The sequence below is a fragment of the Pristis pectinata genome, chromosome 1 (genome assembly GCF_009764475.1).
Source record: "Pristis pectinata isolate sPriPec2 chromosome 1, sPriPec2.1.pri, whole genome shotgun sequence".
Lineage (NCBI taxonomy): Eukaryota > Metazoa > Chordata > Chondrichthyes > Rhinopristiformes > Pristidae > Pristis > Pristis pectinata.
Window position 1 is genome coordinate 9849826 of NC_067405.1, and position 263629 is coordinate 10113454.

The 263629-nt window shown below is 43.1% G+C and overlaps 1 protein-coding gene across 7 annotated transcripts; it reads left to right on the forward strand.

Annotated features, from left to right (window-relative positions):
• The first annotated feature begins 98225 nt into the window (after positions 1-98225).
• Positions 98226-222406, forward strand: LOC127568244 (myc box-dependent-interacting protein 1). 7 transcript variants are annotated; one of them, XM_052011781.1, is made up of 21 exons: positions 98226-98499; positions 152711-152791; positions 155668-155722; positions 156255-156349; positions 157190-157285; positions 159842-159949; positions 162099-162191; positions 167347-167432; positions 170359-170434; positions 171448-171530; positions 182652-182802; positions 191857-191985; positions 195853-195957; positions 197619-197642; positions 200217-200360; positions 211692-211763; positions 214120-214185; positions 215481-215591; positions 218643-218744; positions 219585-219675; positions 220204-222406. In XM_052011781.1, exons 1-20 carry the CDS (start codon positions 98419-98421, stop codon positions 219663-219665), a joined length of 1839 nt encoding a protein of 612 aa, XP_051867741.1. In that variant the 5' UTR covers positions 98226-98418; the 3' UTR covers positions 219666-219675; positions 220204-222406. The 7 variants fall into 7 exon arrangements, with proteins under 7 accessions (XP_051867741.1, XP_051867735.1, XP_051867759.1 ...); XM_052011775.1 differs by lacking the exon at positions 219585-219675 and having other exon boundaries at positions 98227-98499; XM_052011799.1 differs by lacking the exons at positions 200217-200360; positions 219585-219675 and having other exon boundaries at positions 98227-98499.
• The last annotated feature ends 41223 nt before the right edge of the window (positions 222407-263629 follow it).

A 263629-nucleotide genomic window follows, 5' to 3' on the forward strand; every position in this document is an offset into this window, starting at 1 on the left:
GGAACTAACTTGCCTTGACCTACAACATAACCAAGATACGTCACAGTGGCATGGCCAAATTCACTTTAGGCAAGTTAACTGTAAGGTTAGCTTCAGAAAGTCTTTCAAACAACCTTTCTAACGCAGAGATGTGATCCTCCCATGTATCATTCCCGGTCACTAAGTCATCAATATTGGCATCTTTATGTTTTAACCCATGAATCATTGAATTAATCATTCTTTGAAATGTTGCCGGAGCATTTTTCATTCCAAATGGCAAAACATTATATTTATACAATCCAGAAGGGGTTACAAAGGCAGAAATCTCCCTTCCTCTATCTGTTAATGGAACACACCAGTACACTTTTAATAGGTCAATCTTTGTAAGAAATTTAGCCTTTCCCACTCTGTCTATGCAATCATCCACCCTAGGAATAGGGTAAGCATCTGACTTCATTACAGCATTCACTTTCCTGTAATCTGTGCAAAATCTAACAGTTCCATCATGTTTAGGCACAATAACACAGGGCGAACTCCAGTTTGAAGAGGAACATCTAATAATATCATTTTCTAACATGTATGCAATCTCCTGATCAACAAGTTTACTTTTTTCCACATTCATTTGATATGGGTGTTGTTTGATTGGTTTTGTATCCCCAACATCACCATCATGAGTAATTATCGATGTTCTGTTTGGAACATCTGGGAACAGATTTTTAAATTTTAAAATTAATTCTCTCATCTGTTGTTTTTGCGAAACTTGTAAATGGTCCAACTTTGTTTCAAGGTTCTCCAGGATATTTTGGTTTTTTAGTTTCAATGGAACCATATTTGGTCTAAATTGGCCTTCCTCATTATCAACATCAGGCATTCTAGAAACAACCTTCATATCATCCACCATGGCCACAACTGAATCTCTCTCATAATAAGGCTTCAGCATGTTTACATGACAGAGTTGTGTTTCCTTGCGTCTATCTGGTGTTCTGATTACATATGTCAAATCAGTTACTTGGAATTCAATAACATATGGTCCAGAAAAACAAGATTGCAATGGATTATTTTGGCTAGGGAAAAATACTAACATCTTTTGTCCCATTGCAAATGTCCTAGGGCAAGCACGTCTGTCAAAACATGTCTTTATTCTTATCTGGCCGGTTTTCAAATTTCCTCTCGCTAGCTGGCAGACTCTCTCCAACCGAGTTTTAAACTTTTGGACATAGTCCAACAGACTCAAATGCACTTCCTCATTAACCCATTGTCCTCTTAACAATTCTAAAGGTCCTCTCACCCAATGTCCAAATACAAGCTCAAACGGACTAAATCCTAATGACTCCTGTATTGATTCTCTAATGGCAAACTAAAGTAAATGAACACCCTCATCCCAATTCTATATGTTTTCAAAGCAATAAGTCTTCAGCATATTTTTGAGAGTAGAATGAAATCTCTCCAGAGCTCCCTGAGATTCTGGGTGATATGCAGATGATACAATCTGCTTTGCTCCCAGCTCATAGACTAGTTGTTGGAATAATTTAGACATAAAATTACTGCCTTGATCAGATTGGATTTCTTTTGGCAAACCAACCAAAGTAAAAAATTTTAAAAGAGCCTTTGACACAGTCTTGGCCTTAATATTTCTAAGTGGTATTGCCCCTGGAAATCTAGAAGTTGCACACATGATGGTTAACAAATACTGATTTCCAGCCTTAGACTTTGGCAATGGACCAACACAGTCCACAATCACCTTCGAAAAGGGTTCACCAAAAGCAGGAATTGGCTTCAATGGAGCCACAGGGGGTTTGTGATTTGGTTTACCTACCATCTGACATGTGTGACAGGTTCGACAAAACATCACCACATCCTTTCTCAGACCAGGCCAATAGAATTGTTTCAAGATCTTTCTTACAGTTTTATTTACACCAAAATGACCACCCAAAGGCATACTATGGGCCAGATTTAAAATCTTATTCCTATAAACTTTTGGAACCACAACCTGATGAATAACTTCCCATTCCTCATTAACAGGGACATGAGGAGGTCTCCATTTCCTCATTAACACTCCATTTTTGACATAATATCCAATTGGCACTTTTTCAATCTCATCACACGAGAGTGCTTTTTCTCTCAATTCTGTAAGCTCAGGGTCCTTCGTCGGTTCCATCATAAATTCTTTCCTCGACAAAGGCAAATCTTTAAATTCAGGCTCCCTACAAGGATTTTGATCCTCCAGTGAAGACAGAAAAGTCTCAGACAAGTCATCATAATTTTCTTCCTGTTTAGGACTGTCACAGGGAACCACATCAGGCTGTACAGGACTGTTGGCCTTGGCTAATTCTTTAGTCCTAGCTCGAGTCACCGCACATGATGGGTAAACATCTGGATCATTCTCAGACTCATCAATCCTTGGTTTGGTTGTTAACCATACCACAGGGACAAATTCTCCATCCGCAAGGTCATTCCCCAATAACAGAGAAACTCCTTCCACTGTTAAACTAAGTTGTATCCCTATCTCGACAGGTCCTTCTATGAACTTTGACTTTAAAATCACCTTGTGCAAAGGGACAGACATGGTGTCACCTGTAACGCCTCGCACTAGGTTTACCTCACCAGTGTCAGTTTCTTCACCAAAATTTAAAACACTGTCCAGCAAGCCCCAGTATCTCTAAGGATTTTCACTGGCACCTAGGGTGACCCATCATTCAGTGAAACAAAACTTTCTGATACATAAGAACGGAATTCCTTTCTCACCTCCTCCAACTTTTCAGCCTTTACCTCTGGCAAGGACTGATCTTTAACAACATCCCCTAAACCTTTTTGATTTTTAATTACCTGAAAGCAAGCATTGGGCACGGCTTCCTTTTCTTCAAAAGGGCACAATTAGCTATCACATGGCCAGGTTTCTTACAGTAATAACAAGTATGCTCAACAGGTTTCTCCAGCCCTGGCTTCTTTTCATCCTTCCCTTTCTGATTACCTCCCAATTTAATCTCCGGTTTACCTGGATTGTCCTTATAACTCTTTTGAAAGGTTTTAGGTAGTCCCCTAGCAGTTTCTTATAAAGTTTCCACCTCCTTTTCATTTAAATATGTTGTTATCTCAGCTGGAACACATCTTTTAAAGTCTTCCACTAACATCAATTGTGTCAATTTATCATAATTCCCAACTACATTTTTAGCCATGCACCATCGTTCAAAACATATTCTCTTTCCCTTGGCAAATTCCATGTATGTCTGATCTGCAGATTTGTTCAAGTCTCTAAATTTTTGTCTATAAGCTTCAGGTACCAATTCATAAGCCCTTAACACAGCTTCTTTTACCTTTGTATAATCAGCTGCATCCTCAACAGACAAAGCAGAATAAGCTTTTTGAGCTTTACCTTTAATTACACTCTGTAACATAAGAGCCCATCCTTCCTTTGGCCAGTTTGAATTCACAGCAACCTTTTCAAAATGTTGGAAATACTGATCAACCTGATCTTCCTCAAAAGGAGGGACTAATCGAACCTCCCTGCTGGCTGAAAAACCATCATCAGAATCAGATTCCAAACTCTTTGCTTCATTTTTAACTCATGGTGCCGCTGTTTTTCCCTCTCCTCCCTATCCAGCTCCATCCTCCTCAATTCCATCTGCTTCATTGCTAAATCAGCCTCTAAATTCATCCGAGTTAGCTCTCGTTCTGCCTCTAATTTCTTTTGTCCCAACTCGAACTTCATTCGCGTTTGCTCTAACTCCATCTTTGCTATCTGCACCTGGCCGTCAGGAATCTCTGACTCACTCCCAAGAAACTGTTCTAACTGTTCTAACTCTTCCTCCTCCAAATCTTCCAACTCCACTGGTTGAGAAATCACATCAGAAATCACTGGTTTAATCTCAGGAAACTCGGCTACCTCACTCACCTCAAGCACTTCCTTCTCCAAATAATAGTCAACTATCATTCTATGAATAACTGCTTTTTTCATAGACCGCTTTACTGCTTTAAGGCTTAACCTTGTAGCAATCTTTACCAAGTCATCCTTTCTCGCCACCCCCAATCCCTTTAGGGTTGGTGACTCTGAAAATGCATCAATATCCATTGCTGCTGGTTTCCACACACACGTCAATTAAAAAGAATTTATCAGACCGACCACAATCAGTTGTCCACTAAGACCCAATTTGTTTAAACCTTGACCTCCCTCGTCAATCTTTGGATTGGATCCCGGACGAATCTCGTCAATCTGGGGAACGATCCCGGACAAGCCCCCAATTTTGTCACGAACCAGCAACAAAAGAAACACACCGAGTCATGATTCAGTGTTAAAAACTATTTTATTAATAACTACTTATGATAATAAGAAAAATAAAAGTAAAAATGTTAGTAAGTTAGAAGTAAAAATGTTAAACCTTGAACATTAACCCCAAAAACTAAACTCTTCGTGTGTGTGTGTGGCAAAGTCCCAAACTCCAAGTCCAGGAATGGTTCTCAAAGTTCAGTTCAGCAAGCTGTTAGGTGAAACATGAGCAAAGGCTTCTTCAACAACCACCGTTGTCTGAAGATAAGACGTAGATGTAGAGAGAACATAGAGAGTAATTATGAAATCCAAATGTTCCACGATGGAATCCAAACAACACCTCAGTGTTTACTCGGTAGTGACTTCCTCACCCCAAAAAGCATCCGAATCGTGGTCGTCCACACAAATACCTGTTTTCTTCTACAGGTCAACAACAAAGTGAACTCCACCGGATTACTTCCAATTTCCATTTGTGGATTGCAGTGACAGACACAGTTATTGTTTCTCATCCATTGATAGAGAAACTAGCAGGCTGGAGTCTCTCTCCCTTTTCTCTCTCTCTCTCTTTGACTGACCTCTTCAACAACATCATTACGTCCTTTTATCTTCTGTTGATGTAAGCATGTCCCACACACACACACACACACACACACACACACACACACACACACACACACACACACACACACACACACACACACACACACACACTATTAACCTTATCTTAAAGGGACATTCACCGAGTCCGTAACCCTACTGTTACATGCAAAATGCAGTAAGGGGGCAGTCAACTCAGATCTGCTGGATGTTGGTCTTGTTCCATCAGTCCTGGGCTCCAACACATTGCAGTTTCAGACACCACTGCATGCAAGAGTTGGCACTGATTTAGTACATTTCAGCTCACACCTTAGAATTGCTTTGACCCCCTGGAGATCATTTTTCTGCCGTCAAGTGCAGCGAGCATTTTGTGCAGCAAGATCCAAGAACTCTGGTTCGGCTGCATTTGGAGTACTGGGTGCAATTCTGGTCACCTCACTATAGGAAGGATGTCGAGGCTTTAGAGAGGGTGCAGAGGAGGTTTACTAGGATGCTGCCTGGATTAGAGGGCATGTGCTATCAGGAGAGGCTGGACAAACTTGGACACTTTTCTCTGGAGCGGCGGAGACTGAGGGGTGATCTGTTGGAAGTGTATAAAATGATGAGGGGCATAGAGAGGGTGGACAAGCAATATATTTTTCCCGTTGTTGAGTGCTCCAATACCAGAGGGCATGCATTTAAGGTGAGAGGGGGTAGGTTCAGAACAGAAGTGAGGGGTATGTTTTTTACTGAGAGAGTGGCGGATGCCTCGAAAGCATTGCTTGATAGGGTGGTGGAGGCAAATTCATTGGGGGCTTTTAAGAGGGGCTTGGATGGGCACCTGAATGAGAGGAAAATGGAGGGATATGGGCAATCTGTAGGTAGGAGGGATTAGCTATGCTGGCACAACATTGTGGGCTGAAGGGCCAGTTCTGTGCCGTACTGTTCTATGTTCTATCTCCTAAATACAATGAGGAGGGATAAGCAGAGGTGGACCTTATTTCCTCAGGAGAGCTTCCAGCCTTGAGGTGCCCCAGCCCTGCACAGAGCACCTCCACCTTCTGCCCAGGACCTATTGTTTCCGCCTGGTCTCACCCCACTGAACATTCCCCCCCTTATCTTGAACCCTCCCTTTCTCCCTAGTTCCAAGCCCCTCCCATTTACATCCATGACGCATCTGATGCCGTCCGCCAATCTTGGCGGTTCAAGAATGAAGCGACAGACAAAGGGGTGTAAAATGTCAATTTCTGAGCAGTACTCCTCGGAACGTGCTCTCTCTGGCTCTGTGCAGGAGGAGCATGGTTGGCATCTGCTGACAGAGGTGGATGAATGTACCTACCGAATAGTGAAAGGCCTGGATAGAGCGGACGTGGAGAGGATGTTTCCAGTAGTGGGAGAGTCTAGGGCCAGAGGGCACAGAATAAAAGGACATCCCTTTAGAACAGAGATGAGGAGGAATTTCTTCAGCCAGAGGGTGGTGAATCTGTGGAATTCATTGCAACAGACGGTTGTGGAGGCCATTGGGTACATTTAAAGTGGAGGTTAATATGTTCTTGATTAGTAAGGGCATCAAAGTTTACAGGGAGGAGAATGGGGTTGAGAGAGAAAAATAAATCAGCCATGATCGAATGGTAGACCAGACTCGATGGGACGAATGGCCTAATTCTACTATGTCTGATAGTCTTATGCATGGAAGTATTTTGTCAATGTCTCAGGAGAGTATCCAGAACTCCTCTATCTCAATTTGAGAGAAAGCTGTGGGATTTTTTGTGTCCGCCTGAGGAGTCAGATCAGTCATTGTTTTAACACCACCAGAGCAGTGCAGCATACTGGAGCATCGTTGGAGATTTCATGCTTGACTTTGAGGAATGGAATTCTCAACTTCCTGACTCGTACACTGTTGCCACTGAATCAGGAGGTCAGGACTTCAAATCCTCTTTCAGAAACTCAAGTCCAATATCGCCAATGACACGGCACTCATAACACACTGCATCGCTGGTGGTATTGTCTTTAAAAACACATGTCTGCTCCCTCACATTGAAGCAACAATCCCACAGCCTCCCTTCAAGGAAGAATGGAGGAGTACTGGATACTTTCCCAAGACGTCGATGATGTACCTCCGTCCACCTCCTTCACCGAATCCAGTTATTGTCCTTCCACATGGAATGACGAACCACACTTTGTTCTGATTGTAAACTCCCCACAAAGAGTGTTCAGAGGTCATCGTGCCCTAATAGTTGCTGAAAATATCACATAATAAATAATTAGTTGCAAGTCAGAACCAAGATCACTACAAAGGCAGAGAAGGTTCTCAACCTTTCCACGGGTTGGCTCTTCATTGAAGTACCTTAGAACTGACACATGGGGTCCTGATACGTATTGCAGCATCCGTCTATTGTAGCAGGGCTTACATGCTACAACGGGCTACAAAACAAAGTCGGACAGCATCGCCGACCACAGCGCATCCCTTCCTGATGAGCTTAACACATTCTATACTCGTTTTGAACAGAAGGGGATTGGAATGTCACCACCCATCCTGACAGCCGCCAATGCACCTGAACCCACAGTCACTGTTTGTTGTGAGAAATCCACATGGCTGTCACATGACAGTAATGACACTGACCCCCGCTGACCAGAAGACAGCATTGCTCCTCTGATCGGAAGTGATACTACTGTCAATCAAGGTGCTTCTCCACCCACCCCACAGGTGTGGGAGTACCTTTTGCCTCTGAACTTGCCTGACCGGTACCCTTTGTCTCTGAACTTGTCTGACCATTGGCTGTGGCAGAAACCTTTGTCTTTGACTCCCACACCATTGGCTCGTTTAAGGCACAACAGTGATGCTCCACCCAGCCTCCTAGCACCATAAAAAGGGCTGCATCCACTAGCCCTTCCTCTTTTAATGACCCCAGGAGTAGTGAGACAACGCTGCAGAGATCATTGGTAAGAGTGCATCACCACATGGTCAGGGAGTGTTTTACTCAGACTCAGCGAGCGTTAAGGGCCAATGCTAGTGTGGGACAGGCATTGAAGTGTCATATCCTGAAGTTGTACATTGTTATTGTGTGCTTGTTTGTATCAGTGTGTGTGTGTGTGTGTGTGTGTGTGTGTGTGTGTGTGTGAGTGTACTTTACCCCAGTTGCGATCCCCTCTCGTGTGCGTGAGTGAGCGTTTGTCTGTTCCCATCCATTCTGTCCCGCGTTTGCCTTTGTGATTAAACTAGTTTTGGTTTACAAAGCTCATGTTCAGAGTCCTTGATCCTTAAGACAGTAAAGAACGATTTAACACAACACTGTTGCGGACAATACGTCAGTCTTCTGGAGAGCGAACCCGCAGAAAGCACCACGGTGAATCTGCTCTGCCCGGGACTGCAAGAAACTGCAGAGAGTTGTGGACACAGCTCAGCACATCATGGAAACCAGCCTCCCCTCCATGGAATCTGTCTATACCTCCCGCTGCCTTGGTGAAGCAGCCAGTATAATCAAAGACCCACCCACCTGGGTCATTCTCTCTTTTCTCCCCTCCCATCAGGCAGAAGATACAAAAGGCTGAAAGCACATACTGCCAGGCTCAAGGACAGCTTCTATCCCACGGTTATAAGACTATTGAACGGTCCCCCAGTAGGATAAAATGGACTCTTGACTTCACAATCAACCTCGTTATGGTCTTGCTCCTTATTGTCTACCTGCCCTGCACTTTCACAGTAACTGTAACACTTTATTCTATTACAGTTTTCACCTTTCTCTTAAAATGGAAAAGCATGACTGGTAGGGGGTCTCAATGAATTGTCTCACATATTGGCAAAATAACTCCTTTTGGAACATTTCCAAATGTTCTATGCATAATAATTGTTTCCTGGCAACATATAGATGGAAATATTTTGTTTATATATTCATACTGTTACGTAGCAGCAACAATAGAAACATGCCGAGTCATGTATAAGTGTTAGAAGCTATTTTATTGATAACTACTTATGATGATAAGAAAAGTAAAAATGTTAGATATTAAACATTAACCCCAAAACTAAACTCGAAGTGTGTGTGTGGCAAATTCCCAAACTCCGTCCAGGAATAGTTCTCAAAGTTCAGTTCAGCAAGCCGTAAGGTGAAACGTGAGCAAAGGCTTTTGCAAAACCACCGTTGACTGAAGAGAAAATGTAGAGAGAATATAGAGAGAAATTACAAAGTCCAAATATTCTACGATGGAACCCATACGACACCTCAATCACTGATGATCGCCATTTACTTTGTTCTGAAGTATCTGCCACCCCGAAGGCATTCGGTACGTGGTCATCCACAGAAATACCTGTTTCCCACTACAGGATAACGACAAAGTGGACTCCACTTGTTTGCTCCAAAAATCCATCCATGGATTGTAGTGACAGACACAGCTATTGTTTCTCATCCATTGTTAAGGACACCAGCACACACTCTCTCTCTCTCTCTCTCTCTCTCTCTCTCTCCGCCTCACTGAGCAAAAAAAAAACAGCTAGCAAGTTGTTACCTTGCTGTCGTGATGACACCACACACACACACTACTACTCTACTGTACTATATCTTAAAGGGAACATTCACCAAATAGCAACCTGATCCATAACAATACTACAATTCTTCTAAGGTTTTCTCAGGATGCTAATAAGTATTAAAAATCAACTAATATGAAATGGGGTGGAGTGGAACTTGAGCTGATGAAGGTTAGGGTCCACAGGTCATATTAGTGAACTAATTTGGCTTTTTTACAGTCTGACACTTTCCTTGGTGAATTTTCCTAATATTAGCCTGTTGATTGTCAGAATTACAATTAATTATGTTCCACAAACAGAATGATAGAGAAATGGAGGGCTATGTGGGAGAGAAGGGTTAGATAGATCTTAGAGCAGGATAAAATGTTGGCACAACATTGTGGGCCGAAGGGCCTGTACTGTGCTGTAATGTTCTATGTTCTATGCTTATAATTAAAAAAAAACTCTATCAGGTCACCCCTCAGCTTCCATTGCTCTAGGAAGAACAACCCAAGTTTGTCCAACTTTTCCTTACAGCTCATACCCTCTAATCCAGGTAGCATCCTAGTAAACCTCTTCTGCACCCTTTTCCACAGCCTCCACATCCCTCCTATAATGGGGCGAGCAGAACTGTATGCAATACTCCCATTGTGGTCTAACTAAAGTTTTATATGGCTTACTCTTCTATTCAATGCCCCTATCAATGAAGACAAGCATGCCATATGCCTTCTTTACCACCTTATCCACTCGTGTAGTTACTTTCAGTGAACTATGGACTTGGACCCCAAGATCCCTCTGTACTTCAATGCTATTAAGGGGGCCTATCTAACTGTATATTTTCTCCTTTCATTTGACTCCCAAAGTGCAACACCTCACACTTGCCTGGATTAAACTCCATCTGCCACTTCTCTGCCCATATTTGTAACTGATCTATCTCCAGTAACTGAAACTATCTCCAATCCTCCGTGACCTCATCTGTTGCTAGAGAAGGATCAAAGATCCTTGTCAAAGTCCCAGTAATCTCCTCACTTGCTTCTTTCAATATTCTGGGATATATGCCATCAGGCTCTGGAGATTTATCCACCTTAATGCTTTTCAGAATCCTGCCAAAACTATCCCTATAAGTCAGCCCTTTGTGTCCTGGCAACATTCTCGTAAATCTTCTTTTCACCCTTTCCAGCTTAATGATACCTTTCCCTTAGCAGGGTAACCAAAACTGTAACTACTCCAGGTGCAGCCTCGCCAACGTCTGGTACAATTGCCACATAATGTCCCAACTCCTATACTCTGACTGATGAAGGCCAGCGTGCCAAACACCCTCTTCACCACCCTATCTACCTGTGATGCCATTTTCAGGGAACTATCCACTTGTACTCCAACGTCCCTCTGTTCTACAACTGAGCCATACTGTTCACTGTGAAAGTTTTACCCTGGTTTGACTTCCGGAAATGCAACATCTCGCGCTCATCTGAATTGTGCAAATGGAGTTTAAGGGGTGAATCTATGTTGGTGGATTATGAGGCCAACGGTGCGTGTGATGCCTCAAGTGACAGCATGGGCACTGTTGTTAGTACATCGTGGATGATGCACAAGGAGAACCAACAGCATTTGTGTCGCACATTTTCAGTAAGCATGAACAAAATTATGCACATATAGATAAAGAATCACTGGACAACACCGGAGTGAAGATATTTCATATGTTTTTTCTGAGAAGAGCTTTTACTCTCGTCACAGATCACAAAGTCCTATTAATCATGCCAGGTCCCAAGTCATGGAATGTAGTGATGGGAGACAGTGCCTCCATAATAGGACTGCCTGATCGAGTATCAATTTTCCAAACAGGATTCAATTGCTGATACCATGGGAAGATTTTGACCTAAGTAGTGGAAATAGAATCCTTACCTTGCAAGTAGTGAATGATGACTTTGTAGTCACAGCTGCAGAACTTGCTAAGGCAGCACAAGAAGATACTCTTTGGAAAGGTGCCAGTGAGAAAACTGTCAAAGGTTAGACCATTCAGATAAATGTCTAAATGTGGACACGCGCCATTATGCAACGTGAGTTGCCCATGGATCTCGAATGTCTGAAATGGAGATATGGAGTAGTTATCCCCAAAATAATGAGACCAACCTTAAATGAATTACACTCAGTACATACAGGCGTTGCAAGTATGAAAGCTGTTTTTTCAAGGCAAGTTTGTTACACAGAGAGTGGTGGGTGCCTGAAACGCGCTGCTAGAGGTGTTTAAGAGGCTCTTAGATGGGCACATGAATATGCAGAGAATGGAGGGATATTGGTATTGGTATTGGTTTATTATTGTCACTTGTACCAAGGTACAGTGAAAAGCTTGTCTTGCATACCGATTGTACAGGTCAATTCATTACACAGTGCAGTTACATTGAGCCAGTACAGAGTGCATTGAGGTAGTACAGGTAAAAACAATAACAGTACAGAGTAAAGTGTCACAACTACAGAGGAAGTGCAGTGCAGGTAGACAATAAGGTGCAAGGTCACAACAAGGTAGATTGTGATGAACAATGTGCAGGCAGAAGAGGTTAGTTTAGTTAGGTGGCATTTGATTAATTAGTTTGGGACAACATTGTGGGCCAAAGAGCCTGTTCCTGTGCTGTACTGTTTATTTTTTATTGCCAGAATATCCATATACTGGTTAGGTATTGATAAAGATCAGCAAGGTTTAGTCTCAAGTTTGTGGGCAGGTTTGCTAGAACTGTTGGGGAGGGTTTAAACTAGGTTGGAAGGGGGATGGGAACCAGAGTGATAGGTCAGAGGTTGGTGCATTTAGTGTACAAGTAGATGCAACATGTAGAAAGACTGTGAGGAAGGATAGATATTTGAAAGGGAAAAATTGCAGTCAGTTGGATGGGCTGAAGTGTGTCTACTTTAATGCGAGAAGTATCAGAAACAAGGGCGATGAACTTACATAAGTACATGGAACTATGACGTGGTGGCCATTACAGAGACTTGTCTGTCACAAGGACAGGAATGGCTGCTGGATATTCCGGGGTGCAGATGTTTCAAAAGGGACAGGGATGGAGGTAAAAGAGGTGGGGGAGTGGCTTTGCTGATCAGGGACAGTGTCACAGCTGTAGAAAGGGAGGATGTCCTGGAGAGATTGTCTCCTGAGTCAGTGTGGGTGGAAGTCAGAAACAGGAAGGGAGCGATCACTCTATTGGGAGTATTCTACAGACACCCCCCCACCCCCCACCCCCAATAGCAGCAGAGATCTGAGGAGCAGATCGGGAGGCAGATTTTGGAGAGGTGCAAAAATAACAGGGTTGTTGTCATGGGTGGAACCATAGAACCATAGAACAATACATCACAATACAGGCCCTTTGGCCCACCATGTTGTGCCGACCTTCAAATCACTCCCAAGACTAACTAACCCCTTCCTCCCACATATCCTTCTATCTTAAATTCCTCCATATGCTTATCTAACAATCTCTTGAACTTGACCAAAGTATCAGCCTCCACCACCACCCCAGGCAGCGCATTCCATACACCAACTACTCTCTGGGTGAAAAACCTCCCTCTGACGTCTCCCTTGAACTTCCCCCCAGTTACCTTAAAGCCATGCCCTCTTGTATTGAGCATTGGTGCCCCGGGAAAGAGGCGCTGGCTGTCCACGCTATCTATTCCTCTTTATATTTTATATACCTCTATCATGTCTCCCCTCATCCTCCTTCTCTCCAATGAGTAAAGCCCTAGCTCCTTTAGTCTCTCCCCATAATCCATACTCTAATCCAGGCAGCATCCTGGTAAATCTCCTCTGCACCCTCTCCAATGCCTCCACATCCTTCCTATAATGAGGCAACCAGAACTGTACACAGTACTCTAAGTGTGGTTAATTTAAGGGATAGCTACGATAGGACAAAATAATGTGGCCTTTAGGATGCAGTTGAACTCCTTTACCTGTGTAATGTGTTGCTTATGGTATAAGGTCTTGTAAGTTTAATACATAGTGAGTTGAAAACATCTATAATGAGAGCCATGATCTAATAAGGAATACAGTATAGCTTGTGCTATAACCCTGTAAAGCTACTGATGTAGAAATTCATTCTGGGCGATGATGCAGAACTGGGGATTTTGGGAAGCAAGTTCTTTTTAAATATACACAGAGAGTGGTGGGTGCCTGGAATGCGCTGCCAGGGGTGGTGGTGGAGGCAGATAAGATAGAGGCATTTAAGAGGCTCTTAGATGGGCACATGAATATGTAGAGAATGGAGGTTTATGGACATCGTGTAGGCAGACAGGATTAGTGTAATCAGGCATCATTCGCTAAATTAGTTTGGCACAACATCGTGGACTCAAGGGCCTGTCCCTGTGTCTATGTCACATCAACAATGGCCAATCCAAAGTTTCATAGAAATGCAATTGAATGATATAGAATTCACACACTGATATACCAGCCAGCTCAGTTAGGGTATTCCCAAAACAAAGATTGTGAAAATCTCTCTCTCTCTCTCGCTCTGCTCATCTGCTCACTTAAGCAGCCTCTTCTTTGGCTACACAACAACAAAATGTAACTGAGCAAACTGATAGACTAGGCTCCGGGAGGTAAAGGGAGGAATGAAAGGCTGGATTCATTGGGATAATGCGTTCTTTGCCCTACTAGTAGACCAGATGTTTAACCCAAGCCCAACGAGCTCATCTGTACGAGATAGGGCTGCAAGCTACTCAAACCTCATTTTGCTAGAGACATCCAATAGCCCCAGGCATGCTGAAGTGCAGCTCCAGCCGAGGAATCTGACCCACTGCGAAATCATTCAGGAAGACTTTGATTCCAAGCTAGTCTGTCTAAAATTGCCTCCTCTCTTTCCTAAACAAGTTTAAACTGGGAATTCAGGGGCACCTTTTTATCCATACCCAAGTGCGTTGAAGTCAAGATTGAAGTTCAAGTGCTCAGTCCGTCAACTAGGTTTTGACTTCTCTCAGTTTTGATCTGGGTTGTCTGTACTCTACTACCCATAGTCTACTGAAACCAATTTTGAAGTTCCCCAAATTCTGCAGTCCCGTTTCCTCTTATTATTCTTGGTATCCATCATGTTGCCCCCATACTTCGGGGCATTGTCCTTCAAAGAATTTGCATTAGAATTCAATAAAATTGTGTTTTTGCATTAATGTCTTGTTTTGCACAGGCTCTTCCTTTGCCATCTTGCATAATTTATGTACAACTTATGTCCATGTTCCGTGTGTTGTCTGAATCTGCATGCCAGTGATGCTGCTGCAAACACATTTTTCATTGTACCTGTATCTCACTGTACTATAAACTCGACTTAAACTTGAAATAAAAAGGTGTGCACTTGTGGGTGGATCACACAATTTTTTGATCCCTCTCCCACTTCAATCACCCATGTTAACCCAATCCCCACCACTCCCAGCTTGCTAGTACCTAAACATTTCAAAGTACATCAAGAACAAGCCAAAGGGAGGGATAAGCCATTTGGCTGAATTATTTCACAGATAATTAATCTGCTCAATGGTGGACTTTACTCCACTTAAGTAATTTTCAAGACCAATTTCTACAAAACTGCTCCCAAATCCCAAATGTAATTGAAGACAACTTAAGAATACCTATCTAAATTTATGACATTAATTATTCATCCATGGCAGGTTCCATTTCACAAATGACGCTTCTTGGCTCACATTATATCTTCTATGAAGTATTTAATCAATTATGTCAATAATTCTCTTTCTAGTCCCAATCCCGATTCAAAATCAGATCTTTATAAAAACGTTACATTGGGAGTCTGAGACACATTGTCACAATTCAATACTCTTGCAATTTTATTTCCTTGGAAAGATCAATTGCTTCCCAATGTTAACCACTTCCTTCTTCACAGCGAATAAATTTTCAGTCCACTTACTTCAAGGGGATGATATCCATCACACCTCGGCACTTTCCAATGGACACCAAGTAAACGCCAATGATCATCCACTCCATGAAGGAGGGATGAGATGAACCAATGACTAAATGTGAAATAAAATCAATATGTTTTGAGATACTCAACAGGTCAAGCAGCATCTGTGCAAGCATTAACTCTGTTTCCCCAAGTAGCTCAGAAGGCAGCAAACCTATGAAACTCACACCACAGAGGACACATTGTTGAATATGTTTAAGAGGCAGATACATTTCCAGAGGCAAAAGGCATCAAAAGAGATGAGGAAAGAGCAGGAATATGGTGCTAAGTGGACTTGAAGGGCCATATGGCCTATTCCAGGTTCTATGCTCAATTTCTAAATGTTGTCTTTCATTGACAATGACCCATGGTACTGCATACACAATGATAAATATTGACGTTAATCTAATATTGGTGTTGATCTAATATTACACTAAGTTCCATAGGTTTCATTCCTTTCACTAATACAGCAAGGTAGGGAATTGTCCTGCATATACTATCACACTCTCTTTGGAATTATACCTTAAGCAATACAAATCAAGAAGTGTTGTAATCAAAAGACTGGAATAAAGAGATCTCTGGAACAGGAGGTCTATCAAGTGAGTACTAAGAACTCCCTTCATCTAAGTCTATTTTGCATACAATCTTCTGCATAGTTGCCAACATCCAAACTGAAATTTCAGTTTATTACAGATGAGACTTTAAACCTTGATGGTTGGAGCAGTTCCCCACCTTAATGCAAACCATTCTTTTTTCAATCTATCTTTCTCTCCCTGCAGATTATTCAAATTGAAATTAAACAAAAAGATGTTTTCCTTGTTTATGAAGTTTTCAGAGCAACAGTCACGGTGCTGGAGTTTGGGGACTGCACTCAGGTTGACTGCTAGCTACGCTGGGTGTTGAAATTCCAATGTACAGATGACACACCCCACCCCATGATATGGCCATTTGGTTAATGGAAATTCACCCTTTCAGAATTCACGAATCACCACTCAAAAATATAATTCGCTCTCACAAAATCTGTGAAAAAAAGCAATTTTTTTTCAACTCGCGTTTCTTGACGCAGATGACACGGCTTCACGTTCTGGAAAAGAAAAATCACAATACAGATTGCTCCTCAGAACCCAAAACTCTCTGTAGTTCGAATCCCGGCAGCAGCACTTGGCATGCTTTGAAGGCGGTGACTGTGGTGGAGGGGGCGGAAGGGAGAGGAGTGACTGGGGATATTCACTGACAACAATTGAACAAAAATGAACAAAACAGCTTACTTATTGTTGCAAGTAAAGTTCAACTTCCCTAAGATTGATTGGCACCTCCTTAGTGTAAAGGGGATAGAAGGGGCAGAGTTTGTTAGTTGTGTCCAGGAAGGATTCCTGACACAGTATGTGAATAGGCTGACTACAGGAGAGGCCATACTGGACCTGGTACTAGGCAATGAGTTTGATCAGGTTTCAGATCTCTTGGTGGGAGAGCATTTTGGAGACAGTGACCATAACTCCTTGACTTTTACCATAGCCTTGGAGAGAAATAGGAGCAGATGATATGGGAAAGTATTTAATTGGGGGAGGGGGAATTATGATGCTATTAGGCGGGAACTTGGGAGCATAAATTGGGAACAGATGTTCTAGGAGAAGTACTTGATGGAAGTGTAGAGGTTGTTTAGGGAGTACTTGCATGGGGTTCTGGATAGGTTTGTCCCATTAAGGCAGGTAATGCTGGTAGAGTGAAGGAACCATGGTTGACAAACGACATAGAATATCTTGTCAAGAGAAAGAAAGAAGCTTACCTAAGGTTTAGAAAGCATGGAACAGACAGGGCTTTGGAGAGTTACAAGGTAGCCAAGATGGGGCTTAAGAATGGGCTTAGGAGAACTAGAAGGGGGCATGAGAAGTCCTTGGTGAGTAGGATTAAGGAAAACCCCAAGGCGTTCTACATGTATGTGAAGAATAGGAGGATGACCAGAGTGAGAGTTGGACCGATCAGGGATAAAAGAGGAAACATGTGCCTGGAGTCGGAAGAGGTAGGGGAGGTCCTTAATGAATCCTTCGCTTCAGTATCCACCACTGGGAGAGACCTTGACATTTGTGAGGATGGTGTACGACAGGCTGATATACTAGGACATGTCAATGTGAGGAAAGAGGATGTGTTGGAACTTTTGAAAAACATTGGGATAGATAAGTCACCAGGGCCAGACGGGATATATCCAAGTTTATTACGGGAAGAGAGGGAAGAGATTGCTGCACCTTTGGCGATGATCTTTATGTCCTCACTGGCCACAGGAATAGTGCCAGAAGATTGGAGGGTGGCAAATGTTCTTCCTTTGTTTAAGAAAGGGAGTAGGGATAACCCTGGGATTTACAGACCAGTGAGTCTTACTTCAGTGGTGGGCAAATTACTAGAGAAGATTCTTAGAGACAGGATTTATGGGCATTTGGAGAAGCATAGGTTGATTAGGGACAGTCAGCATGGCTTTGTGAGGGGCAGGTTGTGCCTCACAAGCCTGATTGAATTCTTTGAGGATGTGACAAAGCACATTGATGAAGGTAGAGCAGTGGATGTGGTGCACATGGATTTTAGTAAGGTGTTTGATAAGGTTCCTCATGGAAGCCTTATTCAGAAAGTCAGGAGGCATAGGATCCAGTGAAATTTGGCTGTGTGGATTCAGAATTGGCTCACCCATAGAAGACAGAGGGTGGTGGAAGATGGAGCATATTCTGCCTGGAGGTCGGTGACCAGTGGTGTTCTGCAGGGGTCTGTTCTGGGACCCCTGCTCTTTGTGATTTTTATAAGTGACTTGGATGAGGATGTGGAAGGGTCGGTTAGTAAGTTTGCTGATGACATGAAGGATGGTGATGTTGTGGATAGTGTAAAAGGTTGCTGTAGATTACAGCAGGACATTGGATAGGATGCAGAGCTGGGCTGAGAAGTGGCAGATGGAGTTCAACCCAGAAAAGTGTGAAGTGATACACTTTGGAAGGTTGAATTTGAAGGTTAATGGCAGGAGCTTTAACAGTGTGGAGGAACAGGGGGATCTTGGGGTCCATATACATAGATCTCTCAAGGTTGCCATGCAGGTCGATAGGGTTGTTAAGAAGCCATATGGTGTTTTGGCCTTCACTAGTTGGGGTATTGAGTTCAAGAGCCGCAAGGTAATGTTGCAGCTCTATAGAACTCTGGTTAGACCACACTTGGAGTATTGTGTTCAGTTCTGGTTGCCTCATCATAGGAAGTATGTGGAAACTTTAGAGAGGGTGCAGATGAGATTTACCAGGATGCTGCCTGGATTGGAGAGCATGTCTTATGAGGATAGGTTGAGTGAGCTAGGGCTTTTCTCTTTGGAGAGAAGGAGGATGAGAGGTGACTTGATAGAGGTGTACAAGATGATAAGAGGCATAGGTCGAGTGGGCAGTCAGAGACTTTTTTCCAGGGCGACAATGGCTAACACGAGGAGGCATAATTTTAAGGTGATTGGAGGAAGGTATAAGGGGGATGTCAGGGGTTACTTTTTTACACAGAGAGTGGTGGGTGCATGGAACGCACTGCCAGCAGAGGTTGTAAGGGCAGATACATTAGGGACATTTGGATAGCCACATAGAGAAATGGAGGGCTATGTGGGAAGGAAGGGTTAGATAGAGAAGGATAAAATGTTGGCACAACATCGTGGGCTGAAGGGCCTTACTGTGCTGTGAATGTTCTATGTTCAAATGTGCTGCTAATCCATTACCAATAACTTCACAAGCATGAACATACTATTTCAGAGAATTGAGTTTGGAGAGGCTATAAAATTTGAGATGGTTCTCCTTAGACCAGAGCACATTAAAAGGAGACCTAGTGAAGGTATTCAAAATTATAAGATGTTTGATAAAGCACAGAGGAATCTGTTTCATCTGGCACACAGATCAGTATCTATGCGTCATTTATATATATACATACTATTGGAAAGTAGATGAAAGGAAAATAAGTAGAAAAAAAGCATAAAATGCTAGAGGTACTCAGCAGACCAGCAGATCTCTGTGGGAAGAGAAACAGAGCTTATGTTGAGGTCAATGACCTTTTGCCATAATTTAAATAACAACAGAAAATGATCGAAACACTCAGCAGGTCAGGATGCATCAGCGGAAAGAAAAACAGAGTTAATATTTCAAACCAAGGACCTTTCATTTTTATTTGTCAATTTAGCAGATTTAACGCAAAGGGTGTTAACATGTGAACACAGTGTCTGAAAGAGTCAGTCCTGATGAAGGTTCTCGACCTGAAACATTGACTGTTAATTTCCCTCCATGGATGCTGCCTGACCTGCTGAGTTCCTCCAGCACTTTGTGTGTATTGCTCCAGATTCCAACATCTGCAGAACCTCTTGTGTCTGAAAGAGTGATGAGAGCAGACACCACAGAACTTTCAAGGGGCAATTGGGTTTGCACAGGGAAGGGACTAACTTACAGGTGTATGGGAAAAAGCAGGGATGTGGTGGTAAATAAGATATCGTTTCAACAAATCAGCAGAGGCACAATGTATCAAAGGTGCAGAACTTCTGTCTGAGACTCCATAATTCTACATCTGTCAGATTCTCTTATCAGGACATTTTCAACCAGAGGACCTTTGGATTGTGCTAACTATGGGGACGATCTGGAGATTTACAAATGACAGAATATTTTACAACAGCAATTAGCAGATAGTTAACTCTTATTGTGATTGTAATTTACATTTGACCTTAAAAAGATTCACCAAGTATGTTGGCGGAATATAGTCTTAATGGTAGGACTCTTGACAGTGTGGAGGATCAGAGGGATCTTGGGGTCCGAGTCCATAGGATGTTCAAAGCGGCGGCGCAGGTTGACTCTGTGGTTAAGAAGGCATATAGTGTATTGTACTTCATCAATCGGGGAATTGAATTTAGGAGCCGTGAGGTATCGTTGCAGCTATATAGGTCCCTGGTCAGACCCCACTTGGAGTATTATGCTCAGTTCTGGTAGCCTCACTACGGGAAAGATGTGGAAGCCATAGAGAGGGTGCAGAGGAGATTTACAGGGATGCTGCCTGGGATGCGGAGCATGCCTTATGAAAGCAGGTTGAGGGAACTTGCCCTTTTCTCCTCGGAGAGACGGAGGATGATGGGGGACCTGATAGAGGTGTATAAGATGATGAGAGGTATTTATAGGGTAGATAATCAGAGGCTTTTCCCCAGGGCTGAATTGGTGGCCACAAGAGGACATAGGTTTAAGGTGCTGGGGAGTAGATATAGAGGAGATGTCAGGGGTAAGTTTTTTACTCAGAGAATGGTGACTGTGTTGGAGTGGGCTGCCAGAAACGGTGGTGGAGGCTGATACGATAGGGTCTTTCAAGAGATTGGTACATGGAGCTGAGTAAAATAGAGGGCTATGGGTAAGCCTAGGAATTTCTAGGGTAGGGACATGTTCGGCACAGATTTGTGGGCTGAAGGGCCTGAATTGTGCTGTAATTGTTTTATGTTCTATGTTCCAAGTAATCACAACAGAGTAATTCATTGTGAATTACTCAATATAAAGGTCACCTTTTGAAGAATAGTAGGGGAGTCCTCCCCAGTGTCCTGGGAAATATTTGTTCCTGAATCAGGATGAGTGATGTAAATTTTCTTACGATTAACTGTTTATGGAAATTTAGTGTCTTGTTTTCAACAGTATTTAGAGTCATAGAGACACGCAGCACAGAAACAGGCCCTTCGGCCCAACTATTCCATGCCGACCAAGATTCCCATCTAAGCTAGTTCCATTTTCCCGTGTTTGACCCATATCCCTCTGAACTTTTCCTATCCATGTTCCTGTCTAAGTGACTTTTAATTATATCTGATTGGCTGGTATGAGCTGAGGTCTTAGAATTCTAGAGTAATGCAGCATGGAAACAGGCCCTTCATCCCAACTCGTCCATGCCGACCATGGTGCCCACCAGACTAGTCCCATTGGCCCATGTTTGGCCCATATAAAAGATGTTATATAATTGAAAACAACGTTCTTTGGGAACAAATGCAGGAGAAGGCTATAAGTTTCAAATGTTTTATCTTCCTGCTCTGAATAACATTTTGACTTCAGAGCCTCTTCCTGGTGGATTAACAGCCAGAGCAATGGTGGTTTCAGGTACAACAATAACATTGAAAAAACATTTGGACAGGTACATAGATAGGAAAGGTTTAGAGGGATTTGGGACAAATGTGGGCAAATGGGACGAGCTTGGATGGGCATCTTTGTCGGCATGGACCTGTTGAGGTGAAGGGCCTGTTTCCATGTTGTATAACTTGATGACCCTCTGGTCTTAGCCAAGGGGCCTCAGTTGTGCTGGGAAGAGCAAAAGTCATAAATGGTTGCAATCCAAATAATTTTGAAGAAAAAGTCATGCAACAATTTACACATCTACTACCCAAGGGAACTCAGAACACATTGGTCCAAAGTCCAAGAAGGTTGGATGCGGGATATGCATTTTTATGTTGGGGATTTAGGATCTGTCAACCAGAGAGTCACCTTCCATATTGCAGGAAGGATGTGGAGGTTTTGGAAAGGGTGCCGAAGAGGTTCATCAAGATGCTGCCTGGATTGGAGAGTACTAGTTATGAGGAGATTTTGGAGAAACTTGGTTTGTTTTCTCTGGAGCGCAGAGGCTGAGGGGTGACATGATAGAACTTTATAAAATTATGAGAGGCATAGGTAGAGTGGATAGTCAGAGTTTTTTTCCCAGGGTGGAAATGTCAAATTTTAGATAGGTTTAAGGTGGAAGAGGGAACGTTTGAAGGAGATTTACGAGGCAAGTGTTTTACACAGAGAGTGATAGGTGCCCGGAATGTGCTGCTAGTGGAGGTGGTGGAAGCAGATACAACAGCAATGTTTAAAAGGCATTTAGACAGGCACATGAACAGAAAATGGAGGGATATAGACCATGAGCAGGCAGATTTGCAGTTTAAATAGGCATCATGGTTGACACAGACATTCTGGGCTGAAGGGCTTGTTCTTGTGCTGTACTGTTCTATGTTCTATATGAGAGAGGCTATTTCAGCAGATTGTAAACTTTGCATTTAGACTTCCTTCCTTAGAACTTCAGTAATTTGTAAAAGTATCCTTCTTCTTCTTAGCCAGTCCTTCAAGAATGAGGATAACTTGCTTCTGCTCTGGTTTATGGGTTCTGATGTTTTGGTATTGGTATTGATTTATTATTGTCACTTGTACCAACGTACATTGGAGGAGAGGTAACTTCCAAGATATGGAAAGTGGTCCACATTTTCCAGGGTTGTTTCGCCAAGTTGGATTGATGGTTCTATCCGATTTGTCGCAGTTGTTGATGGTTGGTAGATGATCTGAGACTTCTTGGAATTGATGGTAAGTCCAAGTTTCGTGTACGCATGGTTGAAGGCAGTCAGAATCTGTTGTAGGTGGTTTTCTGAGAGAACTGCAACACAGTTGTCGTCTGCATATTGGAATTCGATGAGGGAACTCATGGATGTCTTGTTTTTGGACTTGAGACAGGCAAGATTGAAAAGTCTGCCATCTGTTATAGATAGGATGCTTTCTATGGTGATCGATAAAAGTTGGTGAGAGTCAAAGGAGACAAACTGAATTTCTTCAGCCTCCTGAGGAAGTGGAGGTGCTGGCGAGCTTTCTTGGCTGTGACATCTACGTGATTTGACCAGGACAGGCTGTTGGTGATGTTCACTCCTAGGAACTTGAAGCTCTCAACCTTCTTGACCTCAGCACCGTTGATGTAGACAAGTGCATGTACACCGCCCCCTTTCCTGAAGTCAATGACCAGCTCTTTTTTTTTGTTGACATTGAGGGAAAAGTTGTTGTCACGACACCATGTCACTAAGCCCTCCATATCCTTCCTGTGCTCTGACCCATTGTAGTTGACGTAACTGGTGAGGCCATTGTGGGTAATGCAGATGGGACAAGGTGTCTGATGGGGTGGGCAGATGGGTAGTTTGTGATCAGGTGTCTTTCACCTACCACTTACACAGCACTCGAGGTCCTAGATACATCTGAATGCTCTTTCTCCACTTTGCCCTGTTACGGGCCAGGAATTTCCAGGAGATAGTGGGGGTGTTATATTTTATCAAGGAGGCTTAAAGCACATAGAACATAGAACACTACAGCACAGTACAGGCCCTTTGGCCCGCAATGTTGTGCCAACATCTTATCCTGCTCTCAGATCTATCTAACCCTTCCCTCCCACATAGCCCCCCATTTCTCTATCATTCATGTGCCTATCTAAGAGTCTCTTAAATATCCCAAATGTATCTGCCCCCACATCTTCTGCCGGCAGTGCGTTCCAAGCACCCACCACTCTCTGTGTAAAAAAACTTACCTCTGACATCCCCCCCATACCTTCCTCCAATCACCTTAAATTTATTCCCCCTCATGTTAGCCATTGTCGCCCTGGGAAAAAGTCTCTGACTGTCCACTCGATCTATGCCTCTTATCACCTTGCACACCTCTGTCTTTCTTTCTTTTTCTTTTTCAATCTTTTTATTAATTTTCAAATTAGTACAAAATAATATATATAACATTAGTAACTATACACATGGTGCAAAGAGATCAGGATAGCAATCATAACAGTTAATATATATAATCACGAGTAGAAAAAAAGTAACCCAGACCTCCCGCTCTCTTATTAAGTGAACGAATACAAAAGGGAAGATTGAAAAGAAATGAAATTTAATTATATGAAAAGAGAACCCCGAAATCAAAAAAAATATTGATAATAAACCAAACAAAAACCCAAAAACTTCAGAAAAAACTGGACTGATATTTCTTCAATTAAAATGAAAAAAAAATTATTATGTCGTCAACTCCGCTCCTCTGTATTCAAGGGTTATTGAAAGAGATCTGAAAAAGGTCTGCTTATATCATATGGAAATATTGAATAAATGGACTCCAAACTTCCTCAAATTTAAGCGAAGGATCAACAGTACCACTCCTAATTTTTTCTAAGTTTAAAGATGCTATAGCTTGAGAAAACCACTGAAAAGTGGTGGGAGGTGTTGGATCCTTCCATTTGAACAAAATGGATCGCTTGGCCACTAATGTGACAAAGGCGATCATACGATGAGCGGAAGCAGATAAATGGCGAGATTCCATCATTGGTAACCCAAAAATTGCAGTAATAGGATGAGGTTGTAAATCAATGTTCAATACAGATGAAATAATGTTAAAAATGTCTTTCCAATATTTTTCCAAAAGGGGACAGGACCAAAACATATGTGTCAGGGAAACCACCTCCGAATTACATCTGTCACATATAGGATTTATATGATGATAAAAACGGGCTAACTTGTCCTTGGACATATGGGTCCTGTGAACCACCTTAAACTGTATCAAAGAGTGTCCAGCACACATTGAAGATGTATTAACTAATTGAAGAATTTTCTTCCATGTCTCTGTAGGTAAAAGTATCTGGAGTTCTCTTTCCTATTCGTTCTTAATTTTATCAAGTTCCTCTGAACGTATTTTCATAATCCGATCATAAATTATTGCTATCAGGCCCCTCTGATGAGGATTAAAACCTAAAATTTTTTCCATAATTTCAATTTTATATGGTGTCGGAAAAGAAGGTAAAGTAACTTTTAAAAAATTTCTTACCTGTAAATATCGAAAAAAACGTGATCTAGGTGGATTGTATTTATTAGACAACTGTTCAAAAGATTAAAAACAGTTATCAATGAATAAATCTCGAAAGCATGTTACTCCCTTCATTCTCCATAAGGAAAAAGCTGAGTCAATTCTCGATGGTTAAAAGAAAAATAGATTGAATAGGACTTGATTGTACACCTCTATCAAGTCACCTCTCATCCTCCTTCTCTCCAAAGAGAAAAGCCCCAGCTCGCTCAACCTATCCTCACATCCTTTAATTGTTCCCACTGTCTGAATGATCAACTTTTACCATGACTGAGCTCAGAATAAACTTCTTGCTTTCTGAATCTGGGGTTGGGCATACAAACACCATGGACTCCCAAATGGAGCTGACTGAGTGTAACTGGGGCCTCAATGCCGGGGATGTTGGCCTGGTACTGGATGTGAACATTGGTTTGCTTCTCCTTCCAGTGAGTTTGGAGGATTTACTCACAACATCTTGATGGTATTTTTCCTCTACTGTGTGGTACCGACTGGAATCCAGGTCATGGAACCAAAGAGGAGGGCAGAGATGACTGCTGCCTGGCAGATCATGTTTTGTGCCAGGTCTAAGGTTCTGATCTTCAAACATCCTTTTCCTCACACAACCGAAGGCTGGTGCATTGAAGGTGATGGTGAATTTTATCATCAATGTCTATCTTTGCGGAGAGGTAGCTCCCAAGATATAAGAGCGGTCCACTTTTTCCAGGATCTTGCCATGAATCTTTATTGAGTGTTGTACAAGGGAAGCAGTGTGGTAGAGGATGCCAAATTCTAGCGGATGTTGAGTGCATGGACCATCTTATTGCATGTTTCAGTAGATGAACATAGAACGCAGAACATAGAACATTACAGCACAGTACAGGCCCTTTGGCCCACATTTTATCCTGCTCTAAGATCTATCTAACTCTTCCCTCCCACATAACCCTCCACTTTTCTATCATTCATGTGCTTTGCTTTGCTTTGGAAGCTTTGCAAACGTAGGCCTGGTATGGCAACTGCTCTGCTCTGGACTGACAGAATCTGCAGACAGAGGTAAACACAGCCCAGTCCATCTTCACGGTGTGTTGCATCAGGAAGGCTAACAGTGTTGTCAAGGACGCCTGCCACCCTGGACATTCCCTTTTCTCTCTTCTACCTTCTGGGAGAAGATTCAGGAGCTTGAAAGCCCAGATGACCAGACTCAAGGACAGCTTCTTCCCCACTGCTGTCAGACATCTGAACCAATCACCTCTTTCACATCCCCTTCCTGGTGGTGCTGCCAGGTTCTCGAACCCTTAATCCTACCTCTTCCGTAAATGTCACTTTAGCATTTCTTTTTCCACTCTCAGTTTGCGCTACTATCTTTGCACCATTGTATGGTTTTTTGCACTCATCACTGTACTTGTTGTACTGATTATTACCATGTGTACCATGGGAGCAAGGACTTTCATTGCACCCTGGTGTATATGACAATAAATTAATTTGATCTGATCTGAAGAACATGGGAACCTACAGCATAGAGCGAGGGTAGTTGGTTTGCTGTGGTTCTCACTACTCCCCTCTTGGCCCAAAGCACTGCAACATTTTGTCTTGGCTATAAGAATCTGATCCTCTTTTGTAAGCTAGAACATAGAACAGAGCATAGAACAGCACAGAACAGGCCCTTCGGCCCACAATGTTGTGCCGACATAGCTAATCCCTCCTACCTACAGAATGCCCATATTCCTCCATTTTCCTCTCATTCATGTGCCCATCCAAGCCCCTCTTAAAAGCCCCCAATGAATTTGCCTCCACCACTCTATCAGGTAATGCATTCCAGGCATCCACCACTCTCTCAGTAATAAACGCACCCCTCACGTCTGTTCTGAACTTATCCCCTCTCACAAATCCATACCCTCTGGTTTTGAATCACTCATTAATAGGAAAAAGGTATTGCTTGTCCACCCTATCTATGCCCCTCATAATTTTATACACCTCCAACAGATCACCCCTCAGCCTCCGCCGCTCCAGAGAATAGATCCCAAGTTTGTCCAGCCTCTCCTGATAGCACATGCCCTCTAATCCAGGCGACATCCTAGTAAACCTGCTCTGCACCCTCTCTAAAGCTACCATTGGATCTGATTGTTACTCCCTTTCAAACTATGCATTCCACATTGAAATAATTCCCTCCTTAAAAATATTATCTGTAAGCCCTCCTGTCCATAAAGCCTGCTTCTCCCTGTCTAGACCTTTCAGTGGTGCACTGTTAATATTGCTGTGACTGCCCTCTTCACTGTACCTAATGATGCGGCAGATTTGTTGGAAGTGAACATGTTTACAGCTCCCTTGTGGAAAACTTGATGAATGTGCGTACAGTGCTTTTTTGTTAAATGGAGCGGTGACCGGAGCAACTCTATTGTAGAAGTTCATTCAATGTTTGGATCAATGTTTGGCTTAGAAGGAGAGCCTTCAGAATTCACTTCCTCTCTTCACTGGTCGTCTCAGAGCTCTGAGGCCATTTGAGATCCCTTTCCAAAACTGGATATCAATTGCAAGCTCACCGTCCACATTCAAAATCCCTCTTGTAAACTTTCTCTTTGTTGCCCTCTCCTTCCAGACCCCTGCTCCCCGACACCATCCCCCCCCTTTGTCTTCCTAATCAGCACCATTTTATTTTGATGACTGTACATTGCAGCTGCTTTTGATATTATGATGGAAGAACGCAAAGCTAATGCGTGATAGCAATCTTGCTTCTGAGTTGAGGCATAAATTGAGACAGAAGCATAAAAGTCAAGATAGACAGGCCAATATAATACTGAAGAAGTGTTGCACTGTTTGGAGGAGCATAGATATAGAGGACATGTGGATTCCAAGGCAATATTTTGAAGAATGGTAGATAACAGCCATTATAGGAAGGACGTGGAGGCGTTGGAAAGGGTGCAGAGGAGATTTACTAGGATGTTGCCTGGTTTAGAGAGTATGCATTATGAGGAGAGACTAAGGGAGCCAGGGCTTTACTGTTTGGAGAGAAGGAGGATGAGAGGAGACATGATAGAGGCGTACAAAATATTGGGAGGAATAGATAGAGTGGACAGCCAGCGCCTCTTTCCCAGGGCACCAGTGCTCACTACAAGAGGGCATGGCTTTAAAGTAATGGGTGGGAAGTTCAAGGGAGATATCAGAGGGAGGTTTTTTACCCAGAGAGTGGTTGGGGCATGGAATGCGCTGCCTGGGTTGATGGTGGAGGCAGGTACATTGGTCAAATTCAAGAGATTGCTAGATAAGCATATGGAAGGATTTAAAATAGAGGGATATGTGGGAGGAAGGGGTTAGATAGTCTTAGGTGAGGTTTAAAGGTCAGCACAACATTGTGGGCCGAAGGGCCTGTATTACGCTGTACTGTTTTATTTTCTATGTTCAAGTAGAAGGTTAGGCAGTTCCTTAGGATTGAGGATAACTTCCTTCAGTCTGGTTTTGTGGGTTCTGAGGGTGCTAACAAGTCCAATGCAGCAACAGTAAAGTCAAGACAGTGCAAGAGGTGGAGCTGCTGCCTCACAGCTCCCAGTGACCCGGGTTCAACACTGACTTTGAAATAAGTCCGGGCCAGAAAGGTCTCGACCCGAAATGTCGACTATGTCTTTCCCCCCACGGATGCTGACTGACCCACTGAGTTCCTCCAGCAGTTTGTTTTTTTTCACTTCAGATTACAGCAGCTGCAGTCTCATGTATGTCTTTTGAAATAATGTCATGTTTTTGTTACGTTCAACTGATAGAGTGGAAGGGGAGAAAAACAAACTGTTGGAGGAACTCTTGTGGGTCAGGCAGCACCTGGGGAGGGAAGTGAACAGTTGCCATTTCGGGTCGAGATCCTTCATCCGCATTGGAAGATAAAAGGGAGGTAGCCAGTATAAAAAGGTGAGGGGGAGGGGTGAAGCAAGAGTTGGTAACCGATAGGTGATACGGGTGGGGGGCGTGGGTGACGGGCAGATGGAGGAGGGGAGAGTGGAAATAGCGACAGCGGCCGGGAGGTGGTAGGTGGAGGTGACAAAGGGAAGGGGCCTTGATTTTCCAACTCACCTGATAGGTAACAACTCTAACTGCATTGAACTCTCTCACCTTCTCACTCAGAGGCAATGCTACCACAAGCGAAGCCATGGCTGACACATATGTCCATCATTTTAGTTCATTAGCATTTTTTAACATAAATTGATCAGATTTCTGGGAAGTACCTTCCGTTTTTATTGCAGAAATAGAAGCAGAGTACCCAGTTATCAAGTCTGCTCTTATGTATTATTCATCGCCGTCTTGCTAGTGTCTGCTTTTAATGGTTTCCTTTATCACCCTAAACTCTTTAATATACTTAAGAAAAGTTGATGCTGATGGTATAGATTATTCTAGTAATTTTTTTTATTATTGCTATCAGAACTGGTTTATTATTGTCAATTGTACCGAGGTACAGTGAAAAACTTGTCTTGCACACCATTCATACAGATCAATCAAGGCAGTACAAGGTAAAAAAATACAGAATGCAGAATAAAGCATCACAACTACAGAGAAAGTACAGTGCCGATAAACAATAAGGTGCAAGGTCATAATTATGAGGCAAGAGTCCGTCTTATCGTACCAGGGAACCATTCATTAATCTTATAACAGCAGGATAGAAGTTGTCCTTGAGCCTGGTAGCGCGTGCTTTCAGGCTTTTGTATCTTTTGCCCGATGGAAGAGGGGAGAAGAGAGAATGTCTGTGGTGGGTGGGGTCTTTGATTTCTTTGGTTTTTATTCCTATCAAGAATCTCTTAATATAGTTTACATATGTTTTTAGAACTTTGGATTCCAATTCAGCCTCTCCCATCTCACTTTCTTGGGTACGGTTGCTTAATTATTGTCAAGCTTTCTGCTTGTCAGTCTGTTTTGATCTGTGATCACTATTACTAAACCGCAAAGGTGGAAGTCTACTATAACAATTAACCATGGCTACAATGAGTAACTTTGACTTTCTGTCCAATTTTAACACATATGTAAAGATGTGCTCTTCCTGACTTGCACAAGATGCTAAACCTCAGCAGTATTGGTCAACCAGACTATAGTGGGACCACGTTATATTTATCGAGTTACATAATACACAAAAACACTGTCATTCTAACATTTATGACCAGAAAATGAGAAAGCTTCAGCAGATTTAACCTATATTGGCTGTAAATGGTGGCTTTACAACTTAACATTTAACCAAACCCTTCCCATAAAATACTTCCAGCAGGGAATGGCGCATTTAATGGACATATATAATGCAAATTTTCTGATTTAGTTTTATTGGTTCTCATTGTACTTTACACCACACTTAATACTCTACAGGTAATCTAACCAATTCCATGGGCTGGATTGATTTTTATAAAGGTATATTATGATACTTGTGCAAACATCTTGATGATGACTGCATTTTACAAAATGTGTCCAGAACATAAAAGCACATCGGGCATCAAGCAAGAGTCGCTCAACTCAAGCCAGTAATTAAATGGATGGACATCAATCTATTCCAATGGGTATTTTAGGAGAAGAATCTGTTCTTTCTCTTTCCGTTTCCACCCTCAGGCAATGAGGAAGATCTTCGGTGCAAAATGGAGTGGTAGGCAGTCTGGAACATGCTTTACACCATCGCACTTGGATTCAGATACAGATTAGTTTATTGCCATATACAACAGGGTGCAATGAAGTTCCTTGATTTCTAAACTGAATTTACAGTGGCAGATATAACCACCACTCCCACTTTCTCCAAACAGCAGAGGCCAGGAATATTTCTGCTTTTTACACTTCCTTGGGACCTTCCTTTCACTTCTTCTCCCTTCATTACTCTTTTATGGTATCGGTTTATTATTGTCACTTGTACCAAGGTACAGTGAAAAACTTGTCTTACAAACCGATCGTACAGGTCAATTCATTAAGAAGTGCAGTTACATTGAGTCAGTACAGAGTTCATTGATGTAGTACAGGTAAAAACAATAATAGTACAGAGTAAAGTGTCACAGCTACAGAGAAAGTGCAGTGCAATAAGGTGCGAGGTCACAACAAGGTAGATCGTGAAGTCATAGTCCATCTCATTGTATAAGGAAACCGTTCAATAGTGCACCGTAAGCCCTTTCGCTACTTACAGGTAGAAATGGTGCTAAATGTGCAATATTACAGCAATTCCATGTTGTACTCTACGTTAGGAATTCAACTCTACTGACTCCAAAGAATCATAGCATCTTTCCAGAAAAGAAAGAGGCCATTCAGCCCAGCAAGTTCATGTTTGCTCTTGGTAGGGCAATCCCATTCCCTGCTCTCGCCTCGTTGCACTGCATATTATTTTCCCTCAAATTCCATTTTGAAAACACTGATTGTTTCTGTTTCCGTCACCCATTCAGGCAGTGACTTGAGTATTGCTGTTGCATAAAAAAACCTCTTCCTCGCATTGTCACCACCATTCCCCACCATTGATAATACCTACAGGAGATGTTGCCTCAAGAAGGCAACATCCATCATTAAAGACCCCCATCATCCGGGCCATGCCATCTTCTTGCAGCTACCATTGAGCAGGAGGTGCAGAAGCCTGAAGTCCCACACCACCAGGTTGAAGGACAACTACTTCCCTTCCACCATTCAGTTCTTGAACCAACCTGAACAACCTTAATCACTAGAATTTAGCAACACTATGAACACCTTGATCATTTTGCGCTAAAATGGACTTTGTTCTTTTTTGTTCTAGTTGTGTTTAATTTATGTTTTTCTTGTGAATGCTGTTTATATGTTGCTATGTGCCTGTGATGTTGCTGCAAGTAAGCTTTTCATTGCACTTGTGTCTTCACAGGGATCCAGGGAAACTTGGCTGTGTGGATTCAGAATTGGCTCACCCATAAGAGACAGAGGGTGGTGGTAGGTGGAGCACATTCTGCCTGGAGGTCGGTAACCAGTGATGTTCCACAGGGATCTGTTCTGGGACCCCGGCTCTTTGTGATTTTTTAAAATGACTTGGATGAAGATGTGGAAGGGTGGGTAAGTAAGTTTGCAGATGACACGACGGTTGGTGGTATTGTGGATAGTGTAGAAGGTTGCTGTAGATTACAACAGGACATTGATAGGATGCAGACCTGGGCTGAGAAATGGCAGATGGAGTTCAACCCAGAAAAATGTGAAGTGATGCACTTTGGAAGATCGAAATTGAAGGCAGAATACAAGGTTAATGGCAGGAATCTTAGCAGTGTGGAGGAACAAATAGATCTTGGGGTCCACGTCCATAGATCCCTCAAGGTTGCCGTGCAGGTCGATAGGGTTGTTAAGAAGGCGTATGGTGTGTTGGACTTCATTAGCTGGGGTATTGAGTTCAAGAACCACGAGGTAATGTTGCAGCTCTATAGAACTCTGGTTAGACCACACTTGGAGTATTGTGTTCAGTTCTGGTTGCCTCATTATAGGAAGGATGTGGATGCTTTGGAGACGGTGCAGAGGAGATTTACCAGGATGCTGCCTGGATTGGAGAGCACGTCTTATGAGGATAGATTGAGTGAGTGAGGGCTTTTCTCTTTGGAGAGAAGGAGGATGAGAGGTGACTTGATAGAGGTGTACAAGATGATAAGAGGCATAGATCGAGTGGACAGTCAGAGACTTTTTCGCAAGGCGAAAATGGCTAACACAAGGGGGCATAATTTTAAGGTGATTGGAAGAAGGTATAAGGGAGATGTCAGAGATATGTTTTTTATACGGAGAGTGATGGGTGTGTGGAACGCACTGCCGGCAGAGGTTGTGGGGGCAGATACATTAGGGACATTTAAGAGACTCTTACATAGACACATGAATGATAGAAAAATGGGAGGGGACTATGTGGGAGGGAAGGGTTAGATAGATCTTAGAGCAGGATAAAATGTTGGCACAACATTGTGGGCTGAAGGGCCTGTACTGTGCTGTAGTGTTCTATGTTCTCACACATCTCTGATTTTAATCACTCCAATACTGATGCCATTTTCTCTCAGGCCTCAAGATCCAAAACTCTGAAACTTTCAAACCTCTCTATCTCACCTCCTCTTGTTCTTTGTAACCTACTCCTCTGACTGAACTTTGTACACCTTCTCTAATGTTTCTCTATGCAGCTATTTGGTAAATTTGCTTTGATAATCATTCAGGCTTGGGGATGTTTTTCTATATTAAAGATGCAAGTTGTTGGTCCTTTGCTCAGTCTTTCGGATTGGACCAATATATTCATCAGTGTGCGTTGAAAGTAGTGGAGTTAATGAGACTGCTATGAAACATTTCCACCATTCTGACCAAAACATGTTTCATTTTGTTGAATCATATTGTAAAATCATTGTTTCATGTTGGTTCCTGGAAGACCAAGACTGTCAATCCCATTCCACTCCTCTTTCCCCAGAGCTCTGCAAGATTTTTTTCCCTCAAGTCCTTATCCAATTCCCTTTTGAAGGCCGTGATTGATTCTGTTTCCAATATTCCAACAGGCAGTGAATTGTGGACACAACTGCCCTCCATTAAAAGTGTTTTTCCTCATGTCCCCCTTGTATCCTTTGCCCAAAGCTTTAAATTTGTGTCTCCTGGTCATTGAAGCATCTGTAAAGGGAAGGACTTCTTTCCATTTCCCATATCCCAGCTTCATACCTGCCTCTGTTCCACACTGTAAACCTCACACGAGCTTTTGACTCTCTCGATCTGGATGGTGCTGGAACATTCTTCAAATTTGACCCCTGCCAGAAATTTGTCTCCATTGCACCTGGCTCATGATGGCTTTAAGGCCATGAACTTAACCAATGAGTCCGTAACAGACCCAATATCAGCAAGGGCAGGTGTCAAGCAAGGCTGTGTCATCATCCCAACACCTTTCTCCATCTTCCTCACCACAATACTCTACGTCACTAGGCTTGCTACTGAAGTGGAGTTAATCTACAGCACAAATGGGAAACTGGTCAATCCACATCAACTTTACTCCAGAACCAAGGTCACCCTAACTTCACTCATTGAGCTGCTGTACAGAGATGATGCTTGTACATGCAAATGTTCGGAGGATGAGCTCCAATTAATGGTTGACTTGTTCACTGACCATATAGGAAATGGGACTGATGTTTAACATCTGCAAAACAAAGATCCTCTCAACAACCTATCAACAACATCCTGAACAATAAACATCTATGATGAGACATGGAATACTTTCCATATCTTGTAAGCCACCTCTCAATGGGCGTGGACAACACTGACGAACTTCTCCATTGACTTGGTGTGTCAACATAGTCATTGGCTGTCTGGGGAAAAAAAGAGACTGAAGCTCAAGACCATTAACTTGACACAAAACTCATAGTTGAGCAGGCAGCAGTGATCCCTTTTGTGGGTAGACCACCTGCAAGAGGCATTGGAGAGATGCCTTGAATGTTGTCTTTACAAAATCCTCCAAATCCACTGGAAGGATAGACAGCCCAATAGAACATAGAACACAGAACAGTACAGCACAGGAACAGGCCCTTCGGCCCACGATGTTGTGCTGAACTAATTAAACGTCTAGCTAAACGAATCCTTTCTGTCTGCACAATGTCCATACCCCTTCATTCTCTGCATATTCATATGCCTGTCTAAGAACCTCTTTATAGTATTTGGCTCCACTACCACCTCTGGCAGCGCATTCCAGGCACCCACCATTCTCTCTGTAAAGAACTTACCCCGCACATGAACCTTAAATGCATGCCCTCCAGTATTAGACTTTTCAACCCTGAGAAAAAGATACCAGCTGCCTACTTTACCTATGCCTCTCATAGTCTTATAAACTTCTATCAGGTCTCCCCTCAGCCTCCACTGCTCCAGAGAAAACAACCCAAGTTTGTCCAACCTCTCCTTATAGCCCATGCCCTCTAATTTAGGCAAAATCCTGGTAAACCTTTTTTGCACCCTCTTCAAAGCCTCCACATCCTTCCTGTAATGGGGCGACCAGAACTGAATGCAATACTCCAGATGCGGCCTAACCAGAGTTTTATGAACTCTATAAGTGAATGGGTGCATCCTCTCCCAAGCCAACATCCCCAGCAATGAAGCCCTAATGAGACTCAGAAAAAGCTGGAAATGTCAGGGAGCACTTGTGGCAAGAGAAACAGAGTTAACGTTTCAGGTCAAAGACCCTTCGTCAAAACCTCAGACCTGAAGTGTTAACTCTGTTTCTCTCCCCATAGACGCTGCCTGACCTGCTGGGTGTTTCTGGCTTTCTCTGCTTTTATTTCAGATTTCCAGCATCTGCAGGCTTTTTTTTTTATTTTTCTAATTACACACAGTAGCTCTGATGGGCAGACCATGTTGCGTATAAGCCCAACACCAGGCTCCCGAGTCTCTATTACTAGCTCTATGATGGCAGGAGATTACCCAGCAGGTAGAGCAAAGGATTAAAGGATGTTCTCAAAGCCTCCTTGAGGAAGTGTAATGTTCCTATGGACTTGTAGAAATGCCTGCCCCAAAGTCACTCCGTGCAAAAGGCACATTCAGATCCTCAAGTCCATTCAATTAGTAATGTGTTTATTGTTGTCCCATTAACTGTGATACGGTGGAAAGCTTTTGTTTGCATGCCATCAAGACAGATCATTCCATACATAAGGTAGTACAAAAGGGAAAAAATGCAGAATATTACGTTACAATTACAGAGAAAGTGAAGAGCAGGTAGATAAATAAAGCCCAAGGGCCATGATGAGGTAGATTGAGAGATCATGAGTTCATCTTTACAAGATAGTCCATTCAAGAGTCTTATTACAGTGGCATAGAAGCTCTCCTTGAGCTGGTGGTACGTGTTTTCAATCTTCTGCATCTTTAGTGCGAGTTTTAGCAAAGCCCAGGATAAAGGGTGGAAGGTGTGTGCCACCTCCCAGATTAACCACCCCACTGCCTCATCAAGCTCTTCCTGCCCCACCTGTGGAAGAGTCTGCAGGTCTCACATCGGCCTCATCAGCCACATCAGCACCCATGGAACTGGAATTGGAGCAAATCATCCTCAACCCCAAGACCCTGCCTGGGAAGGAACAGATCTTCTAAAGCTATGGTTTTGCATATCTCTGTAGAACTCTGGTCAGACCACACTTGGAGTATTGTGTTCAGTTCTGGTCGCCTCATTATAAGAAGGATGTGGAAGCTTTAGAGAGGGTGCAGAGGAGATTTACCAGGATGCTGCCTGGATTGGAGAGCATGTCTTATGAGGATAGGTTGAGTGAGCTAGAGCTTTTCTCTTTGGAGAGAAGGAGGATGAGAGGTGATGATAGAGGTGTACAAGATGATAAGAGGCATAGATCGAGTGGGCAGTCAGAGACTTTTTCCCAGGGCGAAAATGGCTAACATTAGGGGGCATAATTTTAAGGTGAATGGACAAAGGTATAGGGGGGATGTCAGAGGTAAGTTTTTTACACAGAGAGTGGTGGGTGCATGGAACGTACTGCCGGCAGAGGTTGTGGGGGCAGATACTGTACATTAGGGACTCTTCGATAGCCACATGAATGATAGGGAAATGGAGGGCTATGTGGGAGGGAAGGGTTAGATAGATCTTAGAGCAGGATAAGATGTCGATACAACATCGTGGGCCGAAGGACCTGTACTGTGCTGTAATGTTCTATGTTCTGTTATATTTCCTCCCAACTTTCCTGGCTCTTGTGGAGAAGAATCCCAGCTCCTCAAGTCTAATGGTGTAGCTGAAATCCCTCATCCTTGGAATAATTCTTGTAAATCTTTTCTGCACCCTCTTCAGGACCCATACATCCTTGTGGAAGGAATGTGAAATACTTACTGACACAATAGACAAAGAAAAAAAAATCATAATTTTTCCAGGGTTTAAATGTTTCAAGTTTCAAAGGCCGTTACTTAGAATTCTGCGACTAATGACCTTTTGCAATATGCCGTTACCTCTGGAGTCTGCTGTTTGGAGAACTTTGGACATTTGCATAGACTCTCTGGAGGGAAGAAACATTTTCAGACAGTCACTCCACAATGAAACGAATAAACAATGGAGATATTCAAGTTTCACCCTGGATTTACCATACATCTCAACTGATAAATGATCAGTATTTACCACTGAGTGAAAGGGCATGGTCAGTGATTCACCACATGAAAACTCTTGGTTTTGAAACCTAAACCTTGGCTGTGTGATTGTGTTGAAGGCACTGACATCCCAAATTTTGCAATTAAACACTTGCTATTACATTGTCAGCTGTAGTTTTCTGCCATACATTAGTCTCCTGAGCCAAGCGGCTGTGGACGTGAGTTTCATCCTGAACTTGAGCACAATGTCTCAGCTGGCACACAGAATACTGTTGAAGGAAGGCAGTAATGTCAGAGGTGCCATACTTCAGACAAGCCATTAGACCAAAGTTCTCTCTCAGGTGGATGTATGGCTAGTGATTGATCGATCGTTCCTCTTACAGCCACCCCCAGCCCCCTATTGCCCTGTTTCTTTCCCCTCCTCCAAATGCTCCATCTGCCCAGCACCCACACACTCCTCCCACTGGGTCCCCTCCCTCCTACTGTTCCCATCTGCCCTCCCAATCTCCCTTATTTGGTTCCATGCTCCGCTTTCCTGTCCTGTCAGATGCCACCATCCGCAGCCCTTTGCTGCCTCCACCCATCACCTCCCAGCCTCTGTCTCTATTCCCACTCTTCAAGTTTGTTTATTGTCATAGGCATATAGATGCCATGAAAGTAGATCCCTCTTCCACCTCCCTATCACCCCTCCTCACCTGTCACTTGCCAGGTTTTGACCCACCTCTTCTCTTCACTTCTTTATGGCTATCTCCCCTCTACCTTTGTCCAGATGAAGGGTCTTGACCTGAAATGTCGACTGTCCACTTCCTTCCACAGATGCCGCCTGACTTGCTCAGTTCCTCCAGAAGTTTATCTTGCTCCAGATTCCAAATCGGCGGTCTCTTGTGTCTCTAAACAAACCTGTGGTGCTTGTACAAAAACAGGGCAAAATTATTAAAGAGATATAGAGACAGTCATAGGCTGTTCAGTTCCTTGTGTCTGAATCATCATTCAATGTGATCACGACCGATCTTTCACCTCAATGCCATTCATTCCCCTTACTACTTGTAGCGGTTAACGTAATGCTATTACAGCGCCCGTGATCCGGGTTCGATTCCCGCCGCTGTCCGTAAGGAGTTTGTACGTTCTCCCCCGGGTCTGCGTGGATTTCCTCCGGGTGCTCCGCTTTCCTCCCACATTCCAAAGACGTACGGGTTAGGAAGTTGTGGGCCTTGCTATGTTGGCGCCGGAAGCGTGGCGACAACTGTGGGCTGCCCCCAGAACACTCTGTTGCAAAAGATGCATTTCACTGTGTGTTTCGATGAACATGTGACTCATAAAGATATCTAATCTAACCTAATCTACCTCAAAACTCTGCCTCGAATCCACCTAACAGCTGAATCCTCCTGTTTGTACCATTCTGCTGTTTTGTGCTTATCGGGATACTTATTATTACCATGTATACTGCTTACTCTGTGAGCTATACGTGAGCAAGGAATTTCATTGCACCCTGGTGAACATGATAATAAGTTAGTCTGAATCTGGATAGAGAATTCCAAAGATTCACCGGCCCCTGGGTGAAGAATTTGCATCTCCAGCTGGAACCTTGAAACTAACAAACTATTAAAGGCAAAAATAAAAGATTTGTCTGGAAATTGGATTTCACTCATTTTGTTCCGCTAAATGGATGTTGCACTCAGTCCTAACGTCCAACCCAGGAAATTGCAAAAAACGAAAGCTAAATTTGTGAAAGTTACCTTTAAGAAACTGTTAGCATGTCCCTCTTCCTTCCACCCCCGCTGGCTGCATTGGTGGCCAAATGCAGAGGTTGCAGGAGCTGCACTATTCCCACACTGACTGCTGGGAAGTGAGTCAGTGCCTTAAAGTACACTTTCCATGGCCACCAAAGCATCATTGTGGGGAACTATCGGGAGTTGGGGTCCCCGTGGGCACATGCCTCCATACCCTGTCAGCACCAATGCTGTTTGAGTCCCATGCCCCAAGTGGGCTCCACATCGCTGCAAGCACGGCTTAGCTCCCCATTGCTACCAGACCTCTGAACCAACCACCTCTTTCACATTCCCTTCCAAGTGGTGCTCTCACGTTCTCGGACTCTGAATCCTACCCCTCTTGGTTACACCATTATTGTCACTTTTGCATTACTTCAGACTGCACTACTATTTTTGCACGATTCTGTTATTTAGAGTTAATCACTGTATTTATTGTTGTATTTATTAATATCATGTGTACTAGTTACCATGTGAGCTTCATGTGAGCAAGGAATTTCATTTCACCCTGGTGTATAACCTAATCTGATCTGATCTGTATGTTTATGAAGACTGCAGTATAAACGTGTGCTGCAATTTTACTCACTGAGCGTTGTGAGGCACAGCAGTGAGATTTGCAATGCACAGAATAGTAGTCAGAGCATCAATGTCCCAGTCTCAGGTCTGCCTAATAACTTGCTGTGGAGTTTGATCCTAGTTTGACCGTGAGTGAAAAATGGAGGCCACAGGTTGCACATTATCTCTCCAATCTCTGCTGATAAGACAAAGATAAGGATTGTGCATGTTACTGGCATCTTCACACGAGAATAAGACAGACAAAGTGACGCTGGTGCCAGGGTCAATCACTGCCAAAAGTGCATAGTCTTGTTTCCCCTTCAGGCAACCAACATAGTTGCTTTAAAACATGCAGGCGAGTGATCTTATGCATGATTTGCATATAAAAAAAGGCATGCGATCTGCTCCTCTTTCCAGATATTTTTGTTATTTGTGGAAGCTTGTGTCCAAGTTAGCTGCCGTGTTTCTCCACGGTACAACACTTCAAAAATACTTCATTGTCTGCAAAGTGCACGTGGTGATGTGTAAGGTGCTATATAAATCCACATTCTTTCTTTATCGTTGACATCTAGTAATCAGAAGATTTTATGACATTAAAGCCAAGACATATCTATTCCATGCAATTAATTATCACAGGAACTCTGGTTAGGCCGCATTTAGAGTATTGTGTGAAATTCTGGTCACCTCACTATAGGAAGGATATCGAGTTTTTAGAGAGGGTGCAGAGGAGGTTTACTAGGATGCTGCCCGGATTAGAGGGCATGTGCTATCAGGAGAGATTGGACAAACTTGGGCTCTTTTCTCTGGAGCAGCGGAGGCTGATAAGGTGATCTGTTGGAAGTGTATAAAATTATGAGGAGCATAGATAGGGTGAACAAGCAATATCTTTTCCCCATTATTGAACGATCCAATACCAGAGGATATGCATTTAAGGTGAGAGGGGGTAGGATCAGAACAGACATGAAGGGTACGTTTTTTACTCAGCGAGTGGTAGATGCCTGGAATGTGTTGCCTGATGGGCTGGTGGAGGCAAATTCATTGGGGGCTTTTAAGAGGGGCTTGGACGGGCACAAGAATGAGAGGAAGGTGGAGGGATAGGGGCATTCTGTAGGTAGGAGGGATTAGCTATGTCGGCACAACGTTGTGGGCCGAAGGGCCTGTTTTGTGCTGTACTGTTCTATGTTCTACGTTCTAATGTTACATTCAATGATGTATCTTCTTTTGATTATATTGTGGCGACTCACCGTTTAGTCGGGCGAACCGGCCGGCAGTCGGGTCGCGCGGCGTCGGAGCGATGAGGCCCAAGATGGCGGCGGTCCTCGTCTTTCCGAGCGACGGGGAGAACCCGCACACGGGAAAGTCTTGATGACGTAGTACTTACGTCATTGCCGGTTGTTTTGGACGGGAACAGTCTCCCTTAAAGGGCCCGCGCAATGTGGGAAAATAAACCAGTTCTTGTTTGACAATCCTCCGAGTAGCGTCTTGTTTTTATTCCGCGGTAGCAACCGCTACATTGGTGACCCCAACGGTCCAAACGGCTTTTGGACCCGTGCAATGGACGACAGCGCAGCAGCCAACGCAGTGGCCCTCAAGCTGCCCACCTTTTGGACACTTCGGCCCAGCGTCTGGTTTGACCAGGCCGAAGCGCAATTCCACCTTCAGCAGATCACCTCCGACTCCACGAAGTACTAGCATGTGGTTAGCTCTCTGGACCAAGAGACAGACGCCCAGGTTGGAGACTTCATCCAGTCGCCTCCGGAGGAAGATAAGTACCCGGCTTTCAAAGACCTTTTGATTCGGACCTTCGGCCTCTCCCGTCGTGAGCGCGCCGCCTGCTTGCTTCATCTGGATGGCCTGGGGGACAGATCCCCATCCGCCCTAATGAATGAGATACTGGCATTGGCCGAGGGACACAAGCCATGCCTGATGTTCGAACAGGCCTTCCTCGAACAGCTCCCTGATGACATCCACTTGTTGTTAGCTGACGCCGACTTCAGCAACCCCCGTGAGGTGGCCGCCCGGGCAGATGTCCCGTGGAGGGCCAAGCGCGAGAGCGGTTCGTCCGTCAGTCAAATCACCAGGCCGCGAGCCCAACGCCCGCCTCGCCCGGCCCCAGCAACCGAGCAGCCACGCCCCAGGAACGCAGACGACGACACGGGTGACCAGCTGTGCTTCTACCATCAGAGGTGGGGTGTGGAGGCCCATCGATGCCGCCCACCCTGCAAGTTTCAGGGAAACGCCAGGGCCAGCCGCCGCTGATGGCTACGGCGGCTGGCCACTGACAGAGCCTCCTCTTCGTTCAGGACAAGAAATCTGGACGGCAGTTCCTTGTTGATACTGGAGTGGAGGTCAGTATTTTGCCCCCGACCGGCCGTGACACTCGGGACAGGCCACCAGGTCCTCTACTCAATGCCGCCAACGGTACAACGATACGGTCTTTCGGCACCCGTACACTTCAATTACAATTTGGCGGCAGCCGTTTTACCTGGACCTTTACCCTTGCCACCGTCGCCCGACCACTCCTAGGAGCTGATTTCCTTCGGGCCCACAACCTGTTAGTCGACCTGCGAAGGAAGCGGTTGGTCCACTCTAGCACTCTCCAGACCTATCCCCTGGGAGAAATCAGCCTACCAGCCCCGCGCCTGGACTCCATTTCCCTTTCTGGCGACGATTTCGCCAAGCTCCTAGCCGAATTCCCATCAATTTTGGCACCTTCGTTTACAAATTCTAGGCCCAAACACGGGGTACGACACCACATCATTACTACAGGGCCACCCCTTCATGCCCGAGCACGACGATTACCTCCAGACAAGCTCCGTCTGGCAAAGGAAGAGTTCCGTCACATGGAGGAGCTGGGGATTGTTCGCAGGTCAGACAGCCCCTGGGCCTCCCCCCTGCACATGGTCCCCAAAGCCACCGGAGGGTGGAGGCCCTGCGGCGACTACCGCAGGCTGAATGACGCCACCACCCCGGACTGCTATCCCATCCCTCACATCCAGGACTTCGCAGCGAACTTACACGGGGCCCGCATCTTTTCCAAAGTGGACCTCGTTAGGGGATACCACCAAATCCCGGTCCATCCGGATGACGTCCCCAAAACTGCGATTATCACCCCATTCGGCCTGTTCGAATTCCTTCGGATGCCATTCGGCCTTAAGAATGCCGCGCAGACCTTCCAGCAGCTGATGGATGCGGTAGGCCAAGACCTGGACTTCGTGTTCATTTACTTAGACGACATACTGATCGCCAGCCGTAACCGCCAGGAACACCTTTCCCACCTCCGCCAGCTGTATTCCCGCCTCCGCGATTTCGGCCTCACGATCAACCCGTCCAAGTGCCAATTCGGACTTGACTCTATCGATTTCCTCGGCCACAAAATCACCAGCGACGGGGCAACACCCCTACCCGCCAAGGTGGACGCTATCCGCCATTTTGCCCGCCCCGACACAGTCAAAGGCCTACAGGAATTCCTTTGGATGATCAACTTTTACCATCGGTTCATCCCTGCAGCAGCCCATATCATGCGCTCTCTGTTCTCGCTGCTGGCTGGTAAGGGCAAGGACATCACCTGGACTGACGAGGCTGCGGCTGCTTTCGTTAAGGCCAAAGACGCCCTGGCAGACGCCACGATGCTTGTACACCCCAGGACTGACGTTCTGACTGCCCTCACGGTAGACGCGTCCAACACCACCGTGGGTGGGGTACTGGAACAGCTACTCGAAGGCCGCTGGCAACCCTTGGCATTTTTCAGCAAGCACCTTAGACCACCCGAACTGAAGTACAGCGCTTTTGATCGGGAACTTCTAGCACTGTATCTGGCGGTCCGGCATTTCCGATACTTTCTAGAAGGCAGGCCTTTCACCGCTTTCACCGATCATAAGCCTCTGTCCTTTGCCTTCTCCAAAGTCTCCGATCCCTGGTCAGCTTGTCAGCAGAGACATTTATCTTACATTTCCGAATTCACAACTGACATCCAACATGTCTCCGGAAAGGATAATGTCGTTGCTGATGCACTTTCCAGACCAACCATCCACAACCTATCCTTGGGTGTCGACTACACGGCCCTGGCTGACACACAGCAAGCCGATGACGAACTGCCCAGCTACAGAACCACAGTCTCGGGTCTGCAGCTCCGAGATTTCTTGGTTGGTCCAGGTCAGCGGACCCTACTTTGCGACGTTGCGACTGGTCAGCCCCGCCCTATAGTCCCTGCAGCCTGGCGGAGTCGCGTTTTTGACTCGGTACATGGGTTGGCACACCTGTCCATCAGATCTACTGTCCGACTGGTCGCCAGCAAGTTTGTCTGGCATGGCCTGCGCAAACAGCTCAGTGAGCGGGCCAGGACTTGTCCGCACTGCCAGACGTCAAAAATCCAGCGACACACCAACGTCCCACCACAGCAGTTCGAGCCTACCCGTAGGAGGTTCGACCACATACACGTCGACCTCGTGGGCCCTCTGCTGGTTTCAAGAGAAGCCCGGTACCTCCTTACCATTGTGGACCGGTTCACGACGTGGCCTGAGGCAACCCCCCTGACTGACATCACAACTGATTCCTGAGCCCGGGAGCTGCTCACAACTTGGGTCTCACGTTTTGGTGTTCCGGCCCACATCACTTCAGACAGAGGCACCCAATTCACTTCCAGTCTCTGGGCTGCATTAGCAAACCTGCTAGGGACGCAGCTGCACACCACCACGGCCTACCATCCTCAATCAAACGGGTTGGTGGAACGTTTTCACCGCCATCTGAAATCGGCCTTGATGGCCCGCCTGAAGGGTCCTAACTGGGTTGATGAGCTGCCTTGGGTCCTGCTCGGCATACGCACTGCCCCCAAAGAAGACCTCTGCGCTTCGTCAGCTGAGCTTGTGTACGGGGCGCCCCTGGTTGTCCCCGGGGATTTCATACCTGCCCTTCGGGACCAAGGGGAACAACCCCCAGCAGTCCTACAAAGACTGCGCGAGAAGCTTGGCAACTTGGCCCCGATTCCCACCTCGCGGCACGGTCAAGCCCCATCCTGCCAGCCCAAGGAACTACGGGACTGTAAGTTCGTTTTCGTTCGTAGGGGCACACCTCGGGCGCCATTGCAACGACCATATGAGGGACCGTTCCGAGTTATACGGAATAACGGATCCACCTTTATTTTGGACATTGGAGGCAGGGAACAGGTTTTCACGGCGGACCGCCTCAAACCGGCCCATTTGGATCTGCAACGACCTGTCCAGGTTGCAATGCCGTGACGCAGGGGCCGGCCCCCTAAGCGGCAGCTGGCACAGCCCACGGACCTTGGGGACTGTATCGCCGATTCTGGGGGGGGGGGTTGTGTGGCGACTCATCGTTTAGTCGGGCGAACCGGCTCGGCAGTCGGGTCGCGCGGCGTCGGAGCGACGAGGCCCAAGATGGCGGCGGGCCTCGTCTTTCCGAGCGATGGGGAGAACCCGCGCACGGGGAAGTCTTGATGACGTAGGACTTACGTCATTGCCGGTTGTTTTGGGCGGGAACAGTCTCCCTTAAAGGGCCCGCGCAAGGCGGGAAAATAAACCAGTTCTTGTTTGGCAATCCTCCGAGTAGCGTCTTGTTTTTATTTCGCGGTAGCAACCGCTACAATATATTCATTTCTCACATGTTGTGTGTTGCAGGCAAGACCAGCATTTATCACCTATCCATTAATTTCCCACGAGCTGCCTACCTGAATTGCAGTTGGCCTTCTAGTGAAGGTGCTCCCACAATGTCATTCGGGAGAGACTTCCAGGATTTAGACCCAGTGATGATACAGGAATAGTAATAGATTTCCAAATCAGACTAATGTAAGACTTAGAGAAGATAGCCTCTTGATCTCACAATCCACCTCATCATTGCCTTGCACCTTATTATCTGCCTGCACTGCACTTTCTCTGTAGCTGTAACACTTTATTCTGCATTCTGTTATGTTTTCCTTTGTACTACCTCGAGGTACTGATGTGGTGAAATGATCTGTATGGATGGCATGCAAAACAAAGTTTTTAATTATACCATGATACATGATAAACCAATTACCAAACATACAGGCGGTGGTGTTCCCATATGGTTGAACCTCTTGTTCTTCTTGGAAGTAGAGGTTGTGGGTTTGGGAGGTGCTGTTGGAGTGGCTTAGGGAGGTAACCACAGTACATTTGTGGACTGCAGCCACTCCAAGCCAGTGGTGGAAGGAATCAATCCTTCGAGTGATCGATGGAGTGCCATTTAAGGGGAAACACAAAAACTAAGGATGCTAGAAATCTGAAGTAAGATCAGAAAATGCTGGAGACATTCAGCAGATCAGTGATAATTTAGGGTCAATGAACCTTCATCAGAGTTCAAGTTCAAGTTTATTATTGTCATAGGCGACATAGACTGAAAATTAGAGACACAAGAAATTCTGCAGATGCTGGAATCTGGAGAAATACACAAAAAGTGCTGGAGGAACTCAGCAGGTCAGGCAGCATCCATGAAGGGAAATAAACAGTCCATGTTTCGGGCTGAGACCCTTCACCAGTCCTGATGAAGGGTCTCGGACCAAAACGTCGACTGTATATTTAAGATAAGATTAGATATTTTTATTGGTCACATGTACATCGAAACACACAGAGAAATGCATCTTTTACGTAGAGTGTTCTGGGGGCAGCCCGCAAGTGTCGCCACACTTCCGGCACCAACATAGCATGCCCACAACTTCCTAACCCGTACGTCTTTAGAATGTGGGAGGAAACCGGAGCACCTGGAGGAAACCCATGCAGACACGGGGAGGATGTACAAATTCCTTACAGACAGCAGCGGGGATTGAACCTGGGTCACTGGTGCTGTAATAACATTATGCTAACCGCTGCACTACTGTGCCTGCCCTCCATATTTCCCTCCATAGATGCTGCCTGACCTGCTGAGTTCCTCCAGCACTTTTTTTGTGTATTGATACACTGAAAATTAGCATTTTGCAGCAGCAGCCCAGTACATTACAAACACGACAGACATAAGTTAACATAAACTTACATTAACTTAAATTATACATAACTTACATGTGTGGAAAATAAAAACCAAAATAAATACAGTGACACTGGTGCAAGATTGAGAGAGTGGTAAAGGAATAGTCCGAGGTAGTGTGAGGGTTTCTTAGGTCAGTCCACGAACCTGATGGGAGTGGGGAAGAAGCTGTTGTTGAAGCTTGAGGTGTGGGTCCAGGCTCCTGTACCTCCTGCCTGATGGCAGCAGTGAGAAAAGGGAATGTACTGGATGGTGGGGGTCCCTGATGATGGATGTCGCCTTCCTGAGACATAGTCTATTGTAGATGTCCTCAATGGTGGGGAGAGCTGTACCGTGATGGAACTGGCTGAGTCCACCACTCTCTGTAGTCTCTTGCATTTCTGTGCATTGGAGTTTCCATACCAGGCTGTGATGCAACCATTCAGAAGGAGTTCCACTGTACATGTGTAGAAGTTTGTCAGAGTCTCCGATGATATGCTGAATCTCCTTAAACTTCTAAGAAAGCAGAGACAATGGCATATGTTCTTCATGGTTGCATCTGTGTGCTGGACCAAGGATAGGTCCTCTGAGATGTTGGCACCCAGGAAATTGAAGCTGCTCACCCTTTCCACCGCAGATGGACTGGCGAGTGTTTCCGTTCAACGAGGACTGGTGAGTGTTTGCTTGACTTTCCCTTGCTAAAGTCCATAATCAGTTCCTTGGTTCTGCTGACACTGAGCACAAGGTTGTTGTTATGACACCACTTAACCAGCCGATTTACCTCATTCCTGTCAGTGAGGAGGTGATGAGGTTTCCAATTGCACGGACTGTGGTCTCCCATTGAGGAAGTTGAGGATCCAATTGCAGAGTGAGGTACATAGGTCCAGGTCTTGGAACTTGATGATAAGTTTTGAGAGGATGATGGTGTTGAACAGTGAGCTGTAGTCAATGACCAACAGCCTGACGTATTTGGTCCAGTTGCCCAGGTCGTCCAGAGTGGAGTGGAGAGCTAGCGAGATGGCGTCTGCTGTAGACCTATTGCGGCGATAGGCGAAAGGTTTAACAGGAGATCAGATATTATCTGGTCTGCTGTGTATTCCCAGTTTTTTATGTTTTTATATCAGTTGGTTTGTCCTGGATGGTGTTGATCTTCTTGGGTGTGATTGGAGTTGACTGGTCCACATGTGTTTCTGGTCAACAAAGTCTCCCAGGATGTTGATGATGAGGGCTGGGCAAGAGTAAAGCTATTGAATGCAGATGATAGTTGGTTTGACTCTCTCATTGAAGATGGCCATTGCCTTGCACTTTAATGATGTGAATGCTACTTGCCACTGAGCAGCCCATGCCTGAAGTTTGTCAAGATCTTGCTACTTGCAGATGTATGAACAAGAGGAGATAACTATTATAAAGAGAAAAAGATTTTCATTTTTGTGGCTTCGTTCACAATTTTCACAGTCCTCTGCCTTTGAAATGTTGTCACTGTTGTATTGTTGGAAAGGCAGCAGTGAATTTGTCTGTCTCCAAACTCCCACAACATGCAACGACGTCATAATCTGTTTTTAGTGATGTCCATTGTGGAATAAATATTGAACAAGACCTCAGGAAGAAGTCTTCTGTTCTTTGAAGTCATTTCCTGTGATTTTTAAAATCCATTTGAAAGGCTCACGTGTTTTGCATGTTTCCTCAAACTTCCTCAGAATCATCAGACCAGAATTTTTGTCCTGGGTAATTGTCGTGGAACTTGAACCAATAACCTTCTGAGGCACAATTACCACCGATTGATAGTGTAAAGTGATAGACCAGCTAAACTATCTATGGAAATCTCAGTTACCAGCAGGGCTCACTCAGTACTCGGGCTGCATGTGTGTGTGTGTGTGTGTGTGTGTGTGTGTGTGTGTGTGTGTCTGTATGAGTATGCTCCTTTGCCTTGGTCTATACATCCATTGTAGACTTCCCCATCCCCATTTCAACAAATTCAATGAATAAACAGGGAATCAAGATAAGATAAGATATCTTTATTAGTCACATGTACATTGAAACACACAGTGAAATGCACCTTTTTGCGTAGAGTGTTCTGGGGACAGCCCACAAGTGTCGCCATGCTTCTGGCACCAACATAGCATGCTCACAACTTCCTAACCTGTATGTCTTTGGAATGTGGGAGGAAACCGGAGCACCCGGAGGAAACCCACGCAGACACGGGGAGAACATACAAACTCCTTATAGACAGTGGCTGGATTTGAACCTGCGTCGCTGGTGCTGTAAAGTGTTACACTAACCGCTACACTACTGTGGACTCAGTAGTTTGTTGGCTTAGACCAGCATTTGGCATCAAGAGAATAAATGCCTTTTGTATCTTCGATGTCCAGATTTTGGAAAGTGACACCAACTACAGTTACCCAGTCACACAGCAGAAAGGCAGGACCTTCGGCCCACTATGTCCCTGCCAACCACAAAGTATCAACCTACACTAACCCCATTTCCCAGCACCTGCTCTGTAGCCATCCATACCTTGGCAATTCAAGTTCTCATCCAGATACTTCTCAAGTGTTGTGAGAGTACCTGCCTCCTCCACTCCCTCCACCAGGGCACTCCAGATCAGCACACCCTCTGGGTAAAATCATTCCCCCTCAGATCTCCTAGAGTCAAAATGAGATACAGCATGGAAACAGGCCCTTTGGCCCACCAAGACCATGCTGACCATCAACTACCCACTTACACTCATCCTACCTTAATCCCAATTTTTACTCTCCCCACAGTCTCGTCGACTCCCCCCAGTTTATACCACTCACCCACACACTGGGGGCAATTTGCTAGTGACCAATTAACCTACCAACACACATGTCTTTGCAATGTGAGAGGAAATCAGACACCCAGAAGAAACCAACACGATCACTGTGCTGTCCTGCTACACCTCTTACACCTTACTCTAAACCTATGCCTTCTCGTTTTAGAGTCATGCTTCTCAACTGCCATCCCATCGTATAACAAAAAGAATTTGGCAACACACTTTTTAGATTGCCTGCTGTCTTATTCATAAGAGCAATAATCATTGTATCCCTCAAGCAGTTTATTGCTGGAGATATCAGTCACTTTCTCTGACTGTGTTTGCTAGTCAGATATTTATCACTGTCACAACAACAAAATGCTGGCGCTGGCTTTATTTTCTTACCTGCCCTGTGAATGAGTTTACCAATGTTTTCTGATTTCCCTTTTCCACTCTGTATGGACTTGCTGCCCATTTCCCTGTTACTGCAAATGCTTATTCGCTGAGATCACTGATATCATTTCCATAGAACCATAGAACCATAGAACAATACAGCAAATACAGGCCCTTCGGCCCACCATGTTGTGCCGCCCTTCAAACCTCTCCTAAGACTATCTAACCCTTTCCTCTCACATATCCCTCTATCTTAAATTCCTCCATATGCTTATCTAACAATCTCCTGTACTTGACCAATGTATCAGCCTCCACCACCACCCCAGGCAGCACATTTCATGCACCAACCACTCTCTGGGTGAAAAACCTCCCTCTGACATCTCCCTTGAACTTCCCACCCATTACCTTAAAGCCATGTCCTCTTGTTTTGAGCATTGGCGCCCTGGGAAAGAGGCGCTGGCTGTCCACTCTATCTATACCTCTTAATATTTTGTACACCTCTATCATGTCTCCCTTCATCCTCTTCCTCTCCAATGACTAAAGCCCTAGCCCCTTTAGTCATAATCCATACTCTCTAATCCAGGCAGCATCCTGGTAAATCTCCTCTGCACCCTTTCCAACGCCTCCACATCCTTCCTATAATGAGGCAACCAGAACTGGACACAGTACTCTAAGTGTGGCCTAACCAGAGTTTTGTAGAAAAGCATCATTACTTTGTGGCTCTTAAACTCGATCCCATGACTTATGAAAGCTAACATCCCATAAGCTTTCTTAACTACCCTATCTACTTGTGAGGCAACTTTCAGTGATCTGTGGATATGAACCCCCAGATCCCTCTGCTCCTCTACACTGCCCAGAATCCTGCCATTTACCTTGTACTCTGACTGGGAGTTTGGCCTTCCAAAGTGTGCTACCTCACACTTCTCTGGATTGAACTCCATCTGCCACTTGTCAGCCCAGCTCTGCATCCTATCAATATCCCTCTGCAAGCTCCAACAGCCCCCCACACTATCCACAGCACCGCCGATCTTTGTGTCATCTGCAAACTTGCTAACCCACCCTTCCACCCTCTCATCTAAGTCATTAATAAATATCACAAAAAGTAGATGTCCCAGAACCGATCCTTGTGGGACACCACTAGTCACTGTCCTCCAATCCAAATGCACTCCCTCCACCACAACCCTCTGCTTTCTACAGGCGAGCCAATTCTGAATCCACACTGCCAAGCCTCCCTGTATCTCTTGGCCTCTGACCTTCTGAAGAAACCTACCATACGGAACCTTATCAAATGCCTTACTAAAATCCATGTAGACCACATCCACTGCACGACCCTCAACGATCTTCCTGGTCACCTCCTCAAAGAACCCTATCAGGCTTGTGAGGCAAGATCTTCCCTTCACAAAGCCATGCTGGCTGTCCCTAATCAGTCCATGATTCTCTAAATGCTTATAAATCCTATCTCTTAGAATCCTTTCTAACAGCTTACCCACCACAGACGTAAAGCTCACTGGTCTGTAATTCCTTGGACTATCCCTACTACCTTTTTTTGAATAAGGGGACAACATTCGCCACCCTACAATCCTCTGGTACCATCCCTGTGGACAACAAGGACTCAAAGATCCTAACCAATGGTTCAGCAATCTCCTCCCTTGTCTCACGAAGCAGCCTGGGGAATATTCCGTCAGGGCCCAGGGACTCATCTGTCCTAATATCTTCTAACAACTCCAACACATCCTCTCTCTTGATATCTACATACTCTAGAACATTACCCTCACCTACACTGTCCTCAGCATCATCAAGACCCCTTTCCTTGGTGAATACTGAAGAGAAGTATTCATTGAGAACCTCACCCACTTCCAGGCACATCCTCCCACCTTTGTCTTTAATCAGACCTACCCTTACCCTCGCCATCCTTCTGCTCTTCACGTACGAGAAAAAAGCCTTGGGGTTCTCTTTAACCCTACTCGCCAAAGACTTTTCATGTCCCCTTCTCACTCTCCTCAGCCCTTTCTATGCTCCTTCCTTGCTACTCTATATTCCTCACGAGCCCTGTCTGATCCTTGCTGCTTACACCTTATGTACGCTGCCTTCTTCTTCCTAACTAGTTGTTCCACCTCTCTCATCACCCACGGTTCCTTCACCCTGCCATTCCTTCTCTGCCTCACCGGGACAAATTTATCCCTAACATCCTGCAAGAGATCCCTGAACATCGATCACATCCCCATAGTACATTTCCCTTCAAAAATGTCATCCCAATTTACACTCCCAAGTTCTTGCCTTATAGCCTCATAATTCGCCTTCCCCAATTAAATATCTTCCCGTCCTCTTTGCCTCTATCCCTGTCCATGACAATTCTAAAGGTTATGCAGCAATGGTCACTGTCCCCCAAATTCTCACCCACCGATAGATCTGTCACCTGTCCCGGTTCATTACCCAAAACTAGATCTAATATGGCATTCCCTCTAGTCGGCCTGTCAACATACTGTGTCAGGAATCCATCCTGGGCACACTAAACAAACTGCGCCCCGTCTAAACCCTTGGCACTAAGTTGGTGCCAATTAATATTTGGAAAGTTGAAGTTTCCCATTATAATAACCCTGTTATTTTTGCATCTTTCCAAAAACTTGCTTTTTAAAGCAAAAAAAAGTCAAAGTATCACCATCAATAATTAAATGCTTTGGACAGAAAGGCTTGTATTGTTATCATAGAATCATAGAATCATAGAACAGTACAGCACAATACAGGCCCTTTGGCCCACAATGTTGTGTCGACCTTTAAACCTCGCCTAAGACTATCTAACCCCTTCCTCCCACATATTCCTCTATTTTAAATTCCTCCATATGCCTATCTAGCAATCTCTTGAATTTGACCAATGTACCTGCCTCCACCACCGCCCCAGGCAGCGCATTCCATACCCCAACCACTCTGTGGGTAAAAAACCTTCCGCTGATATCTCCCTTGAACTTCCCACCCATTACTTTAAAGCCATGCCCTGTTGTATTGAGCATTGGTGCCCTGGGAAAGTTATCATGCCTTTCACAAAGACCACCCACCCGGGACATTCTCTCTTCTCTCCTCTTCCATCGGGTAGAAGGTACAGGAGTCTGAAGGCACGTACCACCAGACTTAAGGACAGCTTCTACCCCACTGTGATAAGACTATTGAAAGGTTCCCTTATACAATGAGATGGACTATGTCCTCACAATCTACCTTGTTGTGACCTTGCACATTATTACACTGCACTTTCTCTGTAGCTGTGACACTTTACTCTGCACTGTTATTGTTTTTACTTGTATTACATCAATGCACTCTGTACTGACTCAATGTAACTGCACAGTGTAATGAATTGACCTGTATGATCGATTTGTAAGACAAGTTTTTCACTGTACCTCGGTACAAGTGACAATAATAAACCAATAGCAATACCAATATCGATATAATTCCCCTTAATATAGGTGGCTATTCAGCCCACTGACTCGATGCCGGCTCTCTGAGAAATTCCATCAATCCCATTCCACACTTACCCCTGCAACCTATTCTCTCACACATACCCATTAACAACTCCCTAATTTGTCAATCTACGTACACTAGAGGTAACTTAACTGAATTGGAATCAGAATCACAATCAGAGTCAGGTTTATTATCTGTCTTATATGACATGAAATTTGTTGTTTAACCTACCAACCAGCAGCTCTTTGGGAAGGAAACTGGTAAACCCAGAGAAACACATGAAATCACACAGTCATTTGTGTCTCCTGGAGTATTGTGTACAGTTTTGGTTCCCCTAACCTAGCAAAAATAAAGTCACTTTTGAGGCAGTCCAAAGGGAATTCATCAGCTGATCCCTGGGATGAGAGTTGTCCTGTTAAGAGAGGCTGGACAATTTGGGTCTGTATTCCTTTTTTGGAAGAATAAGGGATGACATGATTCAAACATATCAGATCCTGAGTGAGCTTGACACAAGTTCCTAGGAGTGAACATCACCAATAGCCTGTCCTGGTTCAACCATGTAGACGCCACGGCCAAGAAACCTCACCAGCGCCACTACTTCCTCAGGAGGCTAAAGAAATTTGGCATGTCCCCTTTGACACTCACTGACTTTTATTGATGCACCATAGAAAGCTTCCTATTTGGATGCATCACGGCTTGGTATGGCAACTACTCTGCAAGAAACTGCAGAGAGTCATGGACACAGTCCAGTACATCACGGAAATCAGCCTCCCCTCCATGGACTCTGTCTATACCTCTTGCTGCCTTGGTGAAGCAGCCAGCATAGAGAAAAAGACCCCACCCACCCAGGTCATTCTCCCTTCTCCCCTCTCCCATCAGGCAGAAGATACAGGAGCCTGAGAGCACATACCACAAGGCTCAAGGACAGCTTCTATCCCACTGTTATAAGACTATTGAACGGTTCCCTTATACGAGGAGATGGACCCTTGACCTGACAATCTAACTTGTTACGACCTTGCATCTTATTGTCTACCTGCAATGCACTTCCCTGTAGCTGTGACACTTTACTCTGCATTGTTTTTACCCTGTACTACCTCAATGCACTGTGTAATGAATTGATCTGTATGAATGGTATGCAAGACAAGTTTTTCACTGTACCTTGGTACAAGTGACAATAATAAACCAATACCAATACCAATAACTGTTGAGATGTCTCCACTTGTAGAAGAGTCATGAACAAAGGGCCATAGCTGCAAAACAAGGGGCCAGGTGTTTAAAACAGAGATAAATAGAAATTTCTTCTTTCAGAGGGTGTTGGAGGCCAGATCATTGGATATACTTAAGGTGGAGATAGATTAATATTTGGAAGGTTTGAGGAGCTGAGGGTTATGGGGAACTGGCACAGAAGAGGAGTTGAGGCCAGTGTAGATCAGCCACGATCATATTGAATGGCGGGGCAGGATTAAGAGGTCAACCAGCCTACTCCTGCTCTGACTTTCTTGTGCTCGTGACTCTATAACATAAGAAACAGGAACAGTATTAGACCATTTGGCCCATCGAGCTTGTTCCACTATTTAATAAGATCATGGCTGATCCAATCTTGTCCTCACCACCACTTTCCCACTCTGTCCCTATACCCCTTGAAAACTTTGCTGTTCAAAGATCTCAGCCTTGAGTACACTCAGTGACTCTGCCTCCACAGCTCTCTGGGGTAAAGAGTGTTAAAGATTCACAACCTTTGAAAGGAAAATATTTTTCCTCATCTCCGCTTTCGATGGGCAGTCCTGAAACAATGTCCCCTTATTCTGTGAGCTCCCACTTGAGGAAACATTCTCTGAGCATCCTCGTCAATCCCCCACAGTAAATGTTTCGGTGTTACTTCTCATTTCTCCAAACTCCAACAAGTACAGGCCTAACCTACTCAATTTTTCATCAAAATCAAAGTCAAGTGTCTTGTGACATGCACAAGTACATGTGTGCACAGGTGCAATGAAAAGCTTACTTGCAGCAGCATTTTATCTGTACTACATCAATGCACTCTGTACGAACCCAATGTAACTGTACTGTGTAATGAATTGACCTGTAGAATTGGCATGCAAGGCAAGTCTTTCACTGTCCCTTGGTACAAGTCACAATAATAAACCAATACCAATACCAACACATATCATCAGAGACACAACATTCACAAGAACACAAATTAAACATAAATTATACAAAATTATACAAGAAAGAACAAAAGTCCAATGTAGTGCAAAGTGGTCAAAGTGGTCACAGTGTTGCTATACTGAGGGAGTGATTAGGGTTGAGTTGGTTGGTTCAAGAACCAAATGGTTGAAGGGAAGTAGCTGTTCTTGAACCTGGTGGTGTGGGACTTCAGGCTTCTGTACCTCCTGCCCAATGGTAGCTGCGAGAAGATGGCATGGCCCGGATAGTGGGGACCTATTTATTTATTTTTATTATTATTTATTTTTGCTTACAGCGTGGTAACAGCCCCTTCCGGTCCAACGAGTCCGCGCCGCCCATTTTAAACCCAAATTGACCTACCCATATGTCTTTGTAATGTGGGAGGAAACCGGAGCACCCGGAGGAAACCCACGCAGACACGAAAGAACGTACAAACTCCTTACAGACAGTGACGGGAATCGAACCCTAAACGCTGGCGCTGTAATAGTGTCGCGCTAACCGCTTCGCTACTGTGCCACCCTTTGATGATTAGTTGCTGCCTTCTTCAGGCAGTGCCTCATATAGATACTACAACCTCTTCATCCTAAGAATATACCCAGTGAAGCTTTTCCCCACTGCCTCCATTGCAAGTGCAGCCTTCTCTAAATATGAATGCTATGAATACAGCAAGGAAACAGGCCATTCTATCCAAGTCATCTACAGAGCCAGTGAGCACCCTTCTGTTTTAACCCCATCACCCAGCACTTTGTCCATAGACCTCAATGCCTGATCAATTCAAGTTTTCATCTTGACTCCTCTTAAATGCTGTCAGCATCCCAGCCTCAACTATTCTGTCAGGCAGCACATTCTGGGTACTTACTACTCTCTGGGTGAAGAAGGTCCCCCTCATCCCTCAGGATCAGGTAATGTATAAATAATATAGATGAAAGACACACATACCCGCGCATACACACAGACACACACACACACACACAGACACACACACACACACACACACACACACACACACACACACACACACACACACACACACACCACAAACACACCCACATACACAGCTATACTCACCTCTCTCCTGATAGTCAAGTTCTCCCATTGGTTCCAATGGAGTTACTGCACTCAGCTACAGTTTGAGATGCTGAGCTGTAAGTTAGTGTCGACTTGTCACTGAAGCATACAAGGAGATGGCTCTTACGGGCTGGTAACGATACTTGTAGAACAAATGTCATCTGCCAACCTGCCCTTGTTGTGAAACACCTCTCCAACAGTAAAGGTTCACGGCGACACCTTGGGAGAGGTGGACTGCCTCATGTGGTGAAATCCACCAGAGCCTTCAATACACCAGCACAGCCTTTGGCTGATGGAGGAAAAGGGTGGTTGGTGATCAAGACTTAAAACCTGGCAGAAAGCTCTGCTGGACAGTGGTATCTCCTGTCTCCCTCTATGCTTCTGACACATTACCTACAGCAACAATGTGAAGGCACTGGAAAGGTATCAACGCTGTGCTAAAGCTTTTATCCAGAAATCCACTGAGACCCCGCTGGAAAATCTTCCCTATTCACAGCAGGTCAAAGTTCTGGGACCCAACTAAATCCATGTTAGTGAAGAATTAAACAATGAATGGAAGGAGCAGCGTTTGTCAATAAGTCCACCCTCAGTGAAGAAGCCCAGCAAGTGACTGCATAAGACATTTTTTTACTGTCTGAGATGCCTTCTCCCAAGACCTTCACTTCATAGAAGCCATTCCACCTGATATTGAGATACAACAAAGGGAATTTCCCACTCAATGTGCCAGCCATTGAACTGAAGATCTTTACTCCAGAACTAGCTCCACCTCTGGCTATATACTGCCACCTAATGGAGAGTGTGGGAGCTTGCCCAGATATGGCCTGTTCACAAAACTTGACGATGAATTCAGACTGGCCAGTTATTGTATTATCAGGTGGTCCCCACGAGGGGTAAACTAAATGTATGACAAATAGGAAATTCTGACAATTTATGTTGAAGAGATTTAGAGAAGTTACAGAGAGAACTTACCAATCATAGAATCAAAGAATGCTTGCAGCACTGAAGGGGACCATTCAGTCCATCATGTCTGTGTTGGCTCTCTACCAGAGCAAATCACCAGTTCCAATAACAGCCCAGCACTCAATGGCATGAACATTGTTTTCCAATTGTTGGTAACGCTCCTCCCCAGTGTGTTTCTCCCTCCCACCCTGCCCCTCCACAGCCCAGCGCATCACGGAAACCAGCCTCCCCTCCATGGACTCTGTCTTTACCTCTTGCTGCCTTGGGGAAGCAGCCAGCATAATGAAAAAGACCCTACCCACCCGGGTCATTGTCTCTTCTCCCCTCTGCCATCAGGCAGAAGATACAGGAGCCTGAGGGCACATACCACCGGGCTCAAGGACAGCTTCTATCCCACGGTGATAAGACTTTTGATTGGTTCCCCTATACGATGAGATGGACTCTTGACCTCACAATCTACCTTGTTATGACCTTGCACCTTATTGTTTGCCTGCACTGCACTTGCTCTGTAACTGTAACATTGTATTCTGCATTCTGTTATTGTTTTACCCTTGTACTACCTGATGTGGTGAAATGATCTGTATGGATGGCATGCAAAACAAAGTGTTTCACTGTACCTCACTACATGTGGCAATAATAAACCAATTAGCAAAAGTAACCTGCAGGACTAAAGACCAAGAGCTGGAAATTGGGATTAACCAGTCTTGGTTGGCATGGACACAATGGGCCAAATGGCATATTTCTGTGCTGTAAGTTTCTCTGATTCTCTAGTCTTGTGATTCTTTGAATCTTCATTGAAATTGAATGAGGTACATTATGAGGAATAATCACCCATGCAAACTTGGTAAACTGAAGGTGCAGTGCTGCAACAGTCTACATAACTGAAGATGTCTTTTTCATTGGATAAAGGAAAAAGAGGAATGCTGCTAACATCACCAACAGCCTGTCCTGGTCAAGTCACGTAGACGCCACGGCCAAGGAAGCTCACCAGCGCCTCTACTTCCTCAGGAGGCTAAAGAAATTCGGTTTGTCCCCTTTGACACTCACCAACTTTTATCGATGCACCATAGAAAGCATCCTATCTGGATGCAACACAGCTTGGTACGGCAACTGCTCTACCCAGGACCGCAAGAAACTGCAGAGAGTTGTGGACACAGCCCAGTGCATCACAGAAACCAGCCTCCCCTCCTTGGACTCTGTCTTTACCTCTCACTGCCTTGGCGAAGCAGCCAGCATAATCAAAGACTCCACCCACACAGGTCATTCTCTCTTCTCTCCTCTTCCATGAGGTAGAAGATACAGGAGCCTGAGGGCACGTACCACCAGGCTTAAGGACAGCTTCTACCCCACTGTGATAAGACTATTGAACGGTTCCCTTGTACGATGAGATGGACTCTGACCTCACAATCTACCTTGCACCTTATTGCACTGCATTTTCTCTGTAGATGTGACACTTTACTCTGTACTGTTATTGTTTTTACCTGTACTACAGCAATGTACTCTGTACTAACTCAATGTAACTACACTGTGTAATGAATTGACCTGTATGATTGGTATGCAAGACAAGTTTTTCACTGTACCTCGGTACAAGTGACAATAATAAACCAATACCAATACTGAGCCCAACTATATATATGCAGGGTGTCCAAGAAACCAAGTATGCCTGATCTGTGGTAACTTGAGACAAGATCAAGCTTGCAGGTAGGTTTGGTTTAAGGTCATGGCACAAACTATTGGTGCAAAAAGGAACATCCAGTTATTTATTAGCAGGTGGGGGCCTGTTTATGCAGAACCATAACGTGGATGATTGGATGCAGTGGTGAAAATAACTTAAATTTTTTTCTGGTATAGTTGTAATCTTGCTGACTTAGTCCAGTTGTACTGATACAATTGGGCACCTTATTGTTGCTCTATATTCTACTTTTAGCTCTGGTTGGATCATAAATCATTGGCGGAAGACCATTTCCACCAATGGTTGAGATCTCTTCCAGCTCACACAGAACCCATGTCAAGATCTGATTTGGGACACCAAGGCATGATAGAAGTACGAGCTTTGAGGATATTGGTGTTGCATTTGGGTGGGGAAGCAGAGGAAAATCCCAACTAAGAAGCAATAGAAAGAGTGCAGAACAGATGTTGCCTGGAATGGAGGATTGCAGTTATTATGTGAGAATTGGTTTATTCTCATTGGAATGCAGGAGGTTGAATGGTGATCTTAGAGAGGTAGGAATTATAAGGGGCAAAGTTAGAGTATTTTTTCTAGGCAGGGGAGTCTAGAACCAGAGGGCACAAGTTTAAGGTGAGAGGGGAGAAATTTAGGGGAGATCTGAGGGGTAGGTTTTTCACACAGAGGGTGGTGAATATCTGGAATGAGTGGCAATAGGAGGTGGTCAGGGCAGATACAACTGCAACATTTAAATAGTGTCTGGACAGGTACTTGGATAGGAAAGGTGTAGAGGGATACAGGCCTAATGCAGGCAAGTGGGCTTAGGGTGGATAGGCCTCATGGTTGATGTGGACAAAGTGTGCCAAGCATCTATAGATTTTCTCCTCGTCAGGCAAGTTGTGTACTGATGGCAACTTCCACCTGAAATATTAACACTGTTTCTCTTTCCACAGATGTGGCCTGACCTACTGAGCATCTCCAGCATTTTCTGTATTTATTTTGGACTTCCAGCATCTGCAGTTTTTATATTGCTTCAGGAGGTTGCATTCTTCAATCCTGACATACTGTACATCCACTGGGTAGGTTTTCTTTATCTTTGTCAATGCCAAGGCAATAGCCATTGCTTTCATATGTCCTCAACCTACACTATTCATATTATTATGAGATAAGATATCTTTAAAGTCACAGGTACATTGAAACACACAGCAAAATGCATCTTTTTGCATTACTGAGAATGTGCTGGGGGCAGCCCACAAGAGTCGGCACTCTTCCGGCACCAACATAGCATGCCCACAGCTCCCAACCTGTACGTCTTTGGAATGTGGGAGGAAACCGGAGCACCCGGAGGAAACCCATGCAGACATGGGGAGAACGTACAAACTCCTTACAGACAGTGGCCAGAATTGAACATGGGTCGCTGGCGCTGTAATAGCGTTATGCTAACTGCTAACACTACTGTGCCTGCCTGATTAGTCACTTGTCCACAATGGCAGCTTTCCATCCCTTCAGGTTGAAACTAATCTTAGGAATACAAACTCTAAATTCCTTACAGAATGTGACACTTTACACTGCATTCTGTATTGTTTTACCTTGTATTACCTCAATTCACTGTGTAATGAATTGTACGAAAGGTATGCAAGACAAGTTTTTCACTGTACCTCGGTACAAGTGACCATAATAAAACAATTCCAATTCCAGTTCCAATAAAATATTAACTCTCATGCCAAAAGAGAAAGGAAAAAGGGAAGAGTAGGTGGAACTTCAAACCATGGGTTGGCACATGGAATTGGCATCATGGTCAGCATGGACGTTGTGGGCCGAAGGGCCTGTTACTGCGCTGTACTGTTCTATGCTCTATGTTTTACGTTAACACAGTGTAGATATTGCCAGGATTCTGGCCAATATTTGTTCCTCAATAAACATCAGCTGTATCAGCTGGTCAGTATATTGCAGTTTGTGGGAGCCTGTTGTGCACAGATTGATGTCTTCCCTCCATTGCAACAGTGTGAAGATCATTGGTTGTGATGTGCTTTGCAATGAACTGAGACTCTTAATGTTTGTGTACCTTTCACTTTGCCAGAAGCGAGCTGGCACTCTCTAATGGCTGATGAGAAAGTGAAATGAGATTGGCTCTGACTTGGAACAACTGGGCATGGGAAATACTAGAAGACTGAAGAATAACAAAGCCTGAAATTGCCAAGTCATACAGAACCGGAGATCACTTGCTCCATCATACTGTCAGCTCACTGAAAGACCCCTAATTCTCTTTCTGTCTCAGCCCTATATCTTTTCTCCTTTTTAAATATAGATACCATTTCCTTTTGAAGAAGCTTGAGTTAAAAAAAAGCTTACACGAAAAGTACTGCACCCTAATGATGGACAGAAGATATAAAAACTTGAGAACACATACCACCAGGCTCAAGGACAGCTTCTATCCCACTGTTATCAGACTCTTGAATGGATCTCCCAGTCTACCTTTTTGTGGCCCTTGCACTTATCTACCTTCAGTGCACTTTCTCTGTAGCTGCAACACCATATCCTGCATTCTGTTTTCTCTTACTACCTCGATGTGCTTGCATATGGCATAACCAAAACCATAGAACCATAGAACCATACAGCACGAAACAGGCCCTTCGGCCCACCATGTTGTGCCGCCATCAAACCACCTTCACACTATCTAACCCTTTCCTCCCGCATATCCCTCTATCTCACATTCCTCCATATGCCTATCCAACAAACTCTTGAACCTGTCCAACGTATCTGTCTCCACCACCACCCCAGGCAGTGCATTGCATGCACCAACCACTCTCTGGGTGAAAAACCTCCCCCTGACATCTCCCCTGAACCTCCCACCCATAACCTTAAAGCCATGCCCTTTCGTCTTGAGCATTGGCGCCCTGGAAAGGAGGGCATGATCAGCCTGGATGGCACACACAGTCTTGCACTGTATCATGGCACATGTGACAGTAATAAACCAATGCCAATACCAATTCCTGATATGGAAGCCAAAACTTAGAACATGGAACGTAGAACACAACAGCACAGTACAGGCCCTTTGGCCCACAATGTTATGCTGACATTTTATCCTGCTCTAAGATCTCAATGAAACCAATCCTCCTTCCCTTCATGTTTGCCACTCTTCTCTTTCCCCTCCTGAGAATGTGGTATGTTCATCTGACAGTATATAAATACATTGCATGTGCATCATCATACATACGACATCATTGATTTAGTTAACAATGAGCTAACAGATATTCTGAAGTTCCTGGTGCCTCCACAAGTTTATTTAACACAGTGTTTTCCAGCTTATTATAATGGTTTCCCTCCCAAAAGGTTACAGTGGACACTGTTAGCTGGTAGTGCCAAAGGAAAAAATGGCCCCCATGTGGCTTGCCAAGATGGCCATTTCTCATGATCAAAGTTCTTTACGAGCTCTCATACCTCAGAAGATATCAAGCCCAACTCAATCTTCTCCTCGGCCAATGCTAAAGAAGGGGGAAGATGAAAGAAGAGCAACAGTCCAGTTTTCTTTCTCTATCATAGGGGAATTGAGATGAATTAATTATTAATGGAATAACACTACATCAGCTGAAATTTGTTGAGTGAGAGTGCATAGGAAATTGAGCCTCAGACTGCTCGTCCATTTAGATATCTTTATTAGTCACATGTACGTTGAAACACACGGTGAAATGCATCTTTTGCGTAGAGTGTTCTGGGGACAGCCCACAAGTGTTGCCATGCTTCTGGTACCAACGTAGCATGCCCATAACTTCCTAACCCGTACGTCTTTGGAATGTGGGAGGAAACTGGAGCACCCGGTGGAAACCCACGTAGTCACGGGGAGAACGTACAAACTCCTTACAGACAGTGGCCGGAATTGAATCCGGGTCACCGGCGCTGTAATAGCATTACGCTAACCGCTACACTACCGTGCCTGCCCATTTGCTGGATCTTTCAGTTTGTTCTCCAGCCCTATGTGGGATGAACGTGCCAATTTATGTCAGCCCAAGTCTGAATATGGTACAGCCACTGACTGCCTCATGATCTGAGATTTCCGAATGGAACCGAACATTTTTCAGTCATCAGTGAACTTCCCCTTCTGATGAGGTCAAAGGCATTGATGAAGTAACTGAAGATGATCAGTTCTCAGATCTCGCTGAGCACATCCAACTCAGAGATTGATCAATTTTAAGGTACTAAGGGTATTAAGGGCTATGTGGTTGGTGCAGAAAAGTGGTACTGAGGCTAAAGGCAGGATAATTCCTCCAGAAAAATACGTCGTGGAGGAGGGTTACTTACATATGCGTACAAAATCAATCTTACTCCCTTACAGCAATTTGGAAATTTGAATGAAATGAAACATTTCCAATATCTTCACTCTGACAGAATCTTCACAACATAGAACATAGAACAGTACAGCACAGGAACAGGCCCTTCGGCCCTCAATGTTGTGCCAAACTAATTAAGATGGTAAGTAACAAAATGGAGAGTTTATGCATTGTATTCTCAATCCTGACCTAGCCAGGCAGCGGCGTAAACATTACCCTGGACATGTTCCTTCTGTGTTTCGCAGGGCTGGGACTGACAGATGACTGACAGCAGAGACCTCCACCACTGCTTACACTCACCCCCACTCCGAATCAAATGGTGGATTGAATACAGAACTGTGGCATCTGATGCAGCCACAATACTGTGGGGTACTTCGATACCACTTTTCATACTTGGCTCAAATCTCTTTCATAGAGTCATGGTCAACAGTCACAAGACAGCGCACCCCGATGTCTTCCTGATCATCATGGGGTCTTCAACCAGGTTAGCTTGAAGGAGCCTCTGACTAACTACCACCAACAGGTCACCTGCGGAACCAGAGGAGCCAACACACTCGATCGCTGCTACACCACCAGCAAGTACGCTTACCATGCCATCCCGCACCCGCACTTTGGCAAGTCCGATCACCTGGCTGCACTTCTACTCCCAGCACATAGGCAGAGACTGAGGACCCCAGCACCAGTGGTGAGGACTGAGAAGGTCTGGTCAAGGGAGGCGGAGGAGTGTTTGCAGGACTGCTTTGAATCGGTGGACTGGACCATATTCAGGGATTCATCTTCGGATCTGAATGAATATGCCACAACCGTCACCAACTTCATCAAGACCTCCATGGATAAGTGTGTGCCATTGAGAACATACAGTGTTTTCCCAAACCAGAAGCCCTGGATGAACCAGGAGATTCGCAGTCTGCTGAGGGCTAGACCTATGGCGTTCAAGACCGGCCATCCAGAACCCTACAAGAAGTCCAGGTACGACCTACGGAAGACCATAGTGAGAAGGAAAAGGCAATTCCAGTTGAAGCTAGAGACACAATCGGATGCACGACAGCTGTGGCAGGCCTGTGTGCCATTACTTCCCATAAGGCAAAACTTAATAGCATAAATGGCAGTAATGCTTCACTCCCTGATGAGCTCAATGCCTTTTATGCACGCTTTGAAAGGGAGAATAACACTACACCTGTGCAAATCCCCACAGCATCTGGTGACCCTGTGATCTCTGTCTCGGAGGCCGACATCAAAACATCCTTCAAGAGGGTGAATCCTCACAAGGCGTCAGACCCCAATTGTGTACCGGGCGGGGTACTGAAAATCTATGCTAACCAACTGGCTGGAGTGTTCAAGGACATCTTCAACCTCTCACTGCTGCAGGCAGAGGTTCCCACCTGCTTCAAAAGGGCATCAATCATACAGGTGCCCAAGAAGAGCAGGGTGAGCTGCCTCAATGATTATCACCCGGTAGCACTCATATCTACTGTGATCAAATGCTTTGAGATGTTGGTCATGACTAGAATTAACTTCTGCCTGAGCAAGAACCTGGACCTGTTGCAATTTGCCTACTGCCACAACAGGTCAACAGCAGATGCAATCTCCCCAGCTCTCCACTCGGTTTGGAGCACCTAGACAACAGCAAAACATATGTCAGGCTGCTGTTTATTGATTACAGCTCGGCATTCAACACTTTCATACCCTCAGTACCAACCAACAAACTTCAAAACCTGGGCCTCTGTACCTCCCTCTGCAACTGGATCCTTGACATCTTTTCTGGGAGACCACAGTCAGTGCAGATCGGTAGTAACATCTCCTCCTCGCTGACAATCAAGACAGGCGCACCTCAAGGATGCGTGCATAGCCCACTGCTCTACTCTCCCTACACTCATAACTGTGTGGCAAGGCACAGCTCAAATGTCATCTATAAATTCACAGATGGCACCACTGTTGTTGGCAGAATTTCAGGTGGGGCTGAGGAGGCGTACAGGAGTGAGATAGATCGGCTGGTTGAGTGGTGTCGAAAAATCAACCTTGCACTCAGTGTCAGCAAGACCAAGGAACTGATAGTGGACTTCAGGAAGGGGATGTCAGGAGAACACACACCAGTCCTCATTGAGGGGTCAACGGTGGAAAGGGTGAGCAGCTTCAAGTTTGTGGCTGTCAACATCTCAGAGGATCTATTTTGGGCCCACCACATTGATGCAATTACGAAGAAGGCATGCCAGTGGCTCTGTTTCATTAGGAGTTGGAAGATTTGGTATGTCACCAAAGATTCTTGCAAATTTCTACAGTTGTATGGTGGAGAACATTCTGACTGGTGGCATCACCACCTGGTATGGAGGCTCCAATGTGCAGGTTCGAAAGAGGCTGCAGGAAGGTTGTAGACTCAGCCAACTCTATCACGGGTACACTCCTCCCCATTATTGAGGACATCTTCAAGAGGTGGTGCCTCAAGAAGGTGGCATCCAGCACTAAGGACCCTCACCATCGGGGACATGCCCTCTTCACATTACTACCATCGAGGAGGAGGTACAGGAGCCTGAAGACCCACACACAATGTTTCAGGAATGGCTTCTTTCCCTCCACCATCAGATTTCTGAAAGGTCCATGAACCTATGAACACTTACTTGTTATTCGTCTTTTGCTCTATAGATTAAGATATCTTTATTAGTCACATGTACATCGAAACACACATCAAATGCATCAAAGTCACCACGCTTCCAGCGCCAACATAGCATGCCCACAACTTCCTAACCTGTACGTCTTTGGAATGTGGGAGGAAACCGGAGCATCTGGAGGAAACCCACGCAGACACGGGGAGAACGTACAAACTCCTTACAGACAGCGGCTGGAATTGAACGTGGGTCGCCGGTGCTGTAATTGCATTACGCTAACCGCTACACTACCACGTCTTCCCTGGTATTTATTTATTTTTGTAACTTATGGTAATTTTATGTCTTGCACTGTACTGCTGCCACAAAGCAACAAATTTCACAACATATGTCAGTGATAATAAACCTGATTCTCATTCTGATTTTGGAGTCAGACAGCATAGAAATAGGCAATTCAGTCTATCGAGTTCACGCTAACAATTTACACTAATCCTACACATTCTCATCAACTCCCCTCTAGGTTCTGCAACTCATCTACACACTCTGGGTGAATAACAGTGGCCAATTACCCTATCACATTAGGTTGCCACATTATACAATTCACTTCTTTAGCAGAAATATGAAGATGTTATATTTATTTGGAGTGAATTGACTGATTTGTTATCTGGGATTATTTCTGGCCAATTCACCCAGGTGTAATGTAATACTTAAGACCAGAGAGGACCTGTAACCTGGAAGAGAGACAGCTGGGTGAGTGAGATAAATTGGGTCAGAGAACATCTCACTGATTTGAACTATAGTTAGAACAGGTATTTATGAAACAGCTTGTTGATCATTTTCGAATGCTGTGACAGAAAACATTGACTAACGTAAAGTAGGAAAAATTATCCTGATGGATGGATGAATTTAGGTGGATTGAATAGACTTTATAAAATGCTATCTTGGGATTGATCTCCATTTTCATTTTTGCCTGCTGTTATGGTGCACGTGATTCTACCTACCCACATGTCTTTGGGATGTGGGAGGAAGCCCGAGGGAAATCCATGCAGTCACAGGGAGAACATGCAAACTCCACACAGATATCATGAGGTCAGGATTGACTTCGGGTCACTGGGGTTGTGAGGAGCAACTCTTCTAACTGCACCACCGAGCTGCCCTATCTATGCAGATAATCCACGTGCTTGGGGCGAATTATACAGAGATATCGAGACAGTGCAACACATTTATCCCTCTTCAGGACTTTTTCCTGGAGTGTAGGAGGCTGAGGGGTGACCTTAGAGAGGGTTATAAAGTCAAGAGGGGCACAGATAAAATGGATCATCACAGCCTTTTTCCCAGGGTAGGTGAGTCTAAAACTAGAGGGCATAGATTTGAGGTGAGAGGGGAAAGATTTAAAAGGGACCTGAGGGGCAAATTTTTCCACGTGGAGGGTGATGTGTATATGGAACAAGTTGCCAGAGGAAGCTGTTGAGGTCGGTCAATTTGGTCAGCATGGACGAGCTGGACCAAAGGGCCTGTTTCAGTGCTGTATAACCCTATGACTCTAATGCCTCTCACTACAAATGGAATGTCATCTTCTGATTGGGCTTATAGCCTGGAAGTTTCATGACATGATCTGCCTTAGTTGACCCTCTTATTACTATTATTTCTGGGGATCATTGCCTTCCACCCCCACCCCCCACCCCCCGGTCAAAGGGAACCTAAAATGTCTGTTAAAGCACCTTGAATCCCTTCAATTTTTGTTACTTAACTGCTACACAACAGCATCCAAAGAGTCTGGAGGAGAGCTCACACCTCTGATCAGTGTGCTGTGTTATCCTTGTTATTGCTCTCAGCAGAATCTGAAAATAATCCTCAATTTGACACCTGAGACAATTCTGGACAGTTGACAACCCTGTGAACACTCAAATTGAATTGCCTAGTTTTTAATGATCACAAGGAGAATTTAATTCAAATTTAAAAAGAGTGGCGTCTAGAAGTATTAAAAGTACATGGAAATATAAATTAAACAGCACATATGATTAGGTGAAACAGATGGTAGAAAATGATTTCAGGGCGATAATCTAATTTGCTGGGTTTGGATAACAGGGATTCTGCGCTTGAAGCTCGCTCCTGCAGCTTGTGACATTATCAGCATCTGTGGGTAGATTAGATTGGGCGATCAATAGCAATTATCTGTAAGGAGACACATCTTAGGTTGTTTGTGGCAGTTGAGATAAACCGAATCAAATCGAATCATTTCTCTGAAGTCTTTTGTTTCGCCAGCCTATAAACACTCTCCCTTACATTGTCCACTGTGGCTCCTCACACGGAGCAAGAGGATGATGGCATTACTGTTCCCTTCAAGGAAAACAGCACAAAACACAGTGCAGCACTGAGGAACAGTTGAAGGCATCTATCATCAAGGATTCCCACCATCTGGGTCATGCCCTCTTTTTGCTGCCACCGTCAGGCAGGAGGTACAGAAGCCCGAAGTCCCACGCTACCAGGTTCAGGAACAGCTTCCATCAGGCTCTTGAATGAACTTGCATGACCCTAACCCCTAGCTCAGCAACGGAACACTACGGACCACCCCTTGCACTACTGTGGACTTGTTAAGTGAGTGGGCAAGGATCTGGCAGATGGAGTACAATGTTGGTAAATGCGAGATCGTCCACCTTGGAAGGAAAAATAGAAGATCAAATTATTATTTAAATGGTGAAAGATTGCAGCATACTCTTGTGCAGAGGGACTTGAGATTGCTAGTGCATAAATTGCAAAAGGTTGGTTTGCAGGTGCAACCGGTTATCAAGAAGGCAAATGGAATGTTGGCCTTCGTTGCTGGAGGGATTGAATTTAAGAGCAGGAAGGTTATGCTGCAACTGTACAGGGTACTGGTGAGGCTGCACCTGGAGTACTGTGTGCAGTTCTGGTCTCCTTATTTGAGGAAAGATATACTGGCTTTGAAGGCGGTGCAGAGGAGGTTCACCAGGTTGATTCCAGAGATGAGGGGGTTAGCCTATGAGGAGAGATTTAGTCGCCTGGGACTATACTCGCTGGAATTCAGAAGAATGAGAGGGAACTTTATAGAAACATATAAAATTATGAAAGGGAGAGATAAGATAGAGGCACTGGTGGGTGTTTCCACTGGTGGGTGAGACTAGAACAAGGGGACATGGCCTCAAGATTCAGGGAAATAGATTTAGGATGGAGATAAGGAGAAACTGCTTTTCCCAGAGAGTAGTGAATCTGTGGCATTCTCTTCCCAAGGAAGCAGTAGAGGCTACCTCATTAAATACATTTTAGACACAATTAGATTTTTGCATAGTAGGGGAATTAAGGGTTATGGGGAAAAGGCAAGCACGTGGATCTGAGTCCACGGCCGGATCAGCCATGATCTTATTGAATAGCAGAGCAGGCTCGACAGCCAAGATGGCCGACTTCTGTTTCTATTTCTTACGTTCTTGTTTCTAATTCTTTTGCACTAATATCTTGTTTTGCACAGTGTTTTTCTTCACTATCTTGTATAATTTATGTGTAACTTACGTTCTGTATGTTGTCTGAATCTATGTGCCTGTGATGCTGCTGCAAGCCAGTTTTTCATTGTACTGTAGCTCACCGTACTTGTGGTTATGACAATAAACTCCACTTGAATGGAACACCTTTATCATATTTTTTCAACCTCACCACTTTCACTGTTACTGCAGCCCCACTTTTGAGGAGGGACATAAACCTAAGCGGTCCGTGCCCTCTGCAGTGGACATAAAAGATTCTGTGCCACATTTTGATGAGAAGTAAGGGAGTTCTCTCTGAATTCCTGCTCAATATTTATCACTCGGCTAAAGTCAGTGAAGAACTGTTGTGGTTCAAAGAGCCGCACTGTCTGGAGCTGTAGATGTAACAAATCTTTATTTAGCACAAACAGGGGAGACCAGCTGGGAGAAGCTATACAAACTCAAAATACCTATTCAAAGTCAAAGTCAAAATCGAGTTCATTGTCACGTGCACAAGTACGTGGATGCACAGGTGCAATGAAAAATTTACCCGCAGTGGCACCACAGGCAGCATACACAACAAAAACGTAAACATAAATTATACAAGAAAACAATTGTAAACTGTACAATTATACAGAACTTTTACAAGAAAATTCTTATATGTTTTAGGTTCAAAGAACAGGTCAAATACAATTTCAATGGTTACAATACAGGGTTTACCTCGATATCTTGGGTGTAAACAAATGGTTCCAGAGAAGTATACATTTACAAATGGGAGCATATCTGAAGTGACAAGTGACTACACTTAGAAAGGCAGGGGTTGATCAGGGATAGACAGCAGGGCTTTGTTGATGGTAGACGTCTGCTTAACTTGACTGAGTTTTCTGAACAAAGTATATTGATGAGGGCATTGTGGTTGATGTAGTTTACTTGGACTTTAGTAAGGCCTTTGACAATGTCCCACATGGAAAACTGCTCCAAAAGGTTGTGAGCTATGGTATCCAAGCCAAGTTGACAAATTGGATCCGAAGTTGGCTTGATAATAGGAGACAGAGAGTGATGGTGGAGGATTGTTTTTGTAATTTGAAGCCTGTGACCTGTGGTATGATTAGTTTACAGAAGACTAGCTTAGGTGGGCACCTTGGTCAGCATGAATGAGTTGGGCTGAAGGGTCTGTTTCTGTGCTGTTTTACTCTATGATTCTATGACATGAACATTGGTGGTGTTGTTGTTAGTGAGGACAGTATAAGGTTACAGAACAATATTGACCAACAGTAAGTTGGGAGGAGCAATGACAGATGGAATTTAATCATGATTAGTGTAAGGTGAGGCATTTTGGGAGGTCTAATAAGGGTTGGATTTAGACCATGAATGGTAGGGCCCCAGGGAGTATGAAGGAACAGCGGGACCTTGGTGTACAAGTCCACAGATCCATAAAGGTGGCAGCACAGGTTAATAATGTGAAGAAGGTACATGGGATGTTGGTCTTCATTAGCCGAGGCACAGAGTATGAGAGCACAGAAGTCATGGTACAACTTTACAAAACTCTGGTTCGGCCAAGCTGGAGTAGTGTGTGCAGATCTGATCACCACACTGTGGGAAGGATGTAACTACATTGAGGAGAGTACAGAGGAAATTTACCAGGATTTTGCCTGAGGTGGAATGTTTCAGTTTGGAGGTTGGATCGGCTGGGTTTGTTTTCCACGGAGCAGAAGAGACTGAGGGGGTACCTGAACGAGGTATACATAATTATGAGGGGCATGGATAGGGGGGATAGTGAGAAACTTTTTCCCACAACAAAGAAGTCTAAAACCTGAGGGCATTGATTTACTGTAAGGTGAGGAGCTGTTTAGGGGATCTGAGGAAACACATTCTCTTTTAAGCCATAATACTATGAATCGGAATCAGATCTATCACTGACGTATGCCATGAAATGTGTTGTTTTGCGGCAGCAGTACAGAGCAAAGACATAAAAGTCTATAAATTACAAAAATAAATAAATACTGCAAAATAAAGGAATAATGAGGTAGTGTTCATGGGTTCATGGACTGTTCAGAAATCTGATAGCGGAGGGGAAGAAGCTGTTCCTGAATCACTGAGTGTGAGTCTTCAGGTTCCTGTACTTACTCCTAATGGTAGTAACAAGAAGAGGGCATGTCCCGGATAGTGAGGGTCCTTAATGACAGATGCCACCTTCTTGAGGCACCACCTCTTGAAGATATCCTTGATGGTTGGGAGAGTTGTATCCGTGATGAAATTGGCTGAGCCTACAACCTTTCTGCAGCCTCTTTTTATCCTGCACATTGGAGCCTCCATACCAGCCGATGATGCAACTAGTTGGAATGCTCTCCACTGTACAACTGTAGAAATTTGCAAGAGTCTTCGGTGACATACCAAATCTCTAAACTCCTAATGAAGTAGAGCTGCTGGCGTGCCTTCTTCATGATTGCATCAATGTGTTGGGCCTAGGATAGATCCTCTAAGATGTTGACACCCAGGAACTTGAAGCTGTTCACCCTTTCCACCGCTGACCCCTCAATGAGGACTGGTGTGTGTTCTCCCGACTTTCCCTTCCTGAAGTCCACAATCAATTCCTTGGTCTGATGAGGGAATGGCTCATTGGAAACACAAACACCAAAAGTATTGATTAACAGAAAAAAATGACTGTAACCGTGTTTAATGGCAAAATAGTCAACTTGGAACATCCTTTGATTTCACTCCAAGGCTGGATACACAGGGCCAGCCTTATCTATGTCAGAATGATGCAGAATATCTGAGCATTTCAAGATGTTATAATACCTGGTTCCAATGCCAAATCCTTCATCTATGTTTCTCAGTACTGATAGATGCCACACTTGCCTCTCACTGTAGTCATGACTAGAGTTTTGATGTAGTCCAATTAACATAGCCCTGTTGTCTGTGTGTTTGGCTGGTACACACAGAAATGTCTCACATTCGCACATCTTTTCCCCAGTATTTAACAAATATTTTATGTAGGTACCTGTTCAGAGTATTAACTGCTTCCAAAGCATATCTTTTAAGTGGCCTGAGTACTGACTCCCCCCACAGACAATGGTGTTTGTTTATGCAGCTGTAACTTCAAAACCAATTACTGCTTTTAAGTTACATTCAGAAGTAGCTTGAAGGTTACTGGCAATACTGAATCAATGATTACTTTCCAATATCTCCTTTTGCTACCCCCTAAGATATTATCTTGTCCTCATTGTTGTATCTATGAGCTTCCCCCATATGAATTGGCTGGTATGTTTCCGACATTGCAATTGTGGCTAAAGTTTAAAGAGTACTTCCTCTCCTGAGTCATGAAATGCATCACATAAATACATTTGAATGTGCAAATTATAAGGGGAAAGATTGTTGAACCATCAAAACCAGTCATTGCAACAAACAATCGGCATCGGGGTTTCGACCTGAAATGTCGGCAATTCCTTTCTCCCCTCAGATGCTGCTCGACCCACTGAGCTCCTCCAGTGGATTGTTGGTTGCTCCAGATTCCAGCGTCTGCAGTCTCTTCTGTCTCCAAGCCCGGTCATTAATTCCCTTCAACAAACCAGCACATCCCCCACCTCTAAGCGTCCATCTCAGATCTATTTCGATCTGTCACACTGAAATCATATACAGGCCCACCCCTGGTATCTGTGAGCAGCAACAGCTGCAGTCACTGTCAGGAGCTGCGATTTTCCTTCTCATGCAGAAGATTTTTCCTGGCTGCCTTTCATATGACGAGAGCTACAGCAGTGCCTGTGTATAATTAAACAGCAAATGTTCCTAACTCAATGCAGGCCTTTCACACAGTAGTGGACGCAATTATTGCCAATTCATAGATGTAGAAAGAGATGGCTGAATAACACTCATGCAAATGACAGATTGAAGTGTTGAGACTAATCTGATTCAACACTTGAGCTGGGAAAAGACTGGGCAATGTACCAGCAGAACTTGCCTGCTGTCTTTAAGCTCTCCTTCTTAAAAGCTCACACAAGCAACAAGGGTCTTTTACAGTAATCTTTTGAATCCCATCCCCGGCGATGGAAATAGAAGGGATTTTCTTGCATTGTGGTGCTGGACTCTGAACTGCTGCATCAAAGTTGTTTACAATGTTATGGGATGCCTGGTGGGTTCCTGTACGGTCAGTTCTTTAAACTCGGCTGAGCCATCTAAAAGAAGAAAATTTGCATTTATTATCTCACATTCTTTAGTTGCTCTGTCTACTTTGTAACCCTTTAATTAATTTTGAATTGCAGTAATTGCTGTTTTTCCCTAGAATCTTGCAAGTGTACGGCACAGAAGGAGGATACTTAGCCCAATTACATCTGTGCTAGCTCCTTCAAGAATTTAACCCATTCTGGCTTCTGCCCTCTTTCGTTCCAGTCCTGATGAAGGGTCTCGGCCCAAAACGTCGACTGTCCACTTCCCTCCACAGATGCTGCCTGACATGCTGAGTTCCTCCAGCATTTTGTGTGTGTTGCTCCAGATTTCCAGCATCTGCAGAAGCTTTTGTGTAACCCAGTTTCTTGGCATCTCTCCACAAGAATGCAACCAGTACTTTTTTTAAAAAATGCCATTGAATTTGTTTGCATGGACTTCTAAACCTTTTGCCACTCACCAAAAATCTGTATCCTTTTATATAATTTCAGTTATAGAAACAAATACCTCTTTACTTACTCTATTTATCTCTTTCTGATTGTAAGTATTTCTCTCAAACTTTTCTCAACCACTCCTCTCCAGAAACAATCCCAGCTTCTTCCCCCTATCCATGGAAGTAATTCCACAACCGTGGAAAGATCCATCTACGTGGGACATAGGAAATAGAAACCTCTTGTGGCTTCTCTGCCATTCAATAAGATCATGGCTGATCATTTACCTCAGCAGACTTTCCTACATTATCCCCATACCCTTTGATTCCCTTAATATTTAAAAAATCTATTGATCTTTGTCTTGAATATACTGAGCAAATGAGCCTCTTCAGTCCCCTTGGTTAGAGAATTCCAAAGATTTGGTATTGGCATTGGTTTATTATTGTCACTTGTACTGAGGTACAGTGAAAAACCTGTCTTGCATACCGATCGTACAGGTCAATTCATTACACAGTGCAGTTACATTGAGTTAGTACAGAGTCCATTGAGGTAGTACAGGTAAAAACAATAACAGTACAGAGTAAAGTGTCACAGCTACAGAGAAAGTGCAGTGCAATAAGGTGCAAGGTCACAACAAGGTAGATCGTGAGGTCATAGTCCATCTCATTGTATAAGGGAACCGTTCAATAGTCTTATCACAGTGGGATAGAAGCTGTCCTTAAGCCTGGTGGTACGTGCCCTCAGGCTCCTGTATCTTCTGCCTGATGGAAGAGGAGACAAGAGAGACACCTGGGTGGGTGGGTTCTTTGATTATGCTGGCTGCTTCACCAAGGCAGTGAGAGGTAAAGACCAAGGAGGGGAGTCCAAGGAGGGGAGACTGGTTTCTGTGACACGCTGGGCTGTGTCCACAACTCTCTGAAGTTCCTTGCGGTCCTGGTCAGAGCAGTTGCCGTACCAAGCCGTGATGCATCCAGATAGGATGCTTTCTATGGTGCATTGCTAAGTTGGTGAGAGTCAAAGGGGACGAACCAAATTTCTTTAGCCTCCTGAGGAAGTAGAGGCGCTGGTGAGCTTTCTTGGCTGTGGCATCTACGTGATTTGACCAGGACAGGCTATAGGTAATATTCACTCCCAGGAACTTGAAGCTCTCAACCCTCTTGACCTCTGAGTGAAGAAATTTCTTCTTATGTCTTTTCTGAGTGGCTGACTACTTACTTTCAGACTGTGACTCTCAGTTCTAGACACCTCAGTCCAAAGAAGCTTTATCCCTGCATCTACCCTGTCGTCAGATCGTATAAATCTTTTGCCTCTTACTAAAGAATTTTGTATGTTTCAACGAGATGACCTGTCATTCATTGAAACTCACAGGATTATGAACTGAGGAAATTTAATCTCTCATCAAATGACAAATCTGTGACCCCAGGAAACTATCTGATGAACTTTTGCTGCACTTTCTCTATTGCAGGTATATCTTTCCTTCGGTAAGGAGACCAGTAATGTGCGTAATATTGCACACAAGGTCCCACCAGGGTCCTCTATAATTGGAGCAAATGTAACTCCACCACTTAAGAAGGGAGGGAAAGAGTGAAGGGGTTTTAAGAAAGGCTTTGATAAGGTGCCACAAGAAATTATTAAACAAAATTTCAGTATGTGATATTGAGGGTAATATTGGAGCAAACTGCCTCCACTCTTGCACTAAAATCCTTGTTCATTAAAGCTCAACATACCACTTACCTTCCTAATTGCTTGCTGTAGCTGCGTGTTAACTTCCTATGATATGTGTACAGGGGCTATCCAGGTCCCTCCCTCTGAACAACACCTTTCAATCCGTCACCATGTAAAAAATTCAGGAACAGCTTCTTCCCCTCTGTCATAAGATTTCTGAACAGTCCATGAACCCATGAATACTACCTTGTTATTCCTTTTTTTTTGCACCATTTATTTATTTTTGTGATTTATAGATATTTTATGTCTTTGCTGCTGCAAAGCAACAAATTTGAAGTCAGCTCAATCAGTGTTGAAGTCAGCTCAATCAGCTCCACATTTTGTTCCATGCGCTATGTCTTCACCAATTCACTTTGCTAGTCTATATCCTCCTGAAGCTTCTCTTCATCTTCCTCACAGGAAGGTTGGCATCAGTTTAATCCCCTCATCTAAATCACTGATAGAAATGGTGAACAGTTGAGGCCTGAACAGCCCTCCCTGCAGCACACCATTTCCCACCCTCTGAAACACTGCTACATTAGTATAACTGTCATTCATTTATCAATGCTCTGTTTACCACCTTACATTGTTTCCCAGTCCAGAAACACCATGCCCTCCAACACCTCTGATTTTGCGCATCTTGATCTCTCGGAGATCTCTTCACACCTCCACTTCTGCCCCCTCACCTTGCTCTTAAACATTCTACCAATGCTGGCTGTATCTCCAGCTCGCTAGGCCTCATGCTCTGGATTTATCTTTACAAGCACAGTAGTGTAGCAGTTAGTGTAACACTATTACAGGGCCAGCGACCCGGGTTCAACTCCGGCTGCTGTCTGTAAGGAGTTTGTACGTTCTCCCGGTGTCTGTGTGGGTTTCCTCTGGGTGCTCTGGTTTCCTCCCACATTCCAAAGACGTTCAGGTTACGAGCTGTGGGCACGCTATGTTGGCGCCGGAAGAGTGGCAACACTTGGGGGCTGCCCCCAGCACATTCTCAGTAATGCAAAAAGACGCATTTCACTGTGTGTTTTGATGTACATGTGACTAATAAATAAATATCTTATCTTAATATCTTTGAAACACTCCTTAAAACTTGCCTCTTGGGCTTTTCCTAACACCTACTGGTGTGGGACAGATGTCTTCTCCACTGCCAATGTTTACAATGTTGAATTACCACGATATGGGCATGTCCCGATGAGGGATTTTTAGTAAATGACCAAAGACCAGAATTTCTCATTCTGTGGTGAAATCACTTAAGGCTGAGAGATTACAGTGATCTTAGTGTGACAGCTGACCCTAGGATCCCCTTCACTTTATATCCTTCTCCTATGATCTGAACCCTGCGAGCACTCATCACTGTCCCAGAGGTTAATCTTTTAACAAAGAACATAGAACAGCAGAGCATACCACAGGGACAGGCTCTTCAGCCCACAATGGGCAGCACAGTAGGGTAGCGGTTAGCGCAATGCTATTACAGCACCAGCGACCTGGGTTCAATTCCAGCCGCTGTCTGTAAGGAGCTTGTACATTCTCCCCTTGACTGTGTGGGTTTCCTCTGGGTGCTCCGGTTTCCTCCCACATTCCAAAGACATATGGGTTAGTAGGTTAACATGGGTGTACTTGGATGGCATGGGCTCGTTGGGCCGCAAGGGCCTATTACCATCCTGTATAAATAAGGTTTAAAAGGTTTAATGTCTGCACTGACCATGGTGTCAGTCTAAATGAATCCCATTTGCCTATACAAGGACCCTATTGCTCCATTCCCTCCCTGTTCATGTGTCTGTCTAAATGCTTGTTAACGTCGAGGTACAACCTCCATAAAGCAATCAAGGATGCTAACAGACAATACCAGTCCAAAATCGAGTCCCAGACCAGCCCATCAGTTGTGACAGGGCTTACATTGCTATAATGGGCTACAAAACGAAATTGGGCAGCATCGCCGACAACAACGCTTCCCTTCCCGATGAGCTTAACGCATTCTATGCATGTTTTGAACCGAAGGAGATTGGAATGTCACCACCCATCCCAACAGCCTCCAATGCACCTGAACCCACAAATGTCTGTTTCAATCTGAGTTTCCCACCTGCTTTAAAAAGACCACTTTCATCCTGGTACCTAAGAAAAATAAGGTAACGTGCCTTAGTGACTACTGCCTGGTGACTCTGACATCCACCATCATGAAGTGCTTCGAGGGGCTGCTCATGGCACACATTAACTCCAGCCTCCCAGAAAACCTCGATCCACTGCAATTCACCTACTGCCAAAACAGGTCAATGGCAGATGCCATCTCCCCAGCCCAATGCTCATCTCTGGAGCATCTGGACAGTAAAGACAACTATGTTAGACTATTGTTTATTGACCACAGCTCTCCCTTCAGTACTATAATTCCAAGCAAACTCATCTCCAAACTCTGAGACCTGGGACTCAACACCTCCCTTTGCAACTGGATCCTTGACTTCCTGACCAACAGACCACAATCAGTGAGGATTGGCAGCAAAACCTCTGCCATGATTAGTCTCAACAGTGGTGCCCCACGAGGCTGTGTCCTCAGCCCTCTACTCCCTATACACTCACGACTGTGTGGCCAGATTCTGCTGTAACTCCATCTACAAGTTTGCAGGTGATACCACTGTAGTGGGATGAATCTCAAATAATGATGATGGAGACAGTGACAACTTTTCCCTCAATGTCAGCAAAACAAAAGAGCTGGTCATTGACTTCAGGAAAGGGGGGCAATGCACATGCTCCTGTTTACATCAATGTTGCTGAGGTCGAGAGGATTGAGAGATTTAAGTTCTTAGGAGTGAACATCACCAGCAGCCTGGTCCAACCACGTAGATGCCATGGTCAAGAAAGCTCATCAGCGTCTCTACTTCCTCAGGAGGCTAAAGAAATTCAGTATGTCCCCTTTGACACTCACCAACTTTTATCGATGCATCATAGAAAGCATCCTATCTGGATGCATCATGGCTTGGTACGTCAACTGCTCTGCCCAGGACCGCATGAAACTGCAGAGAGTCGTGGACACAGCCCAGTGCATCACGGAAACCAGCCTCCCCACCATGGACTACATTTCTCACTGACTTGGAAAAGCAGCCAACATAATCAAAGACCCACCCCAGACATTCTCTCTTCTCCCCTCCTCCCATCGGGCAGAAGATACAAAAGCCTGAAAGCACATATCACCAGGCTCGAGGACAGCTTCTATCTCGCTGTTATAAGACTATTGACGATTCCCTAGTGCCAAGTGGTGGACTCTTGACCTCACAATCTACCTCGTTATGACCTTGCAGCTTATTGTCTGCCTGCACTGCACTTCCTCTGTAACTGTAACACTTTGTTCTGCATTCTGTTGTTGTTTTACCTTGTACTACACCAATGCACTGTTGTAATGAATAGATCTGTATGAATGGTGTGCAAGACAAATTTTTCATTGTATCTCGGTGCATGTGAAATAATAAACCAATTTACTAATTTAACAATTTAAACATCTCTATTGTATTTGCTTCCACCCCCTCCCCTTGTAGTGTGTTCCAGGCACCTACCCCTCTCTGCGTAAAAACTTGCCTCATAAATCTCCTTTGAATTTTCCCCCTCTCATCTTAAACCTATGCCCTCTGGTATTTGACATTGTCATCCTGGGAAAAGGACTTTGGCCATCTACCCTATCCATGCCTCTCATAATTTTATAAACTTCTATATAGTCATCCCTCAGCCTCCTATACTCCAGAGAAAACAAGCTAATTTTGTCCAACCTCTCCCCGTAGCTAATACCCTCCAATCCAGGCAACATAAGATATCTTTATTAGTCACATGTACATTGAAACACACAGTGAAATGCATCTTTTGCGTAGAGTGTTCTGGGGGTAGTCCACAGGTGTCGCCATGCTTTGGCGCAAACATAGCATGCCCACAACTTCTAACCTGTACTACTTTGGAATGTGGGAGGAAGCCAGAGCACCCGGAGGAAACCCACGCTGACACAGGGAGAACGTACAAACTCCTTACAGACAACGGCAGGAATTGAACCTGGATCGCTGGCGCTGTAATAGCGTTACGCTAACCACTACACCACCATGCCTGCCCCTGGTGAACCTCTTCTGCAGCTTCTCATCCTTTCTGAAATGTGAAACCTGAACCACACACAATACTCCCAATGTGGCCGAACTAAAGTTTTGTACAGTTGCAACTTGACTTCCTGACTCTTATACTCAATGTCCCAGTCGATGAAGGCAAGCGTGCTTTACGTTTTCGTCACCACCCCATCCACTTGTGATCCAATGATTCAAATGACTTCTAATGACTGAGCATTTCACCTTTCCTAACGGCAGGAACATTTGTGGCTGAGAACTCTCACTGTTACTGTAAAATCCCACCGGCACAAACAATGGAAACAGCAGCTTCCTCTTTGATCTAACACTGTTTTTGCACTCCAGCCCACTTCCCCTTTCCTGCCTCGCACCTATGTAGCCCTTTGATGCAAATTTAATGTTGTAAAGTTGTAATTTTTAGAACATAGAACATAGAAAAACTACAGCATATTTCAGGCCCTTCGGCCCACAAAGCTGTGCCGACCATGTCCCTACCCTATAAATTACTAGGCTTACCCAGCTCCATGTACCTATACAACAGTCTCTTGAAAGACCCTATCGTATCCGCCTCCTCCACCATTTCCAGCAGCCCATTCCACGCACTCACCACTCTCTGAGTAAAAAAATTACCCCTGACATCTCCTCTATATCTGCTCCCCAGCACCTTAAACCTATGTCCTCTTGTGGCCACCATTTCAGCCCTGGGGAAAAGCCTCTGACTATCCACCCGATTAATACCTCTTGTCATCTTATACATCTCTATCAGGTTCCCCCTCATCCTCTGTCTCTCCAAGGAGAAAAGGCCAAGTTCCCTCAACCTGCTTTCATAAGGCATGCTCCACATTCCAGGCAACATCCTTGTAAATCTCCTCTGCACCCTCTCTATGGCTTCCACATCTTTCCTGCAGTGAGGTGACCAGAACTGAGCACAATACTCCAAGTGGGGTCTGACCAGGGACCTATATAGCTGCAACAATACCTCCCGGCTCCTAAATTCAATTCCCCGATTGATCAAGAACAATAAACCATAGGCCTTCTTAACCACAGAGTCAACCTGCACAGCCACTCTGAGCGTCCTATGGACTTGGACCCCAAGATCCCTCTGATCCTCCACACTGCCAAGAGTCCTATCATTACTACTATATTCCGCTAACATACTTGACCTACCAAAATGAACCACTTCACACTTATCTGGGTTGAACTGCATTCCAGGAGACAAGATATCATTTCAATCATTATAATGAGGTTGCTTCACTTCTATAATATTTTAGGTGCAAAAACGGATCTAAAGAATGAAGCATTCACAGTGGGGTATGTTTTAGGTGGGGTAAATCAAATCCCTTTGTTGTTTTGTGGTTTTGTTGTTGAAGCAAGCCAACCACTGCATAGAGACGTAAAATGCCATGTGTAAACAAAAACTTCCTTTTTGTCAGTATTTCTGATTACTTCTTGGGATAAAACTCAGACACAAGGACCCATTACTTCATAACAGTACTGAGAATGACAGCTCCGTGAATAATGAGAAGCCACAGGTGGTCAGATGCCTAACTCTTCCCCTCTCTTACTGTCTGACAGCTGTTCAGTCCTCTCAGCTTGGCTTTTCAGTCAATGCTTGGAATGTGCACACAAAGGCACTTTTAGCGTACAACGTCTGCACAGAATTCCAGCCCATGTAGGTACAGTCAGCCACTCATCCCACAGAAGTTGCCTGTCAAGTCAAATTTTGTCTGTTGATTCTTCTGCAAAGCACTTTATGTTTTACTGCCTTAAAAGTGCAATACTTATGTGCATTTTTGTACATGGGAAACCATAACTTCCACTTCCAAAATGCCTTTGAACGTGGGAGACAACCAAAACCTTTCTCATGTTGCTGGAACTAGCTCCTATTTACATCACAATATCACACAAGATCACAAGACAAGGGAGAAGAAGTAGGCCACTTGGCCCATCGAGTCTGCTCCAAAGAAAAGGGGAAAAATGAGAAATGGGGGGGGCGGGGGATGTCTGCTCCATGAGAAAAAAAAACTATTCTAACCCCAATTTCTGGCCTTATCCCCATATCCCTTGATACCTTGACTAATTGGATATCTATCTCTCTCCTCCTTAAACGCCTCCAATGATCTGGCCTCCACTGCTGTACGTGGCAAGGAATTCCATAAATTCACTACACTCTGGCTAAAGAAATTTCTCCTCATTTCTGTTTTAAACCTAATTCTAAGATTGTGCCCTCTGGTCCTGGACTCACCCACCAAGGGAAACAGCTTGGCCACATCTACTCTGTCCAGCCCTTTCAACGTTTTAAATGTTTCTATGAGGTCCCGTCTCATTCTTCTATACTCCAGTGAGTACAGTCCAAGAGCCGACAAATGTTCATTATATGTAAGCCCTTTCATTCCAGGAATCATCCTCGTAAATCTCCTCTGAACCCTCTCCAACATCAGCATATCCTTCCTAAGATATGGGGCCCAAAACTGTACACAGTATTCCAAATGAGGGCTCACTAGTGCCCCGTAGAGCCTTATCAACACTTCCTTACTTTTATACACTATATCTCTTGAAATGAATGCCAACATAGCATTCGCTTTCCTTACCACCCATCCGACCTGGTGGTTAACCTTTAGGGTATCCTGCACGAGTACCTTCAAATCCCTTTGTACTTCTGTACTTTGAATTTTCTCCCCTTCTAGATAATAATCTGCCCATTTATTTCTGTTTCCAAAGGGTACAACTACACATTTCTCAACATTGAATCTCATCTGCCATTTCCTTGCCCATTCTCCTAAACTATCTAGGTCTGTCTGCAACCTTCCTGTCTCCTCAATACTCTCTACTCCTCCGCCTATCTTGGTGTCATCTGCAAACTTAGCCACAAAACCACTTACTCCATTATTTAAATTGTTAATGTACAGGGTAAAAAGAAGTGGCCCCAACACTGACCCCTGTGGAACACCACTGGTAACCGGTAGCCAACCAGAACAGGATCTTTTTATTCCGAACCCTTTGCTTTCTGACAACCAGCCAATGCTCCACCCATTCTGTTATCCTACCTGTAATTCCATTACCTCTCATCTTCTTAATCAGTCTCTTGTGCGGCACCTTGTCGAAGGCCTTTTGAAAGTCTAAATAAACAACATCTACCGCCTCTCCCTTAGCCACCCTACCTGAGATTTCTTCAAAAAACTCCAATAGGTTGGTCAGGCAGGATCTTCCCTTCACGAAACCATGTTGGCTTGGACCTATCTTGCCTTGCACCTCTAGGTATTCCATAACCTCATCCTTGAGGATCGATTCTAACTTCCCCACCACCGACATCAGACTAGTAGGTCTGTAATTTCCTTTATGCTGCCTCCCACCTTTCTTATACAACGGAACTACATTTGCGACCCTCCAGTCCTCCGGAACCACGCCGGAATCTATCGATTTCTGGAAAATTATCGTCAATGCCTCCGCTATCTCTAAAGCCACCTCCTTCAGAACCCAGGGATGCATCTCATCCGGTCCGGGAGACTTATCAGTCTTTAGCCCATTTAGTTTTCCTAGCACCTTCTCTCTAATAATCTTAACTGAACTCAGTTCCATTCCTTCAGACCCTTGACTATCCGGTATATTGCTGATGTCCTCCACAGTGAAGACTGATGTAAAATACTCATTTAGTTCCTCTGCCATCTCTTTATCATCCATTATAATCTCTCCTGCACCGTTATCGATTGGTCCTATATCAACCCGTGTCTCTCTTTTACTCCTTATATATTTAAAAAAACTCTTGGTATCCTTTAGAATGTTATCTGCCAACTTCCTTTCATAATTCATCTTTTCTTTCCTAATGACCTTCTTAGTTTCTTTCTGCAGGTTTTTAAGAGTTTCCCAGTCTTCTGTTTTCCCACTAATTTTTGTTTCCTTGTATGCCCTCCTTTTTGCTTTTATTTTAGCCTTCACTTCTCTCGTTATCCCCATTTGTGCCTTTTTTCCATTCAAAACCTTTTATCTTGGAATATATCTATCCTACATTTTCCTTATTTCTTGTAGAAATTCCATCTATTTCTGCTCCGCCATCCCTCCAGCTAGCTTACTCTTCCAATCGATTTGGGCCAGCTCCTCTCTCATACCGCTGTAATTTCCTTTGTTCCACTGAAATATCGATACACCAGTTATCAGCTTCTCCTTCTCACATTTGAAACTGAAATCAATCATGTTGTGATCACTAGTTCCCAAAGGTTCCTTTACCTTTAGTTCCCTAATCACCTCCGGTTCATTAAACAGCACCCAATCCAAAACAGCCGATCTCCTGGTGGGCTCATCAACAAGTTGCTCCAAAAAGCCGTCCCGTAGACATTCCACAATCTCACTCTCCTGAGATCTACTGCCTTGCTGGATTTCTCAGTCCACCTTCATGTTAAAATCCACCATAATTATCTTAACGTTGTCACTCTGGCACGCTTTTTCTATTTCGAACTGCAATTTATAGTCCACATCCTGACTGCTGTTAGGGGACCTATATATAACTGCTACTATCGTCCTTTTACCCTTGTTATTTCTTAGCTCCACCCATAAGGATTCCACCTCTTCTGACCCAATGTCCTTCCTTTCTATTGATTTTATATCATTACTAACCATCATGGCCACACCACCCCCTCTGCCTACCCACCTATCCTTCCCATACACTGTGTACCCCTGGACATTTAGTTCCCAATCACATCCGTCATAAAGCCATGACTCGGTGATTGCCACAATGTCGTATTTATTAATCTGTAGTTGTGTCACTAGGTCATCTACTTTATTCCTAATGCTACGTGCATTTAAATATAGTACATTTAGTCCAGTATCTGCTATTGATTTTGTTGTACTTCTATTGTTCAGCAAATTATCCTGACTTCTCACCTGCCTGTCCTTCTTACCATCCTCACTGCACACTGTCTTGGACTTGTTTCTATAAACCTCCTCCCTTACCCTAACATCTTGTATCCTAACATCCTGGTTTACATCCCCCTGCCAGATTAGTTTAAACCCTCCCCAACAGCTAAATTAAACATTCCCTCCAGGATATTGGACCCTTTGGAGTTTAGGTGTAACCCATCCTTAGTGAATAGGTCATGCCTCCCCCAAAAAAGGTCCCAATGATCCAGAAATCTGAAGCCCTGCCCCCCTACACCAGTCACTCAGCCACGCATTCATCTGCCAGATCTTTCTATTCTTACTACCGTCAGCACGTGGCACAGGTAGTAATCCTGAAATTACCACCTTAGAGGTCCTACTTCTCAACTTTCTTCCTAACTCCTTGTATTCCTCCTTCAGGACCTCTTCTCTTTTTCTACCTACATCATTGATACCTACATTGCAAAGGGAGGTTCAGAATCACACAGAGTCCAATGATTTTTAGTCTGTGAATGAACTTGATTATAATCACAAAAATAAAATACTGCAGATGCATGAGGTCTGAAATTAAAACAGGAATTGCAGGAGATACTCATCAGGCCATTCAGTTTCTGTGGAGGAAAATGATGGAAGATCATTGACCTGAAGTTTTACTTCTGTTAACTCTCTCCATAGGTGCTGCCTGACCCTTTGATTTATTCCAGGATTTTCCCTTTCTATCTTGGGAATGAAACCATATCCTTGTGTGTATATATGTCTGTGTGGTGTGTGTGTGTGTGTGTGTGTGTGTGTGTGTGTGTGTGTGTGTGTGTGTGTGTGTGTGGTGTGTGTGTGAGTGTGTCTGTATGTGTGTTTGTGATGTGTATATCTGTGTGTGTGTGGCTTACACATGCGTGTGTGGTATACATATGCATATGTGTGTGGTGTGTATATGTGTGTATATGCACATGTTTCATATGTTGTGTATGAGTGTTCACCTCTCTCCACAGGTGTTGCCTGACCCTCTGAATTATTCCAGGATTTTCTGTTTTTATCTTGATTATGAAACCATATCCTTGAGTATATATGTGTGTGTGTGCGTGTGTGTGTGTGTGTGTGTGCGTGCGTGCGTGTGTGTGTGTATCAGTGTGTGTGTGTGTGTGTCTATATATGTGTGTGTGATGTGTAAAAGTGTAAAAGTGTGTGTTGTATGTGTGGCTTACACACGTGTGCATGGTATGCATATGCATATGTGTGTGTGCCTTACGTGTGTGTGTAGTATGCATACGGGTGTGGTGTGTATATATGCATGTTGCCCATGTTTTGGATAAGTGTTTGTGTTTTTGTATGTGCATGTGTTTATGTGTGTTCTAACAATCAAAACAGTTACCAACAACAGAGGGTCGGCCACTCAGCCCATTGTACTTGCACCAACTATAGGTTCCTAACTCATCCCAGTCACCTGTCATCATTGCCACTTCAAATAATTTTACTCCTGGGGAAAAGCAGATGTTATAGAAATGGCAATGAGACAGAATATACTAATCTGCATTAAAAAGTCATCTTACTGTTGTGATGCATTTGGCAACATGCTGAATAAAATAATGTATTTCAGCAATAATTTAAAAAAATATATTAGAAATCCTTGAACTGTTGCAAATCTTTTATTCAGAACATAAACCGATGTTTAGAAAAAAAAATTCCGTATGGGTGGATTTAACAATTCCCATATGAATTGCAACTTCTCTCTTACAATAGGCTTGAGCCCATTGCCCATCCCTTGGCTTCTACTCTTGTTTTTGTGATTCCGAGGTGATGGATGAGGCCAAATGTGGGAACTGCAGAACTCTTCTGCAGATTAGGCAGGAGGTAGCTGCCTGTCGGGATGGACAGCTGGGTAGCTTGTGAGCTGGTGCACTCTCTCTGACATTGACATTGTATTCCCAGTGCATGCCCTTGAGATTTTCAATACCATCCTGAAGGCACATTTGACATGTTGAGTGATCATGTTCAGGGACTCCTGGTAGGGATGGTGCATTTTTTCAAGGATACTTTGAGGATCCTTGTATCTTTTCCTCTGGCAATTTCTTCCCATGACACAGATCCGAATAGAGCATCTGTAGCTGAAGTCTGGTGTTGGGCATGTGAACAATGTGGCCTTCCCAATAGAGCCAATGTAGGGTCTCAATAGTGGGGACTCTGGTCTGAGACAGGACACTGATGTTGGCTCGCTTGTTGTTCCAGTGAACTTGGAGGACTTTGTGAAGAAAACATTGGTGACATTTTTCCAATGCCTTGGGGTGTCCGCTGTAGGAAATCCAGTTTATTGAAGTATATAGAATGGCAGGGATCACTGTTGCCTGGTAGACCTTAGGTTTTCTGCCAAGTCTGAGGTCTTGATCTTCAAATACTCTTTTTCTAAATCATGCAGAGACTGCTGGTGTATTGAAGGTGGTAGTGAATTTCATGAGCACTTCTTGCTGTACGTATCAATGATGCTGAGGTGGAGATGGTTGAGAATTTTCTATGTGTAAACACCGCCAATAACTTGTCCTGATCCAACCATTGCTTGTCCACCCTATCTAAGCCCCTCATAATTTTATACACCTCCAACAGGTCACCCCTCAGCCTCCGCTGCTCCAGAGAAAAGAGCCCAAGTTTGTCCAGCCCCTCCTGATAGCACATGCCCTCTAATCTACTGTAAACCTCCTCTGCACCTTCTCTAAAGCTTCGATATCCTTCCTATAGCGAGGTGATCAGAACTGCACCCAATACTCTAAATGCGGCCTAACCAGAGTCCTATAGAGATGCATCATAACTTCTTGACTCCTATACTCAATACCCCGATTAATAAATGCAAGCATTCCATAAGCCTTCTTAACCACCCTTTCTACCTGTGTAGCCACTTTCAATGAGTCATGGATTTGCACCCCAAGGTCTCTCTGCTCTTCAACATTGGTAAGGGTCTAGCCTCTTGACATTAGTAACTGTAATACTTTATTTTGCATTCTGTTATTGCTTTTCCCTTGTACTACCTCAACACACTTATGTTTTGAAATGATCTGTATGGATGGCAATCAAAATAAAGAGTTTCAGTGCATCTCAGTATATGTGATAATAATAAACCAATTACCATTTAAGGATTACCAATTCACTGGGAGGTGGCTCCCAAGATAAGAGAATTGGTTCATGTTTTCCAAGGTCTCAGTGTAAACCTCTCTTGTCAAAGAGCAGTGGGCTAATTGGTAGAGGACTTTTATCAATGGAGATGTTGAGGATAAGGACCTTCTTCTCATATTCATCAGTAAACAAGTGGATGATGTCTTGGAGTTCGGCTTCCAACATGAACAGACCCAAACATCATCTGCATACCCCAGCCCAAACATTGAGGTTAGGGTGACCTTGGTTCTCAAATGTATTAATCGTAAATTGAACAGTTTCCCAATAGTTCTGAAGATTAACTCCAGCCCTGGAGGAAGTTTATTGGAGTAGAGATATAGCAGAACAGGAACAATATCAAACAACAACTGACTCTGAGCCACAGAAGGAGATATTTGAGCAGAAGGAGATGATTTGAGCAGGCACAGTAGTGTAGCGGTTAGGTCAATACTATTACAGCGCCAGCGACCTGGGTTCAATTCTGGCCAACGTCTGTAAGGAGTTTGTACGTTCTCCCTGTGTCTGCGTGGGTTTCCTCTGGGTGCTCCGGTTTCCTCCCACCTTCCAAAGATGTACAGGTTAGGAAGCTGTGGGCATGCTATATTGGCGCCGGACATGTGGCGACACTTGCAGGCTGCCCCCAGAACACACTACGCAAAAGATGCATTTCACTGTGTGTTTTGATGTACATGTGACTAGTAAAGATATCTTACCTAGATGAGTAAAGTTCAGATAAAAAGGTAAATTTAAAGGCGATCTTAAAGAAATCAAGACGTGGAGAGGTAGAAAGGTTTATGTTGGGAATTCTAGAGCTTAAGAACTTGGCAGATGAAGGTATGTCTGCCAGTGCTGGTGTGATTACATTTGGGAATGATCAATTGGCTGAAATAGGGGGAGTATAGCCAGATCAGAAGGTTATAGGGCTAGAGGTAGGAGTGCCAAGACAATTGAAGGACATGGAAACATTGGTGAAGAATTGAACACCAGTGAGGTGAGAGTGACAGCCCTTCACACCAGGGTTGGTTTTGACAAAGTTTGGCAATGAGACGCTCAAGTAAAATGTCAATCAATACGAATAAAGGAGAAATGTCTTCACTGACTGGAGTCATAATTAACAAAAGGGAAGATTGCTGCTTTAAAGCCGATAATTACAGCCCCAGTGCAACACTTCAGCAGTTAAACTAAGCATAGGAACATAAGAAGTAGAACCAGGCGTTGGCTGTTCCACCATTTCAGAGATCATGATTGACTTTCCTCCTCAGTAATACTTTCCTGGATGAACCCCACATCCATTCAACATCTCAACATCAACCAATCTCAGCCTTATTCTGCAATCTAATCATCTTCAGTTGCTTCATCGATGCCATTCACCTTGTCAGAAGTGGAGGTTCACTGATGACTGCACAATATTCAGATATCCAAGAGCTGTACTACATTCAGGCTTGGGCTGGTGTAAAGTCTAACCTTCACCCCACACAGGGCCGAAGAACAAAATGAAAGATCAAGTAAATAGAACATAGAACATAAAACTCATGTTCATGTGCCTATCTAAGAGTCTCTTAAACACCTCTATCGTATTTGCTTCCACCATCACCCCTGGCAGCACATTCCAGGCACCCACCACTCTAGGTGTAAAAAACTTGCCCTTCACATCTCCATTGGACTTACCCTCTTTCACCTTAAATGCATGCCCTCTAGTATTAGACATTTTGACCCTGGGGTAAAGATACTGGCTCTCTACTCTATCAATGCCTCTTATAAGCTTCTTATCAGTCCTCCCTTCAGCCTCTGCCACTCCAGAAAAACAAACCAAGTTTGTCTAACCTCTCTTCATAGTACATGCCCTCTAATTCAGGCAGCATTCTGATAAACCTCTTCTGCACCTTCTCCAAAGGCTCCATATCCTTCCTGTAAAGGGGAAACCAGAAATGAATGCAATACTCCAGGTGCAGCCAGACCAGAGCTTTATAAAGCTACTACATAACTTCCTGACTCCTGAATTCGATGCCTCAACAAATCTTCTTTACGACACTTATTATTTTTACCCTGTACTACCTCAATACACTCTGTATTACCTCAATGCACTGTGTAATGAATTGATCTTTATGAACGGTATGCAAGACAAGTTTTTCACTGTACCTTGGTACAAGTGACAATAATAAACCAATACCAATACCAATACCCTATCAACTTGCGCAGCCACGCTCAGGGAGCTATGGACTTGTTTATAAGGATAAGCAGACACTTGCAGCCTAAGATTAAGAAATGATAGAGAGGTTGATAGATTTTATATACAAGGAAGTCAAGAAATAAGGGGTAAGCTTCAGAAAGTTGCATTGATGAAAAATAAAAAGCATGATGTACATAACGGATATTTTTGCCTCTCTTTCTAATGTTCTGTTCTTATGTCTGTACTGGAGTAAACACAGTGAAAATGCAAAGATGTCTTAATGCTACTCATTAAAGGATGACGGTGAACTCTGGAACAATGAATTGGACCAGGTGGCTCTTAGGGCACCAGAACAAATCCTAACTGACTGGGAAATTGTATGTGCTACAAATCATCTCGTACGGATCAATGCCCATTTATTCAATTGCTTAATTCCACTTTACAGTGTTTAATTGGAGTTTCAAAAACAATTCGAAAGTTTATCTCACTATCTCCTTGTGGGGACGAAGTCCTGTTTTCATAACTGAGGACACCCTCCATTGCATTATGTGGCAGAACTGTGCTGAAAGGAATAGGCTTGGAACTGATCCGGCGGTTCAGAACTGGGCATTCCTACATGCCGTGAACAATCAGCAGCAGCACAAATGAATCACTATCTGTATCCCATGGCCTGTCATCTTCCTCACTCCACCACTACAGTCAAGCCAAGTGATCAACCATAGTTCAGTGAAGAGTGAGGACATGTTGGGAGCAGCACCAGGTGTACCTGAAATGAGATACCAACCTGGTGAGGCTGCAGTGCAGGACTACCTGCATGCTAAACAGCAAAAGCAGAATACAATAGATAGAGCTAAGTGATCCCACAAACAATGGATCAGGTCAAAGCTCTGCAGTCTTACCAGGTCATGGATTAATTATAGGCTCCAAGAACATTCCCATTCTCAGCACTGGCAGGGCTCTGCATGTAATTGTTAATGACAAGGGTGAAGCATTTGCAACCATGTTCTGCCAGAAGTGCTGAGTGTATGATCCATTTTTGCTTCATCACAGAAGTCAGTCTTCAACCAATTTGATTCATTCTGGATGATATCAGAAATGGCTGATAGCTCTGAATGCAGCTAAGGTAATGGGAACCAGACAATATCCTGACTCTGGTACTGAAGACTTGGACTCCAGAATAAGCCGCTCATCAAGACAGTCTGTTCCAGTACCATCACAACACCGCCATCCATCCAGCCATATGGAACCTTGCCCAGGTCCGTCCTTTTCACAAAAAGCAAGGCAAATCCAGTCTGGCTGATTACTGACCAGTCTGCTTTTTATTCTTTCATTGGATGCAGGCATCACTGACAATGCCAGCAGTTACTGCCCATCCCTAATTGCTTCTGACTGAGGAGGTAGTTAAGAATCAAACCAATGAGGAGAGCAGAAGGGCAAAGCTGGAGCAGCAGCAGTTGTCCCTAAAAATGAGTACCAGTCCATTAAGGCAGCAACACAATTACATGGATACTAGACACTGAAAACAACATGACATAAACAGAGCTGAACAATATGGATTTCAGCAAGGCGTTTGATAAGGTACCCCATGCGAGGCTTATGGAGAAGGTGAGGAGACATGGGATCCAAGGGGACATTGCAGTGTGGATCCAGAACTGGCTGGCCCACAGAAGGCAAAGAGTGACTGTTGAAGGGTCGTATTCAGAGTGGAGGTCGATGACCAGCGGTGTACCTCAGGGATCTGTACTGGGACCCTTACTATTTGTGATTTTTATAAACGACCTAGATGAGGAAGTGGAGGGGTGGGTTAGTAAGTTTGCGGATGACATGAAGGTTGGGGGTGTTGTTGATAGTTTGGAGGGCTGTCAGAGGTTACAGAGGGACATAGATAGGATGCAGAGTTGGGCTGAGAAGTGGCAGATGCAGTTCAACTCAGATAAGTGTGAAGTGGTTCATTTTGGTAGGTCAAATATGTTGGCAGAATCTTGGCAGTGTGGAGGATCAGAGGGATCTTGGGGTCCGAGTCCATAGGATGCTCAAAGCGGCTGCGCAGGTTGACTCTGTGGTTAAGAAGGCATATGGTGTATTGTCCTTCATCATTCGGGGAATTGAATTTAGGAGCCGTGAAGTATTGTTGCAGCTATATAGGTCCCTGGTCAGACTCCACTTGGAGCATTGTGCTCGGTCCTGGTCGCCTCACTACAGGAAAGATGTGGAAGCCATAGAGAGGGTGCAGAGGAGATTTACAAGGATGCTGCCTGGAATGCAGAGCATGCCTTATGAAAGCAGGTTGATGGAACTTGGCCTTTTCTCCTTGGAGAGACTGAGGATGAGGGGGGGACTTGATTGAGGTGTATAAGATGATGAGAGGTATAGATAGGGTAGATAGTCAGAGGCTTTTCCCCAGGGCTGAAATGGTGGCCACAAGAGGACATAGGTTTAAGGTGCCTGGGAGTAGATATAGAAGAGATGTCAGGGGTAAGTTTTTACTCAGTGGTGAGTGTGTGGAATGAGCTGCCGGAAACGGTGGTGGAGGCGGATACGATAGGGTCTTTCAAGAGACTGTTAGATCGGTATATGGAGCTGAGTAAAATAGAGGGCTATGGGTAAGCCTAGTAATTTCTAGGGTAGGCACGTGTTCGGCACAGCTTTGTGGGCCGAAGGGCCTGAATTGTGCTGCAATTGTTCTACGTTCTATTATCAAATTGGTAGTGTAGCGGTTAGCATAATGCTTTACAGTCCCAATGACCTGGGTTCAATTCCGGCCACTGTCTGTAAGGAGTTTGTACGTTCTCCCCATGTCTGTATGGGTTTCCTCTGGGTGCTCTGGTTTCCTCCCACATTCCAAAGACATACGGGTTAGGAAGTTGTGGGCATGCTATGTTGGCGCCGGAAGTGTGGCGACACTTGTGGGCTGCCCCCAGAACACTCTACATAAAAGATACATTTCACTGTGTGTTTCGATGTACATGTGACTAATAAAGATATCAGATCTGATCAAATTGAAGCTTTTCAATACTACCACCCTAGTTGTGAAAGTTGGTGGACAACCAGACAGTGAAAAGGAGGAGACAGCTCCAAGAAGATCCTTCTTAACAACGGCAGGGCCCCACATGTTAACAATAAAGTTGAAGCATTTATAGCCACGTCCAGCAGAAATATCAAGTAACTAATCCTGATGCAAGGGTTCAACTTGAAACATTGAGAATTCCTTTCCTCCCACAAATGCTGCTCAACCCTTTGAGTTCCTCCAGCAGATTGTGTGTTGCTCCAGATTCCAGCATCTGCAGTCTCCTGTGTCTCCAAGTAACTAATCTATCCCAGTTTCCTCCCGTGATACCCTTCATTACAGAAACCAGTCTGCAGCCAGTTCAATTCACTCCACATGACATCAAGAAATGCTGAGAGCACTGAATGCAACAAAGGCTATGAGACCAGACAACATCCCAGCTGTAGTACTGAAGACTGGTGCTCCAGAACTAGCTGCATATATAGGCAAATTGTTTCAGCGCTGTTACAACAACGTCATCTACCCATCTACTTGGAAAATTACCTCGGTATGTCCCTCAAAAGGAAAGACAAATTTTATCTGATCAAGTACTTTGCCATCAGTTTATTCTCAATCGTGTAAGGGTCAGCGTAACTCTATTACAGCGCCAGCTACCCAGGTTTAATTCTGGCTGCTGTCTGTAAGGAGTTTGCATGTTCTCTGCATGGGTTTCCTCTGGGTGCTCTGGTTTCCTTCCACATTCCAAAGATGTATGGGTTAGGAAGTTGTGGGCATGCTATGTTGGCGCCGGAAGCGTGGCGACACTTGTGGGCTGCCCCCAGAACACTCTACACAAAAAGATGGATTTCACTGTGTGTTTTGATGTACATGACTAATAAAGAAATCTCATCTTATCAATCTTCATCAAAGTGGTGGAAGGTATCATTGGCAGCACTATCAGGCAGCACTTACTCACCAATAACCTACTAGCCTGTGCCTAATTTGTGTTTTGCCAGGACCAGTCAGTTGAATTCTAAAGGTGAGGTGAGAGCCATTGCCTTAACATCAAGGCAACATTTGACAGAGTGTGGCATCAAGGTGTTAACCCGATTTTCAAGTCCCACTTCCGTCTGCTGTAAATCACACAATGCCACAGGTTAATTCAAACGCGTTTATTTAGCATTATGTCGCTAGGGAGAAACCTCCTTACTCTCAGGTAGAGTCCGCGGCGGCATTCTCCGAGGTACAGAGGGGGCAGACAGTAATTTATACAAACATTGTCACACACACTTTGATGGGTCAGACGCCGGTGTTCTTGGTTGAGCAGGAAACGGACAAAGGGCTATTGCAGATGGACAGAGAGCAGCCTCACACCCCAGGTTCAGCTAATCGTTTTGAAATTGGGTGAGACAAAGGCAGGTATCACCTTCATTGTTTGAGACAGCCTTCCCACTTCCCGTTAAGATTGACCATCATCTCCATCGTCAAACATAATGGGAATCCAATTAAGTTCCAGACACAGCAATTATCACACAGCCCAGGAAAGCAGTGGTGTGGCTGGTGTGGACACTATTTAAATCAGTATTTTGAGCAGCCATAATTCTCATCCGTCTTAAGATATGAATACAGTTATAGTTTATTAATCCTACACCTCTTCAAAGGAACCCTGATAAAACTGAAGTCAATGGGAGAGGGGAATGGGACTGATGGGATTGTTCTCCTAAGAGCCAGCATGACCCAAAGGGCTGAATGGCCTCCTCCTGTGTTGTTATATATAGTAGTGTAAGATCACAGGGGAAGCAATGGTTGGAGCCATACCTCTCACAAAGGATGTGGTCGCTGGTAGTTAATCACCTCAGCCGCACAACATCACTGCAGGAGTTCCTCAGGACAATCATCTTCAGCTGCTTCATTAATGACCTTCCTCCCATTTTAGCATCAGAAGTGGGGATATTTTCATGATATTTATTAATGACTTGGATGAGGGGGTGGCTTAGCAAGTTTTCAGACGACACTAAGGTTGGTGGTGGTGTGGATAATGTGGAGGGCTGTCGGAGCTTGTGCAGGGATATTGATAGGATGCAGAGCTGGGCTGACAAATGGCAGATAGAGTTCAATCTGGAGAAGTGTGAGGTGGTACACTTTGGAAGAACAAACTCCAAGGCGGAGTACAAGGTTAATGGCAGGATACTGGGTAGTGTGGAGGAGCAGGGAGATCTGGGGGTTCATATCCACAGATCACTGAAAGTTGCCTCATAGGTGGATAGGGTAGTTAAGAAAGCTTATAGGATGTTGGCTTTCATAAGTCATAGGATCGAGTTTAAGAGCCGCGAAGTAATGATGCAGCTCTACAAAACTCTGGTTAGACCACACTTGGAGTACTGTGTCCAGTTCTAGTCGCCTCATCATAGGAAGGATGTGGAAGCATTGGAAAGGGTGCAGAGGAGATTTACCAGGATGCTGCCTGGTTTGGAGAGTATGGATTATGAGGAGAGACTAAGGGAGCTAAGGCTTTAAAGCTCAATACAAGAGGGCATGGCTTTAAAGTAATGGGTGGGAAGTTCAAGGGAGATATCAGAGGAAAGTTTTTCACCCAGAGAGTGGTTGGTGCATGGAATGCGCTGCCTGAAGTGGTGGTGGAGGCAGATACATTGGTCAAGTTCAAGACATTGTTAGATAAGCAAATGGAGGAATTTAAAATAGGGGGAATTGTGGGAGGAAGGGGTTAGATAGACTTAGGCGTGGTTTAAAGGTTGGCACAACATGGTGGGCCGAAGGACCTGTATTGTGCTGCATTTTTCTATGGTTTCTATGGATCTGAAACAAAAAGAGAAAAAGCTGAAAATACTCAGCAGGTCAGGCAGCATCTGAGGAAAGAGAAACAATTAACATTTCATGTCCACGACCCATTGTTGAAGACCCAAAGTCTTAACTATTTCTTCTTCCACAGATGCTGCCTTACCAGAGGAGTGTTTCCAGCATTTTCTGTGTTTGTTTCAGATTTCTAGCATCTGCAGTTTTTTAATGATTTTTAGAATTGAGGATGTTTGTTGATGATTGCACATTCACAACTCCTCAGCAATCAAAGCAGTTATGCTTGCATACAGCAAGACCAAGACAACATTTGGGCATTGACTAATAAGTGTCAGGTAAGATCACCACAAAAGTGTTGGGAAAGGAACACTTAGATAAGATATTTATTTATTAGTCACATGTACATTGAAACACACAGTGAAATGCATCTTTTGCGTTACTGAGATGTTCTGGGGTCGCCATGCTTCCGGTGCCAACATAGCATACCCACAACTTCCTAACCCGTACGTCTTTGGAATGTGGAAGGAAACCGGAGCACCCGGAGGAAACCCATGCAGACATGGGGAGAATGTACAAACTCCTTACAGACAGTGGCGGGAATTGAACCTGGGTCGCTGGCATTGTAATAGAGTTACACTAACTGCTACACTGTTGTGCAAAAAGTTAAACCTTCTATCCTTGACTTTCAATCGGGCAGTTCTATTGCTGAATCATCCAACATCAAAATCCTAGAAGTCACTATTGACCATAAACTTCATTGGACCGATCACATAAAATAGTGTGGTTGCAAGGGCATATCAGAGGCTGGGTTCCTCCAGCAAGTGACTCATTTCCTGACACCCCAAAACTGACTCTTGAAACGGTTCCTTATAGGATGAGATGGACTATGACTCGACCTTGTACCTTATTGCACTGCACTTTCTCTGTAGCTGTGACACTTTACTCTGTACTGTCATTGTCTTTACTTATACTACATCAATGCACTCTGTACTAACCCAATGTGTAATGAATTGACCTGTATGATCGGTATGCAAGACAAGTTTTTCACTGTACCTCGGTACAAGTGACAATAATAAACCAATACCAATACCAATACCTTTCCACATCTCCCATACAAAGTCAGGAGAGTGATGGAACACTTTTCTGGATGAGTGCATCTCTGTTTCTTAAAGAAACTTGACCCCATCCACCATTCTGTACATCCATTCCCTGCATCGCTGGGGCAGAGTGTCAGCGATGTATGCCATCTACAAAATGTACTGCCATTGCTCACCTAGGCTAATCTGAAAACCTTTCCCAAACCTGCAATTTCTACCACGAAGAAGTACAAGAACTGCAGCTTTAGGGAAACACCACCACCTTCAAATTCCTCTTTAAGTTGCATACCAACTTGATATAGAACATAGAACAGTACAGCACAATACAGGCCCTTTGGCCCACAATGTTGTGCCGACCTTTAACCTTGCCTAAGACTATCTAACCCCTTCCTCCACATATCCCTCTATTTTTAAATTTCTCCATATGCTTATCTAGCAATCTCTTGAATTTGAACCAATGTACCTGCCTCAACCACCGCCCCAGGCAGCACATTTCATGCCCCAAACAGTCTCTGTGTAAAAAACCTTCCTCTGATATCTCCCTTGAACTTCCCACCCGTCACTTTAAAGCCATGCCTCTAGTATTGAGAATTGGTGCCCTGGGAAAGAGGCTCTGGCTGTCCACCTCAATCTGTTCCTCTCAATATTTTGTACACCTCTATCATGTCTCCTCTCATCCCTCCTTCTCTCCAAAGAGTAAAGCTCTAGCTCCCTTAGTCTCTCCTCATAATGCATAGTCTCTGAACCAGGCAACATCCTGGTAAATCTCCCCTGCACCCTTTCCAACGTTTCCACATCCTTCTTATAATGAGGCGACCAGAACCTGATATGGAAGCATATTACCAGTGTGTTCATCATTGCTGGGTCTAAGTCCTCAAACTCCCCACCTTATAGCACTCCAGGAGGACCTTCCTCCTGCACTTGCCCCATGCACTGCCCTTTTAAGGGGTTAGTCCATATACAAGTGGAACTGCCATATGTGGACCAACCCCTTAAGGGCTTGCAAAAAACGTTCTGCTGAATGAACTCAGTGGGCCAGGCAGCATCCGTGGACCTGGTCCAGATGAAGGGTCTCAACCTGAAACATTGACTGTCATTTCTCCTCCACAGATCTGCCTGACCTACTGAGGTCTTCCAGCAGAACATTTGTTGCTCCAGATGCCAACATCTTGCAGTCTCGTGTATCCTTTAAGGGCTGCTCCAGGTTTTATTCTGCCCTGCCTAGTGTCGCCACCGTACCCTTAACGCAGCTCCAGGTTTTATCTGCCTGCCTTGTGTGCACCATCCCTTTAAGGGCTGCTCCAGGTTTTATTCTGCCCCCCCTTGTGTGCACCATCCCTTTAAGGGCTGCTCAGCAGGTTTTATTCTGCCCTGCCTTGTGTGCACCATCCCCTTTAAGAGCTGCTCCAAGGTTTTATTCTGGCCCTGCCTTGTGTGCACCCATCCCTTTAAGGGCTGCTCAGGTTTTATTCTGCCCTGCCTTGTGTGCACCATCCCTTTAAGGGCTGCTCCAGGTTTTATTCTGCCCTGCCGTGTGTGCACCGTCCCTTTAAACGGCAGCTCCAGGTTTTATTCTCCCTGCCTTGTGTGCACCGTCCCTTAACGGCAGCTCCAGGTTTTATTCTGCCCTGCCTTGTGTGCACCATCCCTTTAAGGGATGCTCCAGATTTGATTTTGCCCTGCCTTGTGTGCACCATCCCTTTAAGAGTAGCTCCTCCCCCTTCTCCCAGCCTGCGCTCCCATTCGGAGGTCGCAGTGCCCCCGGCGCGGCCCCTTTAAGGGCTGTTCCAGGCTCCGCCGCCCCGCCCCCCGCTCCGCAGTCCCTTTAAACCCGCTCCCGCTTCCCATCGTCCCATTGAGCTGCCGCCACCCCGCCCCCTCCCTCCTTCCCGTGAAGCGCCGCCGCCGCCGCGCACCATGGCCGAGTCCGCCAAGGGAGTGAGCGCCGGTGTCATCGCCAAGAACGTCCAGAAGAAAATCAACCGGGCGCAGGAGAAGGTGCGGGGAAGGGGGGAGACACCGGGAGGAGGGCGGCCGGCTGGCCGGGCCTTTGCTATGGGGGATGGGGGGTGGGCGGCGGGCACGGAGTCTTCCCGCACGGTGTGGGGGGAACCTGCGGGGCGGCTTCAGGCGCTGAGGTGGGGGGGGGGGGGGAGGTGGAAGAGATGACCCGGGACCCCGGGGGGGGGGGAATGACCATGGCCTGCTATCCTGGGGTGAACCCCGGGGGGGGGTGACCTGGACCCCGGGGTTGGGGGCTACCTTGGGGATGACCCGGTACCCGGGGGAGGCGGGAGGGTAACAAGACGGTGGGGGGTTAACCTGGGGACCCCGGGATACTGGCGGGGGGGGGTGATAGGGACCGGGTGGGGGTGACCTGGGGCCAGCGGGCGGGTGCTGTGGGGAGACCGCGCTTTAGGTGCGGGGGATCCCTGATCCGGGCGGGGGAAATGGGTGTGCCTGGGGTTGGAAGAGTGACCCTCGGATGGAAACCGGGACCCTGGGGACCAGTAGCAGCAGCGGCCTCAGTCGCTGGCGGGGTGGGGAGAGCCGGGACCCCGGGTGCAGTGGCTGCAGGTGGGTGGGTGGGTGAGTGAACCCTGGGGGTGGGGGAGACCCGGGATCCCGAATCTAGGGGGTGCAGCGGGTTTGGGCGCCCGGCCCGTGGCGGGAGGGGTGGGACCTGGGACCCCTCTGCTTCAGCGGCCCGCTCTGTCTCCCACCCACCGTGCCCGGGCTAGCAGTGGTCTGGGGCCGGCCCCCTGGAGCCCCGCTCCTCGGGACGGGAGGCTCCGGGCTGACGCTTGGAATGACTCCAGCCTGGGCTTCCCGTTGACGTTCCCAAGGACGTGGATGTCGCTGGCCGGGGCAGTGTTTGTAGCCTGGCCCTTGTTGCCCGTGGGGTAATGATCGAGAGTGATCAACAAGTCGGGGGCGTGGAGTCATTCAGCACAGAAGCTGGCCATTCGGCCCACATTTCCATGCCGTTCATTGTATCTCTCCACGTTAGTTACCCACATTAGAATATGGAACAGTACAGTACAGCAACGAGCAATCTGCTGGGGGAACTCAGCGGGTCGGGCAGCATCTGTGGTGCTTTACAAGACGTGAACAGTACACGAATGGGTTCCTTGGCCCAGGATGTCTGTGCGGACCATGATGACAAATTAAATTAAACCTATCTGCTCGTGATCCATATTCCTCCATTACCTGAATGTTCATGTGCCTGTTTAAATGCCAGTATTGTCTGCTTTCACCATCACTGCTAGTAGTGTACCAGGCACCTATCACTTTTTAAAATCTTGCTCTGCACATCTTTTTAAACTTCCCCCTCTAGCCTTGAAGCTGTGTCCTTCAATATTTGACATTTCTACCCTTAGGGGTGGGGAAAAGATTGTCTACCCTGTCTCTGCCCCTCATAATTTTATAAACCTCTTATCAGGAATTTCTTCAGTCTCTGATGCTCCAGGGAAAACAATCCAAATTTGTCTAAGCTTTCCTTAAGTTAATACACTCTAATCCAGACAGCCTCCTGGTGAACCTCTCCAAAGCCTGTACCTGTAATAGGGTGACCAGAAATCTGTAGTCCACTAGGTCCATAGTCTTTTGTGTCTTGGTGTTTCCAGTATTTCTCCAGATGTTGCTTAAAAATCATGTGTTGCCTCCATCATGTCAGCCAGTGAGGAACAGAATATCCCCCTTAACCCCTCATTTCTCACTTTCAACATATGCCCTCTTGTCTTCCATGTCCCCACCATGAGAAAAATTATAATCTTCTGTCCCCCTCAATTTTGTATACCTCTGGGGTCACAGTTGGTTGCATCTGCCCCACAGAAAACAAACCAGTCTCTTGTAACTGAAAATCTCCAATCCTGGTGAATCTTCTATGCATCCTTTTCAGCACAAACACATCCTTCCTCTGGTGACTTTTGTAGCAGGGCCCTCATCTGGATTGCAAACCAGTCATGTGGCCCTTTGTTGTGTGGAACTTGCACCCCACCTGTGTGCATTCTCATTGTGCATAAGTATGGTAGTGGCACTCCAGATTTTAAAGTAATTGGAGGGAACCAAACACAATACTGCAATCACTCAACAGGTTGGGCAGCATCTGGGGTGGGGGGTGGGAAGAAACAAGGTGGATGTTTCAAGTTGCAGATGCTGGGAGAAAATTCCCAGAAAGGTGCCAGGTGTTTAGAATTTGCTGCCTGAAAATGTGGATGAGGCAGAAACCTTAAATTTGAGGTCCAGAACTTGGATATGTTGCCTGTTGTTTTCAGGTTGGTGTGGTGTGTGAATTGGATAAGAGCATACAGGCAGTGGTGTTTCCATGTCCTTGCTCTTGGTGGTGGAGATGTGGGCTTGTGAGGTACTGTTGGAGTAGCCTAGGCGAGTACTGCTGAGCTCTTTGTAGATGGTACACATTGCAGTCAGGGTTTGTCAATGTGTTGAGAGATGTCCTGTGGGTTTAGGGTGATGGATCAGCTGCCATCGGGTTGGCTTCTTTGTCCTAGGTGCAGGTTGAGTTTTGAGTGTAGGAGGAGTTGCACTCATCTAGGCAATTCATTCCACTACCAACCGCCTTGTAGGTTGAGGAAGTGGCTATGTTCCATTTTGGTGGAATGTTATTTAAAGACTTGCTGCTCTAGATTTGAGTTGCAACATCTTTCATTGCAGGACTGAAATGGGATTCCCCTCCTTTTTTCAATCAGCATTCGGTTATATTGCTTTACCACATCCCCAGTTCTCTAGTCAGCCTTGGGTTGCTGTCTGAATCTTTAAAGCTGGTTGGGGTCTGATGACAAAGAGGACCCCACCCTGCAAAAGTTTCCCATAAAGTCAGATACAGCACAGAAGTAGGCCCTTTAGTCCACTGAGTCTGTGTTGATCGACAACCACCCATTTACACTAATCTGACATTAATTCTCTTTTTTTATTCTCCCCACATTCTCAACCCTCCCAGCTTCTACCACTTGCCTACAAACTGGGGGCGATTTACCATGGCTAATTAACCTACAGACCCACATGTCTTGTGATGTGGAAGGAAAGCTGCAGTCACAAAATGTGTAAACTCCATACAGACAGCACCCAAAATCAGGATTGAACTTGCGTCTCTGGTTCGGTAAGGCATTGGCTCTACTACCTGTGCCACCTATTCGGAGTGAAATGGGGGATTTCTTCACTTGGGATTGAGTGTTTTTGGAATTTTCTACCATAGTGATTTGAGGCTGTCATGTGTATGTTAAAGGCTGAGTAATATTGACCCCCATTGGATTGGCTGATGTTGAGGTCAAAGATCAGCTTAATGGCAAAGGAGGCTTGAGGAAGTTTAAACTTTTTATTTCAGGTGTTCATGCACGTTGAGTTATGGTCACTACCAGTTTTGCTTTGAGCCTGGGTAAATTTTATGTTGCTTTGTTTTCCACCCAATGTCCATTGTCTTTTGGAAAGGCTGTGTGCAGGAGATAAATAGCTGATGTACTGTAAACAAATTAAAAAAAAACTTTGTTTCTGTCTGTTGTAGGTGGTACTGTTGGAAATTAGTGTGATTAGTTCCGATTAAAACATCTGCAGTCTTGTGCCCCATGAAATATTGCTTATTTTAAAGTTCTTCACTTTTTTCCCCCAAAGAACTGTTGGCAGATTCTTTACATTTACTAAATATCTTGTGCAGTTTTTGATTAGAGAAGATTCGTTCTGTAGACTGCTCATGGGCAGTATGTATCCAGCATGAAATTTTCTGTGCTGTTCTTCTGAAATTAATTTTACAACTTTGAAAGGGACTAAGCAATTGTGACTTTGGCTGGAATGGTTATTGCAAGGGCTCCTTATAAACATTGTGAAGTCATTAAATAATGATTATTAAAGTCATGCAAAACAATGCAATTTATGGTTGCATTTTAGTGTCTGGTAACATTGAGATTTTAAGTTTAACTGCTATTTTATATCAACACCTTTTGCATCACATTGAATTACAGGTATTAATTTTGGATGAAACAAATCCTGCTGGTACACAGCACTAAATCTACTTTAAAAATGATCTTGTTTAGATACACTGGCTTAATCTATAGAATATAATGAATGCTAAATTTGGCTTGATGTGCAAGTGAATCATGTGTGCTATGCATGTGAGGCTCAATTGTTAATCTAGTCTTGGCAGAGACATGAAGTGATACATTTTAATTCTAGATACTTCCACATGGTGGTTGGCATCACAAATCCACTGCCAAAGTGGAAGCGCATTCAATAGTAGGGATAAAAGGGAGATGGATAAGCAATCCAAGATTTTCCAAGACTATGGAGAAAGAATAGGGCAGTGGGACTGCAAGACTTGCATGGTGTGGGTTTGGACTGAAGAGTTTCCTTCGTGCTATAATAACTGCAATATTTTGATCAGACTATTGAGTGTTAGTGATATGGAAAAGTTGGCTGGGGTGGGGTTATTTCCTTTGGAAAATGAGCTGAGGGAAGATTTGATCAGTGTACAAAAGTGAGGGGCTAGGCTAATTAAGGCCATACCTCTAAATTATCCTTAAGACAGTAAGTGAAAGGATTAGAGGCAATGTGGAGAAATGGATATTCTCCAATGTGGAATCAGCAATTCACTGCCTGCAAGGGCAGTGGAAGCAGAAGTCTCACCACATTTAAAATGTGTAATTACAAGGCTGAGGGATCTTTTTTCCATAATGTTTAGAGGAATAAGTGTAAATATGAAGAATTTTAACAAGGGCATGACAGGATAGATACTGAGGGATTTTTTTTCCCTAGCTGGAATCCAGATCTAGAGGTCAGCCTGAGGTGAGGAAATACTTCACCCAAGGACATCCTTGGAATACTCTACCCCATCGGGCTGTAGTTGTGTTGTCCCACCTACAACACTGGTCAAATTCCTGGCCTCACATGCACCTCATCTGTTCCCACTTTTCAGACTGCTTGCCAAGTGCTTCATGAGCAGAATATTAGAAACTAGTCATGTATCCAGACCTGTGAGCCTGCTCCACCATTCAATGAAGCCACAAGATCACCCATGAATTAAGTACTGTTCTGATGGATCTTCAACCTGAAATGTTACTCTCCTGTTCCTTCCTGCCCCCCCCCCCCACCCCCCACACTATCTGAACTGCTGAGTGTTGCTTTCACTCATATTTGAACAAGGTATGGACCAACAATCAGTGCCATAACTCAAGACTATTCCCACTTCCATAACTTACACCTCTCCTTTAGCTTGTATGCTGCCAAAACCTTATTCAAATCTCTTTAGCACTGAATGAACTTGATTATCCCAATGAACTTAACTAGCCTCACTTGTTCCATTATACACAAACTTGGTCATAAAACCCTGCTGTCTGTGCCTCAATTTGTACCAAGTCCTTCTCATTAAACTGTAATCCTAAAAGGAGCAGCAAAAAATGCTGGAGGAACTCAGCAGGTCAGGCAGCATTTAGAGGGAAATTCTTAAATGATCCAAGTTAAACAAAACCCAATTTTAAAATGCCTCCTGTTGTCAAAAGACATTTGAACACTCCTATTTCCTAATGACTTACTTATGAGTCATGATCCCAAGACCCCAGTTCTAGCTGAGCATGTTTAACCACACACCCCCTCCCCTTACCAAAAAGGCCATCTCTATCAGATGGGACATGCTGATTGTCAGAGCTCATTCTTAAACTTGCAATGACATTGGAGGTAGTTATTGAGCCTATCTCTCTATTCTCTCTCATTTCACTCCATACCTGCAACTTGTTCTTTCCTGCCCATTAACTTCCTTTTCACTTACTCCATGGATAATTACAGTAACTGTTAGGGATGTGGGAGGAAACCCAGTGCAGCCTCTACATGGAAAGCACACAAGGATCAAATGTTTTGCTGTTAGCAGTACTAACTGCTGCACCACATCATGCTATCAATCTTCCTGTGTGGTGGCATTTAGAGGGCTGCCCAACCACACTGGAACCTGGACCAAATCCACTCTGCACACTTTCTACAAGGAGGCATTTTGTCAGAGGCATTGGGGAAGCAAGGACTTCAAACCCCTCTGACATCCTGGCCAAGCTGTAGAGGGCAAATACATTACTTCATGTCTGAGCCAAGTCCAGATTAACAATTGAGCCTCAGACATGCATGGCACACATGATTCACTTGCACGTTAAACCAAATTAGCATCCTTTATATTCTATAGATTAAGCCAGTGTTATCCAGACAAGATCATTTTTAAAGTAGATTTAGTGCTGTGTACCAGCAGTATTTGTTTCATCTAAAATTAATACCTGGTGATGGAAAGGTGTTGGATTTAAAATAGCAGACAATAGTTATCTAAAATTTCAATGTTACCCAGACACTTACAATGCAACCATAAATTAACTAATATTGTGGTTTGCCAATACTTTAATAATCATCATTTGACTTCACAATGTTTGTAAGGATCTTTTGCAATAACCATTCCAGCCACAAGTCACAATTGCTTAGTTCCTTTTAAAATTTAAATTCTGTTCAGAAGAACAGCACAAACTTCATGCTGGATACATGCTGCCCATGAGTACAGTCTACGGAATGAAGCATCTCTAATCAAAAACTTCATAAGATATTTAGTAAATGTAAAGAATCCTGCCAACATAGTTCTTTGGGAAAGAAGTGGAGAAACTTAATGCAGTGTTTTCATGGGGCACAAGACTGCAGATGTTTTAATTGGAACTACTCGCACCAATTTCCATCAGTACACCCTACAGCAGACGGAAGCAAATTCCAGCACAGTTTTTAATCTGTTTACAGTACTGGTCATTCCAAAAGACAATGGACATTGGGTGGAAAACAAAGCAACATAAAATTTACTCAGGTTCAAACAGAACTGGTAGGTGACCATAACTCAAGGTGCATGAACATCAGAAATAACAAGTTTAAAGTTCCTCAAGCCTCCTTTGCCATTAAAGCTGATCTTTGACCACAGCATGTCACCCAATCCAATGGGGGTCAATATTACTCTGCCTTTAAGATGCACATGACAGCCTCAACTTGCTAAGATAGAAATTCCAAAATTCTCAATCCTGATTTTTTTGTCAATTGCCTTGTGCCCAATGCCCTCCACCCCAAAAAAAAGTGGGAACAGTTTCTCCTTCTCTACAGTTGATAGCCATGATTTTCAGATAACCTTGCAAAACCTGTTCTGAGAGCCTCAACTTCTGTCACTTCACATTTACAAAATGTCTTCTGCAGCACCTCCATTGCCTTTGTAAAATGTGATGCCCTGCACCTGACATGATTGTCCCATTTGTGACTGAGCAAGTTCATTAAAATTGCTGCATTCTATAACATTTATTATAAAGGCATTGTGCATTCTTTCCTAATGACCTTGTAGGTCCTTAAAGGTGATAGGAAGGTATAGAACTGTTCAGGCTCTTCAGCCCACAATGTTGTGCTGACCTATATAAACCTTATCCCCATTCAATCTATCCCCCTCTCTACTTCACCTCCCATAACCCTCTTTCTTTCAGCCATGTGCTTATCTGTCTCTTAAATGACCCTATCGTATCAGCCCCTACCACCACCCCCAGCAGTGCATTCCAGGCACCCACCACTCTGTATTTAAAACAAAAACCCTACCTCTGACATCTCCCCGAACTTTCCTCCATGCAATTGAGATTCCTTCAGATATGTTTCCCTATCTCCTCACTTTGAGTCAAGGCAAGAAATTGGCTATATGTGATGTCTCCAAACTCCTGGTCTCCCCCTCAAGCTTGTGAATAGTCTTGAGTTGTGACTATTCTGAAATTCAAGTTTTGAGAATGTGTTATTTGGACAAATAAGCGAAGAATCTCAGGTGAAGTTTATCATGTGTACTGTGTACAGTGTAGCAAACTTGTCAGTAACATAGTTTCAGGTAATTGCTGGTAATTCTGTACTAAACATAGCTTGCAGGGCTCCAAGTTTTATTTTCATGGCACTTGTGTATTTATGTCCATGACACAATAAACTTGAGTGAATTTCAATTGCCAAGATCGCTACTTGCAATGAGATGCTCTTCATGTCTTTAAGATCATAAGATATAGGAGCAGAATTAGGCATTTTGCCTTTCTGCCATTTGATCATGGCTGATTTATTTTATCCCCCCTCACCCCACCCATTCTCCTGCCTTTCCCCTGTAACCTTTGACACACTAATGAAGAACCTATCAACCTCCACTTCATACCCAATGATTTGGCCCCTCCACAGCTGTCCGTTGCAATGAATTCCACAGATTCACTACCCGCTGGCTAAAGAAATTCCTCCTCATCTTTGTTTTAAAGGGATGTCGTTCTATTCGGAGGCTGTGCCCTCTGGTCCTAGACTCTCCCATGCCTGGAAATATTTTCTCCATCCAAGCCTTTGCATATTTAGAACCTAGAACGTAGATTTGGTAGGTTTCAATGAGATTCTCCCCGCCTTCCCTAAAATCAGTAGTGGTCAAAAGTGGTTCATTTTGATAGGTCAAGTGTTGGCAGAATATAGTCTTAATGGTAGGACTCTTGGCAGTGTGGAGGATCAGAGGGATCTTGGGGTCCGAGTCCATAGGACGCTCAAAGTGGCAGTGCAGGTTGACTCTGTGGTTAAGGAGGCATTTGGTGTATCGTTCTTGATCAATCGGGGAATTGAATTTAGGAGCCGGGAGGTATTGTTGCAGCTATATAGATCCCTGGTCAGAACCCACTTGGAGTACTGTGCTCAGTTCTGGTCGCCTCACTACAGGAAAGATGTGGAAGCCATAGAGAGGGTGCAGAGATTTACAAGGATGCTGCCTGGGATGCAGAGCATGCCTTATGAAAGCAGGTTGAGGGAACTTCTCCTTTTCTCCTTGGAGAGACAGAGGATGAGGAGGGACCTGATTGAGGTGTTTAAGATGATGAGAGGTATTGATAGGGTAGATAGTCGCAAGCTTTTCCTCAGGGCTGAATTGATGGCCACAAGAGGACATAGGTTTAGGGTGCTGGGGAGTAGATATAGAGGCGATGTCAGGGGTAAGTTTTTACTCAGTGGTGAGTGTGTGGAATGGGCTGCCGGAAATGGTGGTGGAGGCTGATACGATGGGGTCTTTCAAGAGACTGTTAGATCGATATATGGAGCTGAGTAAAATAGAGGGCTATGGGTAAGCCTAGTCATTTCTAGGGTCGGGACATGTTTGGCACAGCTTTGTGGGCCGAAGGGCCTGAATTGTGCTGTAATTGTTCTATGTTCTAAAATCCTTAAGTTCAAGTACAGGCTGAGAGCCATCAAATGCTCCTTGTACATTAACCTTTTCATTCCTAGGATCATCCTTGTAAACTTCCTCTGGACCATTGCTAGCACATCCTTGTATGGGGCACAAAACTGCTCTGAATACTCCAAACATGGTCTCACCAATACCTTGTAAAGCCTCAACATTACATCCTTGCTTTTGTATTCTAATCCTTTTGAAATGAATGCTAAAATTGCATTTGCCTTTGTAAATTAAGTAAATAATTGCCAAATTACTAGGAAAGTTTAGGATGTCTAGAGTTACAGGGATATTTCATGGCCATTAGACACCAATTCTTGGCCCCAAATATATCAGCACCACTTCCTTTGCACTAAGAAGGAATCATTGAGTTTGCTTGCATTTGGAATGAGTGGAACCCATGATTGAAGTCTGAGGTAGTTGGAGGGAATTAACTTTAGTTGAGGAGGATTATTTTGGCTGAATTTGGTTCATTGGCATTGCAGAAGTGTAAAACGTTTGGAGCTATTAGTTTGTTCTATGGCTGCTTGATCAGGCCTATGTCACTGTGCAAAGGTTACAGTTGTTTCATGCCTTGCATCACTGGGTTGTGTCACGAACCAGCAACAAAAACACTGAGCATGATTCAGTGTTAAAAACTATTTTATTAATCACTACTAATGACCATACGCAAAATAAAAGTAAAAGTGTTAGTATGTTAGAATTCAAAAATGTTAGACCTTGAACGTTAACCCCAAAACTAAACTCTGTGTGTGTGTGAGACAATGTCCCAAACTCCAAGTTCAGGAATGGTTCTTAAAGTTCAGTTCCACAAGCCATAAGGTGAAACATGAGCAAGGGCTTCTTCAACAACCACTGTTGTCTGAAGATAAGACATAGATGTAGAGAAACAGAGACTAAATACGAAATCCAAATGTTCCACGATGGAACCCAAACGACACTTCAGTGTTTACTCGGTAGTGACTTCCTCACCCCAAAAAGCATCCAAATCGTGGTCGTCCACACACAAATACCTGTTTCCTTCTGCAGGTCAGCGACAAAGTGAACTCCACCGGATTACTTCCAACTTCCATACATGGATTTCAGTGGCAGATATAGTTATTGTTTCTCATCCATCGATAGAGAAACTAGCAGGCTGGTGTCTCTCTCCCTTCTCTCTCTCTTCTTCTGACTTCTTCAACAACGTCATTACGTCCTTTATCTTCTATTGACATAAGCACGCCACACGCACACTCTCTCTCTCTAAAAAGGGACATTCACTGAGTCCGTAACAGTTGTAAGTGATTTGTGATCAAGTTGCTCAATAAGTGTTGTGCTTGAAAGAATAGCCAGTGTCAAATATTGCCTGTTACTACATTGAGACACCCCAGAAGTGCTTCACAACAAATGTCAGTTGCAATGAAAGGGTGCTTTTTAAACATTCCTGCTATTGACTGAGATGCAGCACAAGAATTCCAGAGGAGATGCATTTGAGGGAACTTTCAAATGAACCTGATGGGTGGTGTTTGACTGGAAGGAAGCTACTATGTTTTAAAGCAGGCTTCCTTTAGATGTACCTATGAAGGTAAATGAGTGGGATGTAGTCAGAAGGTAATGGATTTTAGAACAAGTGGTTATGGTGAAAATAGGTGGGAATCCTAAACCTTGGATTGAAGGAACATGCAGGTCATAAGGTGAAAGACTTGTTACTGCTGAATGCTAAGTACTGATTTTTTTTTTAAGAGGAAATTAGGAAGGCAGCATATGCAGAAAGAAAAACCTGAAACTCAAGATGACTAACGTGGGTTCTTCAGACAGAGGAAAAGGTGTGTGGCGGTGGAAGCTGTAGCTATGGTTCTAAATGAATACTTTGCATCTGTCTACAAAAAACTAGATGACAATGCAGACATGGTAGTTAAAATGGAGTGAAATACTGTAATTCAATAAACAAATTGATATCTGCATCTTTTGAAATTAAAATAGTTAGAACCTGGATGAAATTTCTCAGTCCAAGGGAAGTGTATGGGATTGGAGCCTCCACTTTTCTGATTTGCTCTGGCAAGCCTGGTAATATAGTACTGCTTTTGTTCCAGAGCATGAGTAATTGATAATTACCCACACTGGGGGTGGGGGCGGAATTGGGTAAGTCTTGATATGGATCATTAGAAAGGCAAAATTTAAGAGAAGGCAGCTTCCATCATTAAGGACCCTCATCACCTGGGACATGCCCTCTTCACATTACAACCATTGGGGAGGAGGTACAGGAGCTTGAAGACCCCCACACTTAACATTTCAGGAACAGCTTCTTCCCCTCTGTCATTAGGTTTCTGAATAGTCCAGGAGCTCATGAACACTACCTCATTATTCCTCTTCTGCACTTTATTTTTGTAACTTGTAGTAATGTCTTGCACTGTATTGCTGTCACAAAACATTTCATGACGTATGTCAGTGATAATAAACATGATTCTGGGAGCACTGACCATCTCAAATACAACCCTCACTGATGCTCATTATCACTTCAAAGAATTCAATGAAGTTGGCCTGACATGACTGTACCTTTAAGTGAAGGTTTATACTGCAACTTGTGGATGAAAATTTGCCCATGTGTGGTTAAACAAAGTAATTATCACATCCTCTCTTTTTGAACAACAATACAATGTCAGCAGTTCAATCTGCAGGCACTGTTTGTTTAGTTAAGGATTGGAAATTTGTAGACATAATGTTTTCATCCTTTTGACAGTCTGATATTTAGCCCAGATCACTTCCACACCCTTAACCCATTAATTCCACTTCATCTATATTTATCCCATTCCACGTTTCCCTTTTCCTCAACTTCATAAAAGGTGGATGACAGCCACAATACATTCACAGCTTGTCCACATCTGCTGCCTTCAACACAAGTTAACTTTTTGGTGCTTGATGGGCACTACTCTTGCATTTTGTTTTCTTGCTCTTTAGTACTAAGAAGTAAACTGATAGGGTACTTTCTTTTTTGGAACATAGAACAGTACAGCACAGGAACAGGCCTTTTGGCCCATAACGTTGTGCTAATCCAATTACATTAGTAACAAAATGTCCAGCCAAACTAATCCCTTCTGCTGACACAAAGTCCATATCATACCATTTCCCTTGCATTCATGTGTCTATCTAAGAGCTTCTTGAATGCCCCTATCATATTTGCCTCCACCACCACCCCAGACAGTGCATTCCAGGCACCCACTACTCTCTGTATTTTTAAAAAGGGGGCAAAAAGCTTGCCTCACACATCCTTTGAACTTGCCCCCATTACCTTAAATGCATGCCCTCTGGTGTTAGACATTTCAACCCTGAGAAAAGATACTGGCTGTATCTATGCCTCTCATACGCGGCACAGTAGCGTAGCGGTTACACGATGCTACTACAGCGCCAGCAATCGGGGTTCAATTCCCGGCGCTGTCTGTAAGGAGTTTGTACATTCTCCCGTGTCTGTGTGGGTTTCCTCTGGGTGCTCAGGTTTCCTCCCACATTACAAAGATATACGGGTAGGTTAATTTGGGTTTAAAATGGGCAGCGTGGACTCGTTGGGCTGGAAGGGCCTGTTACCATGCTGTAAGTAAAATTTAAAAAAAAATTTAATAAACCTCCATCAGATCTCCCCTCAGCCTCTGCTGCTCTAGAGAGAACAACCCAAGTTTGTCCAGCCTGTCCTCGTAGCACATGCCCTCTAATCCAGGCAGCATCTTGGTAAACCTCTTCTGCACCCTCTCCAAAGCTGCCACATCCTTATAATGGGGTGGCCAGAACTGGATGCAATGCTCCAAATGTGGCCTAACTAAAGTTTTGTAAAGCTGCAGCATAACTTCCTGACTCTTGAACTCAATGCCTTGCCTAATGAAGGCAAGCATCCCAAATGCTGCCTTTACCATCCTATCAACCTGTGTAGCCACTTTCAGGGAGCTATGAATTTGGACCCCAAGATCCCTCTGCTCATCAGCACTGTTAAGGGTCTTGCCAGGAACAGTGTACTGTCTCTTTACATTTGATCTTCCAAGGTGCAACACTTCACATTTGGCTGTGTTGAACTCCACCTGCCATTTCTCTGCCCATATCTGCAACTGATCTATATCCCACTGTATCCTTTGCCAGTCTTCTACACTATCCATAATACCACTAATCTTTGTATCATCTGCAAACTTAGTAACCTACCCATGTACATCTTCATCCAGTTCACTTGTATACATCACAAACAGTATGAACACAAACATTATATACATTACTGCCTCATGTTTCCTCACTTTTTCTCATTTGCTAATCAGATTTTGATTTGGCAGCCCCACATTTGTTGGAATATCTATCTTGTAGACTTGCTGCATACTGGTTTAAGTTCTCCAGAATGTAATTTAGGATCTCTGTTCCTTTGCATTATGCACTATATCCCAATTAATATTATGGTGTAGGGAAGGTGTCTAACTTAATTGAATTGAAGTAACAAGGAGAGTTGAAGGAAGCTCATTTAGTATAGTCTACTTAGATTTTGGTCTGGCTTTCGTTAAGCTTGTTTATTAAAAATGGGTCAAAACATAGTCCACAAGTATTTAATCCAAAATTGGGATGAGTCTGAATTTCAGTTGAGATGTACAGAATGGATGGTGGTCCTATATCCCTTACCAGAGGGGTCACTAACTAAGAAGGCTATAGATTTAAGGCAACATTACAAGTGTGTTGGGGAAATGACTTCATCTAGAGGATGGTAGGGGTTTAACACTTGCTGCCTGAAAGTAGGGTGGAGGCAAAATCCCTTATCAAATTTGGCAATTGAGTACTCTATGCCAAAATCTACATGGCTATTGACCAAGAGCTGGGAAGTGGAATTAGAGTGCTTAGGTTGACATGGATGTAACTATTTGACTGGCCCTGTGCTGTAGATATCTGCAACTATCTACTCTTCAGTTGTGTTTTAATGTAGGGAAATTCAGCCAGGTTTTGCCCAACAAGCTATGATGAATGGCGGTGAGATGCATGGGTGATCATTTAATGGTGCTATTTGGTATTTGAATTTTGGCAAGGATCTTGCTCTTATGAACTAGGTTGAACCAAAATCTACTGCAAGTTTGTAAGATGTGTCGGGGACCTAAAACTTGAGAGGTTGATTCTGGGGTATGGTTTTTGCCAGTTTGAGGGATAACAATGAGAGGGCAGGGTAACAAATGCTTGGTTCCCTTAAATCAGTTGGCACTGCCCCACAGTGCCCATGAACTAAGAAATTCAATGTGCTTTATACCCAGTGTAGCTCTTAAGTGTAATTACTGATGTAGGTGAACACAGCCAATTTACAGACAGCAAAGTTGGGAGATGAGCACACATGGGTTTAAAGGTGTCCTTGAAAGGGCAAATGGGCCCTCCGCTTAACCTCTACCCTGGTTGGAAGAATTGGCAATGAGGGAACACAAACTGGATTTTATCCAAGCAGGATAAAACCAGGAAGCACTTTCACCAATTCCCTCTGGGCTGTTAACACTAGTGATGAACTGAGCTTTAAAAATCATCATAGATCTGCTTGGCTTGAGACAGGTATTGTCTCATCACGTTCATACTAATCCAATTTACCATCACTTGGTCTGTGGCTACTATGCCTAGGTGATTTCAAATGATCATCCATCAGCTTAAATGCTGAACACCTACTTCCTCCACCTTGTGTAGTGTGTTCCAGATTACAACCCTCTGGGTGAAAATTCTTCCTCTGATCTCCTTGCCTTAAACCTCTGCCTGGTCATCTTGAATACCTCTACCACTGAAGTTTCATTCCATCTGTGCCTGCCGTGATTTTTGCATACCTCTTCCCTGCCTCCATCACCTCCCTCCCTTGTTGCAAGGAAAATGAAACCAGCCTCATAACTGAAATGCTCCATCCCAGGCAACATGCAGGTGAATCTCCTCTGCACCCCCTCCAGCAAAATTACATCCTTCCCATAATGTAACAAGAACTGCACACAGTACTCTAGGTGTGGCCTATCCAATGTATTATAAAGTTGTACCCTTGCGCTCATTAGACATAGAACACAAGCATCCCAAGTGCTGCCTTCACCCTATCTACCTGTGCTGCCACCTTTAGCTCTCTGGATTTGTACACCCGTGTCCCTTTGTTACTCAATCTTCCCTAGGGGCGCTACCATATTTCACACATCAGGATTAAATATCATCCGTAATTGCCCCAGCAGGACCTCCAGCTGTTGGTATTTGATAATTCTGGGGAAAGGTTCCACATGTTTCAGAGGTCCTGTGTAGTCTTGACTGATACTTGTGCATTCCTGAGGGAGTACTGACTTCCTATAAACTTGGTTGTGACATTAAACTGACACCTGTTTCAATGGAGGCAAAAGACAACTTTTTGCTTTGGAAAGAGCAGAGGTCTGCTGTTTTTGGCTAGCCTTGACTGATGACATGAAAATCATCTTTAAAATTGCATGCAATCCATGTAGTACTCAGCTTTGCTGATGCACATTATTACCTCACTCCAAAACCTAGCACGTGAGCTAGCTAAACATATGCACTTAATGTTTTAATTTCCACATGCTGCAAGCCTGTACCACACATGGAACTGAAGATCCCTGCTACACTTAAAGGCCCCTTTGATTATAATCTCATCTATTCATGCACTGTTTCAACTTGGAGTGAAAATACTCACCAGCTACCTGCATGACTGGTAGCTGCTGTGACTGAGTCCAATAGAAGCCAGAGCTGTAGATGTAAAATGTCTTCATTCACATCACAAGTAGCGAGGAGACCTGGTGGAAGACTCTCTCCCAGGAGAATTTCTCAGTAGAATCTCATTGAGCTCAAAACTTTAATCTTAAGATCAAAGAAAACAGCAGGTGTTTGAATACAATTTCAATGGTTAAAATAACATGATTTATTTCAATATTTTGGGTGCAGATATGCTTCCATCAAGTGAGATTTTTGCAGTGTGCACACACTTCAACTGTAAGACACCTGTGTATTCAAACATCTTTGGGACAAAGTGATTCTTGTGAATAGTCTAAAACCTGAGGAGAGAAACCCCAGGTATTCAGTGAGAGCTGACTCTGGCTACACAAATACCTCAATTATTGATTAACTGAAACAAATATACCTATGACCATGTTTGATGTGCTAAGTAACAAAATAATCTGTCTAGTCTGGGACTTCCCTGGATCTGTCACAATGGTACAAAATAACTTGGCTGAAGATATCTGATGCACAGTTTTATGCCAATTAACATATCCTGTTGTCTTGTCTTTGGCCAATGCATACAACAATATCTCATGGTCATGTCATTTCACAAACAATGTCTCTGAGCATCTTCTGTGAGCCAGTAGTCAGCTCTTAGTGAAAACTGGTTGACATTTAGCTACTATATCCTAAACCTGAATAGTGTTGGGTGGTCTCTTAAAAGGGTCTCTTGCATACCTTGTGTTGAATTCTGTAGGCTTGTAATGTCACTTTTGAAATGGGGAAAATTAAGCTTTCTTGTTTTAAGCAATTTATAGCAACTTGAAGGATGCAGAGCCACAAGTCCCACTGGATAAATTCAGAATATTTTGGATCAAGTAGTTTTGGTCACTTTACAGGAAGAATTTTAGTGCTATCTTATCCTGGAGCAGCTGAGGGTAGATCTGATAGAGGTTTATGAGATTGATAGCTAGTATCTTTTTTCCTGGGGTTGAAATGTATAATACCAGAGGGCATGCATTTAAGGTGAGAGGGAGAAAGTTCAAAGGAGATGTGCAAGGCAAGTTTTTTTTAAACAGTAGTGGGTGCCTGGAATGCACTGTCTGGGGGTGATAGTGGAGGCAAATATGATGTTTAAGAGGTTCTTAACTAGGCACATGAATGTGCAGGAAATACAAGGATAAGGACATTGTGTTGGCAGAAGGGATTAGTTTAGTTGGGCATTTGATTATTCATTTTATTAGTTCAGCACAACATTGTGGGCTGAAGGGCCTGTTTCTGTGCTGTACTATTTTGTTCTATTATAGCTGAGATTGTCCTTGGAATTCTTTTGCCCAGAGGGCTGAGGATGCTGTCCCGGAGCGCATTTGAGGGTAAGGGTGGTGGTGGGGGGAGAAAGAAATGTTTTTGGACAAGCAAGTGCTGTTGAAGTAGGGAATTGGGCACTTTGTTATTTAATGGCAGAACAGTGAGTAGCTTTATGACCTACTCAAGCTTCTGTTTCTTTAATCAAATGTGGGGAATAAACCTTACTAGAACCATTCCTTGCTGAAAGATGGCTCTAGTAGGACAATTTGGGGCAGAGCAACTAAGTTCATTTGGGCAATGTCTTGTGTCCTGCCATCTGCAGCTGCTTCATCAGTGGTTAACTCTTCTCACAACTCTATGAAGCAGCCTTTTTCTTGCATGCCCCTAAACTTGGACAACATTTGGGCATAACTAATGTGTTGAATGTTCATAGTCATTGCCTGATACCAGTGTTTAAAAGTATCTACCTACCTTGCCTTGACATTCATCAGTACTGTTAATGGTCTCCCACCAACATCCTACAGGTCAGCATTTACCAGAAACTTGAGTGGAGCCACACAAATAAGATATCTTTAGTCACATGTACATCAAAACAAAGGAAATGCATTATTTGCATAGTGTTCTGGGGCAGCTTGCAAGTGTCGCCACGCTTCCAGCAACAACATAGCACGCCCACAACTTCCTAACCCATACGTCTTTGGAATGTGGGAGGAAACTGGAGCACCTGGAGGAAACCCACGCAGATACAGGGAGAACGTACAAACACCTTACAGACAGCGGCCGGGTTAAATTCTGGCCACTGTCTGTAAGGTGTTTGTATAATGGTGGCTGCAAGAGCAATTTGCAGGCTGGGTATTCTGCAGAAGGTAATTCTTTACCCTTGAATGGCAAAGCATTTTGACACCTACGAGACAGTGGAACACACTCCAATTGCCTGTGCATCTTCAGTTTCAGCAATTGTTAAGCTGGACACCATCCAGTGTGGCTGGACATCTGTCATTTTGTGTGTTAACTTCCTCCACAATATTGCAGTTTTCCTTTTTTACAAAATATTCTAGCTATTTGTCAAGACACCTCAAATCTGCCACCCAAGAAGGCAGCAGTAGGTAATGGAAGTACTGTTTTTTTTCCCAAGCCTCAAACTGAATTTGAAAATAATGCTGATATTGAAAATATGAAACACACATGATGCTGCAAATACTCAACAGGTCAGGCAGCATCTGTGGAAGAGAAACTGTTAACACTTCCAGTCCAGGAACCTTTTCATAGTTTCACTTGAAAGACTTGGCAATTCAAGGAGGTGGCTCACTCTCACTTGGACATTTCGAGTTGGGATTAGTGGTAAAACTGATCTTTATTCCAGATCCTGTAATTTGAGCACAAAACTGCCAGTGATTTAGACACTAGATTGTTCAGACCAAGTGACTAGCTGGTATGGGGAAAAACAGATACCCAAGTGCAGTTGGTGTGATGTCTTGTTTTTAATTCTACATCTGAAATTTGGAATAAAGCAGATATCTGGCCCAGTGGGTTCCTTGTGCCTGTGGCTCGCTTGTTGACTCTTTCCCAGATTAGTTCATCTGTGTTAATCTAATAAATACTAATTGTATTTCATCTTCAAGAGTATTGTTTTCACTGGATACATGAAATGCACCAATTTCTCTCATCTACCTTGGTTTACTTCAAGGATTTCGGTGGTAATTTAAAATTAGTCACAGCTGTAGTTTTTTTAAATTGGAGTAGGTGCTGATTGGAATGATTGTCATTGCCTTTAGAAGATTACTTGTTCTGAAGTATTCCAAGTGACTCCTTGTATTGAAGATTCATCAGAGCTATTGAACAGGGCTTGCCTTGGCAAGTAATTAGCATGGCTATCCCAGACTGGGAAAGGAATTAAATGAAGCCTTGCCCTTTGGAGGGACAGGAGCAGGAAAGCTTGCAGTGCTGTTATGGAACTGCATAATTTCAGACTGATATTGGCAGATGGTGGATGCTGTTTGTATATTTGACATTAAGGGGTGAAATGGATGCACAAAATTCTTGTGGGGAAATAGGATAAACATAGAAAGCAATCAATCTGATTTTAATCTTTTATTCTACTTTATTTAGAATACCTACTCTGGTCTTTGAAGTGCAGCTCTAAATTGAGATGAGATTTGCTGCTATATGCAGCCATCCAACAGTGCATCTGTTGCTGGGCTGTGCCCCTAATCCTCTGAGATCGTGTAGTTATTTTCAGTGATGATTGTAATGAGTGCCATATGGATCAGGCATGCCACAGTTGTTCCTTGGTCATTGTCTAAAAGAGGCAATCCCATACTTTGACTCGACACTGTTTTATACTGAGCACAGGCTTGTTTTGTCTTGGGGTTTCCCTGTTATGCTTCTGTTTGGGAGAATGGTCTCTTGGCTTCAATTTCTCCAAATGTATAACCAACTTCATCACTAATTTGTACCTTGGCACTTTAGGTGTGGGAATGGTATTGGTTCATTATTGTCACTTGTACTGAGGTAGTGAAAAGCTTTTATTTTGTATGCCATCCAGACAGATCATGCCATACACAATGGCATCAAGGTAATAAAATTACACAATGCAGTTAGTGCAGTGCAGGTAGACAAAGTACAAGGGCTACAGTGAGGTATCTTGGGAGATCGAGTTCCACTTTTTATAGTGGTTTACTGGAACAGAATTTTGGTAAATGTAATTCAAGTGACAAATGATTGGTGCACTATCAAATAAAAGGGTTGGTGAGTCATGGGTGGAGAGGAAGCAAGTTTCTTACTGTATGTTAAGATAGATATTGGGGTGGAAGAGGGACTTTGGAAATCATTACACATTCAATATTTAATAGAAAAAAATAACTGGCAAAGTAGAAATGGGAAAACCAGGTGGGTGTTTCTTCAAATATTCTGAGGAGCTCTGAGCTAATTACTCAAATTCATTGGATTAGAGTAAATGTTTTCTTGATTGAAAACTTACCAGAACAGTTGTTTTCAGACAGGTTTTGAAATGGATTAATACGGAGCCCTTGGCTGTTATTGGACTAGTAGAGGATAATGTGATGTGTACATGATTGCTGCTGATAAAGGGGCAAGTGAATTGTGGTCATGTGGGTTTGAGTGGGCAAGAACATGGCAGATAGAAAAGAATAAGTTTTTTTTCCTTGGTAGGAAAATGGAAAAGCAGAATATTAAATGTTACTCTTAAACTGCTTTTTCAGTTCCTTTTTATTTGTTCATGTACCCTAAAGGATCAAGTGTGGAGTGCAGTGAAGGAACGTTGGGCTAATTCTTGAACTGAGGCAGTGTCAAACAAAAGACTGCTTCAAATTAAGAACTTAAGCCTGATCCCAGTCGATTGAGATTTCGCTGAAATACAATATTCCTAAGGGGTTTGGAGTATATGCTTGAGCTGGAGAGCCTTGAACCTGGGATCTTGGGTAAGAGCTGCTATTTTTTGTGCTCTGAGCAAAGGTCAGTGCAAGTTTTACATTGATGTTCCATGAATCTAATGGGCCAAATGGCTCTTACGCTGTCAAAGTCCAGTTTATTGTCATATGCACAGGTGCAATGAGAAACCTGCTTACAGCAGCATCACAGGCACATAGCATCATATAAGCAGCATTCACATGAAAAACTAAAATTATACAAGAGAGAACGCTAGGAACAAAGTCCATTGCAGTGCAAAGTGGTCATAGTGTTGCTATACTGAGATAGTGATTAGGGTTCTGCCAGTTGGTTTAAGAACTGAATGGTTGAAGGGAAGTGGCTGTTCTGAACTTGGTGGTATGGACTTAGGCTTCTGTACCTCCTGCCTGATGGTAGCTGCAAGAAGATGGCATGGCCTGGATTGGAATGGAGGGGTGGTAGATCTTTAATAGACATTGCCTTGTGTAGATCCTACCAGTGGTGAGGAGGGATGTGCCTGTGATATTATTGGGTTGAGTCCACTACTCTCTGCAGTTTGTGTTCCTGTGCATTGGAATTGCTGTAGCAGACCATGATGCAACCAGTCAGGATATCTTCAACAGTACAAATGAAAAAGTTTGACATGCTGAACCTACTTAACTTGCTAATAAAGTAAAGATGCTGGCACAGCTTCCTTGTGATTGTCATTTCTGATTCTGTGATAGCCCTTTGAGAGTAGAGAACATCTGAAATGTTTCTATATTGCACTAAGAGTTGTGGGATTTTTTCTGGCTTGAAACCAAAGAGCTGTATATAGCCCTTGCCTTGTTGTTACTGTGTAAATGCTGAATATGCTTTAATATTTTTTCCACCCTCTTCCATATGGATTTCCTATGGGACCTGCAGAACCAATTATCTGCCAGACATTCTGTTTTTGTCAACTGGATGTACTTCAGACTTCACCTTTTAAAAATGTGGTGACATGAATGTGGAATCATTGGCCATTTGTATTTATCAGCCTTGGAGTATGATGGGATGCATTGATCCTTCTCATAAAGAAATAGATGGCCAGGAAAAGTTTCAAAATGATGCTGGAAATTTGATTTTAAAAAAAACTGCTGGATGTGCTGACCCAAGTCTGCAGAGAAAGTTAACTTTTTTGGGGAGTTGAACTTCCATTAGCATTTGATAAATATCATGAGACTATTACCCAAATAACCCATTGGATTGGGGTAAATAATAGTGTGGACTGGGGTGGTTATAGGCTGAAACATCAACCAGGAGTAAACATGTATGCTGAATGTAGGGAAAGATTATTGAACTATCTCCAGATTGGGGTGGGGGGGAGGGGAGGAGGAGAAAACATTTTGCAATACTGGGGAATGGTTCTGGGCAGTTTTCTCAGTGTTTAACTGATGGTGTGGATTAAATTGGGCATTATGTGTAAACGTATGCTTTGCACTGTGCATGAACAAGTGAAATAAGTTTGCCCTTGCTAAAGATGCTATTGTCTCAAGTTAATTCATTTGAGGTGGTATACCATGGATGTCAGCCAATAAAATCTGAGCATAATTTAGTCTAAGTACTAGCTTGCAATTGAAGCATTTGAACAGAGCCTCTTTGGGTTGATATGAGCCTTTGCTATTGTTTGATTAAAACAATATCAGTTCTTCCCTGATGTCCTGACTAAGTTTATCTCCGCAATATCAGCCTGTTGTGGGATTGTGTAAGTTGACAACCAGGTTTTTGCATTACGGTACAATTGCTTCAGAAACCACTCTTTATAAAACACTCTGTGAGAAGTGTCATGAATTGAAGTATTTCAAACTGTGTGTGGAGGCGATCTGTAGAGGCACTAATGAAACAGCCTGACTACTCTGATACAGACTGATTACTAGCCCAGGACAGATCTTCTACAACAACTTTGAAGGCTTGATCTTAATTTGACAAAAAAGAACATTGCCATCTAGCTTTTAATTAATGTTTTAAGAATACTCCACTGAGTGGGAAATACAATGCAACAGCTGCTAGGGGTGATTGGGGAATAGAAATCAAAGGCGGATAGGATATGAAATCTTGGGAGCATGCTTTGTTAGGAGATGAACCTAAATGCTCTCAAGCTTATTTCTTTGAGGACAATTGTGATCAACAGTACTCAAACACTCAAATCTCCCTGACTTTCCAACATCAACAGTTCATCCCTGTTGGGTTTTTGTGCTTCTCACTGTGGCATTGTCATGGTCAAAGCACAGAAATGGACCCTTTGGCCCACCTTGTCATACCAACCAAGTACCCATCTATACTAATACATTACCAGCACTTGGTCTATAGCCTTCTATGCCTTGATTCAAATTATCATCCAGTACTTTGCATGTTCTGAGAGCACCTCCTTCACCTTATTGATCTAGATTCCTGTTTGTCATTGCTCCCACAGTAGTTGCATTTTGCTGTCTCAGCATTCAACTCTATAGTTCACAAGATCACAAGACAAGGGAGCAGAAGCAGGCCATTTGGCCCATCGAGTTTGCTCCAAGGAAAAGGGAAAAGAAGGAATGGGGGAGAACAAAAACCTATTCTAATCCCAATTTTTGGCCTTATCCCCATATCCCTTGATACCCTGACTATTTAGATATCTATCTATATCCTCCTTGAATGCCCCCACTGATCTGGCCTCCACTGCTGTACGTGGCAAGGAGTTCCACAAATTCACCACCCTCTGGCTATGTTATGTTACTCTTGACATTTCTCAATGAACTGCCTTGACCAAGCTTTTGGCTGCCTGGTCCAAAATCTCCCATGGATCTTAGTTTTTTTTTGAGCATTGTCCTGTTTTACTGTGAAGGGTGCAAGTTGCTGTAGTACTTGTGATGTGTGCAGTAAAAGTACTCGCTGTCAACCAGTGCATTTGTGAATTGGATTGAAGTTGAAGCCTTTGTTTTCTTGAGGATGCTTCATTAACTGAAAAATCTTAGCCCATATCTGCAGTGTTTGGAAGAAACTTGTTACTTCAGCAACAGTCAAGCTTTGCTCAATTGTTATTTCCCTGACTTGGTGGATGAGAGGAGCATATTAAAGAATTTGTAATAAATGTGTTTTAAAATCCATAATATCTTTGAAGTAATAAAACCTAATTTGGACCCAAAAATCTGAAGTAGATGGCATACTCTTTGTACAACAAATCTAAATGTCATGTAGCCCACATGACATCTTTGGGCTTTTCTAAATAGTATAACTAAGTCATAAACTGCACATCTGTTCAAGGGGCTTGACTTGATTATGGAGAAGAGTGCAATTAGCCTAGCCTATGGGGAGGGTTCAGATTGCTGGCAGAAATTGAGTTTAATGGATATAAAACCTGTTTTTGCATTCCACAGAACAGCTTTAATTTTCAATGTGCTAAAGAAAAATGCTAACAATTGTCATAATCCCAAAGTCCATCTCATCATGCATGACATGAACTGGACTGAAAGGATATCAGGAATGTTTGTTTCACAAGGCTTTTCCATCTATTTGCTCTTTCAAACCAGTTAAAGTAATAGCTATTATCTTTCCTGTGCATTAATGCATCCATGGCACCACTTGTCTCAGTTGCTCATTCAGTCATGCATTGGGCATATGTTGGTTTGAAGGGGCTGTCTGTGCACCATCCTATACTGCTTCTCCTGAGGTTGTAATCTGCCTATCTCTCATGATGAATCGTGGTGCTGTCATAGCAGCTGGGCTGTGGGCAGTAATGAAGCAAATATTATAGTCATGAAGGTTTGTCAACAGCCAGACAAGACAAATTTAAATTGGCTAGATGTTAATTATTTTCCCATGTGGGTTTGAATGAAGAGCAGTTTTTATGAATTTTATTTCCAGAGACTATGCAAAACAAAACATAGCTGGTAAGGTGAGCTGAGAAATGAAAAAGGTCCAGAGGGCAATGCACAAAATGAATAGACAAGTGGCAAATGTAGTATAATATGGGAGAATGAGGTTGTGAACTTCCTATTTGTGCCAATGCTTCAAGCGATGTTGATGTGCTGGTTCATGAAATGCAAGAAGTAATCGTGTAGATCAGAGCAACCAGGAGGACAAATAACATGTTGGTCACTTGTAAGGGCTGGAGTATAAAAGTAAGCCAGTCTTGGTGGGAGTATACAGTCCTTTGAGAACTTTAGTGTTTACTCTCTAGAATATACTTGGAGTCAGTGCCATGTAGACAAGAATTAATCTGTGGTTAGGGGAGATGTTTGATCAACAGAATTTAGAGAGGGCACGTACCACCAGACTTAAGGACAGCTTCTATCCCACTGTGATAAGACTATTGAACAGTTCCCTTATACAATGAGATGGACTCTGACCTCACGATCTACCTTGTGACCTTGCACCTTATTGCACTGCACTTTCTCTGCAGCTGTGACACTTTACTCTGTACTAATTGGTTTTACCTGTACTACATCAATGCACTGTACTAACTCAATGTAACGGCACTATATAATGAACTGACCTGTACGATTGGTTTGCAAGACAAGCTTTTCACTGTACCTCGGTACAAGTGACAATAATAAACCAATACCAATCAAAGGTACTTCCTCGAGCTGGAGGATATAGGATTTGACAGTCTTTGGGATAAGGCAGTGGCCATCTGGGATTGAGATGAGGAGCAGTTTCTTCACACAATAGATGAACTCTTTAAAATTCTAATCAGGGGTGCGGATGCTCAATCATTGAGTATGTTCAAGCGTGTTAACTTGGTGCTGATGGATTGGGTAGCAAGGTGAACTTGAGGCAACTTGTTCATGAATTTACTGACTGGCAGAGCAAGTTTGCAGAGTTACATGACCTGCCTGCTGATACTTAAGTCGTGATTCATTCTGGGAACGAATCTTCTGTTTCACCTGGTTTGACTAGTCCCATACTAAGATGCTTATCAGGCAGATGTGTGTCAAGCCAGTAACTATGGTGATGGAGGGTAAACTTCCATTCATGTGTATTCTAAGAATTTTCATGCTGATGTTGGCGATGGCATTCAAAGGCAAGGATAAGAATTACCATCAGACTTGGCTTTTTGAACAGTGCTCTGTGGCATGATTACAGGACTGAGGTCTACTCGAGCCGTGATTTCAAATCATGTATTAAATAGGAATTTAAAGTGGAAATGAACCAAGTGAATAGTAACAAGTTTATCTGGTCTTACTCCTATCCTTCAGGTAAGGAAATGTTTAATCCTTGGCTGGTCAGACCAAAACCAAACATCAATGAGGTTTCCTTCAGTCCACTTAAAGTGCAATTGAGAATAGGCAATAAATACTTTTCTAGCTATACTCATGTGGTAAAACATTGTAGGAGCTCATTGCACACAGGAGTTTCTTACCGTCTATGACACAGCAACTGGTTCTGCTGCCTTGTGTCCCTAGGGACCCAAGTTTGAACCTCTCCTTGGGTACTATCTGTGTAGAGTTTGCACATTTTCTGTGAACACTCTGGTGCTCTTTGTCCCTGCATCCCAGAGATGTGCTGGTAAACTGGTGGTTCAAATTACCTGTGTAAGTTAATGGTATAGTCAAAAGGAGTTGGTGGGCTTGTGAAAAGTTGTAGGGATGAAGCAAATAAGGAGAGAGAATGGGATTGTTCCCCTGGGGCCCAGCGTAGATCTGCTGGGCTAAATGGCCTTAATTATTACCTAATAATACTAAATGGTATAATCATAAGATACTATTGTTTTCAAGCATGTAATAGTTAAGTTTGTCCATGCTGTCAGTAACTTGCTTGGCCTAACAACAAACCTGTCTTCAGTGTATGTACCACAACACAACCTTAGTGAGATCATGTCTATCTTAAAATGAGTTTGTAATTTTTTTCCCTCCAACCTCATTAGAGCTAATGCATTTTCAGTAACTCATCATTTGCATTTTGTTCTGCAGTTACTGAAGTGTCTGGATAAAGTAGCTTGAACTTTTTGCTGTAAGCTTTATTTGACATGGGTCCAGTTTTGCTGTAAAGTTGAAGTGGACTCTAGTGAAGTGAGACTTGGTTGTCTCCATCTATTCAAACCCCTCCCACAAGCAGGCAACTCAATGCTATAATGTCATTCCAGTTTTGTGTATTGTTTGAAGCTGTCATTGGGGTGTCAATATTGGCACAACGGCTGTAGTGTACTACAAAAGGCACTTTGAATGCTAAGTAACCAATTCCCAAGGCTACTTTGACAACACTTCCCAAACCTGCAACCTCTGCCACAAAGGCAACAGATGTGTGGAAATGTTTAAACCTCCAACTTCCACTTGAGTCATGAATATTATCTCCAGGTCAGTGTTTATGTTCCTTGACCATTGGGTACTCATCCTGAAACCTGCCACCAAACCAAACTTTGAGTGTACTAGTTTCAAATTTAACAGGCTGTCAGTTTAGTGCCATTTGGTTATGATTGAGGATGGGGTTTGAATTTTGACAACACTCAGCAGTTACAGCTAGCATTTGTATAGTGTTTTGAAGTAAAATGTTGCAGGGGTTCCACTTTCAAACAAATGAACTAGTGAATTTGGCAAAAGTTGTCAGTGGCCATGGCTAAATGTTTTTTTTTCAGGGGGTGGGCAGGATGGCGGGGGGAAAAAAGTGGAGAGCAACTTTGGAGACTTCAAGTTTTCTGGTTTTGCTGTTGAAAATCCATTGGTGGCATCCATTCAGAGTACAGAATTTAAGAGTACAAACTTAAGAGGATGCAGGGCTGGAGAATATTAGATTGAGGGAGATCAGGGGACGCAAGGATTAAGGGGTTTGGGTGAGACTTTTGCCACTGGAAACATTGTTTTCTGATCTTTTGATTTCAAGTGAGATTCACAACTTATTCTAGAAGTGTTCATTTCAGATTGTTTTCACTGCAGTATTTATTTCTAAAGAGGGATCATTTGATGTCATGTATTTAAAATCTAGTGTTTGCTCTTGATGTGGCTTGCTATTGGCTTGAGTGTCCTGTAGCTAAATTCAATAGCACAAAGCTCCAACAGCTAATATTAAGGTTAGCAAAAACATTTGCTGTAATACTTAAATTAATATAACCACCATGTTTGTTAGCAAGAATCAAAACTGGAGAGAATGGCAGTCTGACCTTTCTAACAAAGGTCAATGTCCTAAACCACCTTGCAGTCGGTGAAGTACCGTAAGTGTGGGTACTAGTGTTGGCAGTAGTGCAGTGGGTTAATATTTGACAAGCTTTGCACGCAGCCATAAACTAATCATTCAACCTGACCCTTTTTAAAGCAAAATAACTGTAGATGCTGTAAATCCAGAATAAAAATGAGAACATGCTTGGGTCTGTGGAGTACAACTGGCTGCTGTATGACTGCTGTCTATTCCCCAGCAGGCCCTGTTCCTGATGATCACTAAGAGCAAGTATTAGCTAAGACAGTAACATCCCTTTTTGGCTCTTGATCAATATTTCATCCCAGAAATGACACCTCTAACATTGCATTAATGAGTTAGTGTTGCACTTTCAGCACAGATTTTTGTGCTTGAGGCTTTGGGGTGCAAATTGGACGTATTCCATGTTGGAGGAGGATATTGCCCTCAATGCCATAGCTAATGACCTGAGGAAGTGTTTTAAGTGATTACAACATGTCTTTGATCCTTGTGGTGTTCATAAAGAATCTCTGGAAAGCTGGCAGATGAGCTTGAACTTTTTAAAGACTGTTTCTTGACTCTTGCCAAGCCTTGTGATTTCAAGTGGCTAATATTTTGGGGGACAACATCTGCATTCATCACACTAGTTCCTAGGATGGCAATTCTCCATAAGGAGAAATTAAGTAGACTAGGACTGTATTGGCCAGAGCAGCACAAGATGCTGGAAGAACTCAGTGGGTCAGGTAGCATCTATGGACCTTTTGAGTTCCTCTAGAATGTGTTGCTCCAGATTCCACTACCTGCAGTCTCGTGTCTCAAGGAGAATGTTTCCTCTGAGAAGGTTAGTATGGGTATAATCATGGGCCATTTAGAACAGATGAGAGATCTTTACCAAAAGATGGTTAATACTTCTCTACCCTGGAGGAGGCTTGGTCATTGAGTTCATTCAAAACTATTTTTCTATCCAGAAATCATTAAGGGACAGTGCAGGAAAAAGATCTGAGGTAAGGAATGTGGAAGTTGTGTTTTGACATTCAGTTGCACTGAAGGGCCTGGACTGTCCATAGAGTTAGGTTGTTCATGCATTTTTTCCTCTACTTGATATTATAATTGGAACATCTGTCCAATATCTGTATGCTTCCAGCTTGTGGATGTGTTGCTAAACTCAGACCCTGCCTGTCTTCATGTAAGTTTTCTTGGAACCATTGGAAGAGCTGTGAAGACCTGTTATCCAGTCCTCCTCTGTTCCTTAACATGTTATCTGGTCAGTCATTTCATTGCTGCTTATGGAATTTATGTACATCCCCCTATTTAGAGGGATAAGCACATTACTGGAAAGTCCAACACATTGTTCTTGAAGGGTGGGGTGCTGCTGCCACCTTGAACTACTGTAGCCCATGTGATAGAGGTGCTCTCTCTAAAGATTCAGACCCAGTTTGAGTTAGGAATGGGGATAGGAGGCCAGTCCTTGACATCTAATCCACTGGTGAATTCAACCGCTGATCACTAACTCAGTTTCTGCTTCTGTGCCCATTGATTCCTTGGGGATAGGGGGAAGTCAAAATTGTCAAGCTTTGAACAAGCAGCTGCATTTGCACTTAAGACTACTTTTCTGATGTACTTAATTGGCTGCAAGGTACTTTGCAATGAGTTGAGGGTAAGAGATGCTACGTACAAATTTTGACAGAGCATAACCTAGTTGGGTAATGAAGTGTGACTACTTTAAAATTTTGAATAAGGATTTTGGTATCCTTCCATGCTTGGATGTCGTAATCTAGACCAATCATGGTTTAGTCCTTGGTCTAGGATTTCATGTAATCTAATGCCCAGTTCAGTGCAGGATTGAGGGAGATGTTGCTATTTAAAAAATTCTATATTACTGTTTTGAGTACAGGGAGTTCTGCATTTGAAATGGATTTCTCATGACAAACAATCATTTGAGTACTTCTATACTTGACTAGCTCTATTAAATTTGGAGTGTTTTGAGGATGTGAATGAGGCTACACATTTTCATGACAAACAGAAATTGAGTTGTTCTGTGTGCTTAAAGGATTTAGTGCTGGATAAGTCTCCCTCATCTTTTCCCAAGATAAGTTGTATAATCTTGGCCTTCTAAAGTTCTGAGATTCCTTGGATTTGACTCCACCTTCATTTGAGTCTAACTTGCCCAAATTGACTTTTAGGCTTTTATTGATGGGGATCCAATGTGGGGAAAATTAGTCAAATTATGATTATGGATTTGTCAGAAATATGGACTGAAAGTGGGAACAGGAGTAGACCAATCAAACTCAAAGCAGGTGACACATCTGTCAATTATGGTCCTCTTCAGTTTGTCTAGCTTCCACAGCTTTTGGAGTCTGGTTTCCAGGGATGGAGCTGGGCAGTATAACAGTTGAAAATGGTCAGGCTTTTTGGTAGAGATTGAGGTCAGTAGTTCCACTTGGGGGGCCGAAAAAGTTTGCAAAAATGGATAAGCACCTGATCCTTCAGATGGGTTATTAGTGTGCATGCTAATAAACTGGTCATAGTTACAGATCTTTGGGGGCAGCACAACTGACCAGACAACATTATCTACTGTCCCCTAGTTCCAACATAGAACACCACAGTACAGGCCCTTTTGGTCCACAATGTTGGTTAGATAGATCTTTTGCTCTAAGATCTATCTAACCCTTCCCTCCCACGTAGCCCCCCCCCCCCCCCCCCCATTTTTCCATCATTCATGTGTCTAAGAGTCTCTTAAATGTCCCTAATGTATCTGCCCCCACAGCTTCTGCAGGCAGTGCGTTCCACTCACCCACCACTATTTTTAAAAAAAACTTATCTAGGACATCCCCTAATACCTTCAGTCACCTTAATTACGCCCCTCAAGTTAGCCATTTTCACCCTGGGGAAAAAGTCCAACTGTCCATTCGATCTATGCTTATCTTGTATACCTCTAACCATAGAACACCACAGCACAGAAAACAGGCCATTCGGCCCTTCTAGTCTGTGCCAAAACGGTATTCCGCTAGTCCCATTTACCTGCACCCAGTTCATAACCCTCCAGACCTCTCCCGTCCATGTATCTATCCAATTTATTCTTAAAACTCGAGTGAGCCCGCATTCACTACATCAGATGACAGCCTGTTCCATACTCCCACCACTCTTTGAAGTTCCCCCTAAACTTCCCCCTTTCACCCTAAAGCCATGTCCTCTCGTACTTCTCTCTCCTAATCTAGGTGGAAAGAGCCTACTCGCATTTACTCTGTCTATGCCCCTCATAATTTTGTAAACCTCTATCAAATCTCCCCTCATTCTTCTGCGCTCCAAGGAATAAAGTCCTAACCTGTTCATTCTTTCCCTGTAACTCAACTCCTGAAGACCCGGCAACATTCCAGTAAATCTCCTCTGCACTCCTTCAATCTTACAAATATCCTTCCTATAGTTAAGTGACCAGAACTGCACACAATACTCCAGATTTGGCCTCAATGTCTTATACAACCTCACCATAACATCCAAACTCCTATACTCAGTACTTTGATTTAAGAATGCCAGGATGCCAAAAGCCTTCTTTACAACCCTGTCTACCTGCGACGCCACTTTCAGGGAATTATGTATCTGAACTCCCAGATCCCTTTGTTCCTCCGCACTCCTCAGTACCCTACCATTTACTGTGTATGTCCTATCTTGATTTGTCCTTCCAAAATGCAACACCTCACACTTGTCTGCATTAAATTCCATCTGCCATTTTCTGGCCCATTCTTCCAGTTGGTTCAGATCCCTCTGCAAGCTTTGAAAGCCTCGCTATCCACTACGCCTCCAATGTTAGTGTCATCAGCAAACTTGCTGATCCAATTTACCACATTATCTAGATCATTGATATAGATGACAATAATGGCCCCAGCACAGATCCCTGAGGCACACCACTAGTCACAGGCCTCCAGTCTGAGAAACAATCATCCACTACTACTGTCTTCTCCCACACAGCCAATTTCGAGTCCAGTTTACAACCTTTACATGGATACCTAGTGTCTGAACCTTCTGAACTAACCTCCCATGTGGGACCTTGTCAAAGGCCTTACTAAAGTCCATGTAGACAACATCCACAGCCTTTCCTTCATCTACTTTCTTGGTAACCTCCTAGAAAAACTCTGCAAGATTCATTAAACACGATCTACCACACAAAGCCATGCTGACTATCCTTAATCAGCCCTTGGCTATCCAAATACTTGTATATCCGATCTCTCAGAACGCCTTCCAATAATTTACCCACTACGGATGTCAGGCTCACTGGCCTGTAATTACCTGGTTTACTTTTAGATCCTTTTTTAAACAACGGAACTACATGAGCTACCCTCCAGTCCTCTGGCACCACACCTGTGGCTATCAAGTCACCTCTCGTCCTCCTCTCCAAAGAGAAGCCCTGGCTTGCTCAACCTATCCTCATGAGACATGCTCTCCAATCCAGGCAACATCCTCGTAAATCTCTGTACCCTCTAAAGCTTCCATATCCTTCCTATAATGAGATGACCAGAACTGAACACAATCAGTTCTATAGGGCTGCAATATTATCTCGCGGTTCTTGAACTCAATATCCCCGACTAATGAAGGCCAACACACCATATGCTGCCTTAACCCTATTGACCTGCATGGCAACTTTGAGGGGATCTGTGGACGTGGACCCCAAGATCCCTCTGTTCCTCCACACTGCCAAGAGTCCTGCCATTAACCTTGTATTGTGCCTTCGAATTTGATCTCCCAAAGTGTATCACTTCACACTTTTCCAGGTTGAACCCCATCTGCCACTTCTCAGCCCAAGTCTGCATTCTATCAATATCCTGTTGTAATCTACAACAACCTTCTACACTATCCACAAGACCACCAACCTTTGTATCATCAGCAAACTTACTAACCCACCCTTCCACATCCTCATCCAAGTCATTTATAAAAATCAAAGAGCTGGGGTCCGCTTTGTCTCTGCTGGATACCATTTGTAAGCACTTCAAGTGCTTGTGACATTCTCTGCTGATAGCAACTAATTACTCCAGGACCTACAATAAATTAGCCAGAGTGGACTTTGAGTTGTGAAGTACTGTTACATGAGGGAAATGTCTTTCACCTGATTGAAGCAGATGTGGAATCCTGGTATAGCATTACACTTTTGTGATGGGTCTTTGATCTATAAAATAAAGGTCTTGAGCTGTCCCTTGCTCAGATGACTTCTGTTCCATTTCTGATTCCAAGGTGGGATTCTGCAGATGGTTGCAGGGGTATGTGATGTTTGACAGGGTATGTGGATCATTTGATATATTGTGCCTTCTGCGGTTTGTACATGGCCTTTTGTTTTTGCTGTAGAGAGTTTTCAGTGTCTTCTCGATGCTGCTTTATTTTGAGTAGCTTTATCTTGGATTCCCATGAATTGGTGAGGGTATAGCACTTCAAGACTTTGAGAATATCCATGGTATTTTTTTACTGTTCTCCTTGAAGTGTCTTACAGTTCTGGGTGGCGTGCTTGCTCCAAGATCCTACCAGGCATGTGGATGATATGCCCTGCTGTGAGTAGGTTGAGTGTGATCAGAGCTGGCTAGAAATTGTATGCTGGTGAACACGTGGACAGCAGGTGCTATAATCTGGAGGAACTTGGCAGGTAAGGTAGTATTTGTAAAGGGAAATGGACAGTCAGTGTTTTGGGTTGAGACTTGAATATGAAGTTGGTTTGCCTGAATTCCCAGTGCAGTGGATATGGAATAGTCTTCATTCATTGTTGGTAGTCCACCTGCAGTTTTGAAATGTCCCCTGTAGACTATCCTTGTACCTTGAGTATATGGTGCTGCCTAATGAACCATGAGTTTGGTGTCATTGTTGAGATCTTGGCTTTTAAACATTTCCTCCTTTGGATAAAGACTATGCTGGCACAAAGGTGGCAGTGAACTTAATGGTTTGTCTTTAGAAGTGGCAACTAAGATGGGTAAGATGCATGTTTTCTAGGGCCTTGTCATGGATCTTGGTGGTGTAGTGTGGCAGCTGTGGCTTGGTAGATGAGTTGTGTATTCAAATGTTCTGTGCAAGGCCCGTTCTCATATGCTTCAGTGAAGGAGTCAATGGAGTTTGACCTATTGCTCACATTTGAAAGTGTAGCTTGTATATTGTGATCTGCAGATTGGAGTGGAGGTGAGAGTTGGTCATACAGCAGACTTTTCAGTTAACTATATTTCAGTCTGTATGCTTTGAAAGGAGGTGTTCCTTTGTTTCAGGCTAGAGAGGAAGCTGGCAGAACATTCGTGACTATGCAAAGTTGTGACGGACTCCCTTAATCTGCCTCCATTTTGGAGTGCACACTCCATCCTGTTGAGTCCAAAGTGAATGACCAAGTATGAATCTAAACAATTGTACAGTAATATTTTATTCTACTGATCACCTATACAATATGGGCAATTTAGTGGGCAATTTAGTGGCCAACTGACCTACAAAACTGCATGGGAGGAAATCTGAGCACTCAGAGGAAACCCATGCAGTCACTGGGAGAACATGCAACCTCCAGGTAAATCTGACCTTGGGTGCTGTTTAAACCCAGGTTGCAAGGTTGAATCCTGATGCAGGGTTTCAACCCAAAACATTGAGTTCCCACCCCTAACAGATGCTACTCGACCGGCTGAGTTCCTCCAGCAGACTGTTTTTGTTACTCCAGATTCCAGCATCTGCAGTCTTGTCTGCAAGGTTGAACAGTTTTGTTTGCTGTATAAATTCACTCCACTGTGGAGCTTAATAGTAAGCAGTATTGCAGTGAGGAAGATTTGAAGAATGTTGGATGATGGCACAGACTTGCTGCTGCTTCAGACAAGGGACAGTGGGACCTGTTGGTTAGGATAATTTGCTTATGTAGCAGACGGTGTGGTAATGGATTGTAAATTGATGTACAAAATCTGGAATTGAGATCTGCCACCAGAGCACTGACTTTACTGCCTTTTGACTGGTAGAAAAATGCAAGTAGAATCAAAGATTTTTAGGTGAGAAGGTGTTCTTGTGCATTTAAATTCACAGTTGAGGATGAGGCAAAGGCTTTCTTTGGTATCCAAAGTCCTTAAACTTTGAACAGCACCATAGTATGACTTGAAGATTATTCCACAGGTGTTCTTTTTGTGCTGTTCTGGTCTAATTTAGTTGTCCTTTGTTACTTTTGGCTGTTGTCTATAGATTAAATTACCCAGGGGCTCTAAATGTCTACAGTGTTATGGGTAGATCCCTTTCGGTAGTTGACATTGGCTCAGTGACTGTTAATCAGGATATATTAGTGGTGGTGTAGGACTGGTGTAATCCCCCCAGCCCTGTGTCGATGAGTTCAGGAGTCTGACACAGGGATTTAACAAATGGCAGGAGACCAGTGTTGCTTGTTCTACAGTAGCCCATGATTGCTTAAAACATTTGGGATGGTATCAAGCCTTCAGTTGTGTAAATGGCGGAAAGTTCACGGGTCTCAGATTACCCACCTACCCCCCCCCATCTGTGGTTGACTGAATCTACTCCTTGGCCACCTCAGGACCAACAACTGGAGTGGAAGCAAGTCATCCTTGATTCAGAAGGACCAGGAAATCTACCTTGAGGTTGATTAACTTCAATAATCCAACAGGTGGACCCTGCATTCTCCCCTTTGTGGCAAATTGAGCCCTAAAACAACCATGCCACAGGTTAAATCTTTCCCTGAGGTATGATTTGTGATCAAAATGATTATATTTCCCTACTTGCTGTACCTTTTGTAGCTGAGTAGTCTTTTTCTGCTAAAACCCTGCTAGCTGTGAGCAACTGCAATTGCATCCCCTGGCTTGAGCAAACAAGAATTCAGTCCAAGCTGCTGCTCTCCCTGTCAACTCTGCAATTTTTGTGTGGCAAAGTCACAATTTGAATTGCATTCCAGGTGGTAAAACAGCTTCAATAGTTACAGTAGTGTTACAGGTGTAGGGTGAAGAAGATTTCTGAATTTTTTGGTTTGTGATGGTTTGATTCAACCCTGCCATTGTTATTGGATCCAATAAATTAGTTTGAGACATTGTGGGGGTTTCTCCTGAAGCAGCTTTGTTTGCTTTTAGAAAGACTGGCCCTTGAAATAGTGGAGCTTTGATTATAGTTTTTTTTTACATTTTAAGTGCTTGTTCAAATGCTTTAACACAACTGCTCTTGAATATTTGGCTTTCTAAAGGCATTGGATATTTTACCAGACACCCTGGTGCCTTGTCTTGTGAACTTCATTGGCTTGTTGAGTAATAGTAAAACCACAAGATCAGAAGGGACAGCTAAAATGACAATGCTTGGAGCTCCAGGATTTGTGGCATGCTAGGATATTAAATTTTGTTTAACTTGCGGGTATATGTGCCACAAACTTTCACCCTACAGTTGTAGGGCTCTGTTAATGTAGGCACAGTTTGCTACACTTTCTGCAGCTAGGGCTACAATGTCAATCTTGAAAAAGGAAAGGGGAAGGAAGGAGCAGAGGGTAGTATGTGGAGGGCTGCAATGCAGGAGTGATTAAATGACTACCTAGGAGTGAAAACCATGAGGGTGGGGGGGGGGGACATCCAGAGATGCCAATTAATGCCTAAAAATCAATCAATACGGTGCTGGAGGAACCTAGCAGGTCAGGCAGCATCTATGGAGGGAAATAAATGGTCAATGTTTCAGCCTGAGGCTAGATGGTCTCAGCCCAAAATGTTGACTCTTTATTTCCCTCCATAGATACTGCCTGACCTGAGTTCCTCTAGCACTCTTTGTGTATTGCTCCAGATTCTAACATCTGTAGAACTTTATCACCTAAAACTGAATGGTGGTCACAAAATGGAGGTGCTCCTCAAGATCAGAGTGGGAGTTGACAGAATATTAAAGTGAGTGCAAAGTTGTCTGATCTACTTTTTAATCTGCCATGATTTTGGAGTATTCATTGCATCCTATTGAGTCCAAGGTGGGCGACCACAGGCTTTGAAATCTATCACAGTGTAGCCTTATTTGCTTAAATTAGATTCTCTGCAATTTGTGCTTTGTTCCCCATTGCCAATTCCAGGTAACATTTGAAACATAGACTTGGAAACTGGGATATAAAGTCAATTATAAATGGTTAATTGCTGTTGCAAAGTGCAGTCCAGACCTCTAGGTTCAGTCCTATCCTCTCCCTCTAGCCATGGTGGAGGATTACTCCAGAATTTGGAGCAGTCCTGTGAGTTTGTACAAAAATGGGCATCTGCTGAAGGCATTTTCATTCAAATAATGACCTTGCACATGCTTAAGATGTGCCTTTGCACCTGAGTTGTTTAAGTAGCATCTTGTAGCTGATTCAGGAATTAACTGCTTGCCCAGGGTTTTATGCTTGGTACTGGCTCAATGAGTGATCTAGTGTTTGGTCTGATATAGATTTCTATACAAACCACCTCCAGCGTGCTTCACCTAGCCTTTGGTTCTTCCTTGCCTTGTGCTTTTCCAGTTTCCTTTGAAATAGATCAATGCATTTGTTTCCCCATACAGTAAGGGTTAAATTATTGGACTAGTATGCAGGGGCCTAGACTGATGAACCAAGGATAGGAGCTTGAATCCTTTAAATGCCAAGTAATAAACTTGGTGGAATTAAAGTGGTATCATTCATGTTCTTCATGAAAGGAAATGTACTCCACTGGCCTGTACATAGACCAGTACAACACAGTATGGGTCCTTCAGCCCATGTTGTGCCAACCTTTATGTAGTGTAGCAGTTAGTGTAATGCTATTACAATGCCAGCGACCTGAGTTCAATTCCGGCCACTGTCTGCAAGGAGTTTAAGTTCTCCCCGTGTCTGCGTGGGTTTCCTCCAGGTGCTCTGGTTTCCTCCCACAGTCCAAAGACATACGGGTTAGGAAGTTGTGGGCATGCTATGTTGATGCCAGAAGCAGGCGACACTTGCAAGCTGCCCCAGAACACTACACAAGATGTATTTCATGGTGTTTTGATGTACATGTGACTTGTCTTACCTACTCTGATCAATGTAACCCTTCCCTCCTACATAGCCCATAACCCTCCATTTTTTCTTTCATCCATGTGCCTATAAAAGTCTTTTAAATTTCCCTGTTGTATCAGCCTCTGCCACCACCACTGGCAGTGTTCCAGGCACCCACCACTGTTTATTAAAAACACAACCTACCTCTGATATCTCCCCTAAACTTTCCTCTGACTTTAAACTGATGTAGCTCCAGATCCACAATTTTAGGAACTGTTAACTACCCTCAAATGGTATAGCAAGTTTTGGCCAATTAACCAGTCATTCTAATGTCTCTTTGAAGTAAAGTTGTTCAAAAGGAACACAACCACTTTCTGACTTTCTAACTGCTCTTAATCCTAAATTGAAACTGTGGAGTCATTACAGGGAAGATGTAGGGATGCTTCCCTGGCTGGGGTGTCAAGAACCAGGGGTCAGTTTCAAAGGTATTGGCCATCCTGGACAGAAGAAATTTCTTCACCTAGAGAATGGTGGTCTTTGAATTCTCACCCAGATCATCAAGTATATTTAAGGTAGTGATCAACAATTTTGAATATACAGAGAATCTAGAGAAATGGGTCTACTGTGGGGGGGGGGGGGGAATGGTACTGAGGGGAAAGGTCAGTTACGTTACTGAATGGTGGAGCAGGCAGAAGGGGCTGAAAAGCCTTGTTCTCTATCTATCAAGTTAACTCCTCTTAATGAAACATCTGTTCTGGCATCGTATGTAACTGTCTATTTCACTTCAATCCTTGAATCTTTTTCATAATGACTAAAAGTGTGCATGAACAATGTGGTCCCCACTATTTTTAAAAGCCCCTTGACCTTATTCATTTTGAGCTTTTTAAAGTGTTCCTCTGTCTTGCTGATCACTTTATTGTGCTGGTCCAGCCCTACTTGTGACTTGAGGATTTGCTCTCATTTATCCTGTGATCAAAATAGTTTTTGCCTGTCAGTCAGGTTCCTGTTGTGGTTTTGGTCTCATGCAATGGCCAGAACTAGGTTCAAGGAAAACTTTTTATTTATTTTTTTGGAGGTATGATCTGGGTGTTGCTGGCAAGACCAGCATTTATTGCCCTTGAAGATCTTTGTTAGCCAGTCCTCAAACACTTTTTTTTTCCCCCGTCTTGTTACTGCTCTTGTGAAGGTCCTCCCACAATGCTTTTGAGGTACTGGTTCCATGATTTAGACCCAGCAATTAAGGAATAGCAATGCATCCAAGTTGAGATGGTGTGTTACTTGGGGGAAATTCAGGTGAAGTTCCCATGAGGCTGAAGCCTTTGGGAGGTGATGATTGAGATCTTGTTCTACAGGCATGTGCACGCTTGCTATCTGATATGATTTTCCTTGTTTGGGAGGGATGTAGTTTTTTCCAGTTGTGACCTTCATTACTTTTAATTACACATGCTGATGTTGATGAAATAGTTTCTCCAGCATTGTGAAGTATTGTGGTGATGGCACTCTTAATGTTCATGCCATAAGTTGGTCTGATATTGTTGTGGAAATGAGACTTGTAACTGCAGGTCAGTGTCTGAATGCTACAGCACTATATACTCAATGAAGTGACAAGAACAAGTTGGGTTGGGATCCTGCGGAGTTCATCTGATTGACACCCTCTATTTGCTTCACCTTCAGGACAGTGACCTGTTTGATTGGCATCCCATCTACCAGCACCACCCCAAACATTGATATCCCACCATTAGTACACCATGCTGGCCTTGGATTTTGTAAATAGGATGCACTGCAGTTATTCACCTAGCATCTCCAAACCCAGTACTTTCTTCTTTGAAAGAAAAAGCCTCAGTGGGTAATACAACTTTCTGTTCCATCTTGGAACTGTTGTCATTCTTTCATCAATCTATTTAAATCCTGGAACTTGTTACATAACATTGAGTGTACCTTTTACCAGATTGATGCAGTAAGTTGGGAAGGTGGCTTCCTTCCACCACTGCCTTGAGGGCAATTAGAGATGGACATTAAAAACTGGTGTTGCTAATAATGCTCAAATCTTGTAATGAGGTTTTTTGGGGTAGTGGGGAGAGGAGAAAAAGGAACCTTGGATTAGAGTATGTGTATTCATAGTCTGTATCCTTACCCTCTGGCTTATCCTTGAGTCACCAGGAATTTTCCTCCAGAACACCAAGTTAAATTTGGGTTGGGAGGGGGAGAAGTAAATGTGATTTGAGGATGCCTTTTGATTGATGCTCAAGAACTATCAAATTGAAGAATTTGCATCACAACTGGTCTAGAGTTCATGGGGGAGCTGTCTATGGGTGGGCAAATAACTAGGTCATACACAACAGGAGGACCATCTTCATTTCTAGGTTCTGCACATGGAAAGGTTTACTGGAATGGTTCTAGAGAGGTGGGAGTTAAGATTTGGAAAGATTGGAGAAACTGGGATTATCCCCGGAGCAGAAGCTGAGATGGGATCTGAGAGGTATTCAAAACTGTAAAGGGTCTAAAGGATAAGGAGGAACTTCCCCTTGGTTGAAGGGTCAAGAAATGGAGGCCATAGAATGAAGATGGTTAACAGAAATAATTCTTTATGTAGTGAGTGGTTAAGATCTGGAATATCCTGCCAAGGGGGTAGAGCTGCTTGTGTTATGTGGAACTGTAGAGTATGGGTGGTAAATGGGACTAGCTGGGTTGCTTTGCAGAACTGACATAAACTGTCTAAGTGCAAAGTTTTGATTTGAGTGTCTAAATTGTTATGGAAGGGAATTAAACTGAGTCATGGAAAGCAAATTTGTGAATGTTGAGTGTAAGACTGCAAGTAGCCTATTGCAAAAATTCATGTACTAAGGTGAACACATTTGGCAATGGGCAGAATACATTAAAGCATACACATGAACAGGATGTGGTGATGCAGCATTTGGCAAAGCATCTGCAGTGGTTTGTAGTTTACTGCGCACATCTCTTTTCATTGTACAGCTTGTGCAAGGCGAACTACATTCAAAGTGCATCTATATGTAGCATTGTGTAGCCAGATATCCCACACTGCCTTATTTCAAATGTGAGTAAACTGCAGATAACTGGCACAACTAGAAGAGCTGCTGCCTCATGGTTCTACTGACCTGGGTTTGATCATGACCTTCATTTGATCCTGACCTCCTGTGACTGGGGGAGCTGCTCCACTTTTCACCTATGGCTTAAGGTCACCTGTGTATAGGTGAATAGTGGAATTTGGGATAAATTGAAGGGTATGTGGGAGAACCAAATAGGATTATTGTAAGCAGTTGCTTTCGGGTGTGGGCCAATGACTGTATGACTCCGCTACATAATTAGTGCTTGGGATGTTCTCAAATCCATGAAGTGCAGCATTCCCACAGACCTTTGGGAGTGTCTGGTGCATGATTGCTCAAAGTGGAGATGGCAGAGAATCAGGGCAGAGTCCTTGTGTAAGCAGCCAAAGGCAACACCAAACTAGCTGTCTCACCTATTGAAGAGTGTGCAGTGCCCTCACTGGCCATCTTGGAACCTATGGAACTAGAGTAGGAGCCAGTCACTTCTATTGATATAAAGGATAACCAAACCAACACTTTCTGCATGGTTTTATTATATTTTACCACTCCCACTATGCCCTTTTGTAGTCTTGCAGCAGAGCTTCGTGAAAAGAAAGGAAGATCTTTCTTCTCGCATTCCCTTATTAGTTTCTCCCCTTTCATTCGCCCCTTTACCCCTCCCTTCCACTTGAACTTTTCCTATCACCTGCCAGTTTGTGCTCTGACCACCACCCCCCACCACCACCATCAAATTCTGGCTTCTACCCTCTTCCCTTCCAGTCCAGATGAAGGGTCTTGGCCTGAAATGTCGACTGTTCATTTCCCTTCACAGATGCTGCCTGACCTGAGTTCCTCCAGCATTTTGTGTGTATTGCTCCAGATTCCAGCATCTGCAGAATCACCTGTCTCTAACATTTCCCTCAACTCTTGACCCTCTTTCTTGATTCCTGTGAAGTTTGACAGTTGGCAGTGGTTAATAGAATATTAGATTGCATGTTGCAGATGATGGCTGGTGGAATGCCAGTGGAGAGATTTTGAATGTATAATAGCCTGAGGTTTAGTCTGACCCTGGTATGCAAATGTTTCTTTAAAGAAGCCAAAAAATTGTGTTAACTCATAAAATGTATGTACTATAAATAGTTTTGTCAATAGTCCAACAGTTTCATCTCTACAATACTTCAAATATAATGACTTCAGGGGAAGCTCTATTAATGCTTATTGCACAGTTTTAATTTATGCTGCTGCTGATGACCTTCACTTCAAAACAATTTGATTCATATAGTTATTGACACTTGGAAAAAATAAAACTTGAGGTAATTGGGCAAAGTCAACATGGTTTATGTGAAAAGGAAGCTATTGAATTGTTTATACAGGCAGGCCCCACATTGCATTCATTCCCTTGCTGAGAATTGTTTGAGCCTATTTCTCAAAGTCAGAAACATGTTTGCTATAGCTACCAATATTGTATTGCTCAACAAATGCATGGTATATTGATCCTTATTGCAAGAATTTAGTACAAGAGTTAAACTGTCTTTCTACAATTTATGGGGAATCAGTAAGATTGCAGCTGGAGTATTGTGTGCAATTTTGACCTGGTTCCTGGGATGTTGGGTCTGTCATGAGGTAAGTAGGCTAGGCCTATATTCTCAAGTTTAGAAGAATGTGATGACTTCATTAAAATAGCAGTCTTGAAGGACTCACCAGGGTAAATGTAGGTCAGATGTTTCTCATGGTTGAGTCTAGAGCTAGAAGTCTGTCTTGAGAGCTGGGTCATAAAGACAATGTGGAGACACTTCACTGAGACCAGTCAATCTTCGCAATTCTTAACCTTAGAGGGATGTGAAGGTTCCGTCTTTGCATCCAAAAGGAATCTATAGACTTTTCCGGATATTAGAATCTGATTTGGGTAGGGCAGGAAGAGGTCAATCAGCCATGATCTTAATCCTGGGTCATACTTGAGGGGTTGAATGGCCCATTCTTGCTCTTTTAGTTCTTGTGGCAGAACTAGTCAGCTCTGAAAGATCAACCCATAGCATTAATTTTTTTTCTCCAGAGTATTTCCAGAATATTATTGGATTTCCATCTACTGCAGGTTCTGTATCTGTCAACTGTTCCCTCCACTGTCCTTGTCCCTCCGAGAGGTATTCAAAATTGAAGGAATTATTTGAGACATTTACCCCCGTAACAGATGTCTAAAACCAGTGGTCATTGGTACGAGTGTGTGAGGAAATTTTCTTTTGCACAGTGGTTTGAATTTGAAATGTACTGCCCGAGAAGGTGGAGCAGGCAAATATACTAATGTTTTAATGTATCTGGATGAGCATTTGGTCCATGGTGATTTAAGTGCTGGTAGATAGTATTGAATTGATTTTGGATGGGAATGTACAAAGCATGTTAATTTTTCAGATGACACTAAAGTAGTAGCGTCTTCGCTGAAGATGGTTATCGAGAATTGGAGGGATCAGTTGGGTAAGTGGGTGGAGGAATGGTAAATAGAGTTAATTTGGGTAAGTGCAAGGTGTTGCATTTTGGAAAGTCATGAAGGTAGAAGCCGACGGCAGCTTTTCCACCAAGTGGGTGGTGAGTATATAGAACGAGCTGCTGGAGGAAGTGGTTGAGGCAGGTGCATTAACAACATTTAAAAAGCACTTGGACAGATACATGGAAAGGAAAAGTTTGGAGGGATATGTGCCAAATGTAGGCAAATGGGACTAGCTTAGATGGGAATCTTGGTCGGCACGGACCAGTTGCTGAGGGGCCTGCTTCCATGCTGTATGATTCTAACTCTAAATTCTTCAAATCACTAATAAAGACTGCCCTCGAGCTGTTGCTTCCAGATAGTGTTGTCACTATCAAATACCCATGCAAGTTTTGAAATTTGGATCTTCCTGGCTTGAATGGTATGTTTTTCCCTTTTGCATAATTGGGTAAATTCCTTGAGCCGCTAACTCCTGCATTGGATGTTGGATTCTGTGGGCCATCATGCTTGGATTTTGCTAAAGTAATTTAAACAGCAAGCATGTTTGTGCTGATCAAGCAGTTCAAGAAATTCTGCAAGATTTAAGGTCATCCCTTGTGATGTGGTGTGCAACCTTTCCACAGGGGATGTGGATGAGGTAGCTGATGAATAAAATCAGTTGATAACTGCAGGGCAGGGTTAACATGGTCAAGCTTTCAAGTAAAATTCTAGTTGTATGAAAGAGATGCACTGATAACCATCTCTGCATACTTTATCTCTAATTTGAGCCTATTACGAGCACTTAATTTCCTTTAGTACTTTGAAATTACAGGCACAGGTATAATGCTGGAAATGCGTGATCACATTGTAAGATCTATCATCTGTTGGAAGTCTGGTTGGGGTGGGATAAATCTTTGTCACCAGGGTGACTTCTATGCAATTGTCCATGTCCACCCAAGGGTAGTTATTCAAATAGTTCTACCAGTTACCCTGGCAGAACTGGAAGCACTTAATGAGCCTGAGGCAAGTCCGTAAGGAAAACTTGTTCTGTTGGGAGTGCTATCACCAGTGGGATTTGTATTCAAATACCCAAATTTCCAGAGTAAGTTTTCCCTTCTCCATACCATACTTTTATCTTGAGACGAGAGACTGCAGATGCTGGAATTCATAGCAAAACAAATTAAGTCAAAACATTTGTTAATTCCTTCCTCTTTACCCCCCTCCCCCATACACACACACAAATAAAGATGCTGCTAAATGCAGAGTTCCTCAACGTTGCCTTTTTTTTTGCTGTATAGTTTTCTCAGTTGTTGCAGATAGAACTTGGATAAAACACTGGCTCATCCAGTGGGAGAAATTTTGGGAATGCATACCTGGAATGCTATGTTTTTGGACATTTGTGTATTCCTTCTATACTATAGGATTGTAGAATCAGTCAGTACCACAGGCTGTCATTTAGCCCATTGTGCCTTGCAAAGAACTTTGTAAAAAAAAAAACACCCTTGCTTTTATAAACATAATGTACGTGGAGGGCCAATTTACTTTCTGAAACTTGCCTGAATTTACAGTAGGTTTAAACTTGAAATTTATTTTAGTTTTAAACCCATGACCTTTTGGCTTGATTCATTTAAATGTGATGGTCATAGAATTGTACAACACAGGAATGTGCTATTGGCTGACTTCTTTGCCTGTCTACACCAATCCCATTGTCCTGCATTTTAGGATCATATCCTTCCATGCCTTTCCTATGTATTTGTGAATGTTTGTGGTAATTGCATTTGATCCCACCACCTCTGGCAATCTGTTTTAGATATCAACTACAGATTTCATTAACTTTTCCTCTGATCTCAAAACTCTTGCTAAACCTATGCCTTCCTGTTTATGATGCCCTTGCCACAGGATCAAGATTGACTATCTACCCTATCTATGCCTCAATCTTGTACATCTCCATCAGGTCACTACTCAACTTCCTTTTGTTCCAAGGAAAGTGAGCCCAACCTCTTCAGTCTCCCTGAGAACATCTGTGTATTGCCCTAAAGGTGGTGGTGAGCTGCCATCTTGAATCACTGCAGTAAAGAGTGCTGTTGGATAGGAGGATTGCTTTATTTTGGCTCAGTGAAGGGACATCAATGTAAAAAAAAAAGGTAAGATTTGTGTATCTTTTGAAAGATGGGCAGCTGACCAGGGTTAGTCAGCATGACTTTGAAGGGGAAACCCTGTCTCTGGTGTTTTCCCTCGAGGCAACTAATAATGCAATTCAGTAGGCATTGTCTGCATGGACATTTGGGGAGGCCCTGCATGGTAGGCTAGTCCTGAAGGTTAGGTCAAATGGGATCCAAGACAAGCTGACTAATTGGACAAACTTCATGGATAGAAAAGGTTTAAAGGGATATGGACCAAATGCAGGTAACTGGGACTAGCTTGGGTAGGCAACTTGGTTGGCCTGGACAAGTTGGCCCAAAGGGGCCTGTTTCTGTGCTATGACTGACTTAAAAATTGGGTTTGTGATAGGAGGCAGAGGGTAGTGGTGGAAGGATGTTTTCTGATGGGTACATCACTAGTCAGTGATTTCCAAAGAGATCGGTGCTAGGATACTTATTGTTTGATTATTCATATTCAAGTTTGTATATTAAGGCATGATGAAGTTTGCGGATAACAAGTTGGTGTTGCGGATAGCGAGGAAGGTTGTCGAAGGTTACAGCAGGATGTAGATCAGATGGAAAGTTAGGCAGAGTATTAGCAAATGGAATTTAATCCTGACAATTCATTTTGAGAAGCCAAATCCAAGTAGGATATATAGCAAATGGTAGGGTGCTAAGGAATGATAAACAGTGGCCTGGGGGGAGGGGTGCATCTAGTTTAAATTCATAGTTTACTGAAAGTGACAATATGTGTAGATAGGGTGAAGAAGGCATGGTATGTTTGCTTTCATGGGTTGAGGTGCAAAGTTGATGTGTTGCAAAACTGAGGCTGTACTTGGAATATTGTGCAGTTCCGGTCACCATACTATTAGGAAGGATGTGGTTTTGCTAGAGTGCAGAGGAGATTCACAGGCTGTTGCCTGGATTAGAGGAATTTAGTTATGGAGAGAGGATAGGCTGGGTTTGTTTCTCTGAAGTGAAGGAGGCTGAGGGGTGACCTGATGGAGATGTATAAAATTTGGCATAGATAGGATGGATCTTTTCCCCATGGTAAGGGTATCAGAAACAAGAGGGTATGGTTTAAGGTGAGGGTCTTTTAAAGAGAATTTGAGGGAATAGGAAACAATTACGAGACACATTTAGACAGGCTCTTGAATGGGCAAGGTGCAGAGGGGAAAAACAGACCTGGTGTGGGTAAATGGTACTAGTGTAGATGAATAAAAAGGTCAGAGTGGGTTTGAGTCAGAAGCACCATTTCTGTGCTTTACAACTGACTGTGTATACTGGTGTTTCCATGTGCTTTCTGCCCTCCAAGGCAGCATTAATCATGAGTTTGGAAAAAGCTTCAGTAAATTGATTTGCGTGTGAAACAGCTGCCAGAGTGCACTGGTAATGGCAGGAATTGCCTTGTGGCTTCTTGAGCCAGCCTGCCATTGAAAGTAAAAATAGGCAAAGCTGATCTGAACTTGATTTCAGTTCTGCTTTCTTGTCTATTCCCTATATGCCCGAAGACACACAATCTACCTTGGCCTTTAATCCATGGAATCATTTGACCATCTGGGGGAGAAAGAATAAGTTTGACCTCTGACTTGAGCTTGTTGACAGTGGACTTTTTTTTTCCAGACACTTGATTGTTTTCTGCAAGTGCTTTGGCTTCTGACTGCTCTTGGGAGCTTCTCTGCTCCAGAAGTTCCATCCAGGATAGGGAGTTTGCTAATGCCTATGCATTAAAGGTCAGGTGTTAGATAATGCTTTTGTGACAGTGGTCATTGCCCAGCACTTTAATGTGGCATGAATGTTGTGACCAGCAACTCTTGCTGCATGTGTCCATGGATGACTGCACTTATGCAGTTCTGAATCAAACTGGAAGCTTGATTTGTGAACAGTGTAGCTGTCAGCATGAAGGACAGGTCATTCAAGCTGCTGAATTTGGAAACTGCATGAGAAACTCCAGCAGTGATATCCTGGGCCTGAGATGCTTGTCAAAAGATTGTTATCTACAAATTGGATCATGGCTCTGGTGTTCAATTTGAACAATTACTAAACCCTGATAACCTTGCTGCAGAATTCTGTGCAGTAAATAAAATGCATGTTCATGGTTACTTTTTGTATAGCCCTTTTGCCCAATTATGGGACCAGGTTACCATTGATACTTTGCACTCCTATTTCCATTACGTGTTCAGGTTGAAAGGGTTCCAGATGACCACCACCTTCAATAGCTTGTTTCATCAGAGAACTTGATCAGGTTCAAAAGGATTTGCTATTTGCAAATTCTCACTGTTCCTTGCTCTTGCTTCTCCATTGACCTTTGGCCACTTGCCTGATGTGTAGCTAACTTCTGCATTGTAGTGGTGAGGATTCTACTAGATGTCCAGTGTTGCAATGTTTTCAGATTGCTCTGATGCACTGCATTATTTGTGCAGCATCTCCCACTTGCCGTAAGTCATGGATCCTTGTAAGTGTGGCCCTAGAAATTTTTCACTTTCATTCCAGCAATTATTTTCTACAGTCCTGGCAGCGCATTAGCTGTAACAATTCATGTCATTCAGGCCTTAATCTCATTAGTTTCTTGTGCTCGTGTATCAAATTTATATTGGCAATAACTTGGTGTTTCTGAAGCAGGCATGGCAATTTGCAGCAGTGGGATCAAATCAAATTTTACACAAAGTAAAGGCAAATGAAGCTTTGGACTGTACCAAAGGAGAGTTTTAGATTTGCTCAAATTCTATTTTGGATTTCAATGATGCAGTTTGCACAGATGTACCATATTTAATTGCATTCAGTAAAACTGGACTCTGGGATTCAGGAACAAGAATGCAGAAATGAAGTCCTGGAAACTGAGCAGGTCAGGCCATGTTCTGTAGAATTGATACTTCTGATGCTCTTTTGGATCTGGAGAGTAGATTATGCATTAAATTGCAGGAATGGGTTAAGAGAACAAAAGTGCTTGATCTTGATAGTCCCTCTTTATCTAGAATGCATTCCACTCTGGTTTTGTTGGGTGTTAGGTGGCAAGTGATGACAATGTGGGAATATCAGACTTCCACAGATGGGACAGGTGGTGGGTAGCTGGTTTGAGGTGTTCCGCTCTTTCCATTGCTTTTGATACTAGCCTTAATTCTCAATACAACCCAAGTGCTGCTGCTGCTTCACTTTGGTTATGGGCCAGAGATTTTTTTGCAGATGCTGCATTTCTTGGGCTTTGTAAACACCCTTGAATCTTTTTCCTATGTCTATCTGGCAACCCTTTCCTACAACAGCTCAGAACAGTGTTTTGGAAATCTGGTGTCAGGTACAACATGGCTGGCTGAGTTCATCTAGGGCTTCACTGGCATGTTGTCCTAAGAGAATTGCCTACAGAATCATTCTCAGTGAAGACTAATATCAAAAGGCTGCAGCATTTCTCAACCACTTAATCTCTCTACAATGTCACATCTGGCTTCCATCCTGTGGGGATGGAGCCAATTTTCAGAATTAATGGTAAACTGTTCAACCTATCGTGACTATATTTCAGAACCAAAATTGCTTAAACTTCAGTAGTCTGCACACTGAAGCTTGACATTGCCTATGCAATTGCTGAGCTTCAAGCCATCAATGTGTGAAAGGTTGAGCACTGCGCTCAACATCTGTAAAGTTCCTCTACCAACCTGCTTCAGCAGCACTACTGTACTCTAACCTGGGGCAATGTCTGAGAGCAAGGCCAGGGTTGTCCAGTTGACACTTCTGAAATCAATTAATGAATAATGGCAATTAGAATACAAGAATGTGCTTGAATGGTGGGACAGAACATAATTGCAGGAAATCTGATGCCAAAGAGTGCTGGATATAAATGTGGAGGGAGAACCTGAATTGAGGTGCACAAGCTTGCATTGGAACTGGCCAGTTATGGTGTAAACAAGATGTCTGAAGTTAAAGGAGGAACTATCTTTGCTATAATTCAAAGGGATAATATGTCCAGTGGTGAAATGTCATTGAAGTGGAAAGCTGTTGATCTGTTGAATGTGGAAGGTGAAGATAAGGGAGAACCCTATCCTTCCTCTGGGAGAACAGGGGTGAGAGCAGAATTGCAGGAAATGGAGTGAACTTGAGTGTGGAAGCCACAGTTAAGGAAAAGACATCATGGAGGTACTGATGTGAAAAGACTTGGGAGAAATGGAGAGAACGGAAGTCCTTGTAGAAGATAACTTTGACCATCAATACACAACATCCTGCTGGCCTTGCATCAATTTGATGAAAGATGCACTTCTGTTTGCCCAAAACCTGTCTTCAAGTGCAGGTAGATGCTTTGTAAGTGAATGCTGCAGACTGGCATTCCAAGCTGTGGGAATGTGCTAAGAGGTGGACTGAAGCTTTGTGCAGCCAATGCAAGGGCTTTGTGGGGAAGGACTGCAATCTAAGGTCCTGCTGCCACTAGATAAACTGCATCCGGAGCAACAGTATCTGAAACACTTGAGTGGATTATTCAGACACCACATAAGTGGCATTGGTGCTTTGTAAACGATGTATTGATTTAGAACCATTGAACCATAGACTATACAGCACAATACAGGCCCTTTGGCCCACCATGTTGTGCTAACCTTTTAAACCATACCTAAGACTATCTAAACCCTTCTCCCCACCCCCCCCCCCACATATCCCCCTATTTTAAATTCCTCCATATGCTTATCTAACAGTCTCCTCAACTTGACCAATGTATCTGCCTCTACCACCACCCCAAGCAGCACATTCCATGCACCAACCACTCTCTGGGTGAAAAACCTCCCTCTGACATCCCCCTTGAACTTCCCACCCATTACTTTAAAGCCATGTCCTCTTGTTTTGAGCATTGGTGCCCTGGGAAAGAGGTGCTGGCTGTCCACTCTATCTATTCCTCTTAATATTTTGTATACCTCTATCTTGTCTCCCCTCCTCTCCAAAGAGTAAAGCCCTAGCTCCCTTAGTCTCTCCTCATAATCCATACACTCTGATCCAGGCAGCATCCTGGTAAATCTATTCTGCACCCTCTGAAGCTTCCACATCCTTCTTATGATAAGGTGACCAGAACTGGACACAGTACTCCAAGTGTGGCCTAACCAGAGTCTTGTAGAGCTGCATCATTACCTTGCGGCTCTTAAACCCGATCCCAAAACCTGATTTCATGAATATAACTAATTGTATTCAATCTCCTGTGTATATTGTTTCTGAAAAGTCCTTGAAATATACCAATATGGGTTTTAGTTTTCAGGATCTGGTCATCACCAGCAAGGCCATCACTTATTGCTCATCCCTAATTGACACTGAGGCTGCTGGTGAGCTGCTACTAGGAACTGCTGCCATTTGAATAGGGAGTTTAATGGTTTTGACCCAGCAATGATAGGATGATGCACATGACTTGAAGGGGAATCTGGAAGTGCTGGTGTTCTCAAGTAGCTATTGTCCTTGGTGATGGGGGTTGCAGGTTTGGGCAGTGCTGTTGGAGTGGCCTGGATTTGTAACTGTAGTGCATTTACATGGGATGGTATGCACTGTAACCTGTGAGTAGTAGTGTTCTGCAGGGATCTGTGCTGGGCCGTGTGCTGTTTGTGATGTACATAAATGACCTGGATGGGAATGTTGATGGATGGGTTAGTAAGTTTTTAGATGATACCAAGATTGGTGGAGCTGTGGATAGTTTAGAAGACTCGCAACAGATACAGCATGATAAAGATCAGTTGCAGATATGGGCAGAGAAATGGCAGATGGAGTTTAACGAGGATAAATGTGAGGTGTTGCACCTTGGTAGGACTAATGTCAAGAGGCAGTTCACAAGGGCAAGACCCTTAATGAAGAGCAGAGACCTTGGGGCGCAAGTCCATGACTCATCGAAGGTGGCTACAAAGGTAGATAGGGTGGTTAAGAAGGCTTATGGAATACTTGCATTTATTAATCGGGGTATTGAGTATAGGAGTCAACAAGTTGTGATGCATCTCTATAGAACTCTGGTTAGGCTGCATTTAGAGTATTGTGTGCAATTCTGGTCACCTCACTATAGGAAGGCTGTCAAGGCTTTAGAGGGTGCAGAGGTTTACTGCGATGCTTCCTGGATTAGAGGGCATGTGCTATCATGAGAGGATGGACGAACTTGGGCTCTTTTCTCTGGAATGGCAGAGGCCGAGGGGTGATCTGTTGGGTGTATAAAACAATGAGGGGCATAGGGTGGACAAGCAATATCTTTTCCCCTGATGCGTTTAAGGTGGGGGGGGGGGGTAGGTTTGTAACAGAGGTGGATACCTGGAATGCGTTGACTGATAGGGTGGTGGAGGCGAATTCATTGGGGGCTTTTAAGAGGGGCTTGGATGGGCACCTGAATGAGAAGAAAATAGAGGGATATGGGCATTCTGTAGGTAGGAGGGAATAGCTATGTCAGCACAACATTGTGGGCTGAAGGGCCTGTTTTGTGCTGTATTGTTCTATGTAACCATAATGCACTGGTAGAGAGAAAATGAAGTGGTTGATGGGGTGCCAATCAGATTGTTTTGGGGCATTATGAGCTGCTTGAGAGCTGATTTTTTTTTCATGCATCTGTGAAAGTGGAGAGAATTTCACTTTCCTCCTAACATCCCTTGTGGAAAAGCCTTGGTGTCAGGAGATGAGTTGCTGAACCTTTTTTCCTGCTCTTGTATTTGTGGTTAGGCCAGTTCGTACCTCCCAGGATGTTGGAGGACTTGGCAATGCTAATGTCATTGAATGACCAGAGTGGGTGATCAGGATCCTGATCTTTGCGAGCCACCTGGTTCACAAATAGTCAGTACAGGTCTTGCATTTAAGAAATTTTTAGTTGTATTCATGCAGCCTAATAAATTTCCCTCAGGTGTGGTTATCTAGCTTCAGTTTTCCTGTTCATAGGATGTGGATGTTGCTGGCAAAGTTAGCATGTCTCCAATTGCCTTGTACTGAAGGCTGCTCAGATTTTGACACGTGGTTCCCAACCCTTCATTGTGTTAAATAGTCCTGGCCCTTGTATTTACTTTAAATTCAGTATGATAATTGCAGTTGGTGTGTCACGTATCAGCACCTTTGTACAAATGTGCTAGCAGCCTTGATAGGACAATCAAAAATCAATTCATCAACCACATGGATGTCAGACTGGAATTGTGCAGGCCAGATTGGGCCAGCAATTTTCTGAGAAGCTTTGGCAAACAGTTATTTATGAGTCTGGTGGCTTTGTGGTTTTAATAACTTTGCAGTTTTGTGTAACTGAATGCCACCTTGGAGAATTTAAATTCAATGAAAAGCAGAAAGCTGATGCTGTAAATAAAATCAATGTGGAAACCTCAAGCAGGTCCAGCACCATCCTGGGTCTCAAATATCAGCAAACCTATCCACATAGCAAATATCATGGTGGCCTAATACTTATCCTGGGTCAAAGCAGAGTTTGTCACATGCAGAAGTATGTTTTGCACAGGTGCAATGAAAAACTTGGGCAGTATCACAAGCACATAGCATCAGATGCACAACATTAAACATTCACAAGAAACAAATTATATAAAACCCAAATTAAAGCAAGTCTATTTTAGTGCAAAGTGGTCATGGTGCTGCCATACTCGGGTGGTAATTAGCGTTGTGCAGGTTCGAGAACTGACTGGTTGAAGGGAAGTAGCTGTTCTTGAACCTGGTGGCTTGGGACTTCAGGCTTCTGTACCTCCTGCCTAATGGTAGTTCTGAGAAGATGGCATGGCCTGGATAGTGGGGATCTTTGGATGTTGATTTGAGGCAGTGCCTTGTACAGATGCTATCGATAGTGGGGAGGAATGTACCTGTGATGTATGGGGTGAGTCCACTACTCTCTACAGCTGCTTGCATTCCTGTGCATTCAAGTTGTCGTACCAGACCATGATGCAACTAGTCAAGATACTATCATTGCCTGGCATGTCCTTTTCAGGTTCCCATTTCCCAGCTTGCAGTAAAAAATAGTGTTGGTGTTCAGATTTCTACCTTCAGTAGTTTTCTTACATTAAAAAAAAAATCAGTATTTAAGATGGGGATTCTTTCATGTCACTTGCACAAAACAGACATCTTTTAGTGATTTTTGGTTTTCATTTGTCCTGTTGATCAAGATCAGACTTTCATGTATTCACTGTCAAGATGTAAAATGTTTTGCTGCCAGAGAACACATGCTACTTTCCTTGATACTGCTCCCACAATTAACTCAGTAATGTTGTATTTCATGCTTTTTTAACCAGAACAAATCCTTGCTCCCTTTTCATACCTTGCTAACAGTTTGGGTTGAAGTGAACCTAAATGCTCAAAACAGTTGCTAGCCCACTGCCTGAACCAGTGCAGGCTTTGCTGATTATAACTGCAAGAGCTTTGTAGCTATCTCAATGCTGATCAGCCTGTTTAGCATCTAGTACACTTCCTGTTTAGTTCTAGTTTGCTGGTCTCTTTTATCAAAGAATCCACTGGTGAGATGTTAAAGCTACATAAAGTTATGTAGAAGTGTACTTATCCCAGTGCTGCTTGGATATTGACAAATCTTCTACTATCCATTGTTTTGAACTATCGGCTTGGCTCTTGCAGTTTAAGTTTTGCATCTAATTGGGGCTGGTGTGTTGTGCATCAGCACCTTTTATACAATGTACAAGTAGCCTTTAATATGACCAGCAAAAGCTCTTTAAATTTCAAAATGAAAACTGGTGCTGAATATGCACTTCTGAAAGGTTATCAATCTGAAAAACTGTCTACTTCCCTCCACAGATTCTGCTTGACCTGAATATTACCAGCAACAATGATCCTTTTGAGAATGTTTAGATTGTTGGCTTGAAGCTGTTTTCCCTGGGTGTTAACAAAGCCTCAACATTTAATGTGGCTCCTTTGCCTTGCTGGAAGCTATTCTATCCTATAATATGAACCCCTGACTTTGGCGTACCCATCATACCTACTCATTATTCTCTGCTTTAAAATTTGCAGGTCCTCCAAAAACTGGGCAAGGCTGATGAAACGAAAGATGAGCACTTTGAGCAATGTGTGCAAAACTTCAATAGACAGCTGGTAAGAGATATTGAATCTGAGGCTGATCTTTGGTAAGAATCCTCAATTCCTTTTATTTATTGGATGCTCTCATGATGGGAATGTAGGAGTCAATTTCCATTGCAGTAAGTCACTTAAACAGCATTCATAGCCTTCATTGCAAATGGTGGTGATGTGGATACTTTGTGTATTCTGGACCTTGGCTCCAAGTTTAGTACAGTGAATGGCAGTGCTTAAAGTGCAGCATTCCCTTGGTATTGGTGTCAGACTAGTGTTCCATTTGGAAGTGGAGCTTGTACTGAGGAATTTGTCTCCATATTCCTGAACTTATGCCTGTTGCTGGAAGCACCTCTAAATCAAAAGGAAGGAGGCAACTATTTTAAGATTTGAAATTTAAGTTGTCCAAAGACGTACCAATGCTATTTCAATTGCCCTATGTTGTGCTTCATTACTGTTGCTGCCTGATATAATGGGGCTTTGGTAGCCCATAAGCTAGAAGTGTGTGACTAACCCACAAGAGGCTGTTGGTTTGCATTTGAGGCAAAGGTTATTCTTATACTGGCTTGGTATGAAATGATTCATTTTGGTTTAAAATGTTAGCATCTTGGTCCCTTGTATTGCTTGAGACCAGAGGAAGTTGTTGGTCAACTATTGTACCTTTCAGCCAGGCACCTCTATAATTGCAGAGTTTGCTTAGGTAGTATTCAGTAATTATTTTCAGCTAAGCCCAAAGATGTACTTGTACTCTGATCTACTTCATCCTTCATTGCATGGAAAGTAAAGAAGCCCATTCTGCACCTTTTTTTGAATGCTGAAAAGGCTTCAATCAGGTCACTTATCAGCTCCACTCATCTGCTTTAGTTCTGAAGATTGATTGAAAGTTAGAAACTACATTGGGCTTATGGAGCAAATTCCAGAATTTGTGGCCTTGACAGATGATATCTGGGATAATTGGCCAAATTGGAATGTTCATGTGTTTTTAATCAGATGAGGATAATACAGTAGTGGGGTGAGATGAGCACAGATTGGAAAATGTAATTTAAAAATAGTGTTGGTCAGTAGTGCAATGATGTGTGGGTAGGTGTAATTTACCTTGACTTTTGGATGAGCTTCAGTTTGGAGGGTAAAGCAGGTAAGGCTGGCCAAGATTCCTTTAGAAAAAGTGAAAAAACTAGATTTGAGTTTCAGATAAAAAGTACTGAAAATACTCAGAAGGTCAAGTAGTGTCTGTGGGGGGGAAAAATGGTTAACACTTCAGACCTACAAGCTTCTGAGAGCATTGGGAAGTCCGGTTTAGACATCGGGGACTTGGTTAAATTTAAACCTGAGTTTTGAACAGCATTTGATGTTTGAGAAACATTGGATTTCTGACATTCAGGCCTTGTGGAGCTGACTGGAATTAATGGAACCAAAGTATAATAAAGTTTTATTTCTCCATCTCACTCACTCTTGACCTGTCTGTGGCTTCCCACAGTTATAACAAAGCTCAGAATAAACTTGAACAGCACCTCATCTGTCTGGGCCTGTTGCTGTGTTCAAAACTTGATATCGAATTCTACAATGTTGGGTAACTGCTTTGTGCTAACATTTGAACTGGCCAGTCAATCTGATATTGGTTCAGTTATTTCCCCCTTTATTAGCACAGGCCAGGTATGCCCTACATACAGGTCTGCACTTTGCAGTGTTTGAGTTTCTTTAGGTTCTTGTGCTCAAACTGCCTTAACTTCAAAGCTTTTATGTACCTTTCTGTTCATGTATTCTCCAACTGTCTCTATTGACTGAATGTAGTTTATCCCCATAGCAATTCTGGCCTTGTCAGCAATTATTCTTTTACCTTGTCCATCCTTCTGCCACCCTCTGCAATGTAAACCTGTTTCCTTCCCCCAATTCTGACATAGGGTTCTCAACCTGAAACTTCCTCTCTGCCGATGTTGACTGACCTGCCTGATTTGTTTCTAGCTCTTTTTATTTCAGTAATTTGTCCTTATTCTACATTGTTCCTATAGGAATTGGGTTTGCTTCCCACCTGATAACCTCTTGCGAATATAGTCTTTTGCAGGGCAATTGCCTTCATGAACCTGCCAAATGCATTTGGTGAAATCTGTAATCTCTATGCACCCATGATCTTTCAAATCGCATCTATTTTACTTTGGGCATTTTTGGGTATTGAATTGGTACTTCTGCCCTGCTGGTGCTTTGACATCGCTTGCATCTTTTGTATTTTTGGAATGTAGCAGCACTTGGACTCTAAGTTTATGAAAATGACCATTCCAAATTGGCTGGTGACCTGTGTTAATAGTTAAGTGTGCAGATTCTGGCATTAATGAAGCCAGACATCTGAATGAAAACATCTGCACTCAAGAACTGAATCCTGCTGACTATTTCCAGTTTTTCCCATTTTAATTCCCAAGAATTAAATTATTCTTGTTCCTCATTTTTAAGTTTAAATGCTACTTGCAGCACCCTTTGGTGCTCTGTTGAAGAGCCATTTGATAAAATGTAGCACTGAGCAATGTGATATTGGGGTAATTAAGTTTTATAAATGAACCAAGGCTTATCTGAAGAGACTGGACTTCCTTTCCAAAACACATCTTCGTGATTAACATGTCAAATGCATGAGGCCAGAGGTGGAGGAATGCACCATTACTATTGCCTAGCTTATCTTGTGTTTAACATGTGTTGCTCTACAAGATGTGAGTGTAAGTAATTTAAGTTCATGTCCCTTGAATCAGATGATGGGGACTTTTTGAATGAAATGCAGTGTGGTGGAGAGTATTGCAAGATTTTGTGAACTCCTGTGAATTGAAGTCTGGCTAGCTGCTTGCTAATATTGAGCATTTTAATGCATACTATTATAGCAATTGGAAATGTTCTAATTGTATAAATTCTTTCCTTAGACTGAAGGAACTAAACTGCAGAAGGATCTGCGAGCATACCTGGCTGCTGTGAAAGGTTAGGGGGTTTGTACTTCATCCTTAATGTTATTTGCAAACATTTCTCAATGAAGGAAAGGTGTGTCAGAGTCCGGAGATATGGGACACAGGCAGAGACATTGAGTGGTATCACAAGTTGTGATCTTGAGTGGTGAAGTATCTTTGAATCTAGATGTTCTGCTATTTGCTGCTTTGTAGTGTCAAGAGACCCAGCCAGTTGATCACATGACCAAATTGACTGACTTAATGAATGCTGCAATCGATGCCTATCAGCTTTAATTTGGTGTCAAGTAGGTTTTGCGGAATACCAACTTTTTCCTGTACTGATGGACGTCTTGACCTTTGTCCCTATAATCATGTACTCTTACTTGGGTTGTACCCTTAATGTATGATCTTAAAAAGCTGCTAACAGTTCAGTTTGACCAGGAACAATTATGGCACTTCCTTCACAGCACTGTCTGATTTTTCAGGTCACGTTTTTTAGTCTTTGTCCCTTCGTGGTAACAGAAGTTGGTTAAATTTAATATGTAGGTTCATTTTTGTTTCTTAAGCTATGCATGAAGCCACCAAGAAGTTGTCTGAATTGCTGGAGGAAATTTACGAGCCAGACTGGGTTGGCAGAGAAGTTGTTCATTCTATTTCAGAGGTTAGTCTTTTAATACTTTGCTAGTTTTTCACCCAGACCTGTCCAGCCCAATAAAAGGCAGTCTTAAACAAAATGGCTACCCTGCCTTTCATTTTGTACTAAGTTCTACATTAGTGGAACAATACATATCAGGAACTTGGCCAGCTGAGGAAGACCAGCTAGTCTTGTTCCATTCCATTGGTCTACGTTTTCCAATAATTCTATGCCTTGTTTTTGAAAGGCCAGTATCTCACTTGGGCACTTCTAAACCAGAGTTAACTTCCAGGAGAAGTGGCACTTTCTACATACTGCTTTAGGGTATTGTCCCCAGTTTTGCCATATCCTCACTTTATTTTGAGCTTATTGCCACCTGTGTAGAGGAGTGGAAACCTTTATTCTCTTATAGCTTGGAGATCTCATTTAAAATGAGTGGGGGGGGGGGTGGTGGTGGTGGGTGCTCTCCCTTCATGTCACTTCAGAACTAGGAGCAATAACCTCCATGCTTTCCATTGGTCACCTATTTAGAATTTGGGTAAGGAAAAACTATTTACAGGACTGAATCTTTGGAATCCACTGCCCCAGGGACTATTCATTGAATATATTGAAGACAGAAGCATAGATCAATGGTTACTAAATGGAGTGGAAATGGGTGTTGAAATAGATCATTGGGCATTGAATGGCCTTGTGGTTTATCCCTGATTTTATTGGTTTATTATTGTCACTTGTACTGAGGTACAGTGGGAAAAACTTGCATACTGATTGTACAGGTCAATTCATTACACAGTGCATTGTGGTTTTTGTTATCAGCTGTAATTTTGATAATTTGTTTCTCTTAGAATAAAATTCATTTTCCTCTTCCAGAGTGGTGACCTTCTCTGGACTGATTATCATCAGAAGCTGGTGGATCAAGCTCTCCTGACGCTAGACACTTACCTTGGCCAATTTCCAGATATCAAAGTACGGGTTAATCCATTCCTTCAGCATTGGACTTTAAACTGTCATTTGTTTCCTCCTCTTAAAATGACAAAACTTGTCACAAATTCTTGATGAATACATGAACATTTTGTACAGTGCCTTAAGATATCTTTTTATTAGTCATATGTACATCAAAACACAGTGAAATGCATCTTTTACGTAGTGTTCTGGGGGCAGCCCGCAAGTGTTGCCATGCGTCTGGTGCCAACGTAGCACGCCCACAACTTCCGAACCCATACGTCTTTGGAATGTGGGAGAAAACCAGAGCACCTGGAGGAAACCCACGCAGACACGGAGAACAGACCAACTCCTTACAGTGGCCGCATTTGAACCCGGATCGCTGGTGCTGTAAACTGTTAGGCTAACTGCTACACCGTGCCTGCATTAAATTGATTGCTCTTGTGAAGTAACTACAGTTACAGTGAAAAGTTTTGCCCCACAGATGCTATATATTTGAGCTGCTGGAGAAAAGATGTACTTGGGTGTGTTGGAGATCAAGCAGATTGGAACAAGAATGGCCGAGGCTTAGTTGATTATGTGGGGGGGAAGGATGAATGGGGAATTCCTGGGTTTTGAGAAGAGGACCAGAAATGTGACCTAGGGAAGGAGGTGGTGTGCCTTGGATGGCCAATATGGATTAGGATGGGCAGTGAAGGTGGCATTCCACATGGGTCACTTATTTCAATAAAACTGCTTTATAAGCAATGAATTTGAGCTGTCATGAAGGCTGTGTACTGGCATGGACCTTTTAGGCCGAGAGGCCTGGTTTTGTGTTGTCAGTAATGTTAATCACAGATGCTGCTTGAAGCAGTTGAGAAGTTGATGTTCTTGACTGATGATCAAGATTGGATCCATAAGCAAAATCTATTGGAAATGTAAGTTTAACAATGGTTCTTGGGTCAGGAAGTTCTTGGAGAAGAGGTTAATGTTCTGGGTCAATGGCCTTGAGTTAGTGGGATGAAGATGAGTGCTTACTGATTCTTCCACTTTGGAAAATAGTGATCCTTTCCATTCTAAAAAGATCTTTCATTGTTCTGGAGAGAAACTGTCCTTTTGTTGATTAAGCACAGTCATGCATTGAACACATTCCCTCTGGGCTCCATGCTTCTCCACTTTCCTTAAATATTTGCGTGTATTTGTGTAAACACTGGGCTTTGCGCTATCAATATCTTGTCCATTTTCATCCTTTTGAATGAAGCCATCCTGGCACTAGGCAAATTGTTTTACTAATCTTTGGTCTTCAGTACAAACATGTAATCAATCTGTAACTACTCTTGAACATTCTTGGGTTGGATTTTTCTTGGATATAGCTTGGGTTTTAATGTAATGATCCAGAAAACAATCTTGTACTCCATGAATTATCCATTTTATTACTGGTAATTTGACCTGTATGTATAGATTAATTTCCCATGGTGATTTTTTTTTTACTTGAGCCTTTTCCCCCCAATGCAATACCATGACTGTTTGAGACCAATACACATTCCCAATTTTCTGTACTTTTTGCTTTCTGACTTGAGGTCCTTTCTTTGCCTTTACTTAATTTCTTAATATTGGAGCCAATGATTTTCCCATTCTCCCTATCTCAAAGGATCCTAGAATATTTAATTCCCTCTTGCATGCCGGCTCTTACACCACCCCTTTACCCTTTTATACTGGCCATCTGCCCTGCACCTTTCAGTTCATGAAGGGTCTCTGCTCAACATCAACTGTCCATTCTCCTCCATATATGCTGCTTCACACTGAGCTCCTCTGGCATCTTGTTTATTGAATCCGTGGGATAAGTTTTATTTTGTGGTTGATGCCTTGAATGTTCTGGCAGAGGAGATGGTAGAATCGTATGATTACTGAGTTTGAAAGATTTAGATTCTTGGATAGGTACAGATAGGATACAGATTTAATCTGGGCAAATGGGATTAGTGCAGATGAGCAACAAGGTTGGCATGGATGTGGTGGCCAGAAGGGTCTGTTTCTGTTGTATACCTCCATGACTGACTAGTTTGGAGCCTAGCTGCTTGTATTCCTTCCCACTCCATTTTCTTGTAGCTCAGAAGAGATGGTATAGCACTTGCACTAGGCAGCTAGTATGGTTCCACATCTTACACAGTCCTCCAACTTTTTAACCCTAATCCTACAAATTTTTCTTTCTAGGCATTTATCTTGTAACCCTTTGGAAGCTAAAATTGAATCTGCTTCTAATACTCTTGGGCAGTGGGTTAAAAATCACATGGTAGTTTTTTAAGAATCCTTAATTGTGTAGATAGTTATTCTCCTGTGGCTTTGTCCAAAGGTTGCTATAAAACGCTTACAGCGAAAGAGATGGAAGTGGGAAGCTTGGGAAGATCCATCTGATTGTCTAGTGACAGATTCCAGACTTCCGTGCCTTAAATTAGAGAGCCCTGGATAAGGAGTATTTGTGCAAGCTAGTGTTAATATTTAGAATAATCTTGAAGTGCTTCACTTGGGACTTGAATAAGACGATCCTGCATTGTCACTTTTCCAAGCAAACTGTTTCTTGCCACTGCCTGCTTTCTCTTGCAGACTCGTATAGCAAAGCGTGGGAGGAAGCTTGTTGATTACGATAGTGCAAGACATCATTTTGAATCTCTCCAAGGTGCAAAGAAGAAAGATGATGGAAAAATAGCCAAGGTAATATAACTGCATATAAAATCACAGTGCAAAAGGTCGGTTATAATCAGGCTTTTTCTTTGGCAGCTATCTTGGCAACTCTCCTTTTTTTCCCTCCCCCTTTGAGCAATTTATCCAATTTTACTTTTGAAAGATGCTATTAAATCTGATTCTTAGTTTTCAGCACCACACTCCAGTTCATTGTCTCTGTGTAAAGTATTATTTTCTCCTTTGCAATTGTTGCCTGCTACCTTGGCAGATGAAATGGTCTCTCCCCATTTATACATGTCACATTAATAGAAATGGGAATATAATGCTTGGTCACCTTCATGTCACAAGCAACTTGATCTCAAGAAGTGGTTAACCCATTTATTAACTGGTTTTATGGGCTTGTAATTACTGTCTGTATGTCAATGTGATTACTATATTGCAGTTTAATTTACAGCTGATATAAAACTAGAACTGGTGTTTGAAGCCTGGACTTCCTGATGGAACTGCAGTAATTTATTCTGGCTCAGCCTTTCAAGGTTCCTGAAAAAGTTAGTTGCAGTAAATTGGTGGGACAGTAAGGAGGTAGCTTTATTTTAACCCATAGAGAGTGGAAGTTCCCATTGGTACACGTCTTGAAAAGGGAAAAAATTGTACAGGTGGAGTTTTAGACCTTGTTGGGGTATGTAAAATTCCAGAGTTGCAGTTCTACAACACAGAAATGGGATCTTTTGGCTCAACTCATCCATGCCCATCTGCACTCATCCCATTTCTCTGCATTAGGCTGTATTTCTTGACTTTCCTGTCCATGTAACTGTCCAAGTGCCCTTTAAACATTTGTAATTGTACCACTTCCTTGAGCAACCTGTTCCATTTAACCATCACCCTCTGTATAGGGGGGAAATCTCCTTGAAAGTTCTCCCTTCACCTTAGACCCGTGTCTTCTGGTTCTAGACTCCTCTGCCTGAGGATAACTTTGTTTACCCTATCCATGCCCCTCAGAATTTTCTAAACCTCCAAGGTTGTCCCTCAGCCTCCTATCCTCCAGTGAGAATAATCCCAGCTAATCCAATTATGAGTAAAACCCTCCATTCCAGGCAACATCTTGGTGAATGTTTTCTGCACTCCATTTCTGCTACATCCTTCCTGGAATGCAGCAGCCAAGATGGTACAAAATACTCCAAGTATGCCCTGATCAGTGTTTTGTACAGTTGTAATATGTTCCAAATCTTGTACTCAAATGGCTCAGCCTATGAACGTAAGGCTGCCAAATGCTGCCACCGTTATCCTATCCACCTGTTGCCATTTTCAGGGAGCTATGCATTTGAACTCCAAGGTCCCTCTGTACATCACTCAAGGTCCTTGTCATTTACTGTATGTCCTACAGGTATTTTCTGTCCCAAAATCATTGGTCACATGTTGGTATCTGAGGGGAATAAACTCTGCCATAAACTGAATTAAACGTGACAATTTTTGAAGAATTTAAGTGTTTTGATGTTGGGGAACAGATTGAAATTAGACAAGAGACTTGATGATCACTTTGTGTGCAGCCAGAGTTATTTGGAGCATTTGTAAGATAAAACTGGGTTATTTTGAAAGCTGTTTTCCTGTAGAGTCACCACAGTTCATTGACAGCAGAAGTTGACATGGTTTGCCAAGTTTTAAAATTGTTAATTGTGTAAAATGGTCTTGTGGTCTTGCCTGTTCACTGACATTCAAGATTCTGTGTCCTTTCCTTCTTTCCACCCCTGACCTTTTTCTTCCTTGAATGAGCTGGCAGCCAGGAACACCACTGTTAAACTTCATGCAACTCCTGGACACATTTGTGAAATCCAGTCATACTTTAGACCTGTTTCTACAAACCACTAGTGTACTTGTTGAACTCCAAACTTCATCCACATAGTCAATAGTGCAATGTTGGCCATTTTGGATTCTAGATTTTAGTCCTGTTTGCATTGTTGTTGATTATTGGTAACTTGCTGTGACTAACTGCTTTTTTGCCTTAACTGTTCTTTGCAGCTGACCTCTTGAATGTTGCTGGGAAAATCTGGTTTAACTGTGCTGTTGATTAACAAAGGTTTAGCCCTTTTGCTTGCATTCTCTTAACCGCCCACCCCCCTGTCAACTCACCAACCCTTGCTATAATCTTTCCGTGTGCTTTTTATTGTTTTCCTCGTCCTAGCCTGTTTCGTTGCTCGAGAAAGCTGCGCCTCAGTGGTGTCAGGGAAAACTGGTGGCACATATCGTCGCCCAGTCAAATCTGCTCCGAAACCAGGTGACAACATCGTTCTATGGCCTATTTGGTGTGGAATGTTTGTGGCGTGCTTACTATCCATGTAATTGTGACATGCTTGAAACCCCAAATCTCTTGGAACACTCCACTTTGCATGTGTTGGCAGTAAGTGTTTTGTGCTGTTGGTAGCCTATCTGTTGATGTTATCTCATTCTGTGCTCTTCATCTGGTAAATGATTTATTGTTTAGAAGGAAGCATAGGATCATTACCTTGGTTTCTGTTACTTGCAATGACTTTGGATGTCCAGGTTTTCTCATCCCATTTTCCCTAAGGTGGGCCACAGACTGCATTACTAGCATGTTGAATCTTTCCCAATGTGATTGGGGTGGCAGGAGGCAGCTCTTCAACAGCTTTGTACAGCTGATGGTGCATTCATTTGATCAGATGAAGCTCTGCGTAAGGCAAGTTCTTGGAATCTTCCCACCACTTGGGCAGTTTAGGAAGGGCTTAGTGCAGCCGTTCACCAATAACCAGAAGTATCGAGTGCCAGATCAAGATGGCTCTCCCTAACCTCCTGCCTTTTGTCACTTTCATGGGTGGATCCACATTTAAACGAGGTCAAGTTGGGGGAGCTGCAGTTTGACTTTCACCTGAGGTTGGGCAACCACTGGTGTAGACCAGTGTGCAGCATCAGACAAAATTGCCCCTAGAACCATTATCTCCAGGCAGTAGGTGTGATCAGATTGATATATGGCAGGTTGCCAATAGATGTTCTGTGTGATGTATTATGGAAAATTCTTAGTGGGAGAATGATCAAAGTTATATAGTAAATGGCAGGGGCCTTAAGAGCATTGATGTATGGAGACCTTGGGATGCAAGTCCATAGCTCCCTCAAATTGGTGTCATGAGTGGATAGGGTAGTGGAAAGGTATTTGATGGTGTTGCCTTAGGCTGAGGCATTGAGTACAAGGGTTCTGACATTGTGTTGCAGCTGGACAAAACATTGGTTAGGCAGCACTTGGAGTTTAGTGCAATGTTCTGGTCACTGCACTATAGGAAGGATGTGGGAGCAAGAGTACAAGAAATTCACTGGGATGTTACCTGGAATGGAGGGCTGCAGTTATAAGGAGAGATTGGATAGGCTGGGTTTATTTTTCCTAGAATGTAGGAGGCCGTATCAGGAGTGCTCTTGGAGGTTCATAAATTATGAAGACCATCAGATGGTCAATTTTTTTCTTGGCAGTGAAATCTAAAACTGGAAGAGTGAAATTTAAGAACTGAGGGGCAAGTTTTTCTTGCAGGTATGTCAATATTTGCAACATGCTGCCAAAGGTGGTGGTAGAGGCAGATACAATACAATGTTTAAAAGGCATTTGAGCAGGAACTTGGATAGGAATAGTGTAAAGGGATATGGGCCTAATGCAGGCAAATGGGATTAGTTTGGGTAGACATGGTTAGCATGGCCAAGTTGGGCTGAAGGGCCCACTTCTGTGTAGCATCTTTCTGATTTTATAGTTCACATTACTGCCTGAGCAAGCATCTTGTTATATAGCACTACTATGTTAAATATTCCTGGGCTTGCATCTGGCTAATCTTGCCTCTTGTGAAAATAGCAATACTAATGAGGAAATGGTAACTGTGTACAATTCTTCCCTGCCCCCTCCAATCCATTCATTGATACTTGGGCTTCCAAGGTTGGTGTTTGTTGAGGTGAGCATGGCAAATGGTTTATTGTAACTCTTGTGGAGTTGAGAGCCAAATTGATTTTTCCAAGTTTGTAATAATAAACAATTAGCAGCTTGAGAGTAATGGGCAATGCTTAATGTTGATCTTCCAGTGAGAAGTTATTGCTTGAAATGCATTATAGAAATTTGGTGGTTTGGTTTCTGATTATTTAAATCTATAACTACATATTGGTGCTGCCATGTGAATTGATGAGCTAGGTGAACTTGCTCTGTAAGCAAGGTTTGGGATGTATGAAGGAAAAATGGAGCACTGTCAGCTTGAAAATCAAGGAGTTATTTTATGGATTTATGCAATGTTCTGTGTGAACATTGAACTGGTGAACAGATTCTTTTAATACACCAGTTAAGTCTGAAAGCAGTTCTAAAATAGAACCATAGAACAATACAGCACAATACAAGCCCTTTGACCCACCATGTGCCAACCTTTAAACCACACCTAAGACTATTTAACCCCTTCCTCCCACATATCCCCCTATTTTGAATTCCTCCATATGCTTATCTAACAATTTCTTGAGCTTGACCAGTGTACCTGCCTCCACCACTATGCCAGGCAGCGCATTCCATGCACCTACCACTCTCTGGTTAAAAAAAACCCTCTATCTCCCTTGAACTTCCCACCCATTACTTTAAAGCCATGGCCTCTTGTATTGAGCATTGGTGCCCTGGGAAAGAGGTGTAAATAAGTTGCAGAGTCCCATTCCTTTAGGTGTAGCGATGCTGGTGTTATAGCCCTAAGAAAGTAGTGGTTTACAATCAGTGGTTATTCTCTGCAGTAACTTGTTGCAACTGACTGACTACTTAGGCCATCTAATATTGACAAGTACCAGAGAGATTGGAAATATGAAATCCAAACCATGCTGGAAATGTTCAGTGGGGGACCACGGGGCATTTGGAGAAAGAACTGGAAGTTAGTATTTTGGGTTGTCTACCTGAGTTTCCATCACTGCTTGAGCTGAGTAATTCCACTGTCCAACTTGGCTATATAAACCAAGTCTAACTTGTGGGGCAAAAATACACAACTGCCTTAATGTTTTAACATTGTGGTGCACAAGTTAATCCTATGTGTTACACAGTAAAGGAAATTCCAGTTGGGTGTTGACCAGCCAAGGATCTTGTCTACCTTTTGCTTTGAAAATGAATTCAATTTCTAGAGTAGCTGTAATGTTTTTCTTTTCTAATTTCTATCTAATTCAGTAATCTACGCACGTAGTCAGGCTGAACTATTATTAGGTCCCTTGGTTGGCTTTGTTTTTAGTCCGATTGGCCTAAATCTCAATCCACAGGTTTTGAACTGCTCCATATTGATTAGTTGAACTCTGTTAGCTACATTCAGACTGGACTACATCCAGTCAGGAGGTGGATGTTTGTGGGAAGGATGTTAAATGGACTTCTACTATAGTGGAGTATGTTAACTTGAGGGCTTGCCCAGCTGGGAGAAATGTCTGTCCTGTGGTTGGAATGTGGCACTCATTATTAGAAGGTAGTTGAAGGGAGGTAAGCAGAGATGCAGACCTGGAAGCTGGATAAGCAATGGGTGCTTGGTCAGTGCTGACTTGGGCTGAAGGGTCTGTTTGTGCTCGATACTGAGAAAGTAAGGACAGCTATGCTTGTAGGAGGTGGAGGATAATGAAAGTGGCATTGCAGATACAGGGTGAAGGATTTTGACATGCTGGCCTTCAATCAGGGCATTGAGAATAGTGGGATGTTGCAGTTGGTGAGGCTGCATTTGGAATATTGGTCACTCTGCTATAGGAAAGGCAATTTAATCTGGAAAGAGTGCAGAGGAGATTTGAGGGTGTTGCTGGGACTCCGGACTGAGTTATGGAGAGAGGTTCAGCAGGTTGGGGCATTTTTCATGTGTCAGAATGAGGGGTGATCTTATAGAAGTGTATAAAATTGAGATGCATGGATGGGATGAATGTAGTCTTTTTCCCAGGGTTGGGGGAATTGAACAGAGTACTCAGTTTGAGGTGGTAAGTATATGGAATGAGCTGCCAGACGAAATGGTTGAAGCCGGTACATTAACAATTAAAAGGTACATGGATAGGAAAGATTTAGAGGAATATGGGACTAGTTTAGATGGGAATCTTGGCCTTCAACCCAACTGGTCCATGCCAACTGCTTCCATGCTGTATGACTCTACAAGCAATGGCATAGACCAGTTTGAGGCAAAACAGTCTGGTTCTCTGCAGCTTGTGCATACACTCAGGATGAGCTCCATTGAGTCTCAAGCCTGCGTGAAACTTTGGAATCAGTTTGGAATTCTCCAGCAAAATTGACCTGATTCTGTGACACGTATAATTCAGGAACACATGTAAATGAACTCTGATCCACATTCAGTGAATCAAAATGGAAATGGATCCAAAACACTTAAACAATTGGCAGCGTGTAGGAACATTGCTTTCCACTTAACTGACTTTCTGAACAACTTTGACCTGAACTACTATTCATGTTTTAAAAAAAAAATGCATTTCCTTCCCTATTTTTTTGGTTCTACTTGAATCAGTCATCCAGCACAGAAACAAACCATTAGCCCAATTTGTTCACGTTGACTATTGAGGCTACTGGAATTTTACAATTTAATGCCATGGAGTTCAGTTTTTCTGCATATAATTTGGGCCCATCCTTGAAACGAGGTACTGTTTCTCCAGAGCCTGTTGCTGACTGAATTGACTGCATTTGTAGACCTTTTAGACTTTTTGGTTCCCATGAAGATTGCATATTAGTGAGCAGGTCAACAGTTTAAGTATTGGAGATTGACTGCACTTCCAAAACCAACATTCTTTCCTGCTGCCAACTCTGCTGCCTACATCCAACTGCTGCCACAGTTTTGATGAAAATGAGCTGTTTTGCACAGCTAGATGATGACTTTCTGTGGGACAAATGTTCACTCAAGCAGTTTTTTTCTATGAATAATAACATGGGATCTTTCATCTGCTGTCCACTTTGACAGGTGACTAGAGGATTCAATCTCAACATATTGGCTTCATCACACTGCAGCAATCTTGCACCATACTGCTGCACCTGCCCACCTCACTCCCTACCACCACCTTTCCTCAGTGTGACATTATTGGTATCACATCCTTTTGAGGATTGGGTAGGCGAAAGGAGACTTAGTCATTATTGGAGGAATAGTGAACCAAGCACATCGAGCTAGTGTATAGGTTTGTGATTTGTAGCTGGAATAGTATAATGGAAATAGTACAGTGGGAGACTATTCAGCTTCAAGTTCATGGTGTCTGCAAGAGCAAGGCATCTCATCCCAGTCCCTTGCCCTTTTCCTGTGGGATCATGTGCTGGATGGAGATTGTGAATAGATAAGAGCTTCTGATTACTTGGTGGACATACTGTAAATCTACAGTGCTTGATCAAGCAATTGAGCACTTGAGTTAACAATACTTTGATTTTCAATATTTCAATTGTTAATGCTATCTATTCTTTTGTGTTAAAGGCAGAAGAAGAATTTTTAAAAGCCCAGAAAGTATTCGAGGAAATTAACATTGACTTGCAGGAAGAGTTGCCATCACTATGGAACAGGTAGGTGTCGGGTCTGTCAATAAGTGGACTTGATGCTGTATGGGAAGGAACCAGAAGTTGGAGTAGAGGTACACTGCAGAAGCCAGTGGAAGAAGCACTCATCTTGAGAGCTGGATATTTCTTGATGCAATGTAGATTTGCTCTTGGTGCTGATATAATTGTTAATGTATGGCATTGGGGTCCATGCTGGACCAAAGAAGCTGTTTGGGTTATTTTCATGCCTCCTGCATTTGAGCTTTGTAGGTCATAGAACTTTAGCTCTTTGCAGATGCTTAAATGTGAGGGATTCTGCATCTATCCTTTCATGCAGAAAGTTAGAGATTCATGACACTCCTAGTAATTTTTTTTAACCCCGTCACCTGTTTTTCTTTACTTAAATCCATTGACTCTTTGTCAGCATCTCCCCTAAGGGCAACACTTTCTGAACCTCCGAGATTTGAAAATAAGCTGTTTTGCATAGCAAGATGTCTAAACAAATGATGACTTTCTGGGGCAAATGCTCATGTGGATCATCTGGAAGTATGGTGCAAACTGATCTACTATGAAAGCTTCAGAACATTATTCAATTATTGGCATTTTTACAAAACATTTATATTGAAATTGAAGCAATGCAACTTTAACCAACCAGTTTGGACCAAACAGCTGGTACCAGTGGATCTGTGCACATTACTTTGACTCCCTTAATTCCTTTCTCCCAAATGTATATTTGGGGGTCCTCCACTGTTCAGAAAATTGCTGGTTTCCCAGTGGTTCATTAGTAAATTTTAACCATAGGTGGTCTTGCCTTTGTGGTTAACGAACACTCCCGGTTTTATTATGGCAATGTCACAAGATAAATGTATTCTGGGCAAATCACCTGTGCTCGGCTTCAAACAAGCATTGACTTTGCATTTCAACTGTAATGGTAAAATTCCACCCACCTTGTGAATGATGTCAAAGTCTCTTCCTGTCTCCTTTGGGTCATTCTCTATTTTGCCCAACTTCCTGGTCCCTATCAATCTCCTTCCCTTTGGAGTGTGTGGATTTATTTATCTCTAATCATGAATGTTTTGTGGTAGGGGAAGAGTTTGCATCTGTGTCTTGTCTCCTGTGAACTTTTTTCCAGGGCTGAGCTCTTGAGTAAAGATCCCTTGGTTCTGAAACTTCATTAGCAAGCTTGACTAGAATTTTATTTTCCATTTTAGCACTCGTCATGTGTAATGCAAATGACTAAAATATTATCTTTTCTCATTCAACTTAAAAAGTTACTGCTATCAACTTGACTTTTGACTACATCTTTATCATTAAGACAATCCATGAAGGGTTTGAGTGCTGCTGCATACTGTGTCCAAAGAAGTGCTCTCACTGTAGCTTATTTTTCAGTTCTAGCATAACCTTTCTGCTCTCATTGTGTCTCGACCAAGCGAGGTAAGAATCCCGAAGACCTTGCCTGCTTACCTACATTTCAGATTTCTAGTGATCTGAAGTGATTGAGACAGGTACAATATCATTTATGGAGCACTTGGATAGGTACTTGGAGGGGTGGGGCTTGGAGAGATATGGGCCAAATGTAGGAAATTGGGACTAGCTGGGTGGACACACTGGTCAGCATAGATTCGTTGGGCCGAAGGGTCTGTATCAGTGCTGTATTACTCTGACTCTGGGCGTGCACTCAAAGATCCCTCTGTTCCTGTACATTATTCATTCCACTAATGTACATTTTTTCCCCAAATGTATTATCTTCCACTTTGCCAGATTGTTTTCCACCTGTCACTTCATGGCTCAGAAATGCAGTTGCCCAGATTATAGATCTTGGATAATCAAAGGGAATTGCATTTTCGAGCAAGTACCTCAAAAGTAACCATGTACACAATGTCTATCGTGTGTGATATTTCACTGGTACAGCTCTACCCTCATCTAGATTCCTTGTGCAGTTATAGACTATAAACCATTCTTCCCTTCCACTTTGTCTTTTTAGCAACCTTTAAAGATCCTTCTAGTGCAAACTGAGCAAATGGAAGAAACTGATCTCTCATCCTTGCTGCTCCCTCTTACAGCAGTTAAACTGGACATTTGCATGCATAACAAGCTAGAGTGCGGAGTTCTGTCTCTGATCTTGGAGTTGGCTGACATTGCCAGAGGCAGTGATACAAAATCAATTTAATTCTTACTTGGCTGAGCGAGCTTCATCCCACATTCCAAAGATCTATAAGTTAGAAGCTGTGGGCATTCTATGTTGGTGCCGGAAGAGCAGTGACCCTTGTGGGCTGCCCCCAGCACATCCTCAGTAATACAAAAAGATGCATTTTGCTATTTTGCTGTACATGTGACTAAATGTCTTTTCTTATGAAGCCAACTTGGGTGGGTGGAGTAAAGATGCAGATTCGCCAAGCTCTTATTGGTGGGTCAGGCTTTTGCTCGATGGTATACTTTTATCCCCTTGCAACATTAACTGGAATGCATTGGGATAGATTAAATGTCTTTTGGATTATTTTCACAAATAGTTTGATTTGTGAAATGTTTCTATTAGTATTGGCATATTTCTTTTCCTGTGAGGAGATACTTTACTTCCTATTAATGTGAATGCTGATCTCAAAACTGAGTCATGTAGGGTTAGGAAATGCAGCCATAAGTTTAGTTTAAGATGTGGCAGATGTAATGTTTAAACAAGCAAAAGATTTGGTGCCCAAATTGGGCTGCTTGATTGTACAGCATGGTTCTGCAAGAGAGCTTGGATCTTGAGACCATGATATAGAAATAAGTAAGTTGACTAGAAGGTGCTGATCGTTTCACTAGAAATTTTTCCATGCCTGTTTTTTTTCCAGTTAACTTTGCATAACTCATTTAAAACAATTTGGATTTTGACTTTATGTAACTATGCAGATGCTTTGAAATAGTGTTTAATTTGCCTTTCTGATTTTCATAAGTTTTGTTTTCTCTTTTACAGTCGTGTTGGTTTTTATGTGAACACATTCCAAAGTATAGCTGCTCTGGAAGAGACGTTTCATAAAGAAATGGGCAAGGTATGAGGTGATTATTTGGCTTGGTGTTTTGGGGCTCCACCTGTTCACTATTAATTATTTTGATCAGAAAGCCAACCATCTAAATTTGCCAACAAGACTAAGGTTGTGGGCCTTGTTAACATTGTGGCTGGAAGCCTGATGACTAAGATAAGTGTGCAAAATGTACTGGCATATGGATTTCAATCTCTGGTCATCCACTTGGGACCCACAGTTGACAGAAAAGACTAGTATCTAAATTGTGAAAAGCTGAGAGGCCTGGATGTCCATGACTATCAGTGTCACTTTCAGAAAATAACCAAAGGACCTCTTCCTATCCTGTACCAATACAACTTCAATTTTCAATGGCTTATCCAGATATAGTTTAAAATCCAGGAGGTGGTGTGCAATTTCAGCAGTCGAATTGGAAATGACAAACATTGGCTGAGTTTTCCACTTTAGTATTTTTAAATGTATTTGCTGAAGGAATTGCAATTGGTACAATTGGATGATAACAGGAGTACGTGTGAGATTGGACCAGCTGTTCGTGGGCCTATTTCATGGCTGATTTGATTTTTAATTTTTAAATGGAGCTTCAGTTGTGGATACCTGTTGTACTGATTGGGAGTGATCAAGTGATTGTGATCAGTGTGTAACCTTTCTCTACATTCTCATGTTCCCTTGACCAATCTGTTCTGAGCTTGCTCTCTTGCATGTGTCCTAGAGTAAAATCTCAGCTATGTGGTCTAACAGGTCCATGCTGCTATTTTATGCCCAGGACATCATCATTGCACATTATCTAATCCCACTTTTTTGTATTAGTTTATCTTGTATGATTTTTGTCTACCTCAGATGCATCTGTATACAGTTCTGCACATGGCCAGGTTGCAGTGGTAGAATTCCATGTTGTAATAATTTTAAATGTTCATCAATAACCTAATTGATGTTGTTGCTTATCTTATAATTACAAGTGTCAGTGAAAAGATGCTCTATCCTATTCACCTGGCTGATTTGTTCCTTTTTTTGTTCCTTCACAGCTAAACCAAAATCTCAGCAATACCATGAATCAGCTGGAACAACAACACATAAACAAAGCTTTGTCTGTCAAGGGTGCACCCAGGTTGGTTTAATAAAAGTAAATGTGAACTATTTCTGATTTTGGTGACCCTGAAACAGGTAGTCTCTTGGATCAGTTGATAACTTCGCTAGCCTGTGGCTTTCCTACTCTGGTACTTGACCTTGTCCTCGGCAAAATTAGGTTTCTGGCCCCCTGTGGGGGAGATTTTTATTGCCTTTGATCCTAGTGACTGACTTGGGCAGTCAAGTCACTCAAGTCAGCTAATAAGATGCCTTTCCTGAAAAATATGGTGAATTGGATTGTCTTTGACTGTCACTTACTCTTCACAACCTTGATTTATTATTTTTAATTTAAATACTTTCACTGCTGTGGGTTTTAACTGTCTACAGATCGCTAGTGCCACAATATAACTGTTTGTCATAGTTGTACAGCACAAATGGGGGCCCTTTGCCCACCATGTCCATGCCAAACTTGCCCACATTAGGTCTGTATCCTTCTATGACTTTTTAAGTGCCTGTCTAAATGTGTCTCAGACATGGTGATGGAAGCACTGGCAACCACTACCTGGCAGCAAGTTCAGTTTGTCAACCACTGTTTTTAAAAAAAAAACTCTTCTCTTTCCCTATCCACTGTATATCTCCTTAAAACTTAAACCCTTTCGTTTTTGACACCCCTACCAAGGGGGAGAAAGATTCTAACTATTTACCCCATCTGTGCCCCTCATTTTATACTTCTATCAGGTCATACCTGTCTCTTTCAAGGGAAACAAACTCGGCCTATCCAGTCTTGCCCCATAACTAAAGTTCTTCAATCCAGTCCATATCCTGGTGTTGCATCTCTCCATTCTCCAGCACCACAACATCCTTCATTCCTGTAGTGTGGTGACCAGAACTGTACACAGGTATGGCTAAACAACTCAAGTTGCAACTTGCTCATCATACCTCCTACATTCAATCCAAGTTGTTTTTGTTATATCACAAAAAACAAGGGGTCCAGCACTAATCTCTGGTACACCATTGGTCACAGACTTTCAATCAGGAATGCATCTCATCCCACCACTCCCTCTGCCTCCTATCACCAAGCCATTTTTGGATCCAGTTAGTCAGCTTGCCTTGGATCCTGTATCTCTTAACCTTATGGACCTGCCTACCATGCATCAAATGCCTTAAAGTCCAAAAAGACGACAAGCACTGCCCTGCCTTCATCAGTTGTTTTAAAACTGGGGTTTGCTCTTCACCCAAGAGAAAGTAGTTTGCTCTTTCCGTTCTGAGGCACATGACACTTCAGAAGCAATAAACTGTCTGCTGTAGGAACAATGGTAGCCAATTTGCACATAGCAAGATCCTACCAGCAGCAATGTAATCAGTTTTTTGTGGCCAAGGGATAAATATTGGGACACTGGGGGAAACCATACTCTTCAGAACACAGTGTGATCTTAAACTTTACCACTGAGCTTTAGGAATTCCTTTTTGTGTAAAAGGCTGTTTGCAGCATCCTGTGAAAGGTGCTGCAGAAGTAAGCTTCCATTCTGTTTGGTGGTATTACATTTGGACACTAGGTCATGTTGATTCTGCACACCTTTGGCTTTTGTCAGGGAACAATGTAGAGCAGTAGAGTAAATGGATGACACCTGGATTTTGCCCTCTTTGCTTTACAGCAGTCTGGAGTCTTGCTAAAGGAGGTTTTATTTGTGGTGATGGTTTGGATAGAAATTGATAGGTACTTGAGGCTAACTATACCTAGCAGATAAACCACCTGGTTTAGATGCAATGCATTTTAGGTTGCCAAAGAAAGAAATGTCAGACACCCTGGGCCTCTACTGATGTTGGATAGTGCCAGAGGACTGGAAAGTAGCAAATGTTGTACCTTGCTCAAACGAGTGCAGTGATAAACCAATTAACTGCAGATAAAGCTAGTTTAATCTCTAGGCAATGTTCTAGAAACTGGGAACTGAAATGAGCAGTCATTTGAACAAGTGTGGATTAATGAAAACCAGCACTAAATGCAAATTGTATAACTTTTTACCTTTTGAAGTAAGATTGACGGAAATATGGTTGTATGACTTCAAAGGCTGTGGTGTTGGGTGCCACATATGGGCTTGCCATCAAGCTTGAAGGATGTGGGATAAAAGAGACCAAAGCTGCATATATAGAAAGCTAAGTAACAAATGATAGTAGTGACATTTGTTAGATGAGGGAAGTGTAGTGGATTCCAAAGAGGCTGGTGCTGGGATCCCTGCTTAATGTATATTAATGATTAAGAGTAAAAGCATGCTGGAGATTCTCAGCAGGTTGAGTGACAGTTTCAAGACTGCCCATTTTTCTCCAGCATGGTTTTCACTTCAGATTTGCAGGATTTTGCTTTTCAATTAATGGTTTTTAACTTTGAATGCCAGGTGTGATTTCCAAATTTGTAGAGATTAGGGTGACATGGCAAGGATTGGTTGACTGACAAATCAGTTTTAAAGTTAGTGGGGTGCTTGGAGAGCATTGCTGGAACCTCAGCTGTTCCTAGTCTATATTGCTTTGGATGAGAAGATCAAGTGTAATGTGACCAGGTTTTCTGGTGCTAAAACAGGAAGCCATTGAGTTATGAGGAAGGTGTAGAGAGTTTGTGGTACAGGCAGGCTGAGTGAGTGAGGGCATGCAGGTAGAATATTATGGGGAGCGGTGGGGGAAGAAGTGTGGTTGTCATTTGTAGGGGAAGAGCATTTTAAATGGAGAGAGAGATTTGGTGTGACTTCGGTGTCCATGTAATCCAAAGTTTGTGCGAGTACAGAAAGCAATTAGTAATTCAAATAATTGTAAGAGGGTTTGGTATAAGGGAATACTTTTTACTGAATTGTATTGAGCCCTGGAGATGATATTTGAGGTATGTAAAGATTTGGCGACCTTATCAGTAATATTTGCAACAGAAGGAATGCAGCAAAGGTCATCTAGATTGGTTCTGGGGCAGGGGGTTGCAGGGCAGGGAGGCAGTTGTTATATGTGGTGACCTTAAGCAGATAGGCCTACTCTAAGGAGAGTTAGAGATCTCTTTGAAAGGGTTTGGATTGCATTGCAGGGTTTGATGCAGTAAATGCAAAGAATAATGCTTCCTCCAGCAGTGTTATCTTGCATCAGGGTCAAGTCAGAGTTAAGCCACTTGGAACTGATGAGATTTCTTCGGCAGAATATATTTGGAATTGTCTGTGGAGGCTTGGTCACTGGGCATGAGGGATTAATAAGTATTTGGATATGAAGGGAGCCAACAGTGGCACACAATTTGATCAGACATATGCTGGAGCAAGTACAAGAGGCCAAATGGCTATGCACTTTGATTGTGCTTTTGGAAGTGCAGTGAATTATGAGGAAGATCTCATAGGTGGAGGAGATGTAAGCAAGCTGGGGAAAAAGGATAAATGGAAAGTGAAATTTAATTAAACAATCTTCACATTTTGCTAAGAAGAAAGAGGTAGTATGAACTAGAGGGTACAATTCCAGAAGGGATTTGAGAACCAAGATCTAAGAGATAGGAGAACAGATCTCTCACAGATGTACAAGAATGTTGCCAGGTCTTGGGCCTGAGTTGTAGGGAGAAGTTGGGCAGGATAGGACTTAATTCCTTGGAGTGTGACAGACTAAGATGACTTTGGAGGTATAAAATCAGGAGGGGTATAAATAAGGCAAATAGTCAGTGTTCTTGGGGAAAGGGAATCAAAAATTAGAGGGCATAGGTTTAGAATATCTTGTCAAGAGGAAGAAAGAAGCTTGTCTGAGGTTCAGAACGCATGGATCAGACGGTTCTGGAGAGTTGTAGCCAGGAGGGAGCTTAAGAATGGACCTGGGAGAGCTAGAAGGGGGCATGAGAAGTCTTTGGTGAGTAGGATCAAGGAAAACACCAAGGCATTTTACACATGTGAAGATTAGGAGGATAACTAGAGTGAGGGTAGGACCGAGCAGGGATAAGAAGAAACGTGTACCTGGAGTCGGAAGAGGTAGGGGAGGTCCTAAATGAATACTTTGCTTCAGTATTCACCAGAGATAGAGACCTTGACGTTTGAGGATGGTGTATGACAGGCTGATAGGGCATGTCGACTTGAGGAAAGAGGATGTGCTGGAACTTTCGAAAAACATTAGGATAGATAAGTCATGGGCCAGACAGGATATATCCAAGGTTATTATGGGAAGCGAGGGAAGAGATTGCTGCACCTTTAGCCGTGATCTTTTATGTCCTCACTGGCCACAGGAGCAGTGCCAGATGATTGGAGGGTGGCAAGTGTTGTTCCTTTAAGAAATGGAGTAGGGATAACCCTGGGAATTCTTTGAGGATGTGACAAAGCACATTGAAGGTAGAGCAGTGGATGTTGTGTACGTGGATTTTAGTAAGGCAAGGTTCCTCATGGAAGGCTCATTCAGAAAGTCGGGGGCATGGGATCCAGGAAAACTTGGCTGTGTGGTTTCAGAATTGGCTCGCTAATAAGACAGGGTTGTGGTAGATGAAGTGTATTCTGCCTGGAGGTCTGTGACCAGTGGTGTTCTGCAGGGATCTGTTTTAGGACCCCTGCTCTTTGATTTTTTTTATACATAAATGACTTGGATGAGGATGTAGAAGGGTGGGTTAGTAAATTCGTTGATGATACAAAGGTTGGTGGTGTTGTGGATAGTGTAGAAGGTTGCTGTAGATTACAATAAGATATTGATAAAATGCAGAACTGGGCTGAGAAGTGGCAGATGGAGTTCAACCTGGAAGAGTGTGAAATGATACACTTCGGGAGATCAAATTTGAAGGCAGAAAATGGGTATCTTGGGGCCCATGTCCATAGATTCCTCAAGGTTGCCGTGCAGGTCGATAGGGTTGTTAAGGTATTGGGGTGTTGGTCTTCATTAGTTGGGGTATTGAGTTCGAGCCACGAGGTGATGTTGCAGCTCTATAGAACTCTGGTCAGACCCCACTCGGAGTATTGTGTTCAGTTCTGATCGTCTCATTATAAGAAGGATGTGGAAGCTTTAGAGGGTGCAGAGGAAATTTACCAGGATGTTGCCTGGATTGGAGAGCATGTCTTATGAGTGTTGGTTGAGTGAGCTAGGGCTCTTCTCTTTTGAGAGAAGGAGGATGAGAGGTGACTTGAGGTGTACAAGATAAGAGGCATGCTTTCCCAGACTTTTCCAGTGCAGCAATGGCTAACACGAGGGGATATAATTTTAAGGTGATTGGAGGAAGATATAAGGGGGGTGTCAGGGGTAAGTTTTTTTGGTAGTGGGTGCGTGGAATGCACTGCCGGCAGAGGTTGTGGGGGTAAATACATTAGAGTCTCTTGGATACATGAATGATAGAGAAATGGGGGGGCTACCTGGGAGGGAAGGGTTGGATAGAGCAGGATAAAATGTCGGCACAATATTGTGGGCTGAAGGGCCTGTGCTGTTGTGTTCTATGTTTAAAGTGAGAGGAAAGATTTAAAACAGACCTGAAGGGCAGCAACTTTGTGCGGAGGGTGGTGTGCACATTACACGAGCTGCCGGAGGAAGTGGTTAACGCAGGTAAAATAACATGCTGCCTGACTTGAGTTCCTCCTGCAGTTTGTGTTGTGGGCAGGTACATGGACAGGAGAGGTTTAAAGGGATAGGGGTCAAATGCAGGCAAGTGGGACTAACTTAGTTGGGCATCTTGGTTAGCATGAACAAATTGGGCCAAAGGGACATTTTGTGCTGTGTAACTCCAACAGAGTATGTGCACATTTTGGAAAATTGCAGTGTAGGTTTCTAATGTGGTTGGATAAAGCAAACTGGATTGTCTTTATAGAAGCGTTATTTACTAGAGCAAAGGAGTCATGAAATGCTAGTTTTGCCACAGCTGGGATATTGTATCTGTCTGAACCACACTTTAGGAAAGATGTTGAAATCTTTGTGGAAAATGCAGAAGATTTTCCTAACTGATTCCAGGGATGAGGACTTTAGTTATGTGCAAGGACAGAAGTTGGGATGGTTTTCCTAGCAACATAAAAGGCTGAGGGGATTGGATAGAAATTTTAAATTCATCAAGGGCACAGTTGATTGTTCCTGGTAGAAGGGTTAAGAACAGGTGAATGTAGGTAGTTTGCAAAAGATCCAAAGGTAAGCCGAATGGTTTGGTTTGTGACTGGAATGCTCTGCTAGGAGTCATCATGGGGATGGATTCAATTGTAGTGTTCAAGAGGGAGCTGCATAACCATCTGGAAGGAAATCTGGGTTGGACTTATCTGGCGATCGACATGCTGCTACCATTCTGTTTGTGGTTTCTATAACAATATGGGAAGAAAAGGAAATGCTATTGAGAGACCATTTGTCTTCTGAGCTCTGCCAGCCCAGAACTATTTGGTAGATAATTGTGAAATTTGTAAACTGTCATGCTAAGGAAATTGTACTTCAGTAAGGATGAATTTACTCATTGTTCTTTGTCCCTGCAGCAATTAGGATATCCTATTAAACATTCTCATCCCTTGCCCTCTTCCTAAATTAGAATTTGATTTTAGAATTTTGCAGCTTTTTCTGATAACCTGCTTCCTGACTTCCAACTAGTTTTTCAAAATGTTTGGGTATGGCCCTGAGATTTGAATCCATTATGTCAAAAGCAAGTTACTTTAAACTGCTAAATTTAAAATATGCTCCTAGTATGTGTGATTCAATTATAACCTAATCATTTAATGAAAGTCATTGGGGTTATAACTTGGATAATATAATAAAGCTTCCTGAAAGTGGGCTTCTGGAAGGTGATGAGCAAAAAGTCAGGGTCTTGTAACCCAATGCTCTGTTAAAGGCCAGTAAGCAAAGCCATTTTTTGAGACCAGTTTGATTTTAAGCTTGGTTTTTACATGGTGTATTAATTGCTGACAGGATCCCACTCCTGTGGAGAATGTGGATCTGGATTTCCTACATATTATTGTGAATGTAGAAATTAATGAGCTGATCTGTGCTGTGGTTGAAAGGCAGCATACCATAGCTGATCAACCTGCTATTCTCATTCTACACTGTTTCTTCTAAGCCCTTTTCATGAAGGAACACTAGTGTGCATTTTGAATATTACCAAGTAGCTTTCAAGTAAATAGCTAGTCACATGGATCCAGTAAACGATTCCCTGCAGGACTAGAAAAAAACATCATTGGTCAGTTGGAGTATCTTGAAAGCTGCAAAATAACTTGCCACCCCAGCTTTATCCCTAATTGACTTTCTCAGCAACTTGCAGTTAACTCTATGCTTGGCCTGAAAGGGGACATGCCTACATTTGAGCAGCAACATTCAATGTAAGGATTGAATGCTTCTGTCCTTAAGCAGTGTATCCTGTCACCTATCTGTATCATAGACTTGTTTTTACTTGGATGTACTGCAACAAATGCCATACAAAGCTAATCCATTGAGTAACATGACCCTTTGAACATGTGGCAATTTCAGAAATGCATTCATTTGTTGAGGATCATTACTTCAGACTGCCTTTTGAAGATTACAGCCCAGTGGGATAGCATGTTCCAGAAGTAGTGACTTGGAGCCATCTTACAGCCAATTTTTTTCCCTTCCTGTCTACTGGTGTTATAGCCATCATGTATTTGACCACTGAGTGGAGGAGACTTCATTTGGCATTGTCTAGCTACTGGTGTCTAATTGTTTGATCTAAAGTGGCAAAACCTGAACCTTGGATGTCTGGAATTTGGCTAAACAAAAGGTCTGTGGATGGTTCATCAATAGCTAGGGGAAGGATGGGTTAAAGGAAAATAAATGAAACTGCACATGCTCAAATTTCAAACAAGTGCCTGCTGGAAGATCTCAGCCAGTCTAGCAATGCCTGTGGAAAGAAACCAGTTAATGTTCAGGATCAATGATCATTAGAACTTCAAGGTTGTTTGACTCAAAATTTCCCACAGATACTGCTTGAAGAATGAGTGAAGGATGTATCTGCTTTGGAGAGGTGATTGAAAGGGGATAAGGATGTTTGCAAATTTCAGTGTTGTACTTGAATTGTTCTTTTTGGTGTTAAAGTACAAATGAGACACATGGTGCAGTATATGCACCAGATTTTATTTGGCAGTATGTGAACTTTCACCCAAATGGTAATTTGAGTTTTGGTTCTCTAAAGCTTCCTGAAGAACTCTTGTAAGCTGTACTCTTTATTGTAACTGTCAGTCTGATATTATAATTCCTGGTGTTTTGTATTTGTTAAAAGGTGTAGGGACTAAAGACCAGTCAGTTCAACTTCACCAGTAGAGGAAGATTTGGAAATGGAGAAAATTAGGAGTCACCTGGACAAGTGCAGATAGAAAGCCAGTGTGGATTTGTAAAAAGCAAATTGTCTAACCAATGTTTTTATTTTTTTGAAAAATGGGGTCAGTGAGTTATGATTGTAGTGTATATGAACTTTGCAAGGGCATTTGAAGTAATGCTGTAATAGACCATGGAATTAAGTGTTAACAGCAAGAGTAGAAAATTCCTAAGAAATAGGATAAATGGTTGTAAAATGTTTTTTGACTGAAATGCTTTGGCATTCCCTAGATCTTAAGACCTGTTTTTATTAATGGGGAGCAGGGCACATTCCCAAGTTTTCAAATGACACAAATTTGAGTCGTAGTGAACTGAAAAGGATAATGGCTTTGAAGGAGGTATGTGCAGGTGGGTGTTTGATTCTTGCTATCAATGTGGAAAACAGCTTTAACCAGAAGGTGCAGATCTGAAATTGCAACAGCAGATCTTGGGGTGCATGTTGAATAGTTTGATAGTGGCAGAGCAGAATGAAGTGTATTAAAGCTTGTTGGATCATGAGCTTAGTGCAAAAGTAAGGGACTAGTGATGAGCCTTTATGAATGCTGTTCTGCCCATGTGGATTATGAAATCATTTATGAATATGAATTCAGGATGTAATAGTTTTGGAATAATGTCAATGTGTTAGTGTACAGAAATTTTACTAACATAATTGGTTTTAGGAATGTGTGGCTAGACTAAAGCTGTGGCTGTCCTTCGAGCAGAGGGTCTTGAGGGAGGAGCTGATGAGGATTTAAAACTGAAGGGACTGGGTGAAAAAGATGGTGTTCTCATTGGAAAGATCATGGCAAAAGAACAAGGTGCCACAAGGAAAGGCTTCCCTATGCAGGGACTGGTTAGTGTCTGGAATGCACTGTTGGGATTACTAATGGAGTTAGGATCTGGATAAGTATCTGAAAAATTTGTAGATTTTGATGGAAATCAACCAAAAATGTTAAGTTTTTCTTTCCACAGACTCTGGCTAACCTTCACATTTCCAGCACTCTTATGAATTTGGTCTCTGGGGTGGGGGAGTAAGATTGTTTTTGCAGGCCAAATTACTTCCTCCCACACTTTAATGCTCTGTATCAGTTCCTAAATCCTTAATTGTTAATGGTCAACTTGAAAACCAACTTGAGCATACTTATTCTTATTTAATATTTTCCATAGCATGAGTTAATAAGCTATATTAACTTGAAGAGTAGCATCTTAATAGTTCATGGCTGACATGTTATTGTCAGTTGTTTCCTTGAATGCATATTTCTTAATCACTGGGCATTAAAAGTGGAAATCTTCCTCCTGAGATGCATCAGTCGTACAGTTCCTGTTGGAAAGCCTGATGCTCTGTGCACAAGTTCAACTGTTTGGCAATATCTAGTATGCATTTCCAGCACTTATTGGCAGGGTGTGTTTTGGGTTGTTATTGTAGGTTTTCATTAGTTTTACACAACATCTTTGGCAATTGCTCAAATGACAACTTTCAGTGGGTCTGCAGGTCTGTGGTTTTGGGCTGAGAAGAATCTCGACCCATGAGCTACATGCTAAAGCAAAACCTATTGTCTGACTTGTGGAAAGGAGGACCTGGGTAAATTGGAAATGCCCATCAGAAAGCAAGTGTTGAAAATGTCATTGCCAGGAGACATTGCTTTCAGTAGAGAAGTGGTTGCACAGCCTTGTATGGGATAATGCTAACAGGCAGACCTGATCTGTTGGAGGGCTTTTTGAAGGTAACAGTACCTGTAGTTTTAGTGGGAGTTCATGTGGAGTCAGGTTCTCCCAATAAGCACATGGTAGCTTTCAATTTTGAGTGGTGTTTCAAGGAAAAACTGAAATCTGCGTGTTTAGAAACAGATCAAATACTGCCCCTTATCAAGTTTTATTTGGGTCAAGATGCAAATGTTTGCCTATAACATTTCCCCCTTCTCTTGCCCTTGAGCTCATCCAATACTCTATTCCCAACCGACAGCAAATCCTGATCATATCTATATTTGCTCCCACTCTAGCAATGCCTCGTTTATCAAATTTGCATCTATGGTTTTGAATTGCCCCCTTGCATTGTTATGTTTTGATTCTAACTTTTGATTTGATCATCTTGTCTGTTCTCTTAGCCTTTCCAATACTGCAGCCATGCCTTTAACTAGTTTGGTTGACAGCCACAAAAATGTCAATGTTGGCATTTTTGCAGTACCTTTTAGGCATTTTACTGTGTCAGTGGCATTGTATACACAAGCTATCTGTTCCCTTGAGTGAAACCAGAACTAATGACCACAAGCTTAATGTATAAAAGCACACCTTACAGAAATTGGCAAGAATGCGGAACTTCATGGAATCTCAGGTCATGGCTGTGTTTACTACTTGTTTCGGTTATGATGTGTACATGAAAGCTGCTGTGTACTCTGGAGGAAATCAGGTGGTCATCTTCATTGTTCCATTGTTTCACTTTGATTGTGATCACAACTGGACTCTATTGGAGTTCCCATTGGTGTAAAAGAGCCACATTCTTGTTTACTTGACTGCTGCAGTGTGACCACATTGTCCAGGTGCTGATTCTGTGGGATCAGTTTTGGGATCCTTGTTCAGGACACTTGAGAACGATGGTGGCTCATTGTTTAATAGCAATGTGGTGTAGTGTTGGAGTCCTGATCTGAGTTGAGATCTTGATGTACCTTCCATCCATTGGTGTAATAATAGGTTTGCAACATAATTGGTGAAGCACGTGACGAGGCTTCTCAAATCTGGGAAAAGTGTTTGGTTTTGGGAGCCAGAGCTAGTAATGTTTGGCTGCATTAGATCAGTGGCTTGTATTACATCCAAGGGGAAAATGAAATGATGTCCTGAGGCCAGGAAAGAGGCTATATTTCTTTAAAATTATTCTGAGCATCAGTACGAATTTTAAAGTTGTTTGTGTTTGTGCCAACAGTACACCTGCACACCCAGAAGTTTGTAATGCATCACCACCATTGGAAGAGTCTCCTCCTGGTAGTCCCACAGTAAAGAATGACAACCATGTACCTGTTGCTGTTTCGCCCACACCACACGCTCCTCCACCTATACCAAAGTCACCATCCCAGGTAATGTAGGTTGGTGCCTGGGAAAGGGATTGTACTTGGCTTTCTCATCCTGTGCTGCCACCTGATTTGTCTTGCAAGAAGGATGCAGCTACTTCACTTCCATATGTTAACATTTGTAGGATGCCTGTTGGTCAACAACAGCCCTGGAACGCTGGAGGTAGACTGGTTTACCATCAGAACTTTGCAGCTCTCTCCAGTTTCTGAGCTCCACTCATAAATAGCAGCAAGTCATACATCTTCTTGAGCCTGTTTTTTTTTCACCAATCTAAGATTATGGCTAATCCTATACCTTGCATCTGCTTCTCTCTCCCCAACCCACCTGACCCCTACTCTCCATTCTCTTGGTTTTGAAAAATCTCTTGACCATTGTCTAAGCATTTGCAGCACCCTGAATAAAGGTTTGAGTATTGAGTAGGATTGGTCCACATTCAATAGATTGCTTTGATATGATTAAACTGGGCAAGGTTTTGAACACTTTAACAGAGTAGTGGTGAAAAGCTATTTCCTTGGGTTAAAGAATCTCAAAACATGGGGTAAAGTGCAATAAGGAGTTGGCCATTTAAGACTAAAAAGGGGAAACTATACACAGGATTATAAATCTTTGGAATTCCTTAAGGCCAATCAGAGGATATGGGTTTTGGTGACAATAGATTAAGACAAGGATCAGCCATAATCTTATTGAAGGGCTGAATAAACATGGGACCCTGTGGACATTCTTTCTGCTAGTGCTGTAGAGTTATTAAAACTGGCACTTGGTACTGGTTTATTATTGTCACTTGTACTGAGGTACAGTGAAAAGCTTGTCTTACAAACTGATCGTACAGATCAATTCATTACACAATGCAGTTATATTGAGTCAGTACAGAGTGCATTGATGTAGTACAGGTAAAAACAGTAACAGTACAGAGTAAAGTGTTGCAGCTACAGAGTGCAGTGTGATAAGGTGCGAGGTCACAACAAGGTAGATCGTGAGGTCATAGTCCATCTCATTGTATAAGGGAACTGTTCTATAGTCTTATCACAGTGGGGTAAAAGCTGTTCTTAAGTCTTGTGGTACATGCCTTCAGGCTCCTGTATCTTCTACCCAATGGAAGAGGAGAGAGAGAGAATGTCCTGGGTGGGTCGGGTCTTTGATTATGCTGGCTGCTTCACCTAGACAGCGAGAGGTAAAGACAGAATCCATGGAGGGGAGGCTGGTGTCTGTAATGCACTGGGCTGTGTCCACAACTCTGCAGTTTCTTGTGGTCCTGGGCAGAGCAGTTGCTGTTGCATTTGGGAATTGAACTTGGCTGGTGAGTCATGTGCATAATGTAGAAGTTCAACCAAGATCTCCACATCCAACATTGTTGGCATACTGCTGCTCCTATTGATAAAATAGCTGATTGCCTGTAATTTGTGATGAACTTGAAATATTCGCTGTCATTCCACAAACTTGTGTTGTAATTTTGAATGAAGAGCAATGGTTGGAGTGTTTGTCACTCATTAATGAAGTTGGGGCTTTAGACACCTTTTCCAAGAGTGGTTTGAATGTGCTGCTTGGCTCCATGAGGTGAATATCCAGGTGGGATTTAAGGAGAAGCTAAAACAGGAGAGGGAGGAAGCATTATGCTAGTTGTCAGAGGAAACCAAAGGTAGGTGGTTTGCATGAAATCCAGCACACAATTCTATGTAATAGTATTGCATTGGAGTTGGAATAAGAAGTCTCAAATGCCTTGCATGTTGGCTAGAAGTCCAATGGATGTAAAATGAGAACATGTCCCAGCTGTTGCAGTGGCTGAGGTATTGGTAATTTTAAAAATGGATCTGGAAATGAAACACCGCTTATTCAGTTGTCTCAGCTGCCTAATCCACTTGCATGTGAGATAGCTGCTAGAATGTGTATCACTTGGTTCCATGGCAGTATTGATTTGACACTTTAAAGGCTAATCCTATTTAAGGGGATGTTTGGAAATTTTAAGTGTAATAATTTTTCCTTGCATCACCAACTATCTTGTCATGGGTGTGTAGAATTTACACTTCAATCTGTTTATGCTCACCTAGTAAAGGAGAGGGAAAACCAGCAGGGAACTGAGTGGACCTTTTGTCCCTTGTATCTAGTTCATGCTCATTTAGCCTGTGCCTTTATCCCTGTCTTAATTCCATATTCCTTTAATACTCTAGCCTATCAAATGTCAGATTTAAACTTTCCCAATTGATCTCTAGCATCAAGTTGTTTTAAAGTTTGCTGGATCTCATCCCCCATCCTGAATGGCTTGGCTCATTTAAATTTGTACTTTTTGAATTGATCTTTCAATTCCATTCACTATATTCCTCAAATGGCATAGGTGACACATGACCCAATTCTTCATCCTTGCCACTACATTCCATTCTACCATTGGAGAGGCATATTTCTTGACGTTTTTCTATTACCCCCATTCAAGAGAGGTGGGGGAGTGGCACTATTGATCAGAGTGTCACGGCTGCGGAAAAGGTGGATGTTGTGGAGGGATTGTCCACGGAGTGTCTGTGGGTGGAGGTTAGGAACAGGAAGGGGTTGATAACTGTGCTGAGTGTTTTTTTTTATATAGGCCTCCCAATAGTGACAGGGTTATTGAGGAACAGATAGGGAAGCAGATCCTAGAAAGGTGAGAATAACAGTTGTGATAGAGAATTTTAATTTTCCAAACATCGATTGGCATCTCCAGACAGCAAGGGGTTTAGATGGGGTAGAGTTTGTTAGGTGTGTTCAGGAAGGGTTCTTGACACAGTATGTAGATAGACCTACAAGAGGAGAGGCTGTGCTTGATTTGATATTGGGTAATGAACCTGGTCAGGTGTCAGGTCTCTCAGTGGGTGAACATTTTGGTGATAGTGATCATAATTCTATCTCCTTTATGTTAGCACTGGAGAGGGATAGGAACAGACAGGCTAGAAAGGTGTTTACTTGGAGTATGAGGCTCTCAGGCAGGATATTGGAAGATTAAATTGGGAACAGATGTTCTCTGGGAAAAGTAGGAAGATATGTGGCAAATGTTCAGGGGATATTTGTGTGGAGCTCTGCATAGACGTGTTCTGACGAGACAGGGGAGTCATGATAAGATACAGGAACCGTGGTGTATGAAGGCTATAATAAATCTAGTCAAAAGGAAAAAAGCATACAAAAGGTACAGAGAGCTAGGTAATGTTAGAGATCTGGAGGAGTATAAGGCTAAAAGGAAGGAACTTAAAGATTAGGAGAGCCAGAAGGGGATATGAGAAGGCCTTGGCAGGCAGGATTACGGAAAACCCCAAGGCATTCTACAAGTATGTGAAGAATAAGAGGATGAAATGCAAAAGGATAGGGCCTATCAAGTGCAGCAGTGGGAAAGTGTGTATGGATCCAGAAGAAATAGCGGAAGTACTTAATGAATACTTTACGTCAGTATTCACCATGGAGAAAAATCTGGGGGATTGTAGTGGGGACTTGCAGTGGCCTGAAAAGCTGGAGCATGTAGATATTAGAAAAGAGGTGGTGCTGAAACTTTTGGAAAGCATCAAGTTGGATAAGTTGCTGGGACCGGATGTACCCCAGGTTGCTGTGGGAGGTGAGGGAGGAGATTGCGGAGCCTCTGACAATGATCTTTGTGCTGTCCATGGAGACTGGAGAGGTTCCGGAAGATTGGAGAGTTGCGGATGCTGTTCCCTTATTCAAGAAGGGGAGTAGGGATAGCCCAGGGAATTGTAGACTGGTGAGTCTTATCTCAGTGGTTGGTAGGCTGATGGAGAAGATCCTGAGAGTCAGGAGTTATGAACATTTGGAGAGGTATAATATGATTAGGAATAGTCAGCATGGCTTTGTCAAGGGCAGGTCCTGCCTTACGAGCCTGATTGAATTTTTTGAGGATGTGACTGAACACATTGATGAAGGAAGAGCAATAGATGTAGTGTATATGGATTTCAGCAAGGTGTTTGATAAGGTACCCCATGCAAGGCTTATGAAGAAGGTGAGGAGACATGGGATCCAAGGGGACATTGCAGTGTGGATCCAGAATTGGCTGGCCCACAGAAGGTGCAGAGTGGTTGTTGAAGGGTTGTATACTGAGTGGAGGTTGGTGACTAGTGGTGTACTTCAGGGATCTGTACTGGGACACTTACTATTTGTGATTTTTTTTTAATAAATGACCTGGATGAGGAAGTGGAGGGCTGAGTTAGTAAGTTTGCAGATGACACGAAGGTTGGAGGTATTGTGGATAGTTTGGAGGGCTGTCAGAGGTTACAGAGGGACATAGGATGCAGAGTTGGGCTGAGAAGTGGCAGATGCAGTTCAACCCAGATAAGTGTGAAGTGGTTCATTTTGGTAGGTGAAATATGTTGGCAGAATATAGTATTAATGGTAGGAGTCTTGGCAGTGTGGAGGATCAGAGGGATCTTGGGGTCCGAGTCCATAGGACACTCAAAGTGGCTGTGCAGGTTGACTCTGGTAAAGAAGGCATATGGTGTTTTGTCCTTGATCAATCAGGCAATTGAATTTAGGAGCCGTGAGGTATTGTTGCAGCTATATAGGTCCCTGGTCAGACCCCACTTGGAGTATTGTGCTCGGTTCTGGTCACCTCACTACAGGAAGGATGTGGAAGCCATAGAGAGGGTGCAGAGGAGATTTACAGGGATGCTGCCTGGGATGCGGAGCATGCCTTTTGAAAGCAGGTTGAGGGAACTCTGCCTTTTCTCCTTGGAGAGACTGAGGATGAGGGGGAACCTGATAGAGGTGTATAAGATGACGAGAGGTATTGATCAGGTAGATAGAGGCTTTTCCCCAGGGCTGAATTGGTGGCCACAAGAGGACATAGGTTTAAGATGCTGGGGAGTAGATATAGAGATGTCAGGGGTAAGTTTTTTTTACTCAGTGGTGAGTGTGTGGAATGGGCTGCCGGAAATGGTGGTGGAGGCTGATATGATAGGGTCTTTCAAGAGACTTGGGTACATGGAGCTGAGTAAAATAGAGGGCTGTGGGTAAGCCTAGTAATTTCTAGGGTAGGGACATGTTTGGTACAGCTTTGTGGGCCGAAGGGCCTGAAATGTGCTGTAACTTTTCTATGTTCAATCATAAAGATACTACTACACTGCTCAAAGTAGAGTGCTCAGTGACCATGAATCATCGTTGCAAAATAACTACAGATGCTGCAAATATTTGGGTGGAGAGAAATGGTTCACATTTTGTGGATGATCTTTAGAACAAAGTTTAGAAAATGGACTTTAGTTGCAGATAAAGGGGTAAAGTAGAGAGACCGACAGGCATGTCTGACAGGGTGGAGACTGAAGACAGGTGTTGGTAGGGTTACTGAAGGTTTGTTTAATGTAGCTATTCCATGTCTTGTGCAAGTGTGAACAGAGAATCTGAAAGGAGAATGCTTTTTAAAGCCCGGCAGGTCAGGTAGCATCCGCAAAGAGGCTGACAACCAGGCTGGTGATTTCTCCAGCAATTGGGTCAGATGGTATGGTTGTTTCTGATCAACGATCCCTCTGGGCAGTCTGGGGCATTCGCTCTGATCTTTCTCTCTGGATGTGCATAGCCTGCTAATTGTTTTTGCATTCTGCTTTGGTTTCAGACTTACAGTATCTGCAGTTTTTTTTACACTTCAGTCCCTGACCAGTTTTGATGAAACTCCTTTCTCTTCCCACATGAATCAACTGTGTGAACAAGCAGTCTGGGCAAACAATTCTCATTGCTTATTTTCCAAAACTAGTGCCAGCAGATGGGGCTGTGAATCTTGCTCTTCCCACCCACTTTTCCCCTGTCCTGATTACATAGCATAGCCCAGAGGCAAGGTGTGATGCAGATTTCTGAAGTGTTTTACCACCAAGCCATTAGGTTGTTGGATTTGTACTTCTCAGTTGGACTAAAAATTGAAATGAAATGTCAATACAGGGAATCATGGGTTTACAGAAGATCCAACTTTATGCAAATTCTCCCATAAATATAAAAAGACGAAGGTCACCATCCAGTCATTTCCTTGTTTGAAGATTTGGTCGTGTGCCTGCTGCATCTCCACAACTTTATCTCAAATCCCTCTTAATTTCATGAGTTATCTACTGTACCCCCTATATTTAACACAATTACAATTTGATTGCTTAAGATCACAGCTGACATTTGGAATTGAATGCATTGTTTGCCTAACAAATTTGTTTTGTGGTGTTTCTTAAATGGATACAGCAATTTATGGTTAGTCTTAGGGTGAACATAGATTCAATGAAAATATGGGCAGCTTTAGAAAATGGATGATGGCATAATAGTACTGAGACTACAAGGTAGTACATGAAGGGGAGGCTCAACTATTTCAGGTGATGGGTCTTTATATAGGTTTTGGGGGAAATTGTTTCTGACTTTGTGGGGGGGGGGGATGGAATGGGTTTGTGGACACTTCTCAGCAGCAGAACCCTTGGCCTGGTGACTGCTTGTATTACATTTTTTCAGTAGTTGAGTATGATGCTGCCCCTCCTGTCTTGACTCATCAATTTGCTCTGCCCCTGTGCTACAAGATGGCACATGTTCCCTCCCACTGCATGTCTAATCAACAAGTCCAGTTGTTTTATTGGGAGTGGCAGCAACTGAATGACACACCCAACATAGTGACAACATACAGCAAAATAAAGTCGAGAAATGCTGTTGTTTTAATTGGATGATTTATCAAATTCCTGGCATGTGCATATAAATTTATAGCAGGGCAGAAGAATGAAACTTTTCTACCTTTGTTGTCTGGAAGTGTTGTTTGGAGAAGTCCTTTGCCTATTAAAATGGATCAGCACTTGTGTTGTAACTTGCGGACTTTGAGCTGGGACTAGGCTAGTTACCTTTACTCAGCTGCCATGAGTACTCGGTGCCAAGTGCCTACATCGTGTTTTCAGAAATTTGCAACAAAATGAACTCGATATTCCTTAAAACATAAAATGAAGATACAAGCCATTAAACTGTCTAAAGTGAAGGATATTTATTTCACCATGTGACAATCAACTCTGATCTTGTCCTATAGTGATTGCTGTAGCTGACAGGTCATGGTTGTGGTACTTGAGGCTGATACTGAACTAAATGATATTCATAAACTTCTGCTTGTTGATTGACCATGCTCTATGCATTGGAGCAAACATGGTTAACTCAGTAACAAAATCCTTCAATCTGGTTCTAGTTTCCAAATTTAAGGTCTGTTATAATTGGGTTTCGCATTTGACCTTTCAATGGCCCCTGCTGTCAGCAGTACGTTAATGCACAATGTGTTCTCACAACCTGTCACTTAATTTTGTGTGAAGTTCACAGCAAGATCAATTCCTGCATTCAAAAACACATTACAACGCCATGGATGCTGGCAAAGAATGAAAGCAATGTGGGTCAGGCAGCATCTGTGCAGAGCAGTGGTTAGCTTCAGATCAATGATTGGTATTGATTTATTATTGTCACCTGTACCACGGTACAGTGGAAAACTTATCTTGAGCGTTGTGACCTTTCAGAATAAAACAAACTTTCATTGCTGTGAAACCAACTCCTGTTTTTCTCCACAGATGCTGCCTGACCCACATTGCTTTAATTCCTTGCCAGCATCTATGGTGTTTTAATTGTATTTTTGAATGCAGGAATTGATTTTGCTGTGAACTTCATTCACTCAAAATTAAATGGCAAGTTGTGAGAAAACATTGTGCGTAAACTCACGGATAGCAGGGGCCTGAGCTGAGTATTTCCAGCATTTTGTAGTTTCTTCAGGTTGAGAAATCAATTTTTGTTTTGTCTGATCCCAGATTTAAAGTATGGAGTCTCTGCACAGGTTTCTGATTGTTCAGTTACAATATTTTTAAACCTCAGCAGTTTAAAATGTCAGGAAGAGGATGGCTCAGTGGGTTGCATTCTTGTTTAAGCCCATCTCCAGAATGATTTTTACTACAGTACAGTAATGGAAGTGTGGCTCTCCTAATCTGACAATTTACCCAGTTGCTGTTGCTTCAGTTGGCTGGAAAGTATACTGTGGTTTGTTGGGGATTTTGGTGACCTGAGTCCAACTGACATTTTTTATTAACCATTGCCATCAAAATCGACAGGTTAACTGCATGTTTAACTTGTTTGCTATTTACGCAATTCCTATAGATTAGTTGTAGAACTTTACATCTGCAGAATGTTTAAAACGGTTTTGTCAAGTGCAGTTATTTGATAAAGGGCTACTTATTTATGAACTATTGTCTATGTTGATACTAGGCTATTGGTGCAATATACACAGAATTTGCTAAGCAATTTTGTCCACTTTATCAAGTAACAAGTATTTCAAGAAAATCCCTGTATTCAGCTATTGTCAGTTTATTTTTCTAATGCTGTAATTTAGTGGTCTTTCTGTACACATCAGATAATTTGCATGAAGAATGAAGTTGCATGGAGGGTGCTATATACATCTGGTTACTACAAGTAAGCTGAAAGCCTAGTTCTCCCCACCCCCTCCACTACATTATCTGATGTAATACTGAATGAGCTGAAGTTTCCACCACCTAAATATTGAAGACTGAAGCTGCTGGTAGCTATTGGCTGACTCTCAAACCGTAGCCTACAAGGCTGGACCAGACTTGGAAGCTTTGGCCTGTTGACTCTGAGTTGGATTCCGACCATAAATTTGCAGCATCACCAACAATTGCCTATTTCCATCCCTAAATCTGCTCTGTTATCAAATCTGTTATGCTCTCGTGTCTTCACTCGCCTATCTTGGTCATTATAAGGCAGTCCTGGCTGTATCCACATCTTCCACTCTAAATTTTCATAATTCTGCTACCCATGTTCCAACTCTTGGTGACTTCACCATCGTCCCCTTTGCTGACTTAGTGCTCCAAATGAAGAATCACCACTGCTTCAATATCGGTGTGAGGCTGAGGTAGCATTTTTGCTCTACCTATTTGAAGAGATGCAAATCCCCCTCCTTTCCTTGTCGTCAACACTTTCTGACCCTTCCCAGTCAGCTGGTTCTGCTTTTCATAGTTACCATTGATTTGATCTCTGAAGTAATGTTTGTTTAATGTTCAGTTTATTGTCTCGTTGCTTTTGCTATTGATGTCTCTTCTGTACATGTGCAGCAAAAAAGAGGCCCTCCAGTGCCCCCACCACCAAAGGTCACACCATCCAAGGACATCAAGCAAGAAAATATCCTCAATCTGTTTGATGACAATTTCATCCCAGAGATAAGTGTGACTACACCTTCGCAGGTTAGCTACATCCACACTTACCCCAGTTCCATTGTGATCCACATCACCCTCTCCTTAACGCTGCTTACCTTCATTGACCTTTCTGTCTAATCTTCACCTAAAGGTGCATGAAGCATGACTTGTTAACAGCAGACTGTTTGTATTAAGCACCTAGTTACACAGTAATACCAGTCTCGTTTGTTCCAGTCAGACTTGGGCTGCCACCTTGTGTCATCTCATCTTAAGTTATGGATTTGTTTAAAAGGTTTCTATCAACCGAATGGCAGAGCAGGCTCAGACAAAATGGGCTGCTGCTGCTGCTCCTCCCGGTATATTTGCAGCAGACCCAAACAGTCATCGCAAAATGCAAGTATTGCAGCAGATTGGGTGGTGGGTCATGAGAGATCTTGCTGTTTGTATTGTTTAATGAGATGCCGATAATGCAGTGGCAGCCCTAGGTCTTGCAGAATGCTTGTCTTGTTTTTAGTTGTCTGCATGCATTTCTGATAGGGCTTTACCAGAGGTAACAAGATCAAATTAATAACCTTCGCTTCATATGTTTGCTTGCTCGGAATAGGCATTGCAAGCAAAATCTTGCAAATGTCTAAAGGCTGTTTTTGGGCAGCCTTTTCCTTGACTGTTAACAGTAGTCTGGTATCATAATGAATTCATCTTGAATAGATTTCAGCAACTGAATGGATCAACAATTTCCAAAAGATGGATGCAGAGACCCTATATGGTTAATTTTTTAATGTTTCATTGTATTGATTGGTTGTCTTTGGCAGTTTTACTTGATGCTCGGGTTTGAGGGAAATGTTTTGCAATAATGTCTGTAGAGTTTTTATTGGCAGTGGTTGCTCTCAGTTTTAGATTTTCATAATGCTCTCCATTTTAAGATCTGAGACCCTGTCAAACAGCACAGAAACAGGCCTTTCAGCCCACCCACATCCATGCCAGCCATCAAGTACCTATCTATATTAATCCCATTTTATCAGCACTTGGTCCATAACCACATATTCCAAGTGCTTGTCTTGATAGTTGAGTCTCTGCACCCACACCCTCTAAAGAAGTGTTTGAGATTCCATCCACCCTGAGTTGAATCTCCTCAGATCCCCTCTAAATCTCTTGCCCCTTTTCCTAAACCTATTCCTTCTAGTTTTCTATACTTGCTATGGGGCAAAGATTCCATCTATCTGATCTAGTGTCTCGTTATTGTGTATACCTCTCAAATCTCCCCTCTTTTCACTTGGGAAATACAGCCAAACCTTTGCAATCTCTCCATAAGGTGAAATATTTTATCCCAGGCAATATGGTGAATCTCCCTCTGATCCCTCTATTGCAGTCACATCATATACTTCCTACAGTTTTGCTGTAGAGCTGCACACCCCAGCTATTTCATTATGTTGTAGTATAACCACCCTGCTATATTGGTGCCCTGACGAATGAAGATAATCTCATGAAGGCATCTTGTTTATTGGTGTTGCCATTTTGGAGAATATTTGGGCTTGAATAAAAGTTCCTCTGTCACAGCAATGCCTTAGAATGGTGAGGTACAAAATATTAAAAATAGGAATTGGATACACTCTGGTCAGGTAGTCTTGAGAATGGTTTGAAAGATGTTGAGACACTACTGCGTATGGTTACAACACAAGCCAGCTCGAATGGGGATAGTCGGGTAATGTCAATTAAGCTTGTTGATCATGCTGCTGCTATTGAGATTTTTTTCTATTCAATTTGTCTGTCTTTAATTCTTCCTAGAGATGATCATACTTGTATTGGGAGCAGTTTTCTTCAGTTTGTTTTGACTCCATTTAGTCTGTTCACTAAATTTGCTGTTTGAGTCATGCCCTTTGTCTTCCCGCCACATCAGTTCTTTGACTATTGGCAAAATGAAATTCAGAAGAAATTTGGGCTAAATTACAGTACAAAAACAAATGCTATATTATAGATGTATGTCGGCATTGCAATTGTTTACAAAATAATTTGAAGTTCCAGTGGTACTGAGACATCCACTGGTATTATGGAGGTGTTGTCAAGGTACTAATTCTGATGGTTATGGAATGTGTGGGTTATGTGGAGAAATTCCTCTGCTAAACAAAGCTTCAACTAAACTCCTGAATTTTTCTATACTGGGTGCAAGTATTTTGAAGTATCGTGCAGGAAGGAAGGGTTGTTGACGTGAAGTTCTTTTGGGCGAACTGAGGTCTCATCAGTTTAATCTATTTTTGAGCAAGTGATTTATTCTGGGCATTTTTTTTTACTTTTTGCAATAGCCATCTCAGTAGGATTGACTAATAGCTGATTCATGTGGATGTTTTTCAGCTCTTGCTCCATTTGAATAAACAGGATGTTCATGTAATTGTCAGAAGTGGAATGACAAGCAGCCTTTGTCTTAAATCAGTTACTGCCCTTTACCCATTTCAAGAAAGAAAAATCTTGTGCATTTATCCAGCCAGTTAAGTGGAATGTGTTAAGTCATAAGATATAATTGAACATCCCTTGTATAGAGGTTGAATTGTTCACTTATTTGTCTGTTTTTAATCATTCACAATTGGGTATTTTGTATTGATTTTTAAATTACACAATGCATCAACTGTCCTTGTAACGATGGCAAATTAGTAATGACATTACACCTGCACATTTAGTCAAACAGTGCTGCCTGCATTTTTATTACTCTAGATTAAGTTACACCAGTCAGGTCACTGATCAAGTCCACAAAGATCATTGGTCTATCCAGAATACAGGTGACCCCTGTATCATGGCTGTTTAAGTAAAGGAAATTTACCCTTGCAGAATTCACAAATCTCTATCCCAAAAATTTGAGATGGAATAAGATTTGATCACGGAATTTGTGGGGAGAATAAGTAAATAACTTTTTCAACTTGTTTCTTGATGCATGCATAGATGATAGGGCTTTGTTATGGAAAATCGTGCTTTATGGGCTATTTTCTAGGAAAGTCCCTCCACTTCTGTAACATGGGGTTGCTTGCCTCTGGAAAGCTGAATTCTTTAAATGCAATATTGATGTTATAAAATGTTTCCAATAGTATGCTACAACTGTTTTTAAAAAAGGGCTTGCAGTGATTTCTGGTAACTGTTCATGCAAACCCTATCCATGAAGATACTACTTCAATCTCCTCTCCTATTCCTTAGCCTTGAGACCCTGGAGCATCAAATGGGTCCTGTCAATACCTTCAGTGGTCCAAGGTGTCAGTTATTTCCCCCTACCCATTTAGAAAGAGGATACCTTTATTAGTCAATGTACATTGAAATATCGTGAGTGTTCTGAGGGCAGCCTGCAAGTGTTGCCACGCTTCTGGTGCCAACATGACATGCCCACAACTTCCTAACCCGTACGTCTTTGGAATGTGGAAGGAAACCAGAGCACCCGGAGGAAACCCACGCAGACACGAGGAGAATGTACAAACACCTTGCATAGTGGCTGGAATGGAACCCAGGTCATTGTGCTGTAATAGTGTTATGCTAACTGCTACACTACCATGCCTGCCCATACTACCAGTAGGATCTTTTCTCCTCTTTGTAGATCAACAAGGAAATTGCATGTGAATGGGTTCCATTAAATGCAGTTCGAGGGGCTAATGTATATTTTATTGAGGTTTATTTTTAAAAGGTATTCAACATGAGGCTTCAAGATTTGAGCATGAAGGTCAAGACTGAACTATTAACATCAAATTAAATTTGGACCAAGTTCTTCAAAGTTACATTTGTTGTTCATTTTCCTCTGGTATAAATCCTGTTTATCTGCTCCATAATGTGCCTCTCTATGTTCTTTCAGTTGCTCGTGCTTCAATGTATTGAGACTTGTGGCAAATGAGTAAACTGCTTTCTCTTGTTCTTCCCTCCCTTGTGCACTCCCCTCCTGCCTAGTTTGAGGCTCCTGGGCCTCTGCAGGATGAAGGAAGCCTATTGGACTTTGACCCTCTGAAGCCAGAATCTAATACAGTAGTGAGAGCGGCTTCTCCAGTCTCACAGGTTTGTTTAGCTCGGCCTTTCCTCTTGGTTAATGACCAAATGATTCAAGGCATTTCTATTGGTCTCATGTAAGAATTACTTGTTGGCTGGACCAGGCTATCATATCCTGGGGGAGGAGTGGTGAGGAAATGATCACTTCGTCATTTTGATTTCCCAGAAATTTCCACTTGAAGGAGCTGCATCCGTGTATGGTCTGATACTAAGTGCTCAAAGATTAATCTGTGGATTATTACAATAAAATGCAAGATTTTTTGAAATCATTAACGGAACCGCATTGTGGGCTGAGGCTATGTTCTGACCAGCTGTGATTGTCACTTTTCTGAGTTAAGTTGCATCTTTGCTAATGAGCTTCATAGTCTAGCTGGAGATTTTGACAAGGGTCCTGGTGAAATGGCACTTGGAAATGTATTAAACCAGAATGTTCAAATTAAATTGAGGTGTTAGAATATCCTGTGAGCTTCTAAGTATCTTTTCTAGATGCTAAACAGATAATCAAATTTTTATATTCTGGTGAGACATTTAAAGGTTTGCCTCTGTCACAAGATCCTTCAGCATTTTTTTTGACTTGTAGAAGTTTCCCCACCAACCTGCTCTTGGTTGTTAATGCTTTAACCAGCACTTAGAGGTTTGGTTAATGGTCTGTTCGGGATTGAAAATGGCCACCATCTTGAGCTATTGCTGGGGCTGTCAGTCTTGCATCCAGTTATTCCCCTCACTGCTGGCCAGGTTATTCATTTCCCTAATTGCATACTGAGATGCAAATATCTGTATTCCTTGAGTTGACCTATAATAGGTGGGTTTGATTGCTTCCAAACATTCTGCATACGGAATCTCAATGGATTGAGGCCATTCAGCCTATCTACTCTTCTCCTTTGCCCTATCTGGTGCACAGCTGTCTGTGGTGGCACAAATGCAAGCTGACAATGTCTTCCCTGCAGCTGAAGGCAGACCTGTGATGGCTGTTTCTGGTAGCCCACAGAATTAAAGCTAAGAAAACATTGTGATACTGTTTATCATTCCATTAAGAACCTTGCTGACTAAATCAAAGGTTGGCATGCAGAGCTTAGTCTTGGCTCTTCAGGTCAGCCATGTGGAGTCATGAAGCCTTTGTGGCGAGCCCAGTACATGGGCCCTCGTCTGTGCCCTCAAGCTCCCTTTCCTTGCTCAGTTTGCCTATCAATCAAATTTCCTCTTGCATCTGCTTTTGCAGGTGTTGTTTCACTTGACCTGTTCTTCAATCAGGAGTGAAGTGGCTAATTGAAAGCCTGCCATATGGTGATTTTTTTTTAAAATCTGATCTCCCTTGATGGCCCTAACATTATCCTGGTAGTTGGAGCAAGCTATTGTATCCTGCAGAAAATTGTACAGGGATGTATTTAGCACATTGATTCTGAAGAGCAATCTCATTTTTCCCCTCCATTCCAGGCTTTTCCCATAGCCTTGCACAATTTTTCTCTTTAGTGTTGGATGAATAAATACACCTGAGAGTGAGGATAAGAATTTGATTTGTTGACAGTGGTGGAAAAAGTTTGCCAGCTATCCACAGCACCAGGTTTTAATAACTAACATTGTCATTTGAAATATTCCACTAAGGTGAAAAAGGTATTTGCGTAAAGTGCCTTCTCAATTCACATGTTTTGTTTTTTTATTCAACATGCTAGACTTTACCTTGGGATTTGTGGGAGGTAAGCAATATAAATAGTTACTCTTAAAACACCAGCATGCACAAGACTTTTTGTCTGCTTGATGCCCACGTCTTTAATTTGCTTAGTTTTTAGATTCACTGCTTTTGAGCAGCACCTGTCACTTCAGCTTTGGAGAGGTTAAGTGCTACCCTTGTCCATTGTTCTCCTTTGTGTAAAGTTTCTGTATCCCTCCTTTTCCAGCTAGAATCCTGAGCTCGTACACCATGCTTTGCATTAAAGCTAAGTCTCGCGTACATTAGTCAATGTTATCCCTGTTTGTCTTGTCTGTGTTTGTGTATTTGAAATTCCTTTGCTATTCAATTTGCAACGTGGGGATTGTCTCCTTGGAGTAAAATGTTGTTGTTGAATTATGGACAGCTTTTTTGCTTCAGTATCAGGCAAAATTAAGTAGCTGACTGAAGATTCCTGGCTCTACAATTTGGGACTTGAGATGAGAACCTCTTTTGGATTTGCTTTAGGAACCATGTTGGGAAACGTAATCTTTGAATGATGCATTTGTTTTAAAAATGCACATGGGGATTCCTTCATTTATCACAACATTATTGTATGATTCTGGAGATGACACTTAAAACAGTTCCTTGGAGCTTCTGTGAACAACCTGGGTACTTGTAAGTTGTGGCTTCACTGCTAGTGTTGCACAGTATCTGCTGCAGAAAATCTAATTGGATATCCGCTTATTGGTTGTAACTGGTTTGTAGTTTAATTAGATGTATTGCTGTCTTTTTTTTGAAGATGTCATTTAAATTTAGTATAAATGCAAATCTTAACACTTGTCATAAGTCACAAAGCTGTCTCATGTTAGTTGCATTGTTTAAACTGTCACCTTGTGTAACTGAGTGAAATAGGATCTCTCAAACAGAATACATCGGTTTATCAGAATGCGGCACCCATTGCATGCATGAACTGCTTCAAAATTGATGCAACTATAACCTGATGTGCATTGTTCCATAATGGGACAAAGTTTAGTAGATTCCTCATAACAGCAAATTTAAAATAACAGCCTCTTGTGTGAACTAACAAATTCTAAAGGGTTAGTACTTTGTACCCTGCTCCTACAAATGACTTGGGCAAGGTCCCCCACAGCTTAGCCTATGCACGTGAACCTGTCCCCTGCTTACAGCTAAACCAAATTCAAAAAGTGAACTACCCTTTGGGGTTCAGTTACAATTGAAATCATTTACTGTTTGCAATGGGAATCAAGTTTTAATGCCTTTAGGCTTGGTTCAGATAACCAGTGCAGCCCATAAATTAAATGCAGATGAGTCATTCCAGTCCCATTGATGTTTAATTAGCAAATCATTGGGTGTGATACTAGAAAAGGCATTTCATCCATGTAGAATGGAGAGACAACAAATTCTGCAGATGCTGGAATCTGGAGCAATACACTAAAAGTGCTGGAGGAACTCAGCAGGTCAGGCAGCATCCATGGGGCAAGAGTCATGCATTTCGGGTCACTTAATTAGAAAGTAAACATGTTTTAAGATGCACAGGTGGGGGATGGATAATATCTGTGGGTGCAGGCCAAAATTGTAATTAAGGTAATATTTAGAAGCAAAAACTAGCAGTCTTCCAGTGGTCAAAAGGGACTATTTTCCACTCCCAACCTCCTCCCTTGCCCCCCTCAAATTTTGCTTTTCTATCTCCAATTTCACAGCAATTTGCCATATTCTAACTGCCAGCAGTTTGACATGTAGCTGGGAGTTAAAATACCTCTCCTTTACTCTTCCTGCCATCCAACAGTCTTTAGAGCAGAAGCAATTGCATTTCTTCCAATACAATGCATTGCATTTGATCCTCAATGTGGTGGTCTCTAAATTGAGATACCAAACATGATTGGGTGACTGCTTGGCAGAACACCTTCCAGTCAACCTATTATGACACTGTTTCCAGTCACTTTAATTCCCTGTCCCACTCCGCTTTGACACATTTATGGCCTCTGCAATGCTCCATTGATGTCTAACAAGCTTAAACTGCTCACTTTACTATCAGAGGAAGTTGCAGCCCTGAATCTTTTAATATTACCCTGATTTTTAACGCCACAGGCCTCTGCCTCCCCCCACTCCCCATTCACTCTGCCCTCCATCTTGTTTCCTCACCACCTGTTCTGATGAATACTTGAGCTGAAATATTGACTGTTTCTCTTCACACATGCTCCTTGTTTCTGGAATTTTTGTATTTGACTCCTGATGCCTGTTTCTCCCATTTAATGCGATCGTGGCTGATGTATGACTCTATATTTTCGTGCACAAAATGTTGGAGGAACTCGGGTTGGGCAGCATCTATGGAGGGAAATGAACAGTCAACGTTTCGGGCCGAGGCCCTTCATCAGGTAGTTGATTGCCAAGAGCCAGATATAATTTGTTCAAAACTTGCAGTCAAGATCTTGAATAGGGAATGAGACTAGAAAGTATACTTATTGGAGCAGTTTGTTAATTGGACTCTTGTCTTTAGAGGTAAGTCCTGCTGCTCTTCGATTCTGTGCGTCTCTTGACTTTATGCCTGTTGTTTTACTGAGCTTCTTTATCCTATTTTTCTCCTTGCTGCATTGTACAGCCTGAAGGGAATGCACCTAACAGCATGTCTATGGACCACTCTCCAAACTTGGCTATTGGGGATGGTTTTAGTCAGAGCACTTTTGCAGTGGACTGGTCAGCCCAGCCCATTCTGCTTGAAGAGAAGGGAACTGTTGCTGCTGAAGTAAGTGTGAACAGTTGGCTGTATGGGTGAAGATGTGCATGCAATTTCCAATACTGTCAACTTGCTGCAAATGAACTACTTTGGCATGAGTGGGTACAATTTTAAAAAGTGGAAGTGTACATTATCTGCAGTGTCTTATGTTTTAATCCTGTATTTCTTATGGCAAGAGACCATTCAGCCCTTTGAGTCTATTCAGCCTCTTGGGACCAATATAATATCTGCCATTTCCCTGCGATCAACTTTGCCTGTCCATTGTTTGCCCCTGCCCCCATTCTCTTGCCACCCACCTGTATTAGGGGCAAATATACAGTTAGCCAACTAACCTAACATCTGATGTGCCTTCGGGAAAACTCAGCACTGGGAGGAAGGGACATGTTTACAGAAAATGTGCAAACCTCGCAGCACTGGAGTTGGGATTGAGCCTGGGTTGCTGTAACTGTGACAGCTGCAGCACCAATGTTCTGCCACAACTGAATTTTGTGAAAAGGCTTTTTTCAGTGCTCCCATTTTCCTATTGAAAATGTTCTCAGTCTTAATACTCAGATTTTCTAGGACAAACATGAAGGGTTTGCATGTGAATGGATGTTGAGTGTGCCAACTTCATGTTACAATAAGCACTTGCTGCTGTACTTGAGACCAAGGTATTGCTATTGGGCGAGTAATCCAGAAGCCTGGATCAGTGATCTGAGGACTAGAGTTTAAATCCCTCTGATATTTGAAGACACTTGGCTAACTAAATAAACTTCCAGGATAAAAGGTTGCTGCAAGTAATAAAGATAATTAAACAATTGGATAGTTTAAAATAAAATCTGACTGCTGTTCTTCAGGATTGAGTCATAAAACCAGACTGATCTAAATTCACAATCCACAATTTGGCTGAATCTTAATTGCCCCTGGGAATGCCCCAGCAAGCCACTTGGCTCAATGACATGTAGGAACCACCAATGACCACAGCATCTTGTGGAAAGAAATGGTCTGTATTTTTTCCAGCAGTATCTTTTGGAACCTCAAAATCAAAATTGGGTGCAATTCTAGAGATCGTATTTAAGTTCACTGGATGCATATATTGCAAACTATTTGATTAGCATTTTGGATTTTTCATTTTGCTACCCAGTTGCTTCAATTTTCTTGTGTACCCATAAAACATTTTGGATGTGAAGGCTGCAATTTGTATGACGTTTTGGTAACTTGATGGAAATTTTTGTTTGCCCGTAAACATGCTTCATTTACACTCTTGCATGTTCATTTTGTTCCCTTTTTGAAGTTGGGTTCCTGGCGGTTTAAAAGGTATTTAGCTCATTATGCATTCCAAAATTTTCATTGACTGTAAAGCACTTGGCGCATCATGAAAGGTTCGAATAAATGAGTCTCACTTGCAGTGGGGAAAAATAAGATTATCCCCCTCTGCAAATTTAATGACTGGTGAAAATTTATGAAAGTAAATCAAATCCTTCTGATTTAAACTAAGGTAGAAGGCTGCCCAAATAAATCTGTGCCACTGTACCCAAGCTTAAGTAAATTTAGAACAAAAAATCAAACATTAGTCATTTTTAACACAGTATTGCCTCTGGACTGATTAACCCCTCCTGCCACTTGACTTGTACAGGTGCCCTCATTTATCTGTCGGCAATCCAGCTGAGAACTCAAGGCAAGGGTATCACTATTGTGCACTGCTATACCAACTAACAGTATGATTGTCAAGCCTGTCAAAGATGCCACAGCAGAATGGCGCAGGTAGTAAGGCAGTAGCTCTATCAACCTAGATTCAATCCTGTCCTCTGCTGTTTGTGCGGAGCGTGTGTTCTCCCCTGGGTACACAGATTTTCTCTCCCAGCCCAGAGATATCATTGATGGGTTAATTGCCCCCAGTGAGTGGTAGAATTTAGGACAGTTGATGGGAATGTGGGGTGAACAAAATGATGAATATGTGCTTGATAATCAGTGAGCCGAAATGCTTGTTTCTGTGCTGCATGACTCTGGATACAAGCTTTCATGTGCATTGTGGCCCTCTGCAGTGAGTCGACTGGGCCTGGGAACTCTCTCCATGTAGGGTGCAGTCTAGAATGAATCAATAAAATATGAACACTGCAGGCTGTTTTGCAAGGACCTGATGCTCAACTTTTCCAAAGAATCATGGTTTAATGTCTCTATTTGAGGTTGGTAAGGGAGGCCAAACTACACACTTTAAAAACTAAGTCTGGCAATAACAAATCTGGAACAGATTGATTACCATCTTGAAGAGTTTAATTGAGGAGCTTTTGGGTGGATGGTGAAGAGTAAAATGTTTCCATTTGTGGGGAAAGTCAGTAACTAGAGGGCATCAACTTGACACAAATGAGGAGGGGTTAGAATCTTTTCCTGTAATATAATCTGGAATGCACTATTCAAAAGTAGTTGAAGCGGTTTCATTTGTGCCTTTCAAAAGGAAATTGGGTCTGTACAAGGAAAGAAATTTGCAAGGCTGATAAAAGACCAGGAAAACTGGAAGTCTAACAATGGACTAACTGGAAGTCTCTAACAATCTATATTGCACACAGATTGAAGAATGTATTGGTGAGACCCTCTTGGAGCTGGCTGTGCTTGATGCATCTCCTCAGACTATCAATAATGCATTGCCAGTATTTCAGTGTCCTAAAATTGCACCTTAAAGGCACAGCTCCGATGCTGTAATGGAAAAGGCTGCGTACTGATGAAGTAACAGGATCAGTGTTCAGAGGTCTGAACAATGAAATGTAGACTGAGTTTTTGACATTTAGGGAATTGGTTTGGTAAAACTAGTCTGTCTTTAGCATGATTTCAAGAGCAGAAATCCTTGCCTCTGTTTGAATTTCAAATCGCCTAACCAGTCCACTTCTCAGCCAGAGAGTAGATGTCACCTGAAGATTTCATCCTGAAAATTTTTTAGTCCAAAATAAACTTTATTACTAATAAAAGACAAACTATATACAATTATAAAACAGTGCAAGCCTTTACATTCTTGTACAGATCATTCGTGTTAGCTTTTTATATATTTAAAAAAAACAGCACCGATTTGTTGAAATAGAAAGTAATAGTTTGACCAGGGTCTCAATTGTCACAACATCAGGCGTAACTAGCCATTATCCTATTTGGTCTTAGTTATGGTGACCATGAAACTTGTATCATCATCTGATTCACTAACATCCTTCCCTGAATCTGCAGTCCTTGCTTAGTGACTTCAGATCCATAGTGTGGTTGACATTTATCTGCTCTCTGAACTGGCCCAGCAAATTATTGAGCAGCCAGTAAGGAAGGAGAATAAATGCTGTTTGAGGTAGTGACAACCATATTTTGAATAATTTAACAATACAATGCATGGATTTTAAACTTTCCTATCAGGACCCAAAAGCTGTGCTTGATGTCTTCTCAAAACAAAACTTATATTCAATGACTGTTCCTCAAACTTGTTCTGGGTCATAAATTACTGGTTCCTTCAACTTTTCAGTGATTTAATTATTACTGTGCTAACAATGCAATCTGTTATCAAACATTTCCAAATAGATGTCCAAAATTGAGGAATATGGTAGAAAGTGCCACAGTGGTAAAAGATGGCCAAGATCTTAAATGAAGGAAGTGGCTATTTGATGCCTGCACTATCACTGCTTATTTTTAGAGGTTCTCAGCTTCTTTTAAAATTGTTGGGGAATCTGTTTAGGATTATATATAGCATCTGTGTGCCCACTGACAATGTGTGCACGTGTTCTTGTGCACACCTCTTTCCTTATTTGCTGCTCCTTTGAACTATTACCTGGACATTTCATTTCTGACTGTTGGCAGTGGACCACTTCATCTCCACCCCCTCCTGAGCTGACGTTGCTCCCTACCAGTTACCTTCCCTTTCCACATCACCCTTTTCCCAGGCCAACCAAAGCAGTGATATCACTCCCAACTGCCAAGCAAGAGAAGTGTGGTCCCATGCACCGGTCCCAAGTATCCCTCCAGTGGGTGGGCCTTGCTACTCTAGATGGTAGTGGCCATATGAGGCAGGCAATGACCCCACCCTCATTCTCTGGCAAATCCCAGGGACCCACCAAAATGTGATGTAAAATATTGCCGTCCTAATGGCTGGATTCCAAATGTGTTCATGTCATATTGGAAGCACTTTATCAACAAAGCAGTCTTTTTACCCAGACCTACAACATTTGACGGCAGTTTGTAATCTCAAAGACAGTGGTAGCTAGGGTTCTTCTGTAGTAGTGATCCTGCAGTACTGAGGTAACACCCTTCCGTATCCTAGTTTGCTGTTGAGTGAATTGAAATTAGATGAGATTTCTTTATTAGTCACATGTACATCAAAACACAGTGAAATGCATCTTTTACAGTGTTCTGGGGGCAGCCCGCAAGTGTTGCCATGCTTCCGGTGCTAACGTAGCATGCCCGCAACTTCTAACCTGTACGTCTTTTGGAATGTGGGAGGAGACCTACGCAGACACTGGGAGAACTCCTTACAGACAGTGGCTGGAATTGAGCCTGGGTTGCTGGCACTGTAATAGCATTAGACTAACCGCTACACTACTGTGCTGAAATTGACATGGAAATTACATTTCTAGCAGGCATCTCAATCAAGTTTTCCCTGCTGATCTCCCCCCCCCCCGCCCCAAATAAAATCAAGCTAAGTTGCAATCATGTACTGGTACTGGCTGACTTTTGTGCAAACATCTCCTCCTTCACTGTCCTTCAAACATACCCATTTATGAGATCTGAATGATGGGCTAAATGGCTCTGTTGCATCTCTACAAGGTCCTGACAGTTCTGCGATAGTACTATGTGAAAGTGAATTTCTTGTATGCTATTATGCTTCATGATTGGGCTGATTCCAGTTACAGCTGGAAAAGGATAAGTTTCTGTAATACAAGTTGTGGATCAGTGGTTATTGCTATTGCTGAGTCAGGATCATGTGCTTGAATCCCACTCCAGAGACTTCAGCACAAACATCCAAGCTGACAACAGCGCAGCGTCTGTTTTTTGGTCAGATGTGCTGTTTTACAGATGTTAAGCTGAAGCTTCATCTGTTCTCAGACATGTTTCCATGCTATTCTCCTGAAGAGTTATGCAATCAAAAAAAACTGCATTTGCTGTTAATATAACATCACACAACATCTGTGGAAAGATGCTGAGTTAACGTTTAGGGTCTGAGACACATCATCAGAAAAGCTATGCTGCCTTGTCTAGGCCAATATTGGTCCCTTAAACCACAATGCAGTTGGTCATTATCACCTTCCTGTTTGTGGAAACTTGTGACCATGCTTCCTATGTGACTGTGCTTCAAAATATGTCATAATTTTTGCCCTTTTTCTGAAACGTGCAAGAGACTTTAAAACTTCAACTTTGTTTGAAACTTTTTTGATAGTTTTCTCCGAGCAGTAATTGGTCTGCATTTTAATCTGCATTTGTTTATAACTTTGCATTCACAGGTGTGTTTTTGGCCATTGTCATAATAACTAATGTTTATTCAACATGTTAAACTGAGTTCTGTAATCCCAAAAGATTTGCATTGCCAGTAATTGTCCTTGAAACTTTTTTTTGCGGTACTGATCATAATCAATGCTCCTTGCAAGATGGTTAGGTTGAGTAGGAAGAGTAAGAGTGGTGGTAGGTTTGTGATTGCCACTGCTTTGTCTCAGTAGCCTTGCTGATCCTTGGCATAATGTCAAAATCAGTTTAGTGCTGGATCTGTTCTCCATAGTGTGAATCATTCTTGGAGAGAAAAGTGCAGATGCTGGAATCTAGAGCAACAAACAATCTGCTGGTGGAACTCAGTGGGTCTAGCACTAGCAATGCTGCTCAACTTGAGTTCCTCCAGCAGATTGTGTGTGAATCATTGCTAGTTATTCTGCTACTCGCTCAACAGAGCCATCTAGAGGCTGAGAGCACAGTTCAAAAATAACAAGCATGATAATATGCAACCAGGGCAACACATTGCAGTGTACCTTTGCCTGGTATTTGTGTTGGATCCAGCTCTGCCAAAGTTGAGGTCTTTAAATTGTGAGTAAATAATAATGGCTTTATTTGCTCTACATTGTAATATTTAAACAAGATGTTTGTACTAAATGCATTCATCAGTTTCTGTTGCAACACACCAGTTTGCTCACATGTTGGCCATGCTTGCGCCCTTGCTGCCATGATCACATTTCTATCTTGGTCATTCTGGCAACATCTAGCGTCATTGCCTTTAAACGTACTCTGAGGCAACATCTTGGCTGCTTGCCTGATCTGACCTCCAAACACCAGTCCATTGCACCTGCTGCACATTTATCCTCCAGAGTAAGATTGACGCATGGAATGCAGACTGGAGGTTAGGTGGTGCGCATTCCCTACCAACCCCCACTCGAGTCTCCAAACTCGAAAGCAAACTTTCATCTGTGATCAGGGATGGATTTTGCACACACTCCATTTACTTCCCCAATGGGCTTCAATATCTGCCTGAACTTTCAGGGGGAAAGGGAAAATCTCATCAATTGGTTTATGTGATTTGTGCTGCCAGCCATTACTTTGAGCCAGGTGAGCTAGTTTCTGGTCAAGGATTGATTTTTTTTGTGTGCAAAATATTTTACAAACCATCTGCTGCATAACCTGCAATTCTGCATAAGGGGCTGGACATGAATGTGCCTGTTTGCAAATATTCTGGGAAATGAGGTGTGGACTTGTTTTTTAACTGGATATCATTGGATGTGTAAATATTCCAGATTGCTATCCTTTAGAGGAATGTTATGTGCTGGATGGAAATTTTAATCTACTAGTACTAGGATGCATAAACAATCAACTGGATAGAGCAATATGGATATTCCAAGTCTCGGCATATGTTACGATGTACATATATATTTTTTAAAAACTGATTCACTGAAGTGCTCAAGATTGCAAATGAATTTGCAAAGGCAATACTTGGAATGGGAATGTACTGGATTACACTGAGAAAGTTTAACAATGAAGGAAAAGGAGTAGACCTCTGAGCCTTTGTCTGCCATTTACTAGGATAGAGGTGTTGGCCTGAGTGGATATTGGCATGGGTTTGTTCTGCTAGTGGATTGAGGATTTTGTGGGGACAGCACTGGGACTGAATCTCCAGGACTTCGCCTGTCCTAAGTTGTGCATACTGCTTACTTTCCATGATCTCTGTCCTGAGTAATGATGAGTTCCTTTACTGTTGAAGTGGCACATCCAGGCAAGTGGAGAATATTCCAAGTGATACTGACTTGTACCTTGTAGGTTGTTGGAATGGATTTGGAGTTGGAAGGTGAGCTTGAAGTTCTGGAAGACTGGAGGGTAGCTAATGTTGTCCTGTTATTTAAGAAGAGTAACAAAAACAAGCCAGGGAACTATGGGCTGGTGTGTTTGACATCAGTGGCGGGTAGGTTACTCGAGGGGATTCTGAGGGATAGAATCTTTCAACTTTTGGACAGACAAGGTCAAATTGGGGATAGCACAGTTTTGTGCGTGGGGAAAGTGTCTGATAAATCTGAGCTTTTCAAAGAGGTAGTCAAGAGAATAGATGAGGACACTGTCTGTGTGGACTTTAGCGAGGCCTTTGACAAGGCCCTGCATGGCAGGTTAGTCTGGAAGGTTGGATTGCATGGGATCCTGGGCGAGCTAATTGGATTCATAATTGGCTTGATAGTGGGATGTAGAATAATGGTCAAAAGTTGTTTCTCAGACTGGAGGCCTGTCGCTTGTGGTTTGCACAGGGATTGGTGCTAGGACCTTTCCAATTTATATAAATTGGATGTACAAGGCATGGTTAGTAAGTTTGAAGATGATACTAAATTAGGAGGTATTGTAGATGAAGGTTATCAAAAATTACAGGGGATCTTGATTGGCCTACTTGCTTAGCCTAGGATTAGCAAATGGCTTTCAATTCAGATTAGTGCAGAGTGTTGCATTTGGGAAAGTCAGATCAGGGTAGGACTTGTACAGTGAATGGTAGGGCCCTGGGAAATTATGAAACAGGGACCTAGGAGTGTGGGTACATAGTTTGCTGAAAGCACCATCACAGGTAGATGGTGAAGGTGTTGGGCACTCTGGCCTTCATCACTTGGCATTGAGTATAGGACTTGGTGTGTTTGTGTTGAGGCTGCACCTGGGGTATTGTGTACAGTTTTGGTTTCCCTGTTATAGGAAAGACATTATTAAACTGGAAAGAGTGCAGAGAAGATTTACGAGGATGCTGCCAGGACTTGAGGGCCTGAGTTATAGGGAGAGGTTGGGCAGGCTGGGACGTTATTCCTTGGAATGTAGGAGAATGAAGGGTGATCTTAGAGGTGGATAAAATCATGAGGGACTTGGGGTGAATGCACATGATCCCCCCCCCCCCCCCCCGGGAAAAGGAGTTTAAAACTAGAGGGCATTGGTTTAAGGTGAGAGGTGAAAGATTTAAAAGGGACCTGCGGGGCAGCAACTTCATGCAGAGGGTGGTGTGTATATTGAATGAGCTGCCAGTGGTTGAGGTAGGTGTAGTAACAATATTCAAAAGACATTCAGATAATACATGGATAGGAAGGGTATAGAGGGATATGCCCCAAATGTGGCAAATGGGGTAAGTTTGGTGGGCAGCATGGTCAGAAGGGCTGAGTAGGGCCAAAAGGACTGTTTGTGCTGATACTCCAACTTGTTGCAGAATACCAGCCTTGGTCTAGACCTGCACTGACTAGAATGAATTGAGGTTTTGTTTGTGCTTACCATTCCCATGCCCTGATGCACCCCTGGATATTCAATAGCATTGAATATGCTATCAATATTGGATGGGATGAACAAATTCTTTGGCATTGTTCATTATCAGTCACTAGAGTGCCAATTAACATTCAAGGAGCAGCCCAAAGCTGATGTTTTTTGTCTTGCTGTGGTTCAACACTCACCACTTGGGCTGAAGTTGCAAATGCAACTGAACACTGCGATAATTGAACATCCTTATATCTCGCCTGATGTCATGAGAGCCTAGGCCACTGAAGCATGGTTGGGCCTAAGATGCTGGCTGAGATCATTAATGCACTGCAAAGACAAACAGTCTTTTCTGACTCCAGCCAATGTGTTTTTTAACTTCAATTCCTATTGACTTTAAATTTTACCAAGGGTCCCCTCAGTCAAGTTCAGTCCAGAACAGTGCAGCACAGGAACAGGCCCTTCAGCACACAATGTCTGCCTTGAACATGATTCTGAAATAAACTAAATCTTTTGCCTATACATGATCCATTTCCCTCCATTCTGTCCAACGGTCTCTTAATGCCACTATTGTATCTGCTTTCACCACAACCCCTAGCAACCCAAAAAAAACTTGCCCTGAACATCACACTGATCTTGCTATCCTCCATGTCCTTCTCTTTGAATACTGGCACAAAGCACTCATTTAGTACCTCATCCACATCCTCTGATTCCAAGCATAAATTTCCTCCTTTATCCTTGAGTGGTCCTATCCTCTACCTAGTTTTAATGCAAGTATAAAATAACCGGATATTAAGGTTGGTCATTTCTGTTTAACTTTTGGAATTCGTTGTCATACAACTGTGGATGAGTAGAATCTGGCGTTGATTTAGTCATGGCAGAATTCATGGAGCATAACTGCTTTGTGATAGTACTGTTGATAACTTCCTTTACTTTGGGTGTGGACTGATTGGTATACCATGTGACCATATCTTGCGTTTTAGCCGAAGGACAGAAATGCTTCAAAGGTAAAAAAAAAACAATCTGACTAAATACAAGCCCTGCCCTCCTTCCTGGCACTGTACATTTGTAAATGAACCCAAAAAGAAGACTGGTATCAGACTTCACAAGACAGGTTTGAGCATGCTATGGAAAATCCAGTTTGTAGTGTTATAATTGCATTTTAATCAATTTGCATTTTTGGCTGGCAACCTCATGGATGACAATTTTCTACAGGCTGTTATTTTTAATCATGCAAAATAAGACAGCTCCTCCATTCCACAATATCCTACATTTTAATGCTCTAATCAACATTCCAAGTGTTTGACTATACCTGAATGGTAAAGGTTTTAAATTTTGGCTGCATATATGATTGCATAATGCCTATCCTTGTTTCCCTTAAACTGGTTGCTTAGTTCCTCTTCCCTTTTGTTCTCCTTTCCTCCTCACTCCCCTTCCTTCCCCATCCTGCATATTTATTTTAATCTGAGTTCTCTATCTCCAAGTTACCATTGTTCTTGTCTAATGTTTTAGAAAGCATTCTTCAAACATTTTTAGTATTACGGAATATTAATGCCCAGAGTTCTATTTTGCAAAGATCCTTTTGAGTGGATCTTAAGGGATGTTTCTTTTATTACTTTTCAAAACACCTAAAACCTTTTTTTTGTGATGGAGTTGCCTCTCCACATCTTTCCTAGTGAGCAGAACTTATTGACTACTGAGGCCCTGCCCTGTTTGAAACCCTGATGGCTCCAATCCAGTTTTGCTTCCTTTCAGACTTTCTCCTATCAAAATCTGAGGCTATTTTTAATTTTAAATCTGAGTTTGAGGAACTTAAATAGTTTAGTAGTTCTAATCATTTTGCTGAGAAAAGTAAAACTAACCCTAACTTGATCCCCACCCTAAGACTCAAATTCTCCAATGTGATGCTCCAATGCAGTTTCTGACTGGTGTAGGATTGCAGAGAACACTCAGTATACTGCTGAGGAATTCAAGCAAGACCAGGCTCTGCTACTGGCCTCTATAGTAGAATGGCAGTATTTATCATTTAGTAAGTTGCAGACCAGAGCAGGAACATGACTAAACACCTGCAGTTCATAATTGCTGGCCACAGCCTGTGATTTAGCCAATGATTTCGTAGATCCTCCCATTAGCAAGAGAAACCAAACCTAATGCATGTAATTTCCAAAAAATACTAAAGGAAATTTGGTAGTTTATTCTTGCAGAGTATTGCTGTGAATACAATAGATACCTCTAATGAGAAGTTATTCGAGAGAAATAATTGTCAGGATCTGTTGACGGAATTGAGTATATGGAATATCAACAAGTGGCTTATGGGCTGAATAGTCTGTGCTGTATATTCAATACAGAATGATCTTATCCAGTGTCACAAGAGAAGTCTTTGGGTACTTGCCATTTGTTTCTGACCACTTCCATCTTGTCCTTATAAAGGGAATTTTTGTTAAGTGCATGAATGTGTATTGCTGTGTCTGGGGAAAACAAATGCAAAATCTTCTCGGGTGAAGGGAATGTGACTCTTATAATAACCCTTGATATATAGAACTGGCATCCAGTTTATGTACTGGATGTGATTTTGGAGTGCAGGGGAGACTTCAATGTCATTTCTGGCCATGATGCAGTTCTGATTTTCAGTTGAACAAATTATTTTTAATTCTCTTGCAGACAGTGGAAGAAGCGAATGTCAACAGTGAAGTTGCAGAGAAAGGAGCGGAAATCAGCGCTGGATCTGTTGCTGTAGGAGCCTGAGATTTTTGATTTATGTACTCTTACTGTGAACCCCATGGATCTTCATCTTGTTATTTTACTTTGTTTTCTATAAATGGTGTTTCTCCATTATGGGGATTAAAAAATGCCGATTATCTGTGTGTGCTCCCCATAGAAGGACATTTGGTAATTGACCTACTAGCTCTCTGGTCATCCTTGTGCATTTCTGAGTTAACTTGAAATTTATCCAGATCCTTGGAAAACTGACAACACCTGTGGCTTGTATTGAACACTTTTTGGCTTCCTGTTAAGTAGTATTATTATACATCTGATTGGAGCCTCAGATTGAAATACACTGTAGGTCCTGAGGTGATGGGCAGTGGCAAACACAGGAACAGATCATGTGATCGTTCTGTGGAGAATGTTGCTGAACGTTAGCTTTTGAGAATGATGCTTCAACTGGTTCCACCTCCATCTAATTACAAGACTTGTTAATTCTTTGGTGCCATGAACTATCAAGGGTAGGAGGTAGCCATGGATGGCCAGTGTTTTAAAAATGCTGAGTTACCAAAGAAAGTTTCTTCCTGTCCCTCCCATTTTAATGGTAGTGATTGATATGTGATTGGTTTGGGTGCCAGATGACAAAACAGGATCCTGCAGTAGGAGGCCATTTTGCCAAATGCACCCAAGCCAAGGATTTGAAAGACTTGCTGGATGTCCTTTAAACACATTTTCCCAGATGTATTTGCTGGGCAAGAGTGAAAGAATGTAGTTGCAAATCCAGTCATTTGAGATCTGGAAATTTCTAAAACTTAGTCATGCAGCACCACATCTATTCTGACCAACGAGTAACTGTGGGTACTGATCTCTGTAGCCTTGTATGCCTTGGCATTCAAGTGCTCTAGATATTAAATGTATCAACATTGAAGTGTGCTCCAGATTTTAGGCCCCCTCTGGGTGAATGTTTTTCTTAAATCATAAAACCTCTTGCCCTGAACCTGTGCCCTCCAGTTTTTTTGACAACTCTGCTCTAGGTGAAAGGTTTCCAACACTGTATCTTTGACTCTCATAATTTTGTATGCCCCTATCAGGCCCACCTCCTCTGCAGTTCCAAAGAAAACAGGCTCTCCTTAACTCAAACACCCCATCCTAGCCTTTTTTTGCACACACTCCAGTGCAATCATGTTCTTGTAGTGCGGTGACTAGATCGGCATACAACACTCCAGCTGGGGCCTAACTGTTTTATAAAATTGCACCAAAACCTCCCTCTGATTTTTAAGAAGTGTAGGACTGCTGTATGCAAGGAACATTCCAGCGGCCCTTGCTACAACACCTGCTAAAAGCAGAAGTGAGATAAATGGGGGGTGGGATTGTACTGTGGTTACTATCCAGAGGCTTGTACTATTGTGAAGACATGAGCTTGAATTCCACCTCAGCAGCTTGTGAATTTAAATTCCATTAATTAAATATGCAATTATTAGGTTTTAATGAGGACTTGCTGGAGAAGGAAGTCCGCCATTCCTATCCCCTCTGGCCTATCTGTAATTCCAAATATAAAACAAGTGGTTAATTTTTAATTTCCCTTCAAAATGACCTAGCAAATTGGGATGAACAGTAAGCTTTGCCTTGGTAGCAATGTTCATGGAATGAGTGAAATTTAGTAACTTGTTTCCAGCAATTCCTACCTTTTTATAAAAAATCAAGTTGGTCTGGCAGTGACTGCGTAAAGGAACTTTTAATTTTTCCATGCAGAGAACAGTTTGCATGAAAGTCAAATGGATGGCTGATGACCCAAAGCACTTTTGTTTTTCTCTGCAGACACTGCCTGACCTACTGAGAATTTCTTGTTTGTTACTTTGGGTTTCAGTTAGTTGAAGTATGTTTTGCACCTTATTTGTCTCTCAATGAAACAAATATTCGACAGCACATGGAAGCTTCCTGCTCCCTGAGGAACAGGTGTTTGACATTCTGATGTTCCTTTGAGAGCCAGCAAGGTGTCATTTTAGTTGTGCATTTGAAAGGTGGCACCTGACTGCAGTGCTCCCCTGGTGCTGTTTTGGGGCATCAGCCTAGCTTACTTTCCTTTCTTGGAAGGAGATTTTCTGCCTGCAATCAACTTGTCTTCCAGATGCCTCCCTCTCCCTCTGCTGACTCTCGTTTGAAGATCTTGAGGCTGACATCCCAGTATCATGAATGATAATGAAGTCTGTGACCTCCTGATTGCATCTCTATATCTGTTATGAAATTTTGACAATATATGTAGAGATACAGCAGTGAAGAGTGACCAAGACACACTCTTCACAATCAGAGTTAACAGCATGTTTATAAATTAGGGATTTGTAGCATCGTTTAGTGGTTTGCTTTTCTAATTTGTTTTTTCTTTCAGTTGGAGGTAGAAGCTGAACCAAAGAATGAAGTTGTGGAAAATGAAACTGAAGCTCAAACTGCAACGGTGATGCCTTGTTTTACTTGCACAATGAGTCTAGGAACAGGCCATTAAAGCCTCAGTTACTTTGCGGCTGATCCTGTAGCTTTATCCCTTTGCTTGAGGGTAGTGGAGCAGTTTCCTTCCTGGGCAATGGGTAGCTTGAGCATTTCAATCATTTTTGTTTCTTGCTCCAATCATTTGGCCTTCTCTTCCAAGCAGATTATCTTGTTTGCTTATGCAGTTGAGCAGCTATATTGGATTTTGGTGATTAATTGCACGTTGTTACTTTTTTCTTGCTCACCAGTCAATGCGCAGAGTAGAAAACCTAAGAAATTCTGGGAAGATGAAACTAATCTGGTGTTCCTCTTTTCCTAATGGTAGTGATTGGTATCATGAAATTTGTTGCTGCATGGTTTTCTGGGTAGCCCTTCCAATGCTGGTATAAATGTAGGGAATTGTATGTCCCCTGTGCAAACTGTACTTGGTCCTACCATTGGCTCTTGATCCCAAATGTCTTTTTTCTAAAACAACATCTTAAGGATCCTGTTGGTTCCCAAACCTCCATGACACTGAAATTGATGCCTTTTATGATTCTGAATCTTTATCCCTCTCTATCTGCCCTTCATTTGTAACTCTGCCTTTTATGGTCTGGGTCTTGTGCTTGGAACTCCCTTCACATCAAGATGTTCCTAAGTTTTAAGGCTACAATTAAGTATCCAGGTGTTTGGATTGCAAGGGATGGCAGAGTTTAGAGGAAAGAAAGAGGGAGGGAATGTTGGGGGGAAGAACTTCCTTTTTTTTTAGTCTTCCGCCTCAAAGAGCTTAACGACCCATTTTCTGAAGTCATTCCTTTATTGTAGCCCAGTGCTCACCAACCTACTTTGACTAGTATAGTAATGCCTTTGCTTCAAAAAATTTTTATCCTTGTATTTGTTCCCTCCATTGAACTCTGCCCTCATCTTTCTGAAACTATTATAACCCTGAATCTCTGAACTGTCCCTCCATTGCTTGGTGTTGATGGCTGTGACTTGAGTTGCCTGTGCCTAGAACTCTGGGATTCCTTCCTTAACTCCCATCTCACTTTTAAGATTGTTTAAAACCTACCTGTAACTAAGCAGTATTTGCCTTGCCTGATCCAGTATCTTGGATCTTGGTGTCATGTTCTGTTTAGTGCTGCTGTGAAGCACCTAGATGTTTAATTAAACATGATAAGTTAGCACTTAAGCACTATACAAGTGCATATTAATTTTGTCTATTAACACTTGAATGTCAGTGTTATTGTGATTTAGAAAATATTAAAAGCTGCCTTTTTGTTTAAGACTATCATCCCAAATGTGGTAATAGAGACTTCAGCAGAGTCTACCAATGGTGCTCTGTATGACACCGTCCCTGCAGAGGAGAGTGAACTGCCACCAGGATTTCAGTTTAAGGTGGGTGAGGGGTTCATTAATTTACTCAACAAATTTATTAATTCATTTGTCAGAATCATCTGGCCATTGCTGGTATGACCAGCATTTGCCTATGCCTAACTGGCCTCTAAGGTAGTGGTGAGCCACCAAACTTGTATGAACTGTTGAAGGTATTTCCTCAGTGTTCATGTTTAACCCAGCAACTGAAGGAATCTCTATTTCCTGCTAAGGATGGTGTGCAACTTAAAGGAAACATGAAGTGATGCTCCCATGCCCCAGCTCTCCTTTGGTAATAGAGGTTGATTTTGGGAACTGTTGTTGGAGTAGTCCAATGAGTAACTGCTGTGCTAGTGGAGGAGGAAATTAATATTAATGGTGGTGCATGAGTTAATAGTTGAGCCACATGAGAACTGTTCGAGCTGTACACATTGAGGCGAGTGCCATCCTATTCCTGGTACTGCTTCCACCATCTACAAGATGCAAGTCAGGAGTCAGCATGGACAGTTGGGCCAAAGGGCCTGTTTCCATGTTCTATGACTATGGTGGAAAGACTTGGTCTCAACCGATCCATTCCAACCAAGATGCCTATCCAAGCTCGTCCCATCTGCCTGTGCTTGGCCTATATCTCTCTGAACCTTTCCTATCTGTGTACCTCTCCAAGTGTTGTTTAAATGTTGTTGTATCTGTCTCAACCACTCCTTTGGAGCTCATTCTGCATACGTACTACCCTCTGTAAACAGTTGCTCCTCAAGTTCTTATGAAATATTTCCCCTCACCTTTAAATCTATGCCCTCTAGTTCTTGATTCCCCGACCCTGGGGGGGAAAAAGACAGTGCACTCATCCTATCTATGCTCCTCATAATTTTATGCACCTCAAAGCAGCCCAGTCTTCTGCACCCACATACTGGGCTCTGCTATCATTGTTCCTGTGGCCTCTACCTCCTGATTTCTGCCCCCATTTGTGACTAGATATGTTAGGGCTGTGGAGCTTTAATCTGATTCATTGTCATTGGATCAGTTAGCTGCTTTGCTGTGGACTCTGCAGTCCTGTAGAGCTTCACCACGTTGACACCCTATTTTTAGGAGTACCTGCGGCATCTCTTTCTGCATTCTGCCTATTGAACAAGTTTGATCCCATGGCTTGAATGTAACGGCAGTGATACACTGGTCTGAGGTTACAGATTATGGTGGTGTATGGTGCTACAGGTGACAACCTGCAATGCGTCATGGTTCATTTCAAAAATAACTCTAGCAACCTAAGAAAGATTTCCTTGCTCGTTGGAATTTTCCACTGCAAGAGTTTGATAGCTTAATAGTTGTAGTACTAGATCTCGAGGCCTGAACTGATCTGCAGATGGTTGTTCCAATCCCATCTTTGGTACTGAAGAACTTAAACTCTATCCATTAAATAAATCTAAAAAGCTAGACTTGGTAATAACCATAAATGCTAATGAGGTGAGGGGGCAAGGAACTGCCTTTCCACTTCCTATGGGCTGGCGGAATTCGGATAACAAGGTGAAGACGCAAGTAAAAATCGCACAGTCGAGGATCTTTGGCACTGACCAAAGGCCACAGTTTGGATCCTGCAGCTTTGGGAGAATTACAGGCAGTGAACTGACAGCCACTGAAGTTTTGTGGCCTCTCCCCTCTGCATGTAGATCCATGAGGGGCGGCAGAATTTTTAGTGCAAAAGGTCACATGAAAGCTACCAAGGCTAGAAGGTGCACCTAGAGAAATAAAGGACTGCAATGCTGGAGTCCAGACAAAAAACACAATGATGCTGGAGGAACTCAGCAAGCCAGGCAGCATGACCTGCTGAGTTCTCCCAACATAGTGTAGAAGACGCATCTGTTTCGAAGTGGATTAATATAGTTAGATTGTTCTGAAAGCCAGTATAAGTTCAATGGGCTGAAGTGGCTTCCTCTGATCTGGTATGGAAATATTGTACAGAAATCTGGGCCTTCATAATACAATACAAGTCTTGCCTGCATATGTCTTGTACAGCATGAAAAGGGCCCTTTGGCCCAACTTGACCCTGCCAACCATGTTGCTTATCTTGGCTATTCCCATTTGCCTGCATTTGGCCCATATCCCTCTAAACCTTTCCTATCAATACACTTGTCCAAATGTCTTTTAAACCCAACTCTTCCTCTGGCAGTTCATTCCATATACCATTCTTGCCCTTCAGGTCCCCTTTAAATCTTTCCCCTCTCACCTTAAACCTATGTCCTCTAGTTTTATACTCTCCTCCCTTTGGGGGGGGGGGGAGAAAAGACTGACCTTTCACCTTATCTACACACCTCATGATTTTAGAAACCTCATTAAAGGTTGCCCTCAACATTCTGCACTCCAGAGGGAATAGTCCGAACCTTTCATCTCCTTAAATCAAGCCCTCCAGTCCTTTGTGCTTTCCTCCTCCCCTGCTAAAAGCAGCAGTTAATTTCCTCATTACACAACTGCAGAATGTTCATTTTTGTTCAATGACTAGACTTCCTCCACCCACCACTGGTCTTGAACTGTTGTTGTTTAGTAACTGATTTCTGGCTGTTTTTTAAGCTCCTTGTCATGTAATTATAGATACTCTGATTTTATCCCTGTAATGCTGTAAACAGTGTCTCGGTGTGCTGTCGTAACTTATTTCCCATGCATTTCAAGTAGGGTGGTTCGATTTTGGAGATTCCAAATCACTCATCCCCATTTATTGGCTGTCACTTCTTGCCCTACAATCCTTCCTATGCCTGTGCTGCTCCAGTTCTGTTGCTGCTTGAATATCCTTCACTGGTGGCCAGGTTGCCAGTTGCCTGGACCCCAAATCCTGACATTCCCTCCCTGCAACACTCAACTGGAGTGACTTTTTTTTTCTTTCCCTCCACCCCCCCCCCCCCCGCCCCATCGATTTTCCTTAATCTAAACATCTTGAAGCTGCTGATTCACAAATGCAGGTCATTGGTGACACTTGACTGCTGGGTTGAGGAACAAGTTATTGTATAAACTAAGGTGTAAACTCTCTGCTGTGAATTGATGATAATAATGCACAGTTAAATTAAACTCTCCCATTTATTCATGTGGCAGGTTCGGGCTCTGCACGATTATAGTGCAACAGACACTGATGAATTAAACCTCAAAACGGGTGATGTTGTGTTAGTTGTAACCTATGAAAACCCAGAAGAACAGGTGAGCAATGTTGTAGTGAAATTTTCAGTGCTGCTAACTACAATTTTAATAACCACAGCTTTATAAAACTCTGGTTAGGCCACATCTGCATTCCATGGAGCAGCTGAGGGGAGACCTGACAGAAGTTTAAGATTGCAAGGCATAAATAGACAGCCAGTATCTTTCATCCCAGGCTTGAAATGTCCATTAGTAGAGGACAGGCATTTAGAGGGGGAATGTTCAAAGGAGATGTGTAGGGCATGTTTTCTATTAGTGGTGGGGACCTGAAATATGTTGCCAGGGGTGGTAGTGGATGCTGATATGATGGAGGTGTTTAAGAGCTCTGGGGCACATGAATATGCAGAGAATGGAGGGATATGGATTTTGTGTAGGCAGAAGTGATTAGTAAGGTGTTTAATTACTAGTTTAGTTAGGCACAACATTGTGGGCTGAAGGGCCTGTTCCTGTGCTGTACTGTTCTGTTTGAATTTCAAATGCAGTTGGATGCTCAAAAATGAGAAGATGGAATAGGAGTTGTTTTCAATAAGATGCTACAAAGCATTGTAACAGCTCATGAAGTATACTGAGAAAAATATTTAATCAGGTTGACCCAAAGGAATCCAATTTACAGCAATATGATGACTTTAATATTTTAGTTGGTTGAGGGGTGAATATTGACTGCACAAGGGGTGGGGGAGAAAACATACTGTTCTCTTTGATCTCCCTTGGGTGCAAAATGTACCTTTTTGGTTCTCTTTCAGAGTCTCTGCATCTGAACCAAAATGCAGCACCTTTTTGGAAGTGTAGTACTCCCTCATACTGCACTGGAAATTAAGATTCATGCTTGTCTCTTTTATGCAGTGTTTTGACAGCTGGGAAGATCTGGCATCTAGGGCCCAAATTTATACTTCAACCAATATCATTTTCTTCACATGGTTCTGATCATTACATGGTAAGCTCAAACAGTGCAAATTAGCAGTTTCCTACTTATACAAAGCACTTTACAAGAGTCTAGTACAAGAGGGCATGACTTCAGGATTGAAAGGTGCCCATTCAGAACAGATGCGGAGAAGTTTCTTTAGCCAGAGAGTGGTGAATCTGTGGAGTTTGTTGCCACGGGTGGCTGTGGAGGCGAAGTAATTGAGTGTATTTAAGGCAGAGATAGGTATCTGAGTAGTCAGGGTGTCAAAGGTTATGGTGAGAAGGTGGGGGAGTGAGGCTAAATGGGAGAATGGATCAGCTCATGATAGAATGGCAGAGCAGACTCAGTGGGCCGAATGGCTGACTTCTGCTCCTTTGTCTTATGGCCTTTGTGTAGTACTTTCCAATCTCTGGGCACTGGTTATACTTATGGTTTTTCAATGGTTTCTTTACCTTGTGCCCCAAGTATAATATCCCTTTTCTTAAGTAAGTTGACCCCTACATTGACTGCCTTTTGCTAACACTGGGCCATTTTCTTTTTCCATTGTTTTCTTCGCAGGATGAGGGCTGGTTAATGGGCATAAAGGAACTTGACTGGATCCAGAAGAAAGATCTGAAGTCCTCGACGCGAGTCTTCCCAGAAAACTTTACTGAAAGAATTCAGTAGTCGGATTGTATATGGGAGGCCAGTGAGTGGAGGAAGCCCTGTGGAAATCCTGCAGCAGAGCAATTACTTTCCCTAAACTCCCTCAAGGAATGCAGAAGTTGCCATTGTAAACATAATGTTAAATGTTTACTGATTCTGGTTATGGTGCATTTGCCAGTTCATGTGCTCATGAGCATATCGGTCCCAGGAGTGACCACGTCTCGTAATTAAACTGGCAACTTGCTCTTGTCTCCCATTGTTGCATGAAATTCTATTGTGATCATTTGAGTGTAAAAGAGAGTCAAATATATCCAAGCTATTATGGGATGTTTAAGTTAAAGCTGAAAAAACTCCAATGTTTGTAAAATAGCAGTTTTTTAGGGGTTTTTGAGGTGGTGACTGGTTTGGATTGCATTTTCCTTTTGGGCAATCATATCTGACCTATAGGAAACTCAGTTTAATACTGGAACAAACCATTTCAGGATGGGTTTGGTTGATGTTGGGAGGGGAAGAACCAAACTGCATGGTTACTTGGGCTGCACAGGATTTCCTCTCTGTAGTCCTACCCTCCATTGTTGTAGTGAAGCAGCTGATTCTGAGGAAGGGATGCTGTTTTTCCAGTGGCTTCATTATCTTTAGTCCTTTGGAAGAAGCAGTGAGTTTATAAGTTGATTGGTAAATGTAAAGGATGGATGCCTGTACCCGAGAACTGGAAGCATCAAGGTCTCCATCTATAGCGGTGGGGGATATGGTGGGGTGGAGTATTGAAATCCCAGTTTCTCCTTTACCTCTTCTGTTGTTACTTTTTTTTTGCAGATGTCTTCCATTTGCAGACTCCAGAGCATATTCTTACTGTGAGATTTATGGCACTTCACTCCTGCTCAGTCCCACTCACCCAAATCACAATCAACATCCTCAGATTAATGAACACATTTCATGCTTGCTTTAATACAGCTGCAGTTTGATCTGATACCTGGCACACAAACATAATTACTGTTCAATGATTTGCAATCCTTGTATTCAAATTTACATCTCTGTTCAGATTTTATTCTTCAACCTTTTACTTCCTCCCCCAGTACCAAAACACTTCCACTGATGTATCTCCCTAGAGATTCTTTCTCTAAGTGGTCATTAACATGTATGCATTACTATGTATTTTCATCCACAATCAGAGGCCAATCAGCCCATTTAAGTCTATGCCAGCTCTGAACAATCATTTCCTCACTAGTTTCTCTGGAACTTGTTCTTTCATTCATAACCATTAATGACCTGATTGTCTTTTTTTCTTCCCCCCCCCACCCCCCTTACAATTTGCATAATCTGATTAACCTAACAGCCAGCATGTCTTTGGAGGAAACCCATGGGGACAATATGAAGACTCCACATAGCACCCAAGATCAAGATCGAACCTAGATGGAGAGCTGAGGGGGGCAGTTGTGCCACCAGGAGAGACTGTTTGACTGTGCTAAGGGGGTGGGGGACACCAAGCCAATCCCATCCTACTCTGGAATTCCTGTCTGCACTCCTGTCCCATCCTAGACAAATGTCAGCTGCTCTTTTCAGCCCCATATGTATTCTGTGAAATGCAGACCTGCTTGATCATTGCAAATAGTCTGAGTTAAGATGTTGATCATCTTTTAGTTTTTTAAAGCTGCCCTATAGCCTCTTCAGGTTGGTGGTCAACCATGTGGATCCCTTGATTAAGCAGTATTTTAATTACTAAATTATGCAACCATTTATTATTCTCAAGTTGTACAATAGATGGTTCTGTTTAATCCAACTAGCCACGTGTATAGTTGTGTATTTGTTTAATGTGAGCCATTGCTGCCATCTGTATGTATATATAAAAAGTTCTCCAATGTTCTGAATATTTTGAAAGTTGTTTCAGTATTCATTTCATCTATCTATGAATGGTAAAGACCTTGATGCCATTGGTGACATGTTTCATGGTGCCCTCTGGTATCTAATATTTTGAATATTTTACTTGGTTGCAAGCAGTCAATGTTTGATTCTGTGTGGCATCTCAGAACCCTGAAATGACTGGCAGTGCTGTCTGTTGTGCATTTTTGAAACACTGTTCATTGGTCAACCACAAAGTAATAAAATTGGTCCTCTGGTTGCTTGTGGTTTTTACTGCTAAAGGGTTTGGTTGAAGACCCCTTGGTTCAGATGTCTTAACTGTGAAGGCTATTGTCTTCAGCCTATTGTCTTCAGCCTATTTCATTAATGCCATTCTGAACTACTTTGCAATCACTTTCAAAGTGTAATCAAGATATAAAAGCAAAATCTCTTCCACATTATGACAAGAGCTTTCTTGATCTTAAAGGATAAATATTGGTCAGAAGCCTCCTGTGAAAACTAATCCACATTAGTGTCTTAATGACAGCTCTCCTTTAGTATTGCACTGGGACTACTTATCCAAGTTTCAATGATACAGAAGCTAAGGGATCTAGTTATTGGAAAAGGAAATAAGAAAATGTTAAGGTTATGGAGGAGATGTGATTTGTGAACAAAGTCCTTCAAGTAGGCTGGTCCAGACAGTTGTGGCATGAGGGATGTGAGGCATGTTTTTCAAACTGGATCCAATACTGGCTTGTTGATGGGAGGCACAGAGTAGTGGATGGGTATTTTTTCCTGACTAGAAGTTTGTAACAAGTTGTACTGCAGGGATTGGTGCTGGGACCTTTGTAATATGTATACCGTAAATGACTTGGATGAAAATGTAATGGTCAGATTGGTAAGCTTGCAGACAACAGAAATTGGTGGAGTCGTAGATGGTGAAGGTAGTTGTCTAAGGGTACAGCAGGACATGGATCAGCTTAAGTTGGGCAGAGTGCTGGCAGATGGAAGTTAATCCAGCCAAGTGTGAGGTAATGGACTTTGGAAAGTCAAATGCTGGTGGGAAGTTCAGAGTATATGGCAGGGACCTTGTGGTTCAAGTCCATAGCTCCCTGAAAGTGGCGACACTGGTGGATGGGGTAGTGAAGAAGGCTACACTTGGAGTATTATGTACAGTTGCCACACTACAGAAAGGGTGTGGTAGCAATAGTACAGAAGAGATTCACTGGGGCTGCCTGGAATTGAAGGATTTACTTAAGGAGAGATTGGATTGGCTGGGTTATTCTCACCGGAATGCATGAGTCTGAAGGTATAGAAGTTTATAAAATTGAGGGGTAGAGGAGTCTAGAACACGAGCACTTGTTTAAGGTGAGAGAAGTTTAAAGGGGGTCCAACAGGCAAATTTTTTCACACAGGGTGGTTATATAGAACGAGCTGCCAGAGAAGGTGGTGAATTGTAAGATGTCCTAGTCACATGTATATCACAACACAGTGAAATGCATCTTTTCCATGGAATGTTCTGGGGGCAGCCCACAAGTGTTGCCACATTTCTGGCACCAACATAGCATATCCACAACTTCCTAACCCATATGTCTTTTGAACATGGGAGGAAACTGGAGTACCTGGAGGAAACCCACGCAGACACGGGGAGAATGTATAAACTCCTTACAGATAGTGGCCAGAATGGAACCTGGTCACTGGCACTGTAATATTATGCTACTACACTGCCATCATGCCTTTTTGAATGGCATTTCGACAGGTATTTTAGATAGGAAAGATATGGATGGATATGGGCCTAATGCAGGCTCATGGGATTAGCATGGATAGATATGGTTGGCATGGACTAGGTGGGCTGAAGGACCTCCTGTACAATTGAGTATTCAGATACCTACATTGCTGAGTTGTAGATGATGCCAACTTAAATCTCACCATTGAGCAATTTAAATTTGAGTAACAATGTGCAGGAGGAACTGTAGGTCGAGCAGCATCTGTGAGAGGAAAGGAGTTGTTGATGTTTTGAGTCGACTCAACGTTGATGATTCCTTCCTACAGATTCTGCTGGACCTACTGCGTTTCTCCAGCAGACTGCAGATGCTGGAATCTGGAGCAACAAACGGTCTCTCATGTCTCTAATAAATTGCAACCGTTAGAATGGGAATTGCTTCTGTTTTCCAAGCCCTTTTAGTTCACTGATGTTCCTCAGGCTGTCTGATTCACTTTGAAATGACTGACTAGGAATGGCCAGCAATGAAGGTTGTGGAAAAAGTATGCTGGAGGCTAACTGCTGTAATGTAAATAGTGCAGAAGTTCAGAGTGCTTTTAATTAAGGTTATCTTGAGCTTGTAATCAGATTTGACTTTTCTGGAGAGTGATCAACCAAAGCTTCATTTGTTACATTCTGCCTAATGACACTGATCTCTACACAGCCATGTTCCATGTGGTCGGTTAGCTTGCGGGACTGTTGGATCACAACACTTGCACTAACTAACCTCTTGTAGGTACAAGTCCAATTTCGAGCATGGCTTCCGGTGGAATGTAGTGTCACAATACAATTGGCAGATGGTTAAATTTATTAAACCTCGGTTAGACTATTTACAGCAAAAAATAATTCTAAACACAATTCCAACCTTGCCTGTTAAAACTCAATCCAGATCAAGGGTCTCAGCCTGAAACGTCGACTGTCCCTTACCCTCCACAGATGCTGCCTGACCTGAGTTTCTCCAGCAGTTTTTTGCTCCAGATTCCAGCAGCCGCAGTCTCTTTCTATCTAAGGTTGGACAGGCTGGTGCTCTTTGTGAAGTCGTTTGTCTGGAGGAAAGTTTATCAAAAGGATTTGGTAAAGTGGGTGAAGCTCAGTCTAGGGTACCATAGGTTAGAGATGACCCTGCAGTCCAATGTAAGGTGGAGGACTTAACCAGAATGTGGTGCAAATGTTAGAGGAGGTGGTACTATAATTATGATGTTTAAGACATTTAGGCAGTTAGAATGATGGGAATGGTTCAGAGGAATATGGGCCAAGTGCAGGCAAGTGGAACTAGTTCAGTCAGGCGACTTAATCGGCATGGACAAGTTGGGATGAAGTGTCTGTTTTCCATGCTGTATGACTCCAAAACTTGCTGCTGTTGGTGTAGATGAGGGAAGAGGCTTGCATTGCAGTAACTGGAAGCTGCGTAAAGAATGTGGGGGAGGTTGAGGACACCTTGCAGAGGCGAGGAAAAGCGGTTGTGAAAATGAGCATTGTAAAAATTTTGGCTCACGCCACAGGAGGCATGCACTTGGAGAATTGTGTACCACCGTGGTCACCGTATTATAGGAATGGTATTATTAAACTAGAAAGAGTGCAGAAAAGATTTACCAGGGTGTTGCCTGGACTTAGGGGCCCGAGTTACAAGGAGTGGTGGTGTAGACTAGGACTTTATTCCCTGGAACGTAGGAGATTGAGAGGTGACCTGATTGAGGTGTATAAGATGCTGAAGGGCAGAACTAGGGTGAAAGCACAGTCTTTTTCCCAGGGAGGGGGTGCTTAAAAACAAGGGGGTATAGGTTTAAGATCGGGGGTGAGAGATTTAACGGACATCAGGGGCAGCTTCATGCAAATGGTGGTGTGTATTTGGAATGAGCTGCCAGAAATAGTGGTTGAGGAAGGTACATTAGCATGGATAGGGGAGGTCTGGAGGGCTGTGGGACTATCTCACTGGGCAACATAGTCAGTGTGGATGAGTTTGGCCAAAGGGCCTGTTTCCGTGCTGTATGACTCTATAACATCACTAAAAACAAGTAATCATTCATCTTTACATAAATATATTTAACACTGTAGGCTCTCTCTTTTAGAAGGTACTTAAAACAAATCTATGGGATTTTAGAGATACAATATTTAAGTTATTACTTTCTTGGGCAGAGTTCACTGTCCTACTTCTCTAGATTTCATTGGAAACTTCCCTGACTTGATCTGCTCAACCTCTGCCTAGCTACAAGCATGGAACTGTCTAACCAAGTGTGTGACTGGACTGGCTCTGTCAGTCCTAACTGACAATTCTGTACAACATCCACCAGAGTGCACCAAAGAGCTTGTGAACAATGATGTGTCTGAACTTTCAAGCTATCACCATCTAATATGTGTAGGAGTCTTTATTGCTATTGTGTATGTACAGGCTCTCCCTGGGTTATGAATGCCTGACTTGTGGGCACCTGGACATATGTACATATTTCAAACTTTTTACTTTAATATTCATTTGTCCTTTATAGCCAGCAGCACTAGTTTCTGCTCTTGCACCCTGTAGTCTTAGGAATTGTTCTTATCAGTCTTGTGTGCTTTTGATGCCATTCGTTACATTACTGTGGCCCAACTGCTTCATGCTAAGGTTCCCAACTAAGCTGGTTCTATTTGCCCATGTTTGGCCCATGTCCCGCCACATCTTTCCTATCCGTGTACCTGTCCAATTACCTCTCTAAATGTTGTTAATTACCTCCCCCAACCACCCTCTCACAACTCATTACATATTACTGACCACCCTCTGGGTGGAAAAAGTTGCCCCTCAGGTTCCTATTAAATCTCTTCCCTCTCACCCTAAACCTATGATTCCCCACCCCTGGGGAAAAAGACTATGCACATTGACCCTATCTATGCCCTTCATGATTTTGTACACCTCTACAAGATGACCTCTCATCTACACTCCAATGAAAACAGTCCCAACCTACTCAACCTCTCTCCATAAGTCAGTCCCTCAAGTCCTGGCAACATCCTCATAAATCTCCTCTGCACTCTTTCCAGCTTAATGGCATCTTTCCTATAGCAGGGTGACCAAAACGCAACACAATATTCCAAATGCAGCCTCACTGATGTACAACTGCATGTCCCAACTTCTATACTCAATGCCCTAATAGACTTATGGACAAACAAACAGTTTGTTACCCAGGATGGCCTGCATTTATATATTTTAAGAAAGTCATTTTACTGAAGTCCTTGGACCGCAAAAAGTCACTTCACTGAAGTCCTTGGTCCCAACACCACGTGTGAGAGCATCGGGTGCCTGTTCAGGTGGGGAAGTCAATTTTGGAGACTACTGAAGTCTGTTACTGAGTGATTCTGACAAGACCCAGTTCTGTGTGTGTGTGTTTGTTTAAGGAATAAGCTCACTATCCCATTATAACTGGTGCTGGGAAAACGCTGTAGATGTCTGTTTTTTGTATTTATTACCAATGCCATCTGAGAGGTAAACCAAGTTCTATGGAAGTCCTTGGCCCAAATGACAATTTCATTCATTCAGACAACTCTTGTGCTGATCCTTGATGTCTAATGCACATTTGAGTTTTAAAGAATGTAACTGAATTGATTGCATCTTGTCCCTTAGATGAAGAATGTAGAAGGGCTGACAAACAGATCAGGCCTAGCCTTAACCAGATTCATTAAAGTAGAAAGATGCTATGTAAGTGCAGTCTATCAAAATCTGGAGTGTGGCCACCATTACAATATAGGGAATGCCTAAACTGTTCGGTGCGTAATAGGCTACCACAAGCAAGTGAGATTATGTTCACACAAGATACTGCAGATGCTGGAATCTGGAGCAACACACAAGATGCTAGAGGAACACAGTGGGTCAGGCTGTCCATTTCCCTCCATACATGCTGCCTGATCTGCTGAGTTCCTCTACCATCTGTGGGATCTTTTCCAAGCAGATGGGGTCTTGGTTTAAGCTTTCACCTCCGACTGTGCAGCTCCCTGTCAGTACTGCCCTGATGGTGTCAGCCTAGATTATGTGCGGTAATGCCACAGTATGTGAAATAATACACTGTGGCAGGGGAGCAACTGCAGCCTAAATGGCACGGTTCTAAATGATGTGCAGGAACAGAGAAAGCTCAGTGCATGTGTCATAAATCTTTGAAGAAGCAGGGAGTGTTGAGAGAGTGGCTAGTAAATTGTGGGACCCTGGGATTCATAGAGATAGACAGTAAAGATAAAACAAGGACATTCTATTGAATCTGTTATATGAAAAAAGCACTGCCATGGTGACACCTATCAGACAAGGCATTAATCTGTGGTCTTTCCAAGAGAACATAAAAGAGGTGTAAAGAGATTGGGAAAGACCCAAGGTTATAACGAATAAGGCATGAATTTAAAACTTTCTTTTAGGAGGGATCGTAAAGTTATAGAGTCATACATCATGGAAACTGGCTCTATGGTTCATGCTCACCATTAAACACTCATTTATACTAATCCTGCATTAATCCCATTTTTTTGTTCTCCAAAACATTCTCATCATCTCTCCCCGCGTTCTACCACTCACAATTTTACAATGGCCAATTAACCTACCAGCCTGCATTTCTTTGGGATGTGGGAAGAAACTGGAGCATCTGGAGGGAACCTACATAGTCACAGGGAGAACATTGCAAACTCCATGCAGACAGCACCAAATGTCAGGATTGAATTTGGGCCTCCGATGCTGTGAGGAACTCGTAGAGTAGTACTACAGCACAGAAACAGTAGGCTCATCTAGTCCACGTCAACCCGATCTTCTGCTTAGTCCCATCTACCTGCGCCTGCACCATCTCCCTCCAAACCCCTCCCAAATGAAACAGTGTCTACCACTTCCGCTGGCAGCTCATTCTGCAATCGCACCACCCTCTGAGTGAAGAAGTTTCCCCTCAGATCCCCCTTAAATATTTCACCTTTCACCGTCAACCTATGTCTAGTTCTAGTCTCACCCATCCTGAGGGGAAAAAGCCTGCATACGTTCACCCTATCTATAATCATAATTTTGTATACCTCTTTAAGATCTCCCCTCATTCTCCTGCACTCCAGGGAATAAAGTGCTAACCTATTCCCTAGAACTCAGGTCCTCAAGTCCCAGCAACATCCTTGTAAATTTTCCCTGCACTCTTTCAAGCTTATTGATATCTTTCTTGTTGGTAGGTGACCAGAACCGCACACAATACTCACCAACGTCTTGTACAACTTTCGACATACGATCTCAACTCCTGTACTCAATACCCTGATTTATGAAGGCCAATGTGCCAAAAGCTCTCTTTACGACCCTATCTACCTGTGATTCCACTTTCAAGGAACGATGGATCTGTATTCCCAGATCCCTTTGTTCTACCGCACACCTCAGAGTCCTACCATTCACTGTGTAAGTCTTACCCTGGTTTGTCCTGCCAGAATGCAACACCTCACACCTGTCTGCATTAAATTCCATCTGCGATTTTTCAGCCCATTTTCCCAGCTGGTCCAGATCACACTTGATCTTGACCACATTTGGAGGGCTCATTCCAGATTGGATCCTGCCCCAGGGGATACCATTGAGGGAAGATGTGCAGAAGGAAGTAAAGTGTATAAAAAGATAAGTTTTCATCTTTGCTTTGAATCTCATGCATGGGAAAAACCCGAAGTCATTTTCCCTATCTTGTGAGAAGAGTCAGCTAACACAAGATAGCTTTGGGCAGTACAGTGGCAAAGCTCGTGGCACAGCACTGCTTCATAGAGGTCACCAGAGGCGTGTGTTCAATCCTGACTACTTTCTCCCTGTGACTGCATGGGTTTCCTCCAGGAACTCTGCTTTGCCCCCACATCCCAAGGATGTGTGGGTTGGTAGGTTAATTGACGTAACGCTTTACAGTGCCAGTGACCCGGGTTCAATTCCGGCCACTGTCTCTAAGGAGTTTGTACGTTCTCCCCGTGTCTGCGTGGGTTTCCTCCGGGTGCTCCGGTTTCCTCCCACAGTCCAAAGACGTACGGGTTAGGAAGTTGTGGGCATGCTAAGTTGGCACTGGAAGCGTGGCAAAACTTGCGGGCTGCCCCCAGAGCACTCTATGCAAAGACGCATTTCACTGTGTGTTTCAATGTACATGTGACTAATAAAGATATCTATCTATCTATCTTATCACTGGTGTGCAGGTGAGTGGTAGAATCTGGGGGGTGGGGGGGGATCTGATGATAATGTGGGGAGAATAAAAGTGGGATTAGTGTTGGATTGGTGTAAGTAGGCGGTTGATGGTAATGTGGACGGTGGGATGTATTTCTCTATGGCTCCATGGAAGAAGGAACAACTTCTACAAAACTGTGCCAGAGACATTTTTATTTTTTCCAAAGTGAGGGAATGAGATACATGTGAAAAGACATGGAGGGGGACAACAGACTGCAGATGTTGGAATCTGGAGCAACAAACAAGATGCTGGAGGAAGTCAACAGGTCAGTCAGTGTCTGTGGAGGGAAATGGACCATTGATATTTCAGGTTGAGACACCGTCTGGACTGCTGGTCTTGACAGTAAACGTCAGTGGTCCATTTCCTGCTACAAAGTCTTGGGGGAGGGCTCTGGAGAAAGAGTTAGGATTGGTGATGGGAGGTGTCGGAATGGTGGGACTATTTGTTTAAGACTTTCAAACAGTCAGTGCAGTCTGAATGGGTAGAATTCCTTGTATGCTGTATCATTCTAAAACTTCGGAGCTGGTTAATAGAGGTGCCAACTTCAGTGAGGCTTGGAATTTAGGCTTACAAGATCAAGAATAGTTAAGTCCTGATGCAGGGGCTCAACTTGGAACGTTGACCATCCCCCTGCCTCCACAGGTGCTGTTTGACCCACTGAGTTCCTCCAGCAGTTTGGTTCCTGCTCCACATTACAGTATTTGCAGTCTCTTGTGCCTCTGTGTGATAACTGGCCTGTTTTCTGTAAATATCTATTCTGGCCAGACGGGAGCACCAGATAGCTTCCTTCCACACTGTGATATGTCCATGGTGAGCTATTAAAGCACTATATATGATGTTATTTCAGTGCAACCCAGTCTACCTATGTCTTAAAGATAAATTAAACTGGGGGATTTTCCAATAGCCTCTCCCACAATGTGCCTCCAGCCTCCTGGATCCTAAACTCTGGAATACCCTTCTGAAATCTCTCCACCTCCCTAACTTTCTCTCCGTTACCCTTTTGGCCGAACTTTTTCTTCATCTCAATCATGGGTCAATTTTGTGTCTGAAAACACTGCTGGATAGCCGGTTGGAATGCTAAATGCAGATTGTTTTTATTGTTACGTTTCATTAACCACCGATCCTGAAAGACATCAGTAATATCCCAGAGTCATAGTGTCATGCTGATCATCGAGTTACAGAGAACATTGAACACTACAGCACAGTACAGACCCTTCAGCCCACCACGTTGTGCTGACGTTTTATCCTGCTCTAAGATCTATCTAACCCTTCCCTCCCACATAGCCCCCTATTTTGCTATCACTCATGCGTCTATTTGAGAGTCTCTTAAATGTCCCTAATGTATCTGCCCCACTACCTCTGCCGGCAGTGCGTTCCACACACCCACCACTCTCTGCGTAAAAAAAAACTTACCTCTGACATCCCCACTATACCTTGACACATCCTCAAAAAATTCAATCAGTACTAATCCCATTTATCGGCACTTGGGCTTTTGTGCCTTAGTGATTCAAGTGCTCGTCTAGACACTACCTAACCGTTGTGAGAGTCTTTGCCTCCATGACCCTCTATTGAGAACTAACTGACCCATACAAGGATTTTGCTTCTTATTCTATCTGCTTGTCCTGACGCAATCCTATTCTCTATTGTATGGGTAAGATGAATGTCCAGGAAGGATCGGTGGTTTATGTGACCGGAAAATGAAAGTTTTCTTGCAGACTAACACTGGACACTCCACCTGAGAGACAAATGGTTGAAGGGACAGTTTTGTAATGCCACAATATAAATGGGAATGAAGGTATGGAAATGAATCAAGATTATGTTTGGCTCCGAAAGCCTCCGTGTCAGCAAATAGTCACACACATTCCCCCTCATCCATTTATTTGATCAAGAATTGAAGATGAACCATTTTTCTTTAAATTAAAAAGAATTGCATTCATATGGCACCTGTCAAAATCTCTGGACATCTTAAAGACCAGCGCAACCAAAGTACTTATGAAGCGTGTCTCCACTGAAGCACAGAGCTGAGTTTGTGCACAGCAAGATCCCACAAATTGCATTGTGATGATGAACAGCCTGTCTTTCCAGTAACATTGAACAGGGGTTAAACATTGGCCAGGACACAGTGGATAAGTCCTACCCTCTCGGGAAGTCATGTCGCCTTCTACCTGGATTCCACAGCTGCTACAACACAGGTAGGCACTCAGGACAGGTTGAAGCGCACTGCTCTGCATCTCTCTCCAACTCTGCAGAAAATAAAAAGCTCCTCACCCCCTGCCCATGTCCCCAGCCAAACCTCATTAACTCAGAAGACAGAACAGTACAGCACAAGAAAAGGTCCTTCGGCCCACAAAGTTGAGCTGAACTAATTAAGCTAATGATGCCTAAATGCACTAATCCCTTCTGCCTGCACATGGTCCATATCCCTCCATTCTCCACATATTTGTGTGCCTGTCTAAGAGCCTCCAATGTCTCTTCTGTATCTGCCTCCACCACCTCCCCTGGCAGTGCATTCCAGGCACCCACCACTGTGTAAAAACCTTGCCCCGCACATCTCCTTTGAACTTACCCCCCCTCACCTTAAATGCATGCCCTCTAGCATTAGACATTTCAATCCTGGGAAATAGATACTGGCTGTCTACTCTATGCTCTCGTAATGTATAAACCTCTATCAGGTCTCCTATCAGTCTCTGCCGCTACAGAGAAATCAACCCTAGTTTGTTCAAACTCTCCTCATAGCACATACTCTCTAATCCAGGCAGCATCCTGGTAAACCTCTTCTGTACCCTCTCCAAAGCCTCGACTCCTTCCTATCATGGGGCAACCAGAACTGAATGCAATACTCCCGATGTGGCCTTACAAGAGTTTAATAAAGCTGCAACATAACTTCTTGACTCTTGAACTCAATGCCTTGACTAATAAAGACAAACATGCTATACAGCCCACTGTTATAAGACTACTGAATGGTTCCCTGGTATGATAGGATGAATTCACAATCTGCCTCCTTATGACCTTGCACCTTATTATCAACCTGTACTGCACTTTCTCTGTAGCTGTTACATTTTATTCTGTATTCTGTTTTTTTTTACCTTGTACTAACCCTAATGCACTACGTAATGAATTGATCTATATGAAAGGTATCCAAGACAACTTTTTCACTGTACCTCGGTACATGTGACAACAATAAACCAGCACCTCACACTTACCCAGATTAAACTCCATCTGCCACTTCTACACCCATATCTGCAACTGATCTATATCCCACTGTATGCTTTGGCAATCTCCTACACTCTTCACAATGCCACCAAACATTGTGTCATCTGAGGATGTAAATAAAAAGATTTGCACTGTCTTAAATTAAAAAAACAGATCCACCCACGACCCCCCCTCCCATGGAAAATTTAAGAGACAATTATTATAGATCAGGAACATGGAAAACAGCTGAGAGAAGAAATGCAGATTTGCAAATATTCCTGCCCTCTATCCCAATGGAAATCAGTAAATAGCCTATAAATAATAATTGTTGTTATAAAGTACCAAACATTGCGGGATGCTTTACCTTCAGGGGTGCCAAGTAAAATTTCTAAGATGCCTGAAGCTCACTGTGGGAAGTAAAACATATTCATTAGTCAATATATTGTGTGTGTGAATAATTACTATTTGATGTAGTTTCAGGTTTCCAGCTGCTTCTGCTGTCTTACCGGATAAACACGAATAATTTCAATTGCCGCTCTTATTAATGGAATTGAATTATTAAAAGAAATAGGGGCCTGGATCTCCATAACGTTAAACTGTTAATGGCACATTAAAGATAATAGCTGACTGGTGACAGTCATTGAATTGGTGGCCATATCATTCTGCATGAATTTTCTTATTCTGTATGATAGTTACGTGAGCAATTAATATTATCCCAATGGGTTTCTCTCATGAATAATCTCTGAAATATTGAGGCAGATAAATTATTTTCCACTCTAATGGTTTCACCTTTTCTAAATTCCAGTTCTAGACAGATGGAATTTCACTGGAGGTGGGCAGCGTTGATAAAGGAAGATGCAATGTAAGTTGGGAGATGGAAGAGACCCCAATTCAGTCTGCGACTGTGGCCCTGAGCCTCTCTTCTCTTAGTATTCCATCTCCCTCCTATCTGAGCTCTCTGTGCTTATAATCATTGGAATGGAGTTCAATGAAAGCTCGAGGAACTATCTTGCAACTAGACATCTTTATTGAGCTTAACAATGAGTTAGATTTGAACTAAAAACAGCAAATGCTGGAGACACAGCAGGTCAGGCAGCATCTGTGGAGAGAGAAACAGTTACTGTTTCAGGTCCAGGATCCTTCATCAAGGCTACTTCTTGGTCAACACGTTATTGAGGACCAGAACGGTGAGAGAAACGTTTGGGGGTGAACAAGGCATAAGAGACATTTGGAAGATTTCACCTAACCACTTAATCTTATTTAATCTCTCCTGTTCCCCTGCCCTCTCACAGACATTCCCTTTTGTTCTTTTCCTCTGCAACATAAAACTTGTTTTACCTTCTTCCAGTTCCAATGAAAGGTCATCAACCTGAAACATTTGTTCTATTTCCCTCTCCATAGACTCCTATCTGCCAACCTGTTGTGCTGTGTATTCCCAGCATTTCATGTTTTCAGAGTGAATGTTGATAACTTGGCCTTAGTCTGTGATTTAGAGGCAGGACGGGGACATTTATCTGAGTCAAAGTTGAAAGTCAAAGTCAAGTTTATTGTCATATGCACAAGTCCATGTGTGCACAAGTGCAATGAAAAACTTACTTGCAGCAGCATCACAGGCACATAGCATCAGATAAGCAGCATTCACAAGAAAAACATAAATTATCCACAATTTTTACAAGAACACAATTAGAACAAAAAAAACCCGAAGTCCATTGTAGTGCAAAGTTGTATTGGTATTGGTATTGGTTTATTATTGTCACCTGTACCGAGGTACAGTGAAAAACTTGTCTTACAAACCGATCGTACAGGTCAATTCATTACACAGTGCAGTTGCATTGAGTTAGTACTACCTCATTGCATTGATGTAGTACAGGTAAAGACAATAACAGTACAGAGTAAAGTGTCATAGTTACAGAGAAAGTGCAGTGCAATAAGGTGCGAGGTCACCGCCAGCCCTGTAAGAAGATTTAAAAGAACATCATTAGCGATAGTGACATAGAGTTCAAATTTAAAAGTGTAGAATGATTATAGTAAAGGTAATGAGTAGATCTGTAGAGAGCAGCTTGCAACATGTTGCCACGCTTCGGCGCCACCTTGGCTTGACAGTTGCTATTCTGAGTTAGTGATTAAGGTTGTGCCGGTTGGTTCAAGGGCTATATATCATCAAGTCATAGAGAGGTGCAGTACAAAAACAGCTCATTGAGTCCCATTTACACACATCCTACATTAATTCCATTTTTTATTCTTCCCGCATTCTCTTCAACTCCCCCCCTCCCCCCCCCAAATTCATTCACTCACCTACACACCAAGGGCAATTTACAGCGGCCAGTTAACCTACCAACCTTGCATGTCTTTGGAATATGGGAGGAAACCGGAGCACCCGGAGGAAACCCATGTGATCATGGAGAACGTGCAGACTCCACACACACAGCACCGGAGGTCAGGATTGAACCTGGGTCTCTGGTGCTGTGAGGCAGCAGCTTTACTAGCTGTGCCACTGTGCTGCCCCTGCTGGGCTCACAGTAAAGACTCAATTATACAGCAAACAAAGTTAATTTACTTTAAAAACAGAATCTGTCTAAAGAATAAAGGACACAGATACTACATTGGAGACACAAAAGCTTGTTTGTCACTGGGATATAGAGCGACAAGCAATCTGAAACTACATAGAAGTGGGGTAACTTCTTGAGACAAATGCTGAGAATGATGGATAATTACACCCCAAATGATGTGCATTAGATCTATTTCAGTCACTTACAACATTGTATATCACTGGTAATCGTTTATTAAATCAGAAAATATTCAGCAGGTTAGGCATCAACTGTAGAGAGAGAAGGAGCTACTGTTTCACCAGAAAGGGAACATGCCAGCATATTCTCACTGCGACTTAAAACGTTTCCTTTCCAACTATTTCCTAGCTGGATAAATGAAGGAGGGTGGATATGTCAGAGTGAATGGAGTGTGAGAAGTGTCCTGCATGGAGCATAAAACACTAGCATTGACTTATAGGGCCAAATGGCCTGTATCTGTGCTGTAAATAGAAGGTAAAATCCTGGCAGTAGACCAGAGCCCTTGCTCTCCAAATCTGAGGTCAGAGGATTATCAACTCTCCAAAGTAGGTATTAAAATAAGGAATTTATTCCAGAAGTAACACTTGAGATGACAATAAGGGTTATCACTGAAAGCATCTGCAGAAGAGTTGCAGTGATTTAATTAACTGCGAAGTTTGGGAGGAAGAATTTTAATTGCATTACAGAGACAATTTGAAGTCTAGTTCATCCATTGACCTGGAGTGAATAATCCTGCGACAACACAAATTGTGAATGATCAAAAATTCAACCTGCCTGCACTGCCTTACATAAGTGGCGGCATCTCAAATTTGCAAACTAGTTATTGATTTCTTTCCCTCCTTTAATGCCCATCATTCACTGCGATGGAGAAGAGCAAAAGCAAGGGAAAAATAATTTCTCTCTGTCTCCTTCCCTTCTGCACTAATAAACCATGTGAACACAAAAAGCTGCAATAACCTGAAACTGGTTAATGAAATCAAGGCAGTTGATAATGCTTTCTGATAATGGAGATTGCATGGAGACTACTTATCAGCTTCAGTCACACTCTGCATTATTTGCTTTTTGACAGGTTTTAAACTGCAGTCTCAGGTTACGTGCTTAAGTAATGATCTCCCACTGCCCCGTCCAGCCCTGTATTCACAAAGCCAACTCCTAGCGCAGCAGTTATGTACTTCATTCAATCTAGAACACCACATTTACTGGTCATGATATAGTCTCTGAGACAGAGGGGAGAATAGACTCCGGCTGGGCGATCGTTTCACTTTACAGCTTCCCTTGGCTCACAAGCAGGACCAGCACCCGGTCACCTACTAATTTAATTCCCTGCTCTCAGTTCACAGCCTGCCGCACCAGTCGTGAGTAACTTCTTCACGGGGGGGGGGGCGGTCAGGGTTACTCTTGAGACCAACCCAAGGGCCACTCATGAGAGAATTTTCTTTTATTTTAACCGTCCATAACCAGATGCTGTTTATAACTGTGCGTGAAGAATCAATGCTATTGTACTTGCTGCTCTACTCATTGCCTCCTCACTCCCCCTCACTGCCCCACAAACTCCTACTAACTGCTCCTCATCCCCCGCTCACACTCCCTCCAGTTACTCCCCCTTCTCTCCTCCCCTCTCTCTGGCACTTACTCTCTCCCCTCACTCTTCCACTCGCTACCTCCTTCCTCCTCCACTCGCTACCCTCTCAATTCTCCATTCACTTCCCTCACTCCTCTACTCACTCTACCCTTTCCTCCTCCACTCATTCCCCATCATGTTAACCAATGACGTTGAAGGAGCAACATTCATCATTCAACATGCAACATTCATCATTCAACATGCAACATTCATCATGCAAGATGTAACATTCATCATGCAAGATGTAACATTCATCATGCAACATGCAACATTCATCATTCAACATGCAACATTCATCATGCAAGATGTAACATTCATCATGCAACATGCAACATTCATCATTCACCTAAGCACAATACACCCTTCCAATATCGACACAGAGATAAATACTTTCAGACAGACAGTCATCCACACCCTCTCCAGACATCTTTTCTTGTTTCTTTAGGTCCCATCTCCACCAAATTTTGTCTTGGACAATTATTGTGTTCATTTTCACTATTTTCACTGAATCTTTAAACTTCTTTTATCTATTTCTTTTCCCATTTCTGACAAAACACTGATTTGAAAGATTGGCTCATAATTGATGGCACGTTGCCCATGCTCAAAATTTTGGACAAACACCTACCAGCAAGGCAGCTGGAAAAAAAAACCTTTGACAACTATATCCCTGGCTTAGCCAGCTGGTAAATTGGTATTGGTTTATTATTGTCACTTGTACCGAGGTACAGTGAAAAACTTGTCATACAAACCGATCGTACAGGTCAATTCATTACACAGTGCAGTTACATTGAGTTAGTACAGAGTGCATTGATGTAGTACAGGTAAAAACAATAACAGTACAGAGTATAGTGTCACAGCTACAGAGAAAGTGCAGTGCAATAAGGTGCAAGGTCACAACAAGGTAGATTGTGAAGTCATAGTCCATCTCATAAGGGAACCGTTCAATAGTCTTATCACAGTGGGGTAGAAGCCGTCCTTAAGTCTGGTGGTACGTGCCCTCAGGCTCCTGAATCTTCTACCCGACGGAAGAGGAGAGAAGAGAGAATGTCCTGGGTGGTGGGGTTGTCAAGAACCATGAATGTTTCTGATACAGAAATATTCAAAGACTACTAAAAATTCTTGAGATTTCAAATAACTTTAGAGGTGAATAGAACTAAAATATTTAGTGAATTACTTAAACTAAATTATTTAAACAAAAAACTAAAACACTTAAACATATAGGTTATTGAGATAGGTGACAGAGAAGCTTGCTGGGGCCTTGACAGAGATCTTTGTATCCTCTTTAACCACAGGTGAGGTCCCAGAGGAGTGGAGAATAGCCAGCGTTGTTCCTCTGTTTAAGTAGGGCGGTGGAGACAAACCAGGAAATAGTACGCCAGTGAGCGTTACATCAGTGGTAGGGAAATTATTGGAGAAGATTCTTAGGGAAAGGATCTACTCGCACCTGAAAAAGCACGGACTTCTAGGGATAGGCAGTGAGTCCTTCTGTGGGGGAGGTCCTGTCTTACCAACTTTTGAGGAGGCAACAAAGCTGACTGATGAGGGGTGTAGATTTTTGACACAGAGAGTGGTAGGTGCCTGGAAGTTCACTGACAGGTGAATTGGTGGAAGCAGATACAAATTTTTTCATATTTGTTGAAGGGATGTGGGCTTCATGGCTGAGCCAGCATTTAATTGCCCTTGAGAAGGTGGTGGTGAGCTGCCTTCTTGAAGCACCACAGCCCTTGAGGTGTGGGTACACCCACAACGCTGTTAGGGAGGAAGTTCCAGGACTTTGACCCAGCGACGGAGCAGGAACGGCGATATATTTCCCAGTCAGGATGGTGTGTGACTTGGAGGGCAACTTCCAGGGACTGGCGTTCCCCGTGCGTTTGTTGCCCTTGTCCTTCCAGCTGGTAGAGGTGGTGGGTTTGGAAGATGCTGTCTGAGGAGTCTTGTTGAATTGCTGCAGTGCGTCCTATGAACTGCTACTGCTGTGCGTCAGTGGTGGAGTGAGTGAATGATTGTGGATGGGGTGCCTGTCAGGCGGGATTCTATGTCCTCTAATATCAGTGTTTAAGAGGCATTTAGACAGGCGTATAAACAGGCAGGGGATGGAGGATACAGACTATGTGCAGGCAGACAGGATCAGTTCCAATTAGCATCATGGTGAGCTGAGGGGCCTGTCCCTGTGCTGTACTGTTCTGTTGGTATTGGTTTATTATTGTCACTTGTACCGAGGTACAGTGAAAAACTTGTCTTGCATACCGTTCGTACAGGTCAATTCATTACACAGTGCAGTTACATTGAGTTAGTACAGGTAAAAACAATAACAGTACAGAGTAAAGTGTCACAGTTACAAGGAAGTGCAGTGCAATAAGGTGCAAGGTCACAACAAGGTAGATCGTGAGGTCAGAGTCCATCTCATCATATAAGAGAATCGTTCAATAGTCTTATCACAGTGGGATAGAAGCTGTCCTTGTGCCTGGTGGTACGTGCCCTCAGGCTCCTGTATCTTCTACCTGATAGAAGAGGAGAGAAGAGAGAATATATTCTAATATCAGATAAAGCTGGAAATAAGTAACAGGTGAGGAAAGAGAAACAAGGTTAATGTTTCAGCTTGAAGATCCTTCATCAGAAGAGGACCTTTCTATTTCACATTTGCAGCATCTGCGATTTTGATTTTCATTGTCTTTGAAATTATAACAGGTCAGACATAGAACAACTATTCCCAAGTGTGGGAAAGGCCAAAACCAGGGGTCTTAGATATTTTGGTTATTAATATATCCAATGGGGAATCCAGGAGAACATGTTTTAAGATGGAATTTGCTACTAAATGGTAATGTCTAAACAATATAGGAAATAGCTGTTTGAAGCATAAACACCAAGATAAATCAGATGGCTGCATGGACATTCTGGGCTGCAAATATGAATCATGTCTACTTCTTGGCTCTCACTGTCTGTAAGATCACTTTATGTTAGGTACTCCTCTGGGCTGACATGTTTCCATTCTGGTTTGTGGCTTCTGAGGTGGCTGATTTGACGATGACACCACTGTTGTTGGTAGAACCTCAGATGGCGACGAGGAGGCGTACAGGAGTGAGACAGATCGGCTGTTTGAGTGGTGTCACAACAATGACCTCACACTCAATGTCAGCAAGACCAAGGAACTGATTGTGGACTTCAGGAAGGGGAAGTCGGGAGAACACACACCAGTCCTCATTGAGGGGTCAGCGGTGGAAAAGGTGAGCAGCTTCAAGTTCCTAGGCATCAACACCTCAGAGGATCTATCCTGGGCCAACACATTGATGCAATCATGAAGAAGGCACGCCAGTGGCTCTACTTCATTGGGAGTTTGAGAAGATTTAGTATGTCACCAAAGGCTCTTACGAACTTCTATAGATGTACGGTGGAGAGCATTCTGACTGGTTGTATCACAGCCTGGTATGGAGGCTCTAATGCACAGGATCACAAGAGGCTGCAGAGGGTTGTAGACTCAGCCGGCTCCATCACGGGCACAACCCTCCCCACCATCAAGGACATCTTCAAGAGGCGGTGCCTCAAGGAGGCGGCATCTGTCATTAAGGACCCTCACCATCCGGGACATGCCCTCTTCTCGTTACTACCATCGGGGAGGAAGTAAAGGAGCCTGAAGACCCACACTCAATGATTCAGAAACAGCTTCTTCCCCTCTGCTATCAGATTTCCAAATGATCCATGCATCCATGAACATTACCTCATTATTCCTTTTTTTTGCACTATTTATTTTTGTAAGTTATAGATTTTATGTCTTACAAATTTCACGTCATATGTCAGTGATAGCAAATCTGATTCTGATCCTGATGAGGCCGATGGAGGAATTGCAGACTCCTTTGCAACTGCAGACGTGCATTCACAGGGTAGACAGACAGAGTCTATTTCCCGGGAGGAAGTGTCAAATATTAGAGGGCATAGCTTTAAGGTGAGAGGGGAAAGCTGAAAGGAGAGTGGTAGGTGCCTGAATTGTCCTACCAGCAGAGGTGGTGGAAGAAGATACAATGGTGACATTTAAGAGGTATTTAGACAGGGATGTGACAGGCAGGGAACCGAAGGATACAGACCATGTGCAGGCAGATGGGATTAGTTTCGATTGGCATAGTGCTCGGCACAGACGTATGGGCTGAAGGGCCTGTTCCTGTGCTGTGCTGTTCTATGTTCCACAAATTGGCAGGACGTGTCAGAACAGGTGGGTGGGTAGTCTGTGAGCTGGTGTGATCCTTCCACCACTTCAGCTTTTATCGATGCACCATAGAAAGCATCCTATCTGGATGCATCACGATTTGGTACAGCAACCGCTCTGCCCAGGACCGCAAGAAGCTGCAGAGAGTTGTGGACACAGCCCAGCGCGTCATGGAAACCAGCCCCCCCTCCTTGGACCTCTTTACCTCTCACTGCCTTGGTGAAGCAGCCAGCATAATCAAAGACCCCACCCACCTGGGTCATTCTTTCTTCTCTCCTCTTCCATTGGGCAGAAGATACAGGAGCCTGAGGGCACGTACCACCAGACTTAAGGACAGCTTCTATCCCACTGTGATAAGACTATTGAACGATTCCCTTATACAATGAGATGGATTCCGAACTCACAATCTACCTTGTTTTGACCTTGCACCTTATTGCTCTGCACTTTCTCTGTAGCTGTGACACTTTACTCTGTGCTATTATTGGTTTTACCCTGTACTACCTCATTGCACTCTGTACTAACCCAATGTAACTGCACTGTGCAATTAATTGACCTGTACGATCGGTATGCAAGACAAGTTTTTCACTGTACCTCAGTACTAGTGACAATAATAAACCAATACCAATACCAATACCAGGGTTTCTGTGAGCTCCCAGTACATGACTTCTAGATTCTCAATATCATCCTGACTGTTCCTTCCCCACTTGGAGCAGTTATGAGCTAGAGATTCCCAAGAGTAAATGGGGACATTGCATTTCTTCAGGGAGCTTTAAGCACTCTGAATCTTTTTCTCTGCCCACCTAGTGACCTCCTCCCACATCAGTTCTCAGAATAGACTGTCGGGAGTCTGGTGTCACTTAATGTAACAATAGCTAATGCTTTTCAAAATACTTTAACATTGTTCTGAGAAATCTGATAAGGTGCCACATAAATGTAAATCTGTTTGAATCAGAGCAGCATCAAGTTCCATTTCTCTGTCTTCTGTGCAGTTAACATAACCACTGGAATATACGGAATGTGGCGTTACGGAGGTTAAAGTAACCTTGTTTGAGTTGTAATCAGATCTCTCATGGGACACATATTTACTTCAATTAACATTGAGAACAATAGCCTGACACGACACTTGCAAAAGGCTTGCATGCTTGATTATCTTTCTACATTTCTACATGGGCCAACAAGTCCCCAGGGACTGTGCACACATAATTTACACCTTCTGTTCCAGTAAGCATCGCCTTGTATTTCCACATTACGTCGCTGGTGCTACTTTACCATCCAATTAACGTTCTAAATCCTTTAATTTCTCTTCCTCTGGTCATCCAATCCCACAGTTTGGCACTGCTTTGTGAGTCTCCCTCCTATGTCAACTGACATTAGCTAAATATAGATTAACATACCTCTGTAGAATCTATCATCTCCAAAGTTTGATTAAAACCTTTCTGGTTCTGTTTACTAATTCCTTAATCAATGTTCAATCAGACAAGTAATTTACCACAAATTCTCTTAATCTGTTATCTGCTTCACAAACTTAATGATTTACCTCTTTGTGAAAGCTCATGCAGTTGGAACATGGAGCCAGTAAAGGGCTTGCCCAGATACTTAACGGATCAAATCTGCTCCCTCTACACAGTGGGGAATTTACTTAAACCTTTCTTCTTTCTTTATTCTTTATTAGTCACATGTACCTCGAAACACACAGTGAAATGCGTCTTTTTGCATTACTGAGATTGTGCTGGGGGCAGCCCGTAAGTGTCACCACACTTCTGGCGCCAACATAGCATGCCCACAACTTCCTAACCCGTACGTCTTTGGAACGTGGGAGGAAAACTTCCAGGACAGAAAGAACCAAGTAAAGCCAAGGCTACAATGATAGACTTCTCATTTCCTCCCCGAGGGAACTAAGATGAACTTCAAGTTACTAACCAAGCTTACAACTCATGCTATTCCCTTTTGCTCAGTTGCTCATTGTAGAATAGATATTGACTTGATCTGAGCACAGGAAAGATTGTGTTCTATGGTCTTCCACTGTCAATCCTTCTGATATCTAAAGGGTGCACTACAGTTACACACTGAGTTACTCTGTACACTTCTCCCTCCTCTGCCAGCATCAAGAAGTAGACCTGCCACCTTCACCAGCAGATCCACTCACCACCCAGACTAAGACGTTCCTTTATTGTGACTGGACTGAAGTTGTTAGGAGAACCAGCATCACAAGGTCGGCTGCTCTCCCAGGACCATCTTTACAAAGTACGATAAGATGGACTCTTGACCTCACAATTTCCTCATCGTGGTGGCCATTGGAGCAGTCATTGTGAGAGCGGAGGAGTGGGGAGCTGAAGCTTTGGCTCAGGAGTCTTTGCTGTGAAGAGGCTGAGTAAGTGGCCCAGGTGACCGTCCTGGCGTCTCTTCTGCGGCCACAGAATCTCCTGTCTGTCCCCCTCACTATCGAGTGTCCTATCATTGTCTGACTGCTCCCTTTCCCTCTGAGCCTCAGAACCAGTCTCACGTGCCAGGGGCCTGACTATTGCTGCTAGCCACTGAAGGAACATCCCCCTCAACAGTATCCAAAGAGGTCTACCTGTTAGTGAGAGGAATAGCCACAGGGGAACCCTGCACTGACTGCCTACTCCCCTTTCTTTCCCTAGTGGTCACCCATCTCTCTGAAGCCTGTACGCTGGGTGTGACCACCTCAGTAAAAGCCTCATCTAGGCTCTGAGGACTGGGATGTTATCACCATAACAGAAACATGGCTGAGAGAAGGGCAGGACTGGCAGCTCAATATTCCAGGATACAGATGCTACAAGCGTGACAGAGGTAGTGGTAAGCGAGGAGGGGGTGTTGCCTTTTTGATAAGGGAGGACGTAACAGCAGAACTTAGGGAAGGCATTCTTAGGGGATCGTCCAGTGAGGCCATATGGGTAGAACTTAGAAACAAGAAGGGGAGGGTCACTTCAGTGGACTGTATTATAAACCTTCCAATAGTTAGCGGGAACTTGAGGAGCAGGTGTGTAGAGAAATTGCTCATAGTTGTAAGTAATATGGTTGTATTAGTGAGAGATTTAAATTTCTCCGGTATTGACTGGACTACCCAGAGTGTCAAGGGCCTGGATGGGGTGGAATTTGTGAAATGAGTCCAGGGAAGTTTCCTGAGTCAATATATAGAGGACCCTACTTGGGGGTATTCAATACTGGACCTTCTCTTAAGGAACGAGGCAGGGCAAGTAACTGAGGTGGCAGTCAGGGAGCACTTTGACTCTAGTGACCATAATTCTATTAGTTTTAAGACAGTGATGGTAAAGGATAGGACAGGTCCACAGGTTAGGGTCCTAAACTGGAGCAGGGCTGACTTTGGGGGAATTAGGCAAGATCTAGCAGAGTTGGACTGGGTGACCTAAACTGGAGCAGGGCTAACTTTGGGGGAATTAGGCAATATCTAGCAGAGTTGGACTGGGTAAGCCTCTTTGAAGGGAAAGGAATGAATAGTAAGTGGGAGGCTTTTAAGAGTGTGATATCAGGAGTCCAGGAGCAGCATGTTCCTGTTAGGGTGAAGGGTAAACCTGACAAGCTTAGGGAACCTTGGCTGATGAGATATACTGAGGCTCTGGTCAAGAAAAAGAAGGAAGCATGCATTGGATTTAGAAGGAGACAAGTGAATCCCTTGAAGACTTTAAAAAGATTAAGAATACTCTTAAGAGGGAAATCAGGAGAGCAAAGAGAGAGTATGAGATGGTTAAGTATGAGGTAAGGTTAAGGAAAATCCTAAGAGGATCTATAGCTATTTTAAGAGTAAAAGGGTGTCTAGGGAGAGAGTAGGTCCCCTTAGAAATCAGTAGGGCCGTCTATGTCATGAGCTGCAGGAGATGGGTGGGATTTTTTAAGAAATATTTCTCCTCGGTGTTTACTGAGGAGAAAATCATGGTTGCTCAAGAAATAGAGGAAACAAGTGGAGATGTTCTGGAGGAAATTTATTTCACCAGGGAGGAAGTATTTGCAGCCTTACAGTGAATTAAGGTGGATAAATCCCCAGGGCTTGACTGAGTGCATCCTCACACTTTGTGGGAAGCTAGAGAAGAAATTGGGGAGGCCCTTACGGAGATATTGGTGAAGTTCCTGAAGACTGGAAGGTGGCTAATATCATTCTATTGTTTAAGGGTAGCAAGGACGAGCCAGGAAATCACAGGCTGGTCAGCCTGACATCAGATGTGGGGAAGTTACCAGAGGGAGTTCTGAGGGACAGGATCTAGCAGCATTTGGATAGACAGAGTCTGATTAGGAGGAGTCAGCATGGCTTTGTGTGGGGAAAGTCATGCTTGACAAACCTGTTAGAGTTTTTTGAAGATAGATGAGGGTAGGGCAGTGAACGTTGTCGAATTGGACTTCAGCAAGGTCTTCAACAAGGTCCCTTATGGTAGGTTGGTCTGGAAGGTTAGGTCCCATGGAATCCAAGGAGATGAGATAAGAGATAAGATATCTTTATTAGTCACGTGTACATCAAAACACACAGTGAAATGCATCTTTTGCGTAGAATGCCCTGGGGGCACCCCGCAAGTGTCGCCATGCTTCTGGCGCCAACATAGCATGCCCACAATTTCCTAACCCGTACGTCTTTGGAACGTGGGAGGAAACTGGAGCACCCGGAGGAAACCCACGCAGACACGGGGAGAACATACAAACTCCTTACAGACAGTGGCCGGAGTTGAACCCGGGTCGCTGGTGCTGTAATAGTGTTACGCTAACTGCTACACTACCGTGTTAGGTGGATTCAAAATTGGCTCAGAGGTAGGAAGCAGACAGTGGTGGTTGAAGGTTGTTTCTTGGAATGGAGGCTGGTGCCTAGTGGTGTGCTGCAGGGGTTGGTGTTGGGACACTTGTTATTCATTATTGATATGAATGATTTGGATGCGAATGCACAAGGCTTGATCAGTAAGTTTGCCAATGACACAAAATTAGGAGTTGTTGTTGATAGTGAAGAAGGTTATCGCAAATTACAGGGGGATCTCGATCAGTGAGGGAATTGGACCGAGGAGTGGCAAATGGATTTCAATACAGATAAGTGTGAGGTGATTCATTTTGGAAAGTCAAACCAGTGTAGGACTTACACTACGAATGGTAGGGCATTGGGTGGTGAATTGGAACAGAGGGACCAAGGAGTACAAGTGCACAGTTTGTTGAAAGCGGCATCACAGTTAGACAGGGTTGTGAAAAAGGTGTTTAGCACACTGGTCTTCATCAGTCAGGGCATTGAATATAGGAGATGGGACATTATGTTGCAGTTGTATAAGTTGTCGGTGAGATCGCACTTGGAGTATTGTGCACAGTTTTGGTCACCCTGTTATAGGAAAGACGTGGTTAAATTGGAAGGAATGGATGTTTCCAGGACTGGAGGGCCTGAGTTATAGGGAGAAGTTGGTCAGGCTAGGTCTTTATTCCTTGGAGGGTAGGAGAATAGGGGTGACCTTTTTGTGGTCCATAAAATCATGAAAGGCATAGATAAGGTGGATGGTAATAGTCCTTTCCCCACGGTAGGGGAGTCCAAAACTAAGGGGCATAGACTTAGGGTGAGAGGGGAAAGATTTAAAAGGGAACTGAGGGTCAACTTTTTCACTCAGAAGGTGTTGAGTATATGGAACAACCTGCCAGAAGAAGTGGCTGAGGCAGGTACAATGGTATAATTTAAGAAGCACTTGGATAGGTATTGGTATCGGTATCGGTACATGGAGGGGTGGCGCTTAGAGGGATATGGGCCAAACACAGGAAATTGGGACTAGCTGGGTGGGCATCGTAGTTGGCATGGATTGGTTGGGCCGAAGGGCCTGTATCCGTGCTGTATTGCTCTATGACTCTTACGGCCTTACACCTTATTTTTGACCTACACTGCACTTTTACTGTAACTGTAACGCTATATTCTTCACTCCATTATTGCTCTGTTACCTCAATGCACTGATGTGGTGAAGTAATCTGCATGGAAGGCATGCAAAACAAAGCTTTTCATTGTACCTTGGTACATGTGACAATAATAAACCAATCAGAATCAGAATCAGATTTATTATCATTGACTTCGATGACGTGAAATTTCTCGTTCTGCAGCAGCAGTACAGTGCAAAGTCAGAAAGTTACTATAAATTACAAACACAAATAAATAGTGCCATAAAAAGGAATAATGAGGTAGTGTTCATGGACCACTTATATGGGGACGAATGAAGAATCCCACTCATAGCCTGAGAACAAATTTGAAATAAAAAAGCTTGCTTGAACAGAAACTGAAGAGGGCCGGCTGCATAAATATCGTGGCTACAAGAATATGTTGGAACACTGTCTACAAAGCACAAGCAAGGAGCTTGATAGAACATATAGAACACAGAATAGTATAGCACAACCCACAATGTTGTGCTACCATAGCTATTCCCTGCTACCTACAGAATGCCCATATCGCTCCATTTTCCTCTCATTCATGTGCCCATCCAAGCCCCTCTTAAAAGCCCCCAATGAATTTGCCTCCACCACCCGATCAGGCAACGCATTCCAGGCATCCACCACTCTCTCAGTAAAAAATGTACCCCTCACGTCTGTTCTGAACCTACCCCCTCTCACCTTAAATGCATGCCCTCTGGTATTGGATCACTCAATAATGGGAAAAAGATATTGCTTGTCCACCTTTTCTATGCCCCTCATAATTTTATACACTTCCAACAGATCACCCCTCAGCCTCCGCCGCTCGAGAGAAAAGAGCCCAAGTTTGTCCATCCTCTCCTAACAGCACATGCCCTCTAATCCAGGCAGCATCCTAGTAAACCTCTTCTGCACCCTCTCTAAAGCCTCAACATACTTCCTATAGTGCTATCCTTCCTATATCTCCATTTCCCTGGACACTGACGTCACTCAAGTAGCCTGACACTATGCAGGACGGTGTCCACTTAGTTGGCACCTATGTCCATCATCCTAAGTATATTACCTACACCACCAGTGCACAGTGGCTGCAGTGTGTACCACCTTCAAAATGCTCTGCAGTTACTGGCCTAGGCTACAGCATCTCCCAAACTCATCATCTCTACCATAAGGTCAGCAGGCACATGGGAACACCTCTACCTGCAGGTTCCCTTTCGAAAAGTCAAAGTCAAAGTCAAAGTCGAGTTTATTGTCACATGCACAAGTACATGTGTGCACAGGTGCAATGGAAAACTTACTTGCAGCAGCATCACAGGCACATATAAGCAGCATTCACAAGAAAAACATAATATAAACATAAATTAAACACAAGAAAGAACACAATTAGAACAAAAAAACGTTCATTTTAGTGCAAAACAATCAAAGTGGTCACAGTGTTGCTAAACTGTAGTGATTAGGGTTGTGTCAAGAACTGACCAGTTGAAGGGAAGTAGCTGTTCTTGAACCTGGTGGTGTGAGACTTCAGGTTTCTGTACCTTCTGTCCGATGGTAGCTGTGAGAAGATGGCATGTCTCGGATGGTGGGGATCTTTGGTGATGGATGTTACCTTCTTGAGGCAGCGCTTCCTGTAGATACTACCAATGGTGGGGAGGGATGTGCTCATGATGTATTGAGCAGAGTCCACTAATGGCCTTGCAAACAATGCCCAGAACCTGTGAGAAATTGAAAAGTGAATCAACATCATTCTTAAGTGGAGCCATCAAAAGAAGTTCAACAAATATTGTTCATGCTTCTGCTGGAGGCTTCTCTGTATTTCAGCTCATAATCCTCCCTCAGTAATTTAGTTGCCCTGTTAAAAATCAGATCAGATGAATGAAGAATATTGCTGACTCCTCCTTGTGGCCTTTAGATGTAGCTGATAATGTTCGATGATGTATCGTGGACCATCTCTCCCCTTATACATACGAAGATAATTGGTCTGTAATTCACACTGACCCTTGAGTCACAGTATTATAGGAGCCAGTCAGCAACGCATGTGTGACAGAGACTTATCTGTGAAGGAGTTTTGCGTTAATGGCAGTGGGTGTAAGGCTTAAGAAAGTGGGCACAGCAAAAGCTATTGAGATTCCAAAAGACAGGAAAATGGTAACAAGAACCAATTTATAAAGGTTCCAATGTGTCATTAAATTGTGCAAAATGACAGGAAATGTGTGAAGAAACAAAGAGGGAAGGCAATGTAAAATGATTGGACAGTTCCCCAGAAAGGATGAGGATGGCCTGGATCTTGGTGCGGTGTTTCTGGCCTGTTCAAGGATCAAGAATTATTATTCTATTGCTATTCGCTGTGCACAAATTAGATGCTACATTTCCTATGTTACAACAATGACTACACTCTGAAAACACTTCAATGAACATAAAGTGCTCTGGACTTCCTGGAGATTGAGGAAGGTGCAATAGAAATCAACAATCAATCAATCAGTCAGGGAAATAGTTGATATTTTGGGGCAAGAACCTTCATCTGGACAGGGGTCCCGATGAAGGGTCTCAGCCTGAAACATTGACTGCTCATTTCCCTCCACAGCTGCTGCCTGACCTGCTGAGTTCCTCCAGCATCTTGTTTGTTGCTCCAGATTCCAGTGTCTGCAGTCTCTTGTGTCTCCAGTCAGTCTGTCTGGAGCAAGAATCCAGCGACTGGAGAAGTACCGAGGAAGGAAAGGCGGCTGTGGTAGCGAGTCCGGGTGAGAACGTGGATGAAGAGCAGGAGAGTAGCAGAAATCACAATGGGGGAGAAGTGAGAGAGGGTCTCACGGAACGCCCATCAAAGAGAGGAGGAAAACATCTTCAAAGTGGACATATGTTGAAGAGACTTTGCAACAGAGCAGTGAAATGGAGACACAAGGGACTGCAGATACTTGAATCTGGAGCATAAAGCTGCTCCAGCATCTTGTTCGTTGCTGCAGATTCCAGCACGTACAGTCTCTTGTGTCTCCAGCCTGCCTATCAATCCATCGATCTATTGCTGCCTTTTTTGCATCCTTCATTGAACGCCTTTTGTGTTAATGGGCCTGCACACAAAATACATCACTAAACTGGAAAGAGTGCAGAGAAGATTTACGAGGATGCTGCTGGGACTCAAGGGCCTGAGTTATAGGGAGAAGTTGGGCAGGCTGGGAGCTTATTCCTTGGAATGTAGGAGATTGAGGGGTTACCTTATGGAGGTGTATAAAATCATGAAGGGAAAAGATAGGGTGAATGCTAGTCATTTTCCCAGGGAAAGGGAACTAAAAATTAGAGGGCACAGGTTTAAGGTGAAAGGTGAAAAATTTAAAAGTGACCTGAGGGGCAACTTCTTCACACAGAAGCTGGTAGGTATATGGAATGAACTGCCAGAGAAAGTGGTTGAGGCAGGTACAATAACAACAGTTAAAAGTCATTTGGGTAAATATATAGATAGGAGGGGTTTAGAGGGATATGGGCCAAATGTGGGCAAATGGGACTAGCTTGGTGGGCACCATGGTCGGCATGGACGAGTTGGGCTGAAGGGCCTGTTTCCATGCTGTATTACTTTATGACTCTATGACTATTATTATTCAATTTATAGTAGTGGGAAGTATATTGGAGAAAATTTGTAACTATTATGGTAGTTAATAGGTTTATTAATCAGTATTAAGTTTAATGTTATAGCTGATGTTTGGAATATTGTGCCATAGGTTTATGGCTTTGTACAGTTAAGGTAAAAATTCCAATATGGGATATGATATTAATTATAAATGAAAAAGTGATTGGAGACAGAAGAGACTGCAGTTGCTAAAATCTGGAGCAAAAATCAAACTGCTGGAGGAACTCAGCAGGTCAGGCAGCATCTGTGCATGCAAAGGGGTAGTCGATGTTTCAGGTGGAGACCCTGCATTAGGAAAACATGATTGGTTGGGGTTATCAGTAGCTGTGGCAGAAAATGTAGAGAATTGCTTGGTTCCTTATCTCACTCTCTCTTTCCTTCACGTATTGTTTTTCACTCTAATTTTATTCCCCTTGGATTCTGACTTCGCGATATACCTTGTGACCTTGCACCTTATTGTCTACCTGCACTGCACTTTCTCTGTAGCTGTGACACTTCACTCTGTACTGTTGTTGTTTTTACCTGTACTGCCTCAATGCACTCTGTACTAACTCAATGTAACTGCACAGTGTAATGAATTGACCTGTACGATCGGTATGCAAGACAAGTTTTTCACCATACCTCGGTATAAGTGACAATATTAAACCAATACCAATAAACCAATACCAATTTACATTCTCCTTGTGGGTGTGTCTATTGTTTCATGCCAACATTTGAAATGTCATTTTCCTAATACTCTCGGTTTTTCAATTGGAGGTACAATAAAGGTTGAGGGGTCCTAATGTGGGACAGGAAAAATCTGGAGGTTGAGTAAGAAACGTGACTAATAGGAGAGGAGGATGACTGAAAAGGAGTGCACTAGTAAGGAAGGGGCACCTTGAGCAGATTCCAGAGGGCGAATTTGCCCAAGGGGACAGGACTGAGTCGAAAGGATGAAGTGATGTTAACATTTGTAGCGGTAACAATCTGAAAAAGACATCAGGTGAAGTAGATGAGCAGAGAGAGGAAAGTAAACAACTTTCAGTGTAGTACACAGGAAAAACTAAAGAGGATAGAATTTGTAGTAGTTATATTAGAAGCAAATACAGTACAGAATTTGGGATCTGAATGGATTACTCAGTAAAATTAACTTACTAGCAGCAGTTACAGATTAGTTAAGATGAACATATTTATATTTAATTATTTATTTTGTTTTGACTAGAGTTAGAAGGAACAATCAAAGTTTTAAGTATTTATTGATTTTATGTCATGGAGTGAAGCTAATTATTTATTCCCTCAATGTAGGCAGCAGTCACTTATTCTGAATTGACTGCAGGGATACACTGGAACTGAGCTTCAAGTCAGGGAGATTATGTGTGAGACTCTGCAGATTGTGCAGGAAGAGTCGAGGAAGGCTTTGCATAATATTTATCACAGAGAAAGATCAATTTATAAGAATTTTATCTGATCGCCTCAGAGATTGCATGATGGATCATTTTATAATCAATTTAGTCACTGATTTATTAAGCCATCTCAAGTAGATTGCAGGAAGATATTAGTGTATCAGACTGAGGTCCTTGCGAGGACTGGAAGGAAGTTACTTATTCATTCATTATGATATTAAAAGTAGTGGCCAGTATAAAATGAACTCCTACTTCTGAAAAAATTTCATCTGATAAAATAATGGCTTTGGCCATTTAAGAGTCCAACCTTCTATGCTCATCTTTTATCTTGGATCACCTTTCTTCCTGTTTAATTACTAGCACTACATTTAGTCCCTGTTTGAAACCTCCTTTTTTGGCTCTCCTAAGTTACAGAAGCTCCATGCCAGACAATCTTCCCAGTCACCACATGCTCACTGCGTCTCAATCAGTATCTGACGTGCCATGTAACTTGCTCTCCCCAGGACCTCTAAGCTCAAGATCTTGTTTGGAGCTTTTTCCTTTGTATCTTCCTGTAAGCTGGTGTCACCAATCATGTCCTCATTTATCTCCCCTTTCAACCTTTAAAGGCCAACACTAGGCCACCTCATGACTTCAGAATTCATTCATTTTGTTTGTTTGTTGTATCTGGGATCTTTCTGTGCACAAGTTGGCTGCTCTGACTGACCACCGATTGTTATCCATTCACTTTTAAGTGTTTAAATACATTATTTGTATTTATGTAATCACAATCCCATCTCCTTTCATTGACTTCAGGAAGCAGGGCAGTGCACACGCTCCTGTTTGCACCAATGGTGCTGAGGTCGAGGTGGTTGAGAGCTTCAAGTTCCTTGGAGTAAACATCACCAATAGCCTGTCCTGGTACAACCACGTAGATGCCATGGCCAAGAAAGTGCAGCACTGCCTCTACTTCTTTAGGAGGCTAAAGAAATTCGGCGTGTCCCCTTTGACTCACACCAATTTTTATTGATGTACCATCAAAAGCATCCTATCCAGATGCATCACAGCTTGGTATGGCAACTGCTCTGTCCGAGACTGCAAGAAACTGTAGAGAGTCGTGGACACAGCTCAGCACATCACGAAAACCAGCCTCCCCTCCATGGACTGTCTGCCTCAGTAAAGCAGCCAGCATAATCAAAGACCCCACCCACCAAGGACATTCTCTCTACTCCCCCTTCCCATCGGGCAGAAGATACAAAAGCCTGAAAGCACATACCACCAGGCTCAAGGACAGTTTCTATCCCACTGTTGTAAGACTATTGAATGGACCTCTTATACATTAAAGTGGACTCTTGACCTCACAATCTACATCATGGCCTTTCACCTTATTGTCTGCCTGCACTGCACTTTCTCTGTAACTGTAACACTTTATTCTGCATTCTGTTATTGTTTTTACCTTGTACTACCTCGATGTACTGATGTGATTAAATGATTTTTATGGATGGCATGCAAAACAAAGTTTTTCACTGTACCTCGGTACATGTGGCAATAATAAATCAATTTACTAACTTGCCAATGTAGAAAGCATCAGATCTGGTTACATCACGGCGTGGTATGGCATCTGCTCTGCCCGTGACCACAAGAAACTGCAGAGAGTTGTTGACATAGGCCAGCACATCATGGAAACCAGCCTCCCCTCCATGGACTCTGTCTATACTTCTTGCTGCCAAGGTGAACATAATCAAAGACCCCACCCACCCTGGACATTCTTTCTTCTCTCCTCTCCATTGGGTGGAAGATACAAAATCCTGAAAACACGGACCACCGGGCTCAAGGACAGCTTCTATTCCGCTGCTATAAGACTATTGAACAGTTCCCTAGTTCAATAAGATGGTCTCTTGACCTCATAATCTACCTCATTATGACCTCGCACCTTACTGCCTAACTGCACTGCACTTTCTCTGTAGCTGTGACATTTTACTCTGCATTCTGTTATTGTTTTACTTTGTACTCCCTCAATGCACTGTGTAATGAATTGATCTGTATGAACAGTATGCAAACAAGTATTTCACTGTACCTTGGTACATGTGACAATAATAAACCAATGCCAATTCCACTGTTGCAATGTAAGAAATAAGATAGCTGATTTGGGCATAGCAAGATCCCACTAACAGTGCTATGACATCAATTTGATTATCTGTTTAACTGATACAAAACAGAAAATGCTGTGCATACTCAACAGGCCAGGCAGTATCTGTGGAGAGAGAAACAGAGTTAAAAACTAACTACTGGAGGAAGTCAGCGGGTCGAGCAGCAACTGTGGGGGGGGAAGGAATTGTTGATGTCTTGGGTTGAGACCTTGCATCAGGCAAAACAGAGTTAATGCTTCAATTTGATGATGTTCCATCAGTTCTGACAAAATGTTAACTCTTTTTTTCTCCACGGTCTCTGCCTGAGCTGCTGAGTATTTCCACTGTTTTCCTGCTTTTGTATTTTTATCAACAGTCAGATTTCCAACACCTGAAGTATTTTGTTTTGGGAATCTGTTTAACTGACGTTGAATGAGAAATAAATGTTGCCCCGGATAGCAGTGGGAAACCTTCCTTGAGGTGGGGTATTATGAGGGAGAAAGAAAGGTCCTCAGGTTTAGATCTCATCTGTAAGACGTCATCTCTGAGAGTATTGCACTGGAGGGTAATCTATATTTATACTCAGGTACCTCAAGTGGGACCTGAATCTACATTTTTCCAATTGATGAGGTGAGAACCACTGGCCTATGGGTAGCACTGAAGTTTCTCCAACACTAATTCAAACTGCAAGGGCAGAAGATACAAAAGCTTGAGAACACGTCCCACCACGGTCAAGGACAGCTTCCATCCCGCTGTTTTTTAAGATCTTTATTAGTGACATGTACATCGAAACACACAGTGAAATGCATCTTTTGCGTAGAATGCCCTGGGGGCACCCCGCAAGCGTTGCCACGCTTCCGGCGCCAACATAGCATGCCCACAACTTCCTAACCTGTACGTCTTTGGAATGTGGGAGGAAACCGGAGCACTCGGAGGAAACCCACGCAGACACGGGGAGAACGTACAAACTCCTTACAGACAGGGCTGGAATTGAACCTGGGTCACTGACGCTGTAAAGCGTTATGCTAACAGCTACACTACCGTGCCTGTTATCAGACTCTTGAACGGACATCTTTTACAATAAAGGTGAACTCTTAATCTCCCAATCTACCTTGTCGTGGCACTTGCACTTTATCTGTCTACCAGCACTGCACTTTGTCTGTAACTGTAACACTATATTCTGCATTCTGTTTTTCCTTTTTGTACTACCTCGATGTACTTGTGTATGGAATGATCTTTCTGGATGGCACCAAACAAATCTCGGTACATGTGACAATATCAGACCAATTACCAACCAATTACCAATTACCTGGATTTGATGCTGACCTGGGGTGCTATCTGGATTGAGTTTGCATGTTCTCCTGTAACAACATGGATTTTCCTTGGATGCTCCAGTGTCCTCCAACATGCCAGAGATGTTATGGCAGGTTGTGGCTACTGTAAATTACCCCTTAGTGTAGGTTAATGGCAAAAGGAATCAAAGCAGTCTGTGAGAGGGAGAATAGGTTACAGCGGTTAAGGGAAATAAGGAGGGGGGAGTGTAACTCATGGGGGTCACCTTGGACCCACTGGGCAGAATGGTCGCCTTTCTGTGTTTTTATAAGTTATGAAAAGATTTTTTTCCGAACTCCCACTAATCCCTAAATTTCTTTCCAATATATAGTTAAGTTGGTAAATTGGTTTATTATTGTCACATGTATCGAGGTAGAGTGAAGAATCTTTGTTTTGCATGCCATCCAGACAGATCATTTCATTACAACAGTGCATTGAGGTAGTACAAGGGAAAGAAATAGCAGAATGCAGAGTAAAGTGTCACAGTTACAGATAAAGTGCAGTGCAGGTAGACAATAAGGTGCAGCGCACACAAAATGCTGTTGGAACCCAGCAGGTCAGGCAGCATCCATGGAGGGAAACGAACAGCTGACTCCCCAGACCAGAACTCCCCCCACCAGTCCTGATGAAGTTACTTCTCCATTAAGAAAAAATCCTCCACTGAGTTCAAGAGTCGGGAAGTTATGTTGCAGCTCTATAAAACTTTAGTTAGGCTGCATCTGGAGTATTACATTCAATCCTGGTTATTGTTTTACCCTGTACTACCTCAATGCACTGTGTAATGAATTGATCTGTACGAACTGTATGCAAGGCAAGTTTTTCACTGTACCTTGGTACAAGTGACAATAATAAACCAATACCAATACCCCATTCTAGGACAACTGTCGAGGCTTTGGAGAGGGTGCATAAGAAGTTTACCAAGGTGCTGCCTGGATTAGAGGGCATGTGCTACAAGGAGAGGTTGGACAAACTTGGGTTGTTTTCACTGGAGCAGCGAAGGCTGAGGGGAGACCTGATAGAGGTTTATAAAATTATGAGAGGCATAGATAGAGTACGCAGCCGGTATCTTTCCCCAGGGTCAAAATGTCCAATACTAGAGGGCAGGCACAATAGTGTAGCGGTTAGCACAACACTATTACAGCGCCAGCGACCCGGGTTCAATTCCCACTGCTGTCTGTAAGGAGTTTGTACGTTCTCCCCATGTCTGCGTGGGTTTCCTCCGGGTGCTCTGGTTTCCTCCCACATTCCACAGATGTACAGGTTAGGAGCTGTGGGCATGCTATGTTGGCGCTGGAAGCGTGGCGACACTTGCGGGCTGCCCCCAGAACACTCTCCGCAAAAGATGCATTTCACTGTGTGTTTCGATGGACATGTGACTAATAAAGATATCTTTTCTTATCTTATCTTATGCATTTAAGGTGAGGGGGCGTAAGTTCAAAGGAGATGTGCGGGGCAAGTTTTTTACACAGAGAGTGGTGGGTGCCTGGAACGCGCTGCCAGGGGTGGTGGTGGAGGCAGATACGATAGAGGCATTTCAGAGGCTATTATATAGGCACATAAATATACAGGAACTGGAGGGATATGGACCATGTGCAGACAGAAGGGGTCAGTGTAATTAAGCATCATTAGCTTAATTAGTTTGGCCACATGATAAGATAAGATGAGACATCGTGGGCTGAAGATTCTGTTGCTGCACTGTTTGATTTCTATGTTATTTTTCACCCTGTCTAGGCCTGTCATAGTTTTATAACTGTCTGTTAAGTCTCCCCTCAACCACCTTTGTTTTAAAGAAAACAAACCCAGACTCTTTGGACCTGGTTTCTGAGACACGCAACTCGGGGGATGCCATTAGAGATTCAAATTACACATGTAAATGGCTCTGTTAGTTGTGTTCTCTGCCCAAACTCACCACTCATGATGGCCTACATTTAGAATATTCACAGATAACAACAACGCAATGATACAGAACAAAGGAAGACAAATTGTTGTCACATTAGCAACAAATAACACAAACAGATTGCTGGATTTGCGCACAAGTATTCAATTGCCTTGACCATGTTTAAGTACCAAAGAGTTGTATTCACCATACTTAGTGCTTAATGTGCAGTATTTAAGATTCAGCTCTTGCCGGCTTCAATTGATTTATGTACCTTGTGTTGGGGAAAATTATTTGTCCTTTTCACTAAGCTTGGCACCACTTATTGAGAGTGTGGCAGTGTGCTTTGTGGAAAACAAATTGGCTTAAGGTTAGCAGGATGTTAAGATTCGAGTTTAATGTTTTGCCTGGAAGGTTTTGCTTGTTGACTATCTAACACTTAGGCAGAGAGAGAAGATTTGGATTTAAAATTGAAATAAAATCCCCCTTCATTATTGCAATTCAGAGGGAGCAAGGATAATAAAGAAATTGATAAAGGAAGGGAAAATAGAATATAAACTAGCAAGAAACATAAAAACAGCCCATAAGAGCTCTAGACCTGTGGAAATAGGAAATGATTAGTGAAGGAAAATATAAGTCCCTCACAGAGAGAAATGGGAGAGTTTATGGAAGAAGAAACAACTGCTTTGCTTCAAGTGGGCAAGTTAGCTCTAAGTTGCAGGGAAGATAGGAGTGGGATGTATAGGATAAAGAGATCTGAGGAAAGGTTTCTTCATGCAGAGTAAGATAAGATATCTTTATTAGGCACATGTACATTGAAACACAGAGAAATGCATTTTTGCGTAGAGTGTTCTGGGGACAGCCCGCAAGTGTCGCCACGCTTCCTGTGCCAACATAGCGTGCCCACAATTTCCTAACTTGTACGTCCTTGGAATGTAGGAGGAAACTGGAGCACCCGGAGGAAACCCATGTAGACACAGGGAGAATGTACAGACTCCTTACACACAGCAGCCGGAATTGAATCCACAATCTGTTGGGCAGGCATGGTATTGTAGTGGTTAGCTTAATGCTGTTACAGCACCAGTGACCCGGGTTCAATTCCGGCTGTTATCTTTAAGGAGTTTGTACGTTCTCCCCGTGTCTGCGTGCGTTTCCTCCGGGTGCTCTGGTTTCCTCCCACATTCCAAAAACGTATGGGTTAGGAAGTTGTGGGCATGCTATGTTGGCGCTGGAAGTGTGGTGACACTTGCGAGCTGCCCCCCGAACACTCTATGCAAAAAAAAGATGCATTTCACTGTGTGCTTCGATGTACATGTGACTAATAAAGAAATCTTATTTAGTGGCTGGAGATTAATGCCCTCCCCACCTCTGCGCCTACACTTCACAGTGCTCTTCTTGGATGAGCTCTGTCCTTTGTTGTATCACCCCATTTGGCTGTGTTTGACCCATGACTGTGACCATATGAACGGAGAACGGTCATTAATACACGAATAAAGAAATGACACCCAAAATGCATATATTCTACAATCATTGGGAACTTGATTTACATACTTTATCCAAACACTATTGGAACAAAGCTACAGTCTGTAAGTTAAGGAAAAGATAATGACTCAAACGGTTCCAATAAGAACTTCAAAAATCCTTCACCCACTTTTGTCACTAATGAGTGCAACTCAATGGATTCAAACCCTGTTCTGACAGGAGAATTATTTTCTTTGTCAGTCCAGAGATTCCCTCAGGCATGCACTGCTGTTATTTTTCCCAAATATTCCTTCAGCTTCTTTCCCCAACCTCCTGATTGGGATTATCTACAATTCCATGGGTGCTGTTAGAGTATCGATGCTCGTTGGATGACCTCCCTTCATCTGTGTGCTGAGCCAATGTGCATTGGCTGGCTTAGCAAGCAACAGCAGGTCCAACGCTGTCCTGACTGTTGTGTTTTAGTGGCTAGTGGACCCTCTGAGTCAGACGATCCCAGATGCATGTAAAGAGTGGCCACTTAATGACTGGCAGCACCAACAGAGCCATGCTGGAGTCAAAGTCATGGGTTCAATCCTAATCCAGGCTGATATCTTTGTTCTGGTACTGAGGGAGTGCTTGAGTTTGTTTATTTGTTCAAGAATGTGGGTGTGAATTACAAGGCTAGCGTTTATTCCTTTAGCTAATACATTGGAGAGATTGACTTTTTGATAGATACCAAACCAGACCACCTCATATACCTCCTTGGGAATCTCCAATTCTGATGGCCTCAACATCACTTTCTCTAACTTCCGGAAACCCCATCCCTTCTTTTTCCCCCCCCCCCCCCCCCCCCCTCCTTTGTCTTCCCTTATTCCCGTGGCTCCCTTCTCCCACCTTGATGACCTGCCCATCTCCTCTCCTCCCCTCCCCCATCCTTTATTCCATGGTCCACTGCCCTCTCCTACCTGATTCCTCTTTCTTCAGCCCTTCGTCTCTTCTACCTATCACCTCTCAAGTTTATTACATCTTACCCCCCTCCCCCACCCACCTACCTTCCCCCCCTCACCTGAACTCACCTATCCCCTGCCTGTGAGACCTCCTCCCCCTCCCCCCCCACCTTCTTATTCTGGCTTCTGCCCTCTTCCTTTCCAGTCCTGATGAAGGGTCTCGGCCCAAAACGTCGATTGTTTATTTCCCTCCGTGGATGCTGCCTGACCTGCTGAGTTCCTCCAGCAGTTTTTATGTATAGACCCTATTTCCCCTCAGGTTGAAATTCCCAAGAAATTTCCAAGATAATGAAATGATCTGTATGGATGGCATGCAAAAGAAAGTATTTGACTGTACCAAGTTGGGTCACTACTTCGCCAGAATGGCGACACCTCACTCACAAAGCAGGCCCTCTTTTGAGCTCCGTCACTGGAAGACATGAGACAGTGGATAGAGGAAGAGTTCCAAGAATGTGCTCAAAGTCTCCTTGAAGAACTGCAGCATCCTCACTGACCCCTGGGAATCTCCAGTCGATGACTGATCAAGTGGAGAAGGAGCAGACGGGTTGGTATTGGGGATTTTGCGGGCATGCACCAGGAGCACACAGAAACCCTGAGTAAGTGGTGGAGGGAGCTCACCACCTCACAAAGTACCACTCACCCAACCCACCTGTCCCAGCTGTGGAAGAGTCTTCAAGTTCAAGTTTGATTATTGTCATGGACATACACACACGGTATAAACGCAATAAAAGTTAGCTTTCTGCTGCAGTAGCATAGCACATGACAAACATAAGTTCCCATAAACTTAAGTTAACATAAATCATACATAATTTACTCGACAAAATAAACATAATGACCCCAGTGCAAGTTGATAGGGAGAGGAAGAATTATATTGTGGACAGTCAGAGACTTTTTCCCACAATGGCTAACACGAGAGGACATAATATGAAGGTGATTGGAGGAAGGTATAAGGTGGACGTCAGGGGTAAGTTTTTTACACAGAGGGTGGTGGGTGCGTGGCAGAGGTGGTGGAGGCAGCTACATTAGGGACATTTAAGAGACTCTTAGATAGACACATGAATGATAGAAAAATAGGGGGCTATGTGGGAGGGAAGGGTTAGATAGATCTTAGAGCAGGATAAAATGTTGGCACAACGTCGTGGGCCGAAGGGCCTGTACTGTGCTGTAATGTTTTGTGTTCTATGTTCTATTCCTAGGTAGCGTTAGGGTTTTTCAGGTCGGTTCAAGAGCCTGATGGCAGTGTGGGAGACATCTGCTCCCTCCCACATTGACCTCAACTGCTACCTCTGACCCAGAGTAGAACTAAGGTATCCTCAGTTCCTGGGGACTGCCCAAGAAGAAGAAACGGGATGGGGAATGGACGGTGAAGATTGCCACAGAAATATACAGACACCTACTTCATCAAACTGTTCCAACACAGCTAAGCATGTATCAAAGTCAACAGCATACGTTCCCTCCCTGACAGAAGAAACAAAGGAACGATGAAGCAATTATATTTGTAGACATTTAGATCTGGAATGCACTGCCTGAAAGAATGATCGAAGCAGATTAAAGAAACAAATTTGAAAAAAGAATTGACTAAATATTCGAAAAAGACGCAATTTACAGTGTAGTGTTGAAAAAAAGTGGGGGGGATTGACTGGCAGCTCATCAGAAGAATCAGATGGGTTGAGTGGCTTCCTTCTGTGCTGGCTGCCAGAGAGACAAGGTTCAGTGAGAGCCCAGTGTCCGTCTCGGTTTGAATTCCCAGAGGAAGATACTACTTTTGTTAAAAGTGAACCACCTTAATTTCAAAAAAGATTAATTGCGTGCTGTCAGAGCGCAGAATCAATATTGACAAGCTGTCCCTTTCCACACAAGCACACAGTGGTAGGAGTGAAAAAAATTATTACCAGAGATATCTCTTAGATAGACACATGAATGATAGAAAAATGGGGGCTATGTGGGAGAGAAGGGTTAGATAGATCTTAGAGCAGGATAAAATGCTGACACAACATTGTGGGCCGAAGGGTCTGAAATGTGCTGTAATGTTCTATGTTCTATGTTCCAAGAAATCCACAATCCCAGGCTGACCGTCACCTCTGACTCCCATCAACAGGTCACCAGTGTCAATAGACCACTACTAATCTTCTCCTGGGATTGAGGATGACTTCGTTCCACTCTGGGTTCTAAGGTGTGGGATGTAGGGACCACAGTCTCTTCCACAGATGGGATTGTGAACTGGTGCCCTCAGTTCACAATGGACTTCTGTGTGCTCCTGATGCCTGCACCAGAGGTTCCCAATACCATGCTGAATGCTCCTTCTCCATTTTGAGGGAGTAAGAGCAAGGAGTCAGTGGGGGAATGTTTCTCATGAAGGATTTGAGCACATCCTTGAATCTTTTCTTCTGTTTACCTGGTAATCTCTCAGAGTGTCTGTTTCGGAAGTCTACAGCCAGGTATTTGAGCTTGTGTGGTCTGCCTAACTGAGCCAAATGACTGTAACTGAGACCTCAGTGTTGGGGTTGTTTTCTTAGGCAAGGGACTGACAATTTGTTTATCCTTGCAGTGAATGGCAAACCAGAGCCCATCCGCTCTATCAGGTGGATGTCAGATTTCCCAAACACTAGGGTGGCACAGTGGCATAGCAGGTAGAGCTGCTGTCTCACAGCACCACAGACATGGGTTCACAGAACACAGCACAGAACAGGCCATTCAGCCCACAATGTGGTGTCGACATAGCTAATCCCTCCTACCTACAGAATGTCCATATCCCTCCGTTTTCCTCTCATTCATGTGCCCATCCAAGCCTCTCTTAAAAGCGCCCAGTGAATTTGACTCCACCACCCTATCAGGCAATACATTCCAGGCATCCACCACTCTCTCAGTGAAAAAACGTACCCCTCACGACTGTTCTGAACCCACTCCCTCTCACCTTAAATGCATGTCCTCTGGTATAGGATTGCTTAATAATGGGAAAAAGATATTGCTCATCCACCCTATCTATGCCCCTCATCATTTTATACACTTCCAACAGATCACCCCTCAGCCTCCGCTGCTCCAGAGAAAAGAGCCCAAGTTTGTTCAGCCTCTCCTGACAGCACATGCCCTCTAATCCAGGCAGCATCCTAGTAAACCTCCTCTGCACCCTCTCTAAAGCCTCGGCATCCTTCCTATAGTGAGGTGACCAGAATTGCATGCAATACTCTAAATGCAGCCTAACCAGAGTTCTATAGAGATGCATCATAACTTCTTGACTCCTATACTCAATACCTCTGTTAATAAATGCAAGCATTCCATAAGACTTCTTAGCCACCCTGTCCACCTGTGTAGCCACTTTCAATGTCATGGAATT

Excerpts from the sequence above, each read along its gene's own strand:
- LOC127568244 (XM_052011775.1), top strand. The coding sequence starts at position 98,419 with ATGGCCGAGTCCGCCAAGGGAGTGAGCGCCGGTGTCATCGCCAAGAAC. Across the intron at positions 156,350-157,189 it reads TTGTTCATTCTATTTCAGAG|AGTGGTGACCTTCTCTGGAC; the intron begins GTTAGTCTTTTA and ends TTCCTCTTCCAG. Across the intron at positions 191,986-195,852 it reads GTGTGACTACACCTTCGCAG|TTTGAGGCTCCTGGGCCTCT; the intron begins GTTAGCTACATC and ends CCTCCTGCCTAG.